At 43.6% G+C, this 230920-nt stretch overlaps 1 protein-coding gene, 3 long non-coding RNA genes and 1 other non-coding gene across 10 annotated transcripts; 1 reads left to right on the forward strand and 4 right to left on the reverse strand.

The window, feature by feature from the left end:
* Positions 1-27981: 27981 nt before the first annotated feature.
* LOC122682193 lies at positions 27982-40334 on the reverse strand. The gene is made up of 7 exons (XR_006337257.1): positions 39560-40334; positions 39283-39434; positions 33555-36817; positions 30530-30655; positions 29651-29743; positions 28460-28576; positions 27982-28032 (listed from the first exon to the last, which is right to left on the reverse strand). It is a non-coding gene; the product is annotated as an uncharacterized LOC122682193 (long non-coding RNA).
* Positions 40335-51275: 10941 nt separating this feature from the next.
* LOC122681914 lies at positions 51276-161534 on the reverse strand. Of its 6 annotated transcripts, none has more exons than XR_006337138.1 (8): positions 160725-161534; positions 140903-140993; positions 96484-96523; positions 93770-93951; positions 90870-91020; positions 57836-57912; positions 57298-57405; positions 53867-55549 (listed from the first exon to the last, which is right to left on the reverse strand). It is a non-coding gene; the product is annotated as an uncharacterized LOC122681914 (long non-coding RNA). The 6 variants fall into 6 exon arrangements; XR_006337137.1 differs by having other exon boundaries at positions 160678-161534; XR_006337135.1 differs by lacking the exons at positions 96484-96523; positions 140903-140993; positions 160725-161534 and adding exons at positions 51276-51425; positions 95081-95379 and having other exon boundaries at positions 55395-55549.
* A 10510-nt stretch (positions 161535-172044) lies between these two features.
* On the forward strand, positions 172045-172117 carry TRNAW-CCA. Its single transcript has one exon. It is a non-coding gene; the product is annotated as a tRNA-Trp (tRNA).
* Positions 172118-188924: 16807 nt separating this feature from the next.
* On the reverse strand, positions 188925-195520 carry BAMBI (BMP and activin membrane bound inhibitor). Its single transcript, XM_043883952.1, has 3 exons — positions 195391-195520; positions 191668-191955; positions 188925-190889 (listed from the first exon to the last, which is right to left on the reverse strand). The coding sequence occupies exons 1-3, from the start codon at positions 195464-195466 to the stop codon at positions 190471-190473; spliced, it is 783 nt and encodes a 260-aa protein (XP_043739887.1). The 5' UTR covers positions 195467-195520; the 3' UTR covers positions 188925-190470.
* Positions 195521-197783: 2263 nt separating this feature from the next.
* Positions 197784-216005, reverse strand: LOC122681657. The gene is made up of 2 exons (XR_006337064.1): positions 215815-216005; positions 197784-198099 (listed from the first exon to the last, which is right to left on the reverse strand). It is a non-coding gene; the product is annotated as an uncharacterized LOC122681657 (long non-coding RNA).
* Positions 216006-230920: the final 14915 nt, after the last annotated feature.

A 230920-nucleotide genomic window follows, 5' to 3' on the forward strand; every position in this document is an offset into this window, starting at 1 on the left:
AAACAAGAAAAAAACCAAATAAATAACCTAACTCTACACCTAAAGCAATTAGAGAAGGAAGAAATGAAGAACCCCAGAGTTAGCAGAAGGAAAGAAATCTTAAAAATCAGGGCAGAAATAAATGCAAAAGAAACTAAAGAGACCATAGCAAAAATCAACAAAGCTAAAAGCTGGTTTTTTGAAAAAATAAACAAAATTGACAAACCATTAGCAAGACTCATTAAGAAACAAAGAGAGAAAAACCAAATTAACAAAATTAGAAATGAAAATGGAGAGATCACAACAGACAACACTGAAATACAAAGGATCATAAGAGACTACTACCAGCAGCTCTATGCCAATAAAATGGACAACTTGGATGAAATGGACAAATTCTTAGAAAAGTATAACTTTCCAAAACTGAACCAGGAAGAAATAGAAGATCTTAACAGACCCCTCACAAGCAAGGAAATCGAAACTGTCATCAAAAATCTTCCAGCAAACAAAAGCCCAGGACCAGATGGCTTCACAGCTGAATTCTACCAAAAATTTAGAGAGGAGCTAACACCTATCTTACTCAAACTCTTCCAGAAAATTGCAGATGAAGGTAAGCTTCCAAACTCGTTCTATGAGGCCACCATCACCCTAATTCCAAAACCAGACAAAGATGCCACAAAAAAAGAAAACTACAGGCCAATATCACTGATGAACATAGATGCAAAAATCCTTAACAAAATTCTAGCAAACAGAATCCAACATATTAAAAAAATCATACACCATGACCAAGTGGGCTTTATCCCAGGAATGCAAGGATTCTTTAATATCCGCAAATCAATCAATGTAATACACCACATTAACAAATTGAACGATAAAAACCATATGATTATCTCAATAGATGCAGAGAAAGCCTTTGACAAAATTCAACACTCATTTATGATTAAAACTCTCCAAAAAGCAGGAATAGAAGGAACATACCTCAACATAATAAAAGCTATATATGACAAACCCACAGCCAGCATCACCCTCAATGGTGAAAAATTGAAGGCATTTCCCCTGAAATCAGGAACAAGACAAGGGTGCCCACTCTCACCACTACTATTCAACATAGTGTTGGAAGTTCTGGCCACAGCAATCAGAGCAGAAAAAGAAGTAAAAGGAATCCAGATAGGAAAAGAAGAAGTAAAACTCTCACTGTTTGCAGATGACATGATCCTCTATATAGAAAACCCTAAAGACTCTACCAGAAAATTACTAGAGCTAATCAATGAATATAGTAAAGTTGCAGGATATAAAATTAACACACATAAATCCCTTGCATTCCTATATACTAACAATGAAAAAACAGAAAGAGAAATTAAGGAAACAATACCATTCACCATTGCAACAAAAAGAATAAAATACTTAGGAGTATATCTACCTAAAGAAACAAAGGACCTATACATAGAAAACTATAAAACACTGATGAAAGAAATCAAAGAGGACACAAACAGATGGAGAAACATACCGTGTTCATGGATTGGAAGAATCAATATTGTCAAAATGGCTATTCTACCCAAAGCAGTCTATAGATTCAATGCAATCCCTATCAAGCTACCAACGGTATTTTTCACAGAACTAGACCAAAGAATTTCACAATTTGTATGGAAATACAAAAAACCTCGAATAGCCAAAATAATCTTGAGAAAGAAGAATGGAACTGGAGGAATCAACCTGCCTGACTTCAGACTCTACTACAAAGTCACAGTCATCAAGACAGTATGGTACTGGCACAAAGACAGAAATATAGATCAATGGAACAGAATAGAAAGCCCAGAGATAAATCCACAAACCTATGGACACCTTATCTTTGACAAAGGAGGCAAGGATATACAATGGAAAAAAGACAACCTCTTTAACAAGTGGTGCTGGGAAAACTGGTCAACCACTTGTAAAAGAATGAAACTAGAACACTTTCTAACACCATACACAAAAATAAACTCAAAATGGATTAAAGATCTAAATGTAAGACCAGAAACTATAAAACTCCTAGAGGAGAACATAGGCAAAACACTCTCCGACATAAATCACAGCAAGATCCTCTATGACCCACCTCCCAGAATATTGGAAATAAAAGCAAAACTAAACAAATGGGACCTAATGAAACTTAAAAGCTTTTGCACTACAAAGAAAACTATAAGTAAGGTGAAAAGACAGTCCTCAGATTGGGAGAAAATAATAGCAAATGAAGCAACAGACAAAGGATTAATCTCAAAAATATACAAGCAACTCCTGCAGCTCAATTCCAGAAAAATAAATGACCCAATCAAAAAATGGGCCAAAGAACTAAACAGACATTTCTCCAAAGAAGACATACAGATGGCTAACAAACACATGAAAAGATGCTCAACATCACTCATTATTAGAGAAATGCAAATCAAAACCACAATGAGGTACCATTACACGCCAGTCAGGATGGCTGCTATCCAAAAGTCTACAAGCAATAAATGCTGGAGAGGGTGTGGAGAAAAGGGAACCCTCTTACACTGTTGGTGGGAATGCAAACTAGTACAGCCGCTATGGAAAACAGTGTGGAGATTCCTTCAAAAACTGGAAATAGAACTGCCATATGACCCAGCAATACCACTTCTGGGCATACACACTGAGGAAACCAGATCTGAAAGAGACACGTGCACCCCAATGTTCATCGCAGCACTGTTTATAATAGCCAGGACATGGAAGCAACCTAGATGCCCATCAGCAGATGAATGGATAAGGAAGCTGTGGTACATATACACCATGGAATATTACTCAGCCATTAAAAAGGATTCATTTGAACCAGTCCTAATGAGATGGATGAAGCTGGAGCCCATTATACAGAGTGAAGTAAGCCAGAAAGATAAAGAACATTACAGCATACTAACACATATATATGGAATTTAGAAAGGTGATAACGATAACCCTATATGCAAAACAGAAAAAGAGACACAGAAATACAGAACAGACTTTTGAACTCTGTGGGAGAATGTGAGGGTGGGATATTTCAAAAGAACAGCATGTATACTATCTATGGTGAAACAGATCACCAGCCCAGGTGGGATGCATGAGACAAGTGCTCGGGCCTGGTGCACTGGGAAGACCCAGAGGAATCGGGTGGAGAGGGAGGTGGGAGGGGGGATCGGGATTGGGAATACATGTAAATCCATGGCTGATTCATATCAATGTATGACAAAACCCACTGGAAAAAAAAAAATAAAAATAAAAATAAAAAATAAAAAAAAAATAAAAAAACCTTCAAAAAAAATAAATAAATAAATAAAAATAAAAAGTAGATCCCTTGTTTCACTTTGAATTTCTTTTCTATGAGAAGATTCTTTTAAATATATTTTTAAAATATTAATATCCTTTTTACCATGTTTATAAATATATGCATTAATAGTGTTTAACCTGCTAGCTTTGTTCAGAGGGTGCTAACCCAAATTTGAGAATGGCCTCGTGTCCCCAAATGTTATACCCCTTTCTTCAGCTACAATGGTTTGCTAAATATTTGCTCTACATTAAAGATTTATGATCTACTTTTGTTCCTCTGTGTCCCCTAGTTTTCAGCCATATTTCTCCATAATCACGCTCGCTTCCCTGCCTAGGTTCAAAGTTTCATTTTCCCAGAATTCTTCTCAAGTCTCAGAAAGCATATCATATTTCCACTTCAGCTTGGTGGGACTATCTCGTCCAATCTGTTACTCCCAATCTCATATACGATGATATTTTAATTGTGTGTCTTATTTGCAAGATATCTGATCATGTGGTATTAACCAAGTTCCTATATTTACTTTGGAGCAATATTTCTTTCCTGGGGCTCATTTGGCTGGCTTCACATTCTGGTGTAATAATATATCATATACAAACTGAGGGCAGAAATTAGAAAAACAGTCTATTCATAAGAACATTTTAAGAAACCTTCTGGGTTGCAAGCTTTTTCTTACCCCAGTTGAGATCATTTTATTTATTTTTAAAAATAGATTAATCTATAAATTATATCCTAGGGGAAAACCTCATACTGGTTCTAGTGAGCACCATCTCTGGGGATTCTTTTATTTTTGTAGCAGGGTATCCGGATGCCTTGTGAGAACCAGGCTGTATCTTGGGATGGGGGTTCTGGAGCAGTGTCCCTGGCTCTCAATGGCTGATCCCTGCCCTGGGTCAGGACCATGGCCCTCTCTACTGACTGTGATCCCATGGACCTCACTTGACCTGGCCAGAGCACCCTGATTTTATTTCACCTGTGCTTTTCCTCTCCATCATCAGGCACTCAAGAGCATAACCATTCCCATAGTCCATATAGAAATATTCTCTCTGCGAAATCTTGACTAGGAAACTGGTGCATATCTCTGAGTTTGCAAAAACAGAATTGCCAGTCCCCAAACTCTGGTTCTCATAAAGGATCTTTTGTAGAAGTACCCACTGATGTGTTTACACTGGACTGAGGTTCGTTTGCCTGAAAATGGCTGCCTGGAGCTGTTGGCCACAAGAACTTCCTCTCTATCTCTTTCTCTTTTCCCTTGAAACTGATGCTAAGGTCTCTTCTGGAACCACATGCCCAGTCTACTTTGCCCCAGGGTTTGTTCAGGTGCCAAAGGAAAAGGGCGGGTAACGTTGTCCTGTCTGCCCTGCCCCATCCTCTCCCCATGCCCCCAGCTACCTCTGCTGCTTGACAAATTACCCCAAAACTTGACAGCTCAAGACCACCATTTTTTTTATGCTCACAAACTGTAACAGTCAAGAATTTGGTCAGAGTACAAGGAAAGTTGCTTACATTCATTCAGCTACATCTAGAACTTCAGCTGGAAAAACTGAGAGTGATGCAACACCTGGAGACTGGCATCTTCTGAGGGCGCCTTCACTGACCGGTCTGGTGGTTGATGCTGGCGGTCAGCTGGGACCTTAACCAGAGCAATTCCATGTGCCATCTTCCACGACCTGGGCTTCTTCACAGCGTGGCTACTCAAGACCCCAGTAGCAAGTGTCCCAGTCAACAGAGGAAAAGCTGTATCATCTTTTCTATCCAGACTGTGAAACTATCATGCAGGATTCCACCAGCTACAAGCAAGTCACAAGCCCACCCAGATTCGAGGAGAGGACATAGACCCCAACTCTCAAGGGAGTCGTGTCAAGAAATTTGCCATCTTCTGTTTTTGACTACCACACTTACTGACCTCATCCCTTAAAGGCAATATTCTTAGTGCTTTCAAGTCCATCTCTTCATAAGTCCTACACGCGCACGCTCATGCGCGCGTGCACACACACACACACACACACACACACACACACACACCCTACAAGCCTCTTCACCCAGGGCATTCATTTCATGTCTTCTTTTTCTCTGAAATTTTCTGGTATTTTCTCTTTTGAACAAAGTAACCCCCAAAACTATGGTTTAACAAAGTTAAATCTTTGACATGGAAAAGACCAAGCTAAGACCAACCTAAGAACATGAAAGGAAGTCTGGTCTTTCACCCAACTTTTAAGTACTTACATATGCACAGAAGCCCTCCTGTTTTCAGCAATTACAGAAAAGAATTTTGGAAATTTCCAATGAGCTGTAAATTTGCTTCAGGTACAGAAGGTTATGGAAGTAATACCAGGATTGTGTTCTGTTTTCACAGTGGATTGAGAAAGAGAGAAGCCCAGTATAAAATGACAAGAAGTAGCAATTCATAAATGAACAGACAGCCTGGAATCCTTGGGACAGAGGAGGCAATGGGAGCCAGTCTACACTGAGAAGGGACCCAAACATTATAAACCCATCTCAATCCACATGAAACAGCCCCAACCCAATAGGGGACAAACAAAAGCAAAGAAATAATAGAAGGGCTTATTGCCTAACTAGCTGTATTAACTTATTCTCAGCTCTGGCATTAAGTCTCTTAATGGTCTAGATTATAAAGTGTACAATAATTGAAAAATAAAATTTTATTCCTTTAACCTGCAAATTGCATCATTCTGTAAGATAAATAGCATGTTTTCCTTCACTATATTATCTCAGAGGCTATGTAGCAGCTGCTCTTTTGTGCTATTGGATAATTTGAAATTGAGCAAAATTCCCAAATACATATTCATATTCAATTTATTTCCCAGGTAACCACGTGCTCTTGATGTCAACATTTGAATTTCATTTCACCTGGTTACAATTTAAAGCCCACCAAGAGATGGCATGATTTGGAAAATATAATAAGCAATGTACAATTATGCACTGTATATTTTTCCCCAGTTCTGTAATGACACAATTGGCAGAAGGCTTTTTAAAAATTAAATCTACAGAGGGAGTTACAGCAAATGGGAATGTTTCCATTTTAAAAGATTTCCCATCATGGTTCTTTCAGAGAACAGAAATTGTCAATAGAATTTCTGCTTTTCATCTCATTCATAGTGTTATTGTCATCATCACAGTTAGAAGTATGATGATATTAACAACAGTACATCAATTTTGATAGAGATAAAATGCTAAGGAAGTGTGTGTTTCCATTCTCATTCAACTCAGGAACACGAGAGCCACATTTTTAACTGCTTTGCATTTCTAACTAGTATGAATATAAGGGGAAAATAGCTAATGCATTAGAGTGTCTGTAAAGCTTCATTATATCTCATGTGAATATATATATAAATATATAAATGTTAATATATGTGTATTAAGAGAAAGAGGGTTTTACCTAAAACCATCTTAAGAACAACCCTTTAAGAACACTACATTATTACAATACTTGGTAAACGATGCCATGTAACTATCCATACATATTTGAAGTTGAATAAGATTCTAAAGATTACTGAATGAATGTTCTCAATTTGCAGGCAAGGCTGCTGAGGCTCACAGAAGTTAAACAACTTCTCCCTTGTTTCTCCTCCTCTGCTGTTCTTCCAACCACTCACAGTGTCTCTCTACACCTGTATGTTTTCACTCAATGCAGATAGAAGATAAAATGAAATTCCTATTTACTTTAATCACAGGTCTTCAGGGAATGACTGTCCTCTAGCACTGAGTAACCTTGGTCTCATCCTAGTTCATTGTAAATTTCCTCAAATATAAAAAAAAAGAAAACAATGTCAAGGTTCAAACTATCACATATTGAACTTCTTTCCCATGTTGAAGGAGCACAGAACAGTCTCTGTTTTGAGAATTCTCCAAGGTTAGTCAGGGCTGTTCAGGCACAGAGCAGATGGAGCTCACAACCCTCAGTCTTTATTCCCTTCCTTGAGCTCCACCAAGATTTTGCCGCCCCATCAACCAGGTATCAGGGGACCAGGCTCAAGAGATGAGCCTCATAGATTCGATATCAGTCTGGAAAGCACAAGTGTGAAATGGAAGCCAAATTCACTTAGTTTCCTTTACAGAAGTGTCAGTTCCATTCAAAAACCCACTGTCATCCCTGCCAGAGAAGGAGAAGAAACTGCTCTGTCTCATTCACTTCATCACATAAAACCATTTGATGAGCTTGACAGCTGCTGCTTGCTAATTACAGGGCAAACTTCTCAGCATGAGCATTGTTGCATCAACAGGTCCCCAGAACAATCCAGCAATTGTATGGGGGGAAGCTAGGGCACTTGGGGTTGAGCATTTCCATGTCAGTGACCCCCCACTGGCTGTCAGGACTCGGAGCTGCTCTAGTGGAATGAAAGGAACCCAGTAATGAGGTACACTGGGACTGGCACACAGCTGATTGGCTCTGAAGAACATTCTGGTGGTAGCTCTGCTTCCGGCTGTTGAAGATATGATGAGAGGGCCTGGCTTCCCACACCACCCCTGCTCCAGGAAAATGCTCAGTAGCTCCTGTTCTGGGGAGTTCAGTGTTTATATAGAAAAAGATCATTCCCTATGGAAAGGTAATATATTTTCAACCCAGTGAATGGGTTTTGGAGATTTGACATTTTTGGAACAAAAATAAAAAGATTGCAAAAGCTAATTCTCTTTGTTTCTTTTTTTTTTTTTTTAATTTTTTACTTTGTATTGAAGTATAGCTGATGAACAAAGAATGCTGTGACAATTTCAAGTGAACAGCAAAGGGATTCAGTCATACATACGTATACATGTATCCATTCTTCCCCAAACTCCCCTCCCATCCAGTCTGTCAGATAATATTGAACAGAGTGCCACGTGCTATATGGTACGTCCCTGTTGGCTATCCATTTTAAATATAGCCGTGTGTATATGTCCATCCCAAACTCCCTAACTGTCCCTTCCCCTCATCCTCTCCCCTACAGCCATAAATTTGTTCTCTAAGTTTATCCCTTTTTGTTTTGTAAGCAAGTTCATTCATATCATTTCTTTTTAGATTCCACGTATAAAGAATGTCATACAATATTCTCCTTCTCTGTCTGACTTACTCCACTCAGTAGGTTCATCCATGTTGCTGCAAATGGCATTCTTTCATTATTCTCTTGGAAGGTAGAAAGGGAGCTAAAGAGGGAAAAGAAGAAGAGATACAAGCGCACACATTTTCTTGGTGGAGTCTTGATGTTTGAAAGGAAAAGAACATTAAGAGCTGAGCAGAGGAAAGGTTAGTGGAAAGTGCCAGTGGTCTCCTAAAATCTGAATTCTTCCCAAGCACTAGTCCAGACTTCATTCCAGCCACCCTCCTGTTAGGTGTCATGACTGTCCAGGGGCCCTGAGCAGAATCACGAGTTATACCAGAGGGAGCAGCCTTCAGGAGCGGGCATGACCCCACCCCTACTCCCTCATACGTGTTGTCTTTCTCCCAAGTGGACACTGGGATATGCCTATAACCAGCTTCAACAGTGCAGATGACAGTTCTTCCAGGGAGGATAGAGCAGGGGTGCGGAAGGAACCTGTATCCTTAAACAGCTGTGGAGCCACAGCCTGTGTCTGGAAACTTGGACTGTCGTATAAAAGAAACTTGTCTTTTAAGCCACTGCATGGTTGGATCTCTCTGAACGTCAGCTTAGCCTTTTGTCCTAATACAGAAATGATTCTCAGATCAGATCAGAAGAGCATTCCCCAGGTCCCATCTGCTCCCCACCAGGTCTCAAGATAGCACATGCCTCTGGCAGAGAGCCAAACCTCTGCCAAGATCAAGGACAATGATTCCCCCAGGCTTCAAAATCCTTCCTCAGGGAAGCACTTCAGGTCCCTGGAAGCCAGAGTGGTGTCTCTAGCACTTTCTTTGAAAGAGTTTGCTGCCGTACCTTGTGGCTGCAGACAAGAGTTCTCAGGCTGTGGGGCAGAGGGGACTTCCTTCCAACTCCATGGTCCTGGGAGCCCGTATCTCCAACCCAGAGGCCAGCAAGGAATTGTGAATGCCCAGGTCATGAAACATGTGGATGCTGCCAGCATGCCTTTCACTTTTAGATTCAACTATGAGAAGAAAACAGTCACTTTAACTGATCAGATCATGAATATACTGGAGGGAATTCTACGTGGAAGATTATTCACAGAACAGTGTATACTATACTTCCCAGAGACAGGCAATGAGCTTAACAATCATTCCTTGAGATAGTTTTGATTAAAACAAAAGTGATAAAGATGGAAGCACTTGATCTGTTTGGGTTGTGAATGGATTCTTATATGTGAATATATAACTTATCAATTAATATATGTTTCAAAAGAACTTTCTGCCACAATGGAAATCATCTCTATCTGCACTGTCAATATGGTGGCCATTAACAGCCAAGGGTGGCTGGTGCCAATGGGAAACTGGATTTTTAATTATATTTAGTTTTTAAGACATTGACATTTGAATAGTCACATGTGATTAGTGGCTACTGTATTAGACGTCACAACTTTGGGCCAAAGGTCAGCACAGTTTTCTATAAAGGACCAGGTAATGAATATTTTAGGCTTTGGGAGTCATGTGGCCTCTGGAAAGCTACTCAGTCCCACTCTTGCAAAGCAACAGCAGTCATAGCACTATATTAACTAATGGGCATGGCTGTGATCCAATAAGACTTGATCTGCAAAACTAAGGAGTCTTCTTTAGACTCATCAATAACTTTGTTAAAACTTCCCATGTTGTTTTCAGCTACTGAGGATGAGAAATAAAATCACATTGAAGTTTTACTGACAAGACATTTTAAGATCTGGGATTTCCCCCTTTTGCTAAGAACCCAGAGGAAGAAGTGCTTAACCTAGAAGATCTCGTCTCACATTTCAGACCCTGTGGGACTTGGTAGGAGAAAACTTGAGGGCAAACAGCTCTCCTTCCTTGAGCCCATAAACCACACTCAGGACTGAACAGCCTGTCTCCCCCAAACCTCCAGGCCCTGCACTCAGCTCCAGGTGTCATCACAAGACTCAGAAGGCATCTGTTTTCCTCAGACCTTGACCCCCGCACAGCCCAAAAGTGGATGGAAAAATGCCCTGGACATTCGGTTAAAAAACTATCCTTTCAAAGCTCATTTCTCTTGTCACTTTTATTTGGGGCCAAGGCTTGCAGATTAAAAATGTAAACAAATCAAAACCTTTTCACTACATGGTAAAGGCAAATCAATACAGTGAATCTCCCAGAGTCTCAAAGAAGCCATGTTTCACTTTTAAATTTTACCTCAAAAGCAGTAACTGGTGAATACAGCATACACTATTTCCTGCACATTAGGGCTTAATGAGAAAGATAAATTTAAAAAGAGAGAGAGAGAGGGTTTAGGGGGCAACAAGCCACAGGAAACAGACTCAGTAGTGAAGAATTCATAGCAGTCTCAGAGGCGATGCTTTGCATAATGTGACTATTGGGGTGTGTGTGTGTGTGTGTGTGTGTGTGAGAGAGTCGCTCAATCATGTCTGACTTTTCATGACCCCATGGACTATAACCCACCAGGCGTCTCTCCATGGAATTCTCCGGCTATTGGTTTAATATTAATTAAAGAAACATTGAATTTTAGCCCACGTTGACACCTTCAAACATTGCTATGTGCTTAGCGAAAGGTTGCTTCCCTTGCCCAGGAACAATAATTGTCTAATTACAGCCTGAAGAATAAATACTAGTCCTAGGACAGTACACTGAGGATGCCCCATCAAATTCATGCCAGTAATAGTTTCCTTTTGTAGTCATGCTGGAGAAAAAAAATGCAATCAGAAGATGTAGTTATAATGTCAGTTATTTAAAAAGCTGTCAGTATTTCCATTAAAAAAATGTAGTTATAATATTGTCAATATTGAATAGAAAGGCTCACATGCAGATAACTTCCAGGACAGATTGGATAAAAGTTATTGGACTACATATACATGTTTTTTCCCCTTTTCTCTAGAGTGCTGCATTTCCTCCTAAACTTAGCATGAACAGTTGGAAGCAAGGCATTGCCTAGTTGCGATCCTTCTCAGAACCCATGCAGAGGCAGGGTCCCAAGGATCCCAAAGTTCCAGTGAGAAGCTGCAGGAGGGCCAGGTTCTTCTGATCATTTCCTATTTCCTTGCCTCCTTTTCTCAGTACGTCTTCCTTTCAAGACTCCCCACTATTAGGAGCAGAAGTGCCTGCTGGGCCAGGCAACCACAGGGATCTACCTGCCAAGAGCTAGCCAGGGTCAGCAAGGCTCAATAATGGACATGTCCCATTAGAATGGCCAACCTCAGAGTGCTGGGTCGGCCAGGCTGCCCTGGAAGCCACTGACACATCAATACTTCTCCAGGATGAATCAACATGTACAGGTAGAATGGAGGCTGGAGGCACAAGAAGGGCCCCAAAGACACCAGCCCTTCTAACATCTCGGCAAAGAGAAAGGAAAGGAAGAGAACAGGAAAAGACATGGCAGGCCCAGGAGGAGGGCTCCAGGCCTGGAAAGCCTAATTGCACCTTCTAGCTCCCCTCCATGGATCCCACCTCTCGGGGCTCCGCCCTGAGCCCCACATCACAAACCTACCCTAGGAGTCGTCTCAGTTTGGTCACCAGTGAAGGTCCCATCAGGGGATTTATTGCCAGGAATGTTCACAAAGATGTTAAACTCACAGCTACAGTGGCGTGGCCGCCCTCCATGGGTCAGAAAGACTGGGATCTGTCTGCTCAGGTCACGACAGCTGGAAGGGCGTCTCGGCCCCCAGAGAACCCCCGACACACACACACCAGGAGAAGCACCTTCCCCACCCCATGCCCTACAAAAGCCAGTTGGGGCTCTGTGTTCCTCCTGGGTGGTTTTGGGCAGAAGAGCCTCATAGTACCTGATTCCAAAGGGTATGAGGAGTGAGAAAGAAGCACATGTAATGGGCTACACAAGGATGCTTCTTGTAGTACTTTTGTTTCACCAAAAAAAAAAAAAAAAAAAATCTAATCACCAATGTCACCATGGAAATGATAGAATATTCTAGAGTTTATCCATAACAAAGGATACTACACTATCATTAAGAAATAATAAAGCCCAACCTTTGATTGAACTGGAAAAAAATCTTTGAAACATGCAGTGATCTTAAGATAAACAAGTTGTCCATTAAGACATACAGTGTGATATGGTTTGTATTTTTAAATCCCACAATAAAAAAGCACATTATGTATACATCTATTCCAAATGCATAAAAATAAAGATCTGGGAAATAGAGCAGTTGTTTCTGTGAGGCAGGGGTCAAGGGAATGTCAACTGTGTTATGAAGATGCTTTCAGCTAGAATATATCGTGTGCTACATATGACAAATGTTTGAGATCAAAGACTTCGAGGCAAGATTCACTTTTTTAAAATTTCAGCTTCAATATTTAGTAATTGAGGAAAATCATTTAACCTCTTTGAGCCTCAGTTTTCTCACCTATAGTAAGGGGGGAAAATCATAGTTCCTAACTTACAGATTTGTTGTAAGAATAAAACATATATATAATATGTTTTATATATAAAAAACATAGTCACTTCAGTTGTGTCCAACTCTGTGTAACCCCCTGGACTGTAGCCTGCCAAGATCCTCTGTTCATGAGATTCTCCAGGCAAGAATACTGGAGTGGGTTGCCATGCTCTCCTCCAGGGGATCTTCCCCACCCAGGGATCAAACCCGCATCTCTTACATCTCCTGCTTTGACAGGTGGGTTCTGTACCACTAGTGCCACCTGGGCTATGTATGGGCTTTCCTGGTGGCTTAGATGGTAAAGAATCTGCCTGCAAGGCTGGAGACTTGGGTTCATTCCCTGGGTTAGGAAGATCCCTTGGAGAAGGAAATGGCAACCCACTCCAGTATTCTTGCCTGGAGAATCCCATGGACAGACGAGCCTGGCGGGCTAGAGTCCACAGTATCGCAAAGAGTCAGACACGACTGAGAGACTAAAACAACATATGTGTGTGTGTGTGTGTGTGTGTGTGTGTGTGTGTGTATGTATATATCCATATACCTTAACTCTGAACCTTTTTCTTATAAGACCAGACAAAGGCTTAAAAACCATGGATGCTCCTGACCGTGCTCCACTCTGGAAAAGAACTCTCAGGTCATGAGAGCAGGGTGGGACGGCAGGTGGAAGAAAGCCAGGATTTTTCTTTCTCTTATCTTATAAATAGCCCTCTTTTAAATCCCAGAAACCTGGAGTTAGGCATGCTTAATTGGACTGCATAAATTAATCCTTAATATCTCAAGCTAGTCCAGAAGCTACTAGGAAACAAAATCATGTACTTTAATATATGGTACACGCATGTGTGCACACACACAAAAGGCCAGAATCTAGTCAAGCTATCGACTATAGCCATTAGAAACCAAAGTATTTAGAATTAGTCCTTGATACAAGTTGAGTGATTTAAAGGCCATATGGAGATGTAATATACAGTTTGATTATTTACCAAACTTTTAGATATTCTTTTAAAAAGAAAGGGGGAAAAAGCTCATGCATGACAGCACTCTTCTAGACGTTCCTAAACTTTAGGGCTTGGTTGAAAGTCTCCAGATCTATTCTTGAGACTACCAGGGGCCACAAATGTACTGAGGTCAAGTGTTAAGTGCTAGAAGGGGTTTAAACTAACTACTTATTAACTAAATTGTTAACCGGGATAAGATCTCATTTAAAGAGGTAGTACATTTACTACTTGAGTACAAACAAGGAAACCCTGTAATACGTTTGTCATATTTGCTGTCTTGGAGAACAATAAGTGAATATGTGTTTACTGAGAGAATTCAGTCTCCAAGCAGTGGCACAGAGTGTCCTCTTTTAAATATTCAACTTGTTCAGTCTCAGGGAGAATTTCCAATAACAAAGGGTTGGCTGTTTGCTTTGCATTTAGTATATACTATAATGAGCTTTCAAAGAGTAGGAGGCTTGAGGACCATTTGATTAAACTTTTTCTGAAGAGTTCAATGTACACAAACTCTTCATTAATGAGAGCAGAAATCGCCTTTGAGGTAAAATATGGATTTCTGAAATGTGATTCTTTTCATATTTGGAGCCAAAGCACAGTAGGAATACATATCAGATTATAACAGAGAGATAAGATTTGGAATTCAATTATGGCAAGTACTTGAATTTCAACAGCTCGTGAGTAAACTCTTCAAGAATATATCAAATGAAAAAAATGACGACAACTCGGAAACATGTTATTATCAGAAAAGGATATCTAAAGAAAACTTCAGACTAACTGAAGTTTTAGTATGAAAGTTCTATGGAAGTCCCTATGGAAGATTAATTATTGTGAATATAAGCAAATCACTGCAGACAAGTGACTGCAGCCATGAAGTTAAAAGTCGCTTGCTCCTTGGAAGAAAAGCTATGACAAATCTAGACAGCATATTAAAAAGCAGAGACATCACTATGCTGACAAAAGTCCGTGTTGTCAAAGCTATGGTTTTTCCAGTAGCCATTTATGGATGTGAGAGCTGGACCATAAAGATGGCTGAGTGCTAAAAAACTGATGCTTTCAAACCGTGGTGCTGAAGAAGACTCTTGAGAGTCCCTTGGACTGCGAGGAGATCAAACCAGTCAATTCTAAAGGAAATCAATCCTGAATATTCATTGAAAGGACTGATGCTGAAGCTCCAATATTTTGGCCACCCAATGCAAAAAGCTGACTCATTGGTAAATATCCTGAGGCTGGGATAAATTGAGGGCATGAAGAGAGGTGGGCAACAGAGTATGAGATGGTCGGATGGCAACCATCTGAAACTCAATGGACAAGAGTTTAAGCAAACTCTGGGAGACAGTGAAGGACAGGGAAGCCTGGCGTGCTGCAGTTCATCAGGTTGCAGAGTCAGACACAACTAAGCGACTGAACAACAAAGCAATTCCAGAGATAATGTTTAAAGAAAGTATGAACCTGCAATGGAAGATAACCTGTAATCTCCATCCACTCTTGATATTTATCAGTCACCTCTTTGTACAGCAGTGTACCATGCTGAAGGGATAGAGTCAGAAAGTTTTCTCAAGGAGTCTGTGTTTTTTAATGGAAAACAAGACAGACATAATAGGTATATAGTGACACATAGATGAATGACATTCACTGCATACACAGAAAACCCACCAGTTCCTAGAGCCCCAGATTATAACAACTCTCAAGGAACTTATAATATTGCTCAAAAAATAAAACAGATATATGAGATAACTATCTTTGCAATTACTATCAGTATATCAGAATCTCAGCATCTTAGAGGCAGGCGAAAAATTAGAAAAGATCGATAAACTAACTACTTAATAGATGAAGAAACAAAGATATGGAGGGAAAAAAAGTAGAAAACTGATAGTCTACACTGAAGTGGATAACAATACAATATCTTACATACATTGTGTGTGTCCTCAGTCATGTCTGACTCTTTGCAACTCCATGGAGTGTAGCCTGCCAGGCTCCTCTGTGGATGGAATTCTCCAGGCAAGAACACTGGAGTGGGTTGCCATTTCCTCCTTTAGGCTATCTTCCCAACCCAGAGATCAAACCCATGTCTCTTGTGTAAGTGGTAAAGAACCTGCGTGACCTGGGAAGTTATCGTCCAGATACTCATGACAGTTCTGTGAGGTTCACATATTCCTCACCTTTGGCTACCCATTCCAGTAACCTTGCCTGGAGAGTTCCATGGACAGAGGAGCCTGGCCGGCTACAGTCCATGGAGTCACAAAGAGTCAGACACAACTGATTGACTAACATTTTCACTCTTCACTTCAGTGCAGATTCCAGCTTCCTTGGGAAGACTTCCTAGATTTACCTTCCCTAGGCTCAAACATGAAAGTCACTCATGTCATTACTGGGCACTTGGACCAGGCTCTTAATTAATCTGTCCTGCATGGTTTGGGGGGAGTTCAGCAACGGGCAAGGGAACCTGGGTCTGCTCCCTGACCCCACATCTTGGCTCTGTGACCTCACTTCAACCCTCATTCTATCTCTTTCATAGTAAAAGGTGGGGAATACATGAACCTCATGGAACTGCCATGAGTAACCAGATGATAGCTTCCCAGGTGGCGCAGGTTCTTTACCACTGACACAAGAGACATGGATTTGATCCCTGGGTTGGAAAGATTCCTGGATTAAGATGTAAGAAAAATACAAACCAGAAAATGTATTAAGAATCAAGTTAGTAGTAGCCGAGATGGCCTCTACCTTCATGCTTGTCTGACTCCCCAGTAAAAGCATGAACTTCTCAAGGGCCCAGCCCGGTTTTATCTCCTCGGCACCTTCAGAGCCTAGCACAGTATCTGGATCACAGCACACTCAAGAAATGTGTGCTGAACCCAAAAATGCAGAGAAATCTGGCTATGATACAGAGAACCTGATGTGAATTAGCTGAGAAAGAGAAGGGCAGATTTTATCTAAATGAAAAGTTAGGAAACTGGAAATGTGAAAATTTGACAGATTTATCCAATTACAGTGTCCTTTCGCCTGCTGCCTTTTATCCCACATGGGCAGCCAACCTCTGACCTTGGCTAGAGGAGTGTCCTCTGTCTTCTGTGACCTCTGGTGAGCAAAGGGCACATCATCAGCTTCCTCCTTCCAACATCCAAGAAACCAGAGTACAGGAGGACCCAGGACTTCAAGCTCCACCAGAAAAAATACCACTGATCCACTAATGACCAACAAACTTGTCAACAGCAAATTTTTGGCTGGTGAAATTCTTGCGGGAGGGGTGCAGAAAGCAGAAAGATGCTTATAATCAATTTTAATTTGGGCAAATGCTGGATGCCGTCACATTAACAAGTGTGGGACAGAAAGTTAGTTAAGGAACATTTTTAAGAACATTGAGACACAATCTGTTGCAAGCAGGAGACGTCTAGATCTCAGCACTAGGAATTAAGAACACAAAAGGCTCTTTCACAAGAGCCCTCACTCAAGTAAAAGGAGACATGAAAGAAAGCTGTCCCTCCAACACGGCTGAAACGGTGGGCATTTGCACTACAGTCAGATCCCACCCAGTGGGTTCTTTTTCTGAAGTTGGGAGAGGAGAAAAGGTCTGGACAAGAGAAGACAGTGACAAATCCAGGGATGGAGCTGTCTTTTTGTGATCTCCAAAGCTAGATCCAAGAAGTCTCAGAAAAGCAGGTTTGGGCTCAATAGAAGGAATTATTTACCCTAAGTAATAAGTGTCAGTTGTTCAGTCATGTCTGACTCTTTGCAACCCCGTGGACTATAGCCCTCCAGGCTCCTCTGTCCATGGGATTCTCCAGACAAGGATACTGGAGTGGCTAGCCATTCTTTTCTCTAGGGGATCTTCCAGACACAGGGATTGAACCTGGATCTCCTGCATTGCAGGCAGATTCTTTACTGTCTAAGCCACCAGGGAAACCCTATTTATACTAAAGACAGAGATAAAATGGGCTTCCTGGGAGGAGACTGAGATTTCCTGGTTGAAGAGATTTGAAAAACTATTAACAGCATCTTGAGCTTCTTTATTTTCCGGTCTCAACTCTTGTTATTTCCACTGTTGACTCCCACAGGCAAAGTTCCTCCAGGCCATTTGCCTTCCCTACTTCATTCATTCTTCAGTCCAAATGCCTCTTCCTTCATATCATCTTCCTTCATCTCTTCAGCAGAGAGAAGAGTGCTCCCCACTCTGCTCAGTCTATAAATGTATCCCCTTTATACCATCCTATCACTTCCCTTGTGGCTCAGCTGGTGAAGAATTTGCCTGCAATGCGGGAGACGTGGGTTCAATCCCTGGGTTGGGAAGATCCCCTGGAGAAGGGAAAGGCTACCCACTCTAGTATTCTGGCCTGGAGAATTCCATGGACTGTATAGTCCCTGGGGTCACAAAAAAACACAGCTGAGCGACTTTCACTCACTCACAATCACTTGCCATGTCCCCAACTGCTCATTCTTCTTTTCATATAATACCCATAGATGTGCAAATACTACTCTGTGCAAATATACTTTTCACTTTGACAACTAAGTAATATATTCTAATATATGTGACTGGTCAATCCCTCTTGCTGAGATAGTTAGGAAAGGAGACACTGGGTGTGGGGAATGATGAAGAGACCAAGTAGATGAAATCTAAGAAGGAATCAGAAAGCAGATAGGAGTGGACTCCAACTCACCCGGGGGGATTGAAGGAAGTAAAAATGCGCCTAGTAGGACTATCTGTATCTGGAACAGAATTATGGTGGTTATTGATGAGTGGGTTAATCTTTTTTCTATTCAAACATCTACCACTTTGTTTTCTTCATAAGTGGTAAACAAGAAATCTAAAGTATTAACCACAGAAACTATTAAACATTTTATGGAAGGAAAGTCAGGAAGACCTGCCCATCTAACAAGCAAAATCTGCTGTAAAAAAACTGAACATTTTCTAGTAGGTGAGTGAATAAAAATGGAAAATATCAATGGAACAGTGCAAGTTCTAATTTATTTAGTTTTAAATTTTGCAGTTTTTCTTTATGTCTTAAATTTTAAATGTTTAGTAGTGTAATATTTTTAAAATTCAGGAAAAAAACATGAACTTATCCACTGGTTCTAAGAAACATTCTCCTTAACTGAATTTTGGCTTCAGTTACCTTTTTCTTTTTTAAGAAATAAAACATCTAGTGATAGCTGAAACACCCACTTCACTTCTCAACCTCCATCACCAGAGATGAAAAATAACTTGACTGTGTCTTATATTTTACATAGACGCAAAATTTTAAGCAATGTTTGTGTGCACTCAGTAGCTCAGTCACATACAACTCTTTGTCACTCCACAGATTGCAGTCTGTCAAGCTCTTCTGTCCATGGTATTTTCCAGGCAAGAATACTAGAGTGGGTTGCCATTTCCTTCTCCAGGAGATCTTCCTGACCCAGGGATCAAACCTGAGTCTCCTGAATCTCCTGCACTGGCAGGCGAATTCTTTGCCACTGAGCCACTTGAGAAGTCCAACAGTAATGTCTGCATATCTTTAGATGTTCAAATGTGGTAAATTACATTAAAAGACTTCCTAATGCAAGTCATCCTGCAACAGAGATAAACAATCATTGGGCAAAAAAGTCTTTGAAAAGTACTTCAATGGATTTAGTTTGCTAATATTTTATTTTTGATCACTGCCTTCATATTCATAGTTGTCAGTGCCTTACAGTTTTGCTTTGTCTTACCTTACTCATTCAATTTTGTTATCAAGATTGTACATATGAAATGATGTGGAGAGTTGTCCTTTTTTTATTCTCTGAAAAAGCTTATTCAAGGACGTGCCTTTCTGTTCTTTGAAGATTTTGTAATCTTGGCTGAGTCTGGTTTGTTTTCTGGGGAGAGGACAGAGCTGGGGGGAAGCTGTAGATTATTAATTTGATTCACTTCTTTTGTGGATTATAGGTAGGTTCCATTTTTTTGTGTCATCAGTTTTTGTAATTGACAGTTTTCTAGGAAACTATCCAATTTCTTGAAGTTTCCAACATGTTCTCAAGAAGATATTCATAGTATTCTCTGATAAGCTTGGAAATCTCCTTCTATAGTTAAGTCCTGTTTCTCTTGCATGCCTTTCCTCCTCCTGTTTTTGGTCATTCTCACCAGAGACTGCTTTATCACTCTTTTCAAAGCACTAGCTTTGAGTTTGGTGGATTTTCTGTATTACTGCTTGTTTCTAGCCCATTAATTGCTACCCTTATCTTTATGATTTCCTTCCTTCTGCTTTCTTTCTGCTGGCTCTGCAGTTCTGTTTTTACTGTATTGCAGACAGTACTAGCTCATGAGTTTATAGTTTTTCTCATTTTCTAATGTATGCAATTAAGATGATAAATATTCATTTAAAGTAACATTCAACTGACACTCCACAGGGGTTTTTCCTGTTTAATGATTTCAAAATATATATTATTCTTTCTTTTTCTCTTATAGCTTTTAATTTTTAATGTGGAGAATTTCAAATATATACAGAAGTAAATTTTGAATCCTTCCGAAATGTTCCTAGCTCAACATGCAATGGCCTTTCTAATACAAGCTTTGGGGTTATAATGTATACAAGTATATTAATCACCCAGTGGGGTCCTACTCTTTGTGACCCCATGGGCTGCAGCCCCTACCAGGCTCCTCTATCCATGGGATTTCCCAGGCAAGAATACTGGAATGGGTAGTCATTTCCTTCTCCAGGGGATCTTCCTGACCCACAGATGGAATGGGGGTCTCCTGCATTGCAGACAGATTCTTTACCATCTGAGCCACCAGGGAAGCCCTGGGGTAATAATGTTCCCTGGTTATTCTTATAATAGAAATCCAAGTGCATGTCTAATTTCTTTTCCATGAAGACAAAAGCTATACCTTTCTTAGCCTCCTGTCATGAATAGTAAGTGTTAGTTGCTCAGTCGTGTATGACTATTTGCGACCCCATGGACTGTAGCCCACCAGGCTCCTCTTTCCAAGGAATTCTCCAGGCAAGAATACTGGACTGGATAGCCAGTCCCTTCTCCAAGGGATCTTCCTGACCCAGAGATCGAACCCAGGTATCCTGAGTTGCAGGCAGATTCTTTACAGTCTGAGCCACCAGGGAAGCCGGTCATGCACAGTAAGTGCTCAACAAAATCTGGCGGAATTAATTCCTTTAATTCCATAGGTCCATTTTCAAAGCAATTTATTTTGTCAAACCCAGCCTGAGCGTCACAGATGGTTAAAAATACTTTGAAAATATATAATTAGCATTTTTATGAGCACAGTTCCCATATTTGAACTTCCACAAAAGTTCAAGAGAGTTGAACAAACACCATTTCAGGAGCTATAAATAAAGCGCCGCCCACGGAAAGCCGGCCCTGCTTTTTCCTCTGCTGCCGCCCCATGCCTGTCTTCCCGCACCGTTTCCAAAGGCTTCAGTGTGTGAGCTCCCGGGGAAGAAGTGAATCCAAGCCGCATCGGCCGCACTGCTGAGCCCAAGAAAAGCACCACTGAGCCTCCGCAGGAAAGAGAAGTGGTTGCCACACGGAGGAAAAGATTCCAGAGCTTTCAGCCTCCACCACCACTGGCTCAACTGTTTCTAAGAATAGCGTGAACTGTGGAAAAAAAAAAAAGAAAGAAAGAAAAACTACTGGCACCAGACACTGGTCTTTCATTGTCTCCAGGCTTTAAAATAGAAACAAGCTGAAACGGAACTGCCCCTGGAAACCGTCTCCAGGCCTCGCTCGGTGAGGACCAGGATGCTGGCTCCCGGGGATGCTAGCTGCCAGGCAACCTCTGCCTGGGGCTGTCACCAGCCATACGCTTCCAGGACCGGATGGGTACCCCCACTGCCTGGACCCCAGACCGGGGCCGGTCTCCCAGCACCCAGGCCTGTCCTCGGGGGTTCTCAGAGGTTCCCCCTGAGCCTCACCTAGGGAGGGCCACAGGTATATGAGGGGGCTCCCCCATCCAAAAGTTCAAGCTGTCTGTGGAATGCTTTTCTTTCCATTTCATTTTCAGAACCCTAAATGCAGTGTATTGATTCATAAAAGAGATATTACAAATAGTTTCCCCTCCTCAAAACACAGCAGAGCGCTTGGCCTAGAGGAGCATGTCTAGGTGGACCCCCATTCAGAGGTTGGCTGGCCTCACACAGGTGTAGGTGGTTGGTTCCAGGACCCCCGCAGACACCGAAATCCAGGGATACTCAAGTTCCTTATATATAATGAAATAATATTTGACATAGGCACCCTGTATACTTTAAGTAGTCTCTACATTACTTATAATACCTAAAAACAGCGTAAAAACTGTATCAGTTCAGTCACTCAGTGGTGTCCAACTATTTGTGACCCCATGAACCGCAGCACGCCAGGCCTCCCTGTCCATCACCAACTCCCGGAGTTTACTCAAACCCATGTCCATCGAGTCAGTGATGCCATCCAGCCATCTCATCCTCTGTCGTCCCCTTCTCCTCCTGCCCCCAATCCATCCCAGAATCAGGGTCTTTTCCAGTGAATCAACTGTTCCCATGAGGTGGCCAAAGCACTGGAGTTTCAGCTTCAGCATCAGTCCTTCCAATGAACACCCAGGACTGATCTCCTTTAGGATGAACTGTTTGGATCTCCTTGCAGTTCAAGGGACTCTCAAGAGTCTTCTCCAACACCATAGTTCAGAAGCATGTATAAATAGTTACAAATGCAATGGCTCAGTGGGTAAAGAATCTCCCTGCAATGCAGGAGACATGGGTTCAGTCCCTGGATCGGGAAGAACCTCTGGAGAAGGAAATGGCAATCCACTCCAGTATTCTGGAAACTCCAACAGACAGAGGAGCCTGGCAGGCTACAGTCCATGGGTTTGCAAAGAGTTAGATACGACTGAGCACATAAACTTATTACTTACAATGTAAATGCTATGTAACTAATTGCTGGCCTGTGCCTAATTCAATTTTTGCTTTCTGGAACTTTCTAGAATTTATTTTTCAGAATATTTTTGATCTCAGGCAGATTGAATCCATGAATATGGATACAAAGGGCTGACTATACAGGGCTGAAGAGCATTACTCTTTACATGTAGCAGGCACTCACTTGTGGGGTTTTCCATAAGGAGGATGTGACATTAGCTTGAATATTAGATTTGTTACCAGAAACAAACTCCTATACTTTGGGGATGGCTCCTAAAAAAATCAGTGCTCTAGGCAAATAGTCCAAAATATTCAATTCTAATCTCTACACATCTACCTAGCTCTTCTATTACATTGATCATTTAGTGAAAATAAAGGATTTTTTGCCCTTTCAAAATTTCTAGTATTTATACAATTACACTTAGTTGGAAACATAAACCAACACTCAAGCTTCTTTTTTCCCACTTCCTAGATAAACACACTAGTGATGAAGTTAGTTGGAGTTGGGGCTCCCAGAACCCAGTGTCAATTTCTGATGGATTACTTCAGCTCCACTCTTTCCAAAGTGGTTAATTGTTGACCCAGTAAGAAAAAGAAGGAAAGAAAATGGGCCTCTTTCTTTCATGGGCTTAATACTCTATAATGTCTTAAAGTCAATGCCTGCTTCACAGGTGAGTGATTGAGGGGGAAGGTGCACAATCAAGTTAATGGAACTTCACTGTCAAGTCAAGAACTTGCTTGTCAAGTCCAACATGGCCCCAAAGTATAGCAGCATCTCCCCTCCATCCAGACTCTGGGTTAAGACCTCTGTTGAGTCAGGTCAACTGAAGGGAAAGAATTCTGCTTTGGAAACAACAGCAAAAAGGAAAGCTCACACCAGGGGCAGACAGACATGAATGAGCCCACCCACAAAGAACATTTAAACTGTGGTTCTCCCAGGGGCCCTGCCTTTGCTTACAATCATCAGCACAGGTAGAAATTAATCATCCCCTCTCCCTATCCCCTCATCACAGTTCTCACTCTGAGTCATCTGCCCAAATTAGGTTACTAAAACCAGAGCAGAGATTGATTGTCCCTGTTGCTGCATGTTAGGCTGTTCTCAACTCAGAGCACACTTAGTTGCAGTCTCAGGGACTCTACAAATGTTTGTTGACTTGAATGACATCCTTGTCTTTGGCTGGTGTCCACTACTCACCTGTTTCCTGATAGCCAATTGATCTCTAATATCAACAACCACCCATCACTCAAACTTCTCTTGCCCATGTTTGTCAATAAGGTTTATGTCTCAGGATCCCAGCTCAATTCTCCTTCCAGACCTTGAACTTGCCTGTTCTCCACTCCAACACCCCAGAGAGACCTGAGCTTTGGCTCTAGGCTCAGCTGTCATCACCATCTGATACCTCCTGATGTAGTCTCAGTCACACTCAGCTGTGACATTTACAAGTGGGCTCAAGGAGGGAAGGATGATGAAGCAAGAGGTAGGAACTAACATTTGTTTTCCCCAAGGTTGTGCCTGGCTCTGTGTGTAGCCCTGACACATGGGAGATCTTTCTGTTCTGTTTCTAAAGAACACCAGAGAGATAGGAAGTAATACTTCCACTGCCTGATAACCAAGAGAACTTAGCCATTCCCTAAAATGACTGATTTTCAACCCAAGAATGGATGAATATCCATAATGAAATGTTTACCCATCCACAAGAAAATGAGAAAAACAAGAGCTATGAAATGTATTTTCCATAGGCTGAAATATTCTATGTAAAAGATTATCCTTTGTTCCTGACACCATAGTGGAACCATATCTTATAACATATAGCTAATTTCTGCTATACATATACATATACATATGTGCTAATTTCTGCTATACAGCAAAATGATTCATTTGTACATATATATACTTTCTTTTGAAGATTATTTTTCTTTTTAAATACTAACAACAAACAGTTGAAAAATAAATGTTTAAAATATCATTTACATCCTCAAAAAATTAAACACAGAAGTACCATACGATCCAGAAATTCCACCTCTGGTATATAAACAAAAGCATTGGAAACAGGAATTCAAACATATATTTGTACATCAATCTTCAAAGCAGCATTAGTCATAATAGACCAAAGCTGAAAAGAATCTGAATGTCCATCGACAGAGGATTGGATAAATAATATGTGATACTATATACCACAAAATATGATTCAGCCTGGAAAGGGAATGACATTATGACACATGCCAGAATATGGATGGACATTAAAGACACCATGCTATAAGACTCAAAAGGGCAAATACTGTATGATTCCACATATAAGAGTTCCTTGGAAGAGTCAAATTCACCCAGACAGGAGGCAGAGACGCATCTGCCAGGAGCTGGGGGAGGCGATGGAGTGCTATTATTTGGTGGGTACAGAGCTTCCAAGTAGGATGGTGAAAAGTTCTGAAGTTGAATAGCAGTGATGGTTGCACAATGGTGTGGATGGACTTAATGCCACTGAACTGGACATTCAGAAATGGTTAAAATGGTGCATTTCCTATTATGTATATTGGATCACAATAAAAAAAAATATATATATATATATATATATCATTTACAGAATCATCAACTGAGCTTCCCTGGTGGCTCAGTTGGTAAAGAGTCTGCCCACAATGCAGGAGACCTGGTTTCAACCCCTGGATTGGGAAGATCCCCTGGAGAAGGAAATGGCAACCCACTCCAGTATTCTTGCCTGGAGAATTCCATGGACAGAGGAGCCTGGTGGGCTGTCCAATCCATGGGGTTGCAGAGAGTCAGACATGACTGAGTGACTAACACACACACACGCACATGCACACACACACAAAATCATCAAATACCTAGGAACAAAATTAATGAAAGATGGGGACTTCCCCAGGGGTCCAGTGGTTAAGAATTCACCTTGCAATGCAGGGCACACAAGTTCAATCCCAAGGGGCAACTAAGCCCTCATACAGCAGCTACTGAGCCCCTGTGCCGCAACTAAAGATGCAATGAAAGATTCCGTACCACACAGAGACAACCCTGAGTACCACAACTAAGACCCAAGGTAGCTAAAGAAATATCTTTTTAAAAATTAATGAAAGATGTGCAAACCCTCCACCATGAATACTACAAGCATTCCTGAGTGAATTGTACAAAGACATGAAGAAATGGAAAGAAGTACCATGTTTATGAATAGAAAGACAATGTTATTAAAATGTCAAATCTGCCCATGTTGAGCTATTGATTCAATGCTAATCTTTGTCAAAACCCCTTGGTTTTTGTCTTTGATTTTCACATTTGCTTGGAGCTATTTTTTGTAACAACCTGATTATAAAATTTATACAAAATGCAAAAGATCCAAACAGCCAAAACAATCTTGAAGAAGGAAGGAAGAAGAGGAGGAAAAGGAGTAAGAAGATGAATTTAAAAAGAGAAGGATTTACACTGCCACATTTCAAAACATACTGCAAAGCTATAGTAATTAAGTGTGTGATTGGCATAAGAATAGACAAGTAGGTCAATGGAACAGAGTAAAAAGTCCAAAACCCACTCAATATAATCCCTTGATTTTTAACAAAGATACCAATAAAATTCAGCAAGAGAAAAAAAAAAAACCCTTTTCAATTATAGTATGAGAATAATTGGATATCTTTATTACCCCACATGGACACACACCCTACTCTCAAAATTAGTTCTCAATAGACATGGACCTAATACTTAAATGTGAGAGCTAAAACTATAAAACGTTTTGGAGGAAATCACAGAATGATGTGTCTAGGAACTGTGGCAAAGATTTCTTAACTAAGATGCAAAAAGCACTGATTATAGAGTGAAAAAAAACATGATAAAATAGACTACATCAAAATGTAAAACTTTTGCTCATCAAAATCATCAAGAGAGTGAAAAGGCAATCCACAGACTTGGAGGAAACATTCACAGTGTACATATTTAACAAAGGATTTGTATGAACAATACATAAAGAATTCCTACAAATCAACAATGAAAAGATAGTCATAGGGAATTCCCTAGTGGTCCACTTATTAGGACTCTGCACTTCCACTGTAGAGGCTTCCATCCCTGGTCAGGGAACTAAAATTGCACACGCCTCATGGCACAGCCAAAAATTAAAAAAAAAATTTTTTTTAAGATAGTCATTAAAAATGTAAGGATGGTTAATAAGTACATGAAAAATATTCAACATCACTCATCATCAGGGAAAGAAAGCTAAATCACAGTGAGATATCAGAAAATTCCCACCAGAATAACAAAATTTTAAAAGACTGGTGACACCAAGTGTTGGAGAGGGCATAGAGAAGCTGGAACTTTTACACACTGTTAGTGAGAGTGTAAAATGGTATAATGAGTTTTGAAAATTATTTTGCAACTGCTAATAAAGTTGATGACAGAGGATGAGATGGCTGGATGGCATCACTGACTCGATGGGCATGAGTTTGAGTAAACTCTGGGAGTTTGTGATGGACAGGGACGCCTGGCATGCTGCGATTCATGGGGTCGCAAAGAGTCGGACACGACTGAGTGACTGAACTGAACTGAATAAAGTTGAACTTACACTCGTTACAATTTAACAATTCCATTCCTATGTGGCAAAGAGAAATTAGTCTATATGTCCACACACAAAAAAAATACAGAAATGTTTGCAGCAGCTTTATTCATAAACAAAAAAAATGGTAAGCTCACAAATGATCAACAGCAGAACAAATAATTATGATACAAGGGAACACACAGGAAGAAACCATTAGAACACACGGAAGAATCTCAAATGCTTTCTAGTAAGTGACAGAAGTCAGTGTCAGAGGTTACATATGTGTGATTTGCAGGACATTTGGGGAAAAACAGCTCTCTAGGGACAGAGGACAGATTGCTGGTCTCCAGGGATTAGGAAGGGGGCGTTTGAGTTTGACGGGAGGTATGGGAGCTGCATTCTGACACTGGTGGTGGTCATGGGAACCCATGTATATGTTAAAACCCACAGGGAAAAAAATGATTTCATTTTTGTATGTACGTAGATTTAAAACCATTTACATCTAGAAAAAGAAGTCAGACACTTCTGCAAGAAAGCATACTGTACAATTCCTTTTATCGAAAGATGAAAAACAGACTACACATCACTGGTATAAAAATTCAAAATGGTGGTTAAACAAAATGAGAAAGGGAACTTTTCAGAGAGACAGAAGAGGTTCTCAGTCTTGATCTGTGTGGTGGTCACATGGCTGTCTACGTATATATGACGTCATTGAGTTCCATACTTAGACTTGTCCACTTTACCTCAGTAAGTGAAAGTGTGTTAATCACTCAGTTGTGTTCGACTCTGTGACTCCATGGACTGTAGCCTGCCAGGCTCCTCTGTCCTTGGGATTCTCCAGGCAAAAATTCTAGAGGTGTTGCCATGCCCTTCTCCAGGGGATCTTCCCAACCCAGGGGTCAAACTCAGGTCTTTCACATTGAGGGCAGATTCTTTAGCTCAGTAAAGAACTGTAAAAAAGAAAATGTTTCTCAGGGTGGGCACATATTATGAAGAGAAGCCTTAAACATTCCTCCTTGTTTTCCCACAAGTGAACTTTAATCAATACATTTAAATCCCCAAATTTCTGAGCTTTAAGCTTTCTCCTTGGCAGGAAATTAGGTACCTAAAGGAGCTTCTTAATTCTGTCAAATATTAAGTACAGAAGCCAAAACTGGCTACAGATTTCTAACCTCTGATTACTAAAAACAGCCTTAGGGGCCCGGGAACCTGGGCTTCCCTGCACTTTTATGAGGCTTTCCTTCATCTTAGCTGAAATAACTCAAAATCAGTATGTGACTCATTCAAAGTGTTACTAATCCAAGAGGCAGACGTTTGCTTTCTGGGTTAAAGGCTCAAGAAAAATCCTATAATAGTTAAGGTTAAAAAAAAACAAACCTTAAATCTCCCATGAAAGGTGTACAAATTCCTCTTTCAGTTTTACAAAGCAAAAAATGTCTTAAACCTTGATTTTAAAAGAATTCAAAGCAACACTTCACTGTTGGTGTGCAAAACCTAGAAAACAATATGGTAGGAAAGCATTAGCCATCAAATTAGCTACTAAATAGACGACTTCCTTTCACCCTCTCAATTCACAGCCCCCATGGGAGAGTTTATTAACTTCAGGGACTGAGTTCACATTAATTAAGCTTAACTACCCTTGACCACTTAAACAGCTAATCTGGGGGTAGGGGGAACAGGGAGCAGGGGAAAGCAGCTGCTTTTGGAGGTATAGAAAAATGTATCTATCTGAGATCCATCTATTTATAGATATATATGTATGGATACAAGTGTATACATAGATATGTAATTATCAACAATTTTTTAATTTCCATTGCTTCAACCAGACTGGATTACAAGCATGTATCATTTGTGGATAAACTCCTAACGATAAAGCATTATCATTCACAGGCACAGTCTTTCTCATATGGAAGAAAATTGAAAGAAAACTGCTGCATCAGCCCTGTGAGTTTAAAACTCCCGAGCAGTGGAATCCCGAGCCTTCAAATGCTAAGTAGGGTCAAGTGGAGTGTCCAGTGTCGACCATGAGTGAGATGGCTGGACACAAAGAAACATCAGTGTCCATCACTGTCTCGTGCCCACCTGGACTTCCCACTTTATTATTTTCCCCGCAGCCACCTCAAGCCCAACACTCCTACTGCATCACTGTGGTAACCTTCCCCCGACTCAATGAGATGACTGCCTCCCCTCTGGGCTTTCTTTCTTCCACTGTTTAACCAACAACAGGGCAGCTGGGAGTAAGCCTGGGATGAGCAATGCTACGCGCCCCCTCCAACTCCCACCCCAACCCTCCCCTACCCTGGCCCTCAGGAGCTTCACTCATCTTGCCCCCCACCCAACTCTCTCTCCCCAGGGAGCCCATGATGGGAATGCTACGGCCATAAGGGAGCTCTGCACAGCAACCACTCACTCTAAGGAGGCAGCACCGGGCCAGATCCTCCAGGAAAGGATGTCCTAGCAGTCTGAGTCACAGTAAGGACAGGGCTCCTTCTTTTAATAACCTCAGAGCGCTCCATCTGCCTTCACCTCCCACAGCCCTGTGGTCCCCAAAATGCAAAGGGAAGTCACCTTCAGAACACGTTTCCTTGGTTGGATGTGAGGCTTTTCCACTCTTCATTCACAACAGCTGGCCTTTCAGATCCTTAAACAAGGGATTGAGAGCTGGTGTTTTAAGCCCAAGAGAAAGAACTGACATCAGTATCTGTGACCTGAAACAGCCACAGCCAAGCTGGGCAGGCTGTGGTCCTGGGGGAGGCCAAGGTCGAGCCCCCCAGGCCCCCCGACTAGGAGGAGAGGGGACTGAGAGGTTTCACAGCATCCCATCCCCACTATGCTACCTATAGTCAGTGGTCGAGGGACATTCCTCTCTGTGGTCCCTAACTGGACACAGACGCTGCCACGGACACTGCGGGGATAGTCATCGTCACAGGCAGGGGAACACTGGGGTCTGAGTCTGCACCCGTTTCACTTCCATCTTCCTCAGAACACAGAGCATTAAAGAAACAGAGGGGCTTTCACACTATTTATCCATACTGATCGTATTTTCCTTTTCCTGTAAGTCAGCTGATGCAGAGAATCACTGATCCTTCTCTCCTTCCCGCTAAGGGATGAACCAGTGCTGGACAGAGAAAAAATGTGGGCGCAGTGTCATCATGTCTCCCCAGTCATGTAGAAGCACACAGACAGATTTTCCTGGAATTGGTGATGGGGATGCTGAGTCCAGAGGGTAAAGGGGATACCCGGCCCCAGAGTCTGTCCAGTCTCAGCAAGGATGATTGCTTACATGACAGCAACAGACACACAAGTGCCAATCCTCCAGGGCAGGCCATCTCTCCCCCATGTCTGCTCAGCCATGGGACAGGCCTTATTGAGCAGCGTTGGTTTGAATCATAACTTGTCACCCTCCCAGCCTCAGGACCTTTGTCCTGGCCTCCCTCTAAGGCTCACCAGTCACCTCCGCAGGGAGTAGGAAAAAAGACATCTGGGAGCTTGGTCTGGAGAAGCAGACACCACACTCAGAAACAGTTTCTTCAAAATGTCCAGGGGCACATCTGTTCTCAATTAGAAACATATCTGGAAGACAGAGATTTCAATTTCCAACAGATAGAGTGGTACAAAAAGAACTTTTAGCACTGATACATAATAAGGGATATAAGGTATTGTTAGAACAAATGACTGTTAAGAATATATATAAAATGTACTAGGTATGAAGTGAAGTGAAAATAGGTCAGTCGTGTCCAACTCTTTGCGACCCCGTGGACTATACAGTTCATGGAATTCTCCAGGCAAGAATACTGGAGTGGGTAGCCTTTCCCTTCTCCAGCGGATCTTCCCAACCCAGGAATCGGGGTCTCCTGCATTGCAGGTGGATTCTTTACCAGATGAGCTATATGGGAAGCCCTATTTATCCTATATAACCTCAAAAAAATACAAGTTTCCGTTACATATTCATTTTCTTAAAAGAGCTTTAAAACCATCACAATAAAATGATAGGAAATCAAAATTTCTGCTGACCCTTAGGAGCAGTGCAGCAAAATCATGCAGGGGCATTTGTAATACCATCTAACAAAAAATGAGGGAGAAGCAATGAGACCACAATTTGGAATGATCCTGGTCTTTCTACAGGTTTTCTCTCAAATTCTTTCAAATTCTCTTCAAGCTTGTACCTCTGGACTGTCTTCTGCTAAATAGTAAATAAGCATTGTTTTGTAACATTTATGAGATATTCACAAGAAATGGGGACTTTGGGATCCATTTTTCCTGTCCATTGAATGTGGGTTTGTTTCCATGACAATAGCAGCTGCTCAGTCACATCTTCGCCCCTCCTCCTCCCCAGCTGCTAGGACCCACAAGAAGCCATCGTTCAATTTTTAAATAGAAGACCATTTAAAAAGAAATCTTTGGGGGGATGATTCTGCTGTCTAGATGTGTCTAGTATTTAAATAACTGGAGAATGAGATTTCCTCTACATTTTGTAGTTTAATGGCAGAGGGTGAGGGAAGTCATTCTGAAGCTTGGGAGTCATTCCTGGTATCTTGGCATCATAGATTTGGTAGAGTTGGCTTCCTGGGGGTGGTTCCAGCTCATGTGACCTCCCATCCCCCAGCGTCCTCAAGGACACACAGACTTAGACACATTCACCACGGGAGAACATTCTTGAGGCTGTGTGGCAGCTAAAGCTTCATTTATTAAAGGTTAATCCAGGGCTACAGCAAAAATACTCCGTAAGAGGGTTATTAAATTTTCTTATGAAATGTCGTCAGGGAGCTTTGTTGTCTGGATGTCAGGTTAAAGCCACGACTGGGAAAAATTCTTCTGAAGACAAAAAAGCACAGTGTTAAGACTGTCATCATACATCAGCCTACTCTGTCACTTGACCTTGAGAGTCCTTTCGCCTTCATGAAAAGTATCGAGTGTTGAGAATGCATTTTACAGCTCAGAGTCATCAGCCAAGTGTTTCAGAAATGCCCTTTACAGCAAAGCCATTGATGGGGTGCAGGGGTTTGACAGGAGGGTAATCACGGGCAGTCAAGAATCACACAGATCATCTGTCCAGACCATTTATTTTATGAATTAGGACTTTGACACCCAGGAGAGGGAGATGGATTCTCACAATAAGGCTGAGCCCAAATCAGAAACCACACTCTCAAAGGCTTTTCTGCTGCAGGAAACAAAGAGGCACCTGGGCAGCAAAGGGGGTGATGCAGCCTTGGGGCAGAGAGGGCCTCCAGCACCCAACACAGGGGCTGAGGGTGAACACATTGGAGCAGAGCACTGGGAGTGCTTCTGGGGCTGAACACACCCAGCAGGTGACAGAGGCGGCCAGGAAAGGAGACCAGTGGCATCCACCAAGAGGGAGAGGCCCAGGAGAGGGGAGCAGGTGCCCAACTGGCTCTGAGCCTTAGGAACGAGCCCATGGATGCCAAGATGCAAACCAGGTGGCTTAAAGAACCAACATTTATTTCTCACAGTTCTAGAAGTTGGCAAGTCCACAATCAAAGTGCCAGCAGATTCAAGGTTTGGTGAGGGCCCTTTTTCTCGCTCATAGATGGCTGTTTTCTCAATGTGTCCTCAAGTGGCAGAAAGAGGTGAGAAAGCTCTCTCAGACCTCTTTTATCAGGGCACTAATCCCATCATGGGAGCACCACCCTCACAGCCTATGTTGTCATTCAGTCCCTAAGTTGTGTCTGACTCTTTGTGACCCCTTGGACTGCAGCACACCAGACTCCTCTGTCCTTCATGTCCATCTCCTGGAGTTTGCTCACATTCTCCTGGAGTTTGCTCAAATTCTCATCCCTTGATGCTATCTGACCTTCTAATCTTCCCCAAAAGACCCCACCTCCCCATAACATCACCTTGGCGTTAGGATTTCAGCACATGAATTGTGAGGAATACAAATATTCAGGCCATAACAATTCCAAATGTTGATTAGACTAATTTTCACATAAAGTGAAAGTGAAAGTCATTCAGTCATGTTTTACTCTTTGCAACCCCATGGACTATACAGTCCATGGAATTCTCCAGGCCAGAATACTGGAGCCTTTCCCTTCTCCAGGAGATCTTCCCAACCCAGGGATTGAACTCAGGTCTCCCACATTGCAAGTGGATTCTTTACCAGCTGAGCCACAAGGAATCCCAAGAATACTGGAGTGGGTAGCCTATCCCTTCTCCAGCAGATCTTCCTGACCCAGGAATCGAACCGGGGTCTCCTGCATTGCAGGTGGATTCTTTACCAACTGAGTTATCAGGGAGCCCACTAATTTTCACATAAAGTCTCATTCAAATACACACTTCCGCCGGCATATAGATTTATCTTAACATGGTATTGTTAAGAGGTGGGTGTAGAGGTTACATAGCTTTCTGAAGGGCCATCTTTCAGTACTTCTTGGTATCAGTAGGATGTTTTCAGCTGCGAATCACAGGAAATCACAACTAAAGGTAGTTTTAGCAATAAGCAAATGTGTTATCTCACATAGCAAGAAGTACCAAGATAGGGCACGTCCTGGGGTGATGTGAGAGCTCCCGTCCAGGCCTATGTAGTTCTCTCCACCAGGTCCCCCTCTGTGTCTCGGCATTGACCTCAGCTGGAGACAAGACGACCAAGATGGTGCCAGGGCTCATAGTAATTCCCATAATCCTAAAGTCTTGTTAAATATACAGAGTTCACGCAAAGAAAAAGCATCTAGAAAAGATAAATTATCTATTTCTTAAATGGTTTTATGGGATTTGGACTTTTTCCCTGAAATCTCCCACCTCCTCTCCCTCCTCCAGGCAACAGCTCTTCTTACCTGTTCACTCGATGCCAGCCCCTGGATGCCAGGTGTTGTACTGTACTAATGTACTTTTCAAGGTACTGTACTGTAATATTAAAAATATTTTCTTTATTTTTTGTGTTTGTTTCTTATGTATGTATTATTTGTAGGAAAAGTATTATAAACCTATGACAGGACAGTACTATGTAGCTGACTGTGTTAGCTGGGCACCAAGGCTAACTTTGTATGTCTTATGAACAAATTGGATTTATGAACACGCTCTCTAAGCAGAACTCATTCGTATGCAGGGGACTTGCTATGTAAGTAGCTGCACTTCTTCCATAATCTTAATTTCAAGCATTTCACTTGCTAAACACCAATTCCTATGTTGCCAAATCACCTCCCCTTTTGCCTTCCTCCCAGAACCCTTCTGCCCATGGGGGCCACAAGCCCACGGACCTGCTCTCTCGTATCCTCACGTGCCTCCTTCTACAGCTTAGACTCCAAACCCAATCATTGTACATATTCCCCTGCAAATGTGCTCAGCGTATCTCCCCCTTCATCACACCCAACTGGAATAAAAACCAAATAAAGACTCACTGCTTAAATTTAACTTTCAGCCTTGTCTACACCTCTGCCCACAGAAGTGGGACATATGGAGAAAAACCAGTCCACCGTGGTCACTGGTCTCACTTCATTTCAGGACCGCACACTTCAAATGAGCCCTTAAAGCTGCCCATCCATCCCACCTCCATTCCGGTCTCTCAGGGCAACTGTTTCCAAGGTTCCCTCTTTTCAGACCTCCAGTTGCTCCCACCCTCGGCTCACATCAACCAACGTCCTCTCTGCACAGCACGGCGGGGCCTCAGCATCAGCTCAGCTGCTCTGGCTCCTATGTGTGCTGCCTTCCTCCTTGTTTCCGCTGGTCTCTGAAGCCCCTCCTCTTGGACTCAACATCTCCTTCAACTGTTCTCAGGTTCTTCTTCATTCATTACCCGCCTTGCAACTGTATCATCCCCATAAGCATGCAAGTGTGCTGTGATTTTTTTTTTTGCCATCTTGAAAAAACAATGAAGTCCCTTAACTTCAAACTCTTCCTAAGAACATCCTCATTTCTGTTCTCCTTTAAAACAAAACTGCTCTGAAACATTGTCTATATTCTCCTTTCTCAAGCTCTAACCTACTCCATTTCGACTTGCATGCCTCCCGCTCCCCAGGAACTGCCCTCATTGGGATCGGCAGTGGCCTCCACACTGACCTTCTCAGAATGTGGGTTGTATCAGCAGCGTTTGGCACAGTTGTCCCACCTGCCTTCCCTGAGCACTTCCTGCATTTGGCTTCCAAGACATCATTCTTCTTCATTTCTCTTTCTGTCTACTCGTCTCCTTTGAGGGTTCCCTTCCTCCTCCTCACTTCTGAAACAGGAGTTCTCAATCCCCACCTGTACATTAGAACCACCTGGGAAGTGCCTCTAACATGCTAATGCCCAGGTTATGTACCAGGTAACTGAGTCGGGAGCCCCAGGGAGGAGGCCCAGTTACCACTGTGTGTTTGACAGTCTTGAGGGTGATTCTACAGTGGAGCTGGGGAGAGGAACACTGCTCTATATCGGCATGTGGCCCACTGAGGTTCTCAAACTCCTCTGTCTTCTCCATCTAGACTCACCACTACATGGCTGATCCCCTGCTAAAGGTTCCCAAGTTAGCACCTCCACCTTACCTGTATCCCAAGCTCCATGCTCCCATATACCCCACTGCCTATTAGACAAAACCTCCTTACATGAAAAAATAATTCCCTCAAAGCTTTTCCAAGTAAGAATTCCCATTATTCTAAATGCTTTTTAAATACATGAAGCTCACACTCAATTTTTTGCCAGCTTTACCTGTTTTCAGTATATGTTCAATAAATGATGAAGTGACTTTTCTCATAGAAGCAACATAGGAATTCCCTCAGCTTGAAACACAAGGCAAAAAGAACCAGATAAATTCCACAGACAGAACACGAAATGGTGCCTAGACTTCAGAGAGTAAAATGAATGATAGAATAAAATGAAGAATTATGTTGAATTCATTCACCAGGAAATGTCAAAAAATAATGATGTGTTGTTTTGTAACCTGGAACTGAGCTAAGAATACTTATAATGCTCTAGGTTTTCTTCAAGAGCAACCTAAATAAAGCACAAGCATTTTTTTCAGTCATCAAAACACAGTGAGCACTGACCCAGGGTTCAGAAGAACTGCTCCTGGTCCCAGCAATTCCCAGATTTAGGCAAGTTAAGAGCTTGAATTTCTTTCATCTCCTGTGAAAAAGGAGCTTTGGTAATAGTCCTCTGAAGATTATTAAAAATGATATTACATTTTTATTATCATACAATCTAGGGCTATATTTAAGAACTAGTTATTTAAAATAGTCCTATGTTAACAATTCATCACAGAAACCTATAAAAAGAAATCTTACATTTTAAAATGTCTGATACTTGAGGGTTCAATTTTCCCCGTAATAATCACAACCATTTTATAATAAACCCATGTCCAAAATCATAAGGCTACCAAGAAATTTCTTAAAGTTAGTCAAACTCATTCTAAAGTATCTTCCTTCTGCTAACATGTTATTAATACATTATCATTATTATTACTATTTATTAGCATTTTCATTCTATGGACTTTTTAAAGTCCAATTAGGTAAAATTTCCTGCCTTACACCCACCAAATCATTACAAAAACTGCCCACTTACCAATTTTTTTAGCTTTTCAACTAATCTTTAAGATACACTTTTAATTCAAGATGTATGAAGACTTCACGACACTCATTTGGGGACCACCTCTCAGTCACACATTACCTGACTCCAGTGAGATTCCATGGTATCAATAGTTCCCACTTTTAGATTATACATCATGTAATTAACTTTATGCTCTGTTTCTGGGCCACAGCATTTATTCTTAAAATGAATTGCTTGACATTGCTCTGTATTCATCAGTTGTTTCTATGGGAAACACAAATTTGACACTGACCATATTTAAGAACTATCTGAATTTTTCAGCCATTGTATATATTTTAACAAACTTAAAAGGTGAAAAAACGTTTATTCTGTTTACTCAGCTACTATCATTTCTGTTGCTCTTCCTTCTCTTCTGGCATTCCAGGATCTCCTCTTCTATCATTTAAGAAATATCTGAATTTTTTAATAGGGAAAATAAAATATGTCCCTAACAATTTCTTGGAAACTCAATGTCTGTATATTCATACCTCCAAATAATCCTAACATTTTAACCTTGCACATGAGCCAGAATAATGAACCTTTCCTTCAACTATGTCCCACATCTTCATCAACTCAAGGTCTGGTTTTACAACAGAGACACTGAATACTTCTGTCTGTATCATGGTCCACAGGAGTCCCCACATTTCAAACATGTCTGACTTAGGGAACTTTTATTCTGGCTGCAATTTATTCTGGTGTCAGATTGACTCCAGCTTCAATAGCTTTGTCGTTCTTGTCTCAGACATCAGACCCTTTCAGTTTCTGGAGTGTGAGCCCAGGTTCCAAAATGCCTGAACAGAGCAGATCCGTATCACCTCAGTGTCATAATCCAGATTACACATTAGAAGCTACTCCTTTCCCCTTTTCATCCATGAAGCAATGGCAGCCTAATATTTTCAAATATTTTTATTTTTATCATCTCTAAGTCAACTGGAGAACAGATCTCCCCAGAACTTCCAAGGTCCAGGGCAGCCAGGACTTCATTATTTTGTTTTACTGTGGAGATCATTGCTTGGTGTCATGTTTTCATAATTTATCAAGAAATTCATCAGCAGGGAAAGAGCTTCACCAGGAAAGATCTCAACGATCTTCTCAGAGTCTGCAAATCTCAATAAGCCTTCAAGGCAACATCATCTATATCATTTTGTCACAAGAAAAGGGTAAAGTGACTTCTAGGTGACAAAAGAGTCACATACAAACAGCAATTTCATTTCTCCGATTCTGGATTTCTACTTTAAAAATCAACAGTCAGCGTTCTAGAGACTAGCAAAGGGTTGAACTGCCGCGCAGCACCTCCTCCTTTGACAGGGGTGCCCCTTTTGCACAGTGACTAGGATGACTCTATTGGAGTGTGACGTTCATCCTACTGAGGATGCAGAGTTTGAGCTCAGGGTACAGCAAGTTTTCCCTAAAGAGGACAGATGCTCCAGGACCATGTCTTGGCTATTGTAAATACTGCTGCTATGAATACAGGGGTGCATATATCTTTTTGAATTATAGTTTTCTACAGATACAGGCTTAGGGGTTGGATCACTGGCTCTATTTTTCAGTTTTTTAAAGCTCCTCCCTACTGTCCTCCATAGTGGCTGTACCAATGTACATTCTCACCAATCACAGGTTCCCTTTTCTCCACACTCTCTCTAACAATTTATTATTTGTAGACTTTTTAATGGTAGTCATTCTGAATGGTGTGAGATGAAACCTCATTGTGGTTTTGGTTTGCATTTCTCCAACAACTAACCATGTTGAGCATCTTTTCATGTGCCTATTAGCCATCTGTGTATCTTCTTTGGGAACGTGTCTATTTAGGTCTTCTGCCCAGTTTTTGATTGGGGTGTTCTCTGACATAAATTGAAATTTGGGGGTTTGCTGTTAGGAACAGGGTACAAAATGCAGTGGACACACAGAGAAAATGTATCTATGTCTGCCAAATTCAGGAAGATTCCCTACACTGAGCCTCATTCTCCATCCCATTATTCTGGGAGCAGAGATTGCTTTCTTTAGCTTAGGCCCAGCATCTGTGGCTATCACACACCCTACTGGTTATCCAGATTTGACTTCTATTAAAAATTAGCTGCCTTGAGTACACAGAGTCTTATTGCAAAGAAATGTTTTATCCCCACTCCCTTTCTCTACGTCTTTTTTCCTGCCTCTGCCTTGTTGCCCATTATTGTGAGTGGAGCAGGGTCCACCTCATGCACAAAGGAAATTAAAGCTACATATCAAGTGTGTCTCATGCTTGTCTCATTGTTTTGATTCATTTGAACTTTAATTTCCAGTAGGTGACCAACCACCTTAATTTTCTCAGGACTGAAGGGTTTTCTAAGACTCTAGACTTTCAGTTGTAAAACTGAGACAGTCCCAGGCAAAGGAAGACCAGTGGTGTCCCTAAGTCAATTGGGCAAGTGTGGGTTCTGACCATCTTGAGGCTTATGCCAGCTTTCTGTAAGGAAGCTCCCCTGAATTCATGATTTTAAAAGCAGTCATCTCAAATCACTACTTTCTGAAGCCAAGCTCTTAGCAACAAGAGGGCAAAACTGGAATCTTGTCTACTTTTCCTTGACCCCCATGTACTATTTTTAATTACACCCAAAGTGAAGAAAAAAAAACCATCCAACTTAATCTTACATCTAACCAGACCTAATTAAACCCCTCAAAAGATAACAATTAAAACAAAAGAACAGACATACCTTGGGCTGGGGGTGAAGGCAAGGGGAGTAAATATTACCAGTTATCCCCAGGACAATCTCCACCAAAAAGGGGCTTTGGGATAAACACAGCAGGTGCCTTAAGACCAGACCAGAGATCACCTCCTTCATGTTTAGTCCCTTGGGATTATTTCCTGTTTAAAATTAAGTATGAAACCATTCCCATGAGTTTTATCGTTTTAGTGCCCTAAAAGTCAGCCATTAGAATGAACTGATTGCCTGGTAAGAGTGAAAAGTCCTTTCACAGGAAAAGAAGTACCTCAAATGCTCAAAATGGCCAAGCTCTGAGTATGGGATGCAACTCTTTTCAGCTACTGGTTACCCTTGTTGGAGCAGGATTGTATCATCCAATGATCCAGTCCCTGGAAAGAAGTCACAGGTCCCCAGATTTTTTTGAGGTTATTGAGGAGGTCCAAACATAAAGCCTCAGGAAATCTTCAGGTTAGTCCATTATGTCATTTCAGATTGTCTGACTCTGAAGCCCCTACAGGGAGAGTAGACACGTGAGCAAAAGGGAGGGGAGGAAGCTCCAAGACCAAGTCCTGAGTGGTTTATCTCATCACAGCATCAGTTCCCTTTCAGCTTCTCACAGCATCATGGTTACCAGAGCCTGCAAGTCAGGGTAACTGGAAACACTGGAGCTTGCCATGAAGAGCATGGAAAACTCTGAACTTCAGAAGGGCACTAAATTGGGACCATTTCAGCCTAGAGAAAAAGCAAGAGGAGGAGACCCAAACTTAGTGAATTGTTACAGAAGAGCCGACCAGGGTAGAAAAAGTAGCCGAGTTGGAAAGAGACCAAAGATTGAAAGCCCCCAAACACACACACAACGGTGCCTGCATTCTGAATGCTCCATTCAGAAACATCTACATACATATTACAGAAAAATACACTTGTATTGTTGAATAAGGGTAAAAGAAGGTCACAGCTTGGTGGTCTTGCTTTTTTTATATTTTCCAAACCTTCTGCTACCCCCCAAAAATGATAGCCACTCTCAAGCACGCAGTACAAACAAATGCTCCCCCCAGGCTATCCGCCACGATGGGAGGGGCATTTGAAAAGAGAGGCCCCTGCCTGGTGCAGGGACTAATTAGGACACATGGTCCTCAACGCTTCTGTGGTGTGGGTTGGCCTGTGGATGAATTTTCCATTTGATTTTTCTTTTTTTTCTCTTCACATTTTCCACCCTGCACTAAAATTACTCTCCAGAAAAGCATTTATCTTTCCTACTGCTGCTTCACAGCCTGTCCCCATTAGAGGATTTTCAGGAAGGACTAGCTGGTACCTGTAAAAAATATCCATTGGCTTTTACAAGTGGAACATGACAAGAAAATCCTATTTTCTTTTCTTCTCCTATTCCTTGCCGGCTACCTCCTCAACTCATAAACTGAGGAAGAGGATTTCATCTTTCTTCTCATTTTTTTTCTTCTACCTTTTTTTTTCTTGTTTGGGGAAAATTTATTTCAAGAAGAAGTTTTACTTCCAGTACCTGTAGCCAACTTCCAGAAACAAATGAGAAAACTCATAGCAAGACACCCATCCTGTGTTGTTACATTACCCGTTTACCTGTGTGTGTGTCAAGGAACTATTTCCCACCAAGTTTTTTTTTAACTTTTACTATAAAAAAAAAAAAAACACAAATTCATGATGGAATATTTGGAAATATCAAAACAGAAAAAAAAATGCTTTTACTAAACCAAAAGCTAGAGATTACCAATATTAATATTTCAGAATATTTTTCCACTGTCTTACATTCTGAAGCTATTGTTTTTACAAACTGCTTTAGATTTCTGTAGAGGTCCACCAACTCACTTCAAATACTTCCTTGCTGAGGAACCTTTCCTGAGCTTCTCTGGCCCCAGAGTTGGCTTCCCCCAGGATCATACCTATCACATCAAATGGTAAATATTCTCTGTGTACATAGGCGTGTCACTCACCAGACTGAGAGCTCCTGTCTGGCAGGGACTTTCTCTGATTCATCTTAGTTCCTCCAGAATCTGGCACACAGCAATACATATTTAGCAATCAAGGCAAACATTTGTTCTCACGACCTTTGTGTCAGGTGTCAGTAACCAGAGACTGAGTATCCATCATGGAACCAACAGAGCAGTAAGGAGGGGAGCAGCCACAGGTTGTGTGAGGAACAAGGGCAGGGACCAGACATTAGAAGGAGGGCTGGAAGAAAGGCCAAAGCTGGACCAGGTAGGTCCATGTGAGCTGTGCAATGGGGACCATTGAGGGTTTTATGCAGGCGTCACACTTTTCCTGGATGCTATGTAAGCACAGGTTAGAGCTGCCTTCTGCAAGTGGAAGCAGGGGACCACTCCCAGAGCTGGACCATGGTGAGAGGAGAAAGGGTAGAGCTAAGTGGATTGGCTCAAGATAGGTTTTGGAGATGGTTAGAAAGGAAGGTCTGACAAACTGACTCTGAGGTTGAGTGCAAAGAAGAGACAAGTACGTCATTTAGGTTTCTGGATGGAGTAACTGGTGGATGAAGGTGTGATTTATTGAGATGGGTAAGACGGGAGCACCATAGACTGAAGAGGCGGAATGAAGAGTTCATTCTGGGACATAGTAAATTTGAGATGCTTGTGAAACAGTTACGTGGGAATGTGGAGCAGGCAGCGGAATACAAAAGTCTGGAGTTCAGAGAACTGGTCTGAGCTCAGAGCTATAAATCCAAGAATCACCCACAAATAAATGTTATTTAAAGCTCTGGGTCAAGTTGAGACCACCCACAGAAAGGGTAGCATGAAAACCAAGGGCACCAGAATCGGAACCGGCCAGAGATGGGTTGGTAGATGGGGAGGAGCCGGGAGGCAGCCCAGACAAAGCGGTGAGTGGTGCAGAGGGAGGGGCCTGACAGGGGCGGGCGGAAACTGAGCCCTGAGTGTGCAAAGCGGAAGGCAGGGCTACTGCAGCCGAACAGCAGAGGGTGAAGCCTGGCAGATGTAGAGAAGAGTCGAGACAGCATGTCCAGACAGTTCTGGACTTTAGGCATAGAAAACGGAGATGTGGAATGGCAGTTAGAGAACCCTGAAAGAACCAAGAAGAACATGGGGAATGTTTGCAGGCTGATGGGAGTGACCCAGTAGAAAAGGAGGGCTTGATGTGGTTGAAGATGAAGCGGGGTGATAAAGACAGGAATCCTTGAGTGGGGGAGGGGTGATGTCCGGAACAGGAGCAGAGGAGACCACCTTGGATGGGGAAGGGACACTTTGGAATGGCATCTGGAGGAAAGCAAGAAGGGCAAGATCATTGGACCACAGATCTGGCAGGAAAGTGCAAGAGTTCCTGGTCCTTGGAGAAGTATGAAGTGAGGTATCAACTAAGAGTGAGCCTGGCCCAGGAGCACAAAGAAGCAACCTAGCTCAGCCTTGGGGACCCAGGACATCTGAATACACCAGGGAAGGAAGAGTGAAGTCTGGCAAAGACTAGCAGAGCCGAGAAAGAGGCCTGTGAGAGATGAGCCAGGCATGGAATGGCTGGGGCTGGGAAGGTCCAAGCTGCCCTAGTGTGGAGGGGGCTGCGGGGTGAGAGAGTTAAGTTGGGGCTTTGCAGCACAGGGTAAGAAACTTGACTTTATCCAGAAGGTGATGCGGGGATTCTGAAGGATGTTAAGCAGAGAGGTGATATAATCAGAGTGGAGTCCTAGAGAACGTTCTGGGTGAGCATGGGCAGCAGCTTGCAGGGGATGAAAAATACTGGCGTGAAAGAGACAAAGCCCGAGGGTGACGTGATGATCAAGGCGGGAGGGGTTGCAGGCCTGGCATGAACAGTGGAGAGGTTGGACAGAAGTGGATGGATGGATTGAAGAAATACTTCAAAGGAGGCACCAACAAACTTTGAATCAAAAACATACCTACTTAAAATTTCCTTATACAACCAGTATTTGATTTTTAAGACACCACATATTACCAAATATATCAAATGCTGTGTCTTCTCTGAAGCAGGCATCTCTATAAATGGTCGGGCTAAGCTGTCTTGGTGCTCCCCACCCCCTTTTCCTCACACTGCTTGGTGTCTAGCTTTGGTTAAGTAATTACTTCCAGCCAAGTTAAACTCCGCAGCAGTAGGAACCTACCGGCTCCATCCCAGCCCTGCAGGAGACGCTGATGGGCAGAGTTCACAAACCATGGTGGCCGTGCAACTGGGTCACACGCAATAGTAAAACCTCAGTGCCCTGGGTGTGTATGTTTGTGTGTGTGCAGAGTGCTACAGTGTCATCACTGGCTATCGTTCTTGTTCAGTCGCTCAGTCGTGTCAGACTCTCTGCGACACGATGGACTGCAGCATGCCAGTCTTCCCTGTCCTTCACCATCTCCCGGAATATGCTCCCACTCATGTCCATTGAACCGGTGATGCCATCCAACCATCTCATTGTCTGTCATCCCCTTCTCCTCCTGCCCTCAAATCTTTCCCAGCATCAGGGTCTTTTCCAATGCGTACTTGATCATGTTCTGCCCAGAGAGAGAGGCAGAATAGGACTGATTAGTTCATGATGTAAAGACACTGAAAGCTTAGAGACACTAAGGGAACTTCCTAACTTCCCAAAGCAGAGCCCAGAGTGTTTTCTGGGGGCCTCGATGCCGTCCATTACTTTGCCTCAGACGTTGCAAGGAGAGAGTCTTTTCATTTTAGAGCCATACCCTTTAACATCTTCCCGCACAGTGAAAATGTCTGACTCTGTGGATTCTCAGCACATGTGTTCTCGCTTAAGAGCCCTCCAACCGTACAGCTGGAAGGGCCTCCAGACCTCAGTGGCTCCTGGCCGGCACCCACACCATCAGAAAGCATTTATTCAGTATCTTCCTGTGCCTTTTACTATCTTCCAACGGAAAGAATTTATTTTCGAGGGATGAACTGATCATTTTCCCTGACTTAGCCACTAGGTTGGGTCCATCAGGGGATTATTCTATAATTTTCATAGAATAATTTTCAGCCATGGCCTCCAAATCCAGCGTCACTCATGCACACAGCTCACCCACGAAGAAATGACAAGCGCTCCCTCCAATCTAACAGTAGATTAATGGAATCATGAAAACACCAGGCCTCACAGACCTTCTCTCTCATCTCCAGTCCCTCTTGCTTTCATTGGAAAGCAAGCCTTGGGGCATCTCCCTGTTTCTCCTTCCCACTTTCCCTCTGAGAGTTGGTAGGGAAAGGCTAAAGGGAATCAGATTGGAGAAGGCAAAAAGTCAAAAAAGTGAGAAGCAATCAGGAGGGACCAGAAGACAGAGGCCTGGAATAAGGGGGTGCTCAGCCATGACAGCATTCACAACAAAGGACAGATGACTCCAAAGACAAGAGCTTTTGAACTTAAAATTGCCTTGAGATGGACTGGAGTAGATTGGTTTTTAAAATTTATGATTGTTTTCTGAAACAATGGCTTTAACAAGACAAAAGTGATGGCAGTGGAGTTTCAAGGATGATGGGAGCATCCATTCTGGAGAATCTTAAGGGGTAAAACCAGGTAGAATGATAGGGATAAAGGTGGGGGTGGGGGGTTCCCAGCCCAACGTCATGGATCAGAGTGCATGGAGCCAGCCAGCCTGGAGGGTAGGGCGTGAAAGACCACAACAGAGGGACCGAGAGCAGAGGAGGCAGGGAGCAGAGTCCTGTTCATCCTCTTGTTTCCTTTCATTCTTCAAATCATTTTAAATGTATCTCTGTTCATTTTTTTATTTTTCCTCTCTTGCTCTGAAATAGGTCACAACATACAAATTAGGCGGATTCTCCCACACCCACTCCATTTTTTTGTTATTGTAGCATGTTCATCTGCTTCAGGCTTCCCAGATGGCACTAGTGGTAGAGAACCCACCTGCCAGTGCAGGAGACATAAAGAGATACCAGTTCAGTTCCTGGGTCAGGAAGATTCCTTGGAGGAGGGCAGGGCAACCCACTCCAGTATTCTTGCCTGGAGAATCCCATGGACAGAAGATCCTGGCGGGCTGCAGTCCATGGGTTGCAAAGAGTTGGACATAACTGAGGGATTGAACATGCCTGCAGGCAGTAGATATTTCTAGAAGAAAAAAAAAAAAAATATATATATATATATAGGTTTGATGATTTTAACTTTTCTGACCTGAAAACTAAGAAGGTTACAGCAAATGTTCAAAATATTTTTTAGAAATTTACTGGTCCATGAAGTCTAAACATTTGGAACAGCTTCTATATACTTGTAAAAATAAAAGACTATTTAGTCCCATTAGGATTTGGAGATTGAGGGTTAAAAGAGGCCTGGAGCCTAAAGGCTGCAAAATACAGATCCACTTAATACTCTGGACAGACCTCTATGGAATGTTCCCCGGCACTTTGTCTGCTAGAGTTTTAAGTGGCTCACAAAGTGGTGATTCCTGGGAAGGTTGAAACATTTCCTCTCTTGCTCTGAAATAGGTCACAACATACAAATCCAATTTAATCCTCACCCAATGCAACGATCACTATAATAGCTGAAAGGCAAAGTGAACAGTTTAGCCCAGAGCTAAAAGCTCTCTGATAGTGACCTCTTTATTGAAAGAAGAACAAACCCAGAAAGGAAACAGTGTGCGATGTAGTCATCCAGAAACTGCCTTAGAAAGAGTATCACTGAGCCACCTTATGAATGACTGATCCGTCCATCCAGTTGCACTTCATAGAACTTTGAAAACTTTTGCCTTCTCTTCCTGAGATGCAGATTTTATGACTATGAGCAAAAATTCTGAGTATGTTACTGTGAAACTTAAAGCTGACTTTTCAGACAATTCTGGTGTGAAGAATGAGAGAAGGTCACAAAGAATGAAAGCCAAATAACTTAGAAACACTTATTGAAATTTGACGATGTGTTTGGGCTGCCATAACAAAAATATCATAGACCGAGGGGCTTGTAAACAACATAAATTTATTTTTCACAGTTCTGAAGTCTGGGAAGTCCAAGATCAAGGTGCCGGCAGATTCAGAGTCTAGTGAGAACCATCTTCCTGGTTCATAGATGATGGATCTTCTTGCTGTGTTGTCATGTGGTGCAAATGAGGAGGGAGTTCTCTGGGGCCTCTTTCATGAGGACACTAATCCCATTCCTGAAGGCTTGCCCTCATGATCTAATTACCTCCCCAAGGTCCCACCTCCACATACCATCACTTTGGGGATTAGAGTTTAACACTATTTTTTTTTTTTTTTTTTTGGTGGGGGTGCAAATATTCAGTCCATGGCAGACAATACCAGGAACTAGGAACAAAAAGATAGAAAAGGATCCTAGAGATGTGGGTTAGTGGGAAGATAAGTAAGCGGACACATACAACAGCTTGGTATAGATGATGTTTCCTTATATAAATTCTCATAGCTGTGTTCTAACTACAGGATGAACAGCAGCTAACACTTCAGCACAGGAGGAGTATTAGCTAGACTTTGACTCAGCACTCTGACTACTTACAGTATAGTTATTTGTTAACTTAAATAAATCCCTTAGTTCTGACAGCACACAAACGTCTACTGATTACAAAGAAGCCAAATTATTTCCCTCAGTCTACAAATGAATGGTGGTGATTTTCAAGCATATTCTTCATCACTCATCACAGGTGGGAAGGTAAGGGCGATGGAGTGGTTTGACTGTTGTGAAATAGTAGAAACTGACCAACTTTCCAGTTGCTTCTCTCAAGTACAAACATAATGCTCCTACCAAGTACAGGTCTCATGACACCTGTACAAACAAGCTCAAGGTAAGGAAGCATTCTGATAATGACCAAAGAAGGAGAAATCATTTGGAGACAGTTAGAATAGACCTTTAGGAGGGAATGAGTCTTAAGAAGGAAGCTGAAGATTGAAAAGCATGTTGGTAAATTAAGGAGGGCTGGCAAACAGGCTGGTCACCCTTAGCATTAGAGAAGACAGGGCAAGGATGTTGAAGTTGTTGGCTTGGCTGGAATGTAAGGTCTGAGGAAACATGTTAATAAAGGAAAAAGGAGGGGGACTTCCCTGACAGTCCAGTGGTTAAGACTTCTCCTTCCAGTGCAGGGGTTGCAGGTTCAATCCCTAGTTGGTAAGCTAAGATCCCACATGCCTCAAGGCCAAAAAACCAAAACATGAAACAGAATATTGTAACAAGTTCAATAAAGACTTTTAAAATAGTCCACGATTAAAAAAAAAAAAAGAAAAAAGGAGAAGAGTGACAGACAAAGATGCAGTAAATTTCAAAGTCCATGAACTGTGGTCTGAATGTCTGTGTCCCCCACAAAAAAATTCACATGTTGAAATCCTAGTGCCCAGTGTGATGGTTTTCAAAGGTGAGGCCTTAGGGAGATGACTGGGTTCTGAGGGTGGAGCCCTCATAAATGGGATTAGTGTCCTGATTAAAGAGGCCCCAGAGAGTTCCCTTACCCCTTCCACTATCTGAGGACACAACGGAGTCTGCTACCCTGAAGAGGGTCCTCACTCCACCCTGCTGGCACCCTAAGCTCAGACCTCCAGACACCACACTATGAGAAATAAATTTCTATTATTTATGAGCCACTCAGTCTGTGGCATTTTGTAATAGCAGTCTGAACAGATTAATACACCGTAGCTTAAAGACTTTGAAAAAGAAAATGGGTAACAGGAAGTCAACAAAAGGATCTGAGATAAAATATTACATTCTTTGTATAAAAGTAACTTGGGAAAATGATTTCATCTAGTCAGTAAGTGTCTGAGTGAAGAAAGAGAAAGAAGGGCTGCCCTCTCCCACCATTGTCTGGAGCATCATGAGGAGCCACGTGACATCTTCTGGGAGCTATTGTCAAGGACCTTGCATATAGAAAAGTGTGGCAGCCACTTTCCATGCCATTGTCTGAACCCACTGAATGTTTAAGACCGCAGTGTCACAAATAGTACTAGGCAGTCAGGAAAGCAAGAGAGGGTTGAAATGGAAAGCAAAGAGTTTATCCACTACCATCTTTAATTTGGGGTGATGATCAGTCCTCCGAGAGGAAGTAACTCAGCCACAGAAGGTGCTTCATCTAAAGGTGAGACCAGTTTGGTTTTGTTGCCTCTAAATTTAGCTGATTCAAAAATATATAAAGCAAATTCCATAACAAGCAGGGAAAGTGTGTGTGCAGTGCACGGAACACTGATCTAACTCTGTGTAGAGGAAGTGGGGCAGTGCTTACATTTCAAACAAAAATTTTACATCTATAATTAACTTAGATTTATCTTCAATTTAGTTTTCCTGTTCAACTTCCAGAATATTTTAACTGTAAAAGCCCCTGAATGAAAAAAAAAAAAAAAAAAACACAACTTGGTAATAAGAAAATCTGGTACTACTTTGTGAATCAGCTTTTTTAATGGGCATAAATATTTCCATGTGTACGCATGCTTCTGTCACCACTGACTGCATCGCACTGCCTTCATCTGGCTAAACAGACTACAACTGGCTGAGTAGAGCTTTGTATTGATGGGTCCCCAGGAAAACAGACAGTGAGGTTGAGTGAGAAGCGCAAGAGGTTGGAGGTGGGGGTGATGTTTGTGAAGAACATCCAAGGAGGAATGAAGACGATCCATGGTTCAGACCATGGTTCATATGTGGCACGTGTAAAAGGTGAGAGAGTAAGAAACAAGGTGGAGAAGGGATGGACTAAGATCTCAGCAGGGAGGGTGGGGGCTGGCTGATAAATTTTGGCCAACCAGCTGGAACACCCTAGAGCAATGACCTACTAGACGGAGGATGCTCCATCATTGGCTGGATGCTGCCCAGGAAGTGTGGTCTTGGCTCAAAAGCTGAGGCAGAAAAAAAAAAAAAAGCTGAGGCAGATCCTAAAGACACTGTGCTGGAGGCTGTCAGCTGACCTCATCCCTGCAGTGTTTTCTTTCTTGAATGGGTGTCTGAGTAGCACACCCCAATGACTGCCAAAGTGCATCTCTGCATTGCATGGATTTGCTTTTCCAAACATCTGTTAGGAGTGTCTCCTCCACAAGTCCAGTGGGGCTCTCTGTGAGCGGAAACATAGAAGTGGGAGCTTGTGGGTCCAACTGCAGCCCCAGTCACTGCTGTTGGCCTCAGGATGGTCACTGCTGTTCTTCCCTGCCTTTCATCATCCACCCTGAATCCCTTCACTCTCAGCTCTTACCTCCACTGATCCCGGTGGCTTTCCTCAGGCATACTCTCATTTCCTGAGGGATCTTTGGTGAACCCAGGATTCTCAGGCTGGCATCACTGCTCTTGTCCATTCACAGTCATGAGTGGTCTAAGAAGCACCAAGAGGCACCCAAGTCATTCTCCTGAGTTCCACACCTATTTCTTTCTACCACCGGTAGGGATCTGCCTTTTGATCAGACTCAGTTATCTCTGCCAAGATGGCGACTCCTTTTATCATCCAGGGAGCAACCGGAGCTCACAGTTTGTGAGAACACTATTGTGTCCCTAGTAAGAGACCTCTGCCTCCGAAAGGCCCAGATTTCTGGGGATAAAAAGCACAAAGGAGCCCAGTGGGTCACTGTGAAAGACAACAAGGGGGGCCACTCCATCTACCCATCCCTCAGTTCCAGATCCCATGTATCCTTCCTGCTGGGGACACAATGCCAGAGAGAAGTCTCTGGTCCAGTAGGTCTTGGCATTCTCAGCGAGGAAGGCACCCCTCTTCCCAGGGCATGGTCTCCAGGCTCCAACTCCAGGCAGCAGCTCTGGACAGAGTGATGTGTACTGAGACCAGTGAATGGTGTGTCATAGGCCACTCCTGACCTCCTTTGCCGTGAAGGTGTTCCCTGATGGATGTGGAGTTGTGTGTGTGGGATTCCGTGCCTGCAGGTCAGCCATCTCATAACAGTGCTGCCTGAACCTTTATGAACAGGAAAAGCACCTCACACGTGAATACGTGACTGTTTTTGTAATAACAAATCATTGGCTCTTCTAAGAAGGAAGGAAGTTAAGATAGTCAACTTGTCACTAAGTGGTTGGCAAGTCTTCTTCAGGAATTGTGTCATACTGCAGGCTCAACAATGGTCTCTGCTGCTAGCAGAGACAGGAGTCACTAAGTCAGGTGTGGTGAGTGGAAGGCCATGGAGGTAGGCCTATGTACCTCTCTGTCTCGGTCACCATACCCACCCCATCCACGTGCCAATTGTGCCATTCTAGGCTGGCTAGTCACAAAGACAGGCTAATGTCAACTGGCGACATCATTTTGTCAGCTTAGTTGTTCCATGTCCCTTCCAGGGTGAATGCTTTCTGGTGGCCTTTAATATGTGGTACACAGCTCTTCAGACTTTATGCCCCTCTCCAATGCCCATCTACATGCTTTACCCCCAAGGCTTCCTTGTCTGACTCTCCAGTCTTTGTCTTTCTAGTCCTTTACTCATGAAACAAAATATAGTCTCACCTTAGGACACTTCCGCACAAAGTGGATAAATAAATACAGTGCTCAAAGCTCTGCCCATGAGCAGAATAAAGATTGTCTCTTGCCACTGTCTGTTTTCAGCTTGAACCCAACTGCCGAGCCAACCCATCCAGAAACCAAGCTTGCACTTCTTCCTTCAGTTGGTTATATAGGCCGTGTATTCATCAGAGTTCTCCAAAGACACAGAACCACCAGGATTCTGATGGTTGAGAGATGATAGACAGATGAGTGGTTGGATGGATGGATAGATACATAGATAAATGATAGATAGATAGATAGAGACAGATAAACAAACAGACACATACAGAGAGAAAGAGCATGAGTCTGACCACTGGAAGGTTAAAAACATCGCTGCAGTTGCAGGTCGCTAAATCTTGAAGGGTTTATCTCTTAGCCTCTGGAGCACATGTTTCTCACCAATCCTGGCATTCTAGTCCCCTCTTGTTCTCCTGCCAGTCAGCTTGATGTGTATATATATATATATATGTATATATATATATACAATTTTATTTATTTATTTATTTATGGCTGTGCTCCAGAGGCTAAGAGATAGTTTCAGCAGCTCTGCCATGTCAAGGCCATGCCTGGTTGTGTGGTACCCACTCTGGGGAGATCACAGTAAGTGGATACTGGCCTGGAATGTGAGCACCTGACAGGAGATGGTTGGGCTCTGGATTGGTTGGTTTGTATTTGAGAATCGTTCTCACAAACACGTTGTGTATTCTCTTAGGAACCAGCAAACTCTTGGGAAGGGCCATCCCTCCAGGCTCCAAGATGTCAAAGCATCTGAATACAGAAAACAAAATCCATGATTAATATAATCCTGTGTGTGTGTGCTAAGTTGCTTCAATCATGTCAGACTTGTTCTTTATCACTAGCAACCCCTGGGAAGCCCTCAATATAATCCTAGGATACAATATTGTTTTCTTTTTACTATTTTGGCCCCAAAGAGTAATCTTGGCAACTTCCACTTGGCCTTCTCTACTATAACTAAAGATTAACCCAATGACTGGGTTATTCCAGTGACCAAGTGTGTCGAGACTAATTGTACATTCAGAACCTAGAGAAATGATCACCAGGGACAGGAGGGGCATGAGCAACTATAAGCTGGACTTTGACCAGAACTCCATTTATTACCTGTGTCCCCTACACCATCCTTCTAACTGTGGGGTCATAATAAAGCTTCAAGCCTCCAACGTACCAATGCCTGTTCAGAATCTATATCCAATAATCATTCAGATGTTTGAGGGTTTCCTCCCCAGAGTAGAGTCATTTGAATAAACAGTCTTTGGAGAAGGGCTAAGGGGTTACTCAACTGCAGATCTGCTGCGGTTTCTGAGTCCTTCCTCCTGGGAACCTGGCCTCCTTTCTGATCAATGGGTCCCACATTTAAACTGCCTGGAGTGCCAAAATTAGACAAGGGATCGCAAATGTGTGACAGGGTCACCACCCTGGGCGTCCATTCTTGCTTTCTTTTGATTATACACATTAAGAAGTGTTCTCACCAGATTCCCATCATCACTGCTGCCCACGGATTCAGTTCAGTGACTGCCCTTCCCATCCCTCATGGTCAGCAGAGGGGAGTCACTATTGAATTTCCCGATGCCTGGTCTGCCCCACAATGTAATCTTGGGTGGGTCTTCCACTCAGGTGTATCCCCTCCAGAATATCCACTCCCCTGAGCCTTTCCCCCCCTCCCTGCACTCTCTGCCACGACATTTTAGACTTTTCAATTCTGCTCAGCATGAGCCTCTCTCCGGTCTTTTAAGAACCAGCCAACAGCAAGTTTCCACCATTGTCTGAGGTCTTTGCCAACATCCTGTGAAAGTGCTCCCAAACTCATAAATTTTCCTTAACTCAATCTAGTGTTCCAGTCCCCTTGATCAACACACTCAAAATCCAGTCCCAGTACCTGCCAGTGTATGCTGGCTAATTTTTGCAGTTCAAAGGGGCAGTGGTATCATCTCTTTCTAAATTATTGGGCTCACCAGACCGTTCCTGGCTTGGTTACAGTGTGACTTAGCTCCTGGCAACCAGAAAAGGATGTGGAGGTTCTACAGAGGCTTTCTTACCTTGTGAGGACAGGAGTCTAGACCATAATAAGCAAAGGTGAGCCACCTCCATAAGCCTTGAGAGTTCAGAGGGCCCTGGGGAGCCACAATATTTGGAGGTGTCTACCCAGGTATCCCATATTTTCCCAACCAGGGCCCTGACCTTGGCAGAATTTTTCAATTATCTTTGAAGCTGGGCAAGTCCTTTAATACTGAATTTGGTCTTCTACTTTTTCTACCCTGACTGCAGTAACAGGCCTCTGCAAGAGGCCCTCTGGCCTTCATATCTAGTTTTCAACTGTTCCCCTAATTGCCCCCAGCTTCCCCTCAGCCCACCATTGGGCATCAATGCCACTCAGTAACAACCAGCTGACTCCATGGTCCTTATGTGCCCTGCATCTCCTCACTTTCCCAAACACCTGAATCCTCTCTCCAGACAGGGATACTCCCTCTGCTGGAACCTTCTCCCAATTCACCATCAGTGAGAGTTCTAGCAGTTGGGTTACCACCTTATGCCAGGTATCATCCATGCCCTGAGTAAAACTGGGATGGGGATCCACTTCCAAAGGCCATCTTACTACCTCCTCCCTGGACCTCACTGAGTATCACCTGGATCCTTCAGGAAGCAGACACCATGAAGTTTAGAGTGCAGGAAGTTTATTGGGGGGGGCAGAGACGCAAGGCAGGGGAACACTTGTTAAAGACTGCTGCTGTTGTTCAGTCGCTAAGTCATGTCCGACTCTTTGCAACCCCATGGACTGCAGCATGCCAGGCTTCCCTGTCCTTCACTGCCTCCCAGAATTTGCTCAAACTCACGTCCATTGAGTCAGTGATGCCATCCAGCCATCTCATCCTCTGTCACCTCCTTCTCCTCCTGCCCTCAATCTTTCCTAGCATCAGGGTCTTTTCCAATGAGCTGGCTCTTCACATCAGGTGGCCAAATTATTGGAGCTACAGCATCAGTCCTTCCAATGAATATTCAGGGTTGATTTCCTTTAGGATTGATTGGTTTGTTCTCCTTGCTTCCAGAGGATTCTGAAGAGTCTCCTCCAGCACTACAACTCGAAAGCACCAATTCTTTGGCACTCAAGCCTTCTTCATGGTCCAAGTCTCACATCCATACATGACTACTGGAAAAACTATAGCTTTGACTATATGGAGATTTGATATCTTGACCTTTGTTAGCAAAATGATGTCTGCCTTTTAATATGCTGTCTAGGTTTGTTATAGCTTTTCTTCCAAGGAGTAAGCGTCTTTTAATTTTGTGGTTGCAGTCACCATCTTTAGTGATTTTGTGAAAGACAGTGTCTGAACAGATGTAGGCAGCAAAAACCTTCAGATCATGATGTAAACCTGATGTCTGTGACAGCAGAGGGGACCAGGATGGGGCAGGAGGCACCCAGCCCACAATGCAGAGCTGATAAAGTCTCAGTCAAACACGGCCCGTTAGAGGCCCTGATGTGGTACCCAGGGCTGCACCCTAGAATCCCTATAAGCTCAGCCATCACCTGCCTGCTGCCCAGGAAATGCGTGGCCACAGCCGGAAAGCTGAAGATGCTGAAGGCTCTAAGAGCTCTTTTCAATTTACGTCCACAAGGCTCTCAGATCTTTGCAGGTGGAGCTCCCTCGGCACGTTTCCCCCTCCAGAGTTGGAATCCGGGTCACCTAGTCACCAAGTCCACAGACCTGCATCCAGCCCCTTCACTTGCCAGTCATGCTCTGGGTGTTTGCAGCACCTCCATGAACAAAAGAGGCCAAGATCCCTGCAGTGGCCCCTTGCAGAGTCTATTCTCAGACAGGGGTGGGGAAGGATTCAAAATAAACCCATAAAATACAAAGCACTTAGACTGTAAGAGACCCCGGGAGGAAGAAAAGAAAGTCACTGGAGAAGGAGGTCAGGAGGGGGAGCAGGGCCAATGGGCAGAGGTCAGGTCATCAAATGAAAGTGGGCAGTCAGAATGGACCTCATCAAGAAGGTGACATGTGAGCAAAGACTTCAAGAATTGAGGGAGTATGTCAAATACATATGGGAGGAAGGTGAGAGAACTCCGGGCAGAAGAAGCAGCTGAAAGACCCATAGGCAGGAGTGGGCCTGGTACATTAGAGTCAGCACAGAGTTGGGGGTCGGGGGGCTCCAGGAGGGGTTGGCAGAGGAGGGGAATCACAGCTTCCAGTATCAGCAAAAGAAAGCACTGTAGGGCTGTCAATAAAGGGGCAACCTGACAGTACTTGAACTTGCAAGTCCCCAGGTGGCCATGCGGAGGACACAGTGAGGATGCTGAGGATGGTGACCAGTGAGAAGACTGCCCTGGTCCAGGCAGGAGGCACCGGGGCTCCTGGCAGGGTGACAACTGGGGGAGGGGAGAAGTGGTCATGGTCGGGTGTAGTTTTCAACCACGTGAGCCAAGCTGATTTCCTGACTGCCTGATCGAGATGGACTAGGAATGGAGAAACAGGGTGCCTCCAGAGTTTGTTAAGCTGTGGAAGGGTGAACCTCCAGCCACAGAACTCTGAACTAAGCGCCCCTCTCCTCACACATTTGTGACCCCCCAGGAGATGACACCTTTATTTCATCAATGAGACATGTCTTGTGGATCTTTTCTTCAGCACCTTAAAAATATATATCAAATGACGACTGTTTTCATTTACTAGAGCCGCCCTCGTGAAGTACCGCAGACAAAGGGCTTAGACAACAGGGACTTACTTTCGCACAGATGTGCAGGCTGAAAGTCTGTGATCAAGGTGTTGGTGGGCTTGATTTCTTCTGAGGCCTCTCTTCTTAGCTAGTAGACGCCATCTTCTTGCTGTGTCCTCACACAGTCTTCCCTCTGCCTGTATCTGTGTCCTCACCTCCTTCTCCTGAAAGGACACCAGCCCTATTGGATGAAGCCCACCCTAATGACTTCATTTCAACTTGACTGCCCTCCTTAAAGACCCATCTCCAACCCAGTCACATTTGAGTTCACTGGGGGTTAGGACTTTTTCAGAAATGAAATTGATGGGGCACAAAATCAGCCCACAGTCACAACTAAATGGGGTTAATCAAGAAATTTTAGAGACACAAAGAAAAGTCCAGTGAAGGAAACTAAGATGGAAAATTAAGAAATAAGAGTAGAATTGAGAGGTCAATGTCACAAAAGCCAAGAAGGAAGAAGTGGTGCCCCGTGGCCAGTGCTGCAGAGAATTCAGGCGAAAGGAAGTGTCAGATGCTTCTCCAGGTGAAGATGCTACTCCTGTTATGAGGTCAGTACCCTTCATATCCCTGAACTGTACAAATGAGAAGAAATACCCTTTCCTGTGAAATACTAGCCAGGATCTTTGTGGGTAATCTGAAATCATAACTGGGGAAAGAGAATACTTCAATGTCAGGGAGGTTTGAAAATGTCAGAAATTGTCCTAAATAGAGACAGGCTAAATCCCCTCCAGAATATCTTTCAATCTATTTTTTGAATCTAACAAAATTCACTCAATTATTCTGAGGTTATGGGTTTACTCAAGTAGTAAAATACACCAGATCAGATTCCCAGACCAGGAGCGCTGAGTCTTGGATCTGAAAAGATTTCTGGAGAGATAGTCTACTCCTCATAACATTAACTACAGTAAGACATAGCTCGCTGTACAAAAGGAAGATGCTGTAAGAAGCCAAGAATTATAACTGTTTCATGTCCCCTTGGTATTCCTCAAAAAGCTTGTAAAGTTGCAAGTTTATAAAAAAAATAAATAAATAAATCACATTCGCTCAAGGGGAAATGCAAAAATAAAACCATTTTTCTTTACCCTGATGGGAAATGTATTTTAAATGTTCTAATGCTGACTTTGCAAGTCAGTATATAAGCATTATTGGAAAGTCCCATATTGCTTGAGTTTTATAGCTCCTGGCTCTTTCAGGAGCTCTCTCCATTTAGATCAGAGGACAGTTTTATCTAATCCTTTGAACTAACACAGATTTTGATAACATTGATTGAAAGTCTGGATTGCAAAAGCATTGCTATTGATCCTTATCTGATAACAACGTTTTCCTCAATAATTCATCGATCCCTGACAAAATGATTAAAAGCCAACATTTATTGAGACCTCACGACATTGCAGACACCAGGCTAAGTGCTTTGCATCCCTGCCCTTTCTTTCTGTCTCCCAGGATACCGTACCCTCCACCCCATAGTCCAGTAACCACAAGATTTTCCCATCTAGTCCCAACTCCTGAAACCCTTCCACTGCATCTCCTGGAATTCGTGGACCATTCACAGCAAAATTCCCTATATCCCAAATCAAATCCCCAGATACTCCTTGCCCCTTTTTGTTCTGACAAAAACTGGTGCTTCCCTGAGAATGCTGTGCCGTTTCCCCCTTCACATGATGGCCGTTTGTCATTCAAAGTCATCACACACTAGATCTGGAGGTGGTGGAGACACCCTGCTCCTCCCCCTTTCAGATCCTTCTCCTTCCCTTTTGCCTTAAATTATGTCATTGTACGTCACCCCTGCCACTCATGGTTCCCCACCTTTCTCAGCAACAGCAGCTCCTGGCTCTTTAGCACCCTCTCTAACACATCTCCTGTCTCTCCCTAGCATTTTCATACAAGGGTAATAATCTCTCCAAGGCCCCACCTTCTCACCCCATTCAGTCATGCTCACTCAGTTACTTCAACCTCTTTCCTCGCGTGAAGAGCCACCCAATTTCTTGGTAAAAAGAGATTCCCACCGCTGGGAATGGATCTGAAAAAAAATGAAAACATTAATTCGAAAAGATTCATGCACCCCAAATAGTTCATAGCAGCACTATTTTCAATAGCCAAGACATGGAAGCAACCTAAATGTCCATCCATAAATGGATACAGAAGACGTGGCTTATATATACAATGGACTATTACTCAGCCTTAGAAAAGAACAAAATTTTGCTATCTGCAGCAATGTGGATAGACTTAGAAGGCATTATGCTAAGTGAAATAAGTCAGACGAGACAAACACTATATGATATTACATATGTGTGTGTGTGTGTGTTAGTCGTTCAGTCATATTCAACTCTTTGTGAGTCCATGGACTATAGTCCACCAGACTCCTCTATCCGTGGGATTCTCCAGGCAAGAATACTGGAGTGGGTTGCTATGACCTTCTCCAGAGGATCTTCCCGACCCAGGGATCGAACCTAGGTCTCTCACATTGCAGGCAGATTCTTCATCATTTGAGCTACCCGGGAAGCCAAATATCACTTATCCATGGAACCTAAAAAGTACAACAGACTAATGAATACAACAAAAAAGAAGCAGATTCACAGATACGGAGAACAAACTAGTGGTTACCAGGGGGAGGGGAGGAGGGGCAATATGGGGGTAGGGGGTTAAGAGGTACAAACTATTATGTATTAAATAAACTATGAGGATATATTAAAAATACAAGGAATGTGGCAAGGAGTTCATAATAATTAAAAATGGAGTATCACCTTTAAAAATTGTGAATCACTATATTACACAACTCTACTTCAATTTAAAAAATTTAATTAAAATATAAAAACTGAAGCCAACCATTAACAACAATCTGTTTTTATGATTTCTAGATGAGTTGTGGTAGTTGGCCTGTCTTTTAATGTGAATCAGATTTTTCCCTAAATTGGGAGGTTGGGGTTAGCAGATGCCAACTATTATATGTGGGATGGATAAACAACAAGGTCCTACTGTGTAGCAGAGGGAACTATATAGAATATGAAAAAGAATATATATGTATAACTGAGTTACTTTGTTGTATAGCAGAAATTAAGACAACATTTTACTGATATACTTCATAAAATTTTAAAAAGAGAAGAAAAAAATCTCTCCCTAAAATATGAACAACCTATTCTGGAAATATAGGAGACATCCATTCTGGAAATACATTTTCAAGCCTTAAGTGTTTTGTTTTGTTTTTAACTTAGGAAAACAATACTAATGTGATTTTTTAAAGTTTTGTCTAATATTTTCCCAATAATGATAAACACTCTGTAAGTTGGCCTAATAATTTGATTCATATGCATATAGAAAATTTTGCACATACAATTCATTTTAAATCAAATATTTCTACTTCCTGATGCCAGACGTAATACCTAATGGGCTAATGAAGCAAGTGCTTATTTTAGAATATTTCAGTGTTAGCAAACACAAAGCACGGTCACTTTTTCATCCACTGGTGCCTCTTCACAGCAAATGACACCACCATGCACTTAAGCTGGGATAGGGAAGGACCCCTCCCCCAACAGGTTACAGAATAAGAGGTAAATGGAAGTAGTACAAAAGTTTAATAATTCCCCTTAAGCTTTTCAGAAATCCCCTCCATTAATATCAGTGTCTAGTTTTCTTTGAGGCTTTCATCTGAAGGAATGTATTATCAGCAATTGTGAGCAAAAATGTTTCAGTTTATACACAGCCATCTCCAGACTGTGCATATATCTGCTTTGACTCACCTCAGAAATTCAAGCAAAACAAAGTTATGATCAGTATATAACAAGCAGGTCACAGGGTTAATGTCTGATTCTAACACTGACATCTTATTTTAACTGCTCAAATAGCGTGCAAAGGCGGCAGAAGGTACCACCCAGAAACAACAAAAGATTAAACACCCACCTACCTACCCACAATAGATGTGGAGCTTCCAAGAGATGAAAAATATTTAATATTAAAGCAAAAAATACAAAGTAAACCAGTAAATGACCTCAATTTTAACCCAATGAACTATCCAAGGCCCCGTGTAAGGTGCCAGAGACATTCAACCCAATTTTTGAAAGAAAGAGTTTAAGTATCACTTTAAAACTCGTTTTATGGAACAAAAATCATCTCTTGACAGACCTGTATTAAAATCTTTTTTGTTAATGTATTAAGAATCTGTCAGGTCTTCCCTTGTGGTCCAGTGGTTAAGAATTTACCTTGCAATGCAAAGGACACAGGTTCCATCCGTGGTCCAGGAGGATCCTACATCCCACAGGGCAACTAGGCCTGTGTGTCACAACTACTGACCCGCGCATTGCAACTACTGAAGCCCGAGTGCCCATGCCCCGCAACACGAGAAGCCAACACAGTGAGAAGCCCATGCACCACAACTAGAGAGAGCCTGCACACAGCAACAAAGACTCAGGGCAGATAAAAATTTTTTAGCTAATAAATACATTTTTTTTAAAAAAAAGGAATCTATCAGAAGATGGTAGCTATCAAATCCACTCACCTTTCAGAATAAATCTCACATGAATTCATCATGCATGTTATGGCAGAATTTTTTTTTTAAATATTGATATTTGAGGGGAGGGAACATTGGTCAGGACCTATAGTCTGTCCTACCTCTCCCATCTCAAGGCGGGGCTCCCTGGGGGGCAAGGTGCCCTCCCTGGAGCCCACAGCACGTGGCGGGGTGGAGAGCTCAGAGAAAGGGCTCGGAGAGTCTTGCATGGACTCTGAATTAAGCAGGCAAGTAAAGGTCGAAACTTCAACTCTTACCAACGATAATTGGGAGTGCCTTCTCTACTTCTCTAAGCTTTTCTTTTTTTTTTTAAACTAATTTATTTTTTACTGAAGGATAATTGCTTTACAGAATTTTGCTGTTTTCTGTCAAACCTTTCAAGTCAAAACTCCCCCATCACTCCCCCGTCAGAGGACCGGGAAAGTCATTTTACACAGCAGGGCTGTGGTTACCGCATTCCACAGACACCAAGGGTGGTACAAATCCATCTCCAGAATCATTTGAGAAACTTTGATTCTAGGATGAAAGAGAACGGTTCCCCACCTCTTCATTTGGGAAGAGAAACAGAGAAGAACTTGCACCAAGAAAGAGGCTCACAGGGACATAGCCCAGCAGACTGCACTGGAGCAGCCCCAGACTGAGTGCACGTGGCTCCCAAGGCCCCAGGTGCCAGCACTGAGCCATCAGGGACTCCACATTTCCCCAAGAAGCTCTGCTCTCAGATAAGGGCGGCTCTTATCAGGACGCGCGTGTGTGCCCAGTGCTGTTTACTTTGGCAGCGGCTTCCTTTCTCCTCTCTAATTAACTGAGGCTGATGAGCCCTCAGCAGCCTGGAGATCAGAGGAGACTGCGTGATCTCGGGCCCTTTCCCTCCTCGGCTCCCCCGGCTTGGCCTTCCTAGGCAATTTTTTCATCAATGTGGAGAGTAAATTTCACCCACATCCTGGCCCAGCATCAAATTCCAAATCAGTGTTTTACTCTCAGAGCCCCTCTGTCAGCAAAAGTATCTTCACTTCTCATCAGACACAAGCAATGGTTTCCCTGTGGCCTCCACATGGATGAGAGACCCTTGCCCCAGCTCTCCTGCTGCCTCTAGAAGAGCCTCCACCGCATATTCCAACCCGGCCTCCAGAACATACGGCTAAACACTCCATAATGCATGTGTGTGTGCACCGTCACTCAGTCATGTCTGACTCTTTGCGACACCATGGACTGTAGCCCACCAGGCTTCTCGGTCCATGAGATTTACCAGCAAAAATAGTAGCATGGGTTGCCATTCCTTTCTCCAGGGATTCTTCCCGACCCAGCGATAGAACCCAAATTTTCTGCATCTCCTGCATTGCAGGTGGATTCTGCTGAACCATGAGGGAATCCCTCCATAATAATCAACCTCAACTCCATCAGAGGAAATGGTCTCAGTGAGTCCCTGGTACCACTGTCAGAGAGAAGGCAATCAACAAGCCCACCGCTGATCACCTATCTTCTACACTGACATGAGCTAAGTGGCAGAGGACAGAGGCCACCACCCATGCACATGATTCACTCAGTACTTAGGTAGTCAGTTATTCTGGTACCTCAAAATTACTTTTCACCCTGATATTTTTTTAATTTTTATTTCTATTGTGTGAGTGTGTACCTACCAACCAGGTCTTGCTTCAGATCTTCTAATTCAAAACACAACCTTCATATTATTAATTTTTTCACTTTAGTACTAGGCTCAACTAAAGGGCACACTGCCAGAAACTCAAACGCTGTACCACATTTCATTTAAAAGGGTAGATTTCCCCAAAACTTCCTTAAGACTAGTTCATAGGTTAAAAACAGTTCTGATCTAAAATAACCAGAGAGTGGGGTTATCCATGACATGTTTCCATAGATTCCTTATAAATAGCTATCAGATAACAGGCATCATCCCAGCTGGGAATTTCCCAGCTTCTTCCTGACAATGAGAATCATTTCTATTACTGTAAAATAATCTGATGAAGCCAACATGCATTGGCAGCTGCCCACATTCATAGTATTTCCTATCTGGTTCGGTAAAGTATATTCAAACACATGGTCTCCCTCAGATAGAATCCATCATTTCCTCCTTATGCTCTTCACCTGGGACTTAAATCCTTTCTTTCAAGTGTCTGCCTCTTCTGAGAAACTTAGACTCAAGAGTGCTTCATTCCTACAGCGCACCTAAGTTTCAACAAAACTCTTTATCAAAATGGAATAAATCTTCTCCTTTGATCCTTGCAACAGCCCTGGCTGGTGGGCAGAGGAGGAGCCTGGAGCTGGGAGGAGTTGTAACTGCTAAGACTGGGACACAAAGTAAGTGACAGAAGACAGAGGCCACCACCCATGCACCTGATTTACTTAGGACTTCACTAATCAGTGGTTCTGAGACCTCAAAATTAATTTGCACCCTGATTTTTTTAATATTTATATTTAGTACATTAACTTACTCATAAAAATTATAAAAATGTACACTTTTTTCCTTTTTAACTAAATGCAATAAAACATAAAACCTCCCCAAATAGAGTACTTGACACACACAAAGTCAAACTAGCAGAATATTAAATATTTACAAAACTATATGTTTTAAAAATATAAAGTTACATCCAGTTTTGTAGAACTGACATAAAAGAATGGCTCAAAAATGGGAGAATTTTTCATCATCCCTAAAAAGAAGAATCTTCACACCCTGATATGTTTTATGTCTCCAAGTATGTTGTCATTTCTCTGGGGGCAGAACAAGTTACATTAATAGCACACATTGTCCACTTGAGTTGATCTTAACACAGTTTAGAATCCTTACTCATTACAAGGAGTATGAAAAATCATACTTAATAACATTAACATAAATCATAATTTGTAATTTTGTCCAGGGCCACTAAGAGAAATGACCATTGGGATCCACAGGGAGAGAAACCTGGACCTCGCATTCCTTCTGGCCACCAACTCCCTGGCTTTTCTCCCTCATTCTGTCTTTCTAAGATTATTGGCTTCCAAGCTTGAGACCAACAGAAGCCTAAATCAGGCTGATAGTTCAATATTCCAATTTCCTCTCTGTAAATCCTCGGTGGTGGTGGTTTAGTTGCTAAGTTGTGTTTGACTCTTGCAACCCCATGCACTATAGCCCACCAGGCTCCTCTGTCCATGAGGTTTTCCAGACAAGAATACTAGAGTGGGTTGTCATTTCCTTCCTCAGGGGATCTTTCTGACCCAGGGATCAATTTCATCCTAAAACCCAAGACTAGACTCAATCTCCCCATGGTTCCCAGTCCTAGGAGAAGAGGTTCCAAGCTGAGATGGATCCATCCCAGCATGAGATTCATGTCACAATGGCAACCAGGCACCTGTTATTTCACTACTGAACTTCAAACTTCTAAGGGGAGATTATGTAAAATTCAATCTGTAATTCCAATTGTAAGAATGAAACTTTACTTCTATGATTGATGTCTTCCAAGGTCAATAGCTGAACTTCTAGGCATCATTCATTATCATCCTTGTAGTGTTTTTATTTTGATCCACCAGCTATGTGCTTTGCTTCTATCAAATTCCTGTCATAGTCCACTTGATTGACAGATTATCCTTCACTTACATGGTTTAAGTTGAGTTCAGTTCAGTCGCTCAGTCGTATCCGACTCTTTGCCACCCCATGAATTGCAGCACACCAGGCCTCCCTATCCATCACCAACTCCCGGAGTTTACTCAAACTCATGTCCATCAAGTTGGTGATGCCATCCAGCCATCCTCTGTCGTCCCCTTCTCCTCCTGCCCCCAATCCCTGCCAGCATCAGGGTCTTTTCCAATGAGTCAACTGTTCGCATGAGGTGGCCAAAGCACTGGAGTTTCAGCTTCAGCATCAGTCCTTCCAATGAACACCCAGGACTGATCTCCTTTAGGATGGACTGGTTGGATCTCCTTGCAGTCCAAGGGACTCTCAAGAGTCTTCTCCAACACCATAGTTACATGGTTTAGCCGGTAGCAAGTGTTTCTCATGTCTTTCCCATAGGCCCCTTCTGTCTTTTCCCTCTAAGTGGTAAATAACTTGAAGGCGAGAGGGCTGCACCCTTTTCTTGTGACTCCTTTACAACATCCAACTTGGAACTTTGTATGAAATGGGTGTTCAAGAAAGGCTGCTTAACTAGATTATTTTCTAGAATATGGCAGAACTTATACAGAGATTTTTAAAAAGTGCCTTACACGTTCCATAGAATGGAAGAGAGATATTCCCTCTTGAGACACTGAGCTCTGGATGAGTAAGTGCTAAGTCGCTTCAGCCATGTCCAACTCTTTGTGACACTATGGACTTGTAGCTCACCAGGCTCCTCTGTTCACAGGATTCTCCAGGTGAGAATGCTGGAGTGGGTTGCCATGCCTTTCTCCAGGGGGTCTTCCTGACAAATTCCATCACTCTTCTAAGTCTTTATTTCTTTAAAAGTGTGGAGATAAAGTATACACAGAACAGCTTTCTTGTCAATAGCCACCAGACTGGACCCTTAAAATGTACCCAGAACAGTCAACAAAACAAATCAAGACACCAGCCATTACATTCTAAATTACACCAGGATTTAGGCATGCTAAGTCGCTTCAGTCTTGTCCAACTCTTTGCAACCCTGTGGACCATAGCCTACCAGGCTTCCCTGTTCATGGGATTCTCCAGGCAAGAGTACTGGAATGGGTAGTCACTCCTTTCTCCAGGGCACCTTCCCTACCAAGAGATTGAACCTAGGTCTCCCACATTGTGGGCAGATTCTTCACTTCCCTGGGGAAGCCCAAGATTTAGGATGGGCAGTTAAAAACGCATCACTGGACTTTTATAATTAAAAACAAATCACACTCAAATGTGTTTGAGAACTAATCTGATGGCCCCTGAAACTTAAGTTCTTGTTTGCACAGTGCAATCCTTTCCAGGTACATGTCCTCTTTAATGAAACTGACACTGGAGCCTGCATCTGTCCAGTGTCACATGTCCAAACATTCCGTCCCAGAAGGGCCCACCATCAAGAAAGCAATGAAACCAGAAGTCTGCACTTGAAATATTAATATATGTCCGAGATTAAAAATATGTCGTCTATTTTGCCAACTCTGTTTCCATACTGAAACGGCTTGTGTAGTTTTTTCCCTGTGTGATCACCATCATCCTGTCATGTCATATCTCAAAACTGGAAATGTCAGAAACTTATCATCAAAATTTTCAATCTAATTTTCTATCATTCACTCAGTTTTCTGTGTGGGCTACAGGCAGCAGCACATGGCTTTGCAGAATTATTCACTAGATTAAATATACTATATGGTAAATAAACACTCAACACCTTTAGCAGTAGGAACAAGAAACTCATTTTAACCTCATTTTAGCCAATAGCTTCCTAACTGTCCTTTATTTGTCTTCAAGCGGTACACAAGGACCAGGCAGACTTGCATAACTTACAGCAGGGCAGCAGTAGAGCCCAGAACCTGAGTTTGGCGCCCTTCCCAGTGGGCATCTACACCACATGAGGACATTAAGTCAGGCAAAAAGACCTTGGCACTAGCTTGGTCCTGTGCTTGATGACTGCAGAAGTCCAGTTTTCCTTCCCATTCATCAGCCATCTTTTAATTTGATCCTAGCCCATCTATTAGCAAACAATCAATTTGGGAAAGTTTCACGCTTGTGGTTGTGAAAACTCTGGAGTGTTAAGGAGTTGCTGGTGTTTTGATAATTGTTTGTACGGCATGTTTGGGCATACCGCATAATTTCCTTCATAAACATCCCAATGTGAACTTAATTAAGTTCTGGTGAGAAGCAACAACACTCTCAAGAAATAGATTATTAAGAAAACTGCAACCAAGTTGGTTCTTGGCTCTGGCAAAACTGAAATTTAGATGACTATAAATATACTCAATTGCGCATACTGCCAAATACTATATTTCAGTGTTTGTTCATAAAATGTAATTTGAAATGCATGTAGGATGATACAGCCTTTTTTTTTGTAAAAGGAAGTTATTATCTGTGATAAAAGCAGTTGTTGACATTAGAAATGCAGACGCAGAGATCCAGACGGGAAATTTAATAAAAAGAAAACAACTGTAGCAGGGAAAAGGGGGGTTAACAATACAGCAAAGCAAAGCCAGATGTGACTGCAAATATCCACCCACAGGCAAAACCCAGACTCATACCTTTCAGATGTGCCATCAGCAGCCATGAGAAGCAAAACACAGCCCTGGATTTAGAAAAGAAAAATGGACCTTTCAATGCATCACCGCTCACTGTGCGGGACTCCTGTGAGTAGACAGATGCATTTGTTCATTCCTCAGCACCGCTTCCTTTGGTGTCTAATGTTAATTGTCTGTGGAGTTCCATCTTGCCAGAGCCCCTCATCCAGCATCCTCCACTGGCCCCACCCAGTAGTCTCATGAACTGGCTTTAATTATATTCCCCAAAGAGTTGCAAAGATCTGAGACCATGCCGTAGGAACTGTATTTCAACATGTTTTACTAGGCTCAGATAATCTGTTAAATGTTAGCTTATTTAAATAAAACCCACTGGAAAGTTCTCCTCTCCCCACATCCCTGCAGCTTTCATCCTGGAAATTATTATCATGAATCGCCAGCATCCTGGGAGACTCCAAGTGTGTCTTCCCATGCTCACCAAAGCGAGTTATCACAGTGGACGCAGTCCCTGATGTGGCTTCCATTTGGGGGCTAATATTTTTTGTATTTCCTATAAGACAAATGTATTTTTCAGCTAGTGTTTCACCCAGGATGTCTATGGTGCTGCTTTTTCCTTAATGTCCAAAATAATTCCATGCTTCTGAAAATAACTGAAAATTCATAGATCTTCCAAAGGGTGTTTGGGAGGCACCAATTAGATTTATCATTGACTCCAAACATTGCTTGAGTTTGGCTTTTAGGTTAGGGATTCATTCTAAGACCCAGAAAGGGTATACTAAAAGCATCAAAGGAAAGTCAACTTTTCTGAGATATTATAGTACAAGGGCAACCCTTTCAAGATGGAAGTTTTAGATAGTATTCCAACATTGAGCATAAGTTCTCAACCACCCAACAAGAACACCCTTTCCAGTTTGGGAATTCCTACTACTCAAGACAGCCCATAATCTTGAATATTGCAGAGCCCCTGTCTTTTCCTCTTCTCTTCCCAAGTAGATTGCTGGAAGACTCCAATTAATGGAACTAATGAGCATGAAACCTGTGGATGGTGTGGAAACACTTGGTCCTGCCTCAAACCCACAAAAATTCCAGGAAGAAGGCAGCACCCAAGGGTGTGCACAGGACATCTTCAAAAAGGACAGATCTTGAGATCCACGATGATTTGCTAAATTTCCTGAATCTATGTGTCCAACAGCCCAGAAAAGTGTCTAATAACACATTCTCAGTAAGAATCGAACATTTCACAAGTCTTGCCATGAACGTATTTGAAAACAATAACCACATTCATAGAAATCAGATCTGGAAAGACCTATCCAGGATGTTGTAAGAATATCCAGGTTAGGGAGTTTAAGAGAGTTTAGCAGACCTTTAAACAAAGCCTTCTAAGCAATGTTTGACAGCACGCGATTGCTAATTGAGGGACTTGCCTGCCAGTCCAGTGGTTAAGACTCTGCACTTCCAATTCAAAGGTGGGGGATGTGGGTATCGAGACCAGCAGCACTGGGGGGAGTCAGTCCTGGTGGAAATTTTCAGTCCTAAGGGCCATTTTCACCCTCTGGGTAGAAATCCAGAGCTGGATCTTTGGGTTTGTAGCTGGCTCCCAATCCTCTCTCTGCTGACATAGCTTGGTAGTCCCACAAGAGCAAGCATATGTGGGGTCAGCTAGTTAAATTTTGGCCAAATAGTAACCTTAAAGTGGGTGCTTTTCGAAGCTGGGTCTGAACACATAATCATTTCAAGTTTTCTAACCTGTAGGGTATTGTCAAAAAGGTATTTAAGATTTTTAAAAAGCAGATCTGAATATGAACCTCAATTTCAAAAACATTCAATAACCCCATTTGTGATCATGTTGTGCTGGTTATGATACAAAACAAGATGGTTATGTAGATATACTAGTCTTTCATTTTTTTTCCCACCTACTGATCTTTTTTTACTGGCTTATTGAACACTGTATATGTATAAACTGTTATTAGGAGATAAAAAAATACCAGTGCTGGACTACTACTACATGGGAGTAGTCTTTCATTTTAATCCTAAATATTTGTAAATTTTCTTATTGCAACAAGAATGCATGAACATGATATAAAATTTTAGGAAATACCTGTATGCAAAAAGGAAAACACTATTGTCACCCCTAACCTTAGCACAGAGAGGTAACCAGTATTAGGATCCTGGTTCAGGTCACTCATTCCTTTATTTCTTTATTACTCATTTATTTATTTAGCACTAATTAAGGGCCAGGGACTACATATATCCTTTCTGTTCTTTATAAATATGCGTATCTTTAAAACATGAAATTATATTCCACATAGGACTTTAACCATATTTGTATTAAATAATATATCAAGAACGTTTTATTTCATCTTCTATTTTACATAATATTAATAGTGATGTGCTTTTCCACTAAATGTATAGCTGGGCCATAGCTTATTTAAACAAACCATGATTGTCAAGCATATGCCTTTTATGTAATTATACAAAGTACTGCACTAAATAGAAATTTGTACAGACATCTATGATGGTTTTGTGATCATAAGTTCTCATAGGTAGACCTACTACATCAAAGAACCCCCCTTTCCAGGACTTTTCAAACTTATGATAGAACTAGCCACCATTTACATTTTGCATTCCCACCAATAATATGTGATTCCTCATATACTTTCAATGATCCTTTTTCAAATGTTGTCAATTTTCTTGGTAAAAAGCAAGAAAAAATGTAACAGGTTTATAATACTTTTCAAGCAAATAATACATAGAAACAAACACAAAATATAAAGAAAATATTTTCACTCTGCCAGTACAGTACCTTGAAAAGTACAGTAGTACAGTACAATAGCTGGCATCCAGAGGTTGGCATCAAGTGAACAGGCAAGAAGAGTTACTGACTGGAGGAGGCAGATGGTAGAGCTGAAGTATCGTCAGCAATAGGAGATGGAGGGCAAGATGCCATTTCACTCACACCTGATACTGATGGAATGCACTTTCACATCTTTGAAAGTTTGTAACTTGGAGGTTCAAATATAGGGGATTTACTCTATGTACATGTTAAAGAACTATACTTTAAAAAATAATGAATCAGGGACTTTGCTGTGGTTCAATGGCTAAGAATCTGCCTGCCAGTGCAGAGGATATGGGTCCAATCCCTGGTCCAGGAAGATGCCACATGCCATGGACAACTAAGCCCACCTGCCTCAACTACTGAGCCCGCACACCCTAAAACACATGATCTAAAACAAGAGAAGCCGTCACAAAGAGAAGCCTGTGCACCCAAACTAAAGAGCAGCCCCTGCTCACAGCAAATAAAGTGCAACCATAAATAAGTAAATTTTTAAATTAAAATAAATAAATGAATGAATCAAATGCCCATGTACCCATTACCCAGCTTAAGAAACAAATATACCTGATTACCCAGAGGCCCTGGGAATGCCTCACCTTCCCCTTCTGAGTTTTGTATAAATCACCCCTTGATTTTCCTTCCAAATTTTCCAGATGTGAGGGCATCCCTAAACAGCACACTGTTGAGTTTTGCCTGGTTTTCATTTGTGTATAAGTTCTTCCACTCTTTACTATTTTGTTTGTTTTGTCCTATTTTGTCTTTTGCATACACTGTGTCTGACCTGATCTGTGTTTAGTATTCATCATTTCCACATATCTAAAGTCTTCCATTACTCAACATACCCCGTATGCTCATCCCCCATGCAGTCATTGGACGTGGAGGTTTAGGGCGTTTTATTTCAGAGCTGTCACAAGCAATGTTGCCATGAATCATCCTATATGTGTCTCCCATTCAAAAAGTGCAAGTGTTCCTTGAGGCGATGACTTAGATCTAGCCACACGAAATGGTCACTTTTGAAAATCAAAAGTAGGCAAGTGATTGGCTTGCAGGATATTTATGTGTTTGACCTAATTCCTAATAAATTGTTTTCTAAAATAGTTTCACTGGCTTGCACAGGCACAGCAGTGTTTGAAAGTTCCTTTGGATCCACCCTCCCACCAACGTTCCCTGTCCTTTGTGTTAGTTGCTCACTTGTGTCCGACCGGATTGACTGTAACCTGCCAGGCTCCTCTGTCCGTGGGATTCTCCAGGCAAGAATACTGGAGTAGATTGCCATTTCCTCCTGCAGGGGATCTTCCCAACCCAGGGACTGAACCCAGGTCTCCTGCATTGCAGGCAGATTCTTTACCATCTGAGCCACCAGGGAAGCCCTTTGCTGTCCTGAGACATTTTAATTTGGACCATTCTGGAGGGTGTCTGGTAGCATCTCATTGCCAACTGTCCCAGTAACTAACGAGGCTGAACACTTTCCATATGTTCATTAGTTACTCAGACCTCTTCTGTGTCTCACCCATTCATATTTTCTGCCTCTTTTATCATTAGTTTGCTTATCAGTTCCTTATTAATTTGTAAACAATTGTGCATACCTTCAGAATACTAATCCTTGTCAGCTATGTGTTGAAATATCCCAGATTATGACTTGCTTTCTCACTCACTCATTGATGTCTTCTGAAGGACAGAGGATCTTCATGTTATTGTGGTTGAATTTATTCATTTTTCTTTTATGGTTTATGCCCTTTGTACTTGTTCAGGAATCCTGCTCTAGTCCCAGAGTCGTAAAGATATTCTTCAATATTCTCTTCTAAGTCTGTTAAAATTTTACCTTTTACATCTTAGATTTTAATCCACTTTGCCCTCTGGCTTCAGAATTGCCATTTGAATGTAGACTATAAGACAGTTTTTATGGTTTTCCCCCAAGCATAACCAAGCCCAGCATACTTGCTGAATCATCTCCACACTGACCTGCAATTGTGAGCTTAGCCATATATGAGATTTCTGCTTGATTTGCCTCTTTCTAGGCTATTTTATTCCTTTGATCTCACTGTGCTAATAGTGTCTTGATTGCTGAAACCTTATAAGAAGACTTGATATGTTATAGAGTTACATATCCTGGTTCCTCTTAAGACTGTCTTGCTTATTCTCATCAATTACTCTTCCATTAAAATTTAGAATCTGTGAATCAAGTCCTGCAAAAATATCCTGTTGGAATTTTTATTAAAATTGTTTTCAATCTCTCATCATGTGAGGAAGAACTGACATTTTTTATAAGTCTGTCATGAATATGGCTCTTTCTCCATTTTAGCTTCCCTTATTACAGTTGAATACAGTCACATGTGTCTACATAAAGGAACCTCACAGCCCTTGTTAGATGTTTCCATCCTCTCGTTGCCCTCAACTGTGCCCACCACTGTTCCCACCATGCCCTCTAGACATGGAGACAAACTCTGTAGACTGTATCAGGGACTCCCTGTGTCCTGGCTCCCAGGAAAGTCAGAAATAGGAAGCTACGGTGAGGAGACCAGAGGACAGGAAGAAAGTAAAATGGGGTGTTGTACCCCACTCCCTGCCCTTCTTGCAGCCAATCAGCAGGGCTGTGCTCTTCTCCTGAAACAAACACTCCCCTCCCACTTTCAGAAGTTGCCTACAGCTGTCCACTCCCTCTCCAGGTTCACTCCTCTCTCCTCCTCTCCCTCCTCTCACTCCTCCCCTCTGACCCCACACTCCTCCCCTCCTCTCCCTCCTCTCACTCCTCCCCTCTGACCCCACACTCCTCCCCTCCTCTCCCTCCTCTCACTCCTCCCCTCTGACCCCACACTCCTCCCCTCCTCTCCCTCCTCTCACTCCTCCCCTCTGACCCCACACTCCTCCCCTCCTCTCCCTCCTCTCACTCCTCCCCTCTGACCCCACACTACTCCCCTCCTTTCCCTTCTCTCACTCCTCCCCTCTGACCCCACAAACATGAGGGTCCTCAGTGTTACTTACCACAGGAGTTGACCATCTTTACTGACTCCCCTTCACCCTGCCTACATCTGTCTAGTCATCGAAGGCTACATCAAGGATGCTACCTGATTCCTGTAGAGACCCCAGCTGGATACAGCTCTGTGGGTGATATTTCCCATAATTTGTAGATTTGCTTTTCCTATATGGCAAATCATAGCCCACCAGACCCCTCTGTCCATGGGATTATCCAGGCAAGAATATTGGAGTGGATTGCCATTTCCTTCTCCAGAGAATCTTCCCAACCCAAGGATAGAACCCAGGTCTCCTGCATTGCAGGCAGATTATCATCTCAGCCACCAGGGAAGCTGATGTATATGGAAAATTATATCATCTACAAACAGTGATAGTTTATTTTTTTCTTTCTGACCCTTGCACTTTGCTGGTTTGACTGTGCTGGCTTGCACTCCAGAGCAACATTGATTAGCAGAGGTAACAGCAGTCACAGTCCTTGTTTCATCCTTGATGTCAAAGGCATGGCTTTTCATGATTTTCCATTAAAAAGATATTTAGTGTAAATAAAGGAAGTTCCATGTCCTGGTGGCTCAGTTGGTAAAGAGTCTGCCTGCAAGGTGGGAGACCCAGGTTCAATCCCTGGGTCAGGAAGATCCCCTGGAGAAGAAAATGGCAACCCAGTCCAGTATTCATGCCTGGCGAATCCCACGGACAGAGGAGCCTGGCAGTCTACAGTCCATGGGGTCATAGAGTCAAATACAACTTAGCAACTAAACCACCACCACCACACCATTCTAAACTTAGCTTGCTAAGGTTTTATGATGAATGCTTGATGAATTTCATCAAATGTTTATCTGAATCTATTATGATCACAAGTTTCCTCCTTTAAACTATAAATATGATGATTTACATGACACATTTTATAATATTAAATCAATCATTCCAGAAATAAATGCTACTTGATTATTGCTAGCTCTTGTCTGTGAATAGTTTATTTAGGATTCTTGCATCTAGGTTCACGGCCAGATTGGCCTGTGATTTCCCTTCCCACTAAATATCCTCGTCAACTTTTGGAATCAAGGTTGTATTAGTCTTATGGGTGAGAAGTGTTTTCTCTTTTTCTATTCTTTGCAAAGAGTTTGTCTAAGCCTGAAACTATCTGTTCCTTGAATATATAGTAGAAACAACCCATAAAAACATCTGGAACTGGTGTTTATTTTGGGAAGGATTTTTAACTACTGACTCTAATTATTTCAAAATGACAGGAGCCTTCAGGTATTTATTACTTCTTAAGTCAACTTTAATAATTTGTACTTTTCTAGGAATTTTTCAGCTCCATAGGCATTTATAAGTATTTGACATCAGCTTGATCATAATATTCCTTTAAAATCTAATCTCTGCTACTTCAGTACTTACGAGCTTTATTCATCCTGAAACTGGGACTTCTCTTTTTTCTTGCTCTGTCAGAAGTTTGTCATTCTAAGCAAATTTGGCCTTGATAATTTTGTGGTTTTATTTCTCATTTCATTTATTTCTCCATTATGTATTATGGACATAATCAATTACTTTTCTTTTTTCTATCTTCTAAAGATGGACACATAGCTAATTTCTTGTCAGCCTTTCTTCTTTTCTAACAAGCAATTAAAGCCACAAATGTCACTCAGATACGCTTTAGCCATGCTTGCTGGGTTTCTATAGCTAGTATTCCTGATCCATTATCATTTAACTTAAACTACTTTCAGTTTTCATAATGAATTCTTCTTTGAGTTGTAGGCCCTTTTTTGTTGTTAATTTCCAAGAATATGAGATTATTTTTTTAAAGTTTATCTTTTGGTTGTTAATTTCTAGGGTTTTTTGTTTTTTTTGTTTTTTTTTTTTTGTATTGTGGCTAGGGACTCTTGAAATTTGTCAGCTTGGTTTATGACTATGAAGTAATAAACTTTTTAATTAGTCCATATGTGCTTAAAAGGATTGTGTAATTTCCAGTAGCCAGGTACAGAGGACACATACACGTATATACACACGTGTATGTTTATGTCTCAGTAAGTAAACATAATTGTACTGTTCAAATCATCTACGTTCTTGATGATACTTTTACTGAATCTATCAATTCAGTAAATTGAGAGGCATATTTTAAACTATTATCAAACTTCTCCTGAAAGCAATTTTTGCTTTTTGTATTATTGTGGTGGTGGTGGTGTTGTTGTTGTTTAGTTGCTCAGTCGTGTCCCACTCTTCTGTGATCCCATGGACTAGCCTGCCGGACTCCTCTGTCCATGGGATTTCCCAGGCATGAATACTAGAGTGGGTTGCCATTTCCTTCTCCAGGGAATCTTCCCAACCCAGAGCTCGAACTCACATCTCCTACACTGGCAGGTGGATTCTTTACCACTGAGACACCAGGGAAGCCTTAGGTCTCTACAAATTCAAAATCAGAACTTCCTGTTTGATTGAAACTTCTACCAATACACTGAAACACTTATAAATTATTTTTGCACTTAAGGATAGTTTGTACTGATCTGGCCCCATCCACGTGATCACTAAGGACTCCAATGTATTGACCAAGTTAAGTAATAAAATTAACTCAAAGCCACCTATCAGGCAGACAGCATCTAAAGCTTGATCACAATCTCCACCAACTTTGAAGGGTGAAATGCCACTTTTTTTTTTTCAGCTTCCCCCTTATCTCCATGCTCTGTAATTTGCTTTTATTTTTTATTCGCTCTCCATTACTTAAGTGCCTCTTAGGTTAAGTTGTTGGGCACAGGCTAATCACTGGCCAGCTTGAGACCCAAAATAAACTTCTTGGAGCCACACGTAGTTCTCTGATCTTGGTTAAAACACTATTGAAAGGGCTTCTTCACTCAACATATTTTCAGGCTAATCAAAGACACAGAAATGTAAAAAAATTCTCCAAGATGTCAACAAGACAGCTGATGTAGGGTTCTTGCCATTCTGTAATCTTGAAAATCACATCCCCCTGATGTTGGGGGAAAACTTATTCCAGGGGACAAATGAACCCACTGCAGTCTCTTCCTAAAGGTATGAATTGTAATGCTGTTGGGCCTCTGGGAAGAAACCAAAAGACAGAAAGATAACTGATCTCTGTGCAGAAACTCAATTTCCTGCCACAAGTGTTAAAGAGAAACTGGCCTTTTGTGGTTGGGGTTGAGGATGACCATTAGCTTGTGTCAGCCCCTCATCAGAGGGAGGAGGGAAAAGAGGAAGATAAGAAGAAGGACATTTGCTAAAGCAAAGAAATTTAAGTCAAATTCATTTCAACTCCTTTTAAAACTTTTATTCAAGGATGCCTAGTTTTCTCCACGGTCCATCTCTCACCCACATAGATGTATGTTAGCTCCTTCTCACCTGAAGCTTTTAGGATGTGCTTTTTCTCCTGCAAAGAGGCCTCCTGCCCCGCCCTTTAAATTAACATCCCACTCCCCACTCAGGGTCACATCAACTTCTTTTATTGTCTTCATCGCACATCTAAAACCATCCTGTTCATTCATTTTGTGACTATTTTATTTGTCTCACTGATAAGGAGACACTCCATGTGATTGGGGACCTCTCTTTATCACAGAGCTTACCCTTCATAGTAGCTAAGTAAATTATTGTTTAAACAGCCTGTGAATGGGTGGAAGAATCCAGCCAGCCAGCCAAGCTGACTGCCCAAATGGACAGACACCCAGTTATAATAGCTTTTAGTGAGGAAAGAAAACTATGTAGTCCTACTGTGGCTTTATATTTTTCTTTTTCACCCTGGAACAAAACCATGAGGTTATAACCTAGAAAAGCAGAACCAAGAGAATGTATCCCATTCGTCTATTCCACTGAAGAAGCATCTTGTCCTGCCTTTGAAAAAAATGGTGATTTTAAGGAGACACATTAGCACTCTTGCTTAAGGAAAGCGTTTGGATGAGATGATATTTGGATGGAGCTGTCAGGGACTCATCAGGGAAGAAAAAAGTTATATATGCTGCCTGTGGTTGAAAATCAAAACAAAAGGAATCAAATGTTTTATTACTTACAATACATGTTTGAGAGGACACAGCAGAAGATAGAAATTGAAATGACATGAAAATTTTTCATCTCTCTTTCATCAGATTAGTTTGCTGTCTGCAAATTTCAGAGATAAAATAATCTGGGTATTCAGATTTTGCGATTTATAGGGAAGAGGGATGGAAGGAGAATCGAAGACTAAAGGAGGAAAGGAAAAAATAGAAGGAACTAGAGACAGAGAGGGAAAGAAGGAGAGAGAGAGAGGAGATTAGGAAATACAGACAGATTGGGATGGAGAGATTGTTAAGAAACGTGCTTCTGGCCAGCATGAGGAGGAAAGGGGAGGAAACCGCATATCTTCAAGGTCTGTTTGTCTCTTTTAAAGTCCTGGGAAGAATAGATAAGGAGGTAAGAGGGGAACCGGAAGAGGAGAGACCAGAGGAAAGTCATACCACATTTTAAATACATTGAGTGGAGGGAGGATCCAGTTCTCTGCTGAGAGTTTTTCCCTTGATTGAGACCAGCTCCCTCTTAAAGGGGCACAGCGCCGCCCACGTCCCCTCCTCTCCCTGCGACAACTCTCCACGTCATTCGCAGGCTCTGTGAGCCTGAATGCAGACAGGCACTCGCTGGTGCTCACACACTCCAGCCCTGAGACCTCTGTCTGGTGGGCCTTCTACCTCTACAGTATCAGGAAGCAGATGGAAATAACCCTTGCTTCAAGCAGAGAAAAGCAAAAGCTGCCATTTCGCCGGAAGCTGGAGACACATTTCCAGACCCAGCAGTCATCACAGGCATCCGGCAGCACTTAATTTACCCTAAACATGCATGCATCTCGGGCCACTCTCCCCGAGGCAGACTTCTCTCAGGCTTATCTCTGAAGGCACAGCCTCTCCACCCCACCAGGCTCAGGAGAGAAGAGCCAAGCCTGACTCCTCCAGAGCCTGCTGAAACAGGGTCCTGTCCATAAAAGGACTCCGTAAACCGAGACTGGAATTGAAGCTGGGGCCAAGCAGGTCTCACAAGTCATGATGGGCAAAACTGGTGCTCGCTCTATCTGCCCCCAGCCCTCACTCAAAGCCTAGCTGTCTTTCCTTCACCCGGGTGGCAGAATGTTCACTAGTGTTTCTTCACATTCAAATGACTCCCTATTTTGCAATGCGCCCAAGTATTCCTCTCTGATCTCTCTCTCCCAAATCCATAACTTGCAGTGTCTCCAAACTATTACTAAGCTTATAAAACATTTTAAAAAAAGTCACCTCCTGAATTAGACTCTTTGATGTTGCAAGGGTAAGACACACTGATTGTCTTTAGTGATAGGACTTGACTTTAAGAATGGAGGCACTGGGAACTCAGCCAACTTGTAAGCACTCTCAGCAGCTATAGAAGCGTGGGAATTACAGTGCCTCCAAGTCTGAGATGCTCCTCAGGCTTTAAGGACAGCTGAGGCAGGGCTCACTCAGTGCTGCTCAGAATGCCCTGAGCTCTGGACCTATGTCACTGATTTTCCCCACCCAAGAGAAGTCCGTTGAGGCCAGTTTGTCTCCATTCAGTAAGGAGCCATCTTGTTGGGCAGAATTCCTTACTTGACAGGTCTCCCTCATGTCGATCCTTTGGTTCAGTCCCTGAATCCTGGATAATCACTTGGTATCTGGAAAGCGGGTGTGACATTGTATTTATCTTTCTATTCATCCATCCCTCCATCCATTCATCTACCCACTCGTCTATTCCCCTCAAGCATCCATCATCCACCCATCTTATTCATTCATCTATCCTTCCTTCCTTCCATCCCCCAACCTGCCCATGCATCATCTATCCATCCATCCATCCACCCACCCATCCATCCATCATCCATCCATCATCTATCCATCCATCCATCCACCCACCCATCCATCCATCATCCATCCATCATCTATCCATCCATCCATCTTTCCTTCCCTTCATCCACCCACTCACCCGTCCATCATTTATCCTTCCACTTATCCAGCTCCCCATCCATTCATCATCCATCTATCCAACCTTCCTTCCTCCCCTCCAGCCACCTATGCATCTCCTGCCTCTGCTTTCTTCTGTAGTGACGTCATTCTCAGGCAGATTCTACCCACATGGCCAGAAAACTGGCCCCAAGCAGCTCTGAAAGTTTCTTCCCCTGCAGAGACCATTCACTCTCAGCATCCATGTGAGTCTCTAAAAAAGACTACTGTCTGGCCTGACTGGTCACATGTCACCCTGTGGTAGGAGTGGTGTTGCAAGCACTAAATTGACTGAACCACCAAAACGGGGCTTCCCAGGTATTGCTGTGATAAAGAATCTGCCTGCCAATGCAGGAGACTTGGGGGAGGCAGGTTCGATCCCTGGGTGGGGAAGATCCTCTGGAGAAGGAAATGGAAACCCACTCAGTATTCTTGCCTGGAAAACTCCATGGACAAAGGAGCCTGGTGGCTACGTCCATGAGGTTGCAGGGTCAAACACAATTGAGCACACATGCACCAAAACAGTTCAGAGTCAAGAGTAAGTCTGAAAAGGGAGGGACAATCAGACAAAAGAGCAAAAGATAATCCGCTGACAGATCTTCACTCTAATATAATGAAAATGGTTTCCTCTGTGATATGCAATTGGCATCATAATATATCTGTACACAAATGGCCTCAAACTATGACAGCTATTTCAGTGTGTTTAAAGGAAGTTTCCCATTACACAGAGAGAGAGAGAGAGAGACTCCAGAAAAAGTGTTAACTTAAAATTTTATTTGAAGGGATGTTGGAAAAACATTTTCCCAGGGATGTAAATCAAGTGTGACTTTATTGGATCTCAGAGCAGATCATTCTGATTTTTAATGACTGCATATAAATTGTAAGAGAAACACTCCTCAGGCTGGCAGAAGGGATGGGCATTGGTTTCCATGCTGTCCTGCCCAAGGGCTAATTTTCAGACACTATATTCTTTTACTGCTTAGAACAGAAAAGTAAGGTTTGCATGGCATGAATGAAACCCAAATGAATTTCCCAAAGAGGGGGGAAAATAAAAGAGCCTCTGGATTTTGATATACAGTGTGGAGAGTACAGGTCAGGGGGGAAAAAAAGAGGGTCATTCAAACAGAGATACCCAAGAGGCCTACAAATGTGTCTCGTTTTTTCAGCATTACACATTGTAAGGAGGGGGAGCTTTGTCGGATATTGATTTATGCACCAGACCACCAAGTGTAACTTTTTGTGATATTTTTTTTGTTTGTTTATGGAGAATTAAATCCAACTAACCCGCTTTCAATCACATAAGAACTAACTGTCCTGGTGTGAGTTGCCCAAACTCTTTTCCCCATTGACCACTTTGTACAATGACATCAACCCGAAAAGAGCACAGTAGAGGAAAGAATGTGAGACTTTAAAATAACAGCTTGGATAGTGAGGAAGTAACTCCACCAGCTAAGTGGAGTTATGGGCAGACGGTCTGAAACTGCTCGAGTCCTTGATCTTCCATTACTTCAGAGACTGTGCACAGCATCTCCTGGGAAGAGCCTCCCTGCTTAGAAAGGAGAATGGCCCTGGGGTAGTGAGGGAGGGGGACCAGAGGTTGTGACATTGAAAGGAAATAAATTCTTCCAGAAAAGAGGGTAAAAATGACTCCATTTACTCTGAGAACTAAGAACTCCTGAGGCCCTTTCTGTTGCTTAAGTAAGTTTGGGTAAAATGTCTCCTTTCTGAAAAGCACACCAGCTAAAATATTTTTAAATTTTTAAAACAATGTTTAATAACTAAGAATGAATATATTCCTTTAAATGTCCGTACAGTACAGAATTACAGGCATACCTCCCTTTATTGCACTTTGACGGCATTTTGCAAATGTTATGTCTTTTACTAACTGAATGTTGATGGCAAGCAAGTCTAAAAGCGCCATTTTTCCAGGAGCCTTTGCTCAGTTCATGACTCTGTGTCACATTTTTGGAATTCTTGCAATCCTTTGAACTTTTTCATTGTTATTACACTTAGTATGGTGACTGACTCACTGAGGTTCAGGTGATGGTTAGCACTTTCCCCAGTACCAGGGTCTTTTCTAATGAGTCAGCTCTTCTCATCAGGTAGCCAAAGTATTGGAGTTTCAGCTTCAACATCAGTCCTTCCAATGAATATTCAGGGCTATTCTCCTTTAGGATGGACTGGTTGGATCTCCTTGCTGTCCAAGGGACTCTCAAGAGTCTTCTCCAACACCACAGTTCAAAAGCATCAATTATTTGGTGTTCAGCTTTCTTTATAGTCCAACTCTCATAACCACACATGACTACTGGAAAAACCATAGCTTTGACTAAATCGACCTTTATTGGCAAAGTAATGTTTCTCCTTTTTAATATGCTGTCTAAGTTGGTCATAGCTTTTCTTTCATAACTTTTTCCTTCCAAGGTCATAGCTTTTCTTCCAAGCATCTTTTAATTTCATGGCTGCAGTCACCATCTACAGTGATTTTGGAGCCCAAGAAAATAAAGTCTGTCACTGTTTCCATTGTTTCCCATCTATTTGCCATGAAGTGATGGGACTGGATGTCATGATCTTCGTTTTTTAAATGTTGGATTTTAAGCCAGCTTTTTCATTTTCCTTTTTCACTTTCATCAAGAGGCTCTTTACTTTCTCTTCGCTTTCTGCCATAAGGTTGGTGTCATCTGCATATCTGGGGTTATTGATATTTCTCCCGGCAATCTTGATTCCAGCTTGTGCTTCATCCAGTCCGGCATTTCACATGATGTACTCTGTGAAATGTACTCTAATAAGTTAAATGAGCAGGGGGACAATATACAGCCTTGACGTACTCCTTTCCCAATTTGGAACCAGTCCATTGTTCCATGTCTGGTTCTAACTGATGCTTCTTAATCTGCATACAGATTTCTCAGGAGGCAGGTCAGGTGTCTGGTATTCCTATCTCTTGAAGAATTTTCCACAGTTTTTTGTGATCCACACAGTCAAAGGCTTTGGTATAGTCAATAAAGCAGAAGTATATGTTTTTCTGGAACTCTCTTGCTTTTTCGATGATCCAACGGATGTTGGCAATTTGATCTCTGGTTCCTCTTCCTTTTCTCAATCCAGCTTGAACATCTGGAAGTTCATGGTTCACGTCCTGTTGAAGCCTGGCTTGGAGAATTTTGAGTATTACTTTGCTAGTGTGTGAGATGAGTACAATTGTGCAGTAGTTGGAACATTCTTTGGCATTGTCTTTCTTTGGGATTGGAATGAACTGACCTTTTCCAGTCCTGTGGCCACTGCTGAGTTTTCCAAATTACCTGATGCTGGGAAAGGTTGAAGGCAGGAGGAGAAGGGGACGACAGAGGATGAGATGGTTGGATGGCATCACCGACTCAATGGACATGAGTTTGAGCCAGCTCCGGGAGTTGGTGATGGACAGGGAAGCCTGGCATGCTGCAGTCCATGGGGTCACAAAGAGTCAGACACAACTGAGTGATTCAACTGAACTGAACTAGCATTTTTCAGCAATAAATTATTTTTAATTAAGGTACGTGGGCTTCTCTGGTGGTTCAGTGGTGAAGAATCTGTCTGCCTGGGTCGGGAAGATCCCCTGGAGAAGAAAATGGCAACCCACTCCAGTATTCTTGCCTGGGAAATTCCATGGACAGGAGATCCTGGTGGGCTACAGTCCATGGGGTCACAAAAGAGTCAGACACAACTTAGCAACTAAACAACAACAATTAAAATATATACCTTGATTTTATACACATAATGTATTACACACTTAACAAACTACAGTATAGACTAAACAAATTTCCTACACAGTGGGAAACCAAAAAGTTTTGTGACTCACTTTATTGTGATATCGGTTCTATTGGAACTGAATCCACAGCATCTCCAGGGTCTATTTGAACACAGGAGTGAATTCCATGTATTGTTCCATCTATATTTTTTCACATAGACATTTATCTTATAACTCTTCCCATGTGAGCCCTGTAAGTCTACCCTATTCTCTTTTACTTCATCATTTTATTCTGTAATATTGGATGAATCACAGTTTATTTCCCTGATTATAGATGTTTAAATGGTTTCTAATTTTTTGCCATTATAAGCAGTGCTACACTGAAAATTCTAACCGATGCTTCTCTGTACACATGTAGAAAGAACCACTTGGACAGAAACAGGGAAATAGAAGTGATAGTTCAAAGAATATGGACACTTTTACTTTTGATATATACTTTCAAATTGACCTCCAAAAGACTATACCATTTTATACTCCCTCAACATTGAAAGCAATAGAGTTTTTAAAAATTTTCAGTCTCATAGGTAAAGCATGATCTACCATCATTACTTTGATCTTTGTTCATTATTTACTCATTAAGCATCTTTCCATATGTAAATTGGTCATTTTTATTTAGATCAGTGACTAGACTGTTTATAATTTTGCCTATCTTTCCACTTTTTTCTTATTTATTTGTATGAACTCTTTATATATTATGAATTCTAATCTTTATTATGTAGCTTGAAAATATTTTATTCTAGACTGTTGCTCATGTTTTTATACTTCTCTGGTGGCTCAGAGCTTAAAGCATCTGCCTCCAATGTGGGAGACCCGGTTTCGATCCCTGGGTTGGGAAGATCCCCTGGAGAAGGAAATGGTAACCCACTCCAGTATTCTTGCCTTGAGAATCCCATGGACAGAGGAGCCTCGTAGGCTACAGTCCACGGGGGTCGCAAAGAGCCGGACACAACTGAGAGACTTCACTTTCACTTTCTTTCATATTAAAGCTTAAGATATTTAATGTGGCCTTAAAAAAACTGTATCCTATGTGGTTTCTGGGTTTTACATCTTGCTTAAAAAAGACATTACTTATCTAAGAATTACAAAATTTCTATTTTAGTTTTAGTACTTTTATAGTTTTTCTCTAAATTTAGCTCTTTAATTTATACAAATTACATTTTTGTATTTATGGTGAGATTGAAATTTTCTTTTCTTCTTATCCTGTTTTATTTTTATTTTTTTTTTCTTCTTACACTGTTTTTTAAATAGGTCCTTGCTTAGTCATAATTCGAAGTGTTACTTTTGGTGTTACTTTTTTAAAGTGTTACTTTTAAGTCTTAAAGACTTAAGACTTTTGTCTTAATACTAAATTCCAATGCAAACATACATAGATGTATTTACAGATTCTGTTCCATTAATCTATTTCTTTATTCTTATGTTAAGAACACACTGTTTTAACTATTACCATTTTAAAGTATGTTTTGATATAAAGTAGGATAAATCTCCTATCAGTGTTCACCCTTTTTCAATAACCTTTCATTAATCTGTGCATTTTCTCATCTATATAAAGTTGCCGAGCAGCTTGTCAAGTTTCATAAAATAACCCTTTGCAATTTTTCTTATTCAAGTTTCCTTTGGTCCTTCAATAAAATGTTACAGTTTTCTTCACATTAGGTTTATTTCTAGATTTTTTTTTTTTACTGTTTTAATTAAAATATTTTCATGGCATCCTCTGATTGTTTATTGATAGCACATTGGATTACTAATTTCTCATCCATTCATCCAGCAAGTATTTGTTAAATGCTCACTAAGGGGGGCACCCTGCAATCCTAACTCTACTGTAGGTATACAAATTGTTGATTTTTGTATTGTTAAAAGATAAACTGCCCTGGAGAAGAAACCGGCAACCCGTTTCAGTATTCTTGCCTGGGAAATCCCATGGGCAGAGGGGCTTGGAGGGCTACAGCCCATGGGGTCGCAAAGAGTCGGGCACAACTGAGTGACTAACGCGCACGAGATATGTAATAGTATTTAAACACCAGTTTTCGAACTAATGTTGTGAAATACATACAGCTTTAAAAAATGAAACAGAATTAAGTGAGATATAGTAGAATAGGAAATATCAGACTGCACCTACTATAGAAAAGGTGAAAGTGAAGTTGTGTCCGACTCTTTGTGACCCCATGGACTGTAACCCGCTAGGCTCTGCCATCCATGGGATTCTCCAGGCAAGAATACTGGAGTGGGTTGCCATTTCCACTGTTTTCTAAGACCTTGTATTTATATATAGTGAGATATAAGTATGCATATCTCCATGTCAGTACATGTGTGTTTACTATATGTGTGCATGTGTGTTAATTGCAGCAAAATGTTTGAAAGCCATAGCATTGCGAATTATACACTATGAAATAAACTAGAAAAGACAATAAATAAATAAACTGGAGCATATCAAAACTCTTTAGAGATTATTCAAGCAAAAATCAATTATAATAGGGTGGCCAAACCAGCAGGGGTTTGGAGCACTCCACTAACCGCGAGCCAGAAGACTTATACAAAGATGGTGCGGCAAAGGTAACAAGAGTATGTGATTGGCCAGAGCAGTGCGCTTGCCTCATTCAGAAAATCCTATTGGCTGCTGGCGTTGGTGGTCCGTAGCCAACAGTTTCTCCGCCTCAGGCATCCCTGGCTTAAGGCATCGGTTTACCTCCTGAGTCTCCTGGCCTCCCTGTTGAATTAACTTATCAGCATTGTTCACCTCTGTAGGAAAAGCTCCAGAATGAAATATCAATGGATAAATTTTAATAACCAAAGCAAGTGGATACATAGGCCAGAAAGTTTAAAGGAAAAGCAAAATGGTTAGAAAGCCTCCTTGACAGCATTTTCAACCCCAGTTTTAGAGTCTTCTATACAAAGTTACACAGGAAAAGCTTCTTCATTCCTGGGGATAGGAAAGGCCCTGCTGGCCCATTTCCTCATAAGAAACCAGAATTACGCCCCGCATCTTCCTCCCACTGGCTTTTTTTCTGCATTTCTTGCCAGAAAGTTCAGAGTTAATTTACTCAGTCAGCCACAGCGACTTCCTTGCTCTGATTCTTTTCTCCCCACGTACCTGACGCAGAGTTTGCTCTTTATGTTTCTAATTTGTATTTGCTATAAATGACTTGATCTTTTGAGAAACCAGGCACAGATAGAAGAGGAGGAAGTGTTTCTAAAGCATCTAGGACACCAGCTGGTGGAAAACAGACTTGAAAAGGACTTTTCCTTTTAACTCCTGAGACTCCCAAGGGCAAGGTCACTCAGCTCAGTTCCGCCCCTTCCACCCGCCCCCATCCGGGGTTCGGGGAGACGGAGCAGCCTCTGTGCAGACGACCAGCCTCTCTGTTGTGAGCTGTTCCTCGTCCCCTTCTCTGCCAGCAGCTAGATTGTTATCAAGCCACAAAGGGCAGACGGGGTCCTGAAATCTTTCATCACAAAGACAGCATCTCCTGGAGCTTCTTTTTTTTATTTTTCTGAATGTTTGTAAGGAGAAAAGGGAGGAACCCTGTCTCAAAGACTCAAAACAGTTTTAAAGTTGCGTGCTCCGGGCAAACGGCTACTCTTGTTCTGTTTATATGTTTTGGCCCCACAATTCTGAGTGACTCAGACGTCGAGCGACGTCTCAGTTGCGGAGGAGGGTCCCCCCAGGCGGGGTTGTTGCTCTGATTTAGGGGCTCTTCAAGTTGTGAGGCTCCAATGATACAAAATGCCAAAAGCAGCTGGGAACCCACTTGAACTTAAACTACAGTTTTGCATTTTTTCCATTTCTCTGCCTTCCCTACCCAGTCGCCAGCCCCACCATCCACACCCAATACCCTCCCAAGTAGGCTTTTCTATTGCAAATGATCAGACACAGGATTTGAATAAGAAGCCCAGCTATTTGCTCTGCTCCCAGACCTGCAGACAGCAGCATCCTACTTAGAGACACTCTGCACACTTATTACCACCAACGGTGAAATAAATAAGCTTACCTGATGTGTGTAACTTGAGTAAAAGAAAATTGCAAAATAATAGATAAAAATAAAGAGGTTCATTGTTGTGCATTTGTGAAGGACGTCGCTAGATGAATAACTGGTTTTTAGATTTTTATATCATTGGGCTTGAACAAGAGAACGATAACAAAGGATTTACCCGCCTCCCAGAAAAAGTGATCAGGCCAGCCTCTGCAAGAGATTTTTGACCCTTGAGTAATTCAGAACCTGCAGTCTACTAGATCTAAATTCCATAGGAAAGAGACAGAAGTGGTTCTTTCACTACAAAAATTTCTAAAAGAATTAACTCTCAAATTTTCAACTCAGGTAGGTAAAGGAGAATGTTTCCATGGGGTTTATTGAATGCTGTGCATTATTACTTAAAACCTCCTGTGTTTGGTTCTGATTGCTGCATGGGTATGCTTTTCTCTCTCTCTTTTTTTTTTTTTACAGCTGATGACAGGACCAAAGTGGCTTGAGAAGGGAGAATGACCTCCTAGTCATGTTCGTCCTCTCACCATAATAAAGTCCTTTTTCCCTTTAGCATCTTCATTCTTCAAGAGCATTTCACTTGACTACAAAAGTAATGTACACACACCATTTTGGAAAACATTGAAAGTTACAAGGAAAAGAAATTTAAATCATTTCTCATTTTCAGCAGCCATCAGTAACCACTACTGGGCTTCTCTAGTGGCTCAGTGGTAAAGAATCTGCCTGCGAGTGCAGAGGACATGAGTTCGATCCCTGGTCCAGGAAAATCACACACACTGCAGAGCGACTAAGTCCATGTGCCACAACTGCTGAGCCTGCACTCCATAGAGTCTGCAAGCTGCAACGACAGAGCCCACACGCTGCAACTACTGAAGCCCACATGCCCTAGAGCCTGTGTTCCATAACAAGAGGCGCCACCGAGATGAGAAGCCCTCGCACCACAACTAGAGAAAAGCCGATGCAGCAAGGAAGACCCAGCACAACCAAAAATACATTAATTAATTAAAATAAATAAAATGCTACTAAAAAAATAACCACTGGTAAGATTTCAGTGTTGAGTCTTCTATCCCATACTTCTCAACATATATATTTATTCTTGTTCTTCACAACAACGAGAACATGCCACTTTTACTTCTCCATAAACCATTAAAAACCTTCACCATCATAGATGCAATTAGATCCCATCCCTTGATGCCCCATAATTTTTCAGCCCATCCCCCTTTACAGAGCATTTGAATTTTGCTTGGTGGTTCTTTTAAGCATGGAATGCATGGTGAAAGATGTGAACAAAATATGTAAAGTATATCTTAACTCATCTCCAAGCTTAACACAACCAGCTCTGTGACCAAGAATCCTCCTGGAACACAGATCTGATGGAGAAAAATGACAGGAATATACTTAACACACTTTGGGGGGAGTTGACTAAATTAGGAGCAGTGCAGTTATTAAAATGTCAATAGCTGATTGGCTACAAAGATCGGGAAACAATCCACCTAAAGAGGGAAAAATTCTCTCCTGAGCCCTCAACTTACATATTCACTATGAAAGTACTCTTGTCTCTTCTTTCTAAAAAAAAAAAAAAAAAAGTGCAAGGCAAGATCATCCTTTTTAAATACAAAGACCTTCAATATTGGAATGTTCCCTTCCAATATCAGCTCCCCCAGAACACCCCCGCCTGGGTCATGTCTGAGCCAGGGTTCCCCTCCTCACTGGGTCTCCTCTGGTTTGTGACAATTCCAGTATCTGCTGTGATTTTTAAACAACCCTTTATCCCTGCTCGCTGTCTCCTTCCCACAAGGGCCCCTGTCTGATTCAGTTTGGTAGCTCCACGCAGTGGGCACCCAATAAATATTTGTGGAGTGATTCTTTCAAGGCACCTCGGTGAGGGTCCCCCCCCCCCGACAATGTGCTTTTTCTGCGTTTAGGTCTCTCACAGGCTGGAGGCCACAGTTTAACAAAGCCGGGGCGAGGTCAGGGGGGCCGGGGAAGGCAGCTTTCAAGTTGAGTAATGAAAGGCGATGTTAATTACTGACATGGGCCATTTAGAAGGAAGAAAAATGCTATCTCTTATTAATTTTGCTGAAATGGACACACTCTTGTCAGTGGCTAATGGTTAACAAAGCCGTTCTTTTCTGAACACAGAGAAGGAAAATCTCAGCAGAGGACCTGGGGGCCACAGGGCAGAAACCCCGACTTCCTGCCCCCACGTCCCCGTCGGCCTGAGATAACGTGTCCTGCTTTTGTTTGGGCTTTTTGTTTCTGTACAAAGTTAGACAGAAAGCCGTCCACGAGAGGTTAAAAGGTTCACTCGTACCAAGATGGTTAGGACGGGCTCCTGCTAAGGACACAGGCATCAAATTTACATTTTAGTGTGGGGAGAGGGGAGGTAGAAAGAGAAAAGGAATCAACTTGTGGACTGGCAGGCCTTGTCCTCTGAGTGGGGAAATGCTTATTTAATCAAGAGGAAAGGGTTTGAGGACCCAGCACTTTCCCCAGGATTACAGTCTCCTGGATAATCTCGGGTGGACGTGCCTAACTGCTCCTATGGTGCCCCTTGCTTTCCATCTGAACGCCCGCTTTGGCAGTTGTGAACTTCAAGTGGACCTATTTAAGCTGATCAGAGGAAACAGGCTGACAGTGAGCTGATTAGGAACCTCTTACAGACCCTCCTATAAAGAGGGAAGGAGGCGTTCTTAGCTTTTTTCCATCAGCTTTGCAGAGGGCCAGGAGGCGGCCATAAAAGAGAGGGTGGGATGGGGGCGGGGAAAGGAAAGGGTCCATTTTCCTCCACGAAGAAAAACAACCTCCCTGCCAGACCTTTGCCAACCTTCCTGTTCTTGTCAAGCTCAGCTCTGAGGGAATGTTTGAAGATAACAAGAAAGGAAATCATGAAACGATACGGCGAGGCCGAGCTAGACTTGAAGAGACAAGTGCAAGCTGTTTCCTTGACCCGGGCTTATCTCCAGGCGGCCAAAAAGGAACCATCTATCAGACCCAGAAATAGGCTAGGAACCTCGGAGTAAAATGCTGCTCTTAACAAGAAAATGATGATATCTGAGTTTGCTTAGAAAGCAACGTTTCAGCCATCATTGGGCGGCCTTTTCCATGCTCTGCACAGACGTGTTTTTTTGTCTCCAGGGGTAGAAAAGGTGCGGTGAACCCTTTCAAAAAGCTGAATGTTTGTTAGGAGTGTGGAGTTCCATTTGAGAAATGTTATAAACACATTAACGATCAGAGGGAACATTTCAAAACCTCTCTGGGAAAATAGGAGTTGCTGACAACAACTCCAAGCAAGAAAAGATTCCACTGCAAATTCTAAAGAAATGAGTAAGTTGCCTCTTTGCCATCCACACAGCCCTTATCAGCAGCAAAAAGTCCAGGTTAAGGATTTGCTTTCCAAGCTGATAGACCCCAGGTTGACCTAAAATCGAGCAGACAGTTGGGGGCTGGGGGAGACCGGGGCGCGTGGGAAGAAGCCAGCAAAGCCGACCCCCTTTGAAATGCTCACAGAGTCTGTGTTACCGCCTGGAAGAACAGAATAACCGTTTAGGTTCCAGACCTTAAACTGAAAATGAAGTTTACAAATTAGCTCTAAATAAATATTATCCTTCCCGTGAAGAGCTGCAGTCCCAAGGGAAGCTGAATTCGTAAAAGACACAATTCAGCTCCTACACACACAGAACCAAACTAAGCTGACCTAAAACTGGCCTATTTCTCTCTCTTTCAAAATAGCATGGTGATGTCATGCTTTTCATCTCCCCCACCCCCTTGCCAAAGCAACCACTTCTCCTTCCTGAAAATAGCTTGATACAGTTCTAAGGGAGAAAGAAAGGGGGGAGTCAAAATATAAAGAAAAACAAATTTAAGTTTAAACCAGCAAGTAATAAAAGTCAATCTTTTCTTTCCTGTTTACTCACTTCCCTGACTGTGTGTGTGTGTGTTACTCCCAAGATCCTTCTGAAAATTGTTAAGAAGGGAAAATTGTCTCCAAAATAATTTATGTAGTCTTATTTCTGAAACTTTCTCATTTTTGTGAATTTCCCCTTTGTTCTTCATTAGTGAATACCCTAGAGTTGGGATGAACCAGATTCTTGTCTTAGAGCCCTGGGGGTGGGGGGGGGGGGATATAAATGTATTTGAAGGAAAGAGGAACAGATTCGGAACTTGTAATAAATATTCTTGGGCCTGGGTCAATGATCGTCGGTGCTATTTGAGCCTCAAGACACCTGCTTTAAACTACAGATGTATAGGACTCACTGGGGACTTGTTAAATCGCCTGAGAAAGGGCCCAGGTGTCTGCAACCTTCCAAAGGAGCCCAGGCGACTCAGAGACACAGTCAGCTCTGAGGACGGCTTATGAGACTGAATGAAGAGACCACGTACCACAGAGCAGTCTCATGTCCCTCCCTCCCACACCTGGGAGCTGAGTCCTGCCTCAGTTCTTACAGCAGAGACCAGATCTTCCCACATATTCACCTCTTCAGATCCCTCTTCCCTTAAAATGACTTCGCATCCTCGCCTACTTCCTTTGTTTCCCATAAATTGCTATAAATTAGCTTTGATCTCAGAGGAGAGTTCCCCATAAAAAAGAGGCACAGTAATCGAGATGGAGAAAACTCCAGTAAGATGCGTTAGAAGGACCCCTGACAGAGATGGAGAATTTAGGTCAATGAGTCTTGACTGGGGACAAGCAGTGGAAAAGGAGGGGGGACACAGTGTGAAATAACACTCGAAACCCAGCTTACCCTTCAGTTACAAGACTGTCACATACCTGAGAGTTAAGCCAGAGAAAAACCCAAGTCAAAAGAAGAGTGATTTCCAATAATAAAAAGGATCTCTCTTTTGGCCAGACTGCTTAACTTTGTCAAGTATTGATAGCTCTCCTTCTCTGTTTTTACAACAAATTCCATAAATAGCTAAACAGTCACACAGATCTGTTAAGCAAGCAAATGTTAAGATTACTTTCATTTCCAGGCTTGATTAAGAGAAACATAGGAAAGTTTTCATGGGATTATAAAATTGATTTCTAAATACAAGTATGTTTTTCATTTACTTTTTAAATTTTCACTCTCTCAAGTCAAATATCTGTCTGACATTTTAAAAGCTTTAAGTCTTCGGGCTACAATGAACCATGAGAGTGGGGCATGTTTTCTGATTTCTGCCTTTGGTCCAACCTCAGGTTGCAGCATTCTCACGAGCCTGAAAGGCACCCGCCATGGAGGAAATTTCCCTGCCTCCATGGGCATACCGTGTCTATCTACCCTCAACCATGGACATGCAGATGGATACTTCATCATAAACTTAGATTCTTGTGAAGTTACCTTCTACTTTTTCTCCTTCAAATGAAGTGTCTCTGCTTCTTCTAAGCCAGCCCCTTCACCTGGGTCTCCAGCTTCATATCACCCTCTTGGGTTCCTCTGACACCGTCCAAGTTCTATCTGGCTCCTCCAGGAGGGCTGTGAACTGCCCAGGCTAGAAAGAAAAAGGGCAGACAGTGTCATGCAGACTAAGGATGACTTGAAAAGTCAGAGGAAGGTGCATTCCCTTGCCACAAACCCACCAGGGAGCCCTCAGTGAAGGAGGCAAGTCCTGATCTGGGGCTCAAAAGGCAGATTAGGATGGGGGAAGAGAAGACATCGGTTTTGTATAAGAAGTCTTCCAGGTCTGCCACACAAAAGCCTAACCCAGAGCAAATGTGGGATGGCGGTGGGTGGTGGGGTGGTGGGGTGTCACAGCAAGGAACAGAACAATTAAAAGACTCTCTCACTGGAAAGATGGATCTATAGGAGACTCCTAGAGATAAAGCTGGAAGGAAAGGATGGCTGAAAACCCAGCGAAGCTGAATGCTAAGCTGAGGGCTTTCGACACCTTCAGAACAGCAATGGAGAGGCCACTCTTGGATTTTACAGAAGAGAGTGACATTGAAGACATCTGAGCTGGCAGCGGTGTCTCTAAAGATGTCGATGATGAGCTGGGGTGAGTGCCACAGCAATCTGGGGGTGAGGCGAAGGGCCCTCCACTGAGGCTTATTGATAAGCATGTTGCCCAAGACAGAGTCCAATGTCTCGTTAAAGCCAAGTTGGATGAGGTCTGTTCATGGCCTGGAACCCAGCAGGCCAGTCTAGGTCTCCAGGAAGACAGGTAACCCACCTGGCCGGGTCTTGTTTATGCAGCCAAGTAAGTCCTATCTTCTCTCTCAGAACTTGAAAGCATGTGGATCCTCCTCCCAACAAAACCACCTAAAACTATGAGAATCATGCAATGTTAGAGCTCAGCCTTGGGAACTGGGTGACTCCTGTGACATCCCAGCATGTCGCTTCGTCCCTGGATCTGTATGAATCAAAAGGAAGGAGGCAGGAGGTAGATGGACCCCCCAGGGGTAAGCAATTTGAGTTCATTCCCTGTAGACTGAAACTCTAAAATATCAGTAACAGGACAATCAAGAGAGGAGACTGGGCTCTGCTCAGATAAGAGACCACATACTTCTGATTCTCAAAGTCAAGGAAACCTTCCCAACAAGAAAACTCCTTGGAGGTCAAAGAGGGAGGGGGCACCTACCCCAAAGTAAGTGATGTCATCCTACCCATAGCCCTCTTCACTGGGAACCATCTTGGCTGAGAGATGCACGTACACATGGAAGGACCCTGAGATATACCAAACATGGACTCAGAACCAGGCAGGTCAAAATGATTGGCTGAAGGAAACCAGGAAGAAATGTCCCTTATAAGTGATTTAAACTAGAGCGCAACTCTCTAAGTCCAGCCGTGTGTCTAGCCGCAGATGCTTTATCCTCCTAACAAACACTTTGTTTCACTACTTCCCATCTTTGTGGGGATTCTTTTCTGCAATGCTGACGGGTCAGGGCCTTATCACTCATCACCAGTTGAGTGGCTAGGATTCGGCTCCCTTACTGCTGCAACCCCACCTCGATCTCTGGCCGGAACCGAAACCCTGCTTCACACCACTGCAGGCTGAGACCTCCCAAGATCAGCACCTCCCCACCAAACACACCAGCTAGTTCAACTCTTTTACTTTACAGATGGACAAACCAGATGCAGAGACATTACCTGACATGTCCACCACCATACAGATGTTACAGAGCCAGGTTAAAGATGCTGGCAGATGACATATGCAAGGAGATTTCATTTTTATATACACAAAATGGAGAGACTGTACACATATAATCTCCCTGTCTACTTGTTCTGTGCATGTATATCAATGCTAAGTTGCTTCAGTTATGTCCAACTCTTTGCCACCCCATGGACCGTAGTCCGCCAGGCACCTCTGTCCATGGAATTCTCCAGGCAAGAATACTGGAATGGGTTGCCATTTCCTCCTCCAGGGGATCTTCCCAACCCAGGGACTGAACCTTCATCTCTTCTGTCTCCTGCATTGGCAGGTGGGTTCTTTACTGCTAGTGACACCTAGGAAGCCTGTGTACATAACATACATGTGTATATAGGCAAAAGACTCTGTGGTAGCTGAGATGATCAGGGTTCATAAATGTATTTAGATACAACCTAATTAAGCATCCCTGGTGGCTCAGAGGGTAAAGCGTCTGCCTGCAATGCAGGAAACCCGGGTTTGATTCCTGGGTCGGGAAGATCCCCTGGAGAAGGAAATAGCAACCCACTCCAGTACCCTTGCCTGGAAAATCCCATGGACAGAGAAGTCTGGTAGGCTACAGTCCATGGGGTTGCAAAGAGTCAGACACTACTGAGCGACTTCACTTTCTTTCACTTTCAATTAGGCATCCAGACAATACAGATAAGGAAGCTTCCCTTTGATTCAGTGATTTACAGAAAAAATATGAATGATCTTATCTCAGGACTTCCCAAGGAGAGACAGCCTGGGAGCAGAAGTTGGGGGTGGGGGGCACTTGAAGCAGCCCCCTCATTTGTTAGCACTCTGTGCTGCTCCCCCCACCCCCACCCCCAGCACAACTCTCGACAAAGCATCCACTCTCAGGATTCACATTCACATCCTGGAGTGTTTACCCTTCAAACAGGCAGGAACTGGTTGCGTTCGGCAGCCCTGCTGAGTTAGGCCTGGTGGTCCATGTCCACCGCACAGCCTCCAAGCCTCTGCATTCACAGGAGGCCTGTCTGGCTTTATCTGTCTGCGAGGACTCGGGCCCTGCCAACTGAACTCCCTGCCCCCAGAATAATGAGAAGATTTGAAATGCCATTTAGTCATAACTCAATCAACCAATTTTCCTCACCAGTGGGCCTCAGTGAAATCGCCTTAATTTCTCCCCTGGGTGGGGGGTGTGTGGCCAACAGGGACGCCAGTGACATCTGAGTGGCAGGACGTGCTGGGCAGGGCCTGCAGCCGGCGGAGCTCAGCCAGGGGCCCTGGAGGCCGAGGGAAACAGCTTTGTTTTAGCTGCGAGTCAGACCAAACCTAGAGGTGAAAAGACAATCACATCACAGCCACAATGTTGAGACTCCTGAAATGGAAACCAGCTGTCTCTTGAAGGAAATTCCCGCTGCCCCTCGGTACCATGGGCGGCCAAGGATTAGCGCCAGGCAAGAGACAGAGAGAGACACATGGGGAGACGGGGAGACACAGGGTGGTTAACCAGGCTCCCTGGGAGGAGAGCAAAGGTGGACTGAGCAAGAGTAAAGAAAAGAAACAAAGAAAGAAGAAAGCAATTCTGGAGAAGAAACATTCAAATTTGCTTACAAGGGAACCTCTCTAGCTCTGTGAAAGAATGGTCTGGAACCTGGTGGTGGTGATCCCTGAATGATTCTGGGTCGGATCAGTGTAATTCCAGCCAGATTCTAAAGAAGTTTCGTCAGGTACAAAACAAAAGGAGGCGGGGAGGGCGGGGGGCGGGGGGCAGGGGTGTCTTTGGCAGTGTGAGGCCAGCTGGAGGCATGCTCAACTGAAAGTCATATGGTTTGGATGACTTTCAGCTGAAATGAAAATTTTAGGCTTTCAAGGTCTACTTAAGAGAATTTTTTTAACCATCCCAAAATATAGCTTAAAGAGTAGAAAAACAATTGCACCAGAGGGGGGGAAAAACAGAGGAGGGTTAAGAGAGAGATGGGGAAATAGAATACTATGGTAAGCTTGAGTGAGACTATAAAATTTTCCCCAGGGAAGCCCTGGGTTTCAATTTTAATATTTGATAAATCTTTCTATATCAGAAGAGCTCTGATAAATTAGAAATTGGGGATTAACATATACACACTACTGTACATAAAAAAAATTAACAACAAGGACCTACTGTATAACACAGGGAACTATATTCAAGATCTTGGAATAATCTACAATGGAAAAGAATCTGAAAAAGAAGATATATATGTGGGTATACAACTAATCACTTTGCTGTACACTTGAAACTAACATGACATTGTAAATTAACTACACTTCAATTATTTTTTAATTAAATTTAATTTTTTTTAAATGAAAGTATACACACAGAGGAGAAAAAGAGCTCTGAGTGCAAAAAATTTACAGAAACAGAGCTCAAGAGTTGGAGAATGTCAGCTCCAGAGTGGTTCTAATCTTAGACAAGAGAGGTTACCTGGTGGACACACAGGATAAAGCCCCACGTTCACCTCCAATCCCAGGGGCAAACTGGGAGCCTGAGCTGGTAACACAGTCACCAAGCCGCATCCAGGCCCAGAAGGAGATGTGTGCACACACAGCCAAGGCTGCTGCCCATGATCTCCGAGGACAAGGGGGAACAGGAAGCCTTTGTCCTTTTGTGACAGAGGGTCACAGAAACGAGGAGCCAGGGGTGAAGAAGGAATGGAGGAAAATTATATGTTTGAAGGCAGAAGATGGAGAGACAGCAAAGATGAACAGTAAAAGACAGAGAGGGGGAAGAATACAGATCTCAAATTTCTAAATTACCCTTGGCTCAAAGGTCTGGTTTACCACTGAAACAGTATAATTATAAACTTGGCTTAAAACAGACCCAGGATCTAGTTACTAATTTCTTACTAGCAATAGCATCAAAACCCTTTCTGCTGGTAGCTGGTCTTTTGACAAAAACCGTGTGTCTCATACACGATGTGACCTATAGAGAGAACTGGTTTTAATCAGGCAGATCTATAAAATGGTATGCAATTGTGGTCTCCCTTCTCAGATGTCAACCCAAGCAGAGGAGAAAGTGAGGCTTGGAATTGTCAGAGTAAGTTGTGTGTGTGTGTTGGGGGCGGGGGGTAGACATTTTACATAAATGCTCCCTTGTCCTACAGTATATAGGCTAAGTGTGTCAGAAAACTCAGGGGGAACCCTCTGGTGGATTTGAGAAAAATGACCAGAAACATTCTTGTTGTGTTCATGTTTTTGGACTGGATTCTGCTTGGCCTTAGAAAGGAAATTCTGGCCTGGTTACAGCCTTAAATGGGTGCTCATTCCCTTGAACATTCATTGCAGCAATGCTTTTATTCTTACCCCCGTTTAGTTAATAAGAACACAGGCATCAAAGGCACCTAGACCTTGACTCCTGTTTACCTTGGCAACTACAGAGCCAGTGTTCAAAGGAAGACTTGTTTATTTCTAAGACACAGAATTCCCATTGGTAAAAAAGTCTGTCTAGAATTTATACATGGTAGGCACCTTTTTCCCTTTAACTATTACTTTTGTTTCCTTGGGAAAATGTCAAATTGCAAATGTGGATTGAAAAAAAAACATGGTAGGCCTTTCAGAATAGAGATCCCAAACTCTTTCCCAATATAAGTAATGAATCCGTCAATGATTCCTCACAATTAACAATCTCTGGTGGGAGGATTGTCACTGAACCCCAAGAACTGGAGGGTAGGTAGAGGGAGGTTGGGGGAAAGCCAGCAGAAAGGTGATCTGTGGACAGCACAGGGAGGCTGAGGCCTCTGGAGAGGAGGCCCTAGAAGAAAGAGACCTTCCTTCCATCTTTCTGAGACCTTAAGTGAGGCTGAGAAATTGTAAATAACCTTGTCTCACCTTTGTATTAGGGATATGATTGTCCTAGTATTCCAGATTCCTAGAACAGAGATCAGAAAATAGACAGAAAACCCTCAGTGAGTCAGTGAGCCATTCCCATGAAATAATATGTAATTAAATATTATCTATTCATTTTTTTCAACAGATACACGCCCACCGTATGAGGAACCATCCTAGATATCAATGAGAAAAAAATGATTTTTATGCCATACCAATCATACTATTAGGACACTAGTATAAACAAAGTGTATAAATAAGGTCATAATGGGGAGATCAGAATTCATAATTCTAGGAGTGATGGTTGAGCTAGGACTTCAAAGTGTTAGTCGTTCAACCATGTCCAACACCATAGACTGTACCCCACCTGGCTCCTCTGTCCATGGGATTCTCCAGGCAAGAATACTGGAGTGGGTTGCCATGCCCTCCTCCAGGGGATCTTCCCAATCCAGGGATGGAACCTGCATCTTCTGCATTGCAGGCAGATTCTTTACCATCTGAACCACAGGGAAGCCCTCAAGGATAACCATAGTTTTGCTGAACTAAAGAGCTGATTGTGGCAGAGTGCTGGCTGATCTGAAAATCCACCATCTGCTTCATCCTCAGACACAGCTGGACTACATTTCCCAGTCTCCCTTGCAAATGAAGTGTGGCCATGTAACTGAGTTCCTGCCAATAGGATGAGAGTGGGAGGGACCTGGGTCACTTTCAATCTTATTCATAAACATCTTCACTTCCTACCCAAGGTTCTCTTCCACCTTTCCTCAGGTAGGTTGGAGATGATCCCCAGCCCATCTTGGAAGTTGTCTATCAAGACAGAGCGAATTCAAATTATGAGCAAGTCCATGGTTAGTCTAGAATCTGAAGGACTGACAGGTGGAAGGCTGCTTCAGCAGCATGTCCAACCCCACAGTGGGTTACGTGAGCAGAAATAAATTTCTCATGTTTGAGTGGATGTGCCCTGTCTGTCTGTTGTGGAAGTCAGGCTTCCTTGCTGCTAAGATGCTGAAGACGCAGCAAGTGAGAAGTTGCACAGGTGCTAAGGGACCGGCTCGTCCAAGGATGCTCAGGCCAGGCAGTAAGGCAGCAACAGAGGAAGCAGAGCCCAGATCACACCCGCACTCAGGTTTGACTTTCCCCCAGGCTGGTGGTTCTCTACCAGGGGCAGTTTTGCACACCACCCCTGACTCCCAGGGAACATATGACAATGTCTGGAGACACTTTGGGTTGCTACACTAAGGTCGAAGGAGAAGGTGCCACTGACATATGTAGGTAGAGGTCAGGGATGCTGCCAACATCCTACAATGCACAGGACAGTGTCCTTCAATAAAGAATTATCTGGGTCAAAGGGACTGAGATGGAGAAACCCAGCTATGTCAACGGGGCGTCAGCAAAATTTCTTAAGAAGAGAGGACCATGATCATATTAGTGTTTCAGAGAGATTTCTGGTAACAACCTAGGGGAGTCATCAGACATAAGAAAAGTAATTCCATCCTTTGTTTCAGTTCAGTTCAGTTCAGCCACTCAGTCATGTCTGACTCTTTGCTTCCCCATGGACTGCAACATGCCAGGCTTCCCTGTCCCTTCCCACTCCTGGAGCTTGCTCAAATACACGTCCATCGAGTTGGTGATGCCATCCAACCATCTCATCCTCTGTCATCCCCTTCTCCTCCTTTGTTTATCACATACCTACCATACGTCAGACACCAGAGATACAAAGATCAGTAAGTAATAGTCCAGCTAGTCTCATAATAATGACTTTTATGAGACTTGGGGAAATTTGACCTCTAGCCTCAGGGCTCTGCCTCACATAGCAGCAGTATCTGTGGCCTTTTGTTATCAGTGAAGAGTCAACTAAAGTAAAACCAGAGAAGGTCCTGATCTAGATCTGTGGTTGAGGAGATGGAAAAGAGGAACGTATTAGAGAAATGTTTCAGAAATGAAATAAACCAGACTGGGTGTCAGAGTGGATGGAAAAGTTGACAGAAGTGGAAGCCAGTTCTGAGTAGATGGTGATGTTGACCAGAACATTAGAAGAACTGAATAGAGGCTGTGACGTGTACTCTTTCGGAGAGCTGTGAAAATCAGATTCCGCACAGAACGACTTACATAAGAAATAATAAGCATTTTAAAAGATGTTTAACTTCACTAATAAACACAGACAAGAAAGTGAAAGTTGCTCAGTTGTGTCTGACTCTTTGTGACCCCATGGACTCTACAGTCCATGAAATTCTCCAGGCCAGAATACTGGAGTGGGTAGCCTTTCCCTTCTCCAGGGGATCTTCCCAACCCAGGGATCGAACCTAGGTCTCCCGCATTGCAGGCAGATTCTTTACCAGCTGAGTCACAAGGGAAGTTCAATAAGCACAAAAATGGATAGTAAATCAAAATGCTCTTTTGAATCTTTCAGATTGGCAAAATATTTTAATCATTAATATCCCATGTTAGCCCTGATATGATGAAACAGGAATTCTCACACTCCTTTGGGAGACTGCATAAATCTATTAAACCTTACAAATGGAAAATTGACTGACACTTGAAAAAATATACATATTTCACTTCTAGGAATAAATTCTAATGAAATAATCAAATGAGTATAAAAAATGTATACATGCACCAAATTTTAACATAGTACTATTTATAGTGCACTGGAAACAAATGTCCATAAACAGGGGACTGGTTAAATAAATCCCAGTACTTTTTGAACTAATGAAAAACTATGCAGCTACTAAAAATAACATTCATTGACTGGAAAGATATTCACTGTTAATTATATTAACAAATTAGTAAAATTAATGTGACTAAAACTCAGCTTACTAAACAGCTTGTATAGTAGGTTCCCTTTTATGTTAAAAGTTAGATCATCTAATAATTTATATGGGTAGATTTAAAAAGGTAAAAATAGTTGCCTGTGGGCAATGAGGTTTTATGTGATTTTTCACTTTTTGATGAATACACACTTTTTGGTTATACATTTTATTGTCTGATCGTTTCATGAAAATTTTTCTTCAATGCAGCAGAAATAGCACAAGTCCTTTAAAAGGTAGGTTAAGAACCTTCAGCCTCTCTAAAGAAACAAAACCAAAAGACAATGGCCTATTTAATTGTTTGTGTTCAGACTGTTAGCCGTGAAGGCAAGTTCAAAGGACGGGTAACTGTATGCGCTGGTCCTGGGTTATGCCTGCCGTCCTGGCATAGCTATGAAACTGCTATATGATCATTCTAATCAAAGGAGAAATCTACAACTGTGTCACCACCTGATTTTTATCCTAAGAAACAGTTTTGCCAGTCTCCCAAAAGTTCTGTTTGCATCCCCAGACCTCTCAACCTTGCTACTCCAACCATTTCATATATTATTTACAGAGAAGGAGACCCAGCTAATATATCCTGCCCTTTGATTTCCTCTAGCCAGCCGCTGAAGGAATTTATCTTAGCCTTTACCAAAGACTAAATTGTATCATTAAGGCTTTCATCTAAATCCTGTTATTTTGACTTTTTGACTCACTTGGCACCCTCTGATATATAAAGTAGCAACAATTTCTACAATGAGCAACTCTATTTGTTCACCAGAAATTCTTTATATCCCTCAGACTTCTTCCCAGTTTCTTAATGGTTATATATTTGAAAATTTTAAAAATTGCCTGGCACGGTTTGAGTTTAACGGGAGCATTTAAACAGACCTTCCCTACAAAGCTTATCAGTTAGTTACTTAACCTCTATGAATAGGTTAAATATTTTCCACAGTATTTATATAAATATGATACCTGGTTTCAAGTTAAACCTAATAAAAAGGAAGTTATTCTTTACCTAAATTACTCCTGCTTCTTTTGGTTTCTATCTTCCCCTTCTTTATGACCACTTACTTGTCTAAGAAAGAAATTCACAAGGCAGATGTGGAAGTGTTGCCTTATAAATACAAGATGCCGCCAGTACACTGCTGTTGTCCTTGTTTTAGGGAAAGAAAAGGTGACTATTCCTTCAGGATGTATGCTTTGGCCGTGAAATTGAGGTCTCATATGAAGTCAAAGGACGATGTCAAGTTTAAAAACAACCTGGAAATAAAACAATCTATGTGCTGAATTCAGAGTGATGATGCGGAGGCTTGTGTGATACACAGAAAGCATCTCAGCGTGTTCTCAGCTCTCAACAAAGCCTGCCTTGTTCCCCTCATCTCCCAAAGGCTCCAAGCATACATACACTACAAACTCTTTGCCAACTGAGAATCGCGCCGCTAAGTGCTACATTCATTCCCACAGGCTATATTTATTCATTTTTCAACAAAAAGTGGCATATTGAATATGTATTCCTGGAAATTCCTGAAATCCATTCATTAGGTTTTCAGTCAGTTTCTCAGACACCTCCACATCCCAGGAGCCAACCCCAGCCAAGTCAAGCCCCAGATGCTCCATAATCAAATGCCTTTAGATCCAGCAGCCCGGCAAGAAAAAGGCATTTAGGCCAAGATTGTGTGATGGTCCGTCATCACCTAGCCCTGCATGTCACCTTTTAGCTGACGATAAACCCAGTCCCCTAACTATGACACCACCCAAATTGTTGCTTCGTCCACGCGTCCTACGTCTTCTGCCTTCTATTTGTTTCCTAAACCCAGAATGGATGCCAATTAGACCAGGTTATGGCTGACTCACTCCTGTGATCTGGATCAGCCCTTGAAAGTAGGCAGGTGGGAGGGAGAAGTCTTAGGCCAGCAGGTCACCCATTGGTGACAGCTCACCCTTGACCATCTCCTCCAGCACACAGAACAGTGCATTATTTAGAGGATATTCAGCAAAGACCTTGACAGCTCAAAGGCCATTGCATACCCAGCACATTTTCCATATCTCAGTAAACAGGGAAAGAAACTCCCCTTGAAATGCATCTAAAATTGGGCAATTTCTCAGAATCATGGATGTAGTGAACAGGCTGGTGGCTGCCAGGGGTATTGAGGGAGGGTTGAAGTGGGAGGTTGGGATTAGCAGATGCCAACTATTGTATCTTGGATGGATAAACAACAAGGTCCTACTGTATAGCACAGGGAGCTATATTCAGGATCCTATGATAAACCATGATGGAAAAGAATATTTTTTTAAAAAAAGAATGAATATATATATATATGTGTGTGTGTGTAGAACTGAATCACTTTGGTGTACAGCAGTAATACAACATTGTATATCAATTATACTTCACTAAGTAAATAAATAAATTGGGCAGTTTCTAATAGAAGTAGAACAAAAAAACTAAACATTTCTTTTTTAAATCACATATCCTCATTGTAAAAAGTTCTATTCAGGGAAGACTACAGTTCCAGTGCTTTAACTTACCTATAAAACCATAAACACCACTAAATATAGAAAATAACATGTGACATTTCAAAGATCTCAGAGCTAATGTCTGGAAAAGCAATAGACACGTAGGGAATATTCCTTAAAAAAAAAAAATTAGAGATAAATGAATTATCCAATGAACAAAAACAAAAGGGGGCAATCGAAATGTCATTATATGAATGGCCCACAGGGAAAGCACTGGGTTGGGAGTTAGGGGTCCTAGGTTTCAAGTCCTGCTCTGGGACCTGTATATGACCTTGAACAAGTAATTTAATTCCTATGGGTTTTATGTCCAATTAGACATTAGATTTGATTATTTCTAAAATCTCCCTTCTGCTTGAAGTTTACATTGTTCTATAAAAGACTGGATTTTACATTGAAACCCCTGTAACATCACAAAGAACTGCAAAGGATACCTTTCCCCTTCCTTCTAACCTGAAGCCCACAGGCTGTTTCTTAGATTAGCGAAGTGCCCAGGTGTTTGGCTGTTCTGGAAAATGCCTGAAACTTAGAGGCAGGGCTGCTCTAGAGCTGAGGAAACAAGGGTACAAATACTAACATGAAATGCTGCAACTCTCACTGAAAACTGCCATCTCCCAACAAAAGGAGAATTCACGCTTTCTCCTTAGCTTAGAGATCTTTCCCGGAAAAGAAAAATCGCCAGCAAAACAACAGCCGCTAATCAGTAGGCTCTAAACCAAATCTTTTTACAGCAGTGAGGGAGGTTCAGAGAAGCCTGGGCCTCACTCCGGTGGCCCCCAACCCCCCAGCATCCAGCACTTGCTCCAGGGGCTGTGAGGGACAGAGGCCAGCCCCCACAGCCTCCCCGCTCCCCAGTGTGGCTTCACATCATGGAGAAAGAGAAGGATTCTCCCTCTGCTCAAACCATAGCTCCTCTGACTCCAGCTCTTAAATCCAGTCTCATTCAGAAGCAACTAGAAAATGTAGTTGATACAGAGATTGATTCCAGACAAGAGACCCAGGTGAGGGTGGTGACCTTCTGTGAACCCAGAGCAAAGCTATAACAGAAAGCGTGTCCTGGCTCAGTTGCTAAGTTGTGTCTGACTCTTTGCAACCCCATGAACCATAGCCCGCCAGGCTCCTCTGTCCATGGCATTTCCCAGGCAAGAACACTGGAGTGGGTTGCCGTTTCCTTCTCCACCAGAGGATCTTCCCAATCCTGGGATCGAACCTGAGTCTTCTCCATGGCAGGCGGATTCTTTACCACTGAGCCACCTGGGAAGCCCTCAACAGAAAGCGCTTGGGTTCAATAAAATGGCTATGCTTTGTAAGAACGGACATTATGGAACCATGGATTGGGCGAGTCTCAGAAGGTCTTGTGGATTTGGGTCGATCTGCCTCTGTCAGGAGGGATTTGAGAGCTTCTAATCACCAAATCCCAGCCCATGAATGGGGAAGCGCCAACAGCTAGAAGACTTGCAGCCCCCAGCCCTACAGAGACAAGGAGGAGAAAGTCCACGCCTCTTTCTGCATCTCAGCTCAGTCAGGTGAGGTCCCTCCCACAGACAGGAGGGAGCCTGCATCTTTGGAGACCTGAGCATCCATTCTTCTCAAGGGCAGCCGACTTCTCGGGGGTGAGCCAGGAATAGGGTCTCACACTTCAGAGACAGAAGCTGCTGAGAACAGATATTCACTTTCCCTTCCACACCTGGTAGATGCAGAAAATGGCAATGACCCAAGCCCAACCAACCTGCTCTTGAGCCAGAACCCTGGGCAAGGGGAGGAGGGATGCTGCCAGGTCATTGCACCAGGAACAGCTGAGACACAGGGGACAAACAGGCTGTTCTGATTATAAAATACTTACATGTCTTCCTGCTTCTTGGGTCTTTGAAGCATCTGTGAGTTCATTTCTAAGGATCGCTCTCTTGGTCTCTGTGATCTTTGTTCCCTGCTGTTTCCTACTCCCCCACCATCCACGACCACATCTTCCATGAAGTCCCCTATGGCTTCTGTCAATTAGAATCTTGCTTTGTGGCTGAAGCTCAGAGCCTGGTAGGGGGATGCCCGTGGGTATCTCATTGGTATTCTGCTGGGTAAAAGGCATACATCATTAGACTCAAGCTTTCCGAAGGGAGTCACTGAAAAATAAACTACCAGAGAAAGTGGCGTTTCCAAGTGATGGGTAAACAACCAGATGTAGAAAGCAAAGAATCCATTCATAAATAAATAGTGGGAAAGGTCTGAGAGCCTAACCTCAGAACTCAGCTCTTTTCTCAGTTAACTGTAACAACAGCAAATACAACTAATATTTACTGAGCTCTTGCCACATGCTAGGCTCTATTCTAAGGTCCCCTTGCTTTAGTTCATTCAATTCTTTAATTCATTTAGCTCATAAGGGCAGTTACTGTGAATACCCCCATTGCACAGATGAGACAGTTGAAGCCCAGAGACCCTCACCTACCTCCCAAGATCCCACAGTTGGTAAATGATTGACTCAAAATCCAAACCCAGGCAACTTGACTCTAATTCCATTTACTTAGTCTTAAACTCCTACCCTACACAGCTCTAAAGCTGAAAGCTTGTAGACAGTCAGGGCCATGAGTTCAATGTTATCTGAAAATAAAGCATATTTTAATTTAAGCAGCTCCGATAATAGTTGACAATTGCATTGACATAAGGACAAATCCAGGTGGCACAGTAGTAAAGAATCCGCCTGTCAATGCAGGAGACGCAAGAGATGTGAGTTTGATCCTTGGGTCGGGAACATCCCCTGGGTTAGGAAATGGTAACCCACTCCAGTTTTCTTGCCTGAAAAATTCCATGCAACTGCGGGTTGCAGTCCCCGGGGTCGCAAAGAGTTGGACACAACTGAGCATGCACATTCTTCATTCTAAGGACAAATATATTACTATATATTTGTTATATATATATATAATATAATATACATATTACTATATATATATACTAAACATTTTCTTTGGCCTAAAAGTTCTTTTTTTTTTCCTTCTGACTTTAAAAGAAATGCAAACATTGTCACAGGCCCCTAAAAGTACAGTGGACTTCGGGCACTCTGCCTACCAGTGAAGAAGTCGGCCTTGGTGGCTGGTTGAAAATGGGGTCAATTTGTGGGGGGGAGGGGGTTACATCATTTCCTTACTTTAAGAGAAACTTAATTACAGAAACAGTGGAAATCCTGACCTTGTTTTATTATGCTTCACTTTATTGTACCTAGAATATACTGAATTTTCTACAAATTGAAGGATGGTGGCAATTCTGCCTCAAACAAGTCAGTTGGCACCATTTTTCCAACAGCATTTGCTCACTCATGTCTCTCTCACATTTTGATAATTCTTGCCACATTTCAAACTTTTTCATTATTGTTATATGTTATGGGGATTATGATCAGTGAGCTTATGTTATTACTGCAAAACAGATTATGACTGCCTGAAGGTTCAGGTGATGGTCAACATTTCTTAACAATAAAATAATTGTAATTAAGGCACACCCATTAGTTTTTTGGACATACTACTAATGCACACTTAACAGACTACAGTATAGTCCAAACCTAACTTTTATGTACACTGGGAAACCAAAAAATTCAAGTGACTCCTTTATTGCAGTATCCACTTTATTCTGGTGGCCCAGAACCAAAGTGGAAACACCTCCAAGATCTGGCTGGATACTCCTGGGGAGCGGTTGGTGGCAAAGAGAGAGAACAAACCCAAGCATTATAACTATTGATAATATTCACATGCCTTGACACATGCTTTGATGATGCCTTAAGAAAATGCCTCTGTATCTGTGATGACCCAAATGGTGACAAATGGCCTGATGAGTTCTGTGGAATTCTGATGCCATCATCCAGCCATGGGTAAAATTCACTCATCTCTCTTGATAGCTCAGTTGGTAAAGAATCCACCTGCAACGCAGGAGACCCTGGTTCAATTCCTGGGTTGGGAAGATCCACTGGAAAAGGGATAGGCTACCCATGCCAGGATTCTTGGGCTTCCCTTGTGGCTTAACTGGCAAAGAATCTGCCTGCAATACAGGAGACCTAGGTTCGATCCCTGGGTTGGGAAGATCCCCTGGAGAAGGGAAAGGCTACGACTGCAGTATTATGGCCTGGAGAATTCACAGAGTAGGATACAACTGAGTGACTTTCACTTTTCTTTCTCTGGTTCCTCAGTTGTCAAATGACATGATCAGTTCAGTCAGTTCAGTTCAGTCACTCAGTCGTGTCCAACTCTTTGAGACCCCATGGACTGCAGCATGTCAGGCCTCCCTGTCCATCACCAACTCCCGGAGTTTACTCAAACTCACGTCCATTGAGTAGGTGGTGCCATCCAACCATCTCATCCTCTGTCGTCTCCTTCTCCTCCCACCTTCAATCTTTCCCAGCATCAGGGTCTTTTCAAATGAGTCCGTTCTTTGCATCAGGTGGCCAAAGTATTAGAGTGACATGTAAAAGTCTGTAATTCAGAAGACTGCCGTGGGGACCAAATGAAGTAACGCAAGTGGAGCCTCACATGTCCTCTGCACATTAACACGGGACAAACGTCAGCTGTAACGGTCAGGGCCGCCATGTTACTCTCACCACTTCTCCACAGCCCCTGTCACCACGGCCACCCACTGGAGGCCACAGAGGAACTATTCTGATTTGGAACTTACCTGGCTGGGTAAGAGGTCTGTGACCACACCTGTATACATCTCAGGTGAGAAGTTTAAGGCCAATTCTAAACATCTGACTCCTATATATCATAATTCATAAAACAACCAACAGATGATAGAAGTGATAAGAACACACAAAAACCATTTTAAAAAATAATAAAGGAAGAAAGGACTTCCCTGGTGGTCCAGTGGTAAGACTCCATGCTCTTAATGCAGGGGACCTGGGTTCAATCCCTGGTTAGGGAGCTAGATCCCACATGCCACAACTAAGACCCAGCACAGCCAAATAAGGAATAAAAAAATCAAATAAACACTTTTTAAAAAATAAAGAGAAGCCCATAGAATAGAGCCACGTATTAAAGCAGCCATGGCCTAAGGAGGAAACAACCTCTGGGGAAAACACATATGTGTATGTGAGGGTACTCACATGCTCAAAACTAAGTTACACAAACCAGGACTAGATACAACCCAATGAGACTGCAATCCCACTAGGTACAGCTGAACAAGAGCCACTCACAGCTCCAGAGGCAACGACAATTTTTTATCAAGTAGAATCACAGGGGAAGAAAGGGAAAAGTAGAAAATTTAGTCTGTTGTCACAGATATTTGAAGTTTTAGAAAACACATCCTAACCCCAAGGAGTAACTCACTATTCAAGAGGTAATTCAAGAAACTGCCAGAGTGTTTGAGAAAGAAGTAAAGTAAAAGGGCAGGAATTCTACCCTGGGAACAGCCAGGAAATCTTGAAACAACGTATTCATGTCCTGAGGGGAGAAACTACCCCTTAATTTGAAAGAGGCGCTTGCAGAGAAAGGAGAGCTAACAGATAAGGGTGGGGGTGAGGCTGGGATGAAAGGGTCCGAGTCAGCGAGAGCACTGACACAATTGTCTGTTGGGAGGCAGGCCTGTTCCCACAAGAAGGGACGTTGTCATGGCACCAGCACAGGATAAGACACGACTCAGCGCTGCCCAGGTACCCCTGCTCCTGCCCTCTGTTACCCCTGAAACCGGAGCCGTGTTCTGTAGGAAACAACAGAAATGGGGTGAAAAGTGTGAAGCTTGAGCCGCCTGGCACTCTGGGCAATTGGAAGAGAGTGGAGCTGGCAGATGCGGTAAGATGATCTGGGGGAAATACTTGTTTTTTTATTTAATTTTTATTTTATATTAGAATATAATTGACTTACAATGTTGTGTCAGTTTCAGGTGTATAGCAAAGTAATCCAGTTATATAATACATGAATGTGTATATTAAATATGCATTCTTTTTCAGATTCTTTTCCCACAGAAGTTATTATAGAATATTAAGTAGAGTTCCCTATGCTAAACAATGGGTCCTTGTTGGTTATTTATTTTATGTATAGTATGTAGTGTGTGTATACTAATCCCAAACTCCTAATTTCTCCCTCCCCCCGACCTTTCCCATTTGGTAACCCTAAATTAGTTTTCTATGTGTGTGAGTCTGTTTCTGTTTTGTAAAATAAGTTCATTAGTAAAATAAGTTCATTTGTATCATTTTTTTTTTTTAGATTCCACATATAAGTGATATCATATGATATTTGTCAATGCTTATTTTAAAAAGAAAAGGAGATTCTTTGATCCCAACGTATCCCAGTGTGAAGCCCAAGCCGGGGTGGGAGGGCTGGGAGTTGCCCCTGGAGGCCCCCACCAGCTGGAGGGAGAACCTGTCAGGCCCTTAGGAAAGGGATTTGCAGTGTTCCAAGGCCAGACGGAGGGGGCTGAAACCTAATGGCACCTTTCCCCACTGATAACTCGCACCCCAAGGGGACGAGACAATGTCCTGTGGGGCTGGTGGGAAGAAAAGACAGAAAGGAAGCACCAGCCCTTCATCCAGCCGAGCTGTTGAGACACACTTGACATCATGCCACCACCCTGGTCCTGCCCTCACGATTTCTCCCTGGACCGTGATGGTGATGGCCTTCTTCAACACATCCTCCGCACCACGACTTAAGCCTCCTCCCACTTGCAGTCTCTCTGCCACCCTACCTGCCACCAGGCACTCCTGCCAAGGCTCCCATCTGAACTCCCAGCTTTCCTGCTTCAGAATCTCCAATGACTCCCGTGGTCTATGCGGTCAGCAAGCTATGCGGACCCAACCCGGCCTGTAAGTTATGAATGGTTTCTAACTTTCATGTTTAAAGATCTGTAGAAGAAAAAAAATAATAACATGTGACAGAGATGTCTGTTGCCTGCCAAGCCTGAAATACTTACTCTCTGGCCCTTCTCAAGATTTGTCATCCCTTATAACTTTGGTGATGAACAAAAAAAGTCTGCATGTGCACGAGATCGTCCACGATCAGATGCTAACTCATTGGTCAAGCTTCACTCACAGGCTGAAAGCCCTCTGAGGCCAGCCATTGACTTGCTCAGGGACACACTCTCTAGAACCAGGTTGCTTCATCCAACCTCTTGCCTGCCCTGTGTAGCTACATCTCTGAGGGCCAGCTCCCCTGGACAGTAGACTGTGGCTACTGGCTTTGCAGCCCCAGGCCTGACATGTTGTCCACACACCACAGGTATTTCCCTTGTACAGCAAATCCCCTTGGGTTCAATCGTTGAGTTGGGAAGATCCCTGGAGGAGGGCATGGCAACCTACTCCAGTATTCTTGCCTGGAGAATCCCCATAGACAGAGGAGCCTGGTGGGCTGCAGTCCATGGGGTCGCAAAGAGTCAGACACAGCTGAATAAGCATAACATAGCAAGTCCCCTACATACATACAAGTTCCTTTCCAAGGGAGTGTTGTAAGTCCAGTTTGTTTGTAAGTCCAACAAAATTAGCCTAGGTACCCAACTAATACAATCAGCTATATAGTACTGTACTGTTATACTTTTCACACAAATAATATGCAAAAAAAAAAAACAAACACAAAAGAATAAAACAGTTTTAATCCTTGAAAAGTACAGTACAGCAGTTGGCATACGGGAGCACATTCGCATCTTTGAAAGTTCACAGCTTGTAGAGGACTGTCTGCATTTGTTACCAAAGAGGAATTCATCTCATGTATGTCAATCTCTATTTTCTCATCTTTAAAAGAATTTTGAACTCAATGATTTTTAAGCCCTCGTGGCTCTGAAGTGACATGATCCTATAAGAAATAGATTTTAAGCTAAATGTGAACTGGAAAAAAATGTCTTGCCTGTGTCTCCTCAGAGAATTTCAGAAACTAGTGTTATGATTTACAATAGCCAACACATGGAAGCAACCTAAATATATATGAACAGCTGAATGGATAAAGATAATGGTACATATATACAAGGGAATACTACTCAGCCATAAAAAATGAAATAATGCCATTTGTAGCAACATGGATTGATCTAGAGATGAGTGAAGTAAGTGAAGTTAGACAAAGACAAATATAATATCAGTTATGCATGCATGCTAAGTCACTTCAGTCTTGTCCAACTCTTTGAGACACTAATGAGTATAGCCCACCAGGCTCCTCTGTCCATGGGATTCTTCAGGCAAGAATACTGGAGTGGGTTGCCATGCCCTCCTCCAGAGGATCTTCCTGACCCAGGGATCAAAACTTTTTATGTCTCCTGCACTGGCAGACAGGTTCTTTACAGGAGTGCCACCTGGGAAGCCCCATAATATCTGTTATATGTGGAATCTAAAAAAAACATCATACAAATGAACTTATTTGCGAAACAGAAAGAGACTCTCAGACTGTGTGCTTTCTCTCAATCCTGCCCACAGCCATCTGCAAGGCTCACGCTTACCACACTGGGGGTGCCCATGGAGTGCCAACCATGGGGTAAGGGTGTGCAGGGTGAGATGAGTGCAGTGTTTGGGGTGCCCATGGGCCAGTTGGGAGGATCTGCAGTCAAGGTGTCCCTGATAGCTCCAGAGTGGGCTTCCTGATGGGAGTCAAAAGAGAAGTTCATGAGGTTCTCCTACCCCAAGCCAGCCTGCTGTCCTCCCAGCACCCCCTGCAGTGGTACACACTCATCAGCATCGGCGATGGTGGGGGAGAGAAGTAGGCGGTGCCCCTTGGAGCTGGGGAAACCTGGTGCTCACTGACAAGGTCCTCTGGGCTCTGGGCTGTACCACCTCGTGGGGGAGGGGTCACAGGTGACATGGGGCTTCCTCCTGAGACAGGCTGTGACCTGGGACCCTTTGCTGCAGTGCTTGCACCTGGACAGAGGAGATATTTGTCTCCTCCAGCAACAAAATACAAAGAAACTTAAAAGGGACTAAAAATCACCGCGTGCATGTGCAATGAATGAAAAGACACACACAGACCAAAAAGAGCCCAACTGCCACTTCAGAGGAGGCAGGAGCCACAGCAGGGTGTCGGGAGCTGAAGCAGGGTACGGCACACATGCCCCTTGCACGCAACACCGCCAAAGGGGTGGGCAAAACACCTAAGCCACCTCTCCAGGCTGAGCCCTGAATCCACCCCGCCCTCACCTCGTATAAGGAACACACTTGCCCCACCTAAGGGACCAAGGAAGGGCACCTGTTACTGGTTCTTACCGCCCTCCACCCCGCCCACCTTAATTCCTTATCTGACCTTTCATCAATTTCTGTTGATGAAGGAGGCCAAGCATTTTGGTCAATAACACTCTTAGCCCCTTCAGTGCATCCGATCTCACGCGGGATCTTCTCCATTGCCCTCATCAGACCCCAACAAAGGCCCCCTCGTCTGTGGGTGATGGTCAACATCAGTATTCTTTGAAAGATGGGAGAAAACTCCTATTCCATCATTTTGATGGTGCCCTTGTCTGTAAGTGACATTTACATGTCATCTAGGACCTTCTTTCACCTGACACTTGCCTGACCCAATGCCCACAAAGGCTCAAGAGTACCAAGCCTAGGTTTTCTTCCATCCTGTTTTTACTTCCATCATAAAGACACATCTTTGGGGCTTATTGGCAACATGCCAAGGAAAGTCACTTCAATGTTTTAACCTGTCACCGTACCTCTACACAAGGCTCCCTCCTTGAACTAGAGAACGTGGCCCAGGGGAACCAGGGCCACAGCAGCACCTGCCACTGGCAGCCTCTGCCTTCTAGAAACAGTCCTAGGCATGTCTTCCTGGGGGCAGCCGCTCCTGTCCAGGTTACAAAGCCCTGAAAGGTCAGCCAGCGTCCCTCAGTCATCACCCCCTGCCAGAGAGGGCACTGAGCTTGCGCTCTGTGCTGGCCTAGCACCCTCTCTACGTGGTATGCCCCAAGGGCTTCCCCAAAGCAAGAAAATAATTCCCCAAATTTAAAAGGGAGAAGGACCAGCTTTTTAAAAAAATCTTGACTCTTGCTGACCTAGATACTAGAGTGAGCTATGAAAGAAATAGAAATTTAAAGTTGTGATTTAAAAAAAAAAAAACATTTCTGGGAAATACAAAGATAATGTGGTACATATGAGGTGTCTAAGAAAAAAAAACTAATTCACATCTGTTTCATGATCAGGAAACTAAGCTTAGGGAGGAAGGTTAGGGACTTATTAAAGGGCATATGTTATCCAGGATGGAAATTGTATTTTTATATAATGTAAATATATACACATAATGATATATATTTATTCACATATAAATATAGTATATTTTATATATACAAACATAATTATATATTTATATATAAATATAAAACTGTGTTTACACATGCAAATATATACATATAATTACATATTTTATAGAGAGATAATAAATATGTATTTTATATATTACATATATAATTCCCAAGCTAGTGTTTACATAATGTGAAAGTCACTCAGTCATGTCCAACTCTTTGCGACTGCATGAACTGTATAGTCCATGGAATTCTCCAGGCCAGAATACCAGAAAGGGTAGCTTTTCCCTTCTCCAGGGGATCCCCCCAACCCAGGTCTCCCATATTGCAAGCGGATCCTTTACCATCTGAGCCGCAAGGGAAGCCCCTGTTTATACAATGCTAGGCTATCTTTAGGTTTTCCCAGGTGGCACTAGTGGTAAAGAACCTGCCTGCTTATGCAGGAAATGTAAGAGATGTGGGTGGAGTCCCTGGTGTGGGAAGATCCCCTGGAGAAGGAAATAGCAACCCACTCCAGTATTCTGGCCTGGAAAAGTACAATGGGCAGGGGAGCCTGGCAAGCTACAGTCCATTGGGGTTGCAAAGAGTCGGACAGAACTGAGCATAGTACACAGCAGGCTATCTTTATAGACAGAGTCATGGATTGGTTTTCCCTAGTTGGTCTGTTGATAAAACTTGATGAAGACACGGCACATTCTGTCTCTGAGAAGCTTAACTTGAATGAGACACAGACAATTTAAACAAGGTCCAAGGTGGGTGATGGATGATCCTTGATAAACACGTGAATATATAGACATCTCTCATTATCCATTCCATGGGCAGATATGTCAGTCAGAAAAATTAAGAGCAACAAATGATGGAAAGGACAGGCCATATCTTTGGCTGAATGGCAGGAAAGTCATCCAACCCTAGCATCAGGGAGGGACCATTGGAATTCAGCTAGAAACTGGGGAGGTTCCCCGTGGCCAGTGCTCAGGATAGTTACCTCCAGCTGAGGACTCAACAGTGAAGTACTTCTGTGGTTTGTATTCCAAATCATCCCAGTCCTCCACATACAAAAATGTTTGGAAAAAAAAAAAAGTCAAAAATCAAAGTTAATTTACACAACACAGAGAAAACCCAAATGTACCGAAACTGTATAACATTTTCTTTTATGAAGAAAGACCGCTTCAAGAGACAGATTCTGCAGTAATCCGTTCTGACTGCTAAGACGATTAAACAGGCGGGAGTGCTGTGCAGAGGAAGGGCTGTGGACCGGATCCTCTCCCAGGGAGAGGGAGAAATCACAGAGATGTTCCATAAATCTCTTCTCGTAATTTGAAAACCAGAAGGAGATAACTGAGTGACAGCCCCAACCATGCCTGTCTAGGCGGTGACTAAGCCACGGCCACCGTCTCGCCAATCAGAGGGAGGGAGGCTCCCTTCTCTTTCCATGAGGTTATAGTCATTTATCCCCCGAATATTATCACCTGATCTGGTATCATCAGATGATTCTGCTCCTGGCTAAAACAAGGAGCGATGGGTCTTGCTCTGCCCCAGAAAGACACCCCCACTGCTTCCATGGTGAACTAAACCAAACAGGCTTGGACGCCACCCCAGACACCAACTTTCAGCCAGGGATGCTCCGCCAGCCCTTGCAACCAAGACCAGTTTTCTTCACTGTGTACTGATGTCTGCAAGCAGATCCAGGCACAAGGAGGCAGATGGTGCTTTCAGATGCTCTTCTCAGGGGTCCACCTGTCTGCCCTCAGAGAATGTCCTCTGTAACTGCAGCCCAAGTGATGGACAATAACCCTCTCCAAGACCCAAGCCCCAAAGCCAAGCTTCGCTGATTATTTGACTCTCTGGTCACTAATGTGTTCTGTCTCGGCCTTTCTGCCTCAACAGGAAAAGATGAGGGCTGTCCCTGTCCTATTCCAGCTCATCCCCTCAGAGTCTTCCAGAGTCAGAAGGATTTTCCACTTTCAGAGAGCCAACTCAATCTGTTGACAGAGTTTTCAAAGATAGCAGAAATTTTTTCTTTTTTTGACCCAGAGCCAGTATCAGTCACAATTGTTGAACTTGAGATTACTTTAGAGTTTTCACTGCCACCTAAAAAAAAAAAAAAAAAATCACAGTACAAGTACCCATGCTTGAAAAAATGGAATTTGCTCTTCCAAGAGTTACTTGCCTAGATAGTTTTCAACCATGACTGATTTTCTCAACTCCTCGCTAGATTTCAAGCATTCTGTGTTCATTTCCTCATCTTCATGCCTTTCCAGCACCATTTCTCCTGCTAAATGGGGGAGATTTTTTCATACAATCCCACCTGATCTTCAAGAGACCCCTGACTCTCTCAGCATGTTGTCGATACCCTGGTGTACACTTCACCTGCATCTCTCATCTTTCCTCAGATTCTACCTAGACTGTGCCTGGCTTTTCATGTGACATGAGGATCTATCTTATCTAAAATTAGGTTATAAATTCCTTGAGGACAAAAATGTTCGTTTGTCACCTCTTTCATATGCAAGTCCCTGCCTCCTACTGATGGCCATGTACCCTCACATGTGAAAAATTATGTTTAATTTTTTTTGGACTGCACCACACAGTATGTGGGAACCCTCATACCCTGCATTGGAAGTGTGCAGTTCTAACCAGTGGGTCACCAGGGAAGTCCCTACATTTCTTTTTAAACTTGAAATTACTCCAAACAAGAAAACAACAAAAACAAGAGAGTGCTGGTGATCCTTGTCAGTTTATACTTCATTCCAAGGAAATTGATTTAAAGCCACTCTTTTATTTTTTTTCTGCTGGTCCAGCATTTAGGGAAATTTTTATGCAAAGCATGAGATCCAGAGACTGGGGAAAATGATTCACTTCCCAAGCAGCTGATATTCTAACCTCATCTCTCTCATACCTGATCAGTGCTCAGAAAGGTGTGCTTTTATCATCAGAATAGTAAATGTTTCATTGACTCATCACTATGTACCCAGTACTAGGTACCATGCTAAAGAAATTTACGTGCATGAATTCACTGAATCCTCACCACAATCCAAGATAGGAAATGTGATCACCCTCATGTTACAAATGAACCAACCCTGAGATATGAAAATTGAATACCTTGTCCAAGCTCATGCAGACCTGCACTGGATACAGCAAAAATGCAAACCCTAGATTTGTCTACACCATTGCTACTCACCGCCGTCCCTTGACTGGCAGCCTATTGCACACGTTAGAATGCAAATTCTCACTCCCGCCCTAGACTCACTGAATCAGAAGCCTTAGAGTGGGGCCCCACAATATGGGCTTTAGTAAAGTCTCAGGTCATTCAGATAGGGAGTTAGCAAACTTTTTCCTATAGGTCTAGATGGTAAACATTTTGGAACTGCATGCCATAAGAGTCATAGAGGAGACATAAACAAAGGGATGTGACAGGGTTCCAGTAAAAGTTTATTCAGAAAATCAGATGGCCAGCCATGGGGCTGCAGTCTGACTACCCCAGTAATTCTCGTATAAGAGGTGTTCTGAGGATAGTTGAGCAAAACGTTACCTTATTAAAGTGAAGTCGCTCAGTCGTGTCCAACTCTTTGTGACCCCGCGGGCTGTAGCCCACCAGGCTCCTCCATCCAAGGGATTCTCCAGGCAGGAATACTGGAGTGGGTTGCCATTTCCTTCTCCAGGGGATCTTCCCGACCCAGGGATCAAACCCAGGCCTCCCACATTGCAGGCAGACGCTTTAACCTCTGAGCCACCAGGGAAGCCCAATTACCTTGTTAAAGATGGGTCATATTAGAATTGATCTACAATGTCATGTAAGTTTCAGGTGTACACCACAGTGATTCAGTAATACACGGACATGTACATCTACTATTTTTTGGATTCTCTTCTCTTACAGATTATTACAAAATTGAGTATAGTTCCCTACACTATACAGTAGGCCCTTGTTCATTATCTTATATATACATATATAAGATATATATATATATATATATATATATATATATATATATATAAAAGTGAAAGTTGCTCAGTCGTGTCCTGACTTTTTGCAACCCCATGGACTATACAGACCATGGAATTCTCCAGGCCAGAATATTGAAGTGGGTAGTCTTTCCCTTCTCCAGGGGATCTTCCCAACCCAGGGATCGAACCCAGGTCTCCTGCACTGAAGGTGGATTCTTTACCAGCTGAGCCACAAGGGAAGCCCAGGAATACTAGAGTGGGTAAGATTTTCCCTTCTCCAGTGGATCTTCCCGACCCAAGAATTGAACGGGGGTCTCCTGCATTGCAGAAGGATTCTTTACCAAATGAGCTATATATACATATACATATATATATATATATATATACAATATATATATATTAGTGTGTATGTGTTAATACTAACCTTCTAGCTTATCCCCTGCCCCCTTACCCTGTTGGTAACTGTAAGTTCCTTCTCCTAAATCTGGGAGTATGTTTCTGTTTTATAAATAGGTTAATTTGTATCTTTTTTTTTTTTTTAGATTCCACATATAAGTGACATTATATGATATTTGTCTTTGTCTGGCTATCTTTATCTCTAATCTCTAGGTCCATCCACGTTGTTGCAAATGGCATTTTTATGGCTGAATAATATTCCACTGTATATATGTACTGTGTCTTTTTTATCTATTAATCTGTCAGTGGATACTTAGGCTGTTTCCATGTCTTGGTTAACTGTCAATAGGGTGCATGTATCTTTTTGAATTACAGTTTTCTCTGGGCAATATGCCCAGGGTCCTTCAGCAACTCTATTTTTAGTTTTTTAAGGAACCCTACAGTGGCTGCACAGGGAAGGAAATGGCAACCCGCTCCAGTGTTCTTGCCTGGAGAATCCCAGGGACGGCGGAGCCTGGTGGGCTGCCGTCTATGAGGTCGCACAGAGTCGGACACGACTGAAGCGACTTAGCAGCAGCAGCACAGTGGCTGCACACATTTACATTCCTACCAACATTTTAAAAGTTTTAATGAACAAAGTTTAGAGTCATTCAGAAAAACATTTTATAAAATTATGTCAATTTTCTTTTCAATTAACTTTCCCAGTGAAAAAGTGTAAGAATGTTTTTGGCAAGTTGAATGTACTACAGATGACAGATTAAAGCTTTTTTGTTGTTGTTTAATAGACTTTAAGCTTCAAGTTCATTTAATAAAGTCTCTAGCCCTAAATGCATTTTCAATAGAAGTTTTAATAGAACTATTTTGTAAATTAAGGGAATACTTGTGTGTGATTTAAAAAAAATTCAAGCTATAAAGAAAGAAATTAAAGTTTAATTAACTCACCTTCCTTATGTCTATCCTCACATCCATTCACCAGAAGTGACAGTTGTGACACAGTGTCTATGAAGTACAATAAAACAAAGTCTCAGTGTGTGTGTGTGTGTGTGTGCATGCTCAGTCATGTCCAACTCTCTTCGACCCCATGGACTGTAGCCCTCCAGGCTCCTTTGTTCATAGGATTTTCCAGGCAAGAATACCAGAGTGGGTTGCCATTTCCTTCTCCAGGGTATCTTCTCAACCCAGGAATCATCTGCCTGTATTTAAATATTATTCCAGGAATACTTAAATAATATGACTGAACCCACAGAAAAGGAAAAGTAACTGATTCTATGTCATAAACCATGGCCACTTTAAGGAGAATGTTCCAAACTCCCAGGTCATGCTCAGCTTCTGCTGTTTCTTCTACTTCATCTCACACTCACTTACTCCTTTTTTGTTTTTCCTCAAGCAAAACTTCTTCAGTATTTTTTTTTTCCATTTGGGTACCTGGTTATGAAACTTGCTGAGATTTTGCTTGCCTGAGAATGTCTTTATTTTGCCCTCATCTTTGGTTGATAGTCTAGCTAGGTATAGAATTCTATGTTCAAAATCAGGTGTTGGCAAACTATGGCCCACTGGTCAAACCCACCCTTTACTTGTGTTGGTAAATGAAGGTTTGCAGAAACACAGCCATGCTCATTTCTTTACAGACATTATGGCTGCTTTTGTGCTACACTGGCAGAGCTGAATAGTTACAAAAAAGACCACCCAACCCACAAATGTGAAATATTGACTGTCTTTCCCCTTAAAGGAAAAGTGTGTCTACCCTTATTTAAAATCATTATAACTCAGGATGTTGAGATTCTGCTTCATTGTTTCTTGCTGATGAGAACTCTGAGGGTTCTGAGTTATTGTCTTATGTTGTTGATGTCAGTCTGATTATTAAGCAGCTTGCTTTTTTCTCTTTGGAGGCTCTTTAGGCTTTCTCTTTATCTTTGTATATACCTCAAGTATCACCAGGCTTTATTTTTAATTTATCCTTTTTAGTACTTAGTGGAAGTTTTCCAATTAAATATTCATGTCTTCCTTTACATAAGATGATTTTCCTCTACTTTTTTTTTTTTAATCCCCTTCATTTTCTCTGTTAGCTTTTCTTTTCCTATGAGAAGGTTATTGAACATCTGGTCCTATGCTCATACTTGTTAATTCTTCATTTATCATTTTTGTCTTTTTGCTCTCCATGCTGAAAAATTTCCTTTATTTTTCTTCCAAGATATTTCTTTAGTCATGTCCAACATATTTTTCAATCCGGTTGTTGATTTATAATTTTAGCAACCTTATTTATTTTTTTTTTTTAATTTGCAACCTTTTATTTTAGACTAGAGCCAGTTAACAACGTTGTAACAGTTTTGGGTGCACAGCAAAGCTGCTCAGCCATACATCTACATGCATCTATTCTCCTCAAAGCTCCTCTCCTATCCAGGCTGCCACATAACATTGAGTAGAGTTCCCTGTGCTATACGGTAGGTTTTTGTTGGTTATCCACTTTAAATATAGTCATGTGTACATGTTGATCTAATATCTCTTATATCCCTTCCCTCCTGGTAACTACTAGTTCATTCTCTAAGTCTGTGAGTCTGTCTCTGTTTCGTAAACACACTTATTTTAATTATCAGAAGCCCTTCTGATTTTCTGATTTCTCTTGTGTCAACAATTCATTCTTATTTTAAGGATTAGGATCATCCTGAATTACTCTAAGAATGGTGAAAATAATTTTTAAAGTTCTTTTTAGCTTTCTGAGTTCTGTTTTCTTCTACTGGTTACTCTATATGTTCATATTAATCCTTCTCTTTCATGAACTCAGTATTGTCTAATATCCGGTGTTATACCTATGGCTGAAGGACAAAACTGACCAGCACAAAAATATTGTTCCTCAGAACTCTGTTAAATGAGGGAGTTCTGTGAAGACACTGGGTGAATAGAAGTATTGATGGGCAGGATTCCCTATTGTATGAAGCAAGCAATCAGAGACCTCCCCACCCAGAATTGCTCAGGGCATGAAAAACTTAAGCAGAGATGTCTGGGCAAAATGTCCTTATCCCAGTAATTGCTACTGAAACCCAGCTTTTTGCTTTTTGCTTTTTTCTCCAGCTTTTTTCTTTAGGCCAAGTACCCACACACCTCTACGGTTCAGTCTTTAGAGGTTATTTGATTTTATCCACGCAACACAATTTGTCCATGTTTGTTCTGAAACTGAGGAGTGGAAGAAGGAAGAGCAGGGAGGAAGTTCTAGTTGAAGAAGGGTATCCCAAAGATCTGAATTCAGACTGTTAAATAAACACTCTAACAAGCATCCTCCCCCACTCCCCATGCATTCTTGTCCTTCGTGTCTGATAGCTCCAAGCTTGGAGCTTCTCCAGCCCACTCTTATCTCTGGAATCCCCCTCTCGGTTTTTTTCTTTTGTTTGCTTTTCATATAAGTCCATCTGCTTTCTATCTACTAGCATTTATTCACACCCTGTGGTTCCTTTATTGATGTCCAGATTGTTGTGGTTTCGCTAGATAGAATTATGGATGGACAAACAGACAATGGCCAGTTAACCATTTAGTCTGTCAATGGGACCTTGAGAAAGGGTGTAGTCTGATTCATATGCTCTTAAACAAGACATTCAGCAAAGTTTAAAGCATATAAAGTTGTTTAGGGGGGACCATCTTTACCTTTCCCTCCTTCCACCCTGTCCAAGCATATTTTCAGGAAATTATAGGATAAATACACATATGATGAATATATTATCTAAGAAATACTTCTTTCAAACATTAAACACATGCACACAGAAAGATAATGGGAAATTTTAGAAGCTAAATTTTTTTTTCTATTTTTTGAATTTTTAATTGGAGGATAATTGCTTTACAATGTTGTGTTGGTTTCTGCCATATAGCCACATGAATCAGCCATCAGTTCAGTTCAGTTCAGTCGCTCAGTCATGTCCAGCTGTTTGCCACCCCATGAATCGCAGCATGCCAGGCCTCCCTGTCCATCACCAACTCCCAGAGTCTACTCAAATTCATGTCCATCGAGTCAGTGATGCCATCCAGCCATCTCATCCTCTGTCATCCCCTTCTCCTCCTGCCCCCAATCCCTCCCAGCATCAGGGTCTTTTCAAATGAGTCAACTCTTCACATGAGGTGGCCAAAGTGTTGGAGTTTCAGCTTCAGCATCAGTCCTTCCAATGAACACCCAGGACTGATCTCCTTTAGGATGGATTGGTTGGATCTCCTTGCAGTCCAAGGGACTCTCAAGAGTCTCCTCCAACACCACAGTTCAAAAGCATCAATTTTTCGGAACTCAGCTTTCTTCACAGTCCAACTCTCACATCCATACATGATCACTGGAAAAACCATAGCCTTGATCAGATGGACCTTTGTTGGCAAAGTAATGTCTCTGCTTTTTAACATGCTATCTAGGTTGGTCATAACTTTCCTTCCAAGGAGTAAGCGTCTTTTAATTTCATGGCTGCAATCACCATCTGCAGTATTTTTGAGCCCCCCAAAATAAAGTCTGACACTGTTTCCACTGTCTCCCCATCTATTTCCCATGAAGTGATGGGATCAGATGCCACGATTTTAGTTTTCTGAATGTTGAGCTTTAAGCCAACTTTTTCACTCTCCTCTTTCACTTTCAGCAAGAGGCTCTTTAGTTCCTCTTCACTTTCTGCCATAAGGGTGGTGTCATCTGCATATCTGAGGTTATTGATATTTCTCCCAGCAATCTTGATTCCAGCTTGTGCTTCTTCCAGCCCGGCATTTCTCATGATGTACTCTGCATATAAGTTAAATAAGCAGGGTAACAATATACAGCCTTGACGTATTCCTTTTCCTATTTGGAACCAGTCTGTTGTTCCATGTCCAGTTCTAACTATTGCTTCCTGCCATAGGTATACATATATCCCCTCCCTCTTATGTTGAAGCTGAAACTCCAATACTTTGGCTACCTGATGCGAAGAGCTGACTCATTTGAAAAGACCTTGATGCTGGGAAAGATTGAGGGCAGGAGGAGAAGGGGACAGCAGAGGATGAGATGGTTGGATGGCATCACCGACTCAATGGAGATGAATTTGGGTAGGCTCCGGGAGTTGGTGATGGACAGGGAGGCCTGGCATGCTACAGTTCATGGGGTCGCAAAGAGTTGGACATGACTGAGCAACTGAACTGAACTGAACCTCCCTCTTAAGTCTCCCTCCCACCCACCCCCAATCCAACCTCTCTATGTCATCACAGAGCACTGGGCTGGGCTCCCTGTGTCATACAGCAGTAGAAGCTAAAATTTAATACAAACAAAAGCCTTAAAAAAATGAGTTATCATTTGAGAAGTTTAGGCATCAAGAAAGTACAAACATTCAAACATTTTATGGAAATTTTCCTTTTATGGTGACTTATTGACTTAGATCAATGAGGTTTCATTCTGAACATCCCTGAATCCTGATACGTCTATCAATCAGATGTACTAAGGACTTTTGGTGATATTTATGATCAGCTGAGGAAGCAAGGTGGTATTTTAAGAAAGTCCATAGACCAGACCAAACTAACCACATCAAGGTAATTCTACACATTTTTCAAAATGTCTGATACTACAGGAATGTTTAAAGTGCACAGAAAAGAAACAGTGATAAATCTACATATATTTCCAACAAACTTCAAAACCAAATATTTTGCATCATCATAAATAATACCTTATCCAGATGTGAAAAAGCCAGAACCAGAATACAGAGTTAGAATTGGAAAAGATAAAGATGGTTAACAGATGTAAACAAGCAATTCTAGGGTAACGGCAGAAAGAAAAATCAAGTTTGGATTTTGAGCTCTTTTGTTCTGAATAGAAAAGAAAACACATAAGTTAACAGTAGCAGTTGAATCTTGGTTGTTTCATCCATCATTCAAAATACCCTTGATTTTATTGTAACAGATGTATATTATAATGCATCCGTGTAAGTTACTCTAAATGGTAACTGTAGACTGATTAAGGTATAGTAACCTTTTTTTTTAAGTTGGCAGTTGACAACATTCTTTGGTCCCTTTGCTTCGCAAAGAAATAGAAAAGTAATTTTTTAGCTCTCAAACCCTCTTAAATGCTGAATCTTTTTGACATTGATGCTGTTCTCATCTCTTTTTTCTGCCTGTGGAGGCACACACACACACACCCCTTTTCATATCAATGGCTGGGTGGACAAAGCCTATGGCCAGATTCAGTCACACTTGCAGTTATCAAGCATGACAGAGATGGAAGGAAAACATCTGGTTGAAGGCTTTTGCTTTCCTTTGTAGCGGAGAGTTTCCTTTGATCTCCAGCTCGAGTTCTCTATCGAGTCTAGCAGATCAATTAGTTAATAGACCTTTCCCACTAGTAGACCCACTAGCTGACTACCGAGGATGGAAGTAAGTTCTATTTACCAGTCCTTCGTTTCCCCTTTTACTTGAGGCAAAGCCTTTTTTCCCCTTGAAATGACATAATTATTAAACCACTTCAGTCACTGCCATGATTAATGAGTCCCTGCTTTCCTTGGTTCTGCTCTCATGCTGAAACCAGCACTAGGGCTTGATGGCTACAGTTTCATTCTGCAATACAATTAAGGATAGGAACAGCTTGAAACACTATTATCAAAACCAACCTCTTGTCCAGGTTTCCCCGGTTCCTTTGGGGAATTGGAATTATCATTTTAGTATCTATTTCTCCAAAAATTCAGGGAAGCCGTATTACATTTTCACCTGGATTTCATTCTAACAAGCTTGGTTCATTTTCCTTATATTACAAAGAGTGGTTCTAAGAATTTCAATATATATTATCTTTCCCTAAGAAATTATCTATCCTGTTTACAACATAACTATTTGTGCTATTCAGGAAAGAATAATTACCTTCAGGAAACCAAAATGAACTATTTTGAGGTCTCACATATAGAATTTCAATCAGCTACAATGATTTTAGGAGGGTCAAAACATTATATCTGAACTGTATTTTTCACCTGAACACAAAGCCATTATCATGTGTGTGTGTGTGTGTGTGTGTGTGTGTGTGTGTTCTGTCACTCAGTGGGGTCTGACTCTTTGCAACCCCATGGACTGCAATACATCAGGCTTCTGTGTCCTTCACTATCTCCCAGAGTTTGCTCAAATTCATGTCCAAGTGATGCTATCTAACCATCTCATCCTCTGCCACCTCCCTCACTAAAAACAATGAAAGTGAAAATGGCGCAGTTGTGTCCGACTCCTTTTGACCCCATGGGCTATAGAGTCCATGGAACTCTCCAGGCCAGAATACTGGAGTGGGTAGTCTTTCCCTTCTCTAGGAGATCTTCCCACCCAGGGATTGAGCCCAGGTCTCCCACATTGCAGGCAGATTCTTAACCAGCTAAGCCATCAGGGAAGCCCAAGAATACTGGAGTGCGTAGCCTATCCCTTCTCCAGCGGATCTTCCCGACCCAAGAGTCGAACCAGTACCTTTTCTTAAAAAACAAGATTAGACAATTGGCTGTTACTTTTCAGACACAATTATGCCAGTCTTGCCCTGTAGATAGTCAGAAACACGATGTCGCAGTGAGCTGGTGTTTGCTACTGCACTCTATGCATTTTACTGTAAGAGAACCTAGTCTGAGACTCTAGTCTGATCTCTATGCTGGGACCAAAATAAAGCCATGCGGTGCTCACAGTGGCCACAATAATATGAACCTAGGAATAAAACACAGCTCCCCAGCGCACAGTAACACGCAGGCAGTACAGAGCACTGCCCCCAGATGAAATTGCAAAGGGAATTTCAGGAGGCAGAATGTAATTATCCCCTTTGGAGTTTGGCATGGACGGGAGGATTGAACAGTGCTGTCCTTTGTCCCCAGAAGAAAGCGTGCCAACAGATATATGACAGACACAGCCAGAAACACGAGGAAGGAGACTAGAGTCTTGTTTGTTTTCAGTGCCCCATTTTTCACCTCCTTAGATAACCATTCCTATGTCCTCAGAAAATTGGAACAGTTCTCAACATGGTCCCTTTTATGTCACGTTACCACCACTTTGAATGCCCTTTCGAAGAGGCTTATTAAATGCTCAATAAAGTCCTGTGAGCCGCCGTCTCTGAGCACCCGTCTCCCAGCTCTGCCTCGCAGAGAGCTCTACGCCAGGCATTAATTTGAAGCCTTCCATGAGCCATCTTGGATGGTGACTACCAATGCCATGATTCTCAAAAATAGAAATAAAGCGACTGCAGACTCCAAAGGCTATCTGATAGCTCATTCCCATAATCTTTATAATAATTAATACTTGTACTTGAGGTTGTAGGAAATTAACTGCTGAGCATAGGTCCTGATGGGACTACCACTAGATAGCTTCAGAAATTATTAAATGTCAGTTGGTTACTTATTTATACCAAAGTGCTGCTCCAGGGCAGCAAGGCCAGGACAACACAGAAGCTGCCTTGGACTCTTACATGCTCTGCCCTCCCTCTGTGTTTATTAATGTTCTCATTCTTGTTCAAGACAGCCTTGACATGACTCCCGTCCCGCTCTCTCCTTCCGGTTGGCTCTTTCAAGGTCATCAACCTAAATGATTTCATGCCAGGATCTGACATTCACTCCTTCTGACGTCTTTTGACCTTGGTCCCACTAGTACCCGAGTGACAACATACCCAAAGTCCATGGCCCTGACCCCAGGCACAACTTGCAGATGAAAGCTAAGAAACAGAATTCTAGAAATCGCCAACTTGCTCCAAGCAATGCCTAAAACCTGACATTCAAATCCATTTGTTTCCAAAAAGAATAGTCTTCCAAAAAGAAAAGGTTTCTCAATCATTGTTTGTCCTGAACCACCTAAGACATTATAGCTGATCGGGTGAAAGAGACATCAAACATGGACTCAGGTCTCTATGGTAATATACCTTCCTTTAGAGTTTGTTCTAGATAACAAAGATCCTCCTGAGATGGAGGTCGTGAATTCCTCTTTCCCAAGACCCACACTTCATCAAGTGGCCCGGGTCAAATTTTATGACGTGCAAACTCGGTGGGGAATAAACATCATTAGGAGTCAGCACTTTTCTTACTCAAGCAATTTTGTCACCTCTGGTAAAAATGTTTCAAGTTACTTCCCTACAAGAAGAGTTCAAATTGTGACTCTGAGTTAGTCCTGAATAAGTAAGGTCTCACTTTCTGGTCTTGTAGGTCGGCATTTTGCTGCTCCATTTTGCTGAACCCTTTTTTTTTTTTTTTTCCCCAGCAAAAATCTTTGATTTTTAATTCCAAAAATAATACGCTCAAAACAGGCAACAGGTAGAATGTCTTCTATGCAATGGCCCCAAATCTGTGTGATTTCAAAACCGGACATCTTCCCTCTCCACCTCCCAATCAACTGCTGTAGGAAATGCTTCTGAATTTGGAAGGTGATGAGGAAGATTTTACTACTTCCTATAAACAAGAAAAGAGCGAGGTACCAGAAGTTTTAAATGACTCGCTGGACTCACAAAGTGAATAAGAAACAGCTGTGCCCCCATCCTCTGTGTCTGTAAGGTCATGATCAGATGGAGCTCTTTGGGGAGGCTGAGGATAAGCCAGACAGGTGCCCAGAACATTCCACCCTGATGGAACTAAGGAAGCCCCAGACCAGACACTTTATGTCCCTGAATTGTTTCCTGAAGTCCCATCTCCCCTGGTTCCATCGTCTCTGGGAGTTTGTCTCTAGTTGGTCTGCATTTCTGAACTTTCTCATTTTCTGTGTCTTGGGACCATTCTGTGTGATGCTCACCCAGCCTCTGTTGAGATACTCTCCAAGCGCTGGGTTTCATTACACATGCAGCAGCTGAGATGCCTGCTTAGCAAACTCCTCTGGCTTATGCCTCTGAAAAGCCCTCTGTGAAACCAGCTAGGCTCGAATGAGGCTCCTGCTTCCTGCTCTGGCCAAAACCAGGTTCCCTGTTTTCTACCTCCAGTTCATGATGGGTTAATCTTCTTTTTCAGACTTGTTCAGCTTGTCTGATGTTGAAGGAGGACCTGTGAGTTGATGACATGTAATCTAAGTAAACACACTCAACTCTAATTAGGGGAGACTCTGAATTTAAAACAAGCTTTAAAGAAAGACTAGATGGTCCTCCACATCCTTAGGTTTGGCTCAGAGGCTCCGTGACCCACAGTTCTAGAGTCCAGCCTCTGAGGGGCCCCAAATGGACCTCCCAGGGACCAGGGCTATCAGGACGTTACATTAACCCAGGATGAACATGCACCTCTACTCTGGCTGGACAGATGGGCTTCTTCCAGCAGTGTTTTCTGAAATCAGATAAGTATTCCCTGAAAAACAACATCCAAACAAGGTTCAAAGGTCAAATAGCTTTCCTTCAGGGCCTCTCTCCCAGTGGTCTCAATTTTAATGGAAACATACAACTTAATTTCTGTCTGATACTTTATTTTATACCCATCAACCATTAACAACTTTTCAGTCTGGGGTCATACACTGTGGGAATGCCTGGGGTACCCGGGAAACCCTGACTTCTAGACTCAACCATGATGCTGACTATACAAGCATCCTTGGGAAATGACACAACCAACTGGGACTTCAGTTTACCTGTAAAAGAAGCCCTTCATCAGGCTGATCTCCTCGGTCCCATAGAGAAATTGACCTGCTCTGAGCCAGCCTTAGCATCTGCTGCCCCAAGCCCTATGCAAAGCTTTGTGAAAGGAGCCACTGAAAAGGCAGGGGCACGCCCGGGAGTGAGTCCTTATGTAGCCTCTTCATTTCTCTCTCCATCAAGAGACGGTGACAATCCCTTTGGAACAACGCTACCAAGCCCAGAAATGAGGGAATTTGGAAGACTGCTCCGTAAACAAAAACATCCACATGTAAAAAGCCTGCCTTGGAAAAATTAAGGTAAACATCTTTTCGACTTGCTGCTGTTGACAACATGTTTTCAATTTGCATCGCAAATTCATCGGAAGCCTTTCTGCCAGGGAACCGGATGGCCCAGGGAACTGGTAATTGGTAATGAGTCGTGCAGCCTTTCAGGTCTCTGATACCATTCTGAATGGAGCCAAGCTAACAGTGAATTACCTGATGCTGCTGGAAACCTTTGCAACACGAGCCAGACCCCTGGATTCAATCCCCGGCTTACAACCTGAGTTCAGAGAATGGTCTGGTGGGGCACTTATAAGGAGAGTCAGGAGAGACCACGGCACAGGGACAAAAGTGGACAATGAGGGAATGAACTAGGTGTTTCTGCCTTCAACTCTGATGTTTTTCCCCCAAGATATTCCAGAGGAAATTTCCAAGGAATGTCAGACCTAGAGAAATGGAATGAACATTCACCTCCCATTCTTAAATGGTCAAAAATTCCAGTCTTGCAATTTTCATTTCTTCCTAATCACTGTCCCAGTTCAGAGGGTCAAATTATTTATGTAGCAGTTTTTGAGGTGAAATAGATTCTACCCCTTCTTATTTGGTCTATGAGCTCAACTTTTCTTTAAAAAAACAAAAGAAATGTATCACTAGAGCTTTACAAACCAGCCAAAACCATGAATCTTCTTTTCCAAGACTTACCAAAACGAGTTTCCACCTTATGATCTGGGGTACAGAATTTTATTTTCAGTGTTTTGCAGTCATCCTAGAGGAACCATCTAGAAGAAAAACAGAACTCTTTTTTCTTTTTAAGGCCGTGCTATACAGCATGTGGGAACTTAGAATCCCTTCCCCCTGAATTGGGAGCGCAGAGTCTTAACCACTGGACCACTGGAAGTTTCTTTAAAAAAGAAAAAACAGAACTTTTGCATCACTAGCTTCCCCTGGCTATTCCAACTCCATGTTTATATCACTACTTTTCCTTTACACTCTTTGGTTTATAGTAGCAATAATTTCCCCTCCTATATAGCCCAACGAACAACCAATTAGCAAATGCCCAGAGCAGTAAGCATTCTTGGCTGTCCTGAATGGTCAGTCATTAATTTGATGAAGGAAGGACTAACAAACTCATAAAGAGGAACTTGAATTTTAGAAGTTAGTTCAATTTTACATTATTAAAAAGGAAAATGTAGTAAAAATAATAAGAGCTTTGCCAAAACTCTACAGCAAAGTCAATTAGCCTCACAAAGAGCCTGGGAGTCTACAATCTGAACTTGCATTTGGAACCACTTAGCCTATTAAAACAACTCCAAGCTTCATCTCTCGCAAATCATATTTCAATGCTCACGGCTGGATCCTAATGAGTAAAATTCTTTCTCCCTCCTTGATGCAACACAATTAAAAGTATTCCTTGTGTCTGCATATTCCAAATATACACATGTGACTTCATATGCACGTACTTCCATATCTATATATGCACATACCTATGATAAAAATTTCATATGCCAAGTATAGTCTTATACAACATATAGTAAAATACATTCTGCATTATATATTGCTATACTATATACTTTTAAGAGGCTTTTAAAAGAAAATTAATTTCAAACAGAAAAATAGCAACACTGACATTACAAGTCTACAGCAAAAATAAAATGCATTTTATTCAGAAGACAAATCACTTTTACAATTTTCATAGTTCAAGCATAAGAGATTGTTGTTCCTTTAATTAAGACAACTTGGTAATCAACTAAAGACATGTCATTTGATTTTCAGTATGCCGCTAACTATGGGCAATAAATATTTTGTTTTGCTCTGATTGATCAATGAGGACAAGTTAAAATACCAAGTAAGATTATTTTCATAGATAATTCTTGCAAAGTAGTGTTTTCCAACCAATTAGATTAACTAAGTGGTAAACATTTTAAATATATATATTCTATTTCATTAAAACCTAAATAAAATCTTCCATATTCCTAAAATGAAACTTAAGTTGCATCTTTTCAAACCCATACCTCCCAACTCTTAGCCACTATAAAAATTCCAAGCAATTTCTATAGGTTTTCCAAGGAAGACTAGACTCTAATTAACTACAGTCTTGTCCATATTTTGTTTTTCTCCTACATTGAAAGAATAGCAGGGGGTTAGCCCTGCAGAAAAGAAGATTATTAAAACTTTAATAACCTGAGCCTTTGAACCTTTCCAAATTCTTTACAATTTTCCCACATTTCCAGCCCAGATGTCTACGTAGAGTTATAGTGAGGCAACATGAGCTTCTTGTTTACAATTTCATTCACCTTATTTATCACCTCCTTAAAAAAAAAAAAGAAGAACACACAGTAATTTTACAGCTCTTCCAAGCAAAAGGATTTAGTTATTCTGAAAAACAAATTTGCAAGAATGATATTTTAAATCCATTTTTAAGTTAGATATTTCCAACAACACAACTATTTCTTCCCTGCTGCTAGAGGTAAATTGTTAGGCAGCCTAGCAACGGTGGCAGGCTGGATCACAACATTCTTTTCAATCAAGCTACAAAGCTTCGAGCTACTGAAAAGAGAGTTCAACTCTGAAACTTGAACTCTTGATATTGTTACAAAAGAAAGACTAAAAAGGAGGCATCCTTTAAGATAATTAATGGCTTGCTGTTTCACCAAAGATAGGGATATTTGCATACCACAAAAGCCCTCATAGAATTGCCTTTCATAGACTGCAATATGGCAGTTGTGTTATCCCTACTTAAGATACTTGTAGTCCCCAGTAGCCACTTATGACTTTCCTTTTAATAAGAGAACCCAGATTATTCTAATGAACCCATTGCCACCTAACTAAATGATTGCATTTCACAAGCATCTTTCCTTTGTAATCAAATGCTAGCATGTGAAATGTGAAGTAGATGTGTTGAAGGGTACTTCCAAGAAGTTTCCTAAAAGGGAGCCAGTGGACCATCTTCTTCCCTTCCTCTTTCTGCTGAATGGAATGTTAATGTGATGGCTGGAACTTGAGCAGCCACCTTGGACAATAAGTCCAAGGGGGAAAAAAACTACAAAAGACAGAACACTGAGACAGCCAAAGCTCAGGTCTCTGGTAATCATAGAGCTACATTTCCAGCTATGCAAGACCTACTTCCAGAGCTATTTTATATATGAAAGAGAGAAAAACATCTTTATCATTTAAGCCACTGTTATTTGGGGATGTTGGCTTTGTTTCCTGTGACAAAACCTAGCCCTAACTCACATATCACCTGATTGAAAGTTAAGCTCTACATGTAGCTGTAATACATTCTGCAAGTTGAGAAAAGGAAAAGCAGGCCCTGATATCTAGGAGCTGGCCTGGCACTGTCAGCCAGGACTTGATGTTGCTAGAAGAGGCTCCAGGATTCACAATTAGGTCTATTTTTTAAATTATTTATTTATTCATTTTTCATTTATTTTTGGCTGTCCTTGGTCTTCACTGCTGCACATGGGCTTCATTGCTGCCCATGGGCTTTCTCTAGTTGTGGCAATCGAAGGCTGCTCTTCATTGCAGTGCATAGGGCTGCTCATTGCAGTGGCTTCTCTCACAGAACATGAGCTCTAGGCCCTTGAGCATCAGTAGTTGTGGTGCATGGGCTTAGCTGCCCTGCAGCATGTGAGATCTTCCCAGACCAGAGACTGAACCTGTGTCCCCAGCATTGGCAGGTGGATTCTTAACCTCTGGACCACTAGGGAAGCCCCACAGTTTGGTCGTGCTGAAATTAACATAAGCAATTTCACAAAAGTTCAACCTCAGCCTAGGCCATCTGTGACCATGAAGTAAGACGGAGTAAGACCACTCTACTTAATGTCAGAGTACAGACCTTAGGTGTCATATCTAAGAATCCATTACCAAATTAAAGTCAGAAAGACTTACCTCTATATTTTCTTCTGACAGTTATAGTTTTGACTCATATTTAGGTCCTGAACCCATTTTGAGTTAATTTTTATATATGATGTGAGCTAGGGCTCCAAATGGTGGCTCAGATGGTAAAGAGCCTGCCTGCAATGAAGGAGACCAGGATTCAATCCTCGGGTCAGGAAGATCCCCTGAAAAAGGGAATGGCAACCCACTTCAGTATTCTTGCCTGGAGAATTCCATGGACAGAGGAGCCTGGTGGACTACAGTCCATAAGGCCACAGAGAGTTGGACATGACTGAACAAATAACACTATAACTTTTTCACGAGCACTACTTATAGGAGATTAATCTTTCTCCATCGAATGCTCTTGGCACACTTGTTGGAAATCAATAAGCCACATACTTTAGGGTTTATGTCTAGACTCTTCAGTTCTATTCCATTGGTCTCAATGTCTATCTTTATGCCAGAACTACACTATTTTGATTACAGAAGTCCCTCCCTCTCTTGGACTTCCCAGGTGGCACTAGTGGTCAGAAACCCACCTGCCAATGCAGGTAGACATAAGAGATTCAGGTTCAATCCCTGGGTTGGGAAGATCCTCTGGAGATGGGAATCACAACCCTATCCAGTATTCTTGCCTGGAGAATCCCATGAAGAGAGGAGCCTGGTGGGCTATAGTCCATGGGATGGCAAAGAGTTGGACATGACTGAGTGACTAACATTACATTACTATTACTAAGAAATTAACAAAAATAACTAATAATAAAATAGAACAATTAAATAATATACTATAATGAAAATTATGTCAATGTGTTCTCTCTCAGTATCTTATTGTACACATTTAATGTTCTTTCCATCTTAACTAAACATCACATACTAAGGTTATAACTTTTGCAGCTTGAGATGTGATAGCAAAACTAGCCCAAATTTCTTTGTCCTTCTTCACTATTTCACAGATAGATTTGCTCTTACTATAGATCTTAGCAACCTTAGCAGACAATTTTTTCTCCTTCCCTTACTATATCAAGAACTTTCAACTTTTCACCAAAAAGAAGCATTTTACGGCTTCCCTTTGGCACATCCAAATTGCGGCATCATTACTCTTGCACTATGGGTCATTATTAAGTAAAACTAGGATTACTTGATGGAGAAGGCAATGGCAACCCACTCCAGTACTTTTGCCTAGAAAATCCCATGGACGGAGGAGCCTGGTAGACTGCCATCTACGGGGTTGCACAGAGTCGGACACGACTGACGTGACTTAGCAACAGCAGGATTACTTAAACACAAGCTCTATGGCTGGGACAGTTGATTGATAACCAAGAAGATTACTAATGGGAGGATGAGCTGGACAAAGGAATGATTTGTGTCCTGGACAGGATTGAGCTGGACTTTGCAAGATTTCATCATGCTACTCAGAATAACGTGCAATTTAAAACTTATGAATTGCTTATTTCTGGAATTTTCCATTTAATGTTTTCAGACCTCAGTTGGCCATGGGTAACTAAAACCATGGAAGGCAAAACTGTGGATAAGGGGGGCTACTATACTATAACTTTGCAGCAAGATTTGAAATAGGCAAGTGTGAGTCTTCAAATCTGTTCTTCTGTTTCAAGAGTCTTTGGGCTATTCAAGGTCTCTCACAATTCCATATGAATTTGAGAATTGGCTTTTCCATTTCTGGGGGAAAAAAGCCATTAGAATTTTTGTACGTATTACAATGGATAGCCAGATTTCTTTGAATGGTATTGCCCTCTTAAAATATTAAGTCTTCCAACCCATGAATCTAGGGTGACTTTCCATTTATTTAGGTCTTCTTAAACTTTTTTGAGGAACATGTTATACTTTTCCAGTGTACAAGTCACTCTCTTCCTTAGATTCTTAAGCATTTCTTTACCACTACGCCACCTGGAAAACCCTTATTCATTTGTATAGTATTGTAATGAATTTTTTTTTTTTTACTTCCCTTTTTGGATTGTTCATTGCTGAATTTAGAAACAACTCATTTTTGTGTATAAATCTTGGACTATGTGATTTTGTTGAACTTATTTGTAAGCTCCAGTAGGTTTTTGTTGTTGCATCTTTGGGATTTTCTGTACTTAAGATTTTTTATATTTGTCATTGGCAAATAAAGATAATTTTACTTCCTTTCTGATTTGGATGTCTCCCTTTTTCTTGCCAAACTTCTCTGGCTAGAACTTTGAGTGCAATGTTGAATTACAAAGATGAAAGCAGGCAACCTTCTCTTGTTTCTGATTTTAGAGGTAAAACTTTCAGGCTTTCACCATGAGTATGATGTTAACTGCTAGTTTTTTATAAACACTCTTTATCAAGTTGAGGAAGTCCTCTTCTATAGGAAGTTCCCTTTTGAGTGTTTTTATCATGCAAATGTGTTGTATTTTGACAAATGCTTTTTACATTGATTGGAATGATCATGTGAGGTCTTCCTTCAATCTATTCATGTGGTGTATTACATAGATTGATTTTTCTGTGTTGAATGGGACTTGAATTCCTAGGATAAATTCCATCTGGTCATGGTAAATAATTTTTTTTAATATGCTACTGAATTTGGTTTGCTAGTATTTTCTTGAGTGTTTTTTAATCTATATTCATAGAGGATGTTGGTCTATAGTATTCTTGTGATATCTTTGCTTGGATTTTATATCAGTTGGCTATAGAATGAGCTAGGAAGTATTTCCTCTTCTTCAATCATTTTTTTTTAAAGAGCTTAAAAAGATTGTTAATTATTCTTCAAATGTTTAGTATAATTCATCAGTGAAGGACTTTTTTTGTCGACAAGTTTATGGTTACTGATTCAGTCTCTGCTTGTTACTGCTCAGTTCAGATTTTCTCTTTCTTTATGAGTTTTGATAATTTTTATGTTTCGAGAAATTTGTCTATTTCATCTAGGTTATTTCACTTTTTGGCAAACAGTTATTCATAGTAATCTCTCTTCTCTTTTTTAATTTATATAAGGTAAATTATATGCTCCTCTTTTGCTTCTGATTTCAGTTATTTGCATCTTCTCTCTTTTACTTTAGACTAGCTAAAGCCTTGTCAATTTCATTGATCTTTTCAAAGAATCAACTTTTAGATCCATTGATTCTATCATTTTTCTGTTCTCTGTTTTGTTTATCTCTAATCTTTATTATTGTCACCCTGTTTATTTAACTTATATGCAGAGTACATCATGAGAAACACTGGGCTGGAAGAAGCACAAGCTGGAATCAAGATTGCTGGGAGAAATATCAATAACCTCAGATATGCAGATGACAACACCCTTATGGCAGAAAGTGAAGAGGAACTAAAGAGCCTCTTGAGAAAAGTGAAAGAGGAGAGTGAAAAAGTTGGCTTAAAACTTAACATTCAGAAAACTAAGATCATGGCATCTGGTCCCATCACCTCATGGGAAATAGATGGGGAGACAGTGGAAACAGTGTCAGACTTTATTTTGGGGGGCTCAAAAATCACTGCAGATGGTGATTGCAGCCATGAAATTAAAAGACGCTTACTCCTTGGAAGGAAAGTTATGACCAACCTAGATAACATATTAAAAAGCAGAGACATTACTTTGCCAACAAAGGTCCATCTGATCAAGGCTATGGTTTTTCCAGTGATCATGTATGGATGTGAGAGTTGGACTGTGAAGAAAGCTGAGTTCCGAAAAATTGATGCTTTTGAACTGTGGTGTTGGAGAAGACTCTTGAGAGTCCCTTGGACTGCAAGGAGATCCAACCAATCCATCCTAAAGGAGATCAGTCTTGGGTGTTCATTGGAAGGACTGATGCTGAAGCTGAAACTCCAACACTTTGGCCACCTCATGTGAAGAGTTGACTCATTTGAAAAGACCCTGATGCTGGGAGGGATTGGGGGCAGGAGGAGAAGGGGACGACAGAGGATGAGATGGCTGGATGGCATCACTGACTCAATGGACATGGGTTTGAGTAGACTCTGGGAGTTGGTGATGGACAGGGAGGCCTGGCGTGCTGTGATTCATGGGGTTGCAAAGAGTCAGACACGACTGAGTGACTGAACTGAATTGAACTGAGTCTTTATTATTTCATTCCTTTTGGTAGCTTTGGGTTAGTTTGTTTCTTTTCCAGTTTTGAGAACTATGGGAAGAAAATACTGTCTTTTTATTTACTATACATTTACTTACCAGAGAACTTATTTATCTACATGGGTTCAAGTTGGTGTTCAGCATCCTCTTATTTCAACCTGAAGGACTCCCTAAAGCATTTCTTGTATGACAGGGCTGGTAGCAGTAAAATCCTTCAGCTTTAATCTGGGAATGTATCAATTCCCCTTTCATTCTTTAAGGACAATGGTATAAAATTCTTTTTTAAAAAATATTTATTTTTTATTTTTATTTTTGGTTGGGCCAGTCTTTGTTGTTATATGGGGGTGCTTTTTCTAGTTGCAGAGAACAGGAGCTACTCTCTAATTGTGGTGTGCAGGCTTCTCATTGCACTGGCTTCTCTTGTTGTGGAACATGGGCTCTGTGGTGCTTGGGTTTCAGTAGTTGCAGTTTAAGGGCTCCAGAGCACAGGCTCAGTACTTGTGGCACTCAGGCTTAGTTGCCTCGCAGCATGTGTGATCTTTTCAGACCAGGGATCAAGTCTGTGTCCCTTGCGTTGCAAAGCAGATTGTTAACTACTAGACCACCAGGGAAGCCCTGGTATAAAATTCTTGACTGACATTCTTTTTCTCTGAATATTTTCACTGTGTCATGTCACTATCTTCTGGTCTTATGGGCTCTGATGAGAAATTGGGTGTTAATCTTATAGAGAACCCCCTGCATGTTATGAGTTGCTTCTCTCTTATTGCTTGTAAGAGTCTCTCTTTACTTGGAATTGACAGTTTGATTACAACAATCTTGCTGTGGATCTCTTTCAGTTTATCCTATCTGGAGTTCACTAATCTTGGATGTGTAGTGTCATTTCTTTCTCCAAACTTGTGAAGTTTTTGGCCATTATGACTTCAAACATTCATCTTGCCCCTTTTTTTTTCTCCTTCTGGGAATACCATAATGTGCATGATGGTGTCCCAGAGGCTGTTGATCATTTTTCTTCATTTTTTTTCCCTTCTCTTCTGACTGTATAATTCCGATTGTCTTATCTTCAGGTTTTCTAATGATTTATTCTGGCAATTAAATCTCCTGTTAAACTCTTCTAGTGAATTTTCATTCCAGCTATCGTACTTTTCAGCTTCAGAATCTCTACTTAGTTCTGTTTTATAATTTTCATCTCTTTATTGATATTCTCTATTTGTTCATATATTCTCCTGTCTTCTTCAGATTTTTGGTCCTATTTAAGAGAGTTTAGTTAGAATCGTCTAGTAAGTCCAATATTTGGGCTTTCTCAATGAAGGCATCTGTCAATTTTTTTTCCTGTGAATGGGCCATACTTTCTTGTTTCTTTGTACAATTTGTAATTTTTTTTTGAAAACTGGACATTTTTAATAATATAATGTGATAACTCTGGAAATCTGATTCTCTCTCTCCCTGAGATTTGCTGTTATTAATTGCTGATAGCTGCAATTATCCATTTGTTTGGTGACTTTTCCAAACTAGTATTAAAAAGATTGTATTCCTTGTCATATGCTGTCACTGAAGTCTCTGTTTCATTATCCCAAAGATCAATCAGTAACATGACAGAGATTTCCTTAAATACTTGGAGCCAAAAAGAAAGAGTAGACTTCTCTAGTCTTTGCAGTGTGGCCTGAGTCATTCCTTCAACACTAAGTCAGGCCGTCTATATTTCTTCCTTAACCTTCACCTCTTGATTGCTTATACCCCACAGATCCACCACAGGTGCAAGAATAGGGTCCTCTCAGATCTTTTCTGAGCACTACCCATTCCTACGCACATACATTTCACCCCAGCTTCCCCAGTTGTATATGAGACTCTTTCCAAGACCTTACTCTCCCAAGAAATTTCCTTCCCAGTCTCCTCTTTTCTAGGCTTTTGTGTCTATCTGGTGCTTGCTGCATCCACCATCCCTTAATTCAGGTGACCATAGGTAGCATATGTCATTTAAACTTTTTTTTAACTAAACACTGCAAAATTCACTCATGCTGCTGCATGTAGCCAGAGTTGAATTTTTGAACAAATCCTGCTGCTGTCCAGAAAACCACTCCAGCCCAAGCTGGACAAAACAAAGGCCAGCCTCTGTGCCAGTCCATCAGAGAACTACCAGACAGGTTTTTCACACAACCATACTATTGTAAGAACAAAATCTGCATTAGGTCCCTGGCACCAGCAAGTCATACCGAGAACAATAGACACTGCCCACATGGCTGCCACCATGCTGGGAAATGGAGGATGTTAGGCAGATGAGCAAAAACAGGACAGCACTTTCTTACCAAAATCCAGCTGCTTTGTTCTTCATTAAACACTCCCTTGGTTGCTATAAATCTTTATTAGATCCTCAGCTCTGAAAAATGTTTTCATATGCATAAATATCATACTTTTTTTAAAATAATAGCTTGCTAAAGTAACAAACAAAACATTGACATCTCTCTTGGAGCCTCTTTATGCTAATACAGATCACTTGGCTTTCCTGAGCACATGTCTATAGAAATTTTTTAAGTGTGATTTCTTGAATCTCCACCACCCACATCATTCTATGCGATTATCTCAAACATATGACTTTCTTCTTCAGGCAAAATAAGGATCTTCCAAAGATATGGAGCATTCTGGACATTCCAGGCTTTCTAGTCATGGAAAAAATAAGATATTGTTATCAGACTTGGGGGTAAACAATCATAGTGAAAGATGACTCCTTAATCACTTTAGAGCACATGAGTTGCTATAAACAAGTGGATTCACCTATATCTATGCACAAACATGGCTGATTTTGGAACCAAGTTGTAGGTTCTTATACTACAAAATTCCAATCAACAAGCTTAACCCAAATAATGATGACAGTTCAGACAGTGGGGTTATATTTATCATTATAACTTCTAGCCAAGCATGCATCAACTGTGTATTCATTTGAACAAAAACCATATTGCACTTAGGAAGATGTCAGCCTTATGGGTGTAGGCATCATAGCCTAAAAGTTATCACAGGAACGGCTCAGGACCTGTTCTGCTGTAAAGTGTGATGACAGAACCATTGCAGGGATACAGAAAGTTATTTAGGGATAAAGCATCTGCTTCTGCCCATTGTCTCCAGAATGCTGAGCTACAGGAGGACACGGAGGAGGAAGCAGCAGGACCAGATGGCTTTCAAAGATGAGCCACCAGGCACAAGCTCATCCTGCCCTTGTCTGACTCTCTTTATGCCTTCAGATGTTTGCTCTCACCCATCTGAACTATATGACTCATCTGGAAGTAGAATGAGTGAAGAACATTGGGGAGGGTTTGTTTAACTCTTGCTTCTCGAGGTCTCAATTTCTAAAGTGATTCACCCAAGGGTTTTCTCACCTAGAGTCAGCTCTTCTCATGAGAATCTAAAAGAGACATAGAGAAATCTGCCAGTTCCAAATCAGGCCAATCCAAGCTTCACTTAGGCTTTTGTCACATTGTCATTCTCTGTCAAATTTCAAGGTGACTGAACACCTGCTTTTCCTTAGCTGAAGCCAGACCTCAGCCACACCCTGACTTCCTGATTAAGGATAATCCACGAAGACCCCCTTCCTGTTGGGCAAAGTCCACTGCAGTGAATGGCCTGTGATAGACAAAAGCTGTCTGTAGTAGATCGTAGATATTACCAATAGAATTGGAAAGAACCCACAGACCAATTTCCATCAATAACACAGTAGTGTCTCCAGGAAACAAGGTTTCCTGAAGTCATTACTTGTATCAAGCCCCTTGCGATAGTCAAGGTGCCCCTGGGAACCACCCGACATTCTCTTAGCCTCACCTGTTTCTTTTGCAACCACTGCTACTGGGACCAGTTCTGTGTAGAATCTGATCAGCAGGTGCAATCAGCCAGAATCCAGGCTAAGGATCCCACTGCCAGCCCCAGCATGGTGGGTGTCAAGTGAGAATCAGCTTGGCATTTGTACATGTATAAATTATATAATTAATGCCCTATGGGGCAAACCTTTGACCATGGAGGGGACAGAACTGATGGATGAATGTGTCCCCTCCTTTCTTCCTTTAGGCTGATGGTCCTAAGAGACACATCCCAGGCAGCCTGGTAACAGGGCTGTGCCCAGGTCAACAGCACGCCTTTGTAACTGACTCTCCTCCTTTGCATCACATCCCTAACCTTCACTTCTGTTCCTGGATCACACTCCCCCAGCAAAGCATGTGCCCCTGAGCCTTGACTATGCTGCCATATCTGCTTTTTTGGAAAACCTGGGCTAAGACTCTAGTCTATTAGCCATCTCCTTGTATCACTGCCTGAATTTTCATTTTGTCACATTCTGGAAGAGAGAGACCTGATCAAAGGTTCTATGTTCTCAAGATCCTGAAGAATAGCAACCCTCATCTTTTGGATAGAAAGAAAGAAGGAATAATGCAAAGGAATAAGTGAGTGAGAGAGGGAAGAGAAGGAAAAAGAAAAGAGAGAAAGAGGGGCCGGGAGATGGGAGGAGAAGGTTGAAGGACGGAGGGAGGGAGGGAAGAAGAAGGAGGGCAGAGGAAGTAAGGACAGGAGACTCTAGATCTCTCCTTTTTACTCTGGAGACAGCAGCCTGGCTCCCCTGATGGGCGGGCTGCTTCTTTAGGCACGTCCTGCCCAGGCAGTGTAGTTTCACCTCATCTACATCTTTATACAGAGTGTTGGGCCCTGTTTTATCCTGTAAATTCACTTTCTCCCTTTTAGGACCTTGCAGGGTGCACGACACCCTCAAGTTCTTGCCAATAACAAGAATAGCCATGCACATTTAATAAATTCTGGCTTATTGCTAATGAGACGCTGAGTAAATGCCACATTGATTTCTCAATCTTTGCATATTTTAAATGATGGAAACAGAAACTCGACTAATTTTCTCAAATACCAATGTCATCACGTCATTTGCCTGCACAGCAGCGTGCACCTCCCCCACCATCATTTCAAATCCTAAGCCTCTCCATCTCTAAATTCATTAGCCTCTGAGATTCCCCTGGTGTTATACTCAGGGCTTCCCATTTCTCTTCTTTCCTGTCTTTCTCCAACTCTGCCCCTCCCCTGGATCCAAGCTACCTGGTCATCACAACACAAATAATGGTGCCAATTCTGACCTCAGATCTTCCTTCACTCACTGCACCTACAGTGGAGCCATCTGATCAGCCCTTACTCCACCTCCTGTCAACAGCTACACATGAACCTCATTACAGAGAAAGGAAGAAACTACCTAACTCTTATTTCACTCTACTGCTGAACAATTATAAAAAGAAAAGGGATATCCTTTGGGACTTCGAATTTTTCATGTAATACATACTTGGAATGTTATTTACCATCGTGGTAGACTACCGGCATAATCATTTGTATGGGATAGTCTGACACTTTGCGACTCCATGGACTGTAGCCTGCCAGGCTCCTCTGTCCTTGGGATTCTCCAGGCAAGAATACTGGACTGGGTTGCCATTCCCCTCTCCAGGAGATCCTCCTGGCCCTGGGATTGAACCCAGGTCTCTTGCATTGCAGGCAGATTCTTTAAAGAATGCAATGCAAGAGACCTGGGTTCAATCCCTGGGTTGGAAGAATCCCCTGGAGAAAGGAAAGGCTACCCACTCCAGTGATTCTGGCCTGGAGAATTCCATGGACTGTATATGGGGTTGCAAAGAGTCGGACACAACTGAGTGACTTTCACTTCACTTCACTTCTTTACCATCTAAGCCACCAGGGAATTTAACAATTGGGAAACCTGTTTTTGTTTTCTGTGTATCTTGTGTCCCTATGCACAATCTAAATAGAACTTTCTTTTTCCTGCTCTTATGCACCCACATTCTCAGTTCATCCCCCCACATCTAGATCACACACCACACCAAGTAAATGCTCACCCAGTATGTCAAAATGTACATACAAAGGGTCCATTCACATCCCAGGGCAGAGAGGCTGAACTCTGGTCCCTCTTCCAACCATTTCTCTAGGATTCAGTGTTCATCTTGTGTCACCTGTGGAGACAAATACGTGTTATTAGGAAGAAGCTACACCTCTGACTTTTAAAGCAGAGAAAACTGTCAACTTTAAAAAAAAAAAAAAAAATCACAGTGTGAGAGTTGCAAGTTAAGCTTTATTTGGGGCAAAATGAGGACTGCAGTCTGGGAGACAGCATTTCATATAGCTCTGGGAAATAGCTCCAAAGAGGTGGTGGGGAAGGACAGTATCTATGTGATTTTGGTGAAGGGGAAATACATGCAATCAGGCACATATTTTTTTGCTAAAGGTTTTTGCTGGTCAAAAGGAGCAGTTTTCACCATAAAGGATTTTAGTGCTTTTCTAGATATGAGGAGATACAAGAATTGGGCTTATAACATTGCCTCCTGAAAATAAACTATCTGAAGATCAGTCCTGTCAGTGTTCTTCATACCCTTCCCCCAGCACAGAGTGCCTCAGTTCTGCTCTCCACTCTAAACTCCTTTCAGCAGGTGTTGAAGGTCAGTAGTTGCAGCAGCACATGATTTAATCCTTGCAGAAGTAGATGCTTCCCTGGTGGTTCACATGGTAAAGAATCCACCTGCAATGCAGGAGACCTGGGTTTAATCCCTGGGTTGGGAAGATCTCCTGGAGAAGGGAAAGGTTACCTGTTCCAATATTCTTGTCTGAAGAATTCCATGGACAGAAGAGCCAGGCGGGCTACAGTCCATGGGGTCTCAAAGAATCAGACATGACTGAGCGACTAAGCACAGAGGTAGATGGCAAGTGCCAATTTGTAGCTGACAAAATGTTTTCTAGATACAAATGTATGCTTGTATGTACACATGGATGCATCTGTGTATGTATCTTTCCCCCAGTTTGCTGAGGGTAAGGCTAGTGCTTAGGGATTAAGTCCCCACTGCAGCCATTGAACTTTAGCTGGGAATTTCATAAAACCACCTCATTGATGTCATCACATCCATCTCATTCCACTCATCTGCTTCCTGCTAGGTGGAAGTTGCCTGCTCTCCTCCAATTGCTCAAACCCAAACCTGGAGTCAATGCAGGAGACATGGGTTTGATCCCTGGGTTAGGAAGATCCCCTGGAGAAGGGCAAGACAACCCACTCCAGTATTTTTGCCTGGGAAATCCCATAGACAGAGGAACATGGTGGGCTGCCCTGTGGTCCATGGGGCTGCAAAGAGTCAGACACGACAGTGACTAAACAACAAAAACCTGGAGTTACCCTCAGCTCTTCTTTCTTTCACATGGTGTTCCTTCAGCAAATTCTGTTAGCTCCACCTTCCAACCATGACACATCTCGCCACCCTGGTCCACACCACCATTGTCATTCCCCTGAACTCTATTTTGAAAGTGAAAGTCCTTGAGTCATATCCGACTCTTTGCAACCCCATGGACTATACAGTCCATGGGATTCTCCAGGCCAGAATACTGGAGTGGGTAGCCTTTCCCTTATCCAGAGGATCTTGGATCAAACCCAGGTCTCCCACATTGCAGGTGGAGTCTTTTTTTTTTAATTGGAGGCTAATTACTTTACAATATTGTAGTGGTTTTTGCCATACATTGACCTGAATCAGCCATGGGTGCACATGTGTCCCCATCCTGAACCCCCCTCCCACCTCGCTCCCCATCCCATCCCTCAGGGTCATCCCAGTGCAGCAGCCCTGAGCACCCTGTCTCATGCATTGAACCTGGACTGGCGATCTATTTCACATGTGGTAATGTAGATGTTTCAATGCTATTCTCTCAAATCATCCCACACTTGCCTTCTCCCAAAGAGTCCAAAAGTCTCTTCTTTATATCTGTGTTTCTTTTGCTGTCTCGTATATAGGGTCATCATTACCATCTTTCTAAATTCCATATATATGCATTAGTATACTGTATTGGTGTTTTTCTTTCTGACTTACTTCACTCTGTATAATAGGCTCCAATTTCATCCACATCATTAGAACTGATTCAAATGCATTCTTTTTAATAGCTGAGTAATATTCCATTGTGTATATGTACCCCAGCTTTCTTATCTATTCATCTGACAATGGACATCTAGGTTGCTTCCATGTCCTGGCTATTGTAAACAGTGCTACAATGAACATTGGGGTACATGTGTCTCTTTCAATTCTGGTTTCCTCATGATGTATGCCCAGCAGTGGGATTGCTGGGTCATATGGCAGTTCTATTTCCAGTTTTTTAAGGAATCTCCACACTGTTCTCCATAGTGGCTGTACCAGTTTGCATTCCCACCAACAGGGTAAGAGGGTTCCCTTGTCTCCTCACTCTCTCCAGCATTTATTGTTTGTAGACTTTTTAATAACAGCCATTCTGACTGGCGTGAGATGGTACCTTACTGTGGTTTTGATTTGCATTTCTCTGATAATGAGTGATGTTGAGCATCTTTTCATGTGTTTGTTAGCCATCTGTATGTCTTCTTTGGAGAAATGTCTGTCTAGTTCTTTGGGCTATTTTTTGATTGGGTCATTTATTTTTCTGGAATTGAGCTACAGGAGCTGCTTGTATATTTTTGAGATTAATTCTTTGTTGGTTGTTTCATTTGCTATTATTTTATCCCATTCTGAAGGCTGTTTTTTCACCTTGCTTATAGTTTCCTTCATTGTGCAAAAGCTTTTAAGTTTAATTAGGTCCCATTTGTTTATTTTTGCTTTTATTTCCATTATTCTGGGAGCTGGGTCATAGAGGATCCTGCTGTGATTTATGTCAGAGAGTGTTTTGCCTATGTTTTCCTCTAGGAGTTTTATAGTTTCTGGTCTTACATTTAGATCTTTAATCCATTTTGAGTTTATTTTTGTGTATGGTGTTAGAAAGTGTTCTAGTTTCATTCTTTTACAAGTGGTTGACTAGTTTTCCCAGCACCACTTGTTAAAGAGATTGTCTTTTCTCCATTGTATATTCTTGCCTCCTTTGTCAAAGATAAGGTGCCCATAGGTGTGTGGATTTATCTCTGGGCTTTCTATTTCATTCCATTGATCTATATTTCTGTCTTTGTGCCAGTATCATACTGTCTTGATGACTGTAGCTTTGTGGTATAGTCTGAAGTCAGGCAGGTTGATTCCTCCAGTTCCATTCTTTCTCAAGATTGCTTTGGCTATTTGAGGTTTTTTGTATTTCCATGCAAATTGTGAAATTATTTGTTCTTGTTCTCTGAAAAATACCATTGGTAACTTGATAGGGAGTGCGTTGAATCTATAGATTGCTTTGATTAGTATACTCTTTTTCACTATATTGATTCTTCTGATCCGTGAACATGGTATATTTCTCCATCTATTTGTCCTCTTTGATTTCTTTCATCAGTTTTTTATAGTTTTCTATATATAGGTCTTTTGTTTCTTTTGGTAGATTTATTCCTAAGTATTTTATTATTTTCATTGCAATAGTGAATGGAGTTGTTTCCTTACTTTCTCTTTCTGTTTTCTCATTGTTAGTGTATAGGAATGGAAGGGATTTCTGTGTGTTAGTTTTATATCCTGCAGGCGGATTCCTTGCCAACTGAGCTATCGGGGAAGTCCTAACTCTATTTTAACAGCCTGCAAACATCCTCATCACTTGTACCCTCCCTCGCCCTTAGCCTATCCTCCACAGAGCAGCCTGTATTGTAGTCTCATTAAAACATAGTTCAGATCATGTCACTCCTCTGCTCAAAAGCCTTCCACGGACCCCAGTTCACATGGAACAAAAGCCAAAATCCACAAAAATGACCCTCGGTCTGTCCAGTCATGGGGGCACACTCCAGACCACCCTCAGGTTGGGTGATTTGTTAGAAGGACTCACGGAACCCACTGACAGCTGTTATGTTCACCTTTACAATTTATGACAGCGATTTTATCAGCTTCAACACAGATTAAATCAGCCAAGAGAAGAGGGGAAGGGAGAGAGGTGAAGACAATTAAATGCACAAAGCTGCCACTTATCCCTCCCAGTGGAGTTGCGGACAGTGTGACCTCACAGATCGAGTACTGTCACCCAGGGAAGCTCACTCAAAGCTTGGGGTCCTGATTTGTTATTGGTGCTCAACCACATAGACATGATTGACTGTCCACATAGCTGGGTTTAGTCACCACCCCCTCAGGAAATGAAGCTGCCATCCTAAGTTACATTTTTGGACCATTGGTGTGACCAAGACCAAGGTCTGAAAACACATTCAACCTAGATCATCAGCTCCCCGGATTCAACAGCAAAGCCAGATCCCTCTTTGGGTAAGGTTAATACAGCGTCTTTGATGTCAGGCTCTCTTCAGGCACAAAGACCTTCCCTGCCACTGATCTCCCCTTCCTCCTGTGTTTCCAGCCACATGTGGTGAATGTCCAGCAGGCTCAGGGCCATTCACCTGCTGTTGCCTCTGCTACTCCCTCTATTTGAACTGCTCTCGGGTTTGTTCTCTCCATCCTTCAGGTCTCCACTCAGAATGTCCCCCTACTAGTCAGCCCCTCCCCCATCTTATTTAAGGAGCAGCCCCACCCATTCTCTGTGCACACCACCCTCCCCAGCCACCTCCAACATCACTTTCTCCAGCACCACATTTGGGGCCAACAGAGGATGAGATGGTTGGATGGCATCACCAACTCAATGGGCATGAGTTTGTGCAAGCTCCAGGAGATAGTGAAGGACAGGGAAGCCTGGAGTGCTGTAGCCCATTGGGTCACAAATAGTCAGACACAACTGAGCGACTGAACAATACTGTTGGAGAAGCGTTTGCTACTGTCTCACCCTGTAGACTCCACACTCCTTGCTGACCAGGATCCTCACTGCTTGTCACATGCACCACTGTGACAGTATCTAGACTGGAGCCTGGTATGGAGCAGGTGCTCAGTTCAGTGACTGAATGATTCTATACGGCCCTGAAGCCCAAATGCAGAACCAGCCAGTCACGTGGGGTAAGGAATGACCTCCAGGAGTTGATGTTGCCTCTTTCAGACTTTAATCCGATATAATCTTTAAAAAACTTATTTATTTTTAACTGACAGATAATTGCTTTACAATATTATGATGATTTCTGCCATCACATCATCAACATGAATCATCCATAGGTATACATGTCCCCTCCCTCTTGAACCTCCCTCCCACCTCCTACCCCGTCCCATCTCTCTTTTCTAAGTGGTGAAGAAAGGACTACTGTCAAAACCTGATTTTACACTGAACTTACCTCCTGTCACAGTCTGCCCACTCTCAGAGTCTGGGAGTCTCTGGTTTATTTTATTTCATTCTTTTTTGTTTTTACTCTTTCATTTACCTGCTGGTGATTTTCCAAGGAATTACCAATGATGCCAGCATTTGATAGATGGGAGAGCTGGGTGGGATGATCCGTCAGGTCCTGGCCAGCTCTTATAGTCCAGGCTCAGGTTCATGACCTTTTCCTCTTGTACCTTTCCTTCTGGCCACGGTTGCTGTGTGGTCTTCCCTCCCTTCCTATCCTGGCAGCCAAGGTCCCCAGTGACACAGTGGCCCTGTCTAAGAGGTGGGAGGAGGGGAACCGTGCCTGACCTTAGCATCAAGTGTCAGCTTTCCCTTCCTGGGCCCTGGGCATCTCTGAGTTGGACGCACAGTTTGATAACTGTGGCCCCATGAGAAACTCACAAGGTCTCAGAGTTGTTCTACAAGGCCCCCCTGCTGGCTGCGTCTCCTCCACACACCCTGGTGCCACCTACCTGTTCCTGCAGCAGCCCATCCACCTCCATCCTGACAAGAAATCACCCCCCTCCACAACCCCTAAATCATCTATCAGAGCAGCTCATCTCAACCAGTAATTAGGCCACAAGGCATGAATCAAACACACCCACACACAGCTGGGGTCACAGTGCCCAGAGATTTCTGCTTGTTAAGAGCCCAGAGGAACTGTCTGGAACTCAGTGATTTTCCACTCACACTGCACATCAGAGTCACTGGGGCAGGTTTTCTAAAACGCTGATGCCTAGGCCTGTCCCAGACCACAGACTCACAGTTCAGGGACAGGAGGGATGTGGTGGGGCACGGGGGGTACCCAGGGTGGTCAGGGTTCCTCGGGAGCCAGTGTGCAGCCAGTAAGGATCCCCCTGACTACATTGACCACAGGCTCTCAGGAGTTTCCTGCGGATATGACCTCAACCCACCAAGTCTTGACCCCAGAGTGAACCCTTCACCCATCAAATGGGCTCAGCTCTGCATCCTGGCAGCTCAGCTAGTGGACCAAGGAGTGATTTGGAGGGAAAGGGGCTCCTTTCAGACAGTGGCCGTGACTCAAGGCCAGGAGACTGCTTGCTGCTCTGTTCCTTTCCTGGCCCCTCAGAAACCCCCCAGCTGCCACCACACCCTGCCTCACCCAGGAGAATGTGAGCCCACAACATTGGCTGTCAAACAATCCGGAAAACCATCTCCCAGCAGTGACACCAGGGAACAATGGTGTGTCTGCCTAGACATCGGCAGCATCTTCTCGGGTGCACCAGGAGGTGCTGTCAGCTGGGCAGGCCCATGTCCAGCCAGGCTGCCATAGGACATTGAAAATTAAAGTCAGAATGACTCTCAGAACTGGTACAGACTGGTAATTTGGGGTCGAAGCCCCCAAATTAGCAAAGAGCCCTATAGCAGAAAGGGAGACCATGTTTTGTAGCCAAATAGCTTTGGTCCATCCATTAGGACTTGTAGAGTTCTCTGCAGCCTGGGTCTGACTCCTGGGGTCTTCCAATGGGCCCCAGGACTGAGTATGCAGGAGAGAGGAGCAGCGAGCAGAAAGACAGCCCAAGACTGACTCTCTCTTTTCCATTAGACCAGTCCTATGATGTGTAATAGATGCTGACTGTCAAGTGCATCTGTTGAACCATCAGGCACAGACTTAATCTCCAGCCCCCACATCTGCCACGTACCTGCATCTGTGCTCATCCTCCCATTCCATTGACTAATCCCACTTGACCTCTGTGTGGCGTTTGGCGTCAGTGACTGTTTGCTTCTTGGAATTTGCTCCCCTCTTGGTTTCTATGAGGTGTACTCTTCCCTGACTCTCCCCTGAGCTCTCTGGTGGTTCAGACTCAGTCCTCTGCCTCCCCTTGCCATGCTGATGCTCTTCGTATTCTGTCTTGAGCCCTTTTCTACTCACACCATGAAGGCCTTCACCTACACCCATGGCTTCACACAGCATCTCTGCTGATAAGTCTCTCCTGCCTCCCTGAGCACCAGAACAGGGTGCCCCCCACCCAAAGACAACATGCCGCCAAATTGAATGCACCTCTTCCTGGGTCTTCAAGCTCAGCCAAGAGCTCTCCCTCTGTCCTGTCACCTGGGGCTCCTCTATCATCTATTTAGGACCAACACCTCATCAGGGACCTGGCCCTGCCTCTTTTAGCCCCTTAGTGTCTTTCAGGTTCATCCATCCTTGACATCTGCACTGCAGCTCCCTGACTGCCAGCCTCATCGCCTGTCTCTGGACTCTTACAATTGTCTTCAGACAAGGTCTATCTCCTCTAGACTCAGCGTCTACCACCTTCTCCACTGTTATCAAAGCAGTAATTCCAAGGAGCAAACTCCATGTGCCCTTCCTCACCTTGCTTGGAAGCTCTGGACCAGGAAATAAAGCTTGGGTCTGTCATAATTCATAAATGACATCTGTCATAATGTCATAAATCTTGTTGAAAGTGAGCAGGAGGGGGAGTGGTGGATCAGTCCGGGTCCAACCAAGAACATGGAAACTATTCTAGACATTTCAAACTGAGGGTTTAATACAGAGAAGTGCTTACACAACTGTTGGAGGGTCTGGGGATCCAGAAGATAGTGAGGCAAGCAAGGGGTTGGTGAGAAGGAGGTGATGTGATGAGAGCCCAGAATCTGGGGCCACCTGGCAGAAGGGACATTCACAGGTGGGAGCCTGGAAGAGATGATACCTGCTGGAGGTGCCACCTGGAGTAGAGGAAGAACAGAAAATATCCTGGTTTTTCTCAGCTCCTTCCTTCCAAACCCATGCCAGTGCCTCCTATTGGCCACACCGGCTGGATGTCACCTAAGGAAACCTGGAAAATGCAGCTCCCTGTAATACAGAGCACAGTAAGAGAGTAGAAAATAGATGTGACTCTTTTTTTATATAATTTTATTTATTCATTCTTGGCTGTGTTTGTCTTCATTGTTGTGTGGCCTTTTCTCTAGCTGTGACGAGCAGGGGCTACTCTCTACTTGCAGTGTGCAGGCTTCTTACTGCGATGGATTCTCTTGTTGCAGAGCACGAGCTCTAGCAGTGGCGGCTCCCAGGCTCTGGACCACAGGCTCAGTAGTTGTGGTGCACGGGCTTAGTTCCTCCACAGAATGTGGAATCTTCCCGAACCAGGGATCAAACCCATATCTCCTGCACTGGCAGAAGAATTTACCACTGAGCTACCAGGGAAAGCCTGGATGTGACTCTTTAAACTAGATGACAAACATAGAAATGTAGTGCATTTATACCTCTGTAGGTTTTTTGTTTTTGGTTTTTTTCTGGAAAGAAAGCTCAATTCTAGGACTGATTCCACACAGGACCTTGGGAAACCTGCCTCTTCAGCAGCCATGGCTTGAACAAACATACCTTTTCAAAACCTCTTCAAACCAGTCAGCTCACATGTTTGTCCCTTAGAGATGGAATGACTATGCACTGGCTCACATCCTCTCCTCCTGCCTGGAATAACATGCTTACTTTCTCCTCTTGGGGTTTCCCTGGTGGCTTGGATGGTAAAGAATCTGCCTGCAATGCAGGAGACCCAGGTTCGATCTCTGGGTCAGGAAGATCCCCTGGAGAAGGGAATGGCTACCCACTCCAGTATTCTTGCCTGGAGAATTCCATGGACAGAGGAGGCTGGTGGGCTATAGCCCACGGTGTCGAAAAGAGTCAGACACAACTGAGCAACTAACACTTTCACTCTCTCTTCTTACTTAAATCCAACACATCTTTGAAATCCAGGTTTGCTTCCTATCTCTTCTGCCAGCATTTCCGGACCACAACCATCAGGATAGGGTAGACACATACTATCAATTCTAGCTGAACATGATATGGCTGAAAAGTTGAAGGATATACAATTAAAGTAGATTAGAATCTACCTGCAGTAGCCTTCGAGGGACTTCCACTGTTTCCTCCCACGTGAAAAGACTTTCATGTGATTTCTGGCCTCTCTCCACCTCTTACCCTCTCTGTCCAAGAGAAGGTGTAGTGACTTCTGAGAAGAACAATGCTAGGTACGCTTGGCTCAGCATCACCCTTTTCTCCCCCAGAAGTGACCTGGACTGCAGGTACCAGCATCCCTGCTCCTCCACACTCTCACCTGGTTCTTGCCCACACGACTGTAAGAATGTAAGAATGTGGAATTTGGGGGATTACTTTTCAGGTCCATTTACTTCTCTTGATGATCCACGACTTCTAACTTAGTGTTTAATATAGGTCTAGTGAGGCCCCATCTGCTACTCCAAGTGTCTCAGTGGTTTCAGGTTAGAGGCGTGCTTGAGCAGGTTAGAGGGGTGCTTTTTCTCAGTCCTCCTGTGAAACACTTACCTATGACTTGATCACAGGCTCCTAGCCATAGATTCCTTGATATCCATGTTGTGTTTTTTAATAAAATAAATCTCAAATTCTGCCCTACTACTTTCTGGACTTGGGCTATGACCTGGCATTTTTCTGGTTTGAAATGTCAGCAAGGTAGACCTTTGTCTCTCCCTCTGCTCTGATTACTCTCCGCCAGAATTCAGGTCTTGCTTCCTTTCTCTTTATGGGAGCAACCAACCCCACTGGGACAAGTCACATCCAGTCCATGGTGATGTCTGGCTCTTCTGAGTCCTCGGTGAGGCATCACAGCGTGGTTGCTAAGAACATGGTCTCTGGAGCCAAACTGCCTGGGTCTGAATGGCTTCCCAACGTAACAGCTGTCTAGCCCAGGGCAAGATACTGAAACTCCCTATATTATGACATTACATAATAATTATTCTTCATAAAGATGATGTGAATCACCAAGCAAAATCCAAAATCTGTTCAGCGTGCTTTGTTTAAGAAGGTAGAAAACACAATCTAGAGATATTTATATCTATAATGGTTTTCAAATTGTTGGTGCTTAAATGGCTAAACTTTGACTATCTTCAAAAACAATTTAGAAAGGATTCAACATTTCCTGGCACAATTACATAAATAAAGGGGAAAAACTGAAAATTTTGAACAGGTAACTTAGTACAGTGTAAGAGGTCTAGACTCAAAGGCAGATCTGAAATTGAATCCCGTCTCTGTGAAAAGTCAGGTAAGGTATTTTACCTTACTGAGCATCTGAGTTTGTACATAAAATGGGGATAGAAATCAAGTGTTTAGTAGCTCAGTCCAATCTGACTCTTTGCAACCCCATGGACTGTAGCCCACCAGACTCCTCTGTCCATGAGATTTCCCAGCAAGGATACTGGAATGGGCTGCCATTTCCTTCTCCAGAGAATTTTTCTCACCCAGAGATCAAACCAAAGTCTCCTATATTGCAGGAGAATTTGTTACCACTGAGACATCTGGGAAGCCCTGAGGATAGAAATTACTACCTTGCAAAATTGTCTTGAAGCTTAAATGAAATAATGTAGGTGCAAGATGTATGGGCACTGCCTATGGGTGGGGGCGAGTGGGAGCCACACCCCCAATTCACTGGGACTTGGGCTGTTGAGTGTCCCGTAAGTGTTGGGTGGTGTCAGACAGAATTCTTCTGTCCATCTACCTATTTGCCCCATAGAAATCGGGAGACTCCTTGAAGGAAAATAGATCTCTTCCCTTTATGCTTTGAAACCATTCAAGTATGACTGATGGCCTTGAAAGCACCAACCAACGCCTGATAACAGAGAGTACAGGATAACAGTGTCTCCGAGGATGCTTCAGGAGGGTCAGAGGAAATGAATCACAAATGAGCCTCCGTCTCTTATCAATGGCTGAGATTCACCCTGGGTCTGTGAGGCTTCAGCACCATCCTGACCCAGCACCATGGTGACAGGCTAATGTCTAGACAAGAGGCCATGGAGTGAATCTAAAGACCTTTCATGAAGCCATCAGAAACCCACAGAGCATGTGCAAAGCAGGGCTCAGAGGGAAACGTATAGCCTCAAATACAAGGGGGAAAAAATGATTAAAGCATAAAACTCAGGGGAAAACAGACAAAAGGAATTAGTAAAGATAAAGTAAGAAATAAATTTAAAAGGAAAAAAAAATCATTGACCAGCTATGGAAAAAATTCCCTTTTTTCTATGCCTGTTGGGTATGAATGGATTGCATATTTAAAACTTAAATTATTATGATATCAAGAGAGATAGGTAGGTAGATGATAGTGAGTGAAAGTTGCTCAGTCATGTCTGACTTTTTGTGACCCCATGTACTATAGAGTTCATGGAATTCTCCAGACCAGAAGACTGGAGTGGGTAGCCGTTCCTGTCTCCAGGGGATCTTCCCAACCCAAGGATTGAACCCAGGTCTCCTGCATTGCAGGTGGATTCTTTACCAGCTGAGCTACCAGGGAAGCCCTAGATAGAGACAGATGAGATAGGTAGATAGATAGACAGATAGTTGATAGATGATAGGATAGGATAGGATAGTTGTAGAACTGGGACCCCAGCCTGTCTTAGCTCCCTTGAAGTAGGCCCATAATAAGAGAAGAGACAGTCCTATCTTATTCTTAAACACCATGCTGTTATCACTTCAGCTTACCAGCAGAAACCTGTTACGGCGATGGTCTCCTGAGGCCCCATTGCATGGGGTGGCCAGCCCAGCTTATATCCACTTCTTTCTTTCTCTCACACCAATATCCAATCCATCAGGAAATCATTTCTTTTCTACCTTCAGAATATATGAGAATCCGACCACTTCCCACCACCTCCATCACAGCCCTGCTGGACCACCATCTTCATCTCTTAACCTGGATGATTGTCATCCTAACCAGTCTCTCTATTTGCAACATCCACTTCCTGTTAAGTAAGTATATTATATATATCAGGGTCCTCCAGAAAAACAAATAAAATATAAATAGGTTCATAGAAAGAGATTTACTATAAGGGATTTGGTCAGGCCCATAGGGAACTTGGGAAGCCTCGGGATCTTCCGTCTACACTCTGGAGGCCCAGGAAAGCAACTATAGTAGTTTCAGTCCAAACCCAGAGAGCTTCTGAGAGCCAAGGAGATGGATGTCTCAGCTCAAGCAGGGAGTCAGTTCGCCCTTCCTCCGTCCTTCTGTTCTATTCAGGCCCTCCATGGATGGGGTGAGGCCCACCCACATTGGTGAGAACAATCTTCTTTACTCAGTCTTCAGATTAAAACGCTAATCTCTTCTGCAAACACTCTCACAGACACACCCAGCTCTCTGGGCATCCCTTAGCCCAGTCAAACTGACAAATAAAATTCACACCAACCCCAAGTGAGTAGTAATCATAATGTATGTTTCCCACAGTAGTAGATGCGAAGGAAAATCATCTCTAGTATAACAAGACAACATAGGGCAAATGTCTTTTGGCCTGGTTACATTTGAACTATCTTTATAAGCTGATGTCAGATATGGCCTTTGTGGCCAGTAGAGGCAGAATCATCTATCCTGTCTCTGCTACCAGATTCTGAACAGCTTGGAAAAATGCATCAAATCTCAGAACTTGTGCAAAACTCTAGGATTCTACGTTAAAGTGTCAGTCGCTCAATTGTGTCTGACTCTTTGTGACCTCATGGACTGTAGCCTGCCAGGCTCCCCTGTCCATAGGATTCTCCAGGCAAGAATACTAGAGAGGGTTGCCATCACCTTTAGGGGATCTTCCTGACCCAGGGATCAACCCTGGGTCTCCTGCATTACAGGCAGATTCTTTACCGTCTGAGCCACCAGGGAAGTCCAGGATTCAGCATGGGGCCCAGCAAATCACAGGAGACTCATTCACAGTCTCCAGCATTTCTCTGGATTTAAAGATGGATTGGCTTTTCTCTGAAATCTGTTCACAGATTTCTTGCTGTAGGAGATCCCACAAGCCATACAAGAGTTACAGCCACACAGTGTTTATACAAATTTCTGGGGTTTTCTGATGTTAAAAGTCACTCAAGAAATACGGGTTCCTGCCTCCAGAACTTTGAGGAATAAATTTTGCTGTTTAAACTGAGAAAAAGGAAGGAAGGAAGGAAAGGAATACAGGTTCCACTGGCTCCTACATGCTAATAATCTATCCGCTCTCTCCACCCACGTTAAATACAACAGAATAATCCAGATCCCATGCAAAGTTCTCATCCTTTAAGAAGAGTCTTTAAAGGCAATAAGAGGCTTGTTGTTGTTGTTCAGTCACTAAGTCATGTCCAACTCTTTGCAACCCCATGAACTGCAGCACACCAGGCCTCCCTGTCCCTCACTATCTCCTGGAGTTTGCTCAGTCTCATGTCCACTGAGTCGGGGATGCCATCCAACCATCTTATCCTCTGTCGCCCCCTTCTCCTCTTGCCCTCAGTCTTTCCCAGCATCAGGGTCTTTTCCAAAGAGTCAGCTCTTTGCATCAGGTGGCCAAAGTATTGGAGCTTCAGCATCAGTCCTTCCAATGAATATTCAGGGAAATTTCCTTTAGGAAATTAAGGTTGGATCTCCTTGCTGTCCAAGGGACTCTCAAGAGTCTTCTCCAACACCACAGTTCAAAATAAGAGGCTAGAAGATTTTGAATCGACTTTCAAGTCTACAGAGTAACAATCAGTTTAACCATTTGGTTTTATTCTGTCTGATTCAGCTGCATATTTGAACTCTGACCACAGGAACAGACAACCAGAGTCCCTCCTTACCGCTCCCGTCCACCCCCACCCCGCCCCACCTCTTCCCAGTATCCTAGCACCTCCCCCAGACCCAGACAATAATAAGGCACAACCCAGCTGGGAGGCCCTGCACTAGCTCAGTTCACACCCCAGGACAACATCCATTGTTCTCTTTAGAGGAGAAAGTCATGCAAACTGGAGGGAACCTGGCCTTCGGAGGCTTTAGGCAGTCAACGCTTCAGAAACAATTATCTCCCACACTGTGGAGGCACCTTTTTCTTTCTGCTCTTTGGCAAGACAGTCTTTAAGAAAAGTGACTTGCTCTTGCCTAACAGGATTAAATTCTTAACTGAAGCATTTTTGCCTAATCCATCCACTACATTCTAATCCCTTGTGAGTCAGAATGTAAGGAAAAGTTTCTATTTTGACTCAAAACCCACATTCTTAGAAGTCCCCTACAATCTGGCATGCTTCAGGCCCTCCTTACTGAACAGGGCGACCCCCTCAGGCTCTCAGCTGGCAGCCTGGGGACCACTCACCAGGGGCCAGGCTCCCAAACCCCGCCCTCTGCTCTCCGTCACCACCAGCCTTGCCTTGGGCCTCTCTTTTCTTTTCTTTTCTTGGGCTATTCTCTTTCCTTTTCTTCTTCTTTTGTTTTTTATACACACATACATTAGAGATGTTCTTTCTTGAGGCAGATAACATTCTGGAGGTTCTTTAAAGGAAAAGCCCTCCCCCCCACCCCACCGGGAGAAGCATCCTTGTAGGCTGACTCCATGTTTCATTCTATGATAAAGATTTTTTTTTAATTTGGCTGCACTGGGTCTTAGTTGCAGCATGCAGGATCTTAGTAGCGTGTAATACAGATTTTATTTTTGAAGGTCTTTATTGTTGTTCTTGCTGTTCTTATTGTTCAGCTACCAAGTTATGACCAACTCTTTGTGACCTCATGGACTGCAGCATGCCAGGCTCCTCTGTCCTCCACTGCCTCCCAGAGTTTGCTCAAACTGGTCTTAACCGGAAACAGAGCAAAACCAATTCATTCAAAATTTTCCCTATTATTAGAAATGTAGTCAAAATTGTGTTGAAGTCATAATTGAGATACCTTGATTTGTGAGCCCATTTCTCCTACCTACCAGCTGAGTCACTTAATATTTCTGAACCTTGGTTTTCTCAGCCAACAGAAGGGATTAATTACACCCACCCAGAAATCATCACAGATGGGGAAGACGGTCACACAAGGTTTTGTGTATAAAAATATCTCATAGGCTGCAGTGCTTTTTTTCAAATACAAGGTATTCGAATGTTCCATTCTGAATTTTGCTCTTGTTTAAATTGTGTAGCGTCCCCTTTGTTGTAAACACAGACTGTTGTTCTAATGTGATCTTCTGCAGAGTCTGCCCACCCACCAAATCCCTGTTATCATGGGTCCTCTGGACTATCCCACTGGACTCCAAAAAAAATAATATTATGTTATTTAATCCTGGATTATCAGGAGTTTTCTGTTTGGCAGGTGTTACTGCTATGTTGGCATAAGGTTAGACTATTGGGCAAGGTAAATTTTTAAAGAAGTATTTATTTTTCTAGCAGAGCAGAAATTTGCATAGTTAATTCACTGAAAAGATTCACATGGATTTACACTAGGACAAGATTCTTCTCCTTGAAATGCTGCCCTGGCTAGCAAAAAATGTAAAATCGAGGACTTCCCTGGTGGTCCAGTGGTTAAGAAACTGGCTGCCAATGCAGAGGACACAGGTTTGATCCCTAATCCAAGAAGATTCCACATACCAAGGAGCAACTCAGCCCGAGCACCGGCCACTTAGCCAGAATTCTAGAGCCCGTGTGCCCTAGAACCGGTGCTCCACAACAAGAGAAGCCACCCCAATGAGAAGCCCACGCACTGCAACTAGAGAGCAGCCCCTGCTTGCCACAACTAGAGAAAGCCTGAGCATATAGCAATGAAGACCCAGCACAGCCAAAAATACATAAATTAATAAATTCAATTTTTTTTAAAGTAAAATGGATTGTTATTAATTGAGAAGCATTTTGGAGTCCCATTGAGGCAAGGGGAGGGAAGAGAGGTTTGTTCAGAGTTTCACAAGTGTTGCTAGAAATAGAGTTCCCACCTTCTGTGTGCTTTGCTGAGAGCTTATATTTCACAGGCAGTGGCCTCGTGGTCCCCAGCCTCAAACTGAAAGCACATAAGCCTGTGTGTGTTTCTGTAACAACTTTCCACCAAGGCACTTAATTGCTTGAGAATAAGAACAAGCACAATGACAAATGGCCACTAGGCCAGCAAGTGATGTATCCTGAGATGTCAAGGCCTAGGCACTCCTTCCCTCCTCTCGCTGATTGGGTCATAGAACATGCCTGGCTGACTTTTGGATGCATTTATCAAAGCACAAGATCCAGAACATCCCAGCCACATTCATCATCCTCGTCCTCCTCAATAGTGGGTAGAAAGGCTGGCAAACTGTCCCCCTAACAGGTGGAGATCTGTGTCCAGCACATGTCTGGCTGAAGCGATTGATCTGCTTGTGGAAAGAAAGTCCTTCCCCTTCTCTCCTGAACCAGACAGCAGAGCCAGTGTCCTTGGTCATCTTTATGAAAATATCTCTTCAAATAGTTTTCTCCCACTTGTGACCTTTATGAAAGATGAATGAGTAGCGGGGGGAATGTTTGATAATGCAGACGCTCTGGAGAACAGTTATTCAATACGAAAGGCACAGCTCTCATCCCCTTTCTAGGACCTCCTGTAGGTTAATAAAAAGTTGCTCCGTCGAGGCCTGCGGGAAACCCGTTCTGATGTCAAGGTGATACAAATCACACGCAGTCTCGCCATCCTGTATCCATGTTTGGTGTTTCTCAAAACCTGTGTGTATGTGTCCTCTTTGATCACCTTCCCCTCCATGACCGGCAACTCATCCGATTTCTTAGCAAAGGCTGTCAAATATGCAAACGTCAGCTTCAGCCCCACGTCTTTTCAACCTGATTCATCCCCAAATCTGGCTTTGGGAGGTTTAAATTAATGAGGCATTATCATCTTCCAACCAGTGAGTGCCAGGAACCCGACCCATGTGCAGAGTATTTACGGATGGACAGTAAAACGCCACATGAATCACTGATCTATATGTCCTGAGGCCTGTTCTACTCTGTAGGCTACATGAAATTACTAATCCTTACATCTTCTAATGGCATAAAATTTAAAACCCACAGATTATTAATACCAGATTCTTGCTTATTGTTTCATTATTTCTGAAACTGCTCTGCGGTCAAGATTTCCACATATCTTCTTTGTAAGATTGTGCTGCCCTGGGAAGAGAAAACAAAAGTGAACTGGTCCCCTCACGACAATATGTGGCACCAGAAGAGTCATTTCCCGTGGAAGCAGCCCCTGTAACGATTATTCCCCAGTTCCTGACTGCAGACCTGGTAACCGGCTAACCATCTTTGCTGGCATTTTCTTTGCTCGGGTGCCAAAATCCTGCAAACGGTTACAGTTTACAGACTTTCCTTCTGAACTACTTTCTATGATGGTTTTACCTGAGCCCATTTTTACCACAATATATTCTGTTTCCTTATGCAAAAAAGATGCCAAAGTCCTGTGGCTCTTTCTGCTTAGGGGCAGGGGAAGGGAGAGGGAGGGGTCAGTCTTGTCCCCTCTAAAATATGCAGATGAGGATAAAAGCCAGTCCCAGAAAGCAGGGGCAAGAACTTTTTTTCTTGACTCAAAGTCTACAATAAAACAGAAGGAACATGCTTCTCCATATAGGACCAGAACAGGTGACACAGCGTCTTTTGGTCTGTTTTGTAGAATTCTCAAATGTCCAAAGTCCCAAACTCCCAACCTAATGTCTTAAACTATCTTTTTCTTGAAAATGTGACTCACTCAGTTGCGTCCGACTCTTTGAGATCCCATGGACTATAGCCCACCAGTCTCCTCTGTCCATGGAATTCTCCAGGCAAGAATACTGGAGTGGCTTGCCATTTCTTTCTCCAGGGAATCTTCCCAACCCAGGGATTGAACTCCAGTCTCCTACATTGCAGGTAGACTCTTTACCAACTGAGTCTCTAGGGAAGATGCCCTTTTTCTATCATGTAAAAGCAATTTTGTTGTTCATTTTGTTTTGGACAAGGAGGAGAGAAAAAGAGTTGTACTCTATTGGTCTTAAAATCAAACATAGACATCAAATTCAGTTTCAAATTTTCTACTGTCTAGTAATCCAGACAAATTCCTTTGTTTAAATTTCTGCCTCAGGATCTCCCTGGTAGTCCAGTGGTTAAGACTCCACACTTCCAACACAGGGGGTGTGGGTTTGGTTCCATGCAGCTGCACAGCCAAAAAATAAAAATAAATAAGAATAATAAAATAATTTTTAAAAAATAAAATAAATTTCTGCCTCATCACAGGAGATAAAGCTACTATCGTCTAAGCTTAACTTTCTCTTCTGCCAACTATTTAATGATCTAATACACAGCACTGCAAAATTCTTTCTTGGCTAAAACCTGTACCCAGCATTATATGTGTCTTTGACAGACTGTCAGTGTTCATCGACAAGAACTGTATGAAAAGGTGCTACAGGTCTCAGAAATCATTCAGGTTCTGGCTTGTGTCTAGATTGGCAACACAGGCCGGTGGAGATACTAGATTCGATCAACCGGTAGTTTTGAACCTCACTTCAAACACCCAAACAATCTCGCCAATCTCTTGCATAAACTGGACAAAACAACTTTTTAAAAAGATTAATGAGGAAGATAGGAGATTAAAATATTAAATATGACTTCTTCTTGAAACTCATGATACCACTCAACTACCAAAAGCATTATTCTTCATGGAGAAAAGTGGAAGGATTCACGTATTGTGTCATCTATGTTGAGAATAAAAATGAATATTGCATGGAGTTCGTTGTACCTTATAAAGAGAGCATATCACTCATGTGGGTTTTAAGTTTGCTAGGTCAAAATATACCCTTTAAGGGCTTCCCTGGTGGTCCAGTGGTTAAGACTCCAGCTGCCAATGACCGGGAAATGGGTTCAGTCCCTAGTCGGGGAGAATCCCACATGCTTTGGAGCAACTGAGGCCATATGCCACAATGACTGACCCCGAACTGCAACAAGAGAAACCGTGGCAATGAGAAGCCCACGCACCACAACTAGAGAGTAGCCCCCACTTGCGGCAAATAGAGAAAGCCCACATGCAGTGGTGAGAACCCAGCACAGCCGTAAATAAATAAATCTTCCAAAAAAATTCCCCTTAAGAGAGACAGTTAGGGGAGAATGGATACGTGTATATGTATGGATGGTGTCCACCTGAAACAATCACAACATGGTCAATGGGCTACACACCAATATAAAATAAAAAGTTTAAAAATATTCCCCTTGATAATTAATTAATTAATAACATATGAAGTTGCTTTACATGGAAAGAAATTAATTTTCCAAGCATCAAAGGGAAATCTATAGATTTAGTTGAAACGTGGCCAAGTGTATCAACTTGAAAAATTAATTCTCTGCCCAGATTGTATTGACTTCATCTGTACCCCTCCAGGAGGAGTTAGAGACATTAAAGATTTTGCAACTAAGGAACCAGTCTAGCCTTTTAGTCATCAAGACATGGGGGCCTTTCAAGCCACCAGAGTAAAGAGATTTCAACACCCTGAAAAATCCCCCAGCATTTAGAGGGAGAATTGGAAGGTCATTTTGGCCTGAGTCGAAGGAAAAGAAAGATATTTTTTAATTAAGAAGTCAAAGTAAGGACGAAATGCCTTCGGTCTAATTTCTCTTCCAGTCGCTAAGAGACGCCAGGAAATGTGTGAGGGCTAAGCTATCTTTAATAATAACCCAGATTCTTCAGGGAGCCCCTCCTGGGTGGGCTTGTCTATAGACCCTCCCCCCAGAAGAGGCTCCTCTGCAGGGGTGAACGTTGACCCTAAGCGGGGTAGCCTAGAGCAGTCATTACAGCCGGGGGTGGAGCGGGAGCTCCGAGCATCCAATACCTGGCGCCAGAGTGGGCGGCGTGGAAGAGGGGCTTGGAAGGACGCACCTGGGGGAGGGATGCGCTTGGTCGTGCTGTTGGGCAGAAGCCTGGCGCTGTTCCCTTGTCACATTTCGGAGGCATCACGCCCTCCCCAGCCCCCACACCGCCTTCCTGCAGCCAGGATGGGGGCGGGACGAGGCGGGACGTCACCCAGGGTGGGGGGGACACAGGGGTTGCGCCCCGAAAGGGGCGGCCCCGCTGTGCCTTCCAGACGCCGGGCCAGTTCTATTTGGAGACCTTCTGCTCAGAGGCTGGGTTTGCCACATCAGTGACGACCAGTCCCAGCCCGGAGAGTTGCTTTCTAAAATAGCCTTCCCCGGTGCTCAGAATGAAGTTGAACCCATTAATTCCAAACACAGCTCGGTCCGGGCAGAAGCAGCCTGGCCTTGGAAGCCCGGGCGGCTTCGAGCGCTGACCCCCTGTTAGGAGTTTGTCTAAACAGCTCTCAGGAGCGGCTGTCATTACAGGGAGGGCCCCACGCAAACACAACCCTTTCCTCTACACACGGCAATTTGGGATCATCTGTTGCTCTCTGCTCCTTTTTGTAATCATTTGGACTGTAAAGTAATTAGAGGGATAGACATTCCAAAAATAAAAAAAGATCTCCAGCCGAGCTTTCTAATTCTAACGTAAGCACACGTATCATTTCAGGCTATCCGGCGAACTCTAGGCAGGTACGATTTCAATAATCAAAGCGTTTTACAGACGTTTTCTGAGGCTCACTCGGGCCCCTGAATTTTTTTGAACTTCAGAGCGCCCTGGTGCCACAAAGGGTGGGCTCCATCCCCCACCCCACCTCCTGGCAGCTTCTCTCCTCACTTACTTCCCCAGCCTTCCCCACCCCCGACACAACCGTAGTGTATTCTATCCCGCCGCCCCCCCCCCCCCCAAAGTACTGCCTGAGCAAAGAAAAATAGTGTTTTGGGGGGAAGAGTAAGGAGTGGTAATTATATTCCTAATCACATGTAATTTAAGAGAAAATGAGTAGCTGTGAGGGGCCATTGAGCTCCTGACTCAGTGTAATTCCACAGTCTGGGACCACAGGCACCCACTGTCACCTGGGTCTTCCAAAGTCACCCGCAGCTCAGCAGCCAATCGGTTAATTACAAGACAGACACTGCTTCCAGCATCAGCAGCCCTGACTTGGGAAACTGTCATTAGACAACAATGGAGATCTTCCTCCTCCCCCTGGGGACAGCACCAGTGGAAGCACAGCAAACAGGATGCAGCCCTCACCCTAAGCTCAGAGCTTGTTCTAGGTACTTTAGCTGTGAAACTCGATAATTCACACAATTCACTCAATGAGCACAGGAATGATGCACCAAGCACCTACTTACCTGGCAGCACCCTGCAAGGCAGTCACTGGTGTCAGTTCACCTGGGAAACAAGCCTGTCCCCGGTCAGGGCTGCGGGAAGACCAGATGGGAGCATGCCTGCAAGGCTGGACCACTGCCCACACAGAGAGCCCCAGTAAATATTCAGTGTTAACACGTAAGCATCAGCGACTCTAAGCTACTCCAGTGCCTTCTGCTTAGTATCTTATTTAGTATTTGCAACAATATTATGAAGAAGATTCTCTTCTTGTTCACATTTTACAGAAAAGAAAATTGAGACTTAGATTTGAAAATGTGCCAACATCCACTTGGAAATGGAAATAGAACTCAGGAAATTCGGCTCAGCGATCTGCTATTAAATCAAAACATTATTGCCAACTAGTATCTATAGGATGGATACACAACAAGGTCCTACTGTATAGCACAGGGAACTTTATTCAATATCCTGGGATGAACCATAATGGGAAAGAATATATATGTATAACTGAATCAGTTTGCTGTACATCAGCATTGTAGATCAACTACACTTGAATCGAATAAAATAATTAAATCTTTCTCTCACTCCCTGATCCTGCTTCTTTCTTATCTTCTATATATAAATATATGTATAATGTTATGCATCTTTAAATGAAAAGCCTCATACAAACAACACTGCTGTTATTAGACCTAAGAACTATTTCTTTCCCTCAAAGAAACTTCCTTCTCGGAACTCATGGAGTTTTTAATATATCTCACATAACATATATATACATACACACACAGATATGTGTATGTCTATATGCATATAGATAGATTTACATAGCTATGTCATACACAGATTTTAATAACAAATTATACTTTATTTGTATGTCTTAATCTCCAAAATCATAGTAGAGAGTAGCCCCTGCTTGCTGCAACTAGAGACAGCCTTTGCACAGCAACAAAAACCGAGTGCAAAAACAAAAATAAACAAATAAAATTTCTTTTTAAGTCTTTGTTAAAAAAAATTTTTTTTAATAAAGAGAGCTTCCCAGCATTTTTAATAATTAGAACCAGTGCTAGAAACCCTCAAATAAATGTCCTCATTTTTTACTTACATGATGGTAATCTTTTAGATCTGGGGGGGTGCTAAGATATGGAGGGAGTCCAATAACTTCAGTCACAAATATTTACCAAAATTTGCACTCAAGGCTGTGCACACTAAGTGAAATGTGAATAGTCCATTGACTTCCATGGAGAAAAAAGCAGAAAGAGCTGAAAGTGGGGAGCGCTAGGCACTTGGTACTGCCCTCGTATGTTCTGGTGGCTGAAAATAAAGGTAAACTAGAGAAGGAAATGGCAAGCCACTCCAGTATTCTTGCCTGGGAAATCCCATGGACAGAGGAGCCTGGTGGATTATAGTCTGTAAAGTGTTGGACAAGACTTAGTGACTAAACAACAACACACCAATAATGGTAAAAGGAAGGACCTAGGTATTTAATGCATGTGTATTGATCATTAACTGTGTGTTCCACATTGAAGGGGGTACAGAGACTTTTAAGGCACAATTCCCATGTTTACAAAGCCCTTTCATATTTATTATCTGACTTCCATACAAGAGTAAGCTGACCTCTCCAGTATGAACGTGGCGGTGTGAACACCATATGCTTCCAAGGAATATCTGAATCTGACACTGATGGTGATTTACTCCTTGGCCATCTTCTGGCACGGAAGTCAAAGCAGGCTGTGTGTTATCACTAGAGTCCAGTGGTCTAGAATCCTTCCCTCAAGATATAGATTGAAGGAAGCCCACACAATGTCCTCTATGCATTAATTAGACAAACTCTTTTGAGCGTCCACTAAGGCAGCTATGACATCTGAAGGTGGGGACACAGCAAGAATAAGACACCTTCATCTGCTCCAGGAGCTGAGTCCTACGGCAGAGACAAACGCAAAACAGACAATGACAACACAACGTGGTTGGTTGACAGATGGGACAGAGTGCCCTGAAAGTCCAGGAGAGGAGCCCCTGTGCAGTAAGAAGCTTGGCAGTGGAGGGGAAATTTCAGTAGGGTCTTTTTTAATACTCAGTAATTTGTTTGGCTGTGTTGGGTCTTAGTTGTGACACTTGGGATCTTGCTTGCATCACGTGGGATCTTCCACCGTAGCGCATGGATTCTCTAGTTACCACATGCTGGCTTAGTTGCTCAATAGTGTATGTGGGATCTTAGTTTCCCAACCAGGGATCAAACCCACATCCCCTGCATTGCAAGGTCGATTCTTAACCACTGGACCACCAGGGAAATCCCTTCATAGGGTCTTAAAGGCTCAAGAAGAGCTGGCCTGGTAGAGCAGGAGAGAAGAGCATTCCAGACAGAGACAACAGCATAAACACAAAGTGAGAATAATGCTGGCAAAGCACCCTCATGTTGATCATGTTTTTGAGCAACTGGGAAGGTAGGAAGAACAAACATTACTATCCTCACTTTACAAAGTCAGAAGTGGAGGGCCAAAGCACTTTATTTTCCTAAAAATAGCAACAGGCCAATAACAGTAAGTGTATGAGCCTCTCTCTCTTTTTTTTTTAACTTTCTTTTGACCCCCTCGCTGTGATAGGCTTTGACAAAAGGAGAAACAATAAGGATAAACCATTTTAAAAAGATAGATGTGAGCCTCTGAGAAAAAGGAGGAAACATTCCAGAGAGGACCACCTTAAATGTTTTGAAGTTGGAACCTGTCCATGGTGGAGGGACAGAGAGTGTTCATAATTTAATGGCATTTAATCATGTTATGGCTACAGGTGGGGAAAAGAGTCTCAGGGAAGACAGCTGCCTGACCTCGAAAGCCAGGTTTCATAAATGAAAGGAGGACTACTTCATCAGCCAGGTTTTTGGAGTCCCCAGAAGAGGCTACCCTTTGAAACAAAAGGTGGTTTTTTTAAGTCAACGCCTTTCTTGGTTTTGGCCCAGCCAATAACCAGCTGACTTGATATTACTCACCCCTTACTTGCTCCTCAGCACCAACAGGCGCTTCTTCATTTCATCATTCATCAGTCGTCCTCCTTCAAGAGCTGGATAGATAGACACAGGGCACATTTTTGTATCAATCAATGCAAACATGAATTAAGCCCTTTATCAGCTGTGACGTGAACAATTTTTAAAACAAATGTGGCCCATGCCAGTGACTCTGGAGTGGGTTTGATTTGGATCCCACTAAATCAAAAGTAACTTGTTAAAATAATCCTTTGGCTGCCTAGCAGTGATTCATCATTATGAAAATAGCTCGATTAAAAAAAAAAAAAAGTTCTTCTCAGTTGATACCTTTGAAGGAAAAGTCCATTACTCTTTCTCAAATTCCTACTAACTAAAATTTTACTTTCTGGGTGTCAGAATATGATAGTTAGGGTTTCTTTCATTTTCGATTTACTGAACTGTGACACTTGCTCCAAGGCTAAATTTTGCCATTAAAATATGCCATTGTGAAAACTGGACCATAAAGAAGGCTGAGCACTGAAGAATTGATGCTTTTGAATTTGGTGCTGGAGAAGACTCTTGAGAGTCCCTTGGACAGCAAGGAGATCAAACCAGTCAATCTTAAAGGAAATCAACCCTGAATATTCATTGGAAAGACTGACGCTGAAGCTAAAGCTCCAATACTTTGGCCACCTGATGTGAAGAGCTGACTCATTGGAAAAGACCCTGATGCTGTGAAAGATTGAGGGCAGGAGGAGAAGGGGATGACAGAGAATGAGATGGTTGGATGGCATCATAAGCTTGATAGACATGAGTTTGAGCAAACTCCAGGGGATAGTGAAGGACAGGGAAGCCTGGCGTGCTACAGTCAGTCCATGGTGTTGCAAAGAGTTGGACGCAACTTAGTGACTGAACAACATTTTTTGGAGGGAACCTGTCACACAGACTTCTATCTGTGATCCAACCAAACATCACCAGACAGAGTCTAAGAGCTTGCGACTAAGATTAGAGAATGAGTTGAAATAAAAATTTTAAGTTGTTCACCAACTAGTGAACCCATTGTCTTGCAATAGGCAAAACAACCCATTTATTTCAGACGTGGAAAACCAGTACTGTGGTCCACATGCTTCCAAGTTGTACTTCCTGCCTGGGAATTTAAAAAAAGCAACTCTTGCATTCTTCTAAAGAAGGGTAACATCAAGTTCATACAGCAGCTAGAAACGTGATAAATCCGCCAGGGCCACAGCGATTCCTGCCTAAACTAACAATTCATTTCATTGCTACAGTTCACTGCTGTTGTCATCACTTTCATGCCTCTAATTACCTTCCATCTGTTTCATGTTTGAAGTTTACGACACTTGCCCACTTTGGCTGTGCTAGTTTACATCTAACACCAAACACATGTTTATGTTTACCACATACCAGTTCTGCATTCTTGGACTTAAAATTATATCAATTTATAATCCCATTAATGGAAAACTTATGAGAAGGATCCGGCTCCTTTAATAAAACTAGAAAGAACAACCATTTGGATGCTGTTAAGTGCAAGCCCATACCACAGGCTAAATGCTTCAGTTAGGTGCTCCCCACTCAGATAAGTGGGCTTCGAGAAACACTGTCTCAGCTGCTATGTCCAGAGTCTTGGACTGGAGAATCCTGACGGCCCAGGAGTCCACATTCAAGCTCCCATTTTCAGTGGCAAGGTAAAGAATGATCAAAGTCAACCTGGTGTGCTTTGTTGAGAAATAGATACCATTTGAATTGGCATCCTTGGACTTGGCATTGTTAAGGTCAAGTCTGTGAACCAAAAAAGTTTTCAACTTGGAGAATGAAAGAGGAGCCAGAGGAGAGGTGGGTGTTACCAGCTGGCAGCAGCTTCCCCATATATAGCTCCCTAAGACGGGGCTGAATGCATGTTTGGACATCTGTATCTACTGCTGAATGATTTCCAAAGAAAACTACAGATAAGAATATTATTTGGATCTTGGACCATTTCTGAAGGGCTTCAGTGCTAATAAAAAATTAAAAAAAAAAAGACTTTGGGAACTGTAAGGGATTAAATTCTGCTTCATTCCACTTAAAGGAGAAACTACCCTTTCCCTTCAAGCTACTCAGTGAATTTCAATCCTTTTTGTGGTGTACTGGGAGTCCTGCTCTCTTTTAGACCCCACATCTAGGAACAGGAAACTCAATCTCCAAAACCAGTAAATAAACAAGAGGTCTGATGACCTTTTGATGATCTTTCTGAATAGCATTCCTTTGAAACAAAAAATAGCCTTCTGTCTAGAATAAACTACTGGGCAATTGCTGGTCTGGAAGTCTGAGTGATAAGAGCAGTGGAAACTTGAGCGAAACACACTTTGCAGGCTGAAGATGAATAAGAATTGAATCTTCTGTCACCTCCTAGTCTGAAAGGGCACTGGACTTGAGAGAGCTTTCCCCAGGGGCATAAGGATTTTACATTAAAAATCACAGACATCAAATGAGATCAGAGTTTGTCCACTCTCATTATTCTAGAAACTATTGACCGAAAAGGCACTCTGTGTCTATCTGAAGCTTATGATCAGAGGCCTTTTCCTTTCACCTGGTGGTCCATTCTGCCAACACAGAATCTGAGCAGCATCCTCACCCCTGGGGATTGATGATGGTCCTGCCCATCTCCCCACTTGGTGTGGACTCTGCAATTCCTCTAACATGGGGAAGCAGGCTTGCTGGGTCCTGTTCACCTGCCGACCCACATAGAACCAGCTCCCAATCAGTCCAGAATGAAGATGCCCTGGGAAGCACAGGACAGGATGAACCTGGCCGCTCCTTCTTCATTGCAGTCAGCAGCCTGAGCCCTGGAAGGGACATCAAGGTTCTTACTTCATGCTTGCAAAGCAACTTCAGTTCCTTCCATCTGGGATCCTTGTCTGATCCCTCAGGTTTTTAACTGGGAACCAAAAGTTCCTTCAGGAGCCTCTAGCCCTCTTGGAAATTCTGCTTCGACCTAAGAGACTCTCCTAATTGAACTGAGATGGGATCATGTTGTCTTGGGCTGTGGACTACTCAGCAGAATTCCAGTTCAGTTCAGGTTCAAGACTCACAATACTTTATGAGAGGTGACAGGAACCCCTGCTAAGCACTTCAAAAGCAATTTTTTTTCTAATTTTCTTCTTTCTATGTATCTGTAATGTCTAATGTTGTTCAAATGCTCATGTAATACCTTTGTAATAAGAAAAAAAATTCTCTTAGCTATTGAGAAATGTCCCTAGCATGGAATTTGGGGCCAGCCAAATGCTTCCGGTTGGAGCTGTTTACAGGCACCTTGAGATTTTTAGAGTTTGCAAAAATTTCACTGTTGATGCCAGCTAAAGCGTCATCCCATGACACTTAAAGGAAAGTGGAACACAGCACCCACTAGGTAGCCTTAAAATTTCTCATTTGAGACTCCCAAAAGATCTACTTCTGGAAACCGATTTTTCAGTGGAGGGGGCTCCCTCATTTCTCATAAAGAAACGTTGCTGGAGGCATCTTCATGCTCACATCAAGCAGAAAGCCTCCCCACTCACCCCCAGGATGCCAGGGCCCTTCCCTTCCATGTCCCAAATGACAAAAATCGCCACTCGAGTCAGGGACCTGGGTATGGAGCTTGGCTTCTTCCATAAGGATTCACTCACTGTGGGCTCTGCGATTACCTTCAGGATGTCTTTCAATAAAAAGAATGAGTGACAGCATTAGCAAAGAGGAGTTCTGAGCCCCCTGGAGCCCCCATCTAAGCTGATGGGCTTGAGGACTCTTTAGGGATAGAACCAAGCTCTTTGATGGTCTCCAGCTCAAGATCAAGCTCAGAAATTCCCATCATTAGGGTCATCCTTCCTGCCAAGTAAAGGACTCCAGAAAGAGGGCCAAGGCTATCCACTTTGTTCATCCACTCATCCAAGGAGCCTCCTCCCGTCTGGACACCTTCTATCACTAGCACCAGAGCTTTGACACCAGCTCTGCCCTCCCCTCCCACTCTGTACTTCCTAGATCTAGAGCTGCTACTATTGCTCTGTCTGAACTCCCCTAGGTCTATCTCTTTCCCCTTCTCAGAATTCCAGCTCTCAAGTAACTTATAAAAAAAAAAACAATAAACCTGTTCATCCTGAAATTGCTAATGGCCATGCAGGTTCATGGGTACATGGTCTAGGGAACTTGCTCTGGGAGGGAGAAGAAAAATGGGGAACTAGAAAGGGCCAGTGGCTTCCCTGGGAGCTCAGCTGGTAAAGGGTCCGCCTGCAATGCAGGAGACCTGGGTCTGATTCCTGGGTTGGGCAGATCCTCTGGAGAAGGGATAGGCTACCCATTCCAGTATTCTTGGGCTTCTCTGGTAGCTCTGATGGTAAAGAATCTGCCTGCAATGTGGGAGACCTGGGTTCAATCCCTGGGTTGGGAAGATCCTCTGGAGGAGGGCATGGCAACCCACTCCAGTATTCTTGCCTGGAGAATCCCCATGGACAGAGAAGCCTGGTGGGTTACAGTCCACGGGGTCACAAAGAGTTGGACATGACTGAGTGCCTAAGCACAGCACAGCACACAAGAGGGCCAAGCCTAACCCTGAGGAAGGAGTGGCTGAGGTTGTGCCTATGGGCGTCTTGGGTGGGTAGAGGAAACACTTGCATGCCTGTGTGGTCCAGGAACCTTGAAGGCAAACCATAGCGGAACCCTAACCTCTAGGTGTCCTGCCCTGGACACGGTCACTTCAGACACTTGCTGAAAAGCCAGGTGCCTGGGAGGACGATGATGGCCCTTCCCACGGCCAGGAGCTATGGCACACTTAGCCAGTCTTTCTCCGACCACTTCAGGGGGATCGCATGGTGGAGGGAAAAACACCAGGTTGGAGGCAGATGCCAGCTGCTCACCCACCCCTGCACCAACTAGGGAGCGACCAAGGGAAGCGCGATGGCCTTGACCTTAGACCCTTCACCCCAAAAATGGAGGGTTGATGCTAAACTCCTGACCCCCAGACTCTTGGCTTTTACAGCAAAATTTTAAAAAGGAAGGTTTTTTGGAAAATGTTTTATCTCAAAAAAGATACTTTTAAAATATCATCTAAGAAAAGAAGTAATTTATACCAGAAAAGGAAAAAAGAACAAAATCTCAGAGTCCAGAGATTTTGGACTCTGAGATTTTGTTCTTTGAGTTGAATAAACGTAGTTGCTTGGGAAAACCCACTGCAGCCTGAATTTTTCTCTTTATTATAGTTGGGAGCCATAGACACTCTGGCCTGGAATGACCCCCAGAGGCCCTTGTGGCTTTGTGTCCTAGAGAAAGGAAAATGACAAAGAGAAAAGTGAACCTTTAGGGCAGCATCAGAACAGTACCTTCAAAGGAGCATGCCTTAGAACTTGAGAAAATTTCAGGCTCTCCATCTCAGCAAAAGCTCTGCGATCCAGTAAGACTTTAAGAGGAAGGATTTAAGCATCCATCTGTTTGCCTTAAGGGCTCGGAGCCAGAGTGCAGTTTCAGGCTGATGGGCCCGTGATATTATAACATATTCATTAGGCAATAAAGGATAAACTGGATGACTGTATGTTTGAGGGTTGCTCCAGCCTCTCATTTATACAGCTTTTAGGAAACTCGCTTAATGTGCCCTCAGCTGGCTGGCTCCTCCAAAGCCATCCCCCAGATTGAATAATTGTTCATTAAATGTCTTCAGGGAGGTTTCCATCTGTAGTCACGAACTCCACGAACATTTGTGGGAAAATACCCCTGCTCTTTCATTATGTCTAAAATGTGATCACCTGATATGAAAACACAAAGAACGGTTACGTTTTAAAGGTGAACTACAAACCCTAAATTGAGAGTTGACTTAATCCCACTTTTATGGGCTGATTAATGTCCCGAGTAACCAGGCTGGGGAAGAAAGTTAATGCCTGTTTCCTTTCATGGAGTGTACCATGCTTCTCGGCTTTTATCATGACAGCGCATCACTGCCACTCTGAGTTTGATACAAACAAGATCCAAGGCCATTGTCAGAACTTTCCTTGTGCCAAATGGACCCCGAATGATTCACTCACCTAAATTCCTAGCAGTCAGAGCTTCAGTCCTTAAGGGGAAATAAAAAGCAGAATCCATGAGAGGATGTGATATCTTTGAGAGAAGCTAAAGAAGCAAGTTGGCTAATGGTTTCTATTTGTGAGAGCTTGAAATCTGAATTATGGTGAAAAGACATACAAATCCTGCCTCCATAGTAATAATAATAACTGCTTTCCAGTAGCTACTCTGTCCAAGGAACTGTGCCAAGTGCTGTGTGTGTGTGTGTTTTCATGTAACCTTCTGAGATGGCAGGTATGAGCCCTGAGGAGGGTAAGCAATGAGTCCTTGGAGCAGAACCAGGCCTGCTGGATGCAGGAGGCCACCCAGGTCCCCTCCTGCTGCCCCTGTCCCGCACTGTGCTGGCTCCACCCACCTGGGTCAGCTTAGCTCACCTGCCGTTGATCAACAGGCTTCCCTGGTAGCTTAGCTCGTAAAGAATCCACCGGCAATGCAGGAGACCCCAGTTCGATTCCTGGGTTGGGAAGATGCCCTGGAAAAGGGATAGGCTACCCACTCCAGTATTCTTCGGCTTCCCTGGTGGCTCAGCTGGTAAAGAATCAACCTGCAATGCAGGAGACCCCAGTTCGATTCCTGGGTTGGGAAGATCCCTAGGAGAAGGGAACGGCTACCCACTCCAGTATTCTTGCCTGGAGAATTCCACGGACTATGTACAGTCCATGGGGTTGCGAAGAGTCAGACGCAACTTCCACTTTTTCACTTTTCAAAGAGACATCCTTTCACTCCTTCATTGGTTCATCAGCGAAGAAGTAGAATTCTTCAGAGCTCCTTCCAGAAGCAACATGGCCAAAAGCAACTTTCCTCCCCCCCCTCACCCCATGCTCCCAAAGCCCGAAACACGGGGCTATTTTATTCCTTATGCCTTGAGGAGGTATATCTGTAACCAACAGGCCACACTCACGCCTGCTATGAAAAGTTATCAACAGAGTATCACCAAAACGTTTTTAGTGTGCTTTACACATCCAAGAACTCTCTCCCAGGACTTCCCTGGTGGTCCAGTGGCTAAGATTTCATGCTTCCAATGCAGGAAGCCCAGGTTCAATCCCTGGTCAGGGAACTAGATCCCACATGCCACAACTAAGCACCTAGTGCGACCAAGTAAATAAATTAAAAAAAAAAAAGAACTCTTCCCTTAAATCATTTCATTTGATAAATTACCTTGAGCAGAAGTAAAAGGAAATGAATTATTCAGCTTAGGGTTAGGATTTGTGTGCGGGGCACTTACAGAGAGTACCTGGGCCTACAAGGTGTAGGAATGGCTCAGCCGGTTGTTAAGGAATTCAGTTTGGTGACAGGTTACTGCCACTTGATTGTACGGTGTGTTGGTCTCCAGAAGCTCCTACATTAGGCTAAACCGGGGAGGAAGCATTATCTTCCAACACATCTGCCCTTGAACTCTGACCTTTCTTCTCCCCATTTCAGTATCTCCAATATCCATCCCACCCCGGCTCCTTCTTCTACCCTCTGCTCCCCTTAAAACTCACTTTCAAGAAAGAAGAGAACCTGGACCTACCTGGTGGCCAATTGGTTGGGAATCTGCCTGCTAATTCAGGGGACATGGGTTCAACCCCTAGTCCAGGAAGATTCCACAGGAATCTTCTTATATTTGCACAGGAAGAGCCTATGTGCCGCAACTACTGAAGCCCCCTCGCCTACAGCCCGTGCTCCACAACAAGAGAAGGCACGGCAATGAGAAGCCCACACACCACAACTAGAGACTAGCCTCCACTTGGCACAACCAGAGAAAACCCACGCGCCGCAATGAAGACCAAACACAGCCAAAATGAAAAAAGGAGAGAACATATTTGCACTAAAGTCAAATAACTGGCAATAGACTAAAATGTTTTCTCTGGCCCCAGTTTGTTTATTAACAGAAATTCAATGTCTTATCTAATGGAGTGGTTTCCAAAGACCCACAGCCAGGAGGGTAGGGGGAATGGAGGGGAGACAGCGGCAGAGCTCCAGCAGTTACCAAACACACAGCTGCTGACGGCACGTTCCAGCACCAGCCGGGGCTCTGCCTCCAATCCTGGGAAGCACACCTCCCCCCAGATTCAACCTGGCTGCCACGCGGAACCTCCAGTGGAGACCTGGCCAGGAGCCAGTCCATAGGCGCCGTCCACATCTCTACTGCCCTGTAGCTGAAGGGGTCCAGAGAACCAGGACTGCTTCAGGCTCACAGTGACCCAGCATCCCTGTTGTCCAGGATTTGGGGCAAAAGAGGACTCAGACCACTGGTGCTACCTGCCATTTCCATCCCCATTGATTCTTTTACATCACTGGCACTCAAAAGAGGTTACATCAGCCCTTTTTTTTTTTTTTAATGAATGGTACCCTTAAAAAGAAGAATCATCCATAATATCTAACATGAATTTAACACTTACTGTATGCTGGGCATTGTTCTAGGGCTTCCCTGCAGGCTCAGCCGGTAAAAGAATCTTCCTGCAATGCAGGAGACTGCCTCTCAATGCAGGAGATTTAAGAGACTTGGGTTCCATCCGTGGGTCAGGAAGATTCCCCTGGAAAAGGAAATGGCAACCCACTCCGGTGTTTCTTGCCTGGAATATCCCATGAACGGAGGAGCCTGGCGGGCTACAATCCATGGAGTCAAAAGAGTAGGACACCACTTAGGGACTAAATGACCACCACTGCCCAAGCATTGTTCTAAGCATGTGCTAATTCATTTAGTCCTCTCAAGAGCCCTTTGGTGTAGGTGTTATCATTACCCACATTTTACAGATGATAAACAGAGGCTCAGTTAGATGACTTTCCCAAAGACACACAGAAAGTGACAGCTGAGGTTCAAAGGAAACAGAATTGAGTTCCAGTCCCAGCAATCCCACTAAGTAGCTGTGTGACCGTGGGCCAGTCATTTAACCTCTTTGGGCCTATGAGAAAAGGGTATCGGACCAGTTTACCTCTCACCATACTTAGCTCTACAATTTGATGAATCTAAGATCCTTGGAGATGTCCTTCACACCACTCCTGAGAGCTGGAAGGTAATTCATTCTCCTGGTAAGAGGTGTGAACCAGATCCTCCTGTTTTAAAGCTCGGTGGAATCCCAGAGCTGTAGATGAAATGCCATCTATAAACATCCAGTTGTTATTGCCAAGCCTACTGCTTTAATGAGAAATATCAGCACTAATTTCCCTGCCCCCTGCAGCATCTTTTCATTTCCCTGGTTCCTTTCTCATTCACCACGTAGATGGCACCAAAGCCAAAGATGTTACTATTTACATTGAGCTTCTGACTTTGTGCTCTCTTCCCACCTCAGACAACCTCCACCTGTCAGCTCCAGTAATGGACGATTTATTTCCACACTGACAGCTTTTTCGATTCCATGCTTGTCAAGAAGGAAGACAGCATCATTCCCTTCAAGCACACACTCAACCAGCTGATTCATTTTCTCTTTTTGAGTTTTTCTTCTTTTTCAAGCAGTTTCTCTACTTGAAGAGTTGTACCCTTTGGCCATCTGTGAAGATCCCATGCCCCAATGTTCCTTTTATTTTTATATAATCCAGATGATTTGGGGTACACCAAAACTGAATGTCACAAGTTCTGGATTTGTCCCCCTGAGTTCTCTCTGCTGACCTCCTGCCATTTCTGTACCAAGTCTGACCAGAATGAGGCCCCTTCAGGAGCCCTATCCAGCAGCAGCTAGAATCTGGAATTTATTTTGCCCTCAGTTCAGTCAGTTCAGTCACTCAGCTGTGTCTGACTCATTGCAACCCTGGACTGCAGCACACCAGGCTTCCCTGTCCATCAACTCCCAGAGCTTGCTCAAACTCATGTCCATCGAGCTGGTGATGCCATCCAACCATCTCATCCTCTGTCATCCCCTTCTCCTCCTGCCTTCAATCTTTCCCAGCATCAGGGTCTTTCCCAAGGAGTCAGTTCTTCACATCAGGTGGCCAAAATATTGGAGCTTCAGCTTTGGCATCAGTCCTTCCAATGAATATTCAGGACTGATTTCCTTTAGGATTGACTGGTTGGATCTCCTTGCAGTGAAAGGGATGCTCAAGAGTCTCCTCCAACACCACAGCTCAAAAGCATCAATTCTTCAGCCTTCACCTTTCTTTATGGTACAACTCTAACATCCATACATGACTACTGGAAAAACAATAGCTTTAACTATATGGACCTTTGTCGGCAAAGTAATGTCTCTGCTTTTTAATATGCTGTCTAGGTTGGTCATAGCTTTTCTTCTAAGGAGCAAGCGTCTTTTAATTGCATGGCTGCAGTCACCACCTGAAGTGATTCAGGAGCCCAAGAAAATAAAGTTAGCCACTGTTTCCATTGTTTCCCCATCTATTTGCCATGAAGTGATGGGACGGAGAAGACAATGGCACCCCACTCCAGTACTCTTGCCTGGAAAATCCCATGGACAGAGGAGCCTGGTAGGCTGCAGTCCACGGGGTCTCCAAGAGTCAGACATGACTGAGCGACTTCACTTTCACTTTTCACTTTTATGCGTTGGAGAAGGAAATGGCAACCCACTCCAGTCTTCTTGCCTGGAGAATCCCAGGGATGTGGTCGCACAGAGTCGGACACGACTGAAGTGACTTAGCAGTAGCAGCAGATGGGACTGGATACCCTGATCTTAGTTTTTTGAATGTTGAGTTTTAAGCCAGCTTAGTCACTCTCCTCTTTCACTTTCATCAAGAGGCTCTTTATTTCCTCTTCACTTTCTGCCATAAGGGTGGTGTCATCTGCATATCTGAGGTTATTGATATTTGTTCTGGCAATCTTGATACCAGCTGGTGTTTCATTCACCCCGGCATTTTGCATGGTGTACTCTGCATAGAAGTTAAATAAGCAGGGTGACAGTATGCAGCCTCAACATACTCCTTTCCCAATTTGGAACCAGTCTGTTGTTCCATGTGCAGTTCTAACTGTTGCTTCTTGATCTGCATACAGATTTCTCAGGGGGCAGGTAAGGTGGTCTGGTATTCCCATCTCTTTAAGAATTTTCCAGTTTGTTGTGATCTACACAGTCAAAGGCTTTGGCATAGTCAGTGAAGCAGAAATAGATGTTTTTCTGGAATTCTCTTGCTTTTTCTATGATCCAACAGATGTTTGCAATTTGATCTCTGGTTCCTCTGCCTTTTCTAAATCTAGTTTGAACATCTGAAGGTTCTCGGTTCACATACTATTGAAGCCTAGAATTTATTTTGCCCTTGCGATGGTTAATTTTATATGTCAGTTTCATTGTGTCACAGGGTGTCCAGATTAGCATTTGAACTGGTAGACTGAGTAAAGTTGATCACCTTCCTCAATGGGGGTGGGTCGGCATCACCCAATCCACCGAGGGTCTGAGTCGAACAAAAAGGTATAAAGAAGGTGAATTTTTCTCTCTCTGCCTGCCTGCTGAGCGGGAATGTTGGTCCTCTCCTGCCTTTGGACTGGGGCTCACACCATCAGTGATTCTGGTTCTCTGGCTGACAGATGGCAGATAGCAGGACTATGACATCTAAAAAGTTATGAAAAAATTTAAAAACTAAGTTCATTGGAGTAAAGTTACGGCCATCATCGCGAATGGGGTTTGGAAGAATCTTTGCTCACAGTTTGTTCTTGATTTTCATGGATTTGAGAAGATGGATGAGAAGTCCAAAGAGGTCACTAGCAACTTAGTGACCCTCGGCGAGAAGCTGGAGCTAGGTCTACAAGAGGACAACTTCACTGAACTCCTCACTGGGCAAACAGGAGGAGCTTACTAATTAAGACATGATGGAACTGGGGGCCCAGAGAAAGGACAAAGAGAGACAAGAGGAAGAAGAAGTAACTGAAGAACCGAAGAGATTCATGAGCAGGAAATGGCAAGGGAATTTTCCTTACTTGAGAGGCATTGTTAGTTTTTGAGGCTTAGGGTTCCAGTGTAGACCTATACACAAACGCTGCAGCAGCCGTTCAGAATGCAATTCTGTGCTACTGTGTCATCTATGATGAAAAAAGAAGAGCTACTATCCAGACATCACTGGATCAGTTTTTCAAGAAAGTAGACAGAACTGAATTCAGCAAGGAACCGGAACCTGTGCCATCAACGTCAGGTGTGAGTGAAATAGCAGCTGGCCCTCTGTCTCCTTTTGTTGACCATCCTTGTGCCTAGCACAAGGTTGCTAAGTTGCTTTAGTCATGTCCCACCCTTTGCAACCTACGTACGGACTGTAGCCCACCTGGCTCCTCTGTGCATGGGATTTCCCACGCAAGAATACTGGAGTGGGTTGCCATATCCTTCTCCAGGGGATCTTCCCCACCCAGGGATCAAACCTGCGTCTCTTAGGTCTCCTGCATTGTCAAGCGGGTTCTGACGACCCTTCAGCTCTACCATCTCCCACTCCCCTCCCTCCTCCAGTCAATAACTCTTCTTCCCTGTTCACTGGATGCCAGTCCCTGTGTGCCAGCTGTTGAACTGTACTACTGTACTTTTCAAGGTGCTGTACTATAATATTTTAAATGTTTTCTTTATATTTTGTGCTTGTTTTTTTATGTCTCATTTGTGTTAAAAGTATCATAAACCTATTACTATATAGCACTATACAGCTGATGGTGTTAGTTGGGTACAAAGGCTAACTTTGTTGGACTTATGAACAAACTGGACTTATGAACACACTCTCAGAACAGAACTCGTTGGTATGTAGGGAACTTGCTCTACAAACCCTGGGGAGAGAAGGGTTGGCATTTTGTTGGCACTCCCATGTCTCTTTACACCAAGGTCTGATCTCTCAAAGTTGTAGACACCAGATTTAATTGCTGCCTGGGAGGCCACGTGTGACCCTGGGGCTTATTTTATTAAATGTTAATCTGTCCCTTTTGTTTCCCTTTTCCACACCCAAGAAAAAATTTAATTTCCTCCTCATCTTCTAATATTCCTGTATGTTTTCTTTCTTGCCCCTCATTCTTTTTGTTTGTTTGTTTACATTTCATCTCTCTCTCCCTCTCTGGATGTATTTGCAACAGTGTAAGATAGAAAACCAAGACAAGGCGTCTCTTCGTCCTTCTCATTCTCTGCCCAGGGCACCTTTGAAAGCTTTGATATAATCAACCAAGAATTTTCTCTCTCTTTCTCAGACATTTAATTTAAACAAAACTTGGAAAAGTTAAACATTGACCTTTTATATGCTAGTCATGCTACTGACCCTTTGTCAGCTAGACTCCATGTAACCTAATGTCTTAACTTTCTGATTCTAGCATGTTACCAGCACCTGACAATTCCTATCGTACTGCCCAACTTAAGTTCTGAAATATCAAATATTCATCTTTCCCTGAGAGGCTAAACGTTACTCAACATTTTGATTATTCTGGAATAGAAGGCTACTCTTCCATGAGTTCAGTGGTGTAAAAAGTTACCTATGTTGTGATCACTGACTGCAATCTGAAAGGAAATTCTTATCAGATAGTGTCATAAGGAAAATGAATGAAGATATCAAAGCATGGCCGTGAAGAAAGCTGTTTGTGACTCTTGCTGAAAAAGAAACGGTTCAGATATAATTACAGTGTCCAAGTAGTATTGAGGCTTTAGAAATACAATTTACATGAAATCTGACATATTACAACTTTGCAAAATATGTTCAGATACTTTTTACAGAAATCGTACCAGAAACTCCCGGTTCTTAACAAAGAATTAAAAATCAAGACGAGTAAGAGGGTAAATTCAACCCATCATTTTTCTCTACATCTTTGCTTCCAAGGGAAAAATCACTCTCTTTCTCAAACAGAGATCTTTCAGAAAGGTTCATTCATAGAAACCACAAAAGGTCACACAAATCAATTGGTTTCTGCTCCTTTTAGCTAGAAGGGTGGTTTGCAAGAAGGTAAGAGGCAACCAGAAGTAAGAGAGCAGATGAGACTGTATTTTCACTCCCTCTCTCTGCCTCAGCCAAAGGCCACAAAAAGGCAAGTGAGGAACGGCCTCTCCTTCTTTCCATCGTCAGGCAGTCATCAGAGAAAAGAATGAAAATTTTTCCCCACTGCTGCCAGAACAACATATAAAACATGGGCTTTCCCCTGAGGAAATAAACCTGGAAAGAAGAGAAGAAATTTCTTCTCAACCTCCACCCACCTCGACCCCTGCAAGCACCAGAAATCAGCTAGGCAGACAATTCCTTCCTGGCCCCACTAGGAGGAATGAGGTGAGACTTGGCAGAAAGAGTGTGTTTGGGTTTAACGTGGTTTCGCCCTCCTGAAAGGTAGAGACCCAATTTCAGACAAAGTGCCATTGTCCAGTTTCCATTCAGAAATAAAACGTTGTGAACTTGATTTTATTTTTCTCACAAGCTTTCAGTCTCTATTAGGAGGATGTGGCCCAGGAATGTAGTCTGAGGCAGAAATCCCTGTTCACACCGTTGCCTCAGGCAAGTCACTTAGCCAGTTCCTTCCCACTGTGGAGTAGGCAGAAAAAGGCCCCCGTTTGCAATATTTAAATATTAAACACAAGGCGTAGGTGAACAAGAAACATAAATATTTCATCTTGATGCTCTAACCATGACACAGTCTACCAATCTTAACATTTCAGCTAATGTAGAAATTTTTCAAAACCAAAAAAACCATTTCATCACTATATAATATTTGTCTTAAGGAGTGAAAAAGTACAAAGGTTAAGGTCATTTTAAAGCAGAATTCTAAGGTCTTTAATTTTGCTGTGTCATTTTCTTTATCTTTCTTTCCTTCTTTTTTTCTTTTGTTGTTGTTATTGTTGAACTTGATGTTTTCTTTTGCTTCATTTTCATTCAGGACATTAAGAAAACTCAGCATGTTTGTTTTCAACAACATTCAACAGTGTTCCTGCCAATTTTCTTTTAGAAGTCAATTCATTTTTTTTTTTTTAATATTTATTTATTTGGCTCTGCCAGGTATTAGTCAAGGTACTCAGGATCTTTAGTTGAGGAATTCAGGATCTAATTCCCTGCCCGGGAGTTGAACTCTGACCCCCTGCATTGGGAGCAGAGAATCCTCACCACTGGACCACCAGGGAAGTCCACACTACTTTTGATAATCATACTCTTTGGACTTTTCTCTCTTCTCTCTCTACCCACCCTGGCCCAAATTCTAAGCCTGAGATTTTTTTTGTGTGAATGTAAATTCAATTTTAAACACTATCCCAAACAGGTAATGCTTATATTGGTAGGAGAAAAGGAAGGATGGCCTTAACCTTGTAACTGCAGTGTAAACCATGTTGTGCCTTCATAAAGCAAGCTTTATAGTTTCATTATAAACAATTGGGCTTCCAAGGTGGCTCAGTGGTAAAAACTCCGCCTGCCAAGCAGGAGACTCAGGAGATGCAGGTTCTATTCCTGGGTCAGAAAGACCCCCTGGGGGAGGAAATGGCAACCCAGTATTCTCCAGTATTCTTGCCTGGAGAATCCCATGGAAAAAGGATCCTGGTGGGCTACAGTCTACAGGGTTGCAAAGAGATGGAACACAACTTAGCAACTAAACCACTACAAACATTAGGGAGAAGAGAAATGAATCAAAACTGAGACTGAAAGAGTAACAGAACAAAAAGTACAAAGGAAATAAAAATACAGAACCACAAGAAACAGCTTGTCCTTACTTCAAAATAGTATCTTCACCATAACTTTTATTTCTCACTGCCTTTCCAGGGAGCTCAGAGGACCCTGCTAGCAGCACAGACTTCCCATAGTTCAATTTTGAGCTGGGAGGAAAACAGTGTTGCTGTGACTCTCATTTTACAAATGAAAAACATGAAGATGAAAGATGGCACGATTAACTCAGTCTCATTAGTCAGTATGGAATCTTTGAACAAATGGCTTCTTTTTCAAACACTGAAAACTGACTTCGGATTTGCCTGATGGTGCAGTGGTTGCCGGCCAATGCAGAGGAGTCGAGAACTGGCCAGAACGTGCAGGAAGGCTCTGCAACTCTTCTCCATGTGCAACCAAGGCTGTGACGCATCCTCAACCAACCAGAGACCAACACTGCCCCCCACCCCCCGCCTTGGCTCAGGCCATCAGGATGTCTGCCTTGCAAGTCCACTGGGCTTTCTAGGGGTTGCACATCCCCACTTGGCCTGGCCAGGGAGGCGTTGACCCTCTCTGACAGCCTGGGTTGAGCCCCTCGCTCACCTCCTGCCACGTGAGCAAGTGGCTGTCAGCCCTGACCAGTTGCCTTCGTGGGCCAACCATTTGGTCAGAAAAACCTGTAACATCTCATCCCACCAGACCCAGCTAGTCATTCATGGGCCCATGAATTCAGAGCAGCCTTGAAGTTGCAAAGAGTCAGACACGATGACTGAAGCAGCTGAGCGCTTCTGTTATCAAAACTGCAGTGTGGTCTTGGACCAACAGATTTCGTAGAAACGGATTTTTCACATTGATGTATGGCAGAAGCCAACACAATACTGTAAAGCAACTATCCTCCAATTAAAAATAAATAAATTAAAAAAAAAAAAAACATGGATTCTCATGAGAACACTCCTTACTCAATTTACAGAATCCAGGTATGTTCCAGTACAACATTTTAACTTGCTTCTTGCCTTCCGATGGGGGTGACCCTCACCAGCCTGGCACATGGACTTCCAAGTGGCAAGACAGGGGCTTGGGCCACGTGTTTGAGTTACCTGGGCTTGAAGCAGTGAACTGTGGCTGGTCACCCGTCAACAGGTCAGCCGGGCAAAGTCGCACAGTCGACAGGTGTGTATTCATTAACAGAATGCAAATGCAAAAACAGGCATTTGTTGTCCAAGGGAGCAGATAACATGCCCTTCCTGACTGTGGGGAGTGTTCCCACAATCTGCTCTGGGCTAATGCGGACATCACAGTGGTTCCTAATAAGTCACCTTTTCCTACCAAGGATATTGTAGTTTCAATATTTTTACATCGAAATGAGGTTGCTTTCCTACTCTTTTTAATTATTTATTTTTTTATTTTTATTTTTTTGGTGCATTGGGACTTCTTTGCTACGTTCGGGCTTTCTCTCGTTGTGGTGAGCAAGGGCTACTCCCCAGATGAAGTGCATGGGCTTCTCACTGCAGTGGCCGGAGCACCAGTGGACCACCAGGAAAAGGGAAGTCCCTTTCCTACTGTCTCGAGCAAACTATAAACACGGAAGGCTAACTTGGATAAATTAAAAACACTCAGTAATAAAAATGATTAAATATCACTAGATCTGTGAATTCATCCAGTCTGGCTCCTGGTCTGTAGAGTAGGCGTGGGGTTCCCCGGGGCACTCTAATCTTTGAGAGGGTTTGTGAAGGAACAATACCTTGCAGTAATGGCTAACATTTACAACTCTGCAAGGCATGGAGCTAAATCTTTCTTTATCTTAGTTAATCCTCCCAACAACCCAGTCTTAATCTATATAAGATAACATTATCATCCTCATTGTGTCAGTGAGGAAACAGAGCTCATGGCTAGGCTGAGGCCACGCCACAGGTGACAAGCCAGGTCCCTCGAGCCCAAACCATACTCACCATGGCCCCTGTGTGTGTGTACGCTCAGGCCTTCAGCCGTGTCCCACTCTATGCGACACTATGACTGTAGCCCGCCAGGCTCCTAGGTCCATAAGGACTGTTAACACCTGACGATGAGCACTCTGAACCTCTGACTAAAACAAGTTCCTACACAGACCCTCCTGGAGAGAGACTTCTGGCAGACCTTCTCCAAGCCCAGGAAGGACGGACCTTTTCCCAGAACAAGTGTGGAGAGGAGGCCAAAGGAAATGGCCAATTTATTTTTTTTCCAGATGAGATATTTGTGTGGTAGATATTCTGAAGACAGGAGCTTTTCCCCTTTCCATTGCTTGCTGCCCCCACCTGAAAGCCAGTGCCTTTCCAGGGGCCCCTCTGTCCAGGTCAGTCCCCAGGGCCAGCAGACCTTCTGCTCCTGATGGCCAGTTTGAGTGAATGAAGATGCCAAGGGTCCCGCTGGACTTAATTCACTGCTGAGAGCCAGGAAAAACAGCCCCATAAATCTTCCCCCACCGAGAGAAGGCCGGGCTTCCCACGAGGAGATAAACAAATTGAACATTTCAAAGCCACCTGTTAGGTACTCACCCCAATTTGCATACAAATGCCAACTGACAGCCTCCTGTGGTTAAACAAGATGGCTAAGGATGAGGGGGTTTATGGTCCACCCCTAGTGCTTGTCACAAACCAGCTCCAGGAAAAGATGACCTCCGAACCTGCTTCACAATCAAGTGTCAGGCCTGGGAAATGACCCTTGACATTAGCATCCCAGAGGGACAGACTATCTGCCTTCAGGCAGCCTCCGACAGCAGCGCCCCCTCCGCACTTTCGACCAGAAGAGTCCCGGGAGAGTCCAGCGGGCTGGCGGCCACACCAGGTTTGCAGAGAAGTTTGCCTTTGAAAATGTTGACGGACAACAGTGCTGCTTTTGGAGAAATGGGGTTTCTCCTTTCCACACTTTATCTGTATTTTTAGCAAACACTAGTGGAAGCAGGTTGACTTTGGTTTGAGCCAGGTCTCATGGAAAATGTAAATACGTGTACATACAAAATATTGCTGAATATATAAAGAGACTATAGGAAACTAGAAATAACACAAGGATTGGAAAGGCACAAATGATCACCCTCTACCCAAACATACATTTTCTTTTAATTTACCTTTGGTTATTTAAGTTATCTATACCTAACTTAGTTTCTTAAGAAAAATAATACATATAATAATATAATAAATGATATAATAATAAAATAATAATATAATATAGAATTGTTTTTTTACAGATTTCCTGGTGGCTAAAGACAGTAAAGAATCTGTCTGCAGTTCAGGAGATCCAAGTTCAGTCCCTGGGAGAGGAAGATCCCCTGGAGAAGGGAATGGCAAGCGATTCCAGTATTCTTGCCTGGAGAATCCCATGGACAGAGGAGCCTGGTGGGCTACAGTCCATGGGGTCACAAAGAGTCAGACACGATTGAGTGACTAACACACACACATAGAATATTTTTGGCTATACTCGGTATATATAAATTATATTCTATATTATGGTATTATATTAATATGATCAATTATTGGTATATTCATATATAAATTATAAATATAAATAAGTTATTGATATATGTAGAAATACATAAACAATATCAATAAATTAATGCTATTGATGTTCTACCAATTTTATCATATGGGTTCAATCCCTGGGTCAGGAAGATCCCCTGGAGAAGGAAATGGCAACCCATTCCAGTAACCTTGCCTGGGAAATCTCATGGACAGAGGAGCATAGTGGGCTATATATAGTCCATGGGGTCACAAAAGAGTCAGACACAACTTAAGTGACTGAACACGTACATTATGATATTATATTAATTACATCATAATAGTGATATAATATATAACATATTAAAATAATATAAACTATATAATAATACAATAAAAGAAAGCCCTGCAAAAGTCTAAATTATAAAAGTGTAAATGGATGCACCAGAACCACTTGAGTTTTGAAGTGAAAGCATTTTCAAATGAAAATGCTAAATGTTTGAGGGGGGCAGGGGATTTATTTATAACTTTTGGTGTGCCCTTGAATGAAAGACTCAGCAAACTATACACTGCTTTCATTACAGCCTCTGGTCAGAGGCTCATTTCCAAGAAAAGAAAAAAGCGCTTGCTAAACTTGCCCCAGTGGGACTGAGACGAACCATTAAAGATGAAATGGTGTGTCTGCCCGCACATTCCGAATCCTTGAGCTTTGTGACGACCACAGCTCTCAGGGGCTTGTTCTTAATTCCTTAGAGAAACCGTGTTTGATGAAACTTTGAATATTTTATTTTATTTTATTTTTTTTTGTGGAAACTTTGAATATTTTAAAATAATAAGATGAAACTACAACTCTTGGATTCATGGGCAGTGAGGACGTACTTCTTGGTGAGTCCGTACTTCTTGGTGAGTCCGTTTCCTTCAATGAACTTGGAGGCTGCGCTAACTTTACCGGCTGGCCACACCTCAAACCCTTCATAAGTAATTCGTTTTCCTTTAGGCAGCCAGTAGAAACAATAGTTTGGGGTAAAGAAGCAAACAGAAAGACAATGTTTATTTACTGACAATCTAAACTCAGGCACCTGTTGACAAGAAGCCTTGATTTTTCCTTCATCTCATTCTCCCCTTGAATTTTGGAAACCTACAAAGGTGACTAATCCTAGATCCTCCCCGCTGGGAGTTCACAGTTTAAGCCTTAAGTCCAGGTGAGAAATACCCCATTCACCAAGGCAACAAACGGTGAGTTAAAATCTGTGGTATCAAAGCAAGTATCCTTCAATTAAAAATAAATACTTTTTTTTTTTTAATCACATCCACTACATTTAGTAAAACATGTTTCCACCTGAACTTCTAACACTTGAAAAGAGAGAAACGGCTTGAAGTGTGGTGTTTCTCCACTGTTCTCATCAGACCCAGGGAAGTTCCAAGAGGGAGAGACTCAGGATAAGGAGCTTCATGCATTTCTCTTGGTTTTCACTGCTTAAACAATTTTTGTTCCACTACGTTTGTAATGCGAGATCTTTCACAGTAAATCCACATAACAGCCTCCAAATTGATTAATTCATCACAACTAACCTAGTCTTCACATGTCTAAAAACAAACCGCTGACAAATTCCAACATCTACTTACACCCTGTCTTGAAATTTGTTAAATATAAAATCATTCCAGGATTACTAAGAGCCTTTGGCTTGCATGGCCTTTGTTTATACATATAGTGTGCGATAAATAATAATAGTTATCAACTCATCTTCTCAGGCTTCTACTCAGGCTTAGTCCAATATCAATCTAATCTGCAAGATACAGGCAGCTAAATACAAATTTGAAATAGCCCCAGAGAGGCCATCTGGCCACTGGCTACCAGGAAGAATGAATCTCCTTAAAGTCTTGACGAATCTCCTTAAATGCCTTGAGACATTATCTAACTGCTTATCCAAAGAATCTTCCAAGATTGCTCATCAATGCCTATCTGGTTACCACCATTCATATTCATATAAAGGGGAAAGTTTGCAGCCGAATGGTTGGTAGCCCTCTCTTAGTAACAAATACTTGTAAACTCTACAAAGCAGAACCATTGGAAAATTGCTGCCTTGTTGAAAGTAAACCCCTATCTGGTTAAACTCAGTCCTTCCCCCTTCTCAGTTCCATCTCCAAACTTCTGGAATGGTAGACCAGGGAACGACACCACCACACCACAGAACTGTTAGCAGTGTTAGCAAATTAACAAGGGTATGTTTAAAGTCTAAAACTGTACTTCCAGTAAAGAGATGTCAAAACTTCAAAGTGTTTCATTATTTCATTGGATCTCTAATTCTCAGATCAATGATCTGATTTTTTTAAGTCAGGGCAACATGCACTGAATGGTTGTGGGGGTGGTGGGGGAGGGAGAATATGGGTGTTGGAACAATTTTTTTTTTCATGATGACTGTGACCCACAGAGTAACTAAATTAATTTCATCCAGGGAAATTAGATTGCTCACTAAGTAGGGTGCCCCCCCCAAATTCACAAAGTCCCCCAAACCAGTGGAACCATTGGATTTTGTTGGGACTACCTATGAGGCCAATTGTACTTGAATGCATCCATCAGACACACACTGTTCAAGCAGTTCTGACACCTTCTTTCACCTAACCTGGCTCCCGTGATCTTCTCAATGGATTAACCACATGGAGCAGCTGAAACCCTAAGAGAACTTCATTCTGTCAAATATGGAAAAACAGAGTAGGTACACACAATGGAAAGGTTCTTATCAGTAGCCATTTAGATTATTCCAAAAGGAAATAGTTACAAACCAACATAATTTGCACCTAGGAGAGAATTTGTTGTTCAGTCACTCAGTCGAGTCCAACCCTTTATGACCGACCCCATGAACTATTGCACGCCAGGCTTCCCTTTCCTTCACTATCTCCCAGAGTTTGCTCAAACTGATGCCCATTGAGTCCGTGATGCCATTCAATAAAAGCAGTCAATTGAAAGCGAATTTTTAAAAAGTTAAATCCAGTCTGCAGGTGACTGAAGGACTTGCAAACCTCAAATACGTTATCTGAAATACTAAAAAGTCAAGTAAAAATATTCACTGTATAAGTAGTAGGGACAAACAAAAACTTGTAAGGACAATTTTGAGGATTTGGGGGCCACTTGAGTTCATCCAAGACTCTTGTATTGGTAGGAATACCTACTCCTATACCTCCCCACAATGGTCATACAAAGTGTAATTACTGCCCCCATGGTGTGGGGAACCAAACTTGAGTAGCCAAAGAGCCTGAGTAAAGTGCCCAAGTTCACACAGCTGATGGGAATGGAGTCTACATAGGAATCCAGGCTGCGAGACTCCCAAGCACACTTGAATGCTCCCTTGGCTAAGTTCAACCTCATCACACCATGTAGCTTTTGAAGGATTAAAGTTATGTGGGCGAAGAGACACAGAAGAGGACCAATTAAAGGCTTTAAAGAAAAAAGCTGTCCTGGCCCCAAAAAGGCTACTTCCAGACTCGATACTAGATGCCACTGCTTTCAAGCTTTTAGTCTATAATCAAGCCATATTGAAAACAGATTTACAAGCTCTTCAGAAGAGACCTTTGTGAGTTTCCAAAGCAGACATGTTTGGTATTTTAGGAGGGAGGTCAAACCCCCTATGGTGCAGTGTTTTTAATAAAATCAGTTCAGCAGAAATTAGAGACACACCAGTCAATTTCTAGGAAGCCTTGGAGCCATTCAAAATAAGGGATGGGGCTGGGTTGTGGGGGAGGGAATAACATAAAAGATACAACCACGGACAGAGCAGTTTTTTCAAAAGGGGCAGAATGTTTAAGGGGTGCAGATACAGAAACATCATGGCAACCATTTGTCTCTGGTTTGGGCAAATTTCCGCTTAAAAAGGGAAAATCACTTTTGGGGGGAGTTCTATGTCCACATTAAACAAGGACTGTTCCTGATCAGCCCAGCCATGCAGTGACACCTCAAAGGAACGGCAAACATCTCTACAAGGGAAAAACAAATAAACCCGTCATCATCCTTACATCACTGAATCAGGTAGGTCGCTATTTCATGAAGGGTCCTTTATCTCCATTCTTGGCAACCTCTACACTCTCATAGGGAACCAAAAGTAGACTCTATATTTAGTTCTTAGAAAAATCAAAGTGGAGAAACCTACAATATTTTTGCTGAAAGGCCAAGTTATGTGCAGATCTGACTTTAAAACTGGTGGCAGGAATACACAAATATTAAAGAAGGAGACAGCAAAAGGAGACGATTTGTTAGGACAAGAGACAGGGCCCACCTATTACATGGCTACAACTGGAACCCCACTCTAGGCACAGAGCCAGCATCCTACCCAACAGGGAAGTGTGAACAGCCTTGCAGATTTAAGCTCAGCCCAAAAGAACCAGGTGGAGGCTTTTCTATTCATCTATTAAAGGTCTGTGATCTTAGCACCCACACAGCCCCAGGCCTTCCCTGGGTCTTCTCTGGAGGAAGTTCCTGGAACTTCCCTGGAGTTCACTGCTGTCAAATTGTCTCAAGGAGAATGAATTTCAATCCTTCATGGTTTCATTTCCTAATGAACTCCTGAGCTCCTAGTTAACTGGTATTGGGAAGAAATGTGATGAATAAGAAACAGCAGGGTGAGCAAGGAGAGACCACTTTAGAATCCATGGTACTTGCACGATGCACTCATGACATGAGACCACAAAAGACCAGAAGCCTTTTAATCTTCAAGCCCCAAAACTACTGTAATTTGATCTAAAGCCTGAAAGAGGTGGTGAAGGCAAAAATTTCACCAACTGGCCATTTTGATTCCTTCTCTTCTCTTAGGTTTGGAGAGTTAGGCCCCAAAATTCTTTAACTCTCTCAAAAATGGATGCACATAAAATGTAACACTTTATGAACTGTAAGTCACACATGCAAGAATTCTCAGTCTCAAAAAGCACAATATGAATGTTGTCATTTATTAAAATGCATATTTATTCCATAGCCTTATTTGGGGCTGTGGCTTATTAGTTATTAAATAACCTAGGTATTCATTTTTAGACTACTCATTTCAACTCAGATTCTTCCATCAACTGGGTGATGGCACCTGTCTTAAGGGACCCAAATTATGCTGGTCATAAAATATCCCCGAATATATGCAAAAAATCCCTTTTAACATTCATAAAAGGAAACCCCACAGGTACTCAAATATGCAGGCTATAGGTTAATTTTTAAGCAAAAGTTTCAAATATACAAAAGAATCAAGAAAAGAACCTACAAATTATTCTCATATTTAAGATAATAAAGACCCATTTTAGAGGAAAAGTACACATGTGGCATAGCTTTAAATTCAGGCTGGGCTTTATTGCCAAAGTCCTCCAGGAGTGGAAACACTATTATTTAGTGTGTTAGTGGCTAAAATCAACAGTCTATTTGATTATATTAATAAAAGAATCATTTGGGGAAGAAATTATTATTTAAATCTTAATTGACATATAATGTTCACTATTGAAAATCTAAGATTCAGAAGTAAAAAAAATTATTGTTATAACACTGTGTTGAAGGAAGGTTTAAAAACTATGAGCATGAGACGATGTTTGGCTAATTTGGGGCGCAAAATATTTAATTAAGCCCAGACTAAACTGATGAATTAATTAACAGTAAAAGTAGACAGTGATTAACTTTGAAAAAAAGATTCATTTAGTAGGTTTTTTTTCCTTTTCTGATTGGAGGTAGAGACACATTTAAAAACATATTCCAGAGCACCTGGACCAAGCTGATAAGTATCACCTTTTGCTAAGGCAACTTTGGAAACTGATCAATGATACATGACTCCGGTATAAATAAGTTTCCAATTTCTCTTAGATGAAAGCTAAAACCAGCATTATCCTAACAAAAAACTGTGGGTAAGACACTGAATGATGGGCAGTACACATTTAGAAATTCTCCACGCTGTAAGAAAATGACACATGGGCCATGGAAGAACAAACAAGATCTTGGTCTTGTTAAAAAAAAAAGTCAAGCCAAAATCTATAGTTGAGATCCGACACTGAGCAATCATAGGTCTTCACTTCTATAATTAACACGTAGTTCCTTGCCCTTCCAGCTTAGTTTTTAATTTATGACAAGACACCACTAAATTTCAGACAAAATATATATATATATATATTTTAAATCTTTACAATAAATCAAGATGTAGGAGCTTACAGAGAGCACATTTGTTTATTTAGGTACTCAATTCCAGCTCCCTCTGAATGCAAATAACCCTGGTAACAGTGTACAGAGTCCTCTCTTTGCTTTTTAATAATTTTAAAGGAAATAATACATTTTGACTGTATTTAAGTCTGTGCAAATAATCCTTCAGAAGAAATAGCCAAGATTCCGTTTGCAGAGCTCATTCCGTCTCTCGCAGATGATGACGCGAGTTAGTTTTCTCTTCAGATAAAGTGCTCCCGCCCAGCAGAACTCAAGAGGGTCCCAGACGTCCAGTTCCACGAGGCCCCGTCATACGAACTCCAGCTTCCCGTGCCCGCTGTACATGCCCCAGTGCACCAGCGACAGGATGCGGTCGTGGCTGAGGTCGGCCTGTCTCATCTTGTCGCAGGTCAGACAGCAGTTCTCGTGGCCGCTCACGGGCACCATGCATTCCAAGTCCAGCTTCGCCACCTGCCCCTTTTTGGAGTGCTGCCCGTGGAAGCTGTAGTGCAAACGCGAGAGCATTTGCTGCCGCTGCTCCTGCAGCCTCCGGTTCTCGCTCCGCAGCATCCTCAGGGCCAGCATAATGAGCAACACCAGGATCAGCCCCCCGGCGATGGGAACTGCGATCACCGCCGCCCGGAACCACAGCTCTTTGGAGGACGTCAGCTCCTGCACTTTGGTGATGAGGTTTCTGCTACCATCGTGCTGATGCCTATTCCCTTGTCCTACGGGGGGCACAAGCAAACCCATCAAACACGGTCACCCCTTCCTGGAGCTATGAGAGAGCATCTCTCCTTTTAAACGTGGTATCCCCCCCTCCCCCACCAAAGGAGATCAAACCAGTCAATCTGAAAGGAAATCAACCCTGAATATTCACTGGAAGGACTGATGCTGAAGCTGAAGCTCCAATACTTTGGCCACCTGATGCAAACAGCCGACTCACTGGGAAAGACCCTGATGCTGGGAAGGATTGAGGGCAGGAGAAGGGGATGACAAAGGAGGAGATGGTTGGATGGCATCCCTGACTCAATGGACATGAGTTTGAGCAAACTCCGGGAGATGGTGAAGGACAGGGAAGCTGGGCGTGCTGCAGTCCATGGGGTCACAAACTGTCAGACACAACTGAGTGACTGAACAACAGCCATCCCCTTAAACAGAGGCTTCCGATTCAATCAACATTTAGAACAGAAATGCTGCCCAACGAGGCAGAGCAGCTTCCAAAAACATTTGTTTACGGACTGTCATTACTGATTAGTAATGGCCTTTTAATGGCTTCAAAATGTTGGATAAAAACAGGCAAAACCTATTATGTAGACAGATATCTAGGGCTCAGGCAGACATGAAAGTCACTCAATAGAGATGCATCTTTGCACCCAGCCTGGCTTCTCCCTCAGCCGTCTCTAATAACATCAACAACAAAATCAATAGCAGACAGACAAAGCTGTGGCTGTCACAAGCCTAGAGGCCAAGCAAGGGTTTGGTCAGAGGGGGTGCCGCTCCTACCTGAGGCCTCCCCCTTGGGTGGGGTGAGGACGTCCTGTAGCCCCCTATAGTTGCACATGTCTTCGTGACAGCACTCCAAGGAGGGCGAGGGACTGCCGGAGTGGTTGCGAGCCTGTCTGGCTTGGCAGATGTCCGCTGTGCTTGCTAGGGAGTCCAGGCAGCCATGGGTGAGCGGGGAATTGGTGTTCTGAGGATCCAGAAGTCTGGAGAAGCAGGCGCTCAGCTCAGATTTACACATATAACCAGTAGCCACGCAGTGGGCTGCATCACAGTAACATCTGATTTCACCTGAAAATGATGGGCAATTGCATCAAACAGCTTCAGAGACCAGATAAAGCACCAGCTTCAACAACTGTACTGTGCTAAGTCACTCAGTCATGTCCAACCCTTTGAGTCCTCATGGACTGTAGCGCACCAGGCTCCTCTGTCCATGGGATTCTCCAGGCAAGAATACTGGAGTGGGTAGCCATGCCCTCCCCCAAGGGATCTTCCCGACCCAGGGACTGAACCTGTGTCTCTAAAGTCTCTTGCATTGACAGGTGGGTTCTTTACCGCTAGCACCACCAGACTCCAAATTTCAAAGACATTCACTTTAGGGAAAATTCAGCTGAGGGCTTAGAAGGGCTGACCACATGGATCCCTGGAGCCCCTTGTGCAAGTCAGTGCTCGAATCCCAAGTCAGGTAAATATCACTTTAGAAATGTATTAATCCACATAGCAGAGGATGAAAGTTCAGAGTAGGAAAAGCTAGCAAGTAATTAAAAATAAGTTTTGTCTTTGAAGCAAAAGATTTCTCCTACCGTAAGGAGAGAAATTACAAAAATTACATTATTGACTTGTTTTAATCCTACATGACCATACAACATAAAATGCTAGGCTTTTTGATTTTGTCAGTATAAATATTTGATCGGAACTGCTGAATTGTTTACTACCTCGAAGGGCTGTGCCAAGGTTTAAGAGCTTTCGCTAACACCTTATAAAGTTATTAACTAGAAACACAACAATCTAGAAATTGCTCCGGTCAGGAGGTTTTAAAACTATGAAACTGGGCAGCTATTTGCAACCTCTCTAGAAAAGGCAAACTTTGCCTATAAAGATCTGTTCATGCAGGGGAGCTTTTAGTCAGATATTGTAAAACAGGAACTAGGCAGTTTACAATTAGTGGTTTGCTTGCCAAAGTCAATTTCTTTCAGCCCAAATGGAAAGTCATAAAACTGGGGGCAGGGAGGAGGGGGTGAAACTGCAAGGCTCCCTCCTCCCCCCACCCCTCAACTCCCCACTTTTATGTGTAATTCAACATGGGATCTAAAACGGGAAACATTGGAACTGAAAATCCTCTGCTGGTTGAATGAAAAATCCTTAAGGAAACCTCAAATTTTTCTACAGGAAGTGATTAAAAGTTTCCTTTATAAAACTTAGTTTGTGAGTTGCAAGCGGGTTAACATTCTGCCACAAGATCTGAGACTTCCATGTCAATTTCTGGTTGAAACAATCTGGGGCTGGGAGTGATCACTCACATGATACCTGACCCGGTGGACCTCAGCCACTGTCACAGGCCACGGCTACGGCTGTAGCCTGCTGTGAACTGAACTCAGGTACATGCCTCTCCCCAGCTTCTCCATCTGAAGTGCTGTCTTAGTTACAGAAACCAAAGCTCTGAAATTAAACACCAACACCGGGCACTGCTGCTCTACAAATCTCCCAGCCTCACCTTTCTTCTTTCTCCTCCTCTCGTGAATGCCTGAGTAAGATGTCTCATTTAATTATGTGTCCAAATTCCAGGCCACCGTAAGGCTGCTAGTGCTTAAAAACCCCAGCCAACTAAACACAGATCTTTGGCAACCTGAGTTTCACCGTGCAAAGCCAGAGGTCCTCCTCCTGTCCTGGGTCTGGGCCCGGGTCCCTTCCCTTCTCCAGTAAATAAGACCTTCCAGTTAGAATTCCGCTTTGCACAAGTTCTTTACTCCTCTCTCCAAGCTTACTCGCTTTTTCGCAGAAAGCTCACTCACTGATCTTAAGTGGGTGATGACTGAATATCCCTAAGTCTGACAAATTCCACATATAGACTGAAAGAAATAAAACAGATTAAAAGTCCATGTTGATCCCATGCACTGCAGACCTCATGTAGAAAAAAAGAAAGCTGAATACAAGCAAAACGCTGCTTAAATGTTTATGAGAGCCTATTTTAAAGACTATATTTTCAATGACCTAAAACAGTCTAATAAAAATTTGACAGGTAACTAGTCAAGTTCTAACAACTTTTTTTTTTTTTAATTGGAGCCACATTGGAGCAAGTTGAATAGACTTTTGTGTTACTGTATTAAAACTATATTTCTGCCGTTTCATAAAGTTTCTTCCTGTGGCATGCGAAAAGGCCAGGAGGGGACTGGTATTTTGAAGCAGGGAACAATGCTCTTCTGTCTGCCCCCCTTTCTGGTTACTGTACGTGGTGATTAAACAAAAATGTCTGCTTCAGTCAGGACGGCTACAGGAGAGGCTGCTGGCTTCTTTTAAAGCTTTTGAAGTCCGCAGCAGTCAGAAACCTCTGATCCCCTAATTATATCATTATCAGGCGCATAGTTTCGGTATCTGTGACTTATGTCAGCCGCGGTCCGGCCCCGTTCGGCCGGTCTTTGATAGACCGGGAGGCTTCCCTCTGCAGGCTGCTACGAGGGCTGTTATTTAGGGTTAATTACAGCCTTTCTTCCAAAATAAATAAATACTGTAGCACATCATCTCTGCTGGCCCGGCTGATCCTTCAACCTCATGCCTGCTACATGGCAATTAGAGAAAAGGGGGAGGGGGAGTGGTGCAAAAGCTAAAAATGCCTCCTATTTTTAAGAAAAATTATCTGTTCACAGTAGTCAGAGTTCGTGGCAGGGGAGGTGGAGGGCCCTTGAAACTCAAGAGAGTTGTCTGGGTTATTTCCACCTAAAAGGTGAAAGCCTGCAGCGGGAGAAAAAAAAGAAACTGACCGCTACTTTTTTTTTTTTTGAGTAGTGTTTATAAAATATGAGGTGAGTGGGAAAAGGGACCGCTGACGGAGTCCACACCTCCCAGCCCCCAAGCAGTAGCGCTGACCACACCGCTGCACGCGGACACACACCTGGGACACCTACACGCGGGGAGGCACCACTCGCGGGCTCACAAAAACACTCAGACACACACACGGACACTCACGGACAGAGACATTTAAACACGGCGACACTCAACAAGGGAAGATGCTCCAATACAGAGAGATACACGACAGACACACAAGTGCACTCAAGTACAAAAACACTCAAATACAGACACACGTTCACAGCAGAGGCACATTCAAATACAGAGTCGCGCACACAAACCGAGACATTCGGACTCAAACTGGGACACACACAACGAAACACGCGGGCACGGTCCAAGGCGGGGCGGGAGACTGCGGTCCCTCCCGGCCGCTCCCGCCCCACGCCGCGGCTGCAAACGCTCAGAAGTTCACGACCGACAGACTCGCACAAACATTTTGACAACCACTCGTCCCGAGGTCTCACTCCACCTCCACGCGCCCGGCTCCGGGACACCGGGGTGGGCGGGTGGCCCCGAAGCCACCGCCGCGACTTCTAAGAACAGACAACTTGTCGCGACCTGCTGGCTCCGCGCGGGAGGCCGCCTCTCCCGCCGACAACAAAGCCCCGGGACCCCGCGGCCCTCCCCGGGGAACGCGCGCCCCGCCAGCCGGCGGGCACCCACCTTTGGTGAGCAGTACCGCCATGGCGCAGAGTTCAAGCTGCAGCCAGATGAAGATGTAGCTGGAGTGGCGATCCATGGACGCCCCCCTCCACGGCCCCGGCGCCCCCGCCGGCTCCCGGAGCCGCGGCACAGCTGCAGCCTACGGCTCCCGGCGCGCGTAGTGCATGGGTAATGCCCGGGGCGCGGGGCCGGGCCGCGGCCGGAGCATGGAGAGCGGCTGGAGGGGCGCGAGGGGCACAGTCCGGTTCCGCAGTCCCGGCTCCCTCCTCTCGGCCCGGCAGCTGGGTGGGCTTCAGGCTCTGCTTCCTTTAGTCGGCCACTCGGCAACAGGAACCAGCAACCCAGCGCGCAGACACTGGCCGCCGCGAGCTCACGCCTGCGCCCGCCTGGGTCCCACCGGCTCGGCGCTGTAAATAGCGCCCCGCGCTGGGAGCCGGCTGGCCCCGCCCCTCTCCGGCCCCGCCCGGGCCCCGCCCCCGGCGCCGTGCGATTGGCCGCGGGGCTCCAGCCGCTCCGCCGGGGGGCGGGCCGGGCGCGGGCGAAGAGCTCTGCCCCGCGGCTCAGAGCGGCGCCGGCGTCTGGGCTGCGGGCGGCGCCGGCCGTCTCCCGCGCTCCCCCTCGCGGAGGCCGGGCGTCCGTGACCTTAGGGGAGTTGCGGGTCGAGCTCGGCCTCGGGCCCTGCCTCTGCGATCCTCCCCACCCGGCCTCGGGCCGGCGCGCCCCAGCATGTGGCTTCCTCTTCGTTTCCCCAAAACTCGCGAGGGACCCGCGTGGCCGCCTTCGGACCCGTCCCGCCGCTCGGCTGCCTCGGGAGCCGGGGGAAAGACGACCCTAGAGTGAGCCCTGCCGGCCCGCGTGCGCCCGGGGAGGGAGGCCGGGCGCGGGGCGCTTGCCGCCTTTCTCCCCCTCCCCTCTGCGCATCCGCCTCGCTCGCCCGCCCTGTGATCAATAAAGCCCAGACAGACAGACTGTTGATCAGCAGGAGCCGCCGAGTTCTCCAGGGTAGACGGGACGAGTAGCTGGCTACAGACACTTAACGAAAATTAGCAAATCCAAAAGCACCCGGCGCCAGCGAGACGACACAGGCCGAGACTGACACTCAATTAACCACCCCCCCAAACAGTCGCCGGCAAACACAGCGGCTGACCCTGATCAATATCAGCCCGGCGGTGATCTCCTTTCTGAGACGCTAATTCATTTATTAGAACTTGGGGGGCTGCCCGCCCCAACGTACCCAAAGGCGGTTGGGGGAGTGGCGGGATGCTGTTTTTTATTTTTGTGGAAGTGAAATTCAGTTTAAAACTCGTATCTGAGGGAAGCTCTTTTCTCCTCTCTCCCCAAAACCTGGGATTAACAAAAGTCAACCATTTGCAAAATTTCCTTTTAGGATCAGCAGCATTTTGCGACCTGATAACAAGGTCAAGGAGTGGGGCAGGGAAGAAAGGCGCATTTAAAGTTAAGGCAGGAGGAGCAGTCAAACCTTGAGGACTAGAGTGCAGAAATGAGGTTTAAGACTAAGAAGAAAAGCTATGTATATTTATGTAGATACGTCTTTAGGACTGAAAATCCAGGCGAACCTTGAAAAGTTGCTGGAAGTCCACAGAGCTTCAGGATGTAGTTAATGAAATTGCCTTTGAAAAATAATGTCTATATGTAGAAAAATAAAATAATTTCATAAACTGATGTTCTGCCCATTACTTCACTAGATCAAAATTGCATCTAAAAGAGGGGAGGGCTGGCCCAGCGGAAGGTCAAAGAGGAAATTAAACCGGTTAGGGCACCAGGTAAACAGCAGGCGTTTCTTTAGTTGGGGGGGATGGTTGAGGGGGGGAGCTGCCCAGCAGTCCTGAGGAGGGGTTTGATTAGCACTTCCTGACATCTAATTCCTTGACAAGTTAACAGTTCTAAGGGGTTTATGCAGACAATACTGTTCTTGTAATGACACACTCCCTTTTAACTCTAGAGTCAATTATTAGCTAACAGGAAACTTAGAGTATATTCATTCAACTTTTGGACCACCCATTGTAGTTCAGGCTCACAGTTTGTGCAGTTAAAAGTCAGAAACTAAAAAGTAAATCACAAACAATGGAACTGGCAGATAACAGAGATTAGGAGCACAGTGGTGATGCATAAAGAAAGCAGAGGGAACCAGCCCAGGAAGAGAAACAAGTCCAGAAGGTCTACTGGAAGCAGTGACATGCACCATGACTCCTAACCACTGAAAGAATTGGGAGGGGACCATTACAAGCACAGGGGACTCCAGGAACTTGGGGATGATATTCATTGATCGCACTGGAGCTTGTGGGTGGTCAGGAGGGGGTGGGTGGATGGGAGGACAAGCAATTCTTTATTGCTGGAGCATGAAATGTGGAGCAAGGAGTGGACAGAGATGCACCAGGAGATAACCATATTTACCTGTGATACAGATAAAAATAACTTTAACGGAAGAGAGTGTAGGGGGATGTGTTGATGAAAGTCATATTGTAGTAAACACTTTCTGAGTGCCTTCCCAGCCCTGTTCAGAGACTGTCCATTTTCTCTGGAGTGGGCTTGGCCGCCAGCCTAGGGCCATCTGGCCGTCTGCGCCTCTGACGATAGCTTGTCACATGACCCCAGTTGGACAAATTAGTTTCCCTCTTCTGGGTCTTTAGACTGAGATGCTAGTCAATCTCTAGAGGTCACTTCATGGAAGACAAATTCAGAGTCCATCTGTGTGCAAAGCAAGAGAGAAAAAAAATGACAGAGATATGTAAGGTGGCACAGATGTTAACTCCAAATGGATTCCCAGTCCTTGGCTTAACTTCCAGTCTTTAAGTTTCATCTCAGGGTTAACTCGGCTCTTAGATAAGGTCCTCTTGTTACTTAAGCTCCTTTACTTTCAACCCAAAGGGTTCAAACATTGATGTTTATATTTTGCTGAATTTATATCAATTATTGTTATTCCAGGATGTATACTTTTTTGGTTCCGAGTACAATTCAGAATGAGTATGTCATGATCAGGCAATGATTCTACTTCTTTTGCTTTCGTTATTAGCTTAATGGGCAAGATTTTTAAATGGCTAAAAATTAGTTTTAAGAGAAACAAGTCTGCACTTTAATGGTTTTGGAGCAGACATGGACTTTTCAACTAAATGAACTAGTGTTTGAATCAATATGGAAAATCAAAATCATAATATGTCAATTATGAGGCCATATCAATAGTTGAGAGGATAAACAACAATTTTAATTCAATTTAAGGCTCAAGAAAAATTGCTTCTCTACAGAATTTTACTTGTTTTGTATATAATTTGGTTATTACTTTCCCACATGTAGGTTGATAAGGAGAAAATAGTCAACTCTAATGGACTTTTTCTTTTATTTAAATCAGCAGATGAAATCAGTGACCAAAATTCTTTTTACCCTTATGAAGAGAATTCTGAAAATATAAGCTGGGAACCAGCTATCCATACCCAAGAACAGAAAGCTGATTTGAGATGTAAAACTTGCACTAATTAAACATTATGATAGTTTTGCACTTTCTAACAGTGTTCTACATGTGATATATATGAACCATATACTATATAATCACAATATGCCACTATGATACACTTCCATGGTTGTCCTACACCACAGAAAAACACTAAAAATTTTTTCCTTATATTAAATAGGAAAAAAAAAAATCTCAAGGGTTTTTATGTCCAAACTCATTTTAACAAAGATGTAAATACCCTTGCAATCTCTGCTTACACAAACAATGCCACTGTTTCCCAAAATTATACGAGATCCCCCATTTCAGCAATGTCTCTCTGCAAGATGCAGATGAAAAATAACTTGGTACATTTTGTTCAGAAGCAGTTGTGTTTAAGTTCCTGGATAGCACGCAAACTATTGCAGTCTAGAGATAGAATCTAACATTTCTGCTTGTTATACAAATCTCCTACCAACCAACAATACACAGAGGTTAGATAACACTTTGAATTCCCAGTAGCAGGGTTTTTTGAAGTCATTTGTTCTCAGAAGTTAGGAGGGCAAAGCTAAAATTTACTTTCTTTGGAATATGGTCAAAGGTGAGAGATTAGTCCAGCTCAAAGGAATGACTGTCTAGTGTAAAGTTTTTCTTTTCTTTCTTTCAAAATGGAAAAGGAGATAAAGAACAGAGTGCAGAGTCCAGAAGGTAGTGTGATAGGGCCTAGACAAAAAGAAGAAGATTCCCAAATGTCCATTCTCCCACAAACTAGCAAAAATGCTATCGAGTCTTACAAACACCGTAAATCTAACAGATACTGTAGAACAGTATTCCCCAGCCTTTTTGGCACCAGAGACTGGTTTCGTGGAAGACAGTTTTTCCACAGGCCGGGGCAGGGATGGTTTCAGGAAGATTCAAGTGCATTCCATTTACTGTGTATTTTATTTCTATAAAGTATCCATGGAGTATCTGTTGAGTTGAGGTTTTCTTTACAAAATTTAAGGCAACTAAGTTTAGAATACAGTAAGTAACAGGGACTTCCTTGGTCGTAGAGTGGTTGAGACTTCTTCCAGTGCAGAGGGTGAGGGTTCCATGCCTGGTTGGGGAGCTGAGATCCCACATGCCTCAAGACCAAACAATCAAAACATAAAACAGAAGCAGTATTGTAACAAATTCAATACAGACTTATAAGAAAGAATACAGTGAGAAACAGATTAAAAGAACATTATGAATTTAACAGTGGACATCGTTTATAATCAAATAGTATCAAATATATTCTGTGTGATCCTTGATACAGTCTTTGTTCTATTGACTTATATTAATATAGTCTCCAATTCAGCCAGTAGAACTTCTGGAAATTATTCAATAATTTCTACTAGTTTTGCCTACCTGATGCCAAATAATCAGATTGACTCCTTTTGTTCTTTTAACTAAAATGGTAAATTAATCTTTTAAAGCAGAGAAATTACCTTAAATTCTGCTTAAAGGAACATCCTTGACCCAGAACGCTGTTGAAATTCATTCAGTGAATAGTATTTGGGGTTCTATGTTCTCAACTGGCAATACTTCATTTGCCTTTTTTGGTTTTTTTTTTTTTTTTCTTTTTACTGTTCATGTACAAAACATTGAGGGCTTATCTGTTGGCTCAGTCAGTAAGGAATCCTCCTGCAATGTAGGAGACCCAGGTTCAGTCCCTGAGTCAGGAAGATTCCCTGGAGAAGGAAATGGCAACCCACTCCAGTATTCTCACCTGGGAAATCCCATGGACAGAAAAGCCTGGTGCACTACAGTCCATGGGGTCACAAAAGGGTCAGACGTGACTGAGCAACTAAATAACAAGAGCGAAACACTGAAATTCAAAGCTTTGATATTTTGATTAGAAAATCCAACGTTTAGACTCTTTCTTGACATTTGGCATCCTTGCCTACTCTCCAAAACCTGCCTGTATTTCCACGGTTCTACATTTTTTCAAGCTTATACATGGGGTATAGCTTCCAAGACTTTCAGTGAATGCCTGAAACCTTAAATAGTACCAAACTCAATATAGACTATGGGGATTTTTTCCTCTTCATACATACCTAGAAAAGAGTTTAATGTATAATTTAGGCACAGTAAGAGAATATCTGAATTGCCAGCATCACTCTCGTTGCACTTTGGGGCCATTTTTAAGAGTAAGCATCACTTGAACACAAGTGCTGGGACCATGACAGTCCACTTGATAATTGAGAGGGGCTGTGTGTATGTGTGTGTGCTCAGTCACTGAACTGTGTACAACTTTTTGCAACCCCATGGACTGCAGACTGCCAGGCTTTTCTGTTCATGGAATTTTCCAGGCAAGAATACTAGAATGGGTTGCCATTTTCTACTCCAAGGGATCTTCCTGACCCAGGAATTGAACCCACGTCTCCAGCATTGGCAGGCAGATTCTTCACTACTGTGCCACTTGAGAAAGCCGTGAAAGGGCTACTAAGTAACTAACAGACAGGACACCCTGAACTAGAGGATAGTTCACAGGAATGATCCCAGGGTGAGACGGACAGCAGGAGATTTCATTCCACTGCTCAGAATGGCAGGCAAGGTAAAACTTTTGAATTGTTTATTTCTGGAGTTTTCCATTTAATATTTTTGGACAATTTAGCAGGTAACTAAAACCTTGGGTGGATATCAGAATTGCAGACAAGGGGAGGACTGCAGTAATGACTTCTCTCCTCCAGTTATTCTCCTCTAATGTTGGATCTTCCAAACTGAAATCTCATTGCCAGAACAAAATGATGTCTTTTGCCGTGGAACTTTGAAATGACTAATATTTGCCATCAAGTTTCTGTTCCTGCCGCTGTTCTTATTTCATAACAATTTCCAAGGAAATAATGAGTTATACAGCATTTGTTTTGCCATTTACAAAGTATTAAGATACACATTAAATGTGATGTATGCCTTCAACCTGTGAAATGAAATGCCATCCAGATGAACATATCTTCTAATATTTAATGCACTTCAGGGAAATGTACCCAATGGGCAGAGGTTGTGAAGAGAGCCCTGAGCTGCCCTGAGAACATCACTGAACAATTCTTGCTCACATCCTTGATATCAGGGGAAGAACTTACAATGCGTTTTCCCCCATATTCAATAATCTTCCTTTGTTCCCCTTGGTCACCTAACGCATCAGCTCCTATTCTGCTGTGCATTTGTTTAAACACAAGTAAGTCCCCCCAGCACTGGCCCATTCATAGTTTGGTGTCACTTGCTTAGATTTTTAGCCTACAATTTCAAAGATGTCATTTAAAATGTGCACATTTATAATTCAGTCAAATTTGTTTAATTAGAAGAATAAGAGACACACTTAAAGATGAGTTCTTTTAGGAGGGGTTTCTTGGGAAGACACAATAGGCTTATTGTAAGCATATGGCTAGCCAGTCATTTATAAGCATTACTTATCTTCCCTGGAAGCCAGTAACGCTGAAACCGGAAACTAGAACACTTTGGGTCTCTTTTTCCCAAGGTTCTCCTTGCTTCTTGCCTCTCTAACAGACAGCTGGCATCCTTCCCCCATTTCTAGTTTTTGCTTTTCATAACTTCTGCTTGCTTTTATACAATCAGAAGCCCCCATTAGAGAGATTGCTGTTCAGTTTATGGAGAGACAATTTCAAAATGCTCAGTTTATGGTACAATCAGCTAGGACAGGGTCCTGGCTAATATCAAGCACAGCTAAAAAAAAAAAAAAAAGAAAAAAAAATCCACAGCTGCTGCCCCTCATCAAGGTCATGGACCAGGAAGACTATAGGGTATATCACATACATATGCCATATTATGCCTTATGGTGCTGGCCTCCCATATGGCATATGTATATGTGATGCACAGATACAAATGAGGTTATCATTTAACCATCCTTTTTATTTTTATTTTGTTGCTGTTAGAATTAGGCTTGAAAAAAGATTCATACACTGTAATTGATCGATATGTCCTTAAAACTCTTTAGGTTATCATTTGCACCCCCCCCCCCCTTCTTTGCTAGTTACTTATTGAAACAATCAAATCACATGTTCTATAGAGTTCTCTGTGATCTGGAATCTGCTTCTCCATGAGAGTGCATCTCCATGGTGTCACTTAACATGTTCCCCTTTCATGCTGTTATTTCCTGTGAATTGGTTGTTAGATCAAAAGGCTTGATCAGATTTAGACTCAATTGGCAAGACTATTTCCTAGGTGATGATATGTATGTCTCTCAGAAGTTCACTCTGTTTGTTTCTATTTGTGTGATATGAAGTTATTGATAATCATTGCCTAGATTCACTGTTTCATTGGGGGATGCAAAACAATGATATTCTATTGTTTTCGCTTCATTTATTGGCTGGAACACTTCTGTAAAGAGAAACTTTCCCCTCATGTTTAACTCACCTTTTAAATAAGAAAAGTATGAGTGAGTGGAATTAAGATTATTCCTTTAAATTATTAATTTGTGAATTTATCACTTGAGTGTTAGCTGCCATCAAGATCTTAGTTCCCTGGCCAAAAATGAAACCCCAGCCCCAGCAGTGAAAGAGCCAAGCCCTAACCACTGAACCGCCAGGGAACTCCTTCATCAAAAAGAAACTTAAGGGACTTCCTTGCAGTCCAGTGGTTAAAACTCCTCACTTCCATTGCAAGGGGCACGGTTTCAATCCCTGCTCAGAGCGCTAAGATCCCACATGCCACACAGCACAGCCAAAAAAAAAGAACAGAGCCTCAGTGCCCCTGTGGTTACTGTCAAGCTGTCTAACATACATGTAACCAAAATTCCAGGAGAGGGGCTCAGAGAAACTAATTAAAGAAATAAAAGTTGAAAACTGTCCAAATTTCAAAAATTTAAAAAAAAAAAAAAACTTACATAACCAAATAAAGGTGGCCCATCTTATGTGAACTAAAGACGCAGAATATTTCCAGAATCCAGGACTGAAAAAACACTTTGAACTTGGATTATTTTTAATAGACAGCGATCTGGACTCTCCCGTCTTTTCAGTTGACTATGGCAACTAATGGAGAAAGAAATGGCAACCCACTCCAGTATTCTTACCTGGAGAATCTCATGGACAGAGGAGCCTGGCAGACTATGGTCCATAGTGTTACAGGGAGTCAGACATGACTGATGTGACTTAGCACGCATACACATGGCAACTGAAAGAGCTTTTCTATCCAGTAGCCTGAGAAAGATGAGTATTCGGGGTGAACAGTCATCTGGCTTTTTCCACACATGTAGTTTGAATACTGGAGACCAAGGTGCCTGCCAGTCTGTATGTAACACACAAGCCAAAACCATCAACTTTACAACCCAGAAGCCAAAGGAGTCACTGGCTTCCTCACAGTTCCACCCTCTCTGCCCCACCCCATACCACTTAGCTGTTCCTCATAAAATCACAGGAGTACGAAGAGAGTTCTCTGAAAAAGCAGCATTGTTTGCATCATTACTAAATTTTCCTTTTCTATCAGGCTCCCCAAGGAGATTGTAAACCCTGAAGGACCAGAAATCCTTTCTATCCCTTGCTTATTCCCTTGGACGCCTGCACACTGTGGTCCTGAATACGTCTTATTTTTAATAAGTGAACGTGAACAAGAGTGTTTCCAGTGGAAACGAGGTAACCTTGCAGATGAGGGGGCTGCACTAACCAGGAGACAGAAGACCTGAATTGTAACCCCCCCTCCATCACTCAGCATGTGACCAGGAGAGATGAATTGTCCCCTTTGTATCTCACCACCCCTTCCCCACAAGGGACAGCTGCGGTAGGTGACCAGGCTGCCTCTGATATTCCTATGAGAGGAACATGAGACCGTCTTATAAAGTTTTAAGTGTGACACTCTATAGAAGTGTTACATGATTTTCCTTAAAATCACAGGCTTCATGTGAATCAAATCCATTTTTTTATCATCTAGATGCACTGATGATAGCTTCACGGCTGTCTGAGTGGTTTTAGGATTTTCTTCTCCTGAGAGCTGAGGATCCGGGGGCACAAATGAGGCCGCCCGCAGCCAAGACAGGCTGGCAGGGTGATGCTGTCTCCCTAAAAACAGCAAGAATCTTGCCACAGAGCTTACCTCCCGTGACTGGTGATAGTCCAAGAATCAGCCGAGACAAATTGGTCAGCTAACTTATCATTACGCAAGAGATTTAGCTGCTCCCAGGAGCCATAATTCATGCCTCTGGTCTTCTGGGAAAAACAAGAAGAATCTTCCACCCTGGAATAAGATTCCTTTGGAGTGTGTGTGTGTCTGTGTGTGTGTTCAATCAAAAAAGTTTTTTTAATTAATGCATGGGGGACATCAGGTGGGCTTTCTTCAATCTATGTCTTGAGTGGAGGTTTCTAGACCCCTGGACTCTAGTCATAATATTCAGCCTGTTTTGCCTTCTGAGCCAGAAGATGGCCAAGGAGCAAATCACCATCAGGGTCAGATTCAAGGCTTCCTTGGAAGCCACCATGTTCATGCTGCTCATGAAAAGGTCAACTTATTCTTGTATGGAAGTGAGATAATAAATGTGAAAGGCTTTGTACACATGAGGTTCATGTTTTAAACGTCTTTGCACCTCCTTCGATGTGGAAGACAGAGCTGATGACTGATACACATGCGTTGAGTATGTAGGCCCTTCCTTTTACCATTATTGGTGTTTAGTCACTTAGTCATGTCTGACTCTTGGCAACCCCATGGACTATAGCCCCATCAGACCCCTCTGTCCATGGGATTTCCCAGGCAAGAATACTGGAGTGGGTTGCCAGTTCCTACTCCAGGGGCTCTTCCCAACCCAGGGATTGAACCTGTGTCTCCTGCATTGGCAGGCAGATAGATTCTTTACCACTGAGCCACCCCCTCCTTTGGATTACCCATCTCCAATTCAGCAGCAGTTTTCAAAAAAGTCTGATACTGCTTATCCACTGTTAGAAGGAAGCATTTCCCAATAAAACCCTGATTGATTATGGATACACTTGCCATGAACAGCTCATGAGCCACACTCTCTTACATGGATGATCAATAAATTTCCTGAAGAGCCTCCTGCCCTCAAAAGGCTTACAACCCTGCCATCCTTCTTTTTGGTGACTGTCTAACTTCATTTTATTTTAATTGAAGTATAGTTGCTTTACAATGTTCTGTAAGTTTCTGCTATACGGCAAAGTAAATCAGTTATATATATACATTTATCCCCTCTATTTTGAATTTCTTTCCCATTTAGGTCACCGCAGAGCATTAAGTAGAGTTCCTTTCTCGTGCTACAGGGCATGTTCTCATTAGTTATCTATTTCATTCCCCTGTGTATACACAGGGGCTTTCCTGGTGGCTTAGATGGTGAAGAATCTGCCTGCAATGTGGGAGATCTGGGTTCGATCTCTGGGTTGGGAAGCTCCCCTGGAGAAGGAAACGGCTACCCACTCCAGTATTCTTGCCAGGCAAATTCCACGGACAGAGGAGCCTGGCGGGCTACAGTTAAGGGGCTTGCAAAGAGTCAGACATGATTGAACGACTAACACACACACACAAGGATACATAGGTGACTGTCTAATTTTAACAAAAGTTTGTAGAAACTGGGAGCAGGGAGGGTGCTGACATTACTTTTCCCTAATCTTTCAAGTCACCCCCCTGCGAAGCCCAGCAGTCTTTCTGGAAATAGGTGAATTCGGCCCCTGACAGATGTAGATAAGGCAGAGAAAAAGAGCCTAGGTTTCCATATTTTTGCCTGGAGGTGTAATCAAAGCCTTTTCAGATCTAAAATCTTTTTGTTTCCATCACACTCAAAGAGTTCAGCAAGAGAAGGGAGATAAAGAGATGGGGCGGGGCGGAGGGCGGGGCGGGGAGGAGCGTCTTTCATCCCGGCAGATCCAGGAAGTCTGGGAAAGTTAACCCCGGACTCCACACAGGCGTGCGGTTCGCGGTTTACTGCAAGCAGAGAAGTGTACCTGGAGATAAGCGTTTTGGTAGAAAATAAATGCTAGTGCAGGTTTCTCTGAGTTTCCGTTGCAAATAGAAAAAAATAGCAGCAGCGTCTTTTGGGCCCTTCGATGGGAAACCAGAGGGGCCTCGGGCCGGAGAGGGTCAGACAGGCAAAGATCAAAGGAAGAGAGGAGGGCCAGGCCGAGAGGATGGGCCGACCCAAAAAAGGGAGAGGCGGGGAGGGAGGCTGGGAGGCGGGAGCGAGCGAAATCCTGGGGAACCGAGCGCGGCGAGACGCCCAGTTATTCTAACTGCAGATAACGGTGCCCCGGCACGAAGCATCCCGGCGCATCGCACCCGCCGGGGTCCTCCGGCGTCGTGCCGCGCAGCCTCAAGGTCAGGACCCCTGGGCCCCCGCTGCCCACTCACCTGCCCCGCTCACCTGCTCACCTGCCTGCTCCTCCCTCTGTTCTCTGCCACCTCGCCTCCTCCCTGACTTTGTCCAAAATAAACGAGGGTGCAGACCCATCCGGTCTGCTCAGAGCCACCACCCCCCCCCACCCCAGGCTAGAGGCTACAGGAAGTGGAGACGCGACCCGTGTGTCGCCGCGTCCCCATCGGGCTGGAGATTTCAGTCTTACATCCCCCCAGAACCTCCTTCCCTTTTCCCCTTTGCACGCTGGGGTCTTCAAAACAAGCCGCCGAACTTGTGGAGCAGGGGAGTGAGGGAAGGTGGTGAATGGGATGAGAAAGTGCTTTATTGTTGTCTAACTTCCGACCAAAATGGGGATCGGAAATTATATATTATAATCATTCATGATAAGCAGTCAAGGGTGATGGAATAGAGGGTCCCGACTGGCCCCCTGCAGGTGTACAGACAGGCCAGGAGAGGTTAGGGGTGGAGAGTGAGGTGTGTTTGGAAAAACCACAGTTACATTTATATAAATATAATATAAATGTAAAATATATATATTTTTCCTGGTTGCAAAAGTTGTGCATCCTTGTAGAAAACTTGGAACATGCGGCAAAGCAGTGTGAAGTGTCTGTGGCTGCGACAGGTGGCAGGGGGCACGGCCCCTGGGGCTCGGGTGGGACTCAGCCCAGCAGGGTGTCATGTTGGCCAAACATGGAGACATATCCCACACCTGTTTCTATAAACAGGTAGGACCTACCTTATATATACAGGTAGGACCAGTAGAGTGATCTCTAAGATCATCTCCAGATTCTGTGGAAGAGCCTCAAAAGTGAGATCTAGATCCAGTGCGAGGGCCACCTTCTCTATCCGGTTGTAGGGTGGAATTACTACTTTTCAAGAAATGCTTTAAAAAAAAAAAAAAGAAAGAAAGAAATGCTTTAAGAAGGCCTCCAAAAAGTAGCCATCTAACCTCATCCTTTAGAAGCACTGTCCCTTACAAACAGGTGCAAGGTCCAGTGAATAAGAAGCCGCCTGTGAATGCAGGGGACACAGGTTCAATCCCTGGTTCTGGAAGATTCCACATGCTGTGGAGCAACTAAGCCCATGTACCACAACTACTGAGCCCAAGCTCTAGAGCCCTTGAGCTGCAACGACTGGAGCTCGTGTGCCTGGAACCTGTGCTCTGCAACAAAAGAAGCCACTGCAATAAGAAGCCTAGCAAGCAAACCTTAAAAAAAAAAGATGCGGAGGGACTTGCCTGGCGGTCTAGTGGTTAAGACTTCTTCCAAAGCAGGGGGTGAGGGTTCAGTCCGTGATTAGGAAGCTAAGATCCCACAGGCCTCGTGGCCAAAACAAATCAAAACATAAAACAGAAACAATATTCTAACAAATGCAATAAAGACTTTAAAAATGGTCCACATCAATAAATAAATAAATAAACAAAGATCTTTAAGAAAAAAACAAACAAAAAGACCAGTGCAGATAATATCAGACATATTTGACAAGGCAACTTGACGCCAATGCAGGTTAAAAGAAAGTCCTGCACCAAACAATGCCTGTCTTATTGGAAACTGATCAGACCTTTCAAGAATATGACCCTAATGCAGATGGAGCACCTTAAAAGGTCTCTGATGAAAGAGTGATCAAGTTGATACGGGCACTCAATGTTACGCTTAACAATAAAAGTGAAGGGAAAATTTTCAATGGTAAAAAAGGAGACTTGCTAGTATAATGGCAGGGGTGCACCAAGGACCAGTAGAAGCCAGCTGCAAGCTGTCAGGAAAGCTTAAAAATAAGGAAGACCTTCCTAGCATGATTGCTGTCAGGAGCCTAGAAGGGCTGTGATTCCTGGGCACTTAAAGGGAAGACCAGTGAAGGATGAGTGAGCTAATGGTTGGAGCAGGTGACCCTTTAAAATCTCTTTCAACACGAAGATGCTGTAGTTTCAGCCACAGGTTCTAGTTATGGATGAAATGTGTCATTTTCCAAAAGTAGGGGAAATGCTGGGCCCTGGAACTCATCTGAAAGGACTCAGGACCTAAGAATCAACTCAGACTGTCCCAGGCTGCTCCAGACCAAGGACACTCGCTGAAGGGCTGAGTGAGGGCTGAAGTTCAGTTCCCACTCTCAGAACCACCGTGCACCCTGGGCGGGCCCTGACTGCTTGAGAGTTTTTCTAATTCACACACAAAAGCAGAGTACAGCCCAACCCTCACTAACCTGGCAGGTCTGGTTCATTGGCAGAGAATTACAGTGTGGACTGCAAACAGCAGATGGCCCACAGGAAGACAGCTGATAACTGGGCTCTCAAGTCAAGTTTGCGATCCATACAAAACCAAGGAGAAAATCTCAGAACCATTTTAAATTCTCCCAAACTTGAATCTGTTTCTGTCCTGATGGAATTCATCTTCTTCCACTCACCACCTGGACAGATTTAACTTTCTGTGGGAATAAAGACTCAGCAGACTCTGTAAAGCTTCCTCGGAGATAATTTCACATCCATATCATAATTCCATACCAAAAAAAAAAAAGCAGAGGAGGGTGGAGGGAGAGAGCCTCCATCTTTCTTCCTGGTGTCATTCTAGTTTGTTTTCCCGACTTCTGCTAACATGTTATTTTATTTTCTCCACTTTTAAAAAATTGATTTACAATGTTGTGTTAGATTCTGTTACACAGTAAAGGGATTCAGTTATACATATATATATATATACATTCTTTTTAATATTCTTTCCCTTATGGTTTATCACAGGATATTGAATATAATTCCCCATACTAAACAGTAGGACCTTGTTTTTTAATCCATGCTATATGTAACAGTTTGCATCTGCTAATCCCAAACTCCCAGTCCATCTCCCTTCCCTGCATCCTCCTACCCGCCCCCCTCCCACAACCACAGTCTCTGTTCACTATGTCTGTAAGTCTGTTTCTGTTTCATAGATAAGTTCATTTGTAACACGTTATTTTAAATTCTTGAAAAGTCTCCCTTGAGATATTTCTGGGACCAGACCCTCCAGAAACCGGAATGGAACCAGCTTGCATCTTGGGGCCCTGGGGCCAGAGTGTCAGAGCTGCGAATAGGGCCTTTGCCCCAAATCATCAGCCACTCCTTTATCACACATTTGATTCTTACACGTGCATCATACAAGTTATTTAAAATAATGTCTTCACTCTTTAGAGAATGGAAAAAAAAATGTTTTTTAAAAAAAAATTTAAAAAAAAAAACCACACCAGGGTGACCCTTTTCCCCAACCCAGCACTGGAACTTGCACAACCGTTGTCACGTTTGTTTTTCAGAGAGTTAAATGGCTCTGTTGTGCAGCTTTCCCCTCTCGGAGGGGATGCCCTCTCTGGCCGGAGAGAACGGGCCTGGGCCTGGGCCTGGGTCTCTCTCGCCCTCTAGTGGCGAGAGGGAAGCAGCGCGCCCACCTGGGAAGATGGGCTGCGCTTTGCTACTGACACCGGAAGCGAGATCATTCTAGGGGAAGTTGAGACTCAGTATTTCAACGACCCTGTTTCACTATCACGCGGTGACCTCAGTAAGAGGGCTGTGAGCCCTGTTCCAGAAGCTTCATAGGGCTTCAGACAATAACGAATAAACTCCTTTGTGCATGAGACCAGGGAAGGTGATGGTAGCAGCAGATCCAGGTGCGATGAGGACCATGTCCAGAACCTGGTTCTCAAATTCCTCCGAGAGCCTGTGTCGCCCGCCAGCAAGCCAGGGCGCTTCCTGAGGAGGAGTTCATATTCTGGGTGACCCTGGTTCATTTCTTGCTTTTTCATACTTTTGATGGAAATGTGTTTACCGAACAGAATCCAGGAGAGGCATCGCCCCAAACCTCTAAGTTCTAAATGCGTGCATTGTTCCTGCAAACCCACAAGCTGTTTTGGCCAGCTTCAGCTTTCAAAAGCAAACAGAAAACCTCCAAGCAGATGAATTAAACAAAGCCATCCTCCATTCCTGATTCATGTAACACCAAAGGAAGGTGACTGACCATTCTGATTCTGTTCTGAGGGTGGAAGTGTTGGAGGAAGGGCTGGCGGGGGCTACACCCCCTCACGTGACCTGGCAACCTGACTCTCATTTGGGTCGAGATCAAAGCCAAGAAACTAACAGGGTAATTCACCCTCCAACTCCATGGTGAGTCGCCAGTCTAGACTGATCGAATTAATCAAACAGTTCCTCTGTGTCCTAAGAGCTCTATGAGGCCTTGTCAGCTACCTTTAAAGTTAATTGTGAAAATGATCACTCCAGTTTCTGACATTAGAGTTGAGGAAACTGAGAGGAAGTACGATGCCCGCCCACCACCCACCCCAGGGCCAAGCAGAAACTCTGGGCTCAGGGCATTACCGTAGGGCTGTCTCAAAGCTAGAAAGTTATTCCCAGACATTGCAGTCACTGTTAAATCGTGGTAGACTTCTCTTTGAAACAGGGTGTGGGATGAAATTGTTGGTGTTCTGTGATTCCATAGGAACATTTTGGCATTATTAAGAGGTCGAATTACCTCTGGACCAAAGAAGCAATTTGAGGGAGAGGGGGGAAAGGAAAAGAGATAACTTTTGCTCCTGAGAATCAGGCTGTTTATGAGTTAATTGAATCACCGTCACTCTCAGATTTCCCTTACTTCCTAGGAGCCTGAAGTAAGGATTTCTGGGAAGTTTTTAGGTCATTCTAGGATTTCAACTTTCATTGCAGGAACCAGCCAGCCTAGGTAGCTGGCAGTGACTGTTTTCTCTGATGCTGGGTTTTATTTGCAATCTTCCTCTGCTCTGTCTGACCTTGGCCTTCTGGAGAAAATGTTTCCTGACCCTGACCCTGATCTTGGCATCATTCCATACATAAACAGCAGCAGCGAGAACCACAGCCTTCACACTCACACCAGCCAGGATGCCCATACCCACAAGGAAAGTGGCCTCCAGGGAAGGGGCCCCTCAGGGCTCTGACCAAGGTCCACACCCGATTCCATCTTCAGGAGAATGGAAGGACCCTCCCCCCACACAATCACTCCTGGAGATGACATCATCTTCCAGGCCATCAAGGAACACAGCCCAGATCTCCCCACGGGCCCTGCCCTCCAGAGACCCAGCTTCCCTCCTCCTCTGAGCAGCAAATGCATGGAACTTGGTGATGTGGATGCAGGAGAGACAGTGAGGGAGGAGCCCTGGGCTGAGCATCACCTTGATCCCAGCTCTGGGTCTGGGTTTGGTCGGCTCTCACTGAGCCCCTTGGGGTTGCAGAACCTCAGTTACAGAATGAGCCAACCTGAAAACTGGCTTCTGGAGTCCCTCGAGGCTCTAGAATTCCACAAACCTTCCTTGTGATGCCCGCTCGTGTTGTGGAGGGCCGGTAACAGGCTGGCAAGGCGGGGAGGGCAGGCCTTCAGAGAGAGAGAGACAAATAGCACAGGCTCCACTCATAAGTGGAATAAAATGATATAAATGAACTTATTTACAAAACAGAAATAGACTCACAGATTTCAAAAACAAACTTCTGGTTACTAAAGGGGAAAAGTAGGGAGAAGTAAATTAGGAGCTTCGGATTAACATATACATACTACTATATACAACCAACAAGGACCTACCATATGGCACAGGGAACTCTTCTCAGTATTCTGTGATAACCTGTATGAGAAAAGAATCTTAAAAGAGTGCATATATGTACATGCATAGCTGAATCGTTCAGCCAACACCTGCAATTAACACAACATTGTAAATCAACTAATACTTCAGTATACTTTTTTTTTTAAAGGTGGGGCTCTTGTTCTTGGTTTCTACAGAGGCTCCAAAATCGAGTCCATGGTTCCCAAACATGAACAAGTGTGGAAATTATCTGGAGGGCTAGTTAAAACAGATTAATGGGTTTCTGATTCAGTAGGTCAGAGATGGGGCCTGAGAATCTGCATTTCTAGCTAGTTCCCAGGTAGCGCTGATGCTGCCGATTGGGGACCACACTTTGAGAACCTTTGGCCTTGAGCTTCAAAGAGATAGCAAGTACCCCCCCCCCCCCCCCCCGTCCTCAGGAGATGCATTGAGAGATGGCTGAGGGGTTGTACACCTGCTCTACCGGCAAGACGGGGGCTCCTCCAGATAGATGCCAAGACCTACACCTGCCAACAGGTTTCCAAATGACCTACAACCTGTCTCCTGGGGTTAGCCTCAGAGGAGAATATAGTGATAACTAATACAGTGGTTTCCAGTTTTTGAAGAGCGCTGCTGTGCTTTTTTTCATCCTGACTACCCTGTGATGCATAAAAGGGAGATATTATTATCCCTATTTTCGGAAAAGGAAACTGCAGTTTCTGCTGATCCCATCTTTGATCATATCAAAAAGCTGAGAGGCAGTAGAGCAGGGACTCATGACCCACCCCGGGGAAATCATGGTAAAGAATCCCCCTGCCAAGGCAGGAGACGCAAAGAGACACAAGCTCAATCCCTGGGTTAGGAAGATCCCTTGGAGGAGGGCCTGGCAACCCACTCCTGTATTCTTACCTAGAGAATCCCATGGACAGAGGAACCTGGTGGGTTATAGTCCACAGGGTCACAAAAGGTCATACACAACTTAAACACCTTAGCACACACATGTATCTATGTATAACTGATTCATTTTGCAGTACACCTGAAGCTAACACAACATTGTAAATCTACTACACTCAAATAAAAAAATTTTTTTAAATAATAAAAATACTTGATCATCAATACCATAAAAAAATCCTTGCCCCTTCATCCCAGGGTTCTCACCTGTCACAGGGCCCTGTATCCCTGATTAGCAATGCTGTGAGGCTGGTGCGGGGTGGGGTGGGGGCATGGGTTCTGATTGGTACCACGAGAGTTGAGCAATCAGTCTGACCATCAAACTCCTGTCCCAGCAAGCCTGAGGCCCCGTGACAAGATTCTAAGGGCAAAGGGGAGGACAGATATCAATGACTTCCCGGCCAACCTGAAAGTTGGATCACCGGCCTCCCAGTCCCAGTAGGCAAGAGACAGGCCGGGCCTAGAAGGACTGCAGTGGCCAAGCAGAGAAGGGCAAAGGCTGATTGGTGTGTGGACTGGGGTGCAAACAGCCATAGGGAAAGGAGAAAAAAATTATTAAAATAAGTGTTTAACAAAAATGTACTAAGGTTTTGGCAAAATGATTTCTAGCAAACAGAGAGCCATCCAGAGTCACAGCAGGTCTCTGTCTTGATGTCTCCTTGGCTTGGGGTTCACACACTCAACCAGCAACCTTCTCACCTAAATCTGGCAGCACCTACACCTCTTCTTCAACTACTGCATTGGTTTGAAATGCAAATCGCTGGCTGTTGAGTTAACGGACCAACAGGGATGCTTTTCTGCCTATAAACCTCCTGGCCCTACATCCACCCGAAGCATTTCTCCCACAGGGTTCGGGGGCTGTGGACCAGGTGCATCTGGACTCAAAATGCCACCTGCATCCTGGCAACACCTCACTGGGGTCATGATTCCTCCAGTTTTTTTTTTTTTTTTTTTTTTTTAATAAAGATGGATTTAATGGAGCTGTTTGTTTGTCATACGCTTGGTGGAAGTCTTCACGTCTTCCTGAGCCTTTTTTTTTTTTATTTTAAAAATGAGAATAGAATAGCTATTTTATAAGGTTATTGAGAGGAAGAATGAGGCATTGTGTGCCAAGCACCTGAAACAATGCCCCATCGTGGAAGATGCATCTGGCTTCCTTGCTCTGTTGCCCTTGCCTGGTGAGGGCGGCCCTGGGACTCTGACGGCTCCGGGCAGGGGCTCTGTGCTGCCCGGGCCATGTGATCTGAGACGTGAGACCAAGTTGTGTTTCCTGCTTCAGGGTCTCCCTCCGTTGTCTTGTTGATCAAACAGAGGTCATGATGATAATTCCTGCCGCCTGGGAACATCACGAAAATTAACTAAATATCACCCAAGAGGCTGTGTCATAAGCCATAAAGATCAGTTACTATATCCTAAGGGGTTGACAACCCTAGACAGTGAGTTAAAAAGCGAAGACATCACTTTGCGAACAAAGGTCACTATAGTCAAAGCTATGGTCTTCCCTGTAGTCACAGACAGTTGTGAGAGCTGGACCATAAAGAAGGCAGAGTGAGGAAGAGTTGATGCTTTTCAAACTGTGGTGCTGAAGAAGACTCCTAAGAGTCCCTTGGACTACAAGGAGATCAAACCAGTCAATCTTAGAGGAAATCAACCCTGAATACTCATTGGAAGAACTGATGTTGAAGTTGAAGCTCCAATACTTTGGCCATCTGATGTGAAGAGCTGACTCACTGGAAAAGACCCTGATGCTGGGAAAGACTGAAGGCAGGAAGAGAAGGGGGCGACAGAGGACAAGATGGTTGGATGGCATCATCAACTCAATGGACATGAGTTGGAACAAATTCCTGGAGATAGTGATGGACAGGGAAGCCAGGCGTGCTGCAGTCCATGGGGTCACAAATAGTCGGACATGACTGGGCAACTGAACAACAAGGGGCTGACGTTTGAGGACAGACCATGACCAGGAGGATGAGGATGAAGGAAGAAGAACCAGAAAGATGCTGTCACAGGCTTCTCCCACTCTTAATTATGCCCAAAGGCTACCTGCTATCTTTGAAAAGTCCAGCTTCCCAAACACAGTGGTGTTACTGGGACTGGTTCATTCAAAAGGCAATAGTTTACTGTCAGTCTTTGAACTAAGACTCACCGTGCGTGTTCCCGGGTCAACAGCATGCAGAGATAATGCCAGATGCTACAGTCTCCGGGATGTGTGTCCTCTAGGCTACAGGACCACCCAACCCACCGCAAGTCAGCCAGCGCTGCAGAGATGGGGTGGCCAGGGCAGGGGCCAGGGGGACTGCAGTTTTCCCTTAGGCACTTCTGCTCCACCAGCTGAGGCCCACCGAGCAAACGGCAAAGTATACGGACACTTGCTGTCCAGCCAGGACTGACCTTTGAACAGGCGAGAAAATAAATAAACACAGAAGAGTTAGGTTATCACAAGGTTCATTTTCTTCTAAAGTAACAAAAGTCACGACCAGTGTGTTGAAGTCTGATACCCCCTCTCTCCCTTCCCCTGCTACAGGGTCCTCAGTAATAACATTACGAGCTCAGGCTGGAATGTCAACTTGAACTTTAACATTTGTGGCACAATCAACCATAACTCCATTTAAGGTCTTTTTTTTTTTTTTTAAACTTGATTGAGTGTTCCAATTTACCCTGCACTTCCTGAGGCCCTTGGGTTAAAACAACATGATCTAATGCAGTGAAAACCAGCAAGAAAATATATTCCTTACTTCCAGTAGCACCAGGCCAATTGAATCCACCCAAAGCACACTTCAATGGTGTTAATCAGCCTAAAGACCAAATGGTTTTCTCTCCTTTCTTTATGTCCACACAGTCAACTCAGAAGCCGACCCTGCCTCACCCCAACTTAGCCTTTTGTTGGCATATAAACATTCACAGTTTCAGGAACAACCAAGCGTCTCTTGGAGCTATAAGTGTCACTGGGTAGTTGTGAGGCTGATTAGACCAGGTGGTGCTAGTGGTAAAGAACCCGCCTGCCAGTGCAGGAGACATAAGAGATGTGGGTTCGACCCTTGGGTTGGGAAGATCCCCTGGAGGAGGGCATGGCAACCCACTCCAGTATTCTTGCCAAAGAATCCCATGGACAGAGGAGCCTGGCGGGTTACCATGAGGGCGCAAAGAGTCAGACACAACTGAAGCTACTAAGCACATATGCAGAGACCAAGAGGAAAGAAAAAAAGTTCAGGTTTCCGTATTTGATTCTAATTCTGCAACTCCTGCCAGGAGCGGGGGTGGGGGGGGGGGTGGCGTAAGAACTGTATAATACTCTTGAGAACATAAAACCAGGAAAAGGACCAGGGAGAAGTTGGTACTGACTTGGGCTTTAAAGCAAAGACAGGACTTGGTAGATGAAAAAGAGAAAAGAGGACAAGCTAGTGAATGGAGTCACACAATGAAGGTGGGTACACATGGGTGAGCCTGGCACTCAACAAGTATTAACAGGGCAGGGACCATATGCCAGGAACTGGACCAGATCTTGGAGACACAGAGGAACTCAAATATCTCTTGGAACTTGCATCCTCATGAAGGCAGACTGACAGCAAAACATAGCTGACTAACATAAGGAGATGCCAGGTGGTAACAAGTAATCAGGTGGAAGAACAGAGTGGGGAGGGAAGCAGGGAGCCATGAGCCATTGTCAAGAGTAACCAAGGGATGCTGTGCTGCTTAGTCACTCCGTGTCTGACTCTGCGACCCCTTGGACTATAGCCACACCCTGCCCCCAGGCTTCTCTGTCCATGGGATTCTCTAGGCAAGAATACTGGAGTAGGTTGCCATGCCCTCCTCCAGGGGACCTTCCCAACCCAGGGATCCAACCCAGGTCTCCTACATTGCAGGTGATTCTTTACCATCTGAGCCACCAGGGAAGCCCAAGAATACTGGAGTGGGTAGCCTATCCCTTCTCCAGCAGATCTTCCCAACCCAGGAATCAAACTGGGGTCTCCTGCATTGCAGGTGGATTCTTTACCAGCTGAGCCACCAGGGAAGCCCGACCAAGGGGTGCCTCTCTATAAATGAGCATCTTAGTAAGGCCTGGGGGAGGTGAAGGAGTGAGCTGGGCAGCTCAATGGGGAAGAGCCAGAGAGGAGACCTCTTGTATATTCTGAGTGCTTCTGAGCAGTAAATCCTTCCTCAACAAGGGAGAAGCTCTCACCAAATGACTGAAGGTCTGGAAGCTTATCACAGAGTCCTACCCCCAACTCTCCCGAACCCAAATTTCTTCAGGCAAGCTGCTCGGACTACGGGAGAACTCAGAGCAGATGGCAACCCTCCAATACTGTAAATGCAGGCTGGCTTTAATACAAATTTCTGGAAGCTTGGTGCATGAAGGCCACAAAATACAGGAGGTTTCTGCAAAGTCCGAGAACTTGCAGCATCACCGCCCCAAATAAACTCTGAGGGAGGAGATGCCACAAGAAGGCTCCGGACACTGGGGAGGTTTTCCCAGCTCCAGTCTAGATACGTCCCCATCTTCTGGTTGTATGCCCAACCCCAATTCAGTTTTCTACAAAAATAAACCCTCCCAGCCCTGATCCTGCAACGTTGCTGAGGGCAGACCTCATCTCGCATCAGCAGAAGGCTTCCAGAGTTCATGCTGAATCAGGTACCTACGAGCCCCTGGAAGAAATATCAGGCCCCATCCACAGTCCTCTCAGGTGGCATGACAGTAACTGTGCAAGGCTCAGAGAGTGTCTAATTACACCATCATCACAGAACTCGGATTTCTCACTCCTCTTTTGAGTCAGAAAGTGTCAGCATTGACTCTCAAGCTGCTGCCTTGCACACTTTGCACACACTCATGTCTCAGCTGTCTGCTGAGGGTTCTCCCTCCCCCGAACCCAGTTCTTTGTGAACTCAGATCCCAGACCCTCCCCAGGCTGGAGGAGAGCTCCGCACTCCCACCATGTCTTTCCCACCCCCACCCCAGGAGTCCCCATGCCCTTTGGCAGCCCTCCCAAGGCTCAGAGACCCTCCCAGCTGGGAAGTCTTCCTTTGCCAAACCTACACACTCGACAGAAATGCCCGGTCTCGTCTCCACTGGGAGCATCCTTAGTTGAGTCACGGGGACGGTTTAGCACCATCCCTCTGGTGATGTCCCTCCCCCTGCCTGGGGACCACAGGAAGTCACGGCCTGAACCTGTCCTTACCTGAGTCATTCCAGGTCCTCTCCAGGGCTCGGTCCTGCCTGGCACAGCCCCGGCTTGCAGAGCCCAGGGCTGGACACCACGTGGCCTGGTGAGGGTCTGGCAGGGACAGAACAGCTGTCCCCCAGCTGGACTATAGCCCCACCTGCCCACCCGCCCTAGTCACAGAGCTGATGGCAGAGGTGGGAGGCAGGCTTCCTGGAACAGCGAAGTCTCTGTGTGGTGAGACACACGAGTCCATCCCTGTCACATCTGGGGGCCCCGGGGGTGTGAGAAGGCCTCCGCGTGAGCACGCAAGAGCAGATGCCCAGGCCGGGGCTTCCGGTGTGGAACCCCAACACCGTGTCCACCTAGAGGCTACCCTTCTCCCCACAGGACAGGCACTCAGGCAGCTCCCCGAGGCAGAGACCACAGCCTCATGGTCCCCGCGGAGCCTCCAGGACCCCCTGAGCAGGAGGCACAGAGCCGGGCGACCACACCCACCTCTGCCAGCCTTCCCCCATGGCCTCTCGGCCCTGACAAGGAGAACCCACTGTCCGGCACCCCCAGCCCTTGGCGAAGGGCCTTCACCCACCACCCCACACATCAGGGAGCACCCAGGACCAAGAAAGGGGCCCCCTTCTGCAGAAAGAAAATTGTTCCTCCCAAATATTTATTTGGCACCTGGCAGAGCAGCTGGGGTGGGGGGGCGGGTGAAGGTTCAACATAGCTTCCAGCACCTTCTATAAACCTGGGTTATGACAGTGTGGTCAGACTTCACACCTTAGCACTGCCGGCTGGCCCAGTGCTCCCCATGGAGAGGAGGTGAAAGGAGTTTATTAACCAGAGGAGGAGGGGGAGGAGGAGGGGGGGGGAGGGGGAGGAGGGGGGAGAGGGGGAGGAGGAGGGGGAGGCGGAGGAGTGGGGGGGGGGGAGGAGGAGGGGTCCCTTGGGTCTGGGGATGGGGGGAAGGGGGGAAGGGAAGGGGAGGGGGCAGAACAGGGGCCCTGACTTCTATGTGCTCCCTGGCTTCCCTTCTACCTGCCTTTTTCAATGGGCCTCTAGAAGCTTCCATACATAGAAGTTGTGTGTGACTCCCCCCTCCTCCACGGCTCCCACAGAAGAGGCCTTTCTTTCCTGGAGTCCCATCTCCTTACCACCCCACCCCCGACCCCTGAGGCCCCCCAACCCTCTGACCAGGCGGGGTTGGTTCCTCCTGGGAAACAGTCAGCTGGTTGGACTCTGTTCAGTGATTGGAGCAGAAGCAAAGAAAAACACAGACTTGGTCTCTTCACCTGAATGATGAAATCCGCTTTCATTCAGCCCTTCTTCCAGCTGTCGGCGGGCCAGGGAATGCCTGTCTGATGGCCTTACAACCCACTTCCCACTCCGGAGGGGCTCCAAGAGTGAGGGTCAGGGTCACCGGAGGTGCCAAGACAGTGGACGTGAGCTGCACGGCCCCAGGCCTGTGGTCTGAGCGCTGGCCGAGCCTCCGATGGGCCGGGGGAGCTCCGGCCCAGGGCACAGAGAGGGACAGTCAGTATCGGAGGAGGCACAGCGCCGTCTGCCCTGCCTCCTCTGACCACATGGCCGCCAGCCTACCTGCTGTTGGGGTCTGACCGCCAGGGGTCCATAAAGGGCTCACAAAGCAAAGTGAAGTCGCTCAGTCATGTCCAACTCTTTGCGACTCCATGGACTGTAGCCTACCAGGCTCCTCCGTCCATGGGATTTTCCAGGCAAGAATACTGGAATGGGTTGCCATTTCCTTCTCCAGGAGATCTTCCCAACCCAGGGATTGAACCCAGGCCTCCCACATTGTAGGCAGATGCTTAACCATCTGAGCCATAGGGAAGCCCATGAGACAAAGGTGGGCTTTTCTGGTGTGTGACCTCGTTTGACATGTTCGGCAGGTCCATGGGGCTTCTTTGTGTCCTTCCCCCACTGGGGTCCCTCCACCCCCAGAGGCCCCAGGCCCTAAAGAGGCTGCACCCATGGTCACACCCCTGCCCTTGCCTGCCCAAGACAGAAACCCCTCCCTGGCACCTCCCCTGGCCTTTCCTAGAGGACCCACCCATGAGGCCAACATCGCTGCTCCTCTGAGCCACCTGAGGGCTGCAAGGACTGAGTGGGGGAAAAGGGGTCCTTCCACCAATCACAGTGGCCAGCACTGCAGGCGCCCACAGTGACCCTGCATTGTCCACAGCCAGAAACCTCCCCTTCACACTCCTTGGTTCTTCCCAGAATCCTGGGGCCACCCTGACCACCCCCCCACACTGTCATCCAGTCCATCAGGCATCTCGGCTGGCCACCTTCCTGGTCCTCCCAGAGCGTGTGTCCTGTCTCTGCCAAGCCCTTAGCACCTCGAGCCTGGACCACTGCAGTAGCTCCCAAGAGCCATGCTTCTCCTGCTACACCACCTCCATTCAGACTGTTCTCAACACACAGCCCTTGAAGATGGCAACATGATCTGCTCTGACCAAAACCCTCCTGTAGACCTGTTTCACTCGGAATTAAAGTCAAAGTCCTCACGAGGCCTCCCAGCCACTCTGTGGTCTGGATCTGGCCACCCACCCAACCTCGTCTCCTGCCAGTCTCCCCTGCTGATCACTCTACCCACTACACCCAGGCCTGCTCTACCAGTGGGCCTTTGCCACAGCTATTACTCTTCTTGATGCCCCCCAGATGTGGCCAATTCATTCATCCTCCAAATCTCGACTCTGTGTCACCTGCCAACCGTGCTGACCTCTACCACGCTATTCAAAATGGCAATAACAGGGGACTTACCTGGCAGTTCACTGGTTAAGACTCGGAGCTTCCACTGCAGGAGCCATGGGCTCAAACTCACGTCCATTGAGTCAGTGATGCCATCCAACCATCTCATCCCCTGTTGCCCCATTCTTCTGCTGCCCTCAATCTTTCCCAGCATCAGGGTCTTTTCTGGTGAGTCAGCTCTTTGCATCAGGTGGCCAAACCTGAGTTTGAGTTTCCCTGCATGGGAAACTAAGACCCCACATGCCTCTTGGCCCCTCAAAATTTTTTTAATTAAAAAAATCTTTTTAATGGCACTACGTCCCTGCACCGCCCATCCATCTGGATGTTCTTACCCTGCTCTGCTTTTGCTTTATTCCTACCACTAATCACCTTCTAACTCACTGAGTAATTTACTTAAGTATCATTGGGAGGACTGATGCTGAAGCTGAAGCTCCAATACTTTGGCCACCTGATGTGAAGAGCTGACTCATTTGAAAAGACCCTGATGCTGGGAAAGATTGAAGGCAGCTGAAGAAGCGGGCAACAGAGCATGAGATGGTTGGATGGCATCACCGACTTGATGGACATGAGTTTGAGCAAACTCTGGGAGATAGTGAAGGACCGGGAAGTCTGGTGTGCTGTAGTCCATCAGGTCACAAAGAGTCGGACACAATTTTAGCAATAGAACAACAACAATGATGTTTACCATTTAGTGTCTGTTTCCCAGTGGAAGTGCGCATGTTCCACAGGTCAGGGAATTTTGAGTTCAGTGATGTGTCCCAAATACCTGGGTCTTTTTCTGGCATACAAGAAGGAGCTCAATATTTCCTCATGAATGGGCAAGAAGAATGTCACCCTTTACCAACAGACGTCACAGCTTGTATGTGGGCCCTGAAGCCATCCTTGCTGGTGCTGCCGGACCTTCCAGAGCCCACCGTGAGAACACTCCTTTCTGCTAACTCGTAGGTATGTCTGACTCTCAGCAGTGCTGCACAACTGGGATTAAACTGGTATCACCGGTTTGAGCCAAAGATGGAAGAAAATATGAAAAAGGGCAGGAGGGCTGCTGAAGGCAGCCTCTTCGATGTAGTTTCATGTCAGGGAAAGTGAAGAGTATGAGACATTCTGGTCTCACTCACAGACCTGGTCTAACCCCCAATCACACATCACTACCTGGGCAGGTGAATGACATGAGACACGCAATGCCCAGAGCAGTCACTTATGCAAAAATAACTAGCTGAGTTTGCCAATCCCCATCATGCTTTCTCTTGACAGGATGGCAAAAATGAAGACCTGACTGAGAAGGAAACAAATGCACACATTCCTGGTTTGAATGGAAACTCCAAGCTGAGTCTCAGCTTGTCCACAATATCCTCTCGGAACGCAGCCACCTTAGTTTCTTCATCTTCCAATCCAGACCCTATTGAGAACAGGAAGCCTAGCCCTAAACCACACTGTGAGTTTCTTGCAAGCCAGGACCCTTGTGCCCCTGGTCTAAGGCATTAAGTGTTCATGATTGTTGAGCTAGACTCTGGTGCCCTTGCCTGTGATCTAGCCATTATTCCTAGTTCATCTGGGCTCCCATCCCCAAGGACCGGTCCTGCCATCAGCCCCTGCCTGGCATCTTTCTGTGTAAAGGGATCACTCTCCACTTTGGGCTGCTGTCCTCCTGGACTCCTGACCTGCCCCACCCACTTACTGGCACTCTCATCAAATGACCCCTTTTTCCCTCCCTCTCCTTCTCCTGTTTCCAGTTAACACAGTTTCTTTCTCCTCCAAACCAGTCTCCAGCCCAGGGGCACTGGCACATTTGACAGTCAAGCTCATTTTTGTGATTAGAGTGAGTGGTAGGTGAATAGAACCTGAATCCTGCCAGCCACAGCCTTTGGATTTATCGGGATAGATAGAGGGGGTAGGCAGACGGCTTCTGGCAACAGCACATCCTTCCTGCAGGTTCCATGTTGCTCAGATAAATTTTCTCCTTTGTTCCCAGGCTCTATCCCAATCTTCTCATCTCCAAGCGAACAGCTAAGTGGTTTGTCCATAGGAGCACCAGAATAGTGCCTCGAGGGTGTTTTCCAGCTCTGAAAACTCCAACCCTATGATTTAAACACCAAACAGTAAACTTACAGTCAAAGAAATAGCCCAAAACAACAAAGGAACTGCTGTACATAACGCAAGCATCTCAATGGCGGCAAATTTGAGCTATTGTTGTGGGCACTGTTTACCATTCCAACAGGTCCAGAACCATCAGATCCAATGGGAGGAAGAGAGCTCAGATAAGGGCGAGAGAATTTACCATATCTCTGATTGCTTCCAGCTAAGAGGTGGAGGGTTCACTCATTCGATCAATCTTTATTAAGCACTTACATGCCAGGTCCTATTCTAGGGACTGGGGACCCTGCAGGAAACAGACACACACAAGCCCTGCCTTTGTGGCGTTTATCCCTCAAGCTGAGGGAATGAGGCCACAAATACACAAAAACTCAATCTTTCTGGGGTTGTGCAGTCCTTCTCTGAACACATGGTTTTGGATCACGGACTTCTCATCTCACTGTCTTCTCTCATTGTGGAGCACAGGCTCTAGATTGCAGGCTCAGGAGTTGAGGCCCACAGAATTTGTTGCCCTGCGGCACGTGGCATCTTCCCCGACCGGGGATCAAATCTGTGTCCCCTGCACTGACAGGCAATTCTTAACCACTGGACCACCAGGGAAGTCCGAGAGCCTGGATTTGAATTCAGTAAGACTCCCAGGGAGTGCTCACCCAATATCCTCCCAGAAGAAGTGTGTTCATTAAAATAAGTTCCTGTCTCTTCAGTGCCCGCTCACAGTTCTAGCAGCTATTTGAAAGCATAAACGATCTTCTCTCTCACCCCAGCCCTGAAGTCTGGGGAGCTTCTTGCCTGCTTGGCTGATCTGCCTGAATGTAGCCCAACACTGCCACCTGGCGTCACCAGCAGGGCAGCCCAGCCCGGAGCTCACTGGGATCTACTAGTACTGCTGCGGGCTTTCCTGGTGGCTCAGATGGCAGAGAATCCACCTGCAGTGCGGAAACCTAGGTTTGATCCCTGGGTTGGGAAGATCCCTTGGAGAAGGGCATGGCAACCCTCTTCAGTATTCTCGCCTGGAGAATCTTCATGGACAGAGGAGTCTGGTGGGTCCCAAAGTGTCAGACACAACTGAATGTCTAAGAACATCCTAAATCCTGCTGCAGTTTCCCTCCCGTAACCGTTTCTGTGGTGGCTCAGATGGTCAAGAATCTGCCTGCAATGCAAGAGACCTGGGTTCGGTCCCTGGGTCAGGAAGATCCCCTGGAGAAGGGAATGGCAATCCACTCCAGTATTCTCGCCTGGAGAATTTCATGGACTGAGGAGCCTGGTGGGCTACAGCCCAATCCATGGGGTCCCAAAGAGTCCCACATGGCTGAGCGACTGACACTATCATTGTGATTACAAAAGAAGATGCTTGTAAAACTTTCAAGTATGCTTGTAGAGAACGATTCTGAAAACCGACTTCTACAGGGAAAAGCCAAAGGGGCCCTGATTTGACCCCCATATGGATATTTCTCTAATTTTCCTTTGCTCCCAAACTCCACCACATTGTATCTGTTCTTGTGATACAGTGTTATCCAGTTATGTAAGATAATATCCTTATTCCTGGAGGAGTGTGTAAAGGAGTGCTACAATGTCTACTACTGTCAGATGGTTTGGGGGGAAGGAGGGGACAGGGCGGTGACGTTGTGAGTGATTAACTCCGGAAGGCAGCACACAGGTGTTCAGTGAACAGTTCTCTTCATGTTTCATAAGTTTGCTATTTTTAAAACTAAAAAGTCATAAGCATTACTGGGATGTGTGAGGAGAGGGGCCAAGCATGGTCCCAGTGTCAATATCCAGACTCAGCCCTTCACTGCTCACCTGAAACTATCACAATAGTGTTCATCGGCTATTCCCTGATAGAAAATAGTTTACAACAGCAAAAAAGCCAGGTGGTCAGCCATCTTGTACTACCTGAATGAGAAACAGTCCATAGAGATCCTGAAGTCACACACAGAGGGAGCAGGACTTCAGATGACTTTATGAAGCTGACTGTCTTACTGCATGCTAAGCTGCTCCCGTCGTGTCTGACTTTTTGTGACCCCACGGACTGTAGCCCAACCAGGCTCCTCTGTCCGTTGCATTCTCCAGGCAAGAATACTGGAGTGGGTTGCCATGTCCTTCTCCAGGGATCTTCCTGACCCAGGGATTGAACCCATGTCTCTTATGTCTCCTGCATTGGCAGGTGGGTTCTTTACCACTAGCGCCACCTGGGAAGTCCCAACTGTCTTATTAGCTCACACTTTTATGTGTCAGATAATTTATTTTCCTTTTTTGAAATTTCTCTTACGATTGGTCTCTGTCACAGTCAGTTGACATCATATCCTAATTTATCTGTTCCCAATGATGACATTTGGAATTCAATAATAAAAATACAGGTATATGTTGTATTAAAAAAAAATATCCAGACTCAGGAACGTGGACCGTGTGTGTCCTTGTGTGGGTCTCCTCGGGGCCTGCGTGCTGCTTGTGGACAATCAGATCCTGGGGTCTGGATTCCAGCCAGTTTAAGTGAGTGACTTTACCTGCTGGATAAGCTTGGTGGCTCCAACTCAACAGAATATGGTAAGCCTTACCTGGCATTACACGCAGCGGTGAGGGACATGAGTGAGGGTTGGGAAGCAGAGAGGATGCAGGGGGAGGACCCCGCTGGGAAGCACCCGCCTGGCTGGAGCCCAGGTTCCCTCTTTCTTGTTGTTACATGTGTGTTGCTTCATGCCCTCCAAATGCTCACTTTCCCTTCTCCATTCAGATGACATTCCTCTTCTGTTTCACACGAGAGCAGGAGAGGAGTCAGAAACAACACGGAAAGTAACAACAGGGACACTGGGAAGGGCCCCAAAGTGGAGGCTGAGCCCTTCTCCCGTGGCGCTGGGGGCACAGGGGATGTGCACGTGGGGGGTGGAGAATCCTCCCAGCGCCTGATGGGAACACGTGAGCTGGAGGCTGTGTCACCCCTGAAGTTGATCACTCGCATGACCCAAACATTCTTTCTGTGGACAAACACTGAGCTGAAGTAAATGGTTTAAAAAAAAAAAAAAAGCAACTCTGCATAATTAATTGGAAGCAGCATCGAGGGGGGACACAAAGGCAGTGAAAGCATGGAGGCCTAACCCCTGGGCTGCCAGGGAATAGTTCTAGAGGGCTTTATAAGCAAACCTCTATGTCCCAATCCACATCCCTTTTCCCGAGGCTTGCTTTTGTTGTTTTTGTTGTTTAATTGCTCGGTTGTGTCTGGCTCATTGCCACCTATAGCCTGCCAGGCTCCTCTGTCCATGGGATTTCCCAGGCAAGAACACTGGAGTGGGTTGCCATTCCTTCTCCAGGAGATTTTCCAGACCTAGGGATTGAACCCTTATCTCCTGCACTGGCAGCCAGATTCTTTACCACTGAGCCCACTGGTAACCTAAGGTCACTGATGGAGACTGTGAAAGCCCTCAAATTGAGTGCAGCCCCTCTCTTCCTTGCGTGGCTGGTCCTGGTTGAGAGAGGGTCCGGTGGGGCTGCCTGCCCACTGCCCTCCTTCTGGTGTGTCCAGGGCGGGGGTGACTGGCCAGATTTGTCCATGTATTTACTAACTGGACATCGTGAAAACTCTGTGAAAACTCTGCTCTGAAGCAGGGGAAGTGGGGAAGTGGGGTTTCTCCCACCCTGCTCGGTTGGCATCTTAGTCAGGGGACTCATGTTTCCCTGGGCAGGAGCTGCCCATCTGAGCATCCTCCTGGGTCTCTGCCTTGCTGCTTCCTCTAGTCAGGCCTGCCTTGGTTTATCCTCCACCAGTTCCACATTCCTGCCTTTGGAAATACCCAGGGTGACTTCTGACTGGACCCTAAGTAAGGGGTGACTAGATGTGCTGACCTCCACCAACATTTTCTATCTTCATTTCTCTCCAGCCATCACCTTTCAAAGATTATAAGACAGGTTTGTGCTTTGTTCATTGTTTTGATGTTTGTGGAGGAATATTTTGGCTCTTCAAATACTTTGGTTAAGCACTGGGGGATATTTTATCAGCTATCTTATCCTATAATTCCATCATCATGTATTTTATGTAGTATCTTTGGCACACTTGTGCTTGTGAAACAGGTTAAGAGACATGGGTGGAGCCGGAGACTCTGTATTCGCATTTTACAACTTAGAGCTTCTCTAACCACAGAAGTGCCTTCTGCTTATCACTTCAACAGTTTTAGCTCATAAACATGATAAATGTCAAGGTATCAAAGTGGAAAAATAAAAAACAAACAGTGAAATTTAAGGAAGTGGCTTGTTGACTTGATATTTCAGAATGACTGCTAAATCTCTTTAATCACAATTTTTTTTTAAAAAATGCATTAAGCTTACATGTTAAATACAAATTTGAGCAATCCTAGAAAGCAAATATGTAAGTTGTATATTTCATTCATTCATGTAAAAATACTTGAGCACATTCTAGGTGCTGATTTTTCTAGGTGACGGGAATACATAATACAAAAAACCTTGTTCTTGCATCTTGCCTTTTTCACTAAGGTAAAAACCCTAAACTACCTAAATAGGAAGAGAAAATTTACAGTCTTCACACACCCACATATACTGGTCAAATGGGGCAATTAAACAGTAGGCACATTACAACAGGAAAAGATGCCCGTTTATGGAGTTCAGTTCAGTTCAGTTCAGTCCCTCAGTCACGTCTGACTCTTTGTGACCCCATAGACTGCAGCACGCCAGGCTTCTCTGCCCATCACCAACTCCTGGAGTTGGAGTTATGAAGTACATGCATGCTACTTCACATCAGTCATGTCTGACTCTGTGACCTTAGGGAGGAGCCTGCCAGGCTCCTCTGTCCATGGAATTCTCCAGGCAGGAATACTGGAGTGGGTTGCCATGTCCTCCTCCAGGGGATCTTCCCCACCCAGGGATGGAACCCGTGTCTCCTGCAGTGGCAGGTGTGCTCTTTACCACTATCACCACCTGGGAAGCCCTTATGAAGTACACCCAGTCACAAAAGCAGGGAATTCTCACATCCCAGTTGTTTCCCTCTAGGATTGTTGTTCAGCTGCTAAGTCTGACTCTTTACAACCTGTGGACTGCAGCACACCAGGCTTCCCTGTCCTTCACAATCTCCCGAAGTTTGCTCAGACTCCTATTTTATGAATTGGTGATGCTATCCAACCATCTCATCCTCTATTGTCTCCTCCTCTTACCCTCAATCCTTCCCAGCATCAGGGTCCTCTCGGATAGACATTTTTCTACCAGTGACACATCTCAGAACATAGTAGGTCTACACCCATCCTAAAAGTCAGAAGCATCTAGGTGGAAGTCAAGGCATCATCTAAACCAAAATGGACCCATCAAGGCTTCCTACCTTGTGAAACCTGGACCCAGTCCCCAACCCCATCAGTCATGCAGTCATGCCCTGCAGCAGAGACAGTTCCTGCCAGTCCATCTCTCTGTGCTTATCACATCAGAAACGGCACCTTGCTTCTCAGGGGATTTTTTAACTCCTCAAATGTATTTACAGGAGGCTCTGATTTTACTGATTCAGTTGACTGATCATTTGAGAGAGACAGTTCATAACACTAGCAATTAAGATGGGTTTGGAGTTAGGTCTTGATAACCAAGTCAATAGTGATTTCTTAGAAAAGAAAAAAAGCTAGTTGCTGGTCTTCTCTCTCAAGGTGAAGTTCAAAATCACAACTTGAAGAAAAAAAACTCAGTAATCTTGTCTTCTTAAACTCACCCTTGTCCATAGCCCTTTAACACTCTTAATTCATTCAACAAATAATGTATGGAGTGCTTTACTCTGTATATAAGACACTCTCGAAGAAAACATGCAGGCTTAGGGATACTGATTTGGATGGGGGGGTGGGAGGTGGTCAGGACAGGCCTCTGAGATGAGATTGACTGGGCGGCCAGCTATACTGACCTCCGGGGTCAGGGCTTCGTGGACAGAGGAAGAGAAAACCACGGGGGCGGGGGTGGGGGGAAAGGGGCACTGCAGCCAACCAGGGAGAAACAGCAGAGAAACCTGACATGAGATCATGGTGATATTCTGGGGTCTGAACATGTAAGCCAAAGGAGTTTTGTTCTGTGACAGCCTGTGCGTGTGTGTGTGTGTGCGCGTGTGCGTGCGTGTGTCCGGCATTAGAAGCAAGATGAAAAGGCAGGAGGGTGCGGTGGCCTCTGGCTTAGAGGACTGAGGACTGGGCTAGAGTGGGAAGCCTCGGGGTAGGGAGCTCTCAGGGATCAAGCACACTGTGAAGGCAGACCTTGTGGTTCTTGGTGATGGGTAAGCACATGCTATTAGGGCAAAAATACTTGGATCTTGACCAACTGGGGAAACCATGCTATCAGCTATGAGAATGGGAAGAGTGGAGGATGAAAGATCCCCTCTCCCCCACCCTGTCTTTTAAGAAAATTTGCCATGTTAAGGCAAGAATTAAACTCACTTGTTGGGAGCTCAAGAAGAGCCAAGGGCCGGAGATAATCTGGGTGAAATCGACCAAAGAGTAGGATTCTCTAGGTGGACTGCATTTTGAGGGCACTCCCCAAGTTCAGAATCAGGAAATAGGGTACAGCAAATCAGAACAGGATCTAAAGAATCCCAACTTTAAGCCAAATTTTTCATTAAAATAATGTGATTAAGAAATTATATGAAACATGACTGGAACACAACCACTATTAAAAATTTTGTAGTAACCTGGTATTTTAAGTATTTTTCCTCAAGTGCGTAATTTATGCACTTAGACTTTCAAAACAGACTGTTCTGAAATAACTGCACAATATAGTCAAAACATATTTATTACTTTTCAGTGTCATTTTGTACACTCCAGTACAAATACAAGAATATAGCCATATTTACAGTTATTGAAAAGAAATCCGTATATTCAAACCCCACATCTAAATACAGTAGCTTTAAGTCCTGAACTACAATAGTTCTGGTTTGCAGTGAATGACTTCGCCCCCTGCCCCTTCCCCTTTGAAATAATCCCTTAAAGGTCGTGTTTAAAGAGAACAGATTATTTCTGACATGGGTTAACAATTAATTCTTTGCAAAGTGTTAAGCACCTCCTTTCCAAGATTTTACAATTATGAAGCAGATATATAAAATCTGGAAGATAAAAATCACTCATTTGGGCTATTAAAAGCAGCATAATGTCTTTAAAAAAAGGCTGACACAGAGTTTTCAGTGTGCTTAAAGTCTGGCGGTACAGCCCAAGTTATCAAATTAAAGGTTAGTCAAATTAGTTAAGCAGAAAATAAAGGGAAAAACAGGAGGCTGGC

The sequence above is a fragment of the Cervus elaphus genome, chromosome 23 (genome assembly GCF_910594005.1).
Source record: "Cervus elaphus chromosome 23, mCerEla1.1, whole genome shotgun sequence".
Classification (NCBI taxonomy): domain Eukaryota; kingdom Metazoa; phylum Chordata; class Mammalia; order Artiodactyla; family Cervidae; genus Cervus; species Cervus elaphus.

Coding starts and splice junctions, on each gene's coding strand:
- BAMBI (XM_043883952.1), bottom strand. CDS start 195,466: ATGGATCGCCACTCCAGCTACATCTTCATCTGGCTGCAGCTTGAACTC. Junction 191,956..195,390: donor GGCGGTACTGCTCACCAAAG/GTGGGTGCCCGC, acceptor CATCATTTTCAG/GTGAAATCAGATGTTACTGT. Junction 190,890..191,667: donor ACCCAAGGGGGAGGCCTCAG/GTAGGAGCGGCA, acceptor TGCCCCCCGTAG/GACAAGGGAATAGGCATCAG.